Source organism: Magallana gigas, chromosome 8, assembly GCF_963853765.1.
Source record: "Magallana gigas chromosome 8, xbMagGiga1.1, whole genome shotgun sequence".
In the NCBI taxonomy this organism is placed as follows: Eukaryota; Metazoa; Mollusca; class Bivalvia; order Ostreida; family Ostreidae; genus Magallana; species Magallana gigas.
The window spans coordinates 28,376,623-28,664,980 of NC_088860.1; the positions used below are offsets into that span (position 1 = coordinate 28,376,623).

A 288,358-nucleotide genomic window follows, 5' to 3' on the forward strand; every position below is an offset into this window, starting at 1 on the left:
GCATTTTTGGGTCAGAAATATTTCTTCCGAATTATTACTATTATTTATAACAGACGGCCTCTATGTGCAATGATCTGATAATTTTCATCGCCTTTTCAGTTTAGAGAAAAAGAGAGAGAGAGAGAGAGAGAGAGAGAAAGAGAGAGATAGAGAAACGTACTTCGAAACCTATATTCTCTGTCAGTTCAACTTGAAAACAGATTTAAAAATGTCAAACAAGAAATGTCTACGGCTTAAGGCCGACAACTCTAATTCTTGCATTAGAAATGTCCATGTCCTGTCTGTCTAATGTAAATAAAAGCTTGTGCTGCATGTTTGTGTCTTGTTTTCGTTTTAATCCACAACTGGGATAGCATCTGATGAACACACGGGCATTAAAACCCACAAATATTCATTTCCCGATTTTATACGAATTAAATTTGCATTTTCTTTTCTGTCTATCCTTTTTCCTCAAATTTCTCTGAAAATCTGCGTATGCATATTTACATGTATCAGCAACCTGTTCAAGATCCACGAAGGATAACTCTTCCTTCCCAGACCCCGATTTCTTTTGACTTTAGGAGAATGCGCCTCAGTTAACCCAAAGTGACATTCCAACACCTTCAAATAGCCGCTCGAGACTATAGTTTGACCTGGCCTGTTCATTTCTTTGCTTACGCTATCCGGTCACATTGTTTACAAGCGGCAATAAACTGATGAACAAATACTATCCTCTTAACCAATCGCTAGGCGCCTATCTATTCTAAATTAAGGTTTCACAACATTGGGTATCAACTTCAGATGGACGGAAGAACGCTCCATCTCTTCTTTCTATCATTTTCCAAATTGACTACACAACTCAACAAATGTTATCTTCTGTCAAGAAACGAGCGAAAGAGCGTAGTGGCAACACTCTCGCCTACGCATCTAATGGTACTCGGATCGATACCGCTTTGCGGAACCAATTTTTTTTTTAATTTACCGATTTCCTGCAAAAGATTTGAACAAAACAAGAGGGCAAATGAATGGTGTAAAAACTTTCTAATTGTTCCATAAACAATTAGTCTAATAGTTGTATCTGTTTTTATTCTTAACTTTTCTCAGCACTACTATTTCTCTCTCTCTCTCTTTCTCTCTCTCTCATATTGAAAATGCGATGAAAATAATCAGGTTGTTGCGCCTAGAATTAATAGTAATAATTCGGAAAAACAAATTCTGACCCAAAAATGCAACTTGATTCGAATTTTAGTCTCGCCCAAACGTTTCACAAACGTTTCACATTGTTTGATTATATGCAAATTTTCAAAACAATACTGGCACTGTACCAGTTATCGGCTAAAATTTAACGTTTTCTTTTCGTAATTCCTTATTTCTTGATAATTTTGGATAAAACTTGACATACTTTAAAAAGTGAACTCCTTATTTATCAACCTGTTAGTTTATATCATTATTTAGAACCCAACACATTTTTTTTTTGTGCTTTTTAGCGCGCTTCGAATTTGCCGAGTTTTTACGATTGACTGTACCAGTTATCGGCTCCGTGGTAATAACATTGTAAAATCCGTGTTCATGTCGATTTTATACTCTGCTAAATGTAGTTTGAATTATGCCCTTTGTGGGGTCAGACTAAAGAAATTGGGGTCATGATACATTATAAACAAAACTCATAAAATTATTCGTTTATTATCAGACGGTAATACACCAAATCGTAGACTATTCAAAGCATAATTATGCAATCAGGCGTTCAATTGCGCTACGAATCTGTCGGAAATTTGTGAATTCCTTTTGTTTATACACATTAAATGTATTGATTTTATATGTGAAATCAAAGAAGGGATATAATAACGTATCACAAAGAGGTGATATTCTATTTTTAACTTATTACGTCACTCCCCCCACTGCTGAAAGTGCAAAGATGTAAACTCCGCGGTAAACAATGATCGTTTAAGCTCATGTATAAAACATATTCAAGAAAGTTTTCAAGCAAACTTACTTTTCTTTATTCGAAAAAGACGACAGAATTAAAAAATCTTGGATTGTTGCGTGCTTTAAACCCGAACTCTCAGTTTAGCCGATAACTGGTCTTAGCCGATAACTGGTACAGTACCAGTATAAACACAACATGTTGACAATTATAAGTAGGAATAATTTTCAGTCCTGATGAAGATGATTACACCTTGCTGATCGTTTATCATCACCGGTACGATCAGATCTGATTGAAGGCAATACCAAACACTGCGAGTGTTCTTCAGTTCAGTGATACTGATTACTACAATACACACACCTAAAACACATTTTAATACATTTAAAGATGATAAAAATGTGTTAATTTGTACATTGTAAAAATCAAACGCAAAAATAATCAAAGGAGAATTCGATAGAGAAAAAAAAGAATGCGTACTATATTGGTAAACAGTATTGCTCAAAACCATTTCATCGATAAAGATGTATTGGAAATTCACATAATGAAACAATACAATTACAAAATTACAGGAACAAAATTTAGGAGCAACACAAACAGATACAGAGATAAGGGATAAAAGAGGATGAGAGACAGAGATGTCTCTGTATTTGGTTGTGTTGCTCTTAATTTTATTTTTACAAACTTTTTATCATCTTTAAATGTATTAATTTGTGTTTTCAGTTTGTTAATTGTCTGATGTAGTATTCAATATCATTGAATTGAATAATGTTTGCAGTGTTTGGTAATGCCAAACATCAGATTTGACCGTACCGTTCATGATTTACGATCAGCAACAGGTAAACATCTTCATAATGAATGAAAAGTTTTCCCACTTATAATCGTCAACGTGTTGTGTACATATCGTTTTGAAAATTTGCATATTATCAAACAATGTGAAACGTTTGTGAAACGTTGGGGCGAGACTAATATGCGAATCGAGTTGCATTTTTGGGTCAGAAATATTTCTTCCGAATTATTACTATTATTTATAACAGACGGCCTCTATGGGCAATGATCTGATAATTTTCATCGCCTTTTCAGTTTAGAGAAAAAGAGAGAGAGAGAGAGAGAGAGAGAGAGAGAGAGAAAGAGAGAGATAGAGAAACGTACTTCGAAACCTAAATTCTCTGTCAGTTCAACTTGAAAACAGATTTAAAAATGTCAAACAAGAAATGTCTACGGCTTAAGGCCGACAACTCTAATTCTTGCATTAGAAATGTCCATGTCCTGTCTGTCTAATGTAAATAAAAGCTTGTGCTGCATGTTTGTGTCTTGTTTTCGTTTTAATCCACAACTGGGATAGCATCTGATGAACACACGGGCATTAAAACCCACAAATATTCATTTCCCGATTTTATACGAATTAAATTTGCATTTTCTTTTCTGTCTATCCTTTTTCCTCAAATTTCTCTGAAAATCTGCGTATGCATATTTACATGTATCAGCAACCTGTTCAAGATCCACGAAGGATACCTCTTCCTTCCCAGACCCCGATTTCTTTTGACTTTAGGAGAATGCGCCTCAGTTAACCCAAAGTGACATTCCAACACCTTCAAATAGCCGCTCGAGACTATAGTTTGACCTGGCCTGTTCATTTCTTTGCTTACGCTATCCGGTCACATTGTTTACAAGCGGCACTGATTTTTATTGATAAACTGATGAACAAATACTATCCTCTTAACCAATCGCTAGGCGCCTATCTATTCTAAATTAAGGTTTCACAACATTGGGTATCAACTTCAGATGGACGGAAAAACGCTCCATCTCTTCTTTCTATCCTTTTCCAAATTGACTACACAACTCAACAAATGTTATCTTCTGTCAAGAAACAAGCGAAATAGCGTAGTGGCAACACTCTCCCCTACGCATCTAATAGTTCTCGGATCGATACCGCTTTGCGGAACCAATTTTTTTTTTATTTACCGATTTCCTGCAAAAGATTTGAACAAAACAAGAGGGCAAATGAATGGTGTAAAAACTTTCTAATTGTTCCATAAGCAATTAGTCTAATAGTTGTATCTGTTTTTATTCTTGAACTTTTCTTAGCACTACTATTTCTCTCTCTCTCTCTCTCTCTCTCTCTCATATTGAAAATGCGATGAAAATAATCAGGTTGTTGCGCCTAGAATTAATAGTAATAATTCGGGAAAACAAATTCTGACCCAAAAATGCAACTTGATTCGAATTTTAGTCTCGCCCAAACGTTTCACAAACGTTTCACATTGTTTGATTATATGCAAATTTTCAAAACAATATAAACACAACATGTTGACAATTATAAGTAGGAATAATTTTCAGTCCTGATGAAGATGATTACACCTTGCTGATCGTTTATCATCACCGGTACGATCAGATCTGATTGAAGGCAATACCAAACACTGCGAGTGTTCTTCAGTTCAGTGATACTGATTACTACAATACACACACCTAAAACACATTTTAATACATTTAAAGATGATAAAAATGTGTTAATTTGTACATTGTAAAAATCAAACGCAAAAATAATCAAAGGAGAATTCGATAGAGAAAAAAAAGAATGCGTACTATATTGGTAAACAGTATTGCTCAAAACCATTTCATCGATAAAGATGTATTGGAAATTCACATAATGAAACAATACAATTACAAAATTACAGGAACAAAATTTAGGAGCAACACAAACAGATACAGAGATAAGGGAAAAAAGAGGATGAGAGACAGAGATGTCTCTGTATTTGGTTGTGTTGCTCTTAATTTTATTTTTACAAACTTTTTATCATCTTTAAATGTATTAATTTGTGTTTTCAGTTTGTTAATTGTCTGATGTAGTATTCAATATCATTGAATTGAATAATGTTTGAAGTGTTTGGTAATGCCAAACATCAGATTTGACCGTACCGTTCATGATTTACGATCAGCAACAGGTAAACATCTTCATAATGAATGAAAAGTTTTCCCACTTATAATCGTCAACGTGTTGTGTACATATCGTTTTGAAAATTTGCATATTATCAAACAATGTGAAACGTTTGTGAAACGTTGGGGCGAGACTAATATGCGAATCGAGTTGCATTTTTGGGTCAGAAATATTTCTTCCGAATTATTACTATTATTTATAACAGACGGCCTCTATGTGCAATGATCTGATAATTTTCATCGCCTTTTCAGTTTAGAGAAAAAGAGAGAGAGAGAGAGAGAGAGAGAGAAAGAGAGAGATAGAGAAACGTACTTCGAAACCTATATTCTCTGTCAGTTCAACTTGAAAACAGATTTAAAAATGTCAAACAAGAAATGTCTACGGCTTAAGGCCGACAACTCTAATTCTTGCATTAGAAATGTCCATGTCCTGTCTGTCTAATGTAAATAAAAGCTTGTGCTGCATGTTTGTGTCTTGTTTTCGTTTTAATCCACAACTGGGATAGCATCTGATGAACACACGGGCATTAAAACCCACAAATATTCATTTCCCGATTTTATACGAATTAAATTTGCATTTTCTTTTCTGTCTATCCTTTTTCCTCAAATTTCTCTGAAAATCTGCGTATGCATATTTACATGTATCAGCAACCTGTTCAAGATCCACGAAGGATAACTCTTCCTTCCCAGACCCCGATTTCTTTTGACTTTAGGAGAATGCGCCTCAGTTAACCCAAAGTGACATTCCAACACCTTCAAATAGCCGCTCGAGACTATAGTTTGACCTGGCCTGTTCATTTCTTTGCTTACGCTATCCGGTCACATTGTTTACAAGCGGCAATAAACTGATGAACAAATACTATCCTCTTAACCAATCGCTAGGCGCCTATCTATTCTAAATTAAGGTTTCACAACATTGGGTATCAACTTCAGATGGACGGAAGAACGCTCCATCTCTTCTTTCTATCATTTTCCAAATTGACTACACAACTCAACAAATGTTATCTTCTGTCAAGAAACGAGCGAAAGAGCGTAGTGGCAACACTCTCGCCTACGCATCTAATGGTACTCGGATCGATACCGCTTTGCGGAACCAATTTTTTTTTTAATTTACCGATTTCCTGCAAAAGATTTGAACAAAACAAGAGGGCAAATGAATGGTGTAAAAACTTTCTAATTGTTCCATAAACAATTAGTCTAATAGTTGTATCTGTTTTTATTCTTAACTTTTCTCAGCACTACTATTTCTCTCTCTCTCTCTTTCTCTCTCTCTCATATTGAAAATGCGATGAAAATAATCAGGTTGTTGCGCCTAGAATTAATAGTAATAATTCGGAAAAACAAATTCTGACCCAAAAATGCAACTTGATTCGAATTTTAGTCTCGCCCAAACGTTTCACAAACGTTTCACATTGTTTGATTATATGCAAATTTTCAAAACAATACTGGCACTGTACCAGTTATCGGCTAAAATTTAACGTTTTCTTTTCGTAATTCCTTATTTCTTGATAATTTTGGATAAAACTTGACATACTTTAAAAAGTGAACTCCTTATTTATCAACCTGTTAGTTTATATCATTATTTAGAACCCAACACATTTTTTTTTTGTGCTTTTTAGCGCGCTTCGAATTTGCCGAGTTTTTACGATTGACTGTACCAGTTATCGGCTCCGTGGTAATAACATTGTAAAATCCGTGTTCATGTCGATTTTATACTCTGCTAAATGTAGTTTGAATTATGCCCTTTGTGGGGTCAGACTAAAGAAATTGGGGTCATGATACATTATAAACAAAACTCATAAAATTATTCGTTTATTATCAGACGGTAATACACCAAATCGTAGACTATTCAAAGCATAATTATGCAATCAGGCGTTCAATTGCGCTACGAATCTGTCGGAAATTTGTGAATTCCTTTTGTTTATACACATTAAATGTATTGATTTTATATGTGAAATCAAAGAAGGGATATAATAACGTATCACAAAGAGGTGATATTCTATTTTTAACTTATTACGTCACTCCCCCCACTGCTGAAAGTGCAAAGATGTAAACTCCGCGGTAAACAATGATCGTTTAAGCTCATGTATAAAACATATTCAAGAAAGTTTTCAAGCAAACTTACTTTTCTTTATTCGAAAAAGACGACAGAATTAAAAAATCTTGGATTGTTGCGTGCTTTAAACCCGAACTCTCAGTTTAGCCGATAACTGGTCTTAGCCGATAACTGGTACAGTACCAGTATAAACACAACATGTTGACAATTATAAGTAGGAATAATTTTCAGTCCTGATGAAGATGATTACACCTTGCTGATCGTTTATCATCACCGGTACGATCAGATCTGATTGAAGGCAATACCAAACACTGCGAGTGTTCTTCAGTTCAGTGATACTGATTACTACAATACACACACCTAAAACACATTTTAATACATTTAAAGATGATAAAAATGTGTTAATTTGTACATTGTAAAAATCAAACGCAAAAATAATCAAAGGAGAATTCGATAGAGAAAAAAAAGAATGCGTACTATATTGGTAAACAGTATTGCTCAAAACCATTTCATCGATAAAGATGTATTGGAAATTCACATAATGAAACAATACAATTACAAAATTACAGGAACAAAATTTAGGAGCAACACAAACAGATACAGAGATAAGGGATAAAAGAGGATGAGAGACAGAGATGTCTCTGTATTTGGTTGTGTTGCTCTTAATTTTATTTTTACAAACTTTTTATCATCTTTAAATGTATTAATTTGTGTTTTCAGTTTGTTAATTGTCTGATGTAGTATTCAATATCATTGAATTGAATAATGTTTGCAGTGTTTGGTAATGCCAAACATCAGATTTGACCGTACCGTTCATGATTTACGATCAGCAACAGGTAAACATCTTCATAATGAATGAAAAGTTTTCCCACTTATAATCGTCAACGTGTTGTGTACATATCGTTTTGAAAATTTGCATATTATCAAACAATGTGAAACGTTTGTGAAACGTTGGGGCGAGACTAATATGCGAATCGAGTTGCATTTTTGGGTCAGAAATATTTCTTCCGAATTATTACTATTATTTATAACAGACGGCCTCTATGGGCAATGATCTGATAATTTTCATCGCCTTTTCAGTTTAGAGAAAAAGAGAGAGAGAGAGAGAGAGAGAGAGAGAGAGAGAAAGAGAGAGATAGAGAAACGTACTTCGAAACCTAAATTCTCTGTCAGTTCAACTTGAAAACAGATTTAAAAATGTCAAACAAGAAATGTCTACGGCTTAAGGCCGACAACTCTAATTCTTGCATTAGAAATGTCCATGTCCTGTCTGTCTAATGTAAATAAAAGCTTGTGCTGCATGTTTGTGTCTTGTTTTCGTTTTAATCCACAACTGGGATAGCATCTGATGAACACACGGGCATTAAAACCCACAAATATTCATTTCCCGATTTTATACGAATTAAATTTGCATTTTCTTTTCTGTCTATCCTTTTTCCTCAAATTTCTCTGAAAATCTGCGTATGCATATTTACATGTATCAGCAACCTGTTCAAGATCCACGAAGGATACCTCTTCCTTCCCAGACCCCGATTTCTTTTGACTTTAGGAGAATGCGCCTCAGTTAACCCAAAGTGACATTCCAACACCTTCAAATAGCCGCTCGAGACTATAGTTTGACCTGGCCTGTTCATTTCTTTGCTTACGCTATCCGGTCACATTGTTTACAAGCGGCACTGATTTTTATTGATAAACTGATGAACAAATACTATCCTCTTAACCAATCGCTAGGCGCCTATCTATTCTAAATTAAGGTTTCACAACATTGGGTATCAACTTCAGATGGACGGAAAAACGCTCCATCTCTTCTTTCTATCCTTTTCCAAATTGACTACACAACTCAACAAATGTTATCTTCTGTCAAGAAACAAGCGAAATAGCGTAGTGGCAACACTCTCCCCTACGCATCTAATAGTTCTCGGATCGATACCGCTTTGCGGAACCAATTTTTTTTTTATTTACCGATTTCCTGCAAAAGATTTGAACAAAACAAGAGGGCAAATGAATGGTGTAAAAACTTTCTAATTGTTCCATAAGCAATTAGTCTAATAGTTGTATCTGTTTTTATTCTTGAACTTTTCTTAGCACTACTATTTCTCTCTCTCTCTCTCTCTCTCTCTCTCATATTGAAAATGCGATGAAAATAATCAGGTTGTTGCGCCTAGAATTAATAGTAATAATTCGGGAAAACAAATTCTGACCCAAAAATGCAACTTGATTCGAATTTTAGTCTCGCCCAAACGTTTCACAAACGTTTCACATTGTTTGATTATATGCAAATTTTCAAAACAATATAAACACAACATGTTGACAATTATAAGTAGGAATAATTTTCAGTCCTGATGAAGATGATTACACCTTGCTGATCGTTTATCATCACCGGTACGATCAGATCTGATTGAAGGCAATACCAAACACTGCGAGTGTTCTTCAGTTCAGTGATACTGATTACTACAATACACACACCTAAAACACATTTTAATACATTTAAAGATGATAAAAATGTGTTAATTTGTACATTGTAAAAATCAAACGCAAAAATAATCAAAGGAGAATTCGATAGAGAAAAAAAAGAATGCGTACTATATTGGTAAACAGTATTGCTCAAAACCATTTCATCGATAAAGATGTATTGGAAATTCACATAATGAAACAATACAATTACAAAATTACAGGAACAAAATTTAGGAGCAACACAAACAGATACAGAGATAAGGGATAAAAGAGGATGAGAGACAGAGATGTCTCTGTATTTGGTTGTGTTGCTCTTAATTTTATTTTTACAAACTTTTTATCATCTTTAAATGTATTAATTTGTGTTTTCAGTTTGTTAATTGTCTGATGTAGTATTCAATATCATTGAATTGAATAATGTTTGCAGTGTTTGGTAATGCCAAACATCAGATTTGACCGTACCGTTCATGATTTACGATCAGCAACAGGTAAACATCTTCATAATGAATGAAAAGTTTTCCCACTTATAATCGTCAACGTGTTGTGTACATATCGTTTTGAAAATTTGCATATTATCAAACAATGTGAAACGTTTGTGAAACGTTGGGGCGAGACTAATATGCGAATCGAGTTGCATTTTTGGGTCAGAAATATTTCTTCCGAATTATTACTATTATTTATAACAGACGGCCTCTATGGGCAATGATCTGATAATTTTCATCGCCTTTTCAATTTAGAGAAAAAGAGAGAGAGAGAGAGAGAGAGAGAGAAAGAGAGAGAGAGAGAAACGTACTTCGAAACCTATATTCTCTGTCAGTTCAACTTGAAAACAGATTTAAAAATGTCAAACAAGAAATGTCTACGGCTTAAGGCCGACAACTCTAATTCTTGCATTAGAAATGTCCATGTCCTGTCTGTCTAATGTAAATAAAAGCTTGTGCTGCATGTTTGTGTCTTGTTTTCGTTTTAATCCACAACTGGGATAGCATCTGATGAACACACGGGCATTAAAACCCACAAATATTCATTTCCCGATTTTATACGAATTAAATTTGCATTTTCTTTTCTGTCTATCCTTTTTCCTCAAATTTCTCTGAAAATCTGCGTATGCATATTTACATGTATCAGCAACCTGTTCAAGATCCACGAAGGATAACTCTTCCTTCCCAGACCCCGATTTCTTTTGACTTTAGGAGAATGCGCCTCAGTTAACCCAAAGTGACATTCCAACACCTTCAAATAGCCGCTCGAGACTATAGTTTGACCTGGCCTGTTCATTTCTTTGCTTACGCTATCCGGTCACATTGTTTACAAGCGGCAATAAACTGATGAACAAATACTATCCTCTTAACCAATCGCTAGGCGCCTATCTATTCTAAATTAAGGTTTCACAACATTGGGTATCAACTTCAGATGGACGGAAGAACGCTCCATCTCTTCTTTCTATCATTTTCCAAATTGACTACACAACTCAACAAATGTTATCTTCTGTCAAGAAACGAGCGAAAGAGCGTAGTGGCAACACTCTCGCCTACGCATCTAATGGTACTCGGATCGATACCGCTTTGCGGAACCAATTTTTTTTTTAATTTACCGATTTCCTGCAAAAGATTTGAACAAAACAAGAGGGCAAATGAATGGTGTAAAAACTTTCTAATTGTTCCATAAACAATTAGTCTAATAGTTGTATCTGTTTTTATTCTTAACTTTTCTCAGCACTACTATTTCTCTCTCTCTCTTTCTCTCTCTCTCATATTGAAAATGCGATGAAAATAATCAGGTTGTTGCGCCTAGAATTAATAGTAATAATTCGGAAAAACAAATTCTGACCCAAAAATGCAACTTGATTCGAATTTTAGTCTCGCCCAAACGTTTCACAAACGTTTCACATTGTTTGATTATATGCAAATTTTCAAAACAATATAAACACAACATTTTAGAAAAAAATATCTAAAATTAAATACTGTTTCAACACTTTTTCATCATCATTAATTTTCATTCTAAAATAACAAAATAAATTCCTCAATTAAATTTAAACTATACGAGTCTTTCTCTTCTAAATCAAATGGTCTTGCTCTAGTGGTCAGTATAAAGTAATTGCAGTAGCAGGTCGAACAATATTCATTGTTCTCTAATTTGCTATCATTGCATGTATCTTTAAGACCACAATATATACACCATATAAATATAAATTGTGACAGCAGATATGCATTATTTAAAAAAATATAGGCTACATATATTTTGACATTTTAAACTGAATTCTACTTATTTATTTAAAATAAGATTATCCATCATTCAAAATTCACCCCTACCCGTGCTGCAAGTTCAGATCTGCAGATTCTTTGTTTTGTTATTGATGTTTCGCGGAATTTTACTATGTATCATTACTGAACATATAGAGAGTCCCGAGAGTTTTCGGATGGCGAAAGTACAGAGTTATCTTTTCTTGGGCGAAGAGATTAGGTTTCTGCAGCAGACAGCGGTTTTAATGGGATAAAAACGCTTTTTACCGAGTTTATTAGGAATATTTGAGTGTGAACGTGTTTTTTGACAACATTTGCAACATTGTGTGGGAGGATTTGCGTAACTTTTGTCAAGTAAGTTGTTTTTTGACATTGTTTACAAATCGTGTCCTACTTTCGATTCTTCCCTTGTGTATTATTTATATATATGTCATAGAGTGAAGAGCGGATACGATGCCCCTGTGTTTGATTTGACATATAAAATCATTACATTTAACATGTATAAACAAAAGGAATTCCCGAATTTCCGAGAGATTCGTAGCGCAATTGAACGCCTGATTGCACAATTATGTATTGAATTTGGTGTATTACCGTATGATAATAAACGAATTATTTTATGAGTTTTGTTTATAATGTATCATGACCCCGAATACTTTAGTCTGACCTCACAAGGGGCATAATTCAAATTACATTTAGCAGAGTATAAAATCAACATGAACACGGATTTTTACTATGTTATTATCACGAAGCCGATAACTGGTACAGTAAATCGTAAAAACTCGGCAAATTCGGGGCGTGCTTAATAGCACAAAACAAGATATTTTGGGTTCTAAATAATGATATAAACTAACAGATTGATAAATAAGGAGTTCACTTTTTAAAGTATGTCAAGTTTTATCCAAAAATATCAAGAAATAAGGAATTACGAAAAGTAAACGTTAAATTTTAGCCGATAACTGGTACAGTGCCAGTATATGTTTTTAATTTTGAGAAAATATATTACGTCAGTTGCCTGTGTTTCTAATTTACAGGTAAATAATAGAATTGAAAACTCAAAATAATAGAAATAAATTGCATTTTTAAGAAGAACCATGACTGTATATGCAGAAAATTGGATGGTGTTTCAATAAAGTTAATCAGACAAGTTGATGAAAAATTATCTTTAAGTCGTAAAAAATTAAAAACATGTGTAAATATGTATATGCTGTATTTATACGTATAAAAAAACAGTATATATGAAAAAGGATAAAAATATGACAACCAATCATTTATTATTTTGTCAGTGAAATATTCCGACTTCTTCAAATTCAGCATATGTATCTGACATTATATCCTTTGTCTTGATATAAATATATATACCCTTTACCCAATAAAGCAGTATAAAGGTTATATTTTCAATTATTAAAAAAAATATACAACGTCAGGTGCCTGTCGAATAGAGCTCTGTTGAACTGCCTTAAAAGTGACGATAACGGGCAATATGTTTGTTAGATATATTTATCAGAGATTGTGACAAGTTTAAACTTTAAATTCTGTCACATGAGGGAATAAAAACCATGTCATATATGTCAAAAAGTATTCTAGCCCTACTCGCCTGCTCCATTCCGAAACAAACGGTCATCTTCTTAGCTTTTATACATAGTATTGTAATAATAAATAGATATCATATTTTCAATCTAAAAACTAAATGATTAATTGGACATATCAGCCTAAAAGAAATTAGCCACGTCCGCATATGTATCGGACAGTATGTACATTTTAAAACTGAAACTTTCAAATATGTGCATTATTGTACATTTAAACCGTGTAGAGTAAGTTCCAGTTCAGATCAAAACTCTGAGGTTTGGGTCAATTCTCAACAGGATCAATTTTCAACGGGTCGAGGTCATCAGAGTTTAGAAAAATCTTTCTCATACCGTTGAAAAATGATCCCGGGTATAAATTTCACGATTTTGGTCTCAATTTTCCACGTTGAAAAATGACCCCCCGGGTCAATATTCAACGTTGAAAAATGACCCCCGGGTCATGTTTCAACCCGGCTCAATATTCTTCGTTACACCTGCACACATAAGTTTTACTTCCACTTTCTAAATGTGATCTCCCTTTGACAGCATACTGTATCATCATCTTTTAATATTTAAATAAACTTATCATTGTTACCTATCCTATCGCATTTGTAAAGTTTCTGTCATTTTAATTGCAAAAGCTATTTTTTTATTTGTCAGACTTACACTATTTAGTTGATCCCATATTGACCCTGTATAAACAATTTCGTATTATAAAATTTGTGTATTACATGTAAGTAAGTGTAGACACTTATCATTTTTATATGAGTTATAATAGGAAGGAAGGAGTATTTCTTTCTTAATGTATTATAATGCATCAAATACAATGTAGGTCATGCCCTTATGGGACTGTTGTGACCCCACGAAACGGGAAAATATGGTGTAAAGTACATCATTAGTGACCCCCAGGTGTTGTCTTTAACCCCCACCCCCTTATGAAATAGAAAATGTTTATACACTGTATATTTTGTTAACTTCTGAGATCCTTATCCCTAAACCATATAATTTATTCTTGCTCTTTGTGTCATTGCGCGTCAAATTGTATATAGGTTATGCCCCCTTGGAGGCACTTTGACATTCTAGAACTAGAAATAATAAAGTATTTTATCTTATTCATATGTAGTGTTTGATCCATGTAAGTAATTCCTAGCCTAATGATGACACATGTACTGCTTTGTTTCGGAGACTTTACAATTACAATACACATGAATATAACATTTTGTTGATAAATCTTAAAAATTGAATAAAGCAATTTCCAAAATGTTAATGTGCATCAGGAGAGAAAAAGCAATCAACAAATGATTTAAAATTTGCTACGATACACATGTGAGAATGTATTAAGAAGACTGAATCTTTAGAACCAGGTTAGATGGGGGGGGGGGGGGGGGGAGAGATGTGGAGTATAAACATAAATTTATAATTTGAATCATTTATTGTTATTAATTTTAACTTGTCAATGAATATTAGTTATTGATCCCACGGTAGAAATATGACCTCTGATCATATCTCAATAGATCATTTGTCAAGTATGCAAGGTGTAATGTAATTTTTGTTAAGAATAACATTTTTTACCAGTTTATAAAAGTTTTTAGACACCCAAATTATATTTTGATTTTAATAGATCATTCGACAATTAAGGGGGGGGGGGGCATTTTATATTTGAGTTTGTTTTGGATGGGTTTCAAGTCATATATTTGACAATTTTTAAATGTTATTTAAAATAAAACTAAGCCATACTACAGTCATGAATATGAATAGTATAGAACAAAACACAAAAACATAGATGATTGATCTATATCTAAGTTCTTAAATTGAATCATATATCATGTACATATTATATTATTGTTTCTTTGTGCAAGGCATTTCAGATGGTATGTAGGTCATGATCCCAAGTGCCCTTCCTGAAATTATATAATATCATAAAAACAATTGAGATTCCCACCTTAATCCAAAGATATTATTCCTCCTTAGGTCTTGGCGCATCAGATCATTATGGCATGCAAGTCATGACCCTAAGGGGTCAGGATTATCCTGACCCTCTTAGAATCAGAAATTGTCAATTATTTTTAGATATATTGATAGATAGATAGATTGATGTTTGATCATCCTATCTCTATTTAATCTTTATTATTAAGTCTCCCAAATGAAATTTGGATACTTATCGTTTTTGTACGTTTCTTAATACATGTATTATTTTTCTTCGTCTTCTTCTTTCCCGCTCTGAACTTGTTTCTCAGAGATGGCTGAACAGAATTGTACAAAACTCTAGAATATGATAGGACTGCATATCTAGTTGTGCATCCTGGTTTGATTTTTCTCATTTTGGGTTAGACAACCACTTTTTTTTGGGGGGGGGGGGTTAAAACGGTGTGGGGACTAACATTGAACCTTGTAGGAAGAATAGTAGACTCTATTGCAAATGGTAACTTGAAAACGGACAAAGATGATAATATACGGTTTTCATAATCATATATTGACTGTTACTGGCAATATAAAGGGTTTATTTGATCTGACCCATAGGGTCATCCTCATCCCCCAGGAATTTACCATATATCTCAGAAACTGTTATAATCATGACCCCTAAATCATATATATTCATGGTTCTGATGTCAAGGAGCATCAAATGTTATGTAGGCCATGGGCCCTGTGGGTGGTCCTGACCCCCTCGAACAGCAAGTCCCTTAATATCTTCAAAACAGTTGAGATCCCCACCCTTAAACCATAAATACTCTTGTTCCTTGTGACAAGGGGCATCAAACAGTATGTAGGTAATGGGCCCCAGAGGTGGTCGTGACCCCCCTCGAACAGGAAGTGCACGAATATCTCGAAAACCTCTTAACCATATATATTCTTGATCCTTAATTAAAGGGCATCAAAAGGTATGAAGGTAATGGGCCTCAGGGTTAAATTCAATTTTTCAAAACCGTAATGCACATCTGTATAACAGTTCCTATCATATCCCAAGATATGATGTGTCTATCCATTAAATCATAAGAGGAGTTCTAGGATCTATGTGTTTTTTTAGTGATAAAGTCAATTTTCTGCTACTATTTGACTCCCTGGATGAAATTTAAATTTTTAAAACCTTATTGCACATCTATAGGACAGTCTCAATTATATCCCAAGAGATGACGGAGCTACTCCAAAAGTTGTAAAAGGAGTTCTGGAAACCATACTTTTTTTGCAAAAACCGTCATTTTTTGTTGCCCACTGATCCCCTTAATAAAAAAAAATTCTGGAACCTGATCACACTTTAATATGACACCCCAAATCATATTCTAGAAGATCATTTGGCTACTGTTAAAAAAAATGACGTTTTTGAAGCCAGTTTTTTTAAAGAAAAAAACCCGTCATTTTTCAGCCATTTAATGACCCCCAGGACAAAATTAAAAATTCCGAAACCTTATTGCGCATCTATAGGATACCCTAAAACATATTCCAAGAGATGATTTGTCTACTGTTGAAAATGTAGGAGGAGTTCGAGGAAGAAGGTTTTTTTGTGAGAAAACGTCATTTTTTACCAATTATTTGACCCCCAGGACTAACAAACATTTTTTGAAACCTTTTTACAACACAACATGATACTCCAAATCAAACTCCAAGAGTTCAGTTGGTGTTGGTGCTGGTGTATAAGATGTATAAGAGATAAAGTAAAACGTGACAGACGGACGGACGGACGGACGGACGAAACAGGGTACATGTAACAACAATATACCCGAACTTCCTTTAGAAAGTGCAGGTATAATCACAATCTTATCATTTAAAAACAGATTTTATAAATAACATAATTATATACTGTAGCTTAATAAGGGAAAACAGAATTTTTTTTCCAAATAAAAAGCTGGTGGAGTTTTATTTATTAATACGTGTTCAAATTTGATTGTCAGTTACATCATTAGTATTGAAATTATGATATTCAAACATTTCCCCATTTAAGAGGCCTTTAGTAGTCTATATAGAGATTAATGAAATTTTGCTACTAGTATACACCAATTTGAATTGCCATTTTGACAAAATTAGCGTCATGTTCATAAAGACCAACACATTTCATCAAACTTGGCACAACCTAATTATGATAAATATGTTTGCTAGACCAATTTGTGATATTGTATTGTAATTGTTTTTCCATTAAAGAGACTGTGAGACGAACAATGATGAAATCTGGCTGTCCACCATTTTTTAACTTTTTATCGCGATTAACATATTTTGTTGGACTCAGCACACCTTAGTTAATAAATAAAATAATAAAATGCTATGCTGAACCAATTCATAATCGTTCGTTACCTCAATTTTTAAGACTTAAGGATTACGTTTACTCAGGGTTTGAGATTTAAAATTTTTTTTTTTACAAAGTTCAATATCTGAAGTCCAAAGTTGTTTAAAAAACCCAAAATAAAAACGTTATTAACAAATATCGATATTGATATCCATGATTTGTTTATTTAAGGAAGATATGCTCCGACAAAGATAGATTAAAATTGAAACAGAGGAAATTCGAACTATTTTTTTCATTTTCTTTTAAAAACTTTCTGTTGCAGTGTAGTTGCAAAAGTTAAGTTTTTATGTGTTTTTTTCATATCATTTTACATATTTTATGGTTGTATTTACTCGTCTATAAATTTCTATCACTGGCTGGCACGCGATTAGAAAAATCTTTAAAATACATCAAATCGATTCAAGATAAAATATCTCGAAATTTTGATCATTGACATTATATAATGTAAATGACAGCATAATACAAACAATAAAACTGTTTTAGGCAATCAATGGTTAGGAGCTCCTATGAGTCAGTTTTTTGTAAAACTCTATCAAAAATGGGTACAATTTTGGAAATTTATAGAGGAAATTCGGACTAATTTAAACTTAAAATATGAGCTTAAAACGGTTCATTCAAATATAAAATTAGTAAAGCTATTCGTATTTTATCATTTCCCAACCTACAAATTGTTTTATTATTTTTAATAATTAAAAAATAAAGAAAACCTAGAAAATAGTGGATAATTTTGACAGAGTTTGACAATCTTTTCAGAAAACATTTAGAGGTCACTAGCAGAAAAAGTAGGTCATTGACCTAGTTATTTGAAAGTGAAAAATAGCACCACAATAGTGGGGCTACAATGAACAATAAGTAGTTTTTCGTTCCTATTAGTGGATTTTTTTTTCGCCCTTGAGTAAATGTAATCCTTAAGAGAATTATAGAATTTGCCTGTCGACCATTTTGACCGCCATTTTGACCTAATTACAGCCATTTTTGTCATAGCAAGTATATTAATTTTTTAGACTAAGCACGCCTTAATTAATATGCAAAAATAACTTTGCTGGGCTGAATTATTATTGTTTTTAAGCGTTTTCCATAGTTTAAATTTTTTTGGACAAAATTATAAAATCTGGGTATCTGCCATTTTGAATCGCCAAATTGACCTAATTAACTCTGGCCTTCCCCTTTTTGGGAATGTACATTATTTGAGGGATCTTGCGTAGTATGTGACAAATTGTACAATTGACAAAACTACAATTGTAGTTCTCGAGAGGATTTTTAATTATTTTCCATAAATACTTCTACGTTAAACATTGAACCCGTCTTGGTTCTCCAGTATTATTCCAGGGGTCACTATTTTAAAAATATTGAATCCACAATTTTTTCAATCTGGAATCTTCACTACATTTGGCTGTGCTTTCTATTTAAAGCTATTGGGGGAATGCAGCCTCCGCTAAATCAAGTACATCACTAATTTAGTAAATGCCATGCATATATGTATAAAAATAGTCACATTCAGGAATAAGCTACTTCAAATCCACGCCAACTTGTTCAAAAACTTATTTCCGCCAAATATCGTACACACCAAATATAAAAGTTTACAGTATACAAGCTTTAATGCAAATATTGGTATTTGTGGTGCAGTGGTACCGGTCCTTAAGAAAAAGATTTTAAAAGACACTTACCCTTTACTCACTGTTTCGCGCATATCTCCCTGTTTAAAAGGGTTAAGCCCTTCATTTTAAGAATTTAGAATCCTCCTTCTCATGCTGATGCTTTGTAGCAAATTTGGCTCAGTAGTTTTAGAGAAGATGTCAAAAATGTAAAACGTTTACAGACGGACAAACTGACAGACGGACGGACAACAGGTGATCAGAAAAGGTAAAGTAAACTCACATGTAAACAATAACTGCATATAATTATTAATCATTAATCTGATTCGTTTTGTATTTTTAGAAAATGTCATTAATGAAAATAATTTGTATTTATTAAAGGTTTGGCGTCACATGGTCAACAGCAAAGCTGGACATCAGGGATGCTTGTACCCTCTTGCATGGGGCAAAGCTGCTGGAGACTCGTGTAACCACCGAAAACCTCTTCAGGGATGTCAGACATTAATCATCTGCTACTCAGAAGAAATTGAGTAGAGAAGAGGCTTGGGAGCAGTATGATGCTAGTTTGGCAGATGTCAACATTTCCTATGTCTTTACGGGACCATGCATGCTCAATGCAAATGACATCGATAGTGCAAAGTGTTTTGCCATGCGAATGACACTGATAGTGTACATAGTGTTTATAACCTCACTGTGAACTGTAGACTATGTGCTTTTTTCATGGAATACATGTTATGATGTGTTGTTTCAACTCAATCAATAAACAATTACTAGCAATGACTAGTGCTGCCTTTTTAAGGTCAGACGACACGTTCCCCGAGAATCGTTTTTGTATCTCCTCGTAATAAAGAGTTCCAATAAAAAATATTACTTCTATAATTATTTTAAAAATGATTAAAATTTAATTGGATGTGGTTATGTGTCTAGATGGCCGAGTGGTTAGAACCGTGGCCGCTCACTGCCAGAAGCGTATATGTTCTAGAGGTCTTGAGTTCAAAGACCCGCCCCGGCCGAGATAGAGTTCCATTATAGTGAATTTTGCTGTGCTGTATATGTAGTTATTTTTATATCAGCAATTCAAATGTATTTTCAAGAAGATTGTATAGGAAATTGCATACTCTAGTATTTTGCAGATATGCCTGGTAAGGTACCCTAATTTTTTTTTAAAGAAAGCTTGTCAAAATAGTAGTAAACCATCAACAAATTCCTGGAAAAAGTTATATAAAATTGAGGAACGTGTCGTCTGACCTTAATATGTGTTATTGTATGCTGACGTGCTTTCTCTTAATTTTTTATGATTTATTTCATGTTGTGAAATAAAAAATTTATATAACAATAAAGCTATAAAAGTTTTTTTTTTTTTTGTTTGTTTGTTTGTTTTTTTTATCTTTTATTAAAATCATTGTCATATTTTCACACATCGATATGAAGTATCAACACGATAACTATTCACAAACCTTACAAATAATCACAAATATCATAATAAATAATATTTCTTATATAATCAATCTTTCTTAAAACAGTGTTTTGAACATTCAATTTACCTTTTAATACATAAAGAATTTTTTCTTTGACATTGTTTCATCATCAAATCTACATTTCATCTTATATTTGTATATTGTATAAGCAACAAAAGCTATTGAAATGTTTAAAACCAACGTTGTTTTGTTGACTTCATTTTAAAATCCAAGTACAATAATTTTCCAAGTAACAGTGAACTTAAGAAAGGAACCAATTTTTCCCCAAATAGGTTTGACAATTTCACAATCATATAACAAATGTTTTATGTCTTCTTCAATGTTACAAAAGGTGCAAAATGGTGATACATCTTTATTCCATTTACTCACATATACATTATTATTTAATATATTATTTAACAGTTTGTAGTTAAATTCTGCTATTCTTTTCTCATACATATTCTTTATTTTGGACACATATATACATTTTTCCATATATACCCTTCCTTAAGGTAGCTCCATACTCGTAAAATTCTCTGAGGAAAGTTGAAAAACCGAACTGATTTCGACTTAATAGACTTAAATGTCATCAATTGTTAGAAAAAATATACATGTCATCACACTTTTTGAGATGCCAGATAAACATAAACTAAAGCATATTTAGCATTAGAAAAATGTATTTTTTTTCTGTTAGAAGTAAAATCTTGTAGGCAGAAATTTGTTTTTCTTGTTTAATTTTAATGTCAACTTTATCAGAAAACTAGAATTACAAAAATATTTTAAAATTAATCGTTGGAATAGGAAAAACTATAGCATTTAGACATACAACTGAGAGAAAAGTCAGAAAAAGAGTTATTTCCCCTTTGCATAGATAAAATATATAAAAATTTGGAAATTTAGTATAAAATTAAGTGCGTAAATATCTTTAACCTACCAATAATTCTAATTACATCCATGTGATTATATTCACATAAAATAAATAAAACTATCTTGCACAATTTTTAAAGAATTCAAAGTTTTACAAAAAAGGGTGACGTCACAGAACACTGGATCTACTTTAATGTTGAATATTCGCTTTCATTTATTTTCTTGGACCGATTTTTGAAATTTATTATCAATGAATATTGAGTAGTAAAAATTGCTTTTTGTAGATCTTATAGATTTTGTAACATGACTTGTAAAAAGAACATGTACATCATTTTTTATATTTACGTACTTTGCATATGAACAATCAAATTTTTGTCAAAAATGTTTGACAGCTCTTTTTAACATACATGTAACATATTCACAAATTATATTGTTCTTTTTAACTAATTTGTTTGAAAATTATGTTATATACATTTCCCCAGTTTCATCAAAAATATCTTTAACATATAATATGCCACCCTTAAGCCAGTTATAAAAACATAGTGGTTTTGAATCGTATTGAACAAGTTTGTTATTCCATAAAAATTGGCTTAAAAACTCATCTCTTGTTACACTACCAATCGATTTTTGTATTTTACAACTATTAAAGGCATTGAATACATTTTGATAAAACTGCGGTAGCTTTATCATTTCGAACATATCGGAATTGTTTGGATGACACTCATTGGTTTTAATAATATCAAAGACTGTAATATTGTGTTGTTGCAAAATCTCACTTAGTGTTCTATCTGTAATACTTTCTGGATTTACTATCCTACTAGTATCTAACCATGATGCTTTAGCAGCGTAAAATTTACTCTCTACATCGATTATCTCGACACCACCTTGTTCAATTTTTCCAAATAACGTGTTTCTTTTTATTCTGTCTCGTTTTTTCCACAAAAAATTATATATTAATTTTGAAACATTTTTAAAAAATTCAATATCTGGGTTTTGTAAAATATTAGCATTGTATAATATCTTAGAGATAGCTAAGGTATTTATAATTGTACATTTTTCAAATATTGTAAGATCTCGGGGTTTTTTTCAAACACTAAAAATTCTTTCAAGTTTTTCTAGTTTACTTGTCTAGTTTTTCTCATAACATTCGCTTTTATCATGTCCAATTTAAATGCCTAGAGATTTAATGCACGAAGTTGCAATTCTTACACCTCTTATATAGGTTTCTTCCTCGTATTTATTTACAAGTGAGCCAGTTAATAGGCATTCTGTTTTTTCTATATTAAGTTTTGGTCCGGCAACTTTAGAGAATTCTGAAATTGTTTTTAATACTTTTGCCAATGATTTAATATCTTTTACCATACTTGTGCAATCATCTGCATGTTGAATCATTTTTATGCTATCGTCTGTCACGTAATTGTTTTGAAATGATAGCCCTTTGATTTCATTATCGCTCTTTATCTGAACAGCTAATATTTCTAGAACAAGTATAAATAATAACGTAGAGACCGGACAGCCTTGACGTATTCCTCGTTGCATTATGCATGGTTTTGACATCCATCCATTGTTTTTTAATTTAAATGTGGGCTTATTGTAAAGTGTTTTTATCATTCCGATAAATTTAGAACCAAAGTTAAACTTTTCTAAAGTTTTAAACATAAAATGTATTCTATGGAATCGAACGCTTTTTCGAAATCTAGGGATAGTAATATTCCGACCAAATCATTATGGTCGTAATATTCAAAGACATCTAAAATCAATCGCGCGTATGTATCGTCCTTTAATATAAGCACTTTGTTCACGATTTATAATTTTACCAGCTACATTTTGTAATCGTAAAGCTAAGACATGTGCAAATATTTTGTAGTCAACATTAGTTAAGCTTAAAGGTCTATAGTTTTTTAAATTGTCATTTTCTCCTTTTTTAAAAAACTAGAGAAAAAACGGCATTTCGCTGAGAGAATGGTAAAATTCCTATTTCAATGCTTTTAAGAAGAGATGCGTAATATATGTCTTTTAAATCATTCCAAAACATTTTATAAAATTCTGCCGTAAGTCCACCTGTCCCGGAGATTTATTATTTTTCATACATTTAATCGCTGTTTCACATTCGCGCATGGTAGGCGGTTCGTCATATTCTCTTTTATCATTTTCTGTGGTTTTTTCGCATTTTATATTTTTAAGATATGTTTCAATGGCGTCATCACTTATACTTTTGCTCTTATATAGTGTTTCATAGAAGTTTATAAGGCAGTCCATAATTCCTTTATTGTCCGAGTGTTCTATTTAATTGTTATCTTTTATTGTTTGTTGCTTTCTTTGAAGATTTAAAAAATAGGATGAAGATTTTTCTCCTTTTTCTATCCATATAGATCTAGATCTGGATCGTACAAATGCGCCACTTCATTTCTCGGCGTAAAAATCATTAATTTCTTTTTCTAGCAGTCGTTTATAGGTCATATTTATTTCTGAAAAATCTTTTGATTCAAAAAGCTTTATTTGTTCTTCAATAAATTTGATTCGATTTTTCTTATATTTACCTAGTTGTTTTGAATAATTTATACATTAGTTTTTGATATTTATTTTGTAATATTCCCATCTACATATTGGGTCTTCCTTTTCAAGTTTTTGCTTTTCCTCGCGTAAAAAAGCTTTTAATTTTGTACAAAAAGTTATCTTTTCTAAAAGTGAGTTGTTTAGCTTCCAATATCCAGTCCTTCGGGGATTTTCACAAGTATAGAGTTCAAGAAATATATCCAAGTAATCTGTAAACCTGTTATTGTCTATGTTTGGCGCCTTTCTTAGAAAAATATTATTCATTGGAAATGATAACTGTTCTGAAGTAAATTATATCAATAATCGATCCTATATACTTTGAGGGACATTATCCCCATTACACCATGTTAGGCCTTGTTCGTAAGTTTTCCCACTTGATAACCAGCAATCTTTAAAACAAAATGTTTTCAAAATTTTCTTTTGTACACTAACGCTTTTATCTTTATTATTTGTATCTATTTGACAGTTAAAGTCTCCACAAAGTATCACACTATCTAAATTTATCGCATTTTGATTAATCCATGTAATTGCTCTTTTGAAAAAATAAATTCTATATTTCTCATCATTAGGCGCATAAACATTTACTAGAGTCAATCTTTATATTAATTAATAGTCGTCTGCCGTCTACAGATTTACAATAAACAAACTGATACACCCCTACCATGTACATATTCTGAAAAACAATGCACTATTTCTCCAAACCACCATGATTTAAAAAAATATTCTTGCTGTTTTACAAAATGAGTTTCTTGCAGAATAATAATATCATATTTAACATCTTTTAACCAATCAAAAAGTGTTGTTCTCTTTTTTTGTAAGTATTTAAACCTCTAACATTTAGAAAGTAAAGTTTTATAGAGGAATTTTCCATGTGTTGGTAAGAGTTGGTGGGCGTTTTACTTACTTACGGGCACTGCCCTTGTTGTTTTTCTTGCCTTTCTTGTCATTCCGCACATCTTTTAGCAGTTCCTCAATGTTGGGCTGTCTCTCATTTGTCGCTCCCTTCGTACGCGGGACGGAAGCACTGCGGAGTTTTCTGCCGAATTTATGAGCAATCTTTTGATAGATTTTCCCTAGTTTGTTTTCACCGGGCCACTTTTTAGGATTGGTATGTAAGGTGGCATCGACGTCAAGTCCTGTACCCCACTCCATGTCAAACGTACCTTCAGCATAGATTGTGTCGTTGTTAAACGTTTCCAATTTGGTCTTGATCTCGGGGATTTGGTCAACCTTGGCGTCGACTATTTCTTCCATCACTGCCTCTTTTTCAGTGTGCCAGTCCTGCGGGTCCCTGATGGTATGTCCAATCCTTTTGGCGTCCAAAGCCTTTTTCCGCTTCTCTCACCTTTTTTGCTGCATCTAGGTCGCATGCGCGAATTGCTTTAGTCAGCTGATAAGCATGTTCTGCGGAGTTGTACTTCTCACCAAACACATTGATAGAACAGGGATAAAAGTTGGATATTGGATTGGACATGCCCTGAAACACTACCACTTCCCCGGTTGTCGGAGGATCCACATAATGCTTACATTCGGGTGACCCAGGGGCGTATCCCGGTTTTCTACAGACCCTGCAGACCCTTTCATTTTTACACTGCTGTTTCCAATGTCCAGTTTCCCTAAAGTTGAAGCATTGACTCTTTGATCCGGAATCATTTACCTGGTTTTGATGGTAGATTCGGCATTTTTATTTAGCGCACACTGCGTTATGTGAAAGGGATTTTCCGCTGAGGAGTGGGACAATATATAGGAATCTGTTGCCATTTAGGACATTGGTCATTCGGTGTGTGATGGGGTGGCGTATGTTCTCATATTTTATTGCACTTTTTATGTTTTCTATGTTTATATCAAATTTGCATAGCATTTCAAGCACCGCACTATCATCTACAGACAGTGGTAACCCACATATGGTTATCTTCATCACTTTGTCATCTGGACCGCTAGCTCCTGTCGAGTATGGGTTCGAATAATATACTTGCACCGATATGTTTCTGAGTTAGAATCCTTCCACAACAAGCAGTGATCTTGCTTCCTTGGTTATTAAGTAAACCCTCCATAAATCACGCTCAAGTTGAATTCAGTGTATATCGTCTCCAACCTTTAGATGCAAAGATTCATACATCTCAAAATCACTGATTCTGTTTGATCTGTCTTGCTGGATTTCCGAATTTTTGATATACACCGGTTTTATCAAAGCGTTATGTACAACACTGCCATTCACATAAGCCATTTTCATTGTTACCCGATAGTACCGTTAGTACCGCTACGAGAATGCAGCACAGGGAAGTGCAAATGATGAACATATAACATTCTACTGACTTGTTCAGAACATGATGCATATCTTACATATTGAAACAAATGCAAATGACAATATTGTACCATCTACCAACAGCGTACCAATACCACAGGGCATCTATATACCGATGAGTAGTCATAGTACGAATCTCAACATGGTCCAAGGTGCATATACCAACAGTATTCCTATACCACTCGGCGGTTACTTACCGATTAGTGGTCAGGGTACAAACGTCAATAATGTACCACCTACAAACAATGCATCCATACCACAGGGTGGTTACGTACCAATTAGTGGTCAATATACACATGTCAACATTGTACCACTTATCAACCTTGCACCTGTACCACATGGCGGTGTCATACCATTCAGTGGTCAAGGTACAAACTCAAACCTGGTAACAGCCACTGCACCACAAGCGGGTTACATTCCATGTACTGGTCATGGTGTTGATCTCAAGGTTATGTCACAAACATTATACCCACCAGTTCAATCAACACAGAACTCAAATACTTCCAACCAGTATCTGCCATGTACATCAAATCATGCTATGCAATACAGCACTAAAAAACAGGCACTGACACACCATCATATTCAACCACCACCAGGTTTCCAACAACTGCAGCCACAACAAGGTTCACAAACACCCAGCCAGTTTCTTCAATGCACACAACAACAGACTGTACAATACAATCAACAGGCTAACATTGAAAACACAATTTCAACCTACACAGCAGGTTAACTCTCAACAAATAACAACACAAGATCAGCTCACACAACAGGTACATGCTCCGACATTGCCATCGCAAAATCAGTCACAACAGGTTTATACTCAGGCATTGCCAACACCAATCAGCATTCAGCAGCAACAACAACACAACTTACAGACACTACTCAATCAGAAGACCACTCCAACACAGCAGTACACCATTCAACAATTGCAAAATGCAACTCATCTTGGTCAAGTACATCAACAAACTCAAATGCGAGATGTACCATGTCAAATACTGCAAAATCTACCATGCCAAAATACATGTATGGCACCAGCTCTGATGCAGCATCTGACCCGAGGCCTAACGGATCAAGTCAGTCCGACTCTGTTAAATGGCAGTGAAATACCTCCCCCTGGAGCAGGTTTGACAGTTACGGGTAGCATTCAGTACCAAGTCAATCCGGCAAAGTTGCAAGGTGGTTATGAACCACTAATGGCTTTAGCCAGTACTGAATCTATTCCTGGAAATGTGGAGAAGAGTTCCAAGATGCAGATGTTTTGCTACAATTCTGAGTCGGTCCAGACAGTGGGCGCTTTAAAACCGCTAACTGTTGAGGTATCTGACCAGGGTTCTTCTTCATTGTCTGGCAATATCCTTGAAACAGCCAAAGCAAGCATTTGTTCTGACCATGCACGGATCACACAGCCCTATGGATCTAAGCAAACACTCATGTTATTGCAGCAGTGACAACAACCACATTTGCAAAGTGTGCATGCACCACTTCTTGCGCTTCAATTGCCTTCTCAACAAAATGTGGAACAACAACCTCACCAGCAAATCATGTCACTATCACCACAACAACAGTTTGCAGTTGGCTCAAAAGAGCAGCATCCTCATATGGTGTCACTGAATACTATGGAGAAACAACATGCATCAGTGTTATCTTCACAACATTTGTCAACCCAGCAGTTAGCATTAGGTAACACTGACACAAGAAGTAGCGTAAGACAAGAAGTTTGTGGTGAGGATGATAGGCAAGGTGTTTGCAATGAACATGAAATGTCAGATCTTGCTGAGGCACTGACTGATGGAAGAGAACAGCCAGAGGTGTTTGATACACCTGAAGAAGACGCTTTGCTGCGGACAGTCAAGACATGTTGAGGTCTATCAACGGCTGTCCACCCTGAAGAATCATGTCGACTCTTTGGTTACAGACATGCAGACCATCACAAAGGGAATGGAAGCAATTGATCTTGAGCAGAATCATCTGAAATATGACTGCTAGTGAGAAATAACTGTAAATTTGTTAATAACTTATCATGAATCATTAAGCAGAATGTTACATGTATCAAGACATTTGCAGCTGCTGATAAATTTATGTTATTGACAAACCAGCATGAACAACGATTTCAGTTGTAAAAGTAACTCAAATACTGTCTGACTATCATTGATTTAGTAAACATTGTTTCCAAGCCAGTTTTCCCATTAAAAAACTTGTAATAATTAGTTATGTAGTATTTGCTAGTAGTTTTCGTAGGTTAGTATAAACAAAAAACTGTACAGATACAATATGCATTTGTTTCAATATGTAAGATATGCATCATGTTCTGAACAAGTCAGTAGAATGTTATATGCTCATCATTTGCACTACTGAAGTTCAATATACTTAAATTATCATATTATTGGTATGTTATTCATGTACCTTTTATTTCATTTGATGAAGAAGTGGAGTTCCAAGATCAGGGTCATGTCACATTTATAGTTTATCATTAACAGTATACGTTGTCATGCAGCATTTTATAGTTAACATTCCCCATCTGTGTTTTCATATTTTTGGTACTTCGTATTTTGATACAGTGTGTAGTTGAAAGAAGCATTCCTTTTCATGTAAATCTAGTTTGTTTTGTTATTTACTATACAAGAAATAATTGGTTAGTCAAGAAAGGGCGATTGTCACAATTTGATTTAATCCATTTTGTGCTTTCAATTGAACAATTGGTATTGGATAGCTCTCCGTTACTCAGCAAGTTAGTTAATCTATTGGTATATATAGGAAACATCAGCTACTGCTTCAACATCCTCAAAGGCTTGTATAGACATACATACAATTCTGGATTCTGAAATAATGCAACAGAAGACCATTTCCAATTTACAGAGTGGTCAGCTAGATCAACAGGACTTTTCCGAAGCTCATGACGGAGCAGAATATGTTCTACGGATCATGAGACGGCGGAATAAGAATGTTCATCTCAAACTGTAAATTTTACCATATGGATCAGAGCCTTTTTCCACTTAGGCCTATGTTAGTTCTTGTTTATCTTGGTATTAACCTACCTTCACCAGAATAAAGCTGCATTTGGACAACAGTTTGGTAGTATATAATAATTATTGTACATACTTTACAAGTGTTTGTTAGTGGACTCTGATCACTCCATTATACATAGAGGCTTTACCTTGCTGAGCATGGTCTGTTACCCTAACTGTGAAAGGAGGGGAGGATAACGTTCAGCACCAGCACATCCTCAAGCTATTTAGGGATATACATCTAATTTCCTTTATTGGCGAGACTGCATGTGATGTGCCAACTCCAGTACTCAAAATGTATATCTTTGATAATAGGTGCCTTAGGACGCTGATGTCCACAGTGCCATCACATTGTAATGTTCCTGCTAAATTTAGGGCTAGATATTGTTCCGTCCAATTCAAGTGGGATTTGTACTTAATCTTGTTGTATTTGGTAGTTTTCTTAAATAATTCCTCCAAAACTCGTTTAGAGAAATTTTAGCATATTTTTCAGTATCTTGTATTGTCAACCTTTTTAAAAAAGAGATTGCCTACTGTGCGTGGTATATATACATTCATCTTTTTATTATAAAACGGGGAGGAGTGTGGTGTAAACACATTGTATTATTGTATGTGTATTGTTATGCATGACCTCTGACCCTGGTCCACCCCAACCTTACCTAGTCCAACCGAATCTGCTGTATACCACACTACACCTGTTTACCCTGTTTTCCTTGTATATTGTGATTATTGTCTGTTGTCTGCCACATATTGTCAGGTAAGACACCAGATATTTGTACTATATGTTTTGTAGTTTCTCGGCTACACAACAGAACTCTGAAAAGCGCAACATATACTTGATGTTATAATGATCATTTGAAATGTATGTACTAATGTATCTATGGTGATTGTTCAAAACTCCTGAAGATTATAATGAAACCGGTAGAGTTTTGAATCGGCTTTCTGTTATTTTTTATTATATATATGGGAAATACACTACATTGGAGCTAATGTATATCGACCAAATACTTTTTTGGCGATGAGAAAGCCCCCCCCCCTCCCGACAATTGACAATTTGAAAGCATAATGACTTGATTGAACCTGTTTTATCGGATTAAAGTGGAATAACACACCTGGAAAAAGTCACTCAAATTAACTGTAAATTATTTGATTATGAATAAATAAACTATACATATGTCAAATTAGCAAAAAACTTGCTAATTTGGGATAAAAAATTAATATTTAAATAGATAAGTAAGAAACAACAAAAGCCCCTGCGGAATTCGAACTGGGTATGAACGGATCACAAGCCCGACAGTTTATCTACTCGGCCATGAGGTAAGTTATATGTTGCTGTCGATAAAATCCTTTTTAAAAGAAAACAAAATGTCATTTCGATCAGAGGTCAGCCATTTTATGACGATGTGTTACTCAACCTTAAGAGAAAACATACGTAATCACAGATTACAAAGCTTATCAAGACGAGGCATCACCTTTAAGAAGCATCACCTTTATCATATTATATGAAAATCATAGTTAATGAGATCTTGGATATACATGGATACTGCTTTGACACAATATCATATCACTATATCATATGTTAAAAAAATGAATCATAATCATATGTTCATTTCATACGGTATTATAAGAAACAATCTTTATCAATAAAATAATATAAAATACGATATTGCATCCTATGATACTTACAATATATATCATATCATATAATAAAATACTGTAATAAATGATGATGCAATATGAAATTTTAACATATGATACGACATTCTATCATGTTATACATTATTTTATTTGATCACATAATACAATTTCATAGTTTTAGATGAAACAATATCATATCACATAATACATCACAATTTTGTAACACATGATATAATATTGTATGATATATCATGATATTGTATTGTATGATATTGAATCATATTTGATACTTAATATGATATTGTATCATATGATACAATATAATTTGATACAACATTGTATTATATCATATGATATAATATCACTTGATATAGTTATGTATTACACAAAACAATATCAAATTATACAATATAGTATCATATGATACAATATTGTATATAACAATATCGTATAATACGATATTATATATCATACAATATCGTATTATTTGATACAATATTATATATTGCAATTTCATATGAACCAATAGCATGTAATAAAAAAGTATATAATATAATCATATCATATTATACAATATTGAATCATAATAAACAATACTATACATAACAATATTATGATACAATTTAATCTTATGATATAATGTTGTATCATATAAAACAGTAGTGTATAAAATCATACAATACTATATCATAGGAATCATGATATATCATTTATATCATTTAACAAAAAACACATCTATCAAGCAGTTTTGAGTGAAGCAGGAGATTTTTTTAGCATCCTTGATAAAGGAGACTAGGCTCTGCTCTAAAGCTACCTCTGCGATTCATTTATATTAAAGTTGAATTGACTATGCAAGTTTTTATCTATAAAAAAATGTGACCTGTTCCAAAAATTAAACTTCATCCAAAATCTGAAACTTATAGCTCAGATTCAGTATTCAAGCCGGCCAGGTGCATCAGTTTCATAAGATGCATCCTCCATGCAAGTTTTATGAAGTAAGGACCAGTAATAACTAAGATATAATCATCAGAGGGCACCTGCTCCATAAACTTTAACCAGTTCTAAAAACCTTAACCTCATCCAGCATCCGAAACCTATAGTTCAGATTCTGCATTCAAGCCTGTCAGTTATATACGTAAACTAGAAAACTGACCAGTCAGGAAGGGCCCCGCTATGACAATTAATATAGAGAAGTGAAAAAAAATTTGAATTCCATCCTCTTTATATTAATAATGATGAAAAATAAATGGGGTAAAAATATAAGGGTGCAGCTCATGGAATGAGAGTTTAATTTTATTATATATAAAAAATATATATATATGAACATTAAAAGTAACAACTGTATTTTTAAAATTTCAAGAAAATTCCTGAATGTCCAAAAACTCTAAATAGTAACAGGGATAACCTCATGTCTTATAAAAAAAACTAAATTAAAAACTAAATTAAATGTGTATTTAAAAAAGATTTAAACAGGTGTTTTATAAAATGCAAGCCTTCAGTGAATGCAAATACATTGTATCACCCAGGGTTGACCTCAACTTCAAAACAAACATCAGTTGCAGACAAAGGTATTCATTAATCTTCATATGACAGATAGAGATAAGCCTCTAAATTTTCTGCAGCAGGCAAGATAATTAATCCCAGGGGATGAATTGTTCTGTTCTCTCATCCTTTTCTTCTAAATTTACAATAAGATTTTTTTTTTCAGAAATGACAGAATTGGGTTATTATCTGATTACCTGTTAAAATTAACAGCAATAAGGCAGAAAAAAATAAAATAAATAATTAAAAAATAAAATAGTGAAAAAGGATATCTTAATATATATCTTGATTTTAGAATCCAATAAAATTATCATAAATCATTGTGTACGGTATTTTAAGCAAAATAAAGTATGAATATTATATTTTAAATCCATATTTCAAAGAATGTACACAATACTACACATCATTCAAAATTGACCTTAACTTCAAAACAAAGTTCATTTGCAGACACAGGCAGTGCAGTAATTAATCTCAATGTGACAGATAAAGATTGGGATTTTCTTCCTGTGGAAGGTTAATTAATCCCAAAGGACAAATATTGCACAGCCTTCCAAGTATACAATGGTAACATTCTCAGCAGTTATATCTCTTTGCCCATTCATTCTTATGCATAGTTAAGAAATCTACCCCACCACCCCAGCTCCAAACCAGAAGACATAGAGAACCAAACTTAGCATCAAAATATGTATTGCTGCCTACTGAACTACCATACCAAATTTGAACTTGATTGGGGAACCATAAAAAAATTATTAGAAAAAAACAGAAAATTTGTGGACGGAAGAGTGACAGACGGACGGACAGAGTGATTACTATAGGGCACCCGCAAATCCTTGCGGGGCCCTAATTAGGGGCTGGGGTATTTTTTCAAATATGCTGAACACCGTCTTTAGGACGATGGAGAAAAAAATCCTCAAAATAGACTCTTTGCACAGTTTCACAAGGACTATCCAGAGTCTATGTCAAAACTTATTTTTCAAGAGCTTTAATACTAGTCTTAACCCTAAACTTCGTAGTGTTTGCAACAGTTGCTCTAGAAATGGGTGTAAATTCACCATTATTTACAGCAGACTCTTATCAATGGAAAAGTACCTCCAATAAATCGGACGGGTTGGGCGACTTGGACAATAGCTTCAGCTGTTATGTATTTCAATCAAAGTGACATTGCAAAAAAAAAAACCAGGAAAGGTATTACTGATGAAATAAGAGATTACTGCACACATCAAGGCTGTTTAAGACTTCTGCTTGCAAATCACTTTGGGTTTTTAAAGTCCTGTACATCCAGGAGAGAAAATAAGTCACTTTTGTATACAGAGAAATATTTGCCCCGTTTTATTTTCGCCCCTTTTGCCCTCGTTGTTAGCGGGCGAATTTAAGACTGGGCGAATTCAAATGTTTTCAGTTCTCTCTTAAGTAAACAAGTGTGTCTGGGCAAATTCAACATGGGGCGAAACCGTTTGCAGGCGAAATAACCCTGTAAACAATATTCAAATTGTAATACTTTTCCTGAATAGATTTGAAAACTTCATACTGGCATAATAAAAAATGTTATTGACAAATTTCATATTTATTGAGTTTTTCCTTCTATTCATCAAAAATTATTTCAGATAATTTGCAAAACAAAGTGATGCATGATAAATATAAATAATCAAACATTGGCCTACAGCTGTTGGTTTTCTGCTGTCCATCGAAAACTTCCTTCAATAATGCTGTATAAATCATTTGTAAAACAAAAGTGGTAAAAATAATTCACATGGCATGAATAATGGTAATATTTATGTATAGCAAATATGTAAAGTTGATGCATGGATTTTTCAACAAATGTTATGCTTCAATATTGATGAAATGAGAAAAAGCACAATTACCCAAATAATGAAAAAAACATAAATCATACAAAGTGGGATTCATCATCACTTGCTTCAGATTAAGAGACAAATATCCTTTTTTTGCTTTAAAAATAGGAATACTTAAACACAAGTTAGAAGAAAAAAAACCCTTAAAAATCATTGACCAGATACATCAAACTTGTTTAATGTTTACATTTGACATTGGCCAGTTTTTTCTAGCTGGTATACTACAATATTTTTGAAACGAGAGAAGAAAATCCAGCAATTACTATAGTTAAGTTATAAATTAAATAATAATTTTGAGGTAGATTCATCGTTACTGGCAGATGAATAGATAACTATTCCTCTTTCCACTTTTTTTTCATTACCACATCCTTAAAAATAAATTACAATGTACTGGTATGTCCATAATAAAAGAAGAAACTTTCATTTTCTGAAAGATCTCATTCCTTTGTTCTCTCCCAAATCTTTAAATGAAAAGAGTATGGTTCCTTGAGAATGCGGCTTACATCATCCTGAAATGAACGCTACTTGTGATGTGCCTTTTTATCAAGAATATTGCACATGTATGACTGGTGCTGCCGTTGTAATGGCAATTATTAGTGGAACCTTGTCCATGTACTTTAATTTCTGTGTAGTCCTTCAACACCAACACCTCATATTCTCTTCCTGTAGTTCTGCTGCTCTGCGCCCACTCAGAAAAAGAACCATACCAGACTAGCAAAGCCCTCTTTTAAGAGAGCATGACTTCAGTTTTCATGATATAATCAATGCAGCCCTCTAGGTACATGTATCTAATACCTGAACACATAACAGTGTTTGTACTGATTTTTGCAGTTTTGGCTACATCTGGAAATCTAAATTTTCTTTGTTACATTAAAATAATAAGATTTTTCCAATAATAGAATGTAAAATTGTGTAAAAATTAATTGATATGTAAATGTTCTGGCTCCTATTTAACCACATACAGTAAAACTCGGTCATAGCAAAGTCCAAAAGACCGATGGAATTACTTCGTTATATCCGTAATTCGTTATATCCGTATAACGAATTCGTAATAATATCTATAGCGAATTCACTATATACAAGTTTTCTTTCACAAGACTATAATTTTGCTTATTGAGGCTTAAAATAAAAATACATTACTTTGATACCTTTTAAAATCAGGCTGTGAAATTAAAAAAAGTGTATGAAAATAAATTTATTCCAACTAATTTGTTAAATGGCAGTGCAAACTTTTTAAACTGTAAAGAAATTCGCTATAAAGGTTTTTAATTGCGTTATTATTCACCTCCACGGGACTCAAAATCAGTTTGCTATATCCGTAAATTCATTATATCCGAATTCGTTATAACCGTAAAATTTTGCAATGTTTTGTTAAGAATTTTACCGGGAACTCAAAAAAACTTTGCTATATCCGAGAATTCGCTATAACCATGTTCGTACTAAATGAGTTTTACTGTCGTCCAAAATATCTTGTAAATCTATAAAATGCTGTAAAACATGATTCCAAAGTAAATAAAAATCTGCTTAATATCATTCGTAAAAAAGGAAATGGTCCCTCTTGATATTTGACCAAAGAAATATGAGATCAATGTATTGCAGGATTTCTAATCAAATAAGACAAACTAAAAAAGTCTAAAACTGCCAGAATACTCAATGTAAACTAAATTAGAAGGAATAAAAAATACCTGGCAATAATGCAAAACTCTAACACACAAATTCAAAGCGTTTCATTAACAAAATCTGACTAAAACTGGGAACCAACAGGTCTGCATTAACAATAATACCTTATATCCTGAACCGAATGTTTCACCTTGAGCTAGACATTACACATATATACATTAGAAAAATATGTTCAGTTTCTATGGGGAATTTTTTGTACAATAAGTAAGGTTTTTGTGTCTTAATTGTAAAAATCTATTGATAAAGTGCCAGCCTTGAAGTTTACATGCAATAGAAGTTCAGAGAATTGATATAATTCTACTGCTCTCCAACCCGCATTAAGCACTCCTGTCTCATTTTTTCAATGCGGGTGGTAGGAAAGGATCCCAACTTCTTGAAACAGTGCTGAAATTTTTTTTGACATTTATCATTTTGATATCAATTATTCTATAAAAAAAGAAATACGATTAAAATTAAAATAATAAAAAATCCATTTATCATCTCTTAGCTTACCTTCATTAACTTGTGACAGTTGAGACTTTTTGGATTTTTGATGACTTCCTGTATTTCAGCTACCATTTCTTGAAAATTGTTGCATGCCATCAACCTCTCTTTGTTCTGAAGAATTAATAAGGTAGACACTCGTAACAGGACCTTGTTACCTTCAAAAAACAGACAGTCCCAAATTCTCAGAACAGTCTGAAACAGAAGAGATTTCAACATGTAGGTAATTAGAGATTACAGAGCTCAATGAGATGAGGCAGTATCTATATATGATCTAGTTATGAGTAACGAGTAAGCTTTCCATCCAATTTTTTTCAGGGTTGTCTCTAAAAATTGAAGTAGAAGGAAGAAATAAAAAAGGAGAAGGGGGTCTGGGGGTCTAGCTTATAGCTAGATTGCGTTTGAAATACAATAATAGATGGGTAAGTAAGGCATTATAGGCAGAGGAATTCCCTGCCCTCCGGATCTTAGAGAAAACCCTGTTTTTAAACGATATGATGATATATCGATCCCAACTTTCAGATAGAATATAGGATCACCTATATCTTTTACAATGCTAAACAAAGTGTTTTTCACTTTTTACATATGGCACATTTAAGATCAAAGATTTAAGTCCCCTAAATATTTCTAATTACGCTATAAATCAGTGTATTAATGAGTTTTTCAAATAGCTATCGTTTCAATCAACAACTTTTCTTTTATAATGCATTTAAAATCTTGATCATTTTGAAGTTATTTATAATAGAGTACGAGTCTCTTGGCAAATAATTAAAGAGGCCAGCCCCTTTTTCTTGATATCATACGACAGTTCTTATGAATACAAACATTTCTTGTTCTTACAAATTTTACAAAATGAGTGATAAATTATATTGATACTGGAAGTGATGTCAAAACAAACAAGAGGCCCATGGGGCTACATGGCTCACCTGAGCAACAATTACTTTATATGGGCATTCAAAGGATATTATGCCATATGGCCCCTCAGTGGAATAACAAAAAATAAATACAGTAAAGTATTTGAATTTTACACTTTTTTTTGCATACACTTAATCTTTGACATTGTACCTTTATAGAATACCATTTTAACCGAAAGTAATAAAATTCTATGCAAGACATAAAACTAAACTTTTGGTACAATACACTGTTTACTTCCCATTCCCTACATTTCCGTCCCCCCCCCCCCCCCCCCCCCCCCGAGTCCCAACACTTTGTAAAGCGATCAAAATATATGAGAGCATATAGGTACATTTTCTTACTCTACAACTCACTAGTTATCGTATTTAAAAAAAAAGATATTTTATTATAAAATTTCTATGGATGTGAAGAAGAAAATTGTACCTCAATGTGCTCAATTCCTCAAATTAAAAACATTCAAAAATTAATTGGTCTTCCCATTATAAACGACTGTTATATAACTTATTCACTTGATTGATGAATAAAATGAATGAAAACTTGAATGAAAAACGTTGTCACATGATATGTTTAAGAGCTATTATAATCAATGTATAGACAGGCTTATCACTCTATTTTACAAAGGCCCACTTTTCATTTTTATTCAAAAACAACAAATGGCTACAATCTAGGATGATTTTCCACTGTAATATTTTCTTAGGAATAGTGATAATGCCTTAATCCCAGTGTCAGAAAAGTGTCCGAACTATGGAAACCGTTTAAACGGTGCTTTTTTTTTTTTTATTAAATCGTGTCTGAAAAACTATCAAAATTAGATGTAGATTTCATTAAAATTCATCATATAACAAGGGGGCCCAGAAAGTTGTTAGAGCATATCATCCTTTAAATTTTTTTGTACAAGTATTTAACGTTTAGTGAGACATTTCTAATGATACACCAAAATTTCAACTTAATCGTAGAATTATAAGCAAGATATAGAGCTCACAATTCTGCTAGGTTTGAGTTATATTCAAACAAGAGCATTAAACGAAATGGCCACACAGAACCCCACTATGCACCCAAGTAAGACATCTAACATATTGCCAAAGCCATCAGGAGCATTATTGTTAATGATGTTCAAACTCTCAGAACTCCTTTAAAACATAGGTAATCACAGATTACAAAGCTCACCGAGATGAGACATCACCCTTATGAGACTTCACCTTCATGAGACCACCTTTATCATATTAAATGAAAATCATACTTTATGATCTTGGATATTCAAGGATTCTGTTTTGACACAATATTGTATATAATCTGTTAAACAATTGTATGATAATCATATGTTCATATGTTAATCAATACAATAATATAAAATTAAATATTGCATCCTATCATATTTACAACATATATCATATGATACAATAAAATAACATGATAAACAATGATCAGATATGATATTGTAACGTATGATATGACATTGTATTGTGTTATACGTTATTGTATTTGATCAAATAATACAATATCATAATATATAAAACAATATAGTATTATATTACAATACATATTACATGATACATCATAACATTGAAACATATGATATTATATTGTATAATATAGTATGAGATATTGTATGATACTGTATCATTTTTGAGACATAATATGGAATTGTATATGATACAATATTATTTGATACAACATTGTATCATATCAAATGATACAATATTATGTGATAAAGTAAAATATTATATAATACAATATTATATTATACATATTGTATCATATGATACAATAATATATTTTACAATATCATACAATACAATTTCATGTGATGTGACAATATATCATATTATAAACCAATATCATATTATACATTATCATATGATACGATATTATATAATATAACAATATCATATTATACAATTTCATGTGATATAATTCTATATAACAGAAACTAATATCATAATATACAAAATGGTATGATACAATATTATAGAATATACAATATAGTATCATAGGATACAATATTATATTTTGCAATATCTTTTGTAATAGTATCATGCGATTAAACAATAAATTAATAATTACAATAATGACAATATTGTATCATAATATACAATACTATACATATTGATATCATGATACAATATCATAACATAAAAAATAAAAAAAATTTATACAATATCATATCGCATCATATAACTATTTATAATATAACATATGATATTATATTGTATCATATTAAACAATATTGTTTCATACCATACAATACTATATCATAGGAATCATGTTATATCATTTATCAACAAACACATCTATCTATCGAGCAGGTTTGAGTGAGGTAGGAGATTTCTTTAGCATCCTTGATAATGGAGATCAGGCTCTGCATCTGAAGCAACCTCTGCATTTCATTTATGATATAGTTAAATCAACTATGCAAGCTATCATCTATAAAACATGTGACCTGTTCCAAAAAAACTAAACCTCATCCAGCATCCGAAACCTATGGCTCAGATTCAGCATTCAAGCCTGTCAGGTGCATCAGTATACATAAGACGCATCTCCATGCAAGTTTGGTGAAGTTCAGACCAGTAATAACTAAGATATCATTATCAGAGGGCACTAGCAATTAAAACCTTAACCTCCTCCAGCATCCGCAACCTATGGCTCAGATTCAACATCCATGCCTGTCAGGTGCATCTTTATCATAAGACATACCATCCATTCAAGTTTGGTGAAGTTAGGACCTGTAATAACTAAGATATATGTTTTAGCATCCTTGATAATGGAGATCAAGCTCTGCATCTAAAGCTTCCTCTGTGATTCATTCATACTACAGTTTAATCAACTATGCAAGTTTGAAAAAGTACTATTATCTATTAAACATGTGACCTGTTCCAAAAAACTTAACCATATCCAGCATCTGAAACCTATGGCTCAGACTCAGCATTCAAACCTGTCAGGTGCATCAGTATCATATGACGCACCATCCATGGAAGTCTGGTGAAGTTAGGACAATTAATAACTAAGATATAATCATCAGAGGGCACCTGTTTCAAAAACTTTAACCAGCTCTAAAAACCTTAACCTCCTTCAGCATCCGAAACCTATGGCTCAGATTCAACATTCAAGCCTGTCTGGTGCATCAGTATCATAAGACGCACCATCCATGGAAGTCTGGTTAAGTTAGGACAAGTAGTAACTAAGATATAATCATCAGAGGGCACCTGCAACAAAAACTTTAACCAGCTCCAACAACCTTAACCTCCTCCAGCATCTGAAATTTAGGACTCAGATTCAGCATCCAAGTCTTTCAAGTCCATAAGTAGGTCCAGATGCATCATCCATGCAAGTTTGGTGAAGAAAGGACAAGTAATAGCTTAGATACAGGACCTGCAACAAAAACTTGAACCAGGTCCGGACGCCGACGCCGAGGGTATAGCATAAGCTCCCCCTGACTTCATCTCGGTGAGCTAAAAACCAAGGACAAGCCAATACAGGATCACTAATTATGGACTACAATACCCGCAACATTATTTTTTTTACAAGATAAACGATAGAATAGGATTCACGCACGACAGGATAGCATTAACGCACAATAGAACAGTATACACGCACGATAGGATAGAATTAACGCACGATAGAACAGTATACACGCACTATAGGATAGGATTGATACACGATAGGAAAGGATAAACGATGTTCATGATAAACGTATAATCGCTTAAAACGATCTTCCAGAATAGTCTGATAATGACAGAATTTGAGAAAGAACACGTACAAATTAAGATTTACGTGGAATTTCTAATTAGTAACAATTGCCGAGTTGTTAAACATCACTGCATTATTCATAGAATGTATATAAAAATGACCAGTTAATTCTTTTCACTAATATTATGAGCTTAAATAATCAATAAATTTTCTGAATTGTTAACATTGGTTTTCAATACCTAACACACCCTAGCCAATCGCTGCGAATATTTTAGCCCGAGATCAAATTAAACGGAAAGTAGCGGGTTCAATTATAAAAATCAAACTCTTGTTTAATCTGCAGCAATTGAATTCTGAATTGCGAAACATGTGATATTTTCCTACGCCAAAAATATAGTCCTTTTTAGATTCTAAACATTGATTACTTTTTCTATGCCAAGTTGTATGATAATAAAAAAGTAAGAATCAAAGGCTGGAACGGCCACAAAGGCGTCGAACTGACATTTTCTTTTATATAGAATGATATCAATAATTTGAATTTCTCCAGTTCTCTACTAATAGTCGTATATCAAATAATACTAAAACAAAAAAGTAAATGAATTATGTTTTGTGCTGCTTTAAAAACAAAAATCATTATATTTCCTTATAAAAAAGGTAGTGATGCGTTTATAATACAATAATATAACTCATCATGGTTACAAAAATCGAAGAAATTTCAAAGTTAAAAAAAATATATTTTCTTTCTGCTTTAAACAGTCTTTGAACAATTTTCACAGGTTTATAATTTGAATACACTAACAGTGTGTCCCTAATTATAATAATAAAACATATGTGTATTTATATCAATTCCCATTTGAAACAAGATTACCTATGGAACAAATCCACAACACATGCTATCCAAAATTCTCGACCAAACCAACTGCATTATTGTATTTTCCTATTACAACAAAATCACTAGATACGTTTATCGCTTAGTTATACATTTATTTTAGAGACCGTGCCCGATAAAAAATAAATTTACATATCAAATTTTATTTCTATCGGGCATGGTCTTCAATTAAAATGTAAGCGATAAACTCAATTAATATTTAGTAAATGTTTACAATACACCTTATTGTATTCATCTGCCATTTCTTGATTAAGCAAATTTATACTTATGCAATGAACTGTCAATAACCAGGGAGGCAGAGTTGGGTTTTTTGTACACAATTTAGTTGAATAAATGGAATAAAAATCTTGTAATACGTTTATTAATTAAAGGAACTTATTTCTTATGTGCATTTAAAAGGCGGTGCAGAGCATGAATTTTTGGACGATTGCCAATCCAGACGATCGCTAGAAGGCTGCCGAGCATTAGCTCGACGCCTTAAAAATATACTATTTTAAATTCCTTTCATCTTGATTTAATGAACAATTAATCAAATTTACGTTTGACAAGTCGAAAACCAGAAAAGACCCCTTCTGTAACACTCCTTGAAAAAAGGCGTGGTCCTTAATTTTCACAACTTTAAATCCCTTTTGCCTAAGAGTGCTTTGTGCCAAGTTTGGTTGAAATTGGTCCAGTAGTTCTTGAGAAGATGTCAAAAATGTTTACGGACAGACAGACAGACAAAATGTGATCAGAAAAGCTCACTTGAGCTTTCAGCTCAGGTAAGCTAAAAAGTATTTAATAAACAAGAACCATGTAAACATGCACATACCTCTGTTGGCAGCACATCAGCAAATAAGCACATGAACCACTTTGTTCCCACCAAGCACCACTGAACCCCCACCTCCTGTATGTGGTCATGCAACTCCCGGTCCTTCCATCTAGAAATGAAAAGACACACTTTTCTGGAGATAGTCATTGCGCACTTTTCTTACATTAGTAACATGGTTGATTCAATCTTGAATAGCGAGCTGACTGACCTAATAATTTCACCCAACAGCTCTTGTTCTGCTCTGACTGCCTCCATTCCAGGAGAATAAAAATCTAATAAAAGAAAAAAAACCCGCTCTCATACATTTGATAAGTTTAAAGCTGAACACCGCTCGTAAATAGGCACCGTCACACAGATACCTGCTATATAAACCCTTCGATTCCGATACACCCGATTGCACACCTGAAACTAGTGGTCGACGTGTAGTATTCCTTTCGTGGTCTTTCGATTTTATGCATTTATTTCTTATTCTATGTGCATACTCTGTTTGTAAATAATGCATTGACCAAATTATTTGATGTTAGTATTCTCCTGGCTTTAAAAAAGTGCGTAAAATTTGATAATTTCATCGCGACCGAATAACACAGCGAGGCGAGATGTACGTCCACACAGGTGAGACCTCTACAGCAAAGTACTTTGAACTGTTTAGAGGTCTGTGCCTTATATAGGGGTCGTAGGGACAGCAGTGATGAAAGAGAAATATGGCGGAGAGTGCCTATTTACGAGCGGTGTTCAGCTTTAAGGTCCTCAAACTGTACAGGAGTATCAAAATACTGGAGTGTCCACTGTCCAACATAAAATGGTACAAAGAACAGTACAAAATATCGCCTAAATGTTTTAGATAAGGTACATTATTTTGAAACAAACAAAGGACTATGTGCAGTATGGTCAAATATCTGCCCCCGATTTCAACCAATTTTTAAATAGTATCGTATAAAAATAAAATATTCACAAATCATTCTATGGAGGATGCCTATAACTTTAATCTTGATTTTAGTCATCATTGCTCATTCATTATTTATCTATGACGTCACCTAAATGACCTATTTCCCTTAATTTGCAAAAAAATGAAAATATTCTCATTTTTGCTCTTTATTTTGCATTCGGAAGTATAGAGCGCAGGTCTGCTCAAGTGCGATTTTAATATTTTTTTTTCTTCCGATGGTTATACACATTATACTAAAAAATGGTACATGAGCAAGCCTGCGCTCGATGTTTCCCAGTCGAAAAACCATCGAAAAACACCCATATTTTGCTACAAAACATCAATTTATCAAAATAATGCAATATTCATGACGTCATTTCTACATTATGACGTCACTGTGGTGATAACCTTTTAAACCTTTATTTCCAATATGATTTTAACTATCTTTCACCTTATATTTAAAGCTCTTTTTAAAACTTAAATTGATTTTGGGGGCAAAAAATGCATAAAACCGCACATAGTCCTTTATATTGTTGCAAATGTCAACACATTCTTTTCATACAGCTTTCGGCATATCAAAGTATCAATAGCATAATTCTTGACTAATTATACTCGGGCTCGCTCTTCAAAGAATTCAAACCATGTGACGTGAGTAGTATATATAGCACCGCCATGTATCTATCACTCATATTTTTCTTGGCACATGAAGTGTGGGCTCAGCTCAATTTACGATTTGGTATCATATTAAAACTGAGACATTGTCTTTGTTAACACGTGGTTCATGTGTTTGTTTGCTTTCTATGACTTAACTGCTTGAAATTTACTCTGGTGTATATTTCTTATACACATGTGGTTCACGTGTGAATTTCGTTGTTGACAAATTTACATGTTATGTCATCACAGGTTCAGAGTGTGAGCAAAGACTTAAACAATAATGATTATGACCAGAGTGAATGTGCATCCGCGAGGCTGGTAGCAAGTTCTAAAGGTACAAAACGAAAGAAAGCAGATGGCAATAAAAATAAGACAAAGAAAACGAAGAAAGATGATAAGTTATCTGGTAAATATATTACCAATGCCCTAGTAAACATGGGTCAAGATGAGATTGATAAGTTTAAGGACCTCATGGGCATAAATGATTTAATTGGTTGTATTTACAATTTACAACAAGATAGTGCAAGTACAAATCAGTCGATAGAACACCAGAGCATTTCTAGTGAGAATGAAAATCAAAATGAGTTTGATTTCTTTGCTGATAATGAAACAGAGAGAGAGACATGGAATTAAGTGATTGGGCAATAACCAGATTGGTTGAGTTCAGATAAGAAAGGGAAATTTAAGATATATCTAAACTGGCAGACAAAAATTGACAAATATACTTTTTGTATTAAAGAAGGTGAAAAATAAAAAAATGATTGATTCAGAAGATAATCCAAGGCCAGCTAATTGCACTAATTTAGTAGCACCTCGGGTTAATACAGACATATGGAACATTTCACCAAAATTTACCCCGAGTCGTGATTCTGGTTTTCAAGCAGTGCAAAAAACCATTGTTGCGGGTTACACCTATACTCAGAATTGCTGAAATGATGAAGACAAATACATCTCAGTCATGTAAGAACTATTGTTTGGGGCCGATATTCAGAAAAAGATCAAAGAATTGTCAGACTTTGATAAATACAAAATGGACAGGCCAAGGAACAACTCTTTTTATACTAACACAAGAGGAAGAAAGAATTTCCCTTACAATTATAATTATGGTAGAGGTAGAGGATCAAGCAGACCTTTTTTAGGGGAAAGAAATGCAAATGGCAGAGAGATGAGAAATGTGGACAGAAAAGGAAAGAACAGATTTTAGAGAAAGATGTGATTAAGTTAAGGTAGACTAAAAAAATTTCATTCATGAATGGAAGAAAATAACCAATGATCAATGGGTGTTGAAGGTTATAAAATTTCCTTTAATGAATTACCATAACAGAACAATAAATCTTCTCAAATAGCTTTTGATACATACGAAACATCTCTTGTTGATGAAGAAGTGACTGAATTGTAGAAAAGGGGGCAATTAGAGAAATTGACCTTTGTGATAGTAATTTTTTATCTAATATATTTGTGGTTCCAAAGAAAAATGGAAAGCTTAGACCTAGCTGTTATCAATTTATGATCTTTAAATGAATTTGTTGCATATGAGAAGTTTAAACAGGAAAATTTGGGTCAAATTTTAAATCTCATTCAGTACGGAGATCATTTTTGTAGTGTGGATTTGAAAGATGCATATCTAAGTGTACCTATTGCAGATCAATTTCAATGGAAGGAAAGATTCTATTGTTTTGTCGTACTTCTTTTTGGATTGTCTTCATTTTTACAAACTTAAGATATTAAAGCCAGCCTATGCTTATTTTAGATCCATGGGTATCAGATGTACATATTATCTAGATGATTTATTAATAATGAACAAAAATATAGATGATTGTAGAAAGAATACTCAGTTTATTATGAACACATTGAATTCTTTGGGATTTCAAGTGAATCTTGATAAATCTGTGTCAGAACCCACTCAAATTATTAAATTTTTTGGGTTGATTATAGACCCTAGTTTTACCAAAGAAAAAAATTGAGAGATTATTAGAAGTAGCAAAAAAAATAATGGAAGAAAGGTATATTAAAACTAGATATGATCTCATTACGAGTAACGAGTAGGTCTTCCATTCAATTTTTAAACGATACGATTAAAATATCAATGAAATTTCGGCCCCTTTTTCTTGAGTTCATTCAAAAGGTCCCACAAATACTAACAATTTTTGTTCTTACACGTATCTAAAATTATTGATCATTTTTAGATACAGATGATTGAATATTTTAGGGGCCAGCCCTCGCCCAGGCGAACTCCAAGAAATGGCACCAAACAACTACATTCTGCACACCTTCAAACTATGGTCTACCTATCCTGAAAATTTCATATTCATATCTCTAATAGTCTCTGAGTTTATTTCTGCACAAAATTGGTCGTAAAAACTTACAAAATCGGCCGTAAATCGGAACCGGAAGTGACGATTTCAAAATTTAAAAAACCTGTAGAACTATGACCACTGGTAATCATCTGTGAAAAAATGGTTGAAATTGGCCAAATAGTTTTAGAGATATCGCGTGCACAAAATTCGTGGAAAAAAAAAAATAACTAGATACAATCTTGTTACGAGTAACGAGTAGGTCTTCTGTTCAATTTTTAAACGATACGGTTAAGATATCAATGAAATTTCAGAATTCCCCCCTCAACCACTCCCTTTCAGATAATGCATATGATTGTCAATATCCATCGAAATGTTTAACAAAGAGTTTTGCTTTTTCACATACAGCACATTAAAGATTTAAGATTTTAGTCCCCTAAAATCCCTAACGACGTCATACATTACAAAATCTTTATCTTTTTAAGGTATGTGTAATAGACTCTACGAGTGTCTTGGCCCCTAATTTAAGGGGCCAGCCCCTTTTTCTTGAGTTCATTCGAAAGATCTCACGGGTACTAACATTTTTTGTTCTTATACTTATCTAGAATTGTTGTTCATTTTTTAGATACAAATGATTTAATATTTTAGGGGCCAGCCCTCTAGATCCTTAATGGGGACAGACATTGGTGCTGTGATTAATGGAATCGATTAGAATCATAAATGCAAACATTTTATCTTCTACAATGCTTAACAAAATATGTTTCCTTTTCTAGATATATTGCGTCAAATTTTAAGTACTTTGGCCCCTTAAAATCCCTTATTACGTAATAAATGGGCGTGGCAATGATTTTACCTCATATATATTATTACGATCAACAACTTTGCTTCTATAATGCATTACAAAATCTTTATCTTTTTAAGGTATGTGTAATAGACTTTACGAGTGTCTTGGCCCCTAATTTAAGGGGCCAGCCCCTTTTTCTTGAGTTCATCCGCAAGGTCTCATGAATACTTACATTTTTTGTTCTTACACTTATCTAGAATTGTTGTTCATTTTTTAGATACAAATGTTTGAATAGTTTAGGAGCCAGCCCTCTAGATCCTTAATGGGGACAGACTTTGGTGCTTTGATAAATGGAATCGATTAGAATCATAAATGCAAACATTTTATCTTCTACAATGCTTAACAAAATATGTCTCTTTTTCTAGATATATTGCGTCAAAGTTTAAGTACTTTGGCCCCTTAAAATCCCTAATTACGTAATAAATGGGCGTGGCAATGATTTTTTCTGATAGATATTGTTACGATCAACAACTTTGCTTCTATAATGCATTACAACATTTTTATCCAGTTATTTGTAATAGAGTTTACAAGTGTCTTGGCCCCTAACAGAATGAGCCAGCCCCTTTTTCTTGATTTTGTTGGAAAGAACTCTTGATTATCTACTACTTTTGTTATATATGTCTTAGCAAAAAATCAACTTATAAAAAGATACAGACCAAAACGTATGAAAATTTTGAATAAAAATTCGTACCCAATTTTCATGCCCAGCCGAGCTCCATGAAATGGCACCACTGGCGTAAAACAACATAATAGTGCACAACTTCAAACTATATACTACCTATCCTGAAAATTTCATAGTCATATCTCTGATAGTTTCTGAGATCAGCTCTGCACAATATAGGTCGTAAAAATGTACAAAATGGCTGATAAATCGGTACCGGAAATGACAACAGGCAAAATCTCAAAAATGTATTAAGTTTACATCAACTCCCATCTTCTGTAAAAAAAATAGTCGAAATCGGTTGAACAGTTTTCGAGAAATCTCGCGCACAAAATTTGGGGAAAAAAAAATAAGAAACAGTACGAAAACTAAAAGGTCTTCCGTTGGAAACGGAAGACCTTAATAATAGATTAAGCTACTCTCATTGGTTTAATTATTCATGCATGTAATGCCATCTCCCCAGGTCAGCTTTATTATAGATCTTTAGAAAGGGATAAAATTAAGGCATTAAATGAAAATTACAAAGATTACAAAGGTCAGGTGACTTTTTCTATTTTAAGTAGACTTGATCTAACCTGATGGATAGAAAATATTGAGGTAAAGAATGGTAAACTTTAATATTAGACTATCTCATTGGTTTGAACATAATATAAGGGTTAAAGGGACTTGGACACGATTTGACTTAAAATTTTCAAATTTTATTTTCCCATTTTCAATGTTTATACTGATAAATATAGAGGTTTACAATGCTATGTCAAAATTTGAAAATCAAATATCAAGTTGTAAGCAAGATACAGAGTTTATAATTCTTTGCTTTGTAAACAAAGCTCGAAAATGTCAATTTTTACAAATGTGTTGTACATGTTTTGGTGTAAGTTTCAATTAAATGTATCTTTCTTTTGTTGAAAATAGTATTTATGAAAATATTGAATTAGGTTAAATTGTTTTTTGCATGTAATTTTGTCTACGAAATGGTAATTCTCTGCATTACATTTTTGTAAACAACTATAAGACTCGAGCTTTGTTTACATAACAACCAATTCTTACCTCTGTATCTCGCTTAAAACTTGACTTTAACATTCAATATATTGGTCAATCATTTAAAATGCATCAGTTTACCATTTTATACATAAAAAATAAAAATAAAATTTTTGATCTCAAATCGTGTCCAAGTCCCTTTAACACAAGTTCTTGCAACTTACTAGGTTCTCACCCAATCTCATGTAGATTACTGGATAGAGACAGATGCCTCTCTTAAAGGCATGGGGACTGTATTGGGAGATAAGAATTTTAGCAAAAGTTGGTCATCAGTGGAGGAGAAATTTCACACTAATTACCTTGAATTATTAGCAATATATGTAGCTTTGAAATTCTTCTTTAAAGAGAAACATAATGTTCATATTGGAGTGAAATTTGACAATACAACAGCCATTGCTTATGTCAATAATATGCCATTGGGTGGATTGATTTCACATGATATGGATTATTTAGCAAGAAATATTTGGGAATGATGTTTTAAAGGGGCATGGTCACGATTTTGGTCAAATTTTATTTTTCCGTTTTTATTATTTACAATGCTTTAGGAATGCATTTCTAATGATCAAATGAAATTTGGGTGCCAGTCGATGAGTTTTAAGCAAGATACAGGGCTCACAATTCTTCGTCATGTAAACAAGGCTCATGCCCTGTTTTTGTTTACATAGGTTCAATATACAAGTAAAAAATCTTTTTCAAGCTGATTTGTCTATCTTTTTATTCATTTTAGGCATAAATTAACAGTTACTAACAATTAATACATTCGAGGTCCTAAAACTGGAATTTTCACTTTAACATTCAAAATGTAAACAAAAGCTTTGTTTACATAGCGATGAATTGTAAGCTCTGTAACTCGCTTATAACTCAACAAATGACATTCAAATTTTGGTTGCATATTAAAAATGCCTTACTGAAGCATTGTAAACATTAAAATCTAAAAAAATAAGTTTTAACCAAAATCATGACCATGCCCCTTTAAAAGAAATATTTGGGTGACGTGTTAAAACTTGCCTGGTAAATCAAATGAATTAGCAGATTATTTTTCAAGAGAAACATCTAGTTCAGCAGAATAGTCATTGAAACCAGAAATATATAAAAGAATTTTGAAACAATATTTTTCTCCAGATGTTGATCTTTTTGCATCATTTACCAATCATAAAATTGAAAGTTTGTTACATGGAAATATTGTCCACAAGCATGAAAAATGAATGCTTTTTCCTATACATGGAAGAATCTAAATCCATATATATTTTCACCTTTTCATCTACTGGGGAAAATTTTGAATAAAATAATTGAGGATAAGGTCGATAAAACTATAGTAGTGTTTCCAGTTTGGAAATCTCAATCTTGGTTTTCTTTACTTCTCTCAATGCTCATTTCTGTTCAAGTTAGGTTGCCAAGGCACAGAGATTAACTGACGGATGGAGAGCGGAAACATTCCCTCAACAAAACAATCTTACTAGCCGCAGCACTTATATCTGGAAAACATTGGAGAATCGAGGATTTCCAAAAGACATTAGACTCATCCTGCAGAAAATCAACAAGGAAGCAGTATGACCTTGCCTGGAAAAATTTCATCTTTCGGTGTGATAAACGGAATAGATCTGCAAATGAAATTACTGAGAAAGAACTAATGTCATGTTTGTTTAGTGTCTTCAAAAATGGAAAATCATATTTCACGATTAATACTCATAAAGTGGCAGTGACTCAAACTTTAGCTCTGAACGATGATAAATGGAGTAAGAATACTATATATATCTTTAACCAAGTTTATGAAAGGATTGTTCAACCTGAGACCATCTTTACTGAAATACAAGTTGACATGAGATGTGTCTAAAGTATTAACCTTTTTGAAAAGTTTGTTTCCTTTGTATTCTTTGGACATTAAATTTCTTACATTGAAACTATGTGCCTTGTTAGCATTGACTACGGCGGCAAGAGCTCAGACATTAATAGTGTACATGTGTATGAATATTACGAATATGTGTTTAAATTCAGATAGTGTTGTGTTTTATTTTACTTCATTGTTGAAAACATCCAGACCAGGAAGGTCCTATTCTATTTCATTGCAAAAATATAGTGTTAAAGAATTATGTGTTGTGTCAACACTTCATGGATATCTGAAAAGAACCAAGAAAAGGAGAAAATGTGATCAACTTTTAGTGTCATATAAGACTTTCAATAAAGTATCAACTAGTACAGTGGCAAGATGGATCAAAGACGTTATGGGAAGTGCAGGAATAGATATCACTTATTTCAAAGCACACTCTATTCATTCAGCTGCATCTTCTTCAGCATTAAGGAGTGGTGCCTCATTGACGGATATCCTTAAAACTGGTGACTGGTCTTCTTCCAAGAATTTAAAAAAATTCTATTGTAGAGATACATGTAATGTTACAGCAAATAATAACAACACAAAAACATTTATGAATGCAGTTTTACAAATTTAGTTGTTGTTGACACTGACTTAAAAATGGTTGATCTAATTTATTGTCAATTCTTTGAACATGCTGTTGATACTCCGATATGCCGAAGGGTGTATGGAAAGAATGGGCCCCTCAACCAAGCATACCCTGATGATGTGATGGATGAGGGACATTCTTGGAGTACAGCAGGAGGCTGAGGAGTATCAACTTTCCCAACCCATGTGAAACATTCATGATATTTATGCCCCCCACTACAGGGTTTGACATTAAGTTTTTTAACTACTAGACCTTAGTTGGGCTACCTCAGCAATGTTTCACTAGCCCTGACTCTTTTACCACTAGCCCCGACCAATTTTGACAAATATAGACTACCGGGCATGTAAAAGTAATGCCAAACATAAAATATTTCATAAATGTTTCTGTTTAATTGTATTGGTTTATCTTTACCAATAATGAATCATTGAAACACTATATATGATTCATTAATTTATTCAAACTGTTCTATAAATGATACAAATATTCAACCATGACGAACAAAACTTTATATAGGGAGACTACACTTCTCCTTAACAGAGAAATATGAACTAGAGCAGAGCTCATGGCAAAGCCACAAGTAGGTCTTCCGTTCACTGGATGAAATATCTGGTTTCAGCGCTGCGGAAACCCTTTGGAAACTCTGCGGAAACTTAAGGTTACTTTAAGTTTCCGACAGGTTTCAGCACGGAAACTTCAAGTTTCATTAAGTTTCCGCAGTGCTGAAACTTAGGCTGTCCATGAATCCAAATGGTTTCCGCAACGGAAACTTACTGAAACTTGAAGTTTCTGCATAGTTTCAATCTCCATATACGTTTGGGATACATATTGTTTACAAATGGTTTCCGCCACGGAAACTTACTGAAACTTGAAGTTTCTGCATAGTTTCAACCTCCATATACAATTGGGAAACATATTGTTTACAAAGGGTCTCCGCAACTGAAACTTACTGAAACTTTTTATATTTTTGCTCTCACAAAAGCTGAGCAAGGTTTCTACTTTATGTAAAAACAAAACAATTTCAAACAGTTCCAAATTTATTTTGTTCAAAAATCTGAAATTGTTTCCAATAATAAATAAAATACAGCCAAGATACAATAATGGAGAAACATCCATATGGCAATTCCCTTATTAGGGACTTTTATTTAAAAATGATAAAATTGCACAAGAAAAAGAAATCTTTACATTTGTATTTTTTTTTTATCTCGATTAAATGCCTATCAAATCTACCTTTAAAAATGCAACAAAGATCTTACTTTTTTAAAAATATGAATGCAATTTACAAAATAACTGCACGTACATGAATAAACAAAGAAACCTTCACTGTTACATGAACATGATACACTTGTCTCAATTTGTTTTGAACTACAATGAATATGTACACCATAAAATATTTTTGAAAAGTCTAAAGTATCCATCTTTAAAAAAAAAAAATACACTACAAAATAGTAGTTGACTATAGAGGTATGACCCAGATTTGATTTGAATATGTCAATAAATTCCAAAATGAGGTCATAGTGACCCACTTACAAGTTGGGATATACCTTTTCTTTGTTAGTAATATAATCTAATGTTTTACAATAGAACAGGATTTGATATCATTTTTTTGATAATCCATTAAGTCCAAAGTGAGCTTTTCATTTCCACCCATGATGTACCAACTGATCAGATTTTAATATCATAAGCCTGTCAGTATTTAATAGATGACCCAGAGGGAGATATGAAAAGCTTGTTGGCCAATAAAAAGCTAACAATGGAGCAGTCTGTCAAATTATGTGCAAAAATATGATGTACACATTTAATTAATTATGCTGATTGCAACACACTTCATTCCTGATGAATATTCTTCTTTACACACGGTTTACCTTCCTACATTTCACTACTTTACCTACATTAATATTTTTAAATCCAAGACATGAAGTAAAATATACATTGTTTATATATGTCAAGTATTACTACATGTACATGTACTTGCTTTTTGTAGCATGAATGTATAAAATACAAAGTATCACACAGATCATTCACCTTACAATTCTCATCAATACCAGCATTTTACTTATGATATAAAAGCTAATTCCAATTATATATTAGTAACATAACACAGATTAAAATAAAACCCACATGGAAACAACTTTCCATCCAAGTAATTTTGTTATATAAAAATTGTAATACATGGGGTATATGTTGTCTTTATATATTTTCATATACGACATAATTGAATATTGTTTGGTGTATTTTATCATTTCTATGACCCATGCATTCATCTCCTAATGCAGTGTTTTTACATTTAAGATTGGTTTCTTAATTTTTCATATATTGCTGCAAATAAAAACTAAGTTATCAATAAATGTTTAAACAAAGAAAATGGGAAAAAAAGTAGTTAACACTTATCAATTTGAAGGTGTGAGGATATATGTTACATGGAGTCTAATATTTTATGCAATTTTTGCAAATATAACAAATTATTTAAGAAAATGAAAGTTAATATCTGCAAGGTCTAAACAATCATTTAATAAGTCAAAACCATGTGATTTTCTAAGATTCTAGCTTACAGACAGACATTGTAATATACTGGTATTTGATCATATAAAAAAAGTACTTTTATAGTTAATAGGTTTTTTGAAATGAGAATACTTTACAGTTAAAAAGTCTTGTTCTGCAGAGGTTTAGTCGGGTCGTAGATATGTGTCCATTCGAATCAATAAGGAGTGTCCTTGGCTGTTGTTGATGTAACCCGAGTCGTAGTTTATGGAAATAGGCCTTTTTGGGGGACTTTCGAGCATTGTCCAGACCGGTAAAGCACTCATATGATCACATCATGGCTACAGCAGACTTAGTAGTTCTGGACAGTGGTAGCATTAAAATTCTTTTTCTTGCGCTGAACTTGTTCCTTTCACTGGGCTGTACTTTATGTCTGTTCTATTTATCTTAAACATGAATAATAAAGTTTCATTTTGATTTTTAAACAATAAGCATAAGTCATTCAGCCTAACATGTAATAAAAGCATTCTGAATACAGAAGCTACTATGCAGTTGCCAGTTGCTGTTTAAACTATGTCATATAATGACTACAGTAGTATCTGGTCTAAAATGTTTCATTTTATGTTTGAAGCTATGTTATTTTCATTTTGATTCAATAATTGTTTGTTGAACAATGGAAAAACTTATCAACAATAAGTGTGTTTCATCCCCCCCCCCCATCAACCTCCTTTTCAAGAACTTAGACCTGGATTTCCCAAACATTACTACAGTAAATTATAAACATCCAACACATATATAAGTTAATGGTGAAAATAATCAATTTCAAAGCAATACCTTGCGTTCACATCGTCCAGCTGGTCAAAACATTCACCCGTATCACCGAACAGAGGATGCAACTAATCACCGGAAACATTGCCTTTGTATGCTGTCAATGCTGAAAAAGAAAAACGTGAAAGATTTTATTTTCCGGATTTAATTAATAAATTTTTTTCGTTACATTTAGAGTTTGTAAATTGTTTAATGTGCGAAAGATTCATTGTTCGTCTTGTTTACCAACCAAGCATTCATATATTAAGGACGTTTATATAATTATATATGTGTATACCCTGGATATTCTTGATTATCATGCATATAAAGTTGGTTAATGGTTAACTTGGTCAAAACGTATATTAAAAAGAGATACGGTAATAAAAATTAAAACGCCGAACCAAGTTTGAAAAAATGACGCCATCTTGATTTGATGGCGCGAGATCTCGTTTACAAATGAGAGATAAATTAGAGCCTTGAAAATGTTATTGGGAGTATCTATATTGTGAATTAAATTACCTTGACATGAGTTCTTCGTTCCTGCATTATCTCCTTGTTGTAGAGGCTATTAATGCTTCTCAATTCTCCATTTTACAAGAGCACCGTCTTGTCCATTTTAACCTTCGCTCGGAATCATAAAGTGCGCCAAAACTGACCAATCAGAACCCGCTAAATCTTGGAAAAGTGCATCTTGGGATAGTTTAAAATGAATAATGTTTAATCAAAATTATCATTTTTTACCGACTAGTATACTTTTTACATGTATATTTATTTTAAATAAGAACTGTCGGAGTCAGTATTTCCTGGTTAAATACGACAAAGTATTGGCGTGTGTTTGTTACAATTGTATTTGTAACACGTGATTAACCAAAAAAAAAATGGCCGACCGTTTGTTTACAAATGTCTAATGAAATTAAACAAGTTTTAATGAGACATATGTATCAGATTTTGTCTTTAACTATATTTTATTTACATGTACTGATGATTTTGCCAAACTAAATATGATAGAGCCATATATAGTTTACTGACAAGTTAGTCTTGACTTGTCCAATTTTCACCCCTATTCTAAGCACGGTCATATTCTTATTCAAAATATAAAGGTGTGAAAATATTATGTTCATCACAGAGCAGGTTCTGCATGAACACACAGAAATCACAAATATAATTAGATGCCGATCAATTAACGGGGTCCGGTTAACAGCGTTCACCCGTACGGTGAATTTACAACTACGATGAATTGATGGCAATTATTTTACAGTTACACATGTGCTCTGATTGGTCACGCGATGAATAGTACGTTAAGAATACTTATGAAATTAAAATACAAACGCGTTGAACAAGCCGGGAAGTAAGACGTACACGTCGGACTGATATATAAACAAAATATTATTTTAATCATTTGGTATACTTTCTACATCAAATGTATACGAATGTATAATCAAATTTTAAAAATGGGATTAAAATCACATGCACCACATGGCTAGTGCTGGATTTTAAACTGATTTTGTAATATATAACGTATAACTTCAGTAAAATTATAAATAATGCTTATTATATCTTATAACATAAACATGTGCATGTTTCATAAACATGTATCAATATCTGTGTTTACAGTACAGAAAGTAATACAAAGTATAGAAATGCACGAATCACATAGGCGTCGAACCGGGGGGGGGGGCTTAGTGCAAAGTTAGACTTAACCAATAGGCATATAGTCCCCCCCCCCCCTCCACTTTTTCTCGCCGGATATGTAATTGTTCCTAAATTTACCTTGAAAGATTGAGAAGTTGGAGTAATCGGCATACTAGCCCCCCCCCGACACGGATAAGGAATTTCATGATTTGGGGGAAAAAATTTGGGTAGGGAAATTTATTTTCGGAAGTATATAGTATAGGTATTACCCCCCCCCCCCCCCCCCCCCCCCCACGGATTAGGATTTTCATGATTTTGGGAATTAGGGTTTTTCCTCAATATTTCTGAGGATTAGTCTAGCCCCCCCCCCCCCCCACTTTCAATTTGCTTCCGACGCCAGTGAATCATGATACAGTCATACATGCAGTAAAGTCTGAAATGCATGTGAATAATTAAACAATTATTATATTAGACTCAAACTCCAAGTGGGTTTTACTTGTTATTATCAACTGTAGAATTTAAAAAAAAAATTCCTGTGTACATGTGTTGGCGTGGTATTAAAAAAGAAATGAATTAGCTCTAAACTTCAGGTTGTACGAATATTTGGTACGATTTGTAAAAATTTACAACGACTTTACCTTAATTTGTTTGCTTAATTAGTTACTGTACCTCAAGGTTCATTCAAATGATAACTAAATGATTTAAGAAGGAGTCTTACAAAATAGGTATATTAATCTATTTTACTAAATAATTATATAAAAAAAATTCCCGCCGGGCTCCAGTTATAAACTCACGCTTCGTACTGTGTATATGTTATGTAACAGTCTTTTGTTCACACCTGACAGAAAAAACCCTGCAATCCACACAGAATATACAGGAAAATCACAGAGGAGGTCACCTGGACAAAGAATGTATACACATGTATACACGTGCCCGAGTGCCTAAGATTAATGATTTCATCATATGCATTACACAAGATCAGACATCAGTTTTTCTTTTCAAATTCAATTAATTACTTAGTAAGGTTCTTAATCGCCTTATTTGCCACATTTGAAGATAGTTACATGTATACATATAGTTTCAGTCACGCTGAAACCTTACTATACATTTTAGTATGTACGGATTCATTATCATTAGGCTAGAATTAAACTTAAACCTGTTTAAAATAAATGATATAACTATTAAACTCAAATCAATTTTAGTAATAGTTTCAGCAATGCGTAAACAATTTGGAATCTTATCTTAAAGTTTCAGCATACTGAAACCTAGCGGAAATGTTCTGAAACTGATTGATATTTCCATAATAATTTACACAACTTTTCACATGATTCAAATTTAGTTTCCGCATTGCGGAAACCATTAGGAATCTTAACTTAAAGTTTCAGCATACTGAAACCTAGCGGAAATGTTCTGAAACTGATTGATATTTCCATAATTATTTACACAACTATTCACACGATTCAAATTTAGTTTCTGCATTGCGGAAACCATCAGGAATCTTAGACTAAAGTTTCTGCTGACTGAAACCTAACGGATACTTGCTGAATCGATATAATGGTTTCCGCATTGCAGAAACTATACATGAAACTTCAACTTCAAGTTTCAGCAAGGTTTCCATATAGTTTCAGTTTTGCTGAAACTTGATTTTTCATCCAGTGGTTGTTGCTGCGAGTTGAAAATATATGCGATTTGGTGTCAAACGATTTTATTTATAGTCCAAATATTTTTTGCTTGTAAAGTGTGTTGAAAGCTATGGTAGTTACAACACTGTAATGCACACAGGGTACTCAAAGGTTAAAATGGCAAGTTTTATCATGACGTCACAAACGTTGAACGCTGTTAACTGCAACGTCACAAGCGAAAATCAAAGTTCATGCTTGCGGCTGTTACTGTGGCTCTTCCATCAATATTAACTTACCCTTAGGATAAGATAGGAATTTTAAGGTATAAATCACATTTGCGGACAAGCATGAAGTTAAACTAATGTAAATATAAGCATTAAATCATGATTTTTAAAAGAATACAGTCTCATAACTGCAGCGATGTTTGCATAAAAATTTTCATAATGCGCTAACGCGATTTACTCAATTTGTATGCACACACCGCTGCAATTATAAGACTGTATACTTAAAAAAAATCATGACTCAATTAATGCTATAGTAATGACTAAACTTTCAGTTCTGCTTTTTGTTATAAGAACGTGTTGTGATTGAAAGCCTGACTATATAAAACTTGTTTTGAAAAAGAAAGGAAGAAACTGTTTTAGGAAAACTATTTGTCGAACACAGTTTATGTAATCGTTTCAAACATTCTTTAAAAAATGAGATGTTTAATGGCGAGTTAAATTTTCAAAGGGTAGCAAGCATTGTTATAAACAGTATGTACTCATGATTCATGTCAGGAATTGTATTTTTTTTTAAACCGAACCCGCCTACTAAACACGTAACCTTTTCTCTAAGATAACTTCTATATTTAAATCTTTCTAAATTTTTTAAGACTGCATGTATGTGCAAGTTTAGAACTGTTGCGTGCTGACAAAATTTACAGACCCTGAAACCTCACTGCTACACCAAAAAGTTGCGAATTACTTGCGAGAAACATTTTGAGTAAACCGTTTAGCCTAGTGTGAATCGTGAAGCATTTCGTGTAAACCGTTTAGCGTTTCGGGCAAAGCGTGCAGAGTTTCGGGCAAAGCGTGCAGAGTTTCGGGCAAAGCGTGTAAATTGTTTCGAGCAAAGCGTGCAAGAACCGTGTGAAACGTTCATCAGATTTCATTCGGAACTCTCTGACAATTTAAATTGTTTCAAAATGGTGCCCGTGTTTAACATTACTTTAAACTGTTTGTGATTGGCAAAACTCTTTTGTAGGTATTTTCATGAAAAAAATCTAGAAGAAATGATATACTTATCTTTTTACAACATTGAATTAATTTTTAACAAACAAAAGATATGTACATGTATGAAAATGCGACTAGTTACAGACTACATGTATATATAACGTTTTTATACGATGTTTGTACTGGTACAATATTAAAATTAGCTATACATGAAAAATATTAAATACAGTTAGCAAAACATGATTTCTATTGGAACAAACCTATATCAACTTTAACTTACACGATCATGTTTTGATAAGCATGTATTTTTTAAAAATTTAAGTCTTACTGAGACCATTTGGCTGTGTACAAGCAGCACAAATAACCTCTGACATCGGGTGAGACCTGCACCTGGTTGAACCTGTCAATCAAACTCTGTGTATTTGTTTTCATTGGATGGTCAAGCGTCTCTTTTTTGTCAATAGCCAATGGAAAATTAATGACTTCAAGGTAATCGGAATCAGTATTTGATAAAGCACACAATTTAAACGATAGAAAATTAATTAATTATTTGAACAAAATTAAATGTAAACATAGAAAGAAAATATACCGTTTATTTCTATGAATTGCAGTAAGTAAGTTCTTTGGAATCCCGATTATAGCTATTTTTACAAGTAATTATTTTAATTATTTAAACCACTGTTAACGGAAAACAAGAAGTCTTGGAAGAAATTAACACACAGGGATTTGCCTACAATATACACAGTCGTGCAATTACATACAGAGCGCTGGTAATATACCCGTATACGAATATTGAGTCAAAAATTTAAATCATTTTTATTTCTTATTCTTTTCAATACAATATTAAATTAGTTTAAAAAAAAAAAGATCAGAAATAGTAATTACAAATTTCTTGGGGCTACATGTATATATGTTCTGAGCTGTGTGCGCTGAAGCGACACAAGATTCTCGGTCGCACGTGGCAATTGAATTAACACAGACTGACCGAATAAACAAACAGGTGGGAAATTGAAACAAAATGTTACAAAATGATTTTCGACAGATCTGGATATCTTTTCGCCAATTAAAAAAAATCCAGCGCGAGCAACTGTCAGCGGGGCAGAGGGGGGGGGGGGGGGGGGGGGCAACAACGAGTTCGCTTCCACAATGAAACGGACGACCATGTAGAAAAACTACAGAAGTGATCAATATGTGACCGATAGAATCTAATCTAAGGTTGTTTAAAACTCATGTGAATATTCTTAATCATCGAATGCCTCAATTCAGGACATTCTTTTATCTTGCTAGCACCTACCGCAAACATGCAACATGGAACTTTGATTATAATTTGATTTGATTTTTAAACTACCTTGAACGCTATCGTATAAATCAAAATTGTTGTAGATTTCAAACATTAATTGTACAGTTTTTAAAATATTTTAGATAAACAAACCAACCATTAATTTATGTCAGACGATATTTCCGATTTGGAGAAATATCGTTCATAAATATTCATTTACACTCAAATGTTTAATGAAATAAATACAAGATGGACAAACTTTTATAACAAAAAATTAAAACAGTTCTTGTATTTACGGCTATAGAAACCCAAACACCTTCATATGCATGTAAGTGTGCGTTGCAGTATACGAATCTTGTGTATTAGATAGTAACCGCTTACCGCTAGGTAGTGCAGCCGTGGCTGATCTCCTCGGCAGTGGGTGAAGGATAGATTACGTAAAGGTACAAGGTACAAGGCACAGACACGCACAGCTCAGAACGCAGGAAGATTTGAAAAGTTTGCAGTATAATGACCTTACTCTATGAAATTGAAATTCTTTATTTCAAACTTAAAACCAACAATTGATCTGTCTGCTATTGCTTTAGATTGAGAATGACACTGCTTTTATTGATTAACTGAACGATTTCTTAATTGACACCCGATCGTTTAATCCAAAACTTTTTTGTGTAATCAAAACTGAAACAAGAGATGTTTATGAAACACTTATGCCCCCCTCCCTTGGAAAAATCCACAAATAAAATGAACGTAAACTGCAAATAACTAGAACTTTTCTACGTCCAAGGGCCATAACTCTGTCGAAAATTGCTCGATCGTACCCAATATCGAACTTGACCTAGATATTATCATGATAAACCTGTATACCAAATTTCATTTCAATATGTTCATCCTCTGCGAAGAAAATGAGCGGAAATGCAAAAAACTAGAATTTTTCTACGTCCAAGGGCCATAACTCAGTCGAAAATTGCTCGATCGTACCCAATATTGAACTTGTCCTAGATATTATCATGATAAACCTGTATACCAAATTTCATTTCAATATGTTCATCCTCTGCGAAGAAAATGAACGGAAACTGCAAAAGACTAGAATTTTTCTACGTCCAAGGGCCATAACTCTGTCGAAAATTGCTCGATCGTACCCAATATCGAACTTGACCTAGATATTATCATGATAAACCTGTATACCAAATTTCATTTCAATATGTTCATCCTCTGCGAAGAAAATGAACGGAAACTGCAAAAGACTAGAATTTTTCTACGTCCAAGGGCCATAACTCTGTCGAAAATTGCTCGATCGTACCCAATATCAAACTTGACCTAGATATTATCATGATAAACCTGTATACCAAATTTCATTTCAATATGTTCATCCTCTGCCAAGAAAATGAACGGAAACTGTTGGTGGACCGACCGACAGACAGACAGCAGCAAAGCAATATGCCCTCCCTTCTTCGAAGGGGGGCATAACAATTCTTGAGTTAGCGGCTAAATAAACTCATATATGAGAGATGCAACTCTCGTGTATTAGATAACCGCTGACCATTAGGTAGTCCAGCCGCGACCATGGTGACCCATTTTCTCGGCCCCCGGCGAGGGAGAGCTTACGTAATGGTACACGCACACACACACAGCTCTGATTCAAGGTAGATTTAAAATGCATGGTGTTTATAACTAAAATGTAATGCATGGATTTTTTTAAATTCCATATTTTGTGTTTAACTAGTAAGAATAGAAAAAAAGTTTTTTTTTCCAATTCCTGTTTTTAAGGATTGTGCAATATAAGAACTTAACAACAATGACTTTAACTCCTAAAAAAAAAGGATGTATTAAAAAAAAATTTCTTATGAATTAATGCCTCCTGTATAAACCAGGATACTTTCTGTGGTAACTTTATGCCAGTTTTACGCACAAAGACTTTCGTTAATTTGTCAGATGAAAACAGGTACATGTTAACATGTTAAGTTTTTTAAACTCATACAACACAAATCACTTACAAAATAACATTGTAACGACCTTTATGAGATCCAAACAATCAACTTTTCCAGCGACAGCCATATCAAAATCCTAACCGTTTTTGAGTTATTAAGCAAAAACTTTTAGGGGCTATTGGCCCGTAATTTAGGGGGCAAGCCCTTTTTTATTGGTGTCAAATGAAAGCCCTTGATATTCTGCACAACTTTTATTCTACATGTCTTAACTAAATATTTTTCGTTTAAAACATATAAAGGAAAATATGTCTAAATTTTCGCACTTTTTTTAAATCCTGTTTTTTGACCCCCTACCTTTTCCTAAATAAAAAAAACATAATCTAAAAACAACAAGAGGCCCATGGGCCACATTACTCACCTGAGCAACAATAGACATTATAAAATCAGCTTTACGGAGTAAAATACAAAAAAAAAATATGGACAATGTAGATACTGTATATCAAAAATTCAATTTTTCCTCAGGCTATTCTGTTTATCATTGATCCCCTTTTGTCACAGTATAGGCATTTCACATATTGAGCATTACAGTTCTCAAGAAGATCAAAATCAACTGGGATATAAACCTACATCAAACTTGTGTCAGCCCAAGAATTGTCCAGAGGCCAAAGTCTAAACAATTTCAAAGAATCAAAAATATGTCAAAATGCTTGCATATAAGTTAAACCATGATATATTATAACATTTGAACTTTGGTGAATTTAAACTGTTTTCTTTTGTAAAATTGAACCCTCCACCCCATGTGGCTCCATCCTACTCCTGAAAAATATGATTTTGAAAAATTTGAATCTGCACTATCTAAGGTTGCTTTCGCTAATGTTGCACCTTTTCTAAGAAAAAATTTTTTTTTTAAGAAAAAGATTTTTCTCAATATATTCCTTTGTAAAGATTTAACCAGTCCCAATTGTGCCCCTACCCTACCCCCGGGGATCATAATATGACCAAACTTGAATCTATCCTACCTGATGATACTTCACACAAGTTACAGCTTTTCTGGCCCGTCGTGTTCTGAGTAGAAGGTTTAAAAATAAAATTTCTCTTTATTTTGCTATGTAAAAATTTGACACCCCCCCCCATTGTGGCCCCACCTTACCCCAAGGGACCATGATTTGAACAAACTTAAATCTACACCCTCTGAGGATGATTTCACACAAGTAGCTGCTTTTTTGGCCTTATGGTTTTTGAGAAAAGATTTTTAAAGATTAACTCTATATATACTCCTATGTAAAAATTCGACCCCCCATTGAGGCCCCACCTTACCCCCGAGGACCATGATTTGAACAAACTTGAATCTACACTATCTGAGGATGCTTCCACACAAGTTTCAGCTTTTCTAGTCAAATGGTTTTTGAGAATAAGATTTTTAAAGATTAACTCTATATACTCCTATGTAAAAATTCGACTACCCATTGAGGCCCCACCTTACCCCCAGGGACCATGATTTGAACAAACTTGAACCTACACTATCTGAGGATGCTTCCACACAAATATCAGCTGTTTTGGCCATGTGGTTTTTGAGATATATATTTTGAAAGTTAAACTCTATATACTCCTAAGTAAAACTTCGACCCCCCATTTATGGCCCCACCTTACCCCGGGGACCATGATTTGAACAAACTTGAATCTACACTCTCTGAGGATGCTTCCACACAAGTATCAGCTTTTCTGGCCAAATGGTTTTTGAGAAGAAGATTTTTTTTAAAATATCACCAAATTTTCAATAAATCTTAATTATTTCCCTTTACAATAAGGCATGGCCCTTTATTTTAAAAAACTTGAATCCTATTTACCCAATGATGCTTTGTGCCAAGTTTGGTTGAAATTGGCTAAGTAGTTCAGGAGAGGAAGTCGAAAATGTAAAAAGTTTACAGACAGACGGACAGACAGATGGACGGACGGACGGACAGACGGACGCGGACAAAAAGTGATCAGAAAAGCTCACTTGAGCTTTCAGCTCAGGTGAGCTAAAAACCGATGTGCACAACTACAATGTCTCTGTTATTCAAATTCGTTGGATTCCCATTCCCTGCTATCATAGTCTCGGAGCCTTTGTCTGGAAACCAAAGGCCCTAAAAAGTTTTAAAAGGGAAATAACTCCTTAACGGAAAGGGAATTCTAAATTTTATGAATTGCTTAAGATAGTGTTTTGTAAAGTCGATTAACCTGAAAATTGGAGGAAAAACCGTTCAGAAATGAGCACGATATGAAGCCTCAAAGTTCGCGTCTAGGAAGGAAAAAAGAAAAAGAACTAGATGCTGTCATTAGACAGATATACCCGCACCAAGTGTTTGCCCCTTAAAATAACACTGTTTTGTACCAGTTTAATTAAAAATGAAGGCCACATGCAAGCTCCAGTAATACATTTAAAAATTATAATTTTCATAACTGAAGGACGAAATCCCTTCCCATATGATAATACACATGAGCAGCACTTTATGTGCAATTTGGGGTTGAATTGTTTGCAGTGAATTTTCAGCTAATCAATAATCTTAACATTTCATGTCATAGAAAGTATAACGGTCGATATAATTATTACAAACAAAATTAAATTATCCCCCCTCCCCGTGGCGGTTGCCAGTTTTAGAATTGCTTCTGTGTGCCTACATGTACACCATCGTGTGCACAGAGAGAAGGGGGTGGGAGTGAGGAGTCCAGACCCCCCCCCCCCATGAAAATTTATTTATATCAATTGTAAGATTACCAAAAATACACCTTGGACCCCAATGCTCTTACAGACATGTAAACACTCTAACCCATTGCGCTTCAATGTTAGGTAACATTATTTGGGGGGTAAATATTTAATTAATATTTAATATACTTTATTGTTTATCTCAATAGGAAGTATACATCACAATATGCAGGTGTCCTGCACCACCTTAAAGCTGTTATTTACCTAATAAAATAGTGCAAGTGGATTTGAAGAAAAGGTCATAAAAATACATGCATGTTACAATTAAATAACTGATCTTTGTCTTAAGTTACGTACACAACACAGGTCTGCAGGTCTCATTAGTGGGTACTATTTTTAACCAGCTCTTCTATTAGATGGGTTCACGTGTAAGCATACATGTCTGCGTTTTCCATATGCAGAAAAGGATTAGTTAAGATCAGCTAAAGGAATTCATTATTGTGTTTTAATTGGATTATCATTATGATGTTGACCAATATAGGTAAGCATAATACATGTAGTAGCAGTAGCACAATATAATGAGATGCCAGCATACATATTAAAAGGGCATGGTCACGATTTTGGTCAAATTTTTATTTTTCTGTTTTTATTATTTGCAATGCTTTAGGAATGCATTTCTAATGATCAAATGAAGTTTTGGTGCCAGTCGTTGAGTTTTAAGCAATATACAGAGCTCACAATTCTTCGTCATGTAAACAAGGCTCGTGCCCTGTTTTTGTTTTCATATGCCAAATATACCGGTAAAAATCTTTTTCAAGCTGGTTTGTCTATCTTATCATTCATTTTAAGCATAAATAAACAGTTCCTAATGATTAATACATTCATTTTAGGTCTAAAACTTGAATTTTCACTTCAACATTCAAAATGTAAACAAATGCTTTGTTTACATAGGGAAGAATTGCAAAAATTAAAAATGACTTACTGAAGCATTGTAAACATTAAAATCGAAAAAATAATTTTTGACCAAAATCGTGACCATGTCCCTTTAAAGTTCTTCTTTCACTTTCTAAATGTGATCTCCCATATCATCATCTTTTAATATTTAAATAAGCTTATCATCGTTACCTATCCTATCGCATTTGTAAAGTTTCTGTCATTTTAGTTGCAAAATTTTTCATTTGTCAGACTTGCACTATTGAGTTGACCCCATATTGACCCTGTATAAACAATTTCTTATTAAATTTGTGTATTACATATAAGTAAGTGTACTAGACACTTATCCCTGAGTACCCAAACTCCGTCACCATAAGCAGAAAACTTCCCGCGTTTCTCTGTAAATTATTTTTTGTGGTTTTTATCATTTGCAATCACTAAATATACTCTGAAACAATATAATTTATAAAATTATTAACAAAAATATTTTTATTTTTAATCAAATAAGCCCTCTGAATACGACGTTTATCACGCGTGTCCATGATATCTTATGAACCTAACTCCGTCACCCACATGCTCTATGATATGGCAGGGAATGAAGACACATTAACAATTTAGTTAAAACTCCATTTGTATCTAGTCCAAGTTATGGGTAAGTAAAAATGATGCATACAATTTAATTGTATTTAATTTCATCGAAATTAAATGATCGCCAGAATAAAATATGGGTCCATGTAACAACAATCACAATGGCCTTTTCAGAATGTGCCGTTTGATTTATGTCCTTACTTATTTCAAATATTTTATATCATTAATTAATATATTACTTATTATATTATTTATTTATTACATTTTTAGAAATGTTTCATATTCTAAATAGCGATATACCGGATATATCTATACCCTGTATAAGGCAAAAGTTACGGCATGAGCGATTCGACGTTATCATCAAGAATAATGCATAAAGGCTATTGCCGATTGAAAAAAATGTGTTAATTACCTTAATCAAAAATGTATTACATGTGATATGTTTCATCTTGACATCTCTGACCACCGTAAATGATCGAATGGGCCTGCATGTCAGAAATATCGATATTTTAGTGCACCCGTGAAAAAGTTTTAGCTGATTTCACACAATTAATGGTGCATAAAATGAACAAGGTTTAATTCTGTTATTTTTTGACACATTCTTAAATTTAACAGTTTCAAATTGTTGACATTTGATTAAAGATTTTTGACATGTAAAAATTGACGTCATAATCGTACTTGATTTCAAACGGCAAGGAGTTTCCCGAAAGTGACGGAGTTAGGGGGCTATGCGATATCATTTTTATATGAGTTATAATAGGAAGGAAGGAGTATTTCTTTCTTAATGTATTATAATGAATACATGACCTTATGGGACTGTTCTGGTCATGAAGCGATCAGGAAAATACAAAATATCTTCTAATGTCATTATGATGCATAATCATATATTGACTGTTACTGGCAATATATAGGGTTTTGAAATTACTATATATCTCAGAAACTGTTATAATCATGACCCCTAAACCATATATATTCATGTTTCTGATGTCCAGGGGCATCAAATGATACAGTGGTAACAACGTTATTGTTGACAAGCCAATCGTGTTAAATAGTTCGTGTAACGTGGGTGATCGTTCGTGTAACGTGCGGGATCGTGCGTGTATCAGGAAAAATAGTTTGCGTTTTTTATCGTGCGTGTTCGTGCGTGATCGTGCGGTTTTTTCGTTTTGTAACTTTTTTTACGGAACGTCGGGATTCATTCTTAAAACAACGACAAGTAGTTTTTGTAAAACAGTGTGAATTTTAAACTTTTTTCCATAGAAGAACATAAACAGTTGTTAACATGCATTCTCTCTTTCATGGTTAAATACATTTATCAAGTATTTTCACAGCTCATTCAATCCTTCGTTCGGTCGAGTTAGTTTTGCATAATGTTATAGTCAGCCTCTATCAAGCATCCACTGTGTCTTGACACATAATATTAATCATATTAGCAATAGCAGCACGTTGAATGAAAGCAGTCAAGCTTACCCACTCCCCGTTTTAAACTAAACGATTATCCCCAACGTTTTTCTTTCAAATGAAAATACGATACGCATTCCTATCTGAATATTTGTTTGAAATAATTTTTTTTATAGATGCTTTAAAATTTAGAAAAAAATATGTACTGTGAATAATGAAAATATTCAATGTGGTAAATCGAAATTCTATGGAACAAGGTGACAAATTTACCTCTATCCCGCATAATCAAATCGTACGTAAGGGAACTGGATTACATAAACAGTCAACCCGTATGTAAATAATTTCGTATAGTTAATGCATTATCTTCATTTCATTTACACTTAAGTTATTATTCGTTATGGAGACAAAAAAAATTAATTTGTGTTTGAATCATATATTTTTTTTTGTATGGATGTTTAAATTGTTTACTCGTAAGATATAAAACAGTGCATTGCTACTGTACATGCCGCTTTTTAATAAAACACAAACATAAAGCAATACAAATTAAAGCAATACGTTTTCTTAATTCTAATCTTAAAAAATAATTTTGATTTTGCGTGTTTAATGGTGTAGAATCGTTCAGTTGCGTGCTTTATCGTTTTTGTTCGTGTATCGTGAAAATTCAGTAAGTTAATGATCGTCCGTGTATCGTGCGTGATCGTTCGTGTATCGTGCGTGATCGTTCGTGTATCAGAAACGTGCGTGTCGTTTGTCAACAATAACGTTGCTTCCACTGTATGTAGGTCATGGGCCCTGTGGGTGGTCCTGACCCCCTCAAACAGCAAGTCCCTTAATATCTTCAAAACAGTTGAGATCCCCACCCTTAAACCATATATTTTCTTGTTCCTTGTGTCAAGGGGCATCAAACGGTCTGTAGGTCATGGGCCCCGGGGGTGATCATGACCCCCCTCGAACAGGAAGTGCACGAATATCTCGAAAAATGGTTGAGATCCCCACCCCTTAACCATATATATTCTTGATCCTTAATGGGCATAAAAAGGTATGTAGGTAATGGGCCTCAGGGTTAAATTTAATTTTTCAAAACCGTAATGCACATCTAATGGACAGTTCCTATTATATACCAAGATATAATGTGTCTATCCATTAAATCATAAAAGGAGTTCTAGGATCTATGTTTTTTTTAAGTGATAAACGTCAATTTTCTGCTACTTTTTGACTCCTTGGTTGAAATTTAAATTTTGAAAACCTTACTGCACATCTCTAGAACGTCCCTATCATATCCCAAGATATGATGTGTCTATCCATTAAATCATAAGAGGAGCTCTTGGATCTCTGTTTTTTTTTTCAGTGATAAAGTCAATTTTCTGCTACTATTTGACTCCCTTGATGAAATTTAAATTTTTAAAACCTTATTGCACATCTATAGGACAGCCCCAATTATATCCCAAGAGATGACTTAGCTACTCCAAAAGTTGTAAGAGGAGTTCTGGGAACCATACTTTTTTTGCACAAAAACGGCATTTTTTGTTGCCCACTGATCCCCTTAATAAAATAACTAATTCTGGAACCTGATCACACCTCAATATGACACCCCCAATCATATTCTAGAAGATCATTTGGCTACTGCCCAAAAAAAAATGATGTTTTTGAAACCAGTTTTTTTGTTAAAAAAAAACGTCATTTTTCAGCCATTAAATGACCCCCAGGACAAAATTGAAAATTTCAAAACCTTATTGCGCATCCATAGGATACCCTAAAACATATTCCAAAAGATGATTTGTCTACTGTTGAAAATGTAGGAGGAGTTCGAGGATAAAGGTTTTATGTAAAAAAACGTCATTTTTTACCAATTATTTGACCCCTAGGACTAACAGAGAATTCCTGAAACCTTTTTACAAAACAACATGATACCCCAAATCAAACTCCAAGAGTTCAGTTTGCTGGTTTATAAGATGTAAGAGCAGTTTGAGAAAGTTAAATGTGACAGACGGACGGACGGACAGACGGACGGACGAAACAGGGTAACAACAATATACCCGAACTTTCTTTAGAAAGTGCGGGTATAAAAATAAGAATACTTAGTAATCTTAATCAGCACAATAATAGAAAGGTCTTCCGTTGAAATTATTTGATGTATTAATACATTTTATAGACGAAATGTTTTGTAATTGTGTTAACTAAAATGACAAATAAAATCAGTCTCTGTTTTGTATATAGTGTATTTTGGTGGCATTAGTCCAACTCAACCATGATGTTGAGGATTTCGATTTTTTTAAAAAGATATTATAACTGTAAACAAAGGGTTGTATGATTGTTTTAGCATAAATTTGGCAGTGTTATTTGCTAATTACAAGTTACCATCAAATTCACTGTTATAGACATCGTTTTGTACAGCATGTTGTTGCATCACCCGTATTTATAACCCCTAAAGACAAGAGGCATAAACTGAGTTTGTGAAGACGTCTTTAGAATTAAATCATTATCATTTTATTGCCGACGATTAAGAACTCCGTATACAGGGTGAATTGAACTTTTTGTTCAGAGAAAATTCTGGCGAAGTTACCGATCAAAAAGTGTTTCCCCCACTTCATCCTTTAGGTTAGTCCTTAGGTTGTACTTAAATTACTGTTTGTAGAAATTATGCCTGTTATGAAAAAGACATGCTTTTATTTCTTTTTTATCTTAATTACAGAAAATTTTTGAGAACATTTATTTTTTTTTCACATGACCAGTCGGGCTAGTACACAGACATTTTAACCAGACAAAGTTGGTCGGACGTGCCTTAGTGTCAAAACCTGCACTAGTTTCTAAGGCGAATTTTTTTTTTAAATTGGATTACGCATTTTTTAGTTAAAAAATTGGGTGGTAGGTCGAAAAAAAAAAAAGAAAAAAAACCCCTGGCAAACTTCAAAAAAATAAAATAAGTCTTATGTTTTGTTTGATTTTTTTTTTTACTATTCCATGTACACATGCGTAAGTGTGTCTTTGGGCCACTTTCAGGGCATTCTGAACCGCAGGTCTCACACCTTTATTGACACACGATTTACTTTGATTTACTTTGAAAACTTTGAAACATAATATGTGGGTTCTTTCACTTTCAAGAACTTCTGACACCGCTTGCCCCACAGTATGTGTCGGACAACACTGATTCAAGGTCTTAAACGACAGTTTAATGTCATTTTTTGCAAATGACAGGTAGTATGCCATTTAAATGATAGAACACAAACCATCGTTAGACAACATGGCACCTGTGTGATAGAGAACTCCGTATTCCAAACCCGATCAATTTTAAAACTGAAAGTGTAAAAGTTTAGGTATTTTTTTCGTGAATGAAACCAATTTATGTGGTTTTTATTGATATTTTTCACCAGTCATTTTATTTTTTGTATTTCTTTTAATTTATGTCGGTCAGTAAAAATAAAATTGGAAAAAGTGCATTTTATTTTTTTTCTAAAAGTAAAATAAATTCGGTCGGCGGATCCGTAATCCCACTAATAAAAAAAACGTTCGCCTAATTGACAATAAATTTTTATAATATACACATAGTTAATAATATTGTAACAAAACATTTTGGATTGTTTTCAAGAAATTCTGTGGTATCAAAAGCTCCATTGTTTTAAGGAAAAGACCTGTGTTGATGACAAACTGTACTTGTCGTTTTGACTGACCTGGTAATATATTGTTCATCAAGCTGTCCATCAACCAAAACACATTCTCTTCATCCTTAACAATTAACAGAAGCAACCCAGCGATGAAGTTAAGTCCCTGAAAAATGAATTTAATTGATAAATTGTACGGTAATCAGAAGAGCAATTAATCTTACAAAGTTCAGTTTAAGCTTTGTAACCTATTGTGACTAACAATTGAATTGACCTATAGGGCTGGTATTGGTTTCTGTCTTTACAAAAAACATATCGATTTACGTACCACTTCTTGAATTTAGGCCATACACAGTAAACTCTTCAGTTCTAGCTCTCAAAATGTATAGTGATTAAAAAAAAAGTTTCACAGTCATTTTTTTTCAGTTATTGTTTTTATTAAATTTTATATTTTCCGTTTACTTTCTATAATAAGGAACATATTCTTTTTATGTGTTTATTTGCAGTCAGGGACATATTAGAAACTATCGAAAGTCTTGCATGACGTGATTTCATAGGACGCAAACCCTGCAACTCTTTGCTACAAATAATGCACTTCGCCTTAGTTTTTCAATAGAAATAACAGGAAGAATGGTGTTTTTTGATGTAGAAGGATTTTTACCAGGCATTTGAACACTATCATCATTTAGTGTACATTCAACTGAACTCTTCTCCGTATTAACAGATGCATCCTTCGAATAAAGGGGCTTACCTAATGCCGGGATGACAAGGGGATGGATTTCTTGAGAAGATGTTGAAAATGTGAAAAGTTTACGAACAGACGGACGGACAGACGGAGAGACGGACGACAGACAAAATGTGATCAGAATAGCTCACTTGAGCTTTCAGCTCAGGTGAGCTAAAAAGAAAAAGTAATGCCCAAAGATGGAATCCAACCAGGGCACAAAAAACATCACGTTACATAGCTACCGGTTTAACCTACTGAGCCATCCAGAACTTAATTACACTCCTCAGAGTAAATAAAGACCACTATCATGATAGAAATCACTTTTTCCGAAACTTTTGTTGGTTTTTTGCAAAATTTGGCCCCAGGGCCAGGGTGCCCCTAAAAAAATTCAATTTTAATTTATTCCTTTGAACAAAACCTATCATAATATCTTATTCGGGGCAGGCCAGTCCTGAATACCGAGATAATAATGAAATTGCAAGAGCAATATGATAGATTCAAAATTCAAATTTGAAAAATTTATAAATATGTAAGATAGAAAATAACGAAAAAAAATTTTTGTAATGATTTTACTTCCGAATTGAAATGTATCAGGTGTTTAACCAATCAGATGCCTCTATTTTTTACCAATCAATGATAATCAGTATACCCAATAGAAATGATACATGATTAGACCAATTAGTGAGAACTTGCTGGGTATGTATACAGCCATATCATTCTTAGTCAGTCTTCTGTAAGTGAAGGACTAACGAGTCTTCTGGTGAAACTCTTCGGTAAGAGTTCTACAGAATATGCAAGGATTTGAGGTGTATCGGAAAGCAACAGAATTGTTAGTTAGACCACTCAGTTCTAACTCTGCTTCTTCGTAACTTGTGTCTTGGTGACTTGATAGTGTCTTTGTGTCTAAGTGACTTTCGGCTGACCATGTATTGGTGAATTGATAGTGGTTGTGTAGCACAGTGGTAGCAAACAGAATTGTTTGCTGAAACCCACAGTCTATGGATAGGTAATTATAGGTTGATTTTGTATTTTCATTCTTTGTTAGTTGTTCTACAATCAAATAACCAAGCCCTAGGAAAATCTTCTGACAACTGCATGTTATATTCGCAGTTGAAGGCCAGCTTTGTTGCATTTGTTGATTATTACTTTATTCTTAAGAAGGAAACCTAAGCAAATTAACTCACAAATTACTAGGTGATTATTTTATTCGTAACTTGAAAAACCGATACACTTTGGTTTTCAGAAGTAATTTTTCCCGGTAAATCTATCACCTCTATAGGTCAATTCAATTGTTATAGAGATCGCAATCGCAATAGATCCTTTTAAGTTTGACCGAAATCTGTAGCTATGCATTTGAAAAATATTGAATAGATTCACAACTGTTACAACTCATTTCCTAATTAATATTTGGTTGTTTTACTGTCTTTATATATACATTCAATAACTAACTTTACTGATCTTGAATTACTTTAGAACTTTACTAAGTCACCAAGGATTGTACAATTAATAAAAAAACACATAATTTCATATTTTGATAAACTACCGGTACTCCAAAATAGCAAAATCCTATGGAAAAAATAGTACCATGATAATCTTCAGGTAATTTACTACTGATATTGTTTTTTACTTGCCTCAGTCCAAACACGCTCCCAAACAAACTAGCAAACAACAAACTAACAAACAATCATATAATTATACAGTACTGGATGATATCCCGCGCAGGAATATACACATTCACATTAATATGATGCTTGATTTTTTTGTTCGTTCTTGTATCTACTGTGTCCAACCATTTTCCTACAGGCCTCTCAATCCTCTATAATTGGAGCTGATATTAGGCCCCATTCCCAATTTGAAAAAGGCATCTTTTTTCCCAAAATTTGAGATTGCCTAATATTAATAAGACGAGAGAAATTTAATTTTTAGTTTTACGGATCCGCCGACCCTACAAAGATTTTGTAAAAAAAAAAAAATGTAAAAACATTCGTATCTTCCAAAAATTTTCCAGAATTTTCAAGTTTGACCGATCATGGTTTTAAAATTACTTTATTTTATTTCAAATCTGCAAAACGTTTGACAAAGGGAGATTTTAAAATCAAGTGTAAGCGCGTCTCTATAACATGGAGTATTTAAGATGGAGGTCAGCCATGCATGGTTTGGCTTAAAAGTTTTTATGAAAAGCAAAGAAAATGTTATCCTGAACAAGTTTAGTAAGGTCAATACCAATGATCTTGAAACAAACACAAAGTACACAGTGGATAGTGGACAAATTAAACTTAATATTATAAGTTCAAGCAAATAATATGTAATTTTGATTAATAAAAGTTTGCCCACTGTTTGCTTGTTTGTTTTTTTTTCCCCTCCTCCGACCCAAATTTTTTACAACAAAATCCATAAAACTAAAAATTAAATTTCTCTCGCCTAATGTAACTTAAAAGAAAACCATATAATACTTGAGTAAATCAAAGCAATATGACAAAACGAATTTTAGGAGGCTTCAAAATAAGCACATTTTGGCATATTGAGCTACAAAGGCAGCAACTCCTGCAAAATTGCAATGAGGGAAACATTAAACTATCAAAGGGTCACCATTCAAACATTTTAGAATCTACCTTATCTGAGGATGGTGGCATACTAATATCCCAAATTGTAGTTCTCTGGAAGAAGATTTTTCAAACATGTTTCCCCAAACATTTCTATGTTGAACTTAAAACCTTTCTGGGGTCTTTGATTTGGATGAAACAAACAATCAACACTATCTGATGATGCTTGTATAGTAAAATCAAAAACTGGTTTTTCAGAGAAAGACTGTTAAAAATTTCATCCATTTGTTTCTTTTGTTAAACTTTGAACCCCTCCAGGGGCCCTTGCAGTGGCCGGGGATCACAGTTTGAACAATATAGAACCTAGCTATCCTATCTGATGATGCTTGCTTAGTTAAATATCACAGATTGTAGCATTGTTACACTAGTTCTTAAGAAGATTTTAAGCATGCTTCCCTGCATATTTCTATGTTGAACTTTGAACCCCTCCTGTGGCCACAATATTTATGTCAGATGTCACAGTTTAAACAATTTAGATTATTCACTATATGTAGAGTAGAAGATTTTGATGTAAATATTGGCATTTCTGAAAGTTGTTGAAGAGGGTTTAGCGTTGTGAATCCCCTTCTCATAAGAATGTTTTATACCAAGTTTGATTAAATTTGGTCCAGTGGTTCTAAAGATGTTAAAATTTTACACACTGATGAATGAGCTAACTAAAAAACAGACAAATGGTTGAAGGACAAATTGTGATTAGAAAAGTTCAATTGAACATTTGGGTCAGGTGAGCTAATAAAACAAATTTTTCATTCAAATTCCAATTCAGTTATTTGTGCCACTTAGCATCAAGTTCCCATACTCATTAGGTAAAATAAGTACACTACAGCCCATGATCTACATGTATATTATCATCTCTTTCATGAGAGCATGCTTAAATTACCTGACTATAACCTTTGTCAGGATTGTAAAGGGATGCAGCAACCAGTACATTTCTCAATGGCCTCTGTAAACCATCCTCTGAAGAGAAGAAAATGTTCTCTGGGAATGTCCTGTGCAGGTCTAAAATAGAATTAAACTAATCTAAATCATATTCATACATGTAAACTTTTGGAAATATTCAAAGGAAATTTTTTATGCTACAAAGAAGGTGTAGCAGTTTGTTATGTAGCTATTTTCCCTAAAACTGTTCCAGATAAGATGAAAAATATTAAGTAATAGAATGTGATGTAAACATTTTTTAACAAGCAATGGTATATATGAAGCAATTTAGAATTATTATACCTGCACTTTCTAAAGAAAGTTTGAGTATATTGTTGTTACCCTGTTCTGTCCATCTGTCTGTCATGTTTTACTTTCTCAAACTGCACATCTTATAAATCAGCAAACTAAACTCTTGATTTGGGGTGTCAAGTTGTTTTGTAAAAAAGTTTCATAAATTCTCTGGTAGTCCTGGGGGTCAAATAATTGGTATTGGTAAAAAATGTCCCCCTCATCCAAGCATTCCCCAGGATGTGATGGATGAGGGGCATTCTTGGAAGACAGCCTGAGGCTGAGGAGTATCAAGTAGCATTATTTTCTGGCTATTCATGATGCTCGGGATCGCCCTTCAAAAACATAGGTAATCATAGATTACTAAGCTCACCGAGACGGAGCATCACCATTATGAGACATCACCTTCATAAGACCACCTTTATCATTTTATATGAAAATCATACTTTATGATCTTGGATATTCATGGATTCTGTTTGGACAAAATATCGTATATCATCTGATAAATTTTTTTTATGATAATCATATGTTCATATGTTAATCAATACAATGATATAAAATTAAATATTGTATCATGTCATATTTATAATATATATCATATAAAACAATAAAATACCGTAATAAACAATAATGAGATATGATATTGTAATGTATGATATGATATTGTATTGTGTTATACCTTATTGTATTTGATCACATAATACAATATCATAAAATATAATACAATATAGTATTATATTACAATATCATATTACATAATACATCATAACATTGAAACATATTATATTGTATAATATAGTATGATATTGTATTGAATGACACTGAAACATATTTGATACATTATATGATATTATATCATATAATACAATATAATTTGATTCCAACATTGTATCTTATCAAATGATACAATATTATGTGATAAAGCAAAATATTATAAAATACATTATTATATTATACATATTGTATCATATGACACAATAATATATATTACAATATCATATAATACAATTTCATGTGATAAGATAATATATCATATAAACCAATATCATATCATACAATATCGTATGATACAATATTATATAATATTACAATATCATATAATACAATTTCATGTGATATAATTCTATATTACTGAAACCAATATCATATTATACAATATTGTATGATACAATATTATAGAATATACAATATTGTATCATAGGATACAATATAATATTTTGCAATATCTTATGTAATTGTATCATGTGATAAAATAATAAATTAAAAACACAATATAATATTATACAATATTGTATCATAATATACAATACTATACATAACAGTATCATGATACAATATCATATCATAAAATATCCAAAAAATTGATACAATATCATATCGTATGGTATAACTTTTTATAATATAACATATGATATCATATTGTATCATATCAAACAATATTGTTTCATATCATACAATTCTATATCATAGGAATCATGTTATATCATTTATCAACAAACACATCTATCTATCGAGCTGGTTTGAGTGAGGTGGAGATTTCTTTAGCATCCTTGATAATGGAGATCAGGCTCTGCATATAAAGCAACCTCTGCATTTAATTTATAATAAAGTTAAATCAACTATGCAAGCTATCATCTATAAAACATGTGACCTGTTCCAAAAAACTAAACCTCATCCAGCATCCGAAACCTATGGCTCAGATTCAGCATTCAAGCCCATCAGGTGCATTGGTATCATAACACGCATCATCCATGCAAGTTTGGTGAAGCTTGGACCAGTAATAACTAAGATATCATCATCAGAGGGCACTAGCAATTAAAACCTTAACTTCCTCCAGCATCCGCAACCTATGGCTCAGATTCAGCATCCATGCCTGTCAGGTGCATCTGTATCATAAGACACACCATCCATTCAAGTTTGGTGAAGTTAGGACCTGTAATAACTAAGATTTATTTTTTAAGCATCCTTGATAATGGAGATCAAGCTCTGCATCTGAAGCTACCTCTGCGATTCATTCATATTACAGTTAAATCAACTATGCAAGTTTGATATAGTACTATCATCTATTAAACATGTGACATGTTCCTAAAAACTTAACTTTATCCAGCATCCGAAACCAGACTCAGCATTCAAGCCTGTCAGGTGCATCAGTATCATAAGACACACCATCCATGGAAGTCTGGTGAAGTAAGGACAAGTAATAACTAAGATATCATCATCAGAGGGCACCTGTTTCAAAAACTTTATTTAACCAGCTCTTAAAACCTTAACCTCCTCCAGCATCCGAAACCTATTGCTCAGATTCAGCATTCAAGCTTGTCAGGTGCATCAGTATCATAAGACGCACCATCCATACAAGTTTGGTGAAGTAAGGACCAGTAGTAACTAAGATATAATCATCAGAGGGCACCTGCAACAAAAACTTTAACCAGCTCTAAAAACCTTAACCTCTTCCAGCATCCGAAACCTATTGCTCAGATTCAGCATTCAAGCTTGTCAGGTGCATCAGTATCATAAGATGCATCATCCATACAAGTTTGGTGAAGTTAGGACCAGTAGTAACTTAGATATTGCTATCAATGGGCACCCACAACAAAAACTTTAACCTGCTCCAAAAACCTTAACCTCCTCCAGCATCCGAAACCTATAGCTCAGATTCAGCACTCAAGCCTGTCTGGTGCATCAGTATCATAAGGCACACCATCCATGCAAGTTTGGTGATGTACGGACCAGCAGTAACTAAGATATTGCTATAAAAGGGCACCTGCAACAAAAACTTTAACCTGGTCCAACAACCTTAACCTCCTCCAGCATCTGAAATTTAGGACCCAGATTCAGCATCCAAGTCTTTCAAGTCCATAAGTAGGTCCAGATGCATCACCCATGCAAGTTTGGTGAAGATAGGACAAGTAATAGCTTAGATACAGGACCTGCAACAAAAACTTTAACCAGGTCCGGACGCCGACGCCGACGCCGACGCCGAGGGTATAGCATAAGCTCTCCTTGACTTCGTCTCGGTGAGCTAAAAAGCTAAAAACCTACCTGGAAGTGACGTCACATACCGTATAAATAGTGCGTCCATTGTGATAAACACTCATAATTTTAAAGCAGATTTATTGTCAAATATGTATTTTTATTTGAGGTGGGATAAACAATTCTCAAAACCCATACAAGGAGGGAACCTTGATACTCCTCAGCCTCAGACTATCTTCCAAGAAATTTGCCCCTCATCCATCACATCCGGGGGAATGCTTGGATGAGGGGGACATTCTTTTCATCCAGCCTTCGGCATATCGAAGTATCAAGTAGCATCTTCAAAGTATTTGACAATAAAATAAAAATCCTTCCAAATAGAGAAGATTTTCAATCAATGATTTAAATAAATTAACATAGACCATTTTAATAAATCAACTTTGGTTTCATCATGTGGAAACACAAAATTGCTCGATCATCTTAGCCACAAAACACATCAAATGTACCCATTATTTTCCCCACCAATTTCTATAAATATTGTCCATATTGTGGTTGCATGATTAATGTTTTCTCAGAAAATAATGTTTTAAAACCATTCTGCCTCATTTCTCTGTGATATAAATAAAATACATTGTTTGTAAAATCCAAAACTATATCTAATTTTCTGTCTGTAAGATGTTAATAGAAAGAAGAATGAATTGCATTCATTGAAATGTCAGATTTTACTGTCTGATATATAGGATACATATACACATATAATACAGCTATAATGTAATTAAATGTATGATATTCTAGCTTCCAATGTAATGTAGAAAACAAATGTTTTCTTCCTTGAATATAAAGTATCATATTCATGTATGATTAAGTTTTGCAACATAACTAAGGTACAATGACCCTCTGGTCAGAAAAATATTTACTCTTCATGAATTACCTATATGTCAATCATTCTTTTATAAACTAAAATCATATTTATATATACATGCATGTCCTATTTTGTCTAGCTCATATAGCTTTATATTAAGATAAGTTAAGTTTTCTTTGAAACTTAGATATTATCAGTAAAAGAAATAGTATTCACTTGTGTACAGAAGGATGTCAGGTATAATTTGTCTGATGTCTTTGAACATCAACATTCCTTCCTTTGAAAATTCTTAAATCAATATCTATGACTTTCCTGGTATGTGGTATTTATACATGCAAAAATCAAAATGCTAATCCTTCATAACACGTCCATTTTGATATATTAATACACTGTATTACCAAACTCTGCATGAATTAATTAGTTTTAAGTAAACTAATTTAAAAACTTGCAATCTTTTCTAAATTTGATAATTATATCTTCAATATGAAATAAGTTAATATAAATGACCTATGTAAAGATTTTAACCTCTAGCTAGGTACTGTCTCTTAAAGAATATGGAATTCATATCCCTTACAGAATTGCAGCAGATACTGCTAAGGCAGTATATGCTGCAACAGCGCTGCATGTAATTATACTTAATATCTACCTATATCTTTCCTATTTTTATTATTTACAATGCTTTATGAATTTATTTCTAATGATAAAGTGAAATTTGGGTGGCCGTCGATGAGTTTTAAGCGAGATACAGGGCTCACAATTCTTTGTCATGTAAACAAGGATCGTGCCTTGTTTTTGTTTACATAGGTTCAATATACCAGTAAAAATTCCTTTTCAAGATGATTTGTAAAAATTCTTATTAATTTTAAGCATAAATAAACAGTTCTTACCGATTAACAGATTCATTTTAGGTCTAAAACTGGAATTTTCACTTCAACATTCAAAATGTAAACAAAAGCTTTGTTTACAATATAGCGAGGATTTGTAAGATCTGTAACTCGCTTATAACTCAACAAATGTCATTCAAATTTTGATTGCCTATTAAAAACACCTTACTAAACATTATAAACATTAAAATCGAAAAAAATAATTTTTGAACAAAATCGTGACCATGCCCCTTTAAAACATGAGGGGGTTAAAATCATACGGACACGACTTGTGTAAGCTGCGTACTAAACAACTTGTACGTTCCTTTAATTCTTGTGGCTAGATTCTGAATATTTATCAATGACATCGTTAGTACCTTAAATTCAGTCTAATTAAAAAGAACTAATTCATTATAATCAATTAATGTTTTGTATGTTTTATAAAAGTTCATATCAAACCAAATCGAAAAGTCCCAATTTATCAGAATATTTTGTCACTGTGTTGTTTGATTCTATAACGTCATTTCCGCCTAATGACTACGCACTTTTAAATGAAGCAGACGGATCTTCAACACGTGTTATGGAACATTAAAAAATCACAATGTTGCGGCAGTTGTAGCAAATTCTCTGTCATTTTTTGGCACAAAGTCCATTAAAGACACATAAATCAATAAATTAAAATCTCCTAAGTTATGTACTGCAGGACTAAATCCATCAAAAGTTTACCGCTTTAAAGCCTTTATTTTAAACTATGGAAAACTCTAGAAACCTTCCGAAAACACCAATTGACCAATCATATTTCATTTCTAACAATAGCCATCGTGTTTTTGTTCAAAGCGAGGCTTGGGAAAACCTTACTTAACTCGCTCTCGGAAAAACGACAATAGTCGCGCGTAGCAGTGGCGGACCTGAAATTTTAGCGCGACAATTGTCGCGTGTAGCAGCCTAAGGGTTAAAACAAATATATATTCATATAATTGGAATATTTACTGTAGAAGCTACATACAAGTAATTTGCCTAAGTGTGGTGTGACCCGATTTTCGATCAATTGGGCGATTTCATTCATCTTGAAAAGGGTTTCCCTCGCATGTCATACTAAATATACTGTATTTTTCGGGGCATATGTCGATGTTGGGCATAGGCCGAATTGCTAATTTTTAGACAAAATTCAAGAAAAATCCTTAGAATAGCCGAATTGGGGGATAAGCCGATTTTCAATCGATGATTACTATAGTGAATGTATATATGACCGCTGATTAAGGAAGTCATCATATTAAGTAACTATATACTTTCAGAATATCGATGTAGAAAGTCAAAAGAATAATTAAAGTTATTAAATTTGCTTAACATATATATTTTAAGCAATTTCTAAAAATTAATCTGTATTTTGTGGCTGTTTGGTCTCTTCCGTATTTGTCGGTGTATCGTTATGTATTGTAATTTTACATAGTGTAAATCTAATTGCAACACCAACCTCCGTGGTTCGGTCTGGTAGAACTAAGTATAATATTTTACCAAACCTTTTATATTTTATTAATACCTTATTGCTAAATTTCATTTAATTAAGTTATACTTTGAAAGCTACTTGTAAATACGGGGTATGGCGTCCATTAGCTCAACACGTGGTTTCATATTCAACAAGAGTTATCCCCCGTAATCGCTATAAATGAGAAAACGAAATACCAAACATAAAATATGTAATTTGTGTTCTTTCCATTAATTAATTAAATAGTGACTTGCCGTTAAGCAGAGAAGTTGTAATGTTAAAAACACATTTAATGCAATGAAGTGTAACGGTGTACACTACGTGCCCCCAGGCTGTGTTTTAGTCACGGGTTTCACACCTTTGTATATACACACAACACCAGAATACCGTTATTTCATCCAACAGAAAATTAATTGTAAAAACACAAAGCATTTGATTTATTCTACACCCAAGACCAGTAATTCCCACGAACGCAGACATGAAGAATTCACAAAAATTCCGTCATATTACATTCTACATTCAGTTTCGTTTTCTTTTTTACAACACAATAATAGTTTCCAGGGTTCATACACGAACGTGGGAAAAAATTCTTTTGATTGGGGTTGTTAAGAAATACCTCGTACAGTACTGCACATTTTATTACTCACGATGTCATTACAAAAATTATCAACAGGACAACTATCGAACAATAGTTCAAATGGATGAAAAGACCCAACCCTCAAAGTAAACTGCTACCTTTGAACAGTACAATGGATAAAAACAGTGGATTTTATATTTTACTGTTTAATTTTTTCAACTTTGAGTCTACGATTAGCAGATCCCGGGGGATAGGTCGGGGCTCCCTCATCAGAGAAAAAAAATACTGGCCTATATGCCCCGAAAAAAACGGTACATTAAACAATTGCTGGTCAATTAAGTGTGTAGTGTGTATGTTAATATGATAGATTTCTTCTAAAACATTCAATCCAAAGTATATATAATATATGTAGTTCTTAGTTGACATCCTCCCTATGGATCTATGCCGATGGATTTATCTCTGAGATCTCAGCCCTTGCGTAAATGGTAAAGAAGAACTTGGCGCCATAATATGTCTCATTCATAATTTTTGCTCGCCGATTAGTGGGCGAGTCCAAGTTGGACCAGAGCACATGGTGTGTAGGCCTGGTCTTACCCACTTTTTTTCACAGCAGACGTTTTCTTCACTGTTCGTATGAAAATTAGAGATATCATGGATCTTCCACTTTTGACAGAGCATGTGATAAATGAAACCCAAAAATAAGTAATTCTAATTGAATTAAATTGAAGCTAAAATTAAATTCCCCCTCCCCTCCATGGATAAGGATTTTCAGAATTCCCCATTTTTTAAAGTGCTTGTCAAGATTGTTTGGATGAAGCTGCCCACCTAACCCCCCTCCCACACACACTTTCAAAAACGATGCTACATGTACATGATTGAATATCCTTTCCTATATAATTGGAACAAAATAACAAAATGCCTTTGATTTTGCATCTAATATAACAAATACAATATTTAATTTTGCTGTTTGAGATTATTTGATACATATACATTCCTAAAATAATTTAAAATAATGAAATGATTTAATTTCCAGTGATATACATGTACACGCACTCGATCGAAGAAAAAGATTGAAATTGCTACTAAAATCTGCACATTCAGTTTAATAATTTATGATCTGCAGCGAAAATTAAAATTCATTTCTTATAAGATAGCCCAATTGATACATGCATGCTTCCATTGAATACATTTGGGTGGTCAGGCAAGCTTTTTGGAAAGCTATTACTTGTATAATATTAAGGTCAGGACGCAACCTACATGTACTCCATTTTTTTCCTATCTCCACAATGTGACAATTTCAACTTCGTTATTTCATAATTATATCTTTATGTTATATGATTCTTTTTTTTGCTTGGATATAAAGTGTTCAAATGAAAATATATATTAAATTATGACTTTACTTATAAGCATTCAAATGCATTTTGCATGCTTAAGGAAAATTCTAAATATTCTAGCTCCGAAACGAGCCTGGTAATGCACTTTGAATATATGGGAATTAACAGGTTTAAATGTTAATAAATAAGGAATGAAATATCAAGGAAAATTATATAAAATTGAGGAACGTCTCGTCTGTCCTTAATGAAAACAATATAAATAGACATCATATATCCCATATCAAACAACATATTTGAATCTGCGAATCTTTTTAATGAATTTATGAACAGCGGCAAATTCTAAGGTAATGTTAGCTGCAAGTCTGTATAGCCCTTGTATGAAAAATTTCGGATGGTAGTCAATTTTTCTAGACTGAGAGCTACATATATGCAGCTAAGGTAACTAATAGTGCTTCCGATGAAATACTTTGTTTAGTAATGCAAGCTTTTAAAGCCCCAATACTTCATCTTACATTCGCTATTTGTAGAACAAGCAGAACCAGTATTTAGTCCGACCCTCACTGTATACATTGTTCGAGTTTAATAGCCCTAGCATTTCGTTGCTTTGCTTGTACACAATATCTTTTAAAAATTCAACACATAAAGTGTTTATCTATATGGCTATTAATCGGTATGTACACATTGCGTACACACGTGATTCAAAATACCCCAAATGGAAAACGGTAAAGAATTCAGTCATTTTAAAATCTACATTTTATAGAATTTGTAAAAAATACATTGCGGGTCTGAATGTTTGTTAATGTGTCAATCTATCAATATACAGTTTGTTAATCATTTTCGATTGCTAAGGCTACAGCGTATTTGATGAACATTAAACAACATTTTTTCCATGCAATTTTTCCACAGAAGATAGCGGTTACAATTATAAAGCACAATTAATTTAATTATGTCTTTAAAATTGTGTATGTAATAAATAATTTACAAATTGCTGCTGTAGGTTGTTTGATATTTTCGTTGTAGATGTTTTGCAAATAAAAAATGCGAAATGCGGGGCAAGTCATAATTAGTATCCCTAATAACTGTAACTTCCATAAAATAAGCGGCTTTGGATTCAAATATTATCGTATACGAATATTAAGTTCACATTTTTAAATCATCTCCACGATGATAATATTATCTTCATCGTATATCAGTATTTTGTTTTGCTTTAAAAGAAATGTTCTATCAGAAGCAATCCTGTGTTCTTTTAAATTGCCATCGTACATTTGCCATGGCAGTAATACACATTATGCTTTATATGACGGCCGTGTATTGTAGAAAAGTGGAGTTAAGTAATTACCATGCATTGGAACCATTTTATTAACACATCTCCCAGTACTGAAACAATTCAAGATGTCTTAATTTGTTACAGTAAAACAGTGGGGCGTTAAACATGTGTACGTCCAGCTCTACAAACACAAGCACTGTCGTCTGGGCGACTGCCTGAATACAGCTAGCGACTTTGCTATCGATCGGTTGCCTATAAGTGAGTCTCGTAATGCATCTAAATATAGAGAGGAACACAGTTTTGAATCAAATATCAAAAATAAGGTCATAGAGCTTCATCTTTATGAAATGAAAATGTATATATGAATAAAAACATTTGGGAATTCTATGTGGAATCATCTTTACGCACTGCATGTATCAGTTAGTGCATTACAAGAAGCCCTTTCATAACTTCCTAAACGTGCACCCCCACAAAAAGGGACCGAACTGACAAAAATTGTGTCTGCAAATACTGACTATAAATTACGAAACCATCACATTGAATACTACGGAAGGATTCGGAATTAATTTCTTTACAACTTTGCTTCAATAATGCATTAGAAATTTTTATTTCTTTACAGGTTATTGACAAAAAACTTCTGACGCCTCTAACTCCCTTATTATAGGGGCCAGCCCCTTTTTCTGTATACTAAATGAAAGGTCTTGGTTAGAACAAAAACTTTTAAGATACATCTTATAACAAATTATATTAGGTAGAAAACTTTAACGAAAAATACGTGAAATTTTTTCTAACCTTTGTTTCAACACCTATACAACTCCTTTTATTTGCATTTAAACAACAAATGAAATATGTCTTGCACCTATTCAAACCAGCCAATCTTTGAGACTCTGCCAGTCATCGTTAAAGCTAAACCCACCGGACAAAAGAAGTCGTTAAATTTTACTAAAAGGGGAATAATTCACAACCAGATGGGGATTTTCATCAGGTAAATTATGAAACGACAACATCGCACGGCATGTTATCAGACCTAAAAATTTCAAATCAATCGGTGAACAAATGAGCGAGATATTAGGAATCAAAGTTGGCATCTAGAAGAAAAAATAAAATAATAAGAAATCTGAATTTTTTTTTTAGAATAATAGTAAGCTCTTCCTCTCAGAAGTGGAAGACCTTAACTAAAGCATGACCTCAGCTTTTGTTCAAACATACAGTAGCACTGGGCGCTTTTAAGCTCTGTATCTTGCTTATAACTCGAAGCTTGACTCTCAGGTTTGATAGAAATTTGTAAACAATTAAAACAATAGAAAGATGCACTAAAACAAAGAAAAAACACAATTTATTTTTCATTATATACCGTATAACGGGTAATTTTTACTACTGTGATTTTTTACGAATTCTACTTAAAATAGGGCGATTTGAATTTATACGCATTATTTTTTTAACGAATTGGACATGTCCGTAAAATTTAAAATCATTTGGGTAAAAAAAGGGGGGGGGGGGGGGGGGGAGGGGGGATTTTACCGTGACTTTGTTACAGTTAACACACATACAAATCAGAAAATCGTTTTTCTGTTAGCTTCGTATCCCCGTCATAGTTATTGACTGAGTGATTGAAATCTAGCTAATAATATGGCATTATACGTAGTTTTAAAAAATACTCAAGACTAAATAGAAAGATCTGAACTGTTATCACCACGTGACCAAAAACGCTCAAATATACCTACATGTACAGCCGTCAGGGACTGAGCTGAAGGTAATGAACATTACTCTCATACATACGATGTAGAAAATTTACGTGCGGTGTTTTTTTTTTTACTTCTGTGAAAATTTACGCGTTTAATTTTTACGGATTTATAAAACTAGTAAAAATTAGTAAAAATTAGCAGCACGTAAAAAATACCCGTTATACGGTATATACTTATATTTCTAGCAGCGAGAATAATCTCAGTTTAGACTGAAATTGCTGAGCATCTTAATAAAACATGTTGCATTTATCAACCATTACGTAGAGATCGTACCAAATTACATGTACCAACATAATGAATAGTATTCTAATATATATGTTGTTGGTGCATCAGATTTTGCGCACGTACATGTAAGCAATCAGCTGTCTGATTTACCGGTCTACACGTAAAAATCTTAAATTCCGAAAATAAAAATGACGGTTCCTCTCAAGTTAAAATAAAACTAAAAAAGAAACTTATAAACATGCTATTAAACGAAAATCAGAACAAGCTAAAACCACCATCACAAATGAAAATGTCAATGCAATGAAATATTTAACCTCAATTTACCTCACATAAACGGCACAAATATATTTTGGATGTTTTAAATATTCCCTTCGCACGTAAACTGTTGCACAACAACCAAATTCATCTCCGTTCAATTTAAAGATGGCTGCTTCTAACAAAGACTGGTCCTCTGAATTAGGTCACATACCACTAGTTTAACCCCGTGCTCATTGACCGCGCAAGTAGTTCCATTCTAAAAATTTATGTAATATTCCCAGGGGTACTAAATGGTCAAATTTGCCAGGTTCCTTTCATGGCATGGATGGAAAAAAGAAGGTTTGAAAAAAAATTCAGGAAGGAAAAAATGTAGAAAAAATATCTTTATACGCTCAATCGAAAGGATGTAAAGAGGCCAAAGTTTACACAAATTCCAAAGTTAAAGTGAATTTTTCATGGTAGGGGTTAATTTAGGGACCATATCTCAGTCCCCTCTTGATTGATTTTCCAGTAGTTTGGATATGTTGTTGGACTAGTGTCATTCTATAGGTATGCTGTATTTGAACTCATTTGAGCCGGTGAAATTTTTTATATGATTTAATTGTTGTATAAAGGAATAAGAGATGAAAATAATTGTGGTCTGTGTCCTATTTGAACTGGTTTTCGATATATGAAATATCAAGCCCGAAGTTAAACTGATTGATCCCATTCTATCTGTCTTATTATTTTTTTCATAAATTACTCAGATTTGAAACAGAATTAGCCCTTAATTTTTGCAATTTATATTTTCCTTCCCATAAGGTTGATTTATGCTAAATAATATTGAATTTGACTCAGTAGTTCTTGAGAAGAAGATTTTTTAAAATGCACCCCCCTTTTTCTACAGTTTCGAGGTTTTCTCCATTTTGAATAAAGATCGGTCTTTCATTTCTGCAATTAATATTTGTGTCGTAGTTGTCATATACTGTATTTTTCGGGGCATATGTCGATGTGGGGCATAGGCCGAATTGCTAATTTTTTGACAAAAATTCAAGAAAATTCTTAGAATAGCCGAATTGGGGGATAAGCCGATTTTCAATCGATGATTACTATAGTGAAAGTATGACCACTGATTAAGGAAGTCATCGTATTAAGTATATACTTTCAGAATATCGATGTAGAAAGTCAAAAGAATAATTAAAGTTATTAAATTTGCTTAACATATATATTTTAAGCAATTTCTAAAAATTAATCTGTATTTTGTGGCTGTTTGGTCTCTTCCGTATTCGTCGGTGTATCGTTATGTATCGTAATTTTACAAAGTGTAAATTTAACATTGCAACACCAACCTCTGGATTCTGTCTGGTAGAACAAAGTATTATATTTTACCAAACCTTTTATATTTTATTGAATACCTTATTGCTAAATCTCACTTAATCAAGTTATACTTTGAAAGCTACTTGTAAATACGGGGTATGGCGTCCATTAGCTCAACACGTGGTTTCATATTCAACAAGAGTTATCCCCCGTAATCGCTATAAATGAGAAAACGAAATACCAAACATAAAATATGTAATTTGTGTTCTTTCCATTAATTAATTAAATAGTGACTTGCCGTTATGCTGAGAAGTTGTAATGTTAAAAACACAGTTAATGCAATGAAGTGTAACGGTGTTTAGTCACTACATTCCCCCAGGCTAAGTTTTAGTCACGGGTTTCACACCTTTGTATATATACACGACACCAGAATACCGTTATTTCATCCAACAGAAAATTAATTGTAAAAACACAAATCATTTGATTTAATCTACACCCAAGACCAGTGATTCCCACAAATGCAGACATGAAGAATTCACAAAAATTCCGTCATATTACATTCTATCCGGTTTCGTTTTCTTTTTTACTACGCAATAATAGTTTCCAGGGTTCATACACAAACGTGGGAAAAAAATTCTTTTGAATGGGATTGTAAAGAAATACCTCGTACAGTACTGTACATTTTATTACTAACGATGTCATTACAAAATTTATCAACGGGACAACTATCGAACAATAGTTCAAACGAATGGAAAAAAACCAAACCCTCATAAAAAAACTGCTACAACAGTACAACGGATAAAAACAGTGGATTTTATATTTTACTGTTAAATTTTTTCAACTTTTAGTCTAAGATTAGCCGATCCAGGGGAATAGGCCGGGGCTCGCTCATCGGAGAAAAAAATACCGGCCTATGCCCCGAAAAATACAGTAAAAGTTTTATATTTTGCGTATCTATATTTGGCGCGCATTGACAATGGAGCATGTATGAGAGATGAATGAGTGAACTTATGAATGAGTTTTCGATAGTCACATGAGGATTTTGTTAACAGGTGTATGTTGACCACTTGTTTATTCTTTACTACTACTATTACAGCTGACCAATAGAAATTTACGACTGAATCCATTAATATGCATGACTTTAATTACTCACTATAAATAGCAAAAATCCCGCCAATTCCCCAACCCCACGACTTTTACCTTCATGGTAGACACAGTGAAGTGTATCTTTACCTTACCTGTACAAGATATTTTATATATTTTGTTAACTCATAGTTCTGGATACCTGGTAAGCTTCCGTTTACCTTGTAATTGAAATAAATTAATTGTAAATTACTTTTAATTCATTTTATTCAAATATTCTAAATTACCGTGCGATGTTGCGTATGAATTGTGTAACTGATTGTGAGTGTGAGTTTGTTTGTACTTATAGGTTTTATTTGATAATATACAATCCTCGAAATAAAGAACCAGTGAATTAATACAGCTGAAATCAGTAATGGTTGAAATTGGCCATTTACGGCAAGCGGTTTTAGAGAAGAAGTTCAAAATGTAAAAAGTTTACGGACGGACAGACGGACAAAATGTGATCAGAATAGCATACTTGAGCTTTCAGCTCAGGCGAGCTAAAAACAATGCTTCTTAATTCATTACATGGAATTTATCGATTATTCTCGAGTACAGTACATGTATGTTTTGTCAGCGATGATGATTTGTGCTGAGGTCCAAACACTGTTCCACTTCTGGTTTGCCAGGATAAGTGCATAAGGGAGTTGATTAAAATCAACAAAATACTGTTTTACTTCCGGTTTGACAGAGTAATTGCATAAGGGAGTTGATTATAAAATCAACTCCCAAAAAATGGCACAGTAAGATCCAATTACATGCTTCAGATATTTTGACCATAGGTTTTGAGTGTTTCTAAATTCTGTTTTGAAAAGTGACCATCATCCAATTGGCAAAGTGATAGACTATATTTAAAGAATTGAATTTTAACAGAGAGGATCACACCATGTTTATATGGTTGTTTTGATTGAAAAAACCCAAAAATATCAAGAAAAAGCGATTTTGGATTTTGTAGATCAGTACTTGAAATGTGAAAAGAATGAAGATGAAGACTTGACAGAATTACACATGCATAAACATTCTCAAACATGCAAGAAGGGAGGAAATGATGTAGCATAATCCAGTGAAAATAATATGCAGTAATGTACAATACGCACCCCCCCCCCCCCCCCCCCACACACACTTTGGGCCTGGGCTCAGTTTCATCGCGGAAATACACTACCGGAAATAAGAAAAAAAATTTGTTTTTTTGATACAGATTTATTGTAACTAATACATCGCGGTAAAATCTTTATTTCATCATCAATGTTTTAAATAGATCTAGTATTAAATTAATTACCGTAAATTAAATCAACTACTTTAACATACGTATATAATTGTTTAGTCATTACAACCCATGTGTAGTGAAAAGCGGACGATGTATAGCTATGGAGATGATGGACCTATTTAAATTCTAAAATGATGCCAATTAAAGTGATCAATTAGAGGTCTGGAACATATGAAAATATGTGCACAAATAGTCGTGTTGTAAATAGTACACATAACGTTAGCCTAAGGGGAGTGTCCGAGATACCCAAGGTGTCAAGCGTTAGCAGTGGGGGAGCACAACAATGGCTTCAATTAACGGAATAGGTTATAGAATTATTCATATTCATAATTATTAGCAATAAATCAATTATCATTGCATGAAAATGGTCAAAAATGAGCCACATGATGTGTAACCTGTTTTCAAAGTTACAAATAGCAAGTGGCCATCCAAGCCAACGGTTGTAATGGCGGCGTACGAGATAAAGAATAGGAAGTTCAAATTATATTTTTAAAGGCCATTTTGAAACAGTTTATTGATTAACAGACTTTAAGTATACATTTTCTTTAATAACATGCTATAACAATGATTTCCTAAGGGTTAAATATCAATATATATGTGATAATGAAGTAATGTTACAATGTATAGCGGGGTATCTGTTCTGTCTGTGGTCAGCATAGATAATACGTCAGTATGATACCCCGTGCTTTATCTAGGGGTAAAATATGTCAAAATCCTATTGGGATGTATAATATGCACCCCTTTTTTATGGTAAAAAATGCTGGGAAAAAAGTGCGTATTATATTCACCGGATTATGGTATGCAGATATGGCTTTCCACTACCTCTGTTTGAAATGTCTATGGTTCTAGAACCTTAATTAAGATGCTGATGTTGACAAGTACAGGAAAATGTATGATAAAATTCAGAAAAAGTTAAATGATATGACGAAAAATGGCCGTGATTTATCATACAGGAACTCCTACATTCGGTCTTAGAAATATCTGAGGAAGATTACATCAAATGCATTAGAAGTTCATTGAGAGGTCCAAAGGTTTTTCTAAAAAGAAAGCTATGTGATATATGAGAGTAAATTCTTACAACAGTGTTCTAAATGCTTGAAAAGCAAACATTGACATGCAATTCATCTTAGATCCATATGCCTGTGCATTGTATATTGATCCATATACAAGAAAATCTCTATGAGGAATAAATGATTTACTGAACAGAGCTGCAAAGGAAGCTAGAGAAAGAAATCTTTACATAAAAAGACAAGTGCGTCATATTGGAAACCATTTCCTCAACGGCGTGGAAGTCGGAGCACAGGAAGCTGCATATTTAGTGTTGCAAATGCCAGGCCCTAACAAAAGCATCGGGTTCAGAAATGTTGTATCTATCAACACATGTCTCTCTGATGATAAAGTAATTCTCATCAAAACAGATGCTGAATTGGAAATGTTGATACCAAATTCTACTTATGTTAAATGCAGTAATATGATTAAAAGGTACGTGATACGACCTAAACAACTTCAAAACTGGGGTTTAGCTGATTATGTATCCCAATTTGATGTAGTGTTTCCAAAAGAAAGTGAAAGCACATTCCAGGAAACAGAGATAAATGATGGATGATGAGTCACATTTGACTTTAATAAGAGTGATAAACTCTAAAGAATGGCATTATCATCAAACGTCGCAAAGTACCAAGAGTGATTAGATGTGTCCAGTTCAGTCTAAAAACAGACCCCAAAAATTACTACAATTATGGAAAAGTTAATGTTGTTTTTGCCATGGAGAGAGATGAATCAGTTGATCTGTTGTCTGGAACTGACACTTTTGAAAATTCATTTAGTCTTAGAAAGTCTTTTTTGGCTCATAAAATCAAGAAATATGAGTTTAATGCTGAACTGCTAGATGTAGCATTACAGATAGCAAATGATGATTCAAAAGATGCTTTTGATGAATTAGCACCTAATACTCAGCAAACAGAAGCAAGAGATGAAGCTAAAGGATCTTTTTAATCAGAAAACTTTGTTTAGTTTTATTAATCTTAAAAGACCAGTTAAACAAAGAATATATGATATTGGAGCAGATGTTGGCATCCCATCACAGGGGCATCATATCCACTCTAAACTCTATGACATATAAATAATACACAAGGGAAGAATCTAAAGTAGGACACGATTTGTTAACAATGTTAAAAAACAACTTACTTGACAAAAGTTCCACAAATGCTCCCACACAAAGTTGCAAATGTTGTCAAAAAACATGTTCACATTGAAATATTCCTCATAAATTTGGTAAAAAGCATTTTTATCCCATTAAAACCGCTGTCTGCTGCAGACACACAATCTTCACCCAAGAAAAATAACTCTGTACTTTCGCCATCCGAAAACTCTCGTGACTCTCTTTATATATACAGTAATGATACATTGTAAAATTCCGAAAAAACATCAATAAAAAAACAAAGAAATAAATTTTATACATCTGCAGGTCTGAACTTGTGGCTGGGGTACGGGTGCATTTTGAATGATGGGCAAGCTTCTTTTAAAATAAATAAGTAGAATTCAGTTTAAAATGTCAAAATATAATAAAATATGTATATTATTTTTTAATGCAGATCTGCTGTCACAATGTATATTTATGGTGTATATATTTGTGGTCTTAAGATCATGATAGGAAATTTGAGAACAATGAATTGTTCGACCTGCTACTGCAATTACTTTATACTGACCACTAGAGCAAGACAATTTGAGTTTGAAGAAAAAGACTTGTAATGTTAAAATTTAATTAAGGAATATATTTAGTTATTTTAGAATGAACAATTAATAATGATGAAAAAGTGTTGAAACAGTATTTGATTTTAAATATTATTTTTCGTCTCTAAAATGTTACTGAAAAACTAAAAAAAAGTAACCTTGGTGTTGACATATTTTTTTTTTTATTGTTTTTTTTATTCAATGATTTAAGTACTCATAATTCATTGTCTTTGCAACCCATTCCTTAAAAATAAATTGTTGTTGCCTATGAATTTCAGCATTGTTTTAATTGTCAATATCAAATTACTAGTATTTACATTTCTACAAATTTTTAAAGATTAAATGATAGGAATTATATTTGTTTGTAAACAATTGCATATTAAATTACGCTAATTAAAGTACATGCCAAATATATTGGAAAGAATGTTATTATGTATGCTTACATCAAGATGAAAATTTCCCCAGTCATTATACTGTTTACCGCCGAAATTTCTTCTATCATTACTGAACATGTAGAGAGTCCCAAGAAAAGTACAAAGTTATATTTTCTTCGGCGAAGAGATTGTATATCTGCAGCAGACAGCGGTTTTAATGAGATAAAAACGCTTTTTACCAAGTTTATTAGGAATATTTCAATGTGAACGTGTTTTTTGACAACATTTGCAACATTGTGTGGGAGCATTTGCGGAACTTTTGTCAAGTAAGTTGTTTTTTGACATTGTTTACAAATCGTGTCCTACTTTCGATTCTTCCCTTGTGTATTATTTATATGTCATAGAGTGTAGAAGGGATACGATGCCCCTGTGATCCCATCAAGACAAATTACAGAAGAAAGTTCTGTGAGACTGTCTGAGAATTACGATGGCCGATATGGGCCGGACAAAAAGTAACCATGAGATGTGTTTGATTTGCCAGCAAATCCTGAAATGCCGGCAAAAAGTAACCATGAGTTGTGTTTGATTTGCCAGGAAATTCTTAGATGCCGGCAAATCTTAAATGTGGGCAAATCTTATATTTAATGTTTAATTAAAATACCAGAAGATTGAGGTCACAAAAGTCAAGTTATCTTAGTTGGTCGAAAGGGTTGAAAAGAAGCAAAGTATGAGGAGAAGTAAGGGGGGGAATTGCGCGCCGACAATGTTGAGGACCTTTCGAAACTTATTTATCACGGCAAATATAGAGATGACGGTTTTATTCTATTTAATGGAAGCCCGGATGAATTTAAAGAATTTTTTGACATAGGGAACTCTTGTCATAAATATCTGAGATTTACTTATGAATTATCTCACACCAGTCAATTTCTTAGACACGACCAAATACAAGAAAACAAGATTCTCAGATAGCCAGCGATTAGACATTCGCTCATATATCAAACCTACTAACAGCTTCCAATACCTGCACAGACAAAGTGCTCATAGCTCATCAGTTTTCAAGGGCCTAATTAAAGGTGAATGTACCACACATCTGAGAAGTACTAGTGATCAAGCTGTATTACAAAGTATTTTTAAAGACTTTAAAACTCATCTAAAAAAAGAGATTTAAAAAAATCAGAAATTGAACCTATTATGCAAGAAACTATTTCAGCAAATAAAATTAATCTTCTAAAAAAATAAAAGAATTAAGGAAACGACTTATGAAATACTGGGATAACATACTACATGACGACGTATGCAACAATTATTCACAACACCTTCTATGGTTGCATACAGTAAACACAAAAATATAGGTGATCTTATCATTAGATCCAAAATAAAACCATTAATAAATGAAGTTCAAAGAGATTTATTAATTTCTGTATAAGGTGAGCTCCTGACGAGGTGGGCCTTATTGCAAATTTGAAATGTCACATGTGCTATTAATACCGCCGAAACGCTCTTAATTAGTTATGATATATAAGCAATTGACCAAATGCTTCATTAAGAGTGTCGGGTTCCAATGAGTTTAAGACATGTCTGGATGTTATGATGCCGTCTTTTTTTAAAATTTGCTCTTGTGTTCTGTTTGATGTCATTAATAATGCACGTTTCAAGTAAAACTGCCATGTTTTTTGTCAAACCCTTTTGTCAATTAAGATAACGAGACTTTTTGACCTCTATATCCTCTGGTATTTTAATTAAACAATAAGTAAGATTTGCCCACGTTTGAGATTTGCCAGCATCTAAGAATTGCCGGCAAATCAAATATAACTCGTGGTTACTTTTTGCCGGCATTTCAAGAATTGCCGGCAAATCAAACACAACTCGTGGTTACTTTTTGTCCGGCCCATATCGGCCATCGTAGAGAATGAATATTTAAAATTGGTGGAAAGATTGAATGTGAAGCAAAGGGAATATTTTAATCATGTCTTGCAATGGGTCAAATCTGAAAAAGAGCCTAGTATTTATTCTTTTTTTATCTGAAGGTGCTGGTGTTGGCAAATCTGTTTTGATAAGAGCACTTTATCAAGCTTTGCACCAATATCTATGTGTTAAAATTCCACTGAAGGTGAAAACCCAGATGATGTTAGAATACTTCTTTGTGCATACACATGAAAAGCAGCTTATAACATTAAAGGATGAACCATAGCATCTCCTATTCATTAAAAATTATAATCAAAGCCAACAAAGCTTGCATTGCGATAAATTGAACACTTTTTCGTACCAAGTACAGAAACCTGAAATTAATCATAATTGATGAAATATCAATGGAAGGCAATAGGTCATTGGGTCTAATGGACAGTCATTTGCAACTGTCATGGGCATGGCTTCAGCTCTGTGTGCAAACAGAGAATTGTGGGCAAAGCTCTGTATCTTGCTTATAATTCGAAGCTTGACACTCAAATATGGTAAGTGAATAGAAAATTGTAAACAATTTAAACAGAAGAAACATGCACTAAAACAAAGAAAGAGCACAATTTATTTTTCATCATAAAAATACCATATTTTTCAGAAATTAGGTCGATACTTTTTGTTTCCTGACACGTGGACCTCAGCCTATTCATAGCTTCGCCCTAATTATATATTTTTTGATTGTTTTTTTGAAAATTTGATATGAAATTTTGCAAAAATTTATGCAAATCTCCAATAAAATTATGAGTGTTTACTCTAATACTGCTTAATTTTCTGTGTAAAAATAGTATGGATTTTAATCAATATACTGTAGTAGATAATCATTTAAACAAATTAAATGTGAATAAATTTATTTCTTCTTACATTTCTTACTTCGATCGCTGACTGAATCATCTTTCGATCATTATTACATGCTGTCATTCATTTTGATGTGTGCTTACGATAAAGAGGAAATCGATTTGTCCTGGTGAAATTATAATAGAATACATGTACAAGTTTTTTTCTGTATATTCAAAATAAAACTTTCGATGAAATTTATAAGCCAGGTGTCTGTGAAATCAGTCTGGGTAGCGCCTACTTTGTTTATACACAGTTGAACTCTCAACACGAGCTACTCTGATTACCACACAGTAAAAAGTCACACAGAGACACGGAAGGTTGCATGTACTACCGTAGTCATGCCTCCAGGCTAGGTTACTATCCCCCAGTTGACACCAGTTTGTACACATGTATGCAGGGAAGTAATAAAAAAAACTTTTTTTGTAAGGGCTTTTCTACATTCCCTTTTCTTTTTTTAATTTAAAATGTCAGGAAAAATCCTATCTAATTTTTGTTTCCAAATTCTTAATCGCATTAGTAACGATTTCCTCAATAAGAACTTATGAGTAGTGCAATATCAAAAGAAAGATAACTATAGAACTGTATAAGATACTATGAGTTTCGTTAAAAATTATTTCAAATAATTCTATTAAAGTTATCATTAATTTCTCGGACCCAAGACTTGGCAGGCTAAGAGTATTGCTCTATGTACGTTCTTTAAGCAAAGCAGGATAACTCTTATTAAATAAATTTTCTAATTTTAAAAAGGTTGTGATTTTTTAGCCCTTAAAACCCCTATAAGGAGTCCAAAAGTGGCCTCTCGGACCATATTTTTTAAGTTCTACTCTCTACTCAAAACTAAAAACCGAAAAGATTTCAAAAATCGGATGAAAAATAAACAAGAGGCCAATTGGCCTTAACGGTCACCTGAGTAGCATATATCCCATACACAAACTTGTCATGGAGTCTCAAATATGCATCAAATTAATTAGGTTTCATACTGGAGTAGAGAAATTATAAATTTGTAATGACAACCACATTTCAAAAAGAACTGTGAAACCTATAATTTTGGTGAAAAACTAAAAGATCTGGTCTACAAAATCATGAATTCAGTTTTCCTTTCAGGTGTGTGGGAGTAAAGAAGATAATTTTTTAACGTTATATGCATTAACATCTATACATCCATTTTGGCCCTGCCCTAGAGTCAAAACCCATCCTTGAGGGGACATGAAAATTAAAATTTCAGTAGAGGACTTCCTGGTAAACATAATTATTAGTATGTTTTTTATACAGATTTGAGAGAATGGAGAAGAAAATTTTTAAACATTATATGCATTAACACTATATTGCCCCCCCCCTCCTTCATGTCCTGAACCCCTGACCCAGGGGCCATGAATTTCACAATTTAGGTAAAGGAGATTGTGGATATCATTACCATGTATTCAGTTTTTTGCCCACATGTGTGGGAGTAGAGAAGAAGATTTTTAAAGATTTAATACATTTTTACTTTATGGCCATATTGGCCCCACCCTAGAGCCTGTGCACCTAACAAAGGGGTCATGAATTTCACAATTTTGTTAGAGGGCCTCATGGACATCATAACCATGCATTAAGTTTTTAACAAATATATATGGGAGTAGAGAAGAAGATTTTCTAAGATTTAATATATTTTTACTATTTGGCCATATTGGCCCCACCCTAGAGCCTGAACCACTGATCCAGGGGTCATGAATTTCACAATTTTGATAGAGGGCCTCATGGACATCATAATCATGCATTTAGTTTTTAATAAATATATATGGGAGTAGAGAAGAAGATTTTCTAAGATTTAATACATTTTTACTATATGGCCATATTGGCCCCACCCTAGAGCCTGAACCCCTGACCAAGGGGTCATGAATTACACAATTTAGGTTGAGGGCTTCATGGACATCATTATCATGTATTTAGTTTTTAACAAATATATATGATAGTAGAGAAGAAGATTCTCTAAGATTTAATACATTTTTACTATTTGGCCATATTGGCCCCACCCTAGAGCCAGAACCCCTGACCCAGGGGCCATAACTTTCACAATTTTGGTAGAGGGCTTCATGGACATCATAACCATGCAACCAGTTTTTTCCTCACATGCGTGGGAGTAGAGGAGAAGATTTTTGAAAATTTGGCTTTTTTTGCTTATTTGGCCCCGCCCGTGGCACCCCAGGGGTGGTAGAGCCATGAATTTCACAATTTAGATTCTTCTTACCATAGAGATGCTTCACACCAAAAATGGTAACGATTGGCCTGGTAGTTTTCAAGAAGAAGTTAAAAATGTAAAATTGTTAACGCACGACGACGGACGAAGACCAATTGCAATAAGTCACCTGAGTGACTCGATCAGGTGACCTAAAAAGTTACCGGCAAAGGGCTGTTTTGTATGTTGGCCCCTGCAGACCCCTTATTTTTTTTTAATTGTCTACCCAAAACCTTTCCCGGTCTGCGGATTGTGTGCATCATTATACAGATGAAATCTTGTAACATTAACTTGAAAACCTTTTGAGATAACGAATGATGCATGATTTTAGTTTAACATTGAAACTCCCATAGACGATTTTCATTGACCTATTTAACCGGAAGTAGTCAATATATTTTAATGAAAATCGGAATGTATGTTTGTTACTTCTATCCTAATAATGTTTAGGTGTCTTATAAATTTTTAAAGGTCATTTTAATTTTTTTGTTTTTTCATCCCCCCTTTTTTAAAGTTTTGGGCTTAATATCTCAAAAACAGTAAGTTATAGAAAGTTGTCTATGCTTACAATATTGTACAAATAGTTATGATAAATGTAATTCTTAAATTTGACTGTCCTACATTAAAATATAAACAAAGTATTGAGTTTCAATCAATTTTAGCGATTTTCCTTGTAAAAAACGGAAGAACCGGAACCAGAAATCGAATACCTTACATTTCATAGATTGATATATTTGCTGTAAGAGCAATGTCATATTTGTATCAATATTCCTTCCAGTTTTCAAAAAATCTTTTACAGAAATCAGTCGAGAAAAATAATACTAATAATATAAATTTTAAAAAAAGATGAAAACAATAGGTCTTTTCGACCGACAGTCGGAAAGCCCTCAAAAGACAATAACAATAGGTCTTTTTCACAGAAAGTCGAAAAGCCCTAATAAAAAAAGTAAAAAAACAATAGGTCTTTTCTACCGAAAGTCGAAAAGCCCTAATTAATCCAGTCGTACTGAATAAATTGGTTTGAAAATTTTGATACTATTTCAGACATTTTCTTATGATGTTTATAAGAAATGCATTTTATTTCCCTTTTGTTTAAAACTGTGAAATAAGAAAGGCTACTATATGATAATGTTATTGGTTTAAACCAATTATTCATTCAAACTAGTGGTAATTTTTCGAAGTCGACCTACTTATATTTTTTTATATTTTTTTGATAAAAAGGGGCTCCTTTGCCCAATAAACAGAATCAACTTATTTTTTGAAAATATGGTACTTACATATTTCTAGCAGCAAAAAAAATCTCCATTTAGACTGAAAATGCTGACCATCTTAACAAAACATGTTGCATTAATCGAACCAAATTACCAATAAAATGTACCAGTAGTATTTTATAAATTTATAACATGTTGTTAGTGTATCAGATTTTGCTTATTTTGCGCTTGTAAACAATCAGCTGTCTAATTTACCAAAGTCTATATTTGATTCAATACATAAAAAATTCCAAAATACAGGCGATAGTTCTCCTCAAGTTAAAAAGTGTAATTAACGAAAATGAAACGAGAATCAAAACAAGCTAAAACCACCGTCAAGTTAAAATGTCAACGCATTGAAATATGAAATCTCAATTTACTTCACAAAATTAGCACAAATATAATTTGCATGTTTCAAATATTCCCTTCGCACTTAAAGTGTTGCACAACAAGCAAATTCTTCTTTGCCAGTTTAACTCATTTGTCATGCGTCCAACATGGCTGCTTCAAACAAAGAACATTGTTTTCGAGATATGGAATACCAACCCCGAAGTTATACACTGATTGACCTCTATTATCTTTTTATTATTAGTTACATAAATTACTCAAATTTGAAACGGAATTAGCCCATAATTTTTGCAAATTATGTTTTCCTTTCCATAAGGATTATTTTTGCTAAATTCCACTGAATTTGACTCAGTAGTTCTTAAGAAAAAAATTTTAAAAATGCACCCCCTCCCTTTTTCTATGGTTTCAAGGTTTTCTCTCTTTCGAATAAAGATTGGTCTTTCATTTCTGCAATTTATAATCACCTTTCCATAAGAATGCTTTGTGCCAAATTTGGTTGAAATTAGCCAAGTGGTTTTAGAGTAGAAGTTTTAATTGTGAAAAGTTTACAGACGAACAGACAGACGATGGACAAACTGTGATCAGAAAAGCTCACTTGAGCTTTCAGTTCAGGTGAGCTAAAAATGAACATGCATAAATAAGCATAATAATGCAAAGTAATGCCATGTAATTCTGGCATTACACATTACTAGCTTTACTTTGAAAACATGCAATGCATTGCCATTACAATTAGCATAACCCCAAGCCTGCTCCATACCATTTGACCAAAGGCATCATGAGAGTGATGTATGAGCACGATTGGAGAAAAGGAAGAAAAGATATGCTCCAAACAAGAATTTTTCAAATAATTCTGCTATGACCTTATCATTTGACCTTGAAAATTGGTTCAAGGGCACTACACACCTTTTATTCATGAGCTCTGTTTATGTGAAGTATGAGCCAAATAAGGCTTAGTGGAAAACATATACAATAAAAGATTTTTGCATGGTAAAATATGACCTTGAACCTTGACCTACAAACTTCATTCAAGGTCACTGTACACCCTTTGACCATACACACTCTGTGAGTGAAGTATGAACTACACTGTACCAAGGAGAGAGAAGAAATGCCCCAGACAAGGATTTTATTCATAATTTTGCTAGTACCTTAACCTTCAACCTAAAAACATGGTTTAAGGTGACTGCACATCCTTTACCCAATGGCTCTCTGTGGGTGAAGTATGAGCCAGATTGGGCCAAGGGGAGAGAAGATATGCTCCGGACAAGCATTCTTGGACGGACAGACGGATGGAAGGAAGGAAAGACGGACAGACATACAGACTGATCACTAAAGGGCACCTGCAGGGCGGGGCTCTAATAAGGGTTGTTCTTATGTATAACATGCACCCCCACTTTTGATCCATTTTTGGCGGAAAAAATAGTGTGTCATACTCAAGACATTACATTAGTAAAATTAGACATACCTAATGCTATTGTCTCTACTACTCTCTCATCTTTTTGGCTATCAAGGAGTAACCTGTATGTTCTGGGGTTTGCTTTCCTCTTTTCCTCGGCACCGCTTAACAGCATCCACATCTTAAATGTTACAAAATGTCAATTATTCTACAGTTGAACTTGAGTAAATTCAACAATTCAGTAATTCTATAAGTATCTAGATGTGTGATACCACCACACCTTACATATACTATGGCATGTATACAAAAATTCTTTAAAAAAAATTGTTATCTTTTTTTGTCAGTGAAAAAACAATCTGCCTGACTGCCCAAGACGAATAACTTTTGGCGCGATGAACAAAGAAAGTGAGCGCACAAGATGGTAAGTTTGCAGGAATCCTCGACACGAATCAATTGGGATTTAAATGTCTATAACCTCAAAAGGCTATGTACAGTATTCAACAAAAATATATTATGTTGAGAGTCGAAGTACATGGCTATTCCGGTTATTAAAAAACTCACAAAGCTTTCAAAAAATGGCAATGAGAGGTAAACCGATAACTAGTTGGAAATGTTAATGCAAACATATTTTAATGAAGTTATATTGTGTATATCCTAAAAAACTAGTAATAAGAAAAGATTTTTTTTATAGTGTTCATACAGCAGATCTAGAAATCAATAATAACAAATTAAAATATACCGGTATATTATAATTCAACATCATGTTATAATAACAAACATTTAAAACAAAAAAGTTTAAGGAAAAAAAAAAAGACAACCAGTTGGATTTGAACCCAAAACACTGAAAGTATGTATTCACTAATCCAGGACGAAACCACTGAGCCATGCGAGACTTGTCAATATATGCTCTATAAAGTACTGTTTGAAACAACACTGTCATATCAATGGACTTTGTTTTTTATCCCTCAAAAAATAATTTGAAAAAGTACATAATTAGTCATCTCTGGGTCATCTCTCCATCTTTTTTTAAAAAGCGACATTTTAAATGTTGAAATATGTTATCTTTACATGTTTCAAATTTGTGGAGAGAAGACCCAGAGACAACAAAATCATTTAAAAACAGTTGTAAATAAGTAGGATTTTGCATGAATTGCACCCTGTTGCTATATTTAGACCCATATTATAATAAAACCTTTTGCATTTCAAATATTTTTCCACTCATTCCACATCCAACAGAAACCAAATAACGGTTATAATTCGAAAAATATTCAAAATTAATTGATGAAATTTTCACTCTCCTTGTGCGCCCAGATTCCTGCCGAATCTACATCTTAAGCGCCCACATTCTTTGTTTGTACAATCACCCAACTGATTGTGGTAATTTTTTTTAGCAAAGTTTATATAATATCAGGATCAGGGTTTTAACATAACACTAAATGCACCAATGCTTGGTAGGGCTCGAAAGTTGAGATATCAAGTGTTGTGAATTTTTGTGCTTTTCTTTGTTTATCTCTTTTCTGGAAAATATTTTGTTAAAACATGTAATGAAAAAAGTTAAAATATACGAGACCTTTCAGCTGATATCAAGAAAAAGGGGCTGGCCCCTCAAATTAGGGCCCTCATAAGAGGACTCTAAAGTCTTTTATCTATAGCTCTTCATCGAGCTGAAGGGATATTTTTTAATAGATTATATTGGCAAATATGTTTATCTTACAGTTATATATAATGATTTTCTCATGTGTTACGTAATTAGAGGTTTTAAGGGGTCAAAAGTCCAAAACTTTGATCACTTATATCTCAAAAAGGAAGAATATTTTGAAATGCAGTATGGAAGAAAAGATGCTCAAAATAATGAAACTAATAATATGCAACCTTCAAAATTTTGTTCAGCGGCCCCAATAAGGAGATAAGGGACTGGCCCCTAAAACAAAATTCTTTCTCAGATATCTCAAGAACGGTAACAAATTTCTAAACACTTGTTGAACAAAATGTCTTTAAAAGTAAATGACATTTCATTTTACATTAAGAAAAAGTGACTGGCCCCTCAAATAAGAGACCAAAAGGGGTATATATGTTTTCAACCAAAGCTCTTACACCTGAAACAAAATAGTATCTGGCTCTTAAAATGTAGACCCTTTTCTTCTATTTTAAATCATGTTTAGCAGCTAAATAGCAAAATCAAGGTTGTACAGTAACCACAACGTTATAATTTACAATCCTATCCTATTGTATCGTGTATCAATCCTATCGCATCGTGCATGCATATCAATTATCGTGCGTTAATCATATCCTATCGTGCGTTAATCCTATCAGGTTTATCGTTTAATTTTAACAGTTTTTCCGTATATCCTATCATCTTAATTGTTTCGTGTCTTTTCATAAGCAAGTAAATTTATTTCAAAGTTGCAGTCGTTCAGTGCGCCGTATATGAAAATTTATCAAACAAAAATTGTAAAATCCTATGAGTATCCAGCATTCTATCATGATATAATTTCTGAATGTTTTAGATCAAAATTAGCCATCATTACATGTAAATCATATCAGTAAGAATTGGAAATAAAAATTAAATCGGTTTTGATATACACTTAATACTGAAACTCAATTCTGGCGACACTTCTTTTTCAGAGAATTCAGAAACAAAAAATGGAAGAACCCCATGTTAGTAGATAATAAAGTTTGACGTATTTAATTTGTAAAAAAATAATCCTATATATTTACATTTTCAACTGTCTTTGTGATAACATTACAAATCAATCTTGAAGCCCAATAATTTCATTAAAGATGAGCAACACAAAATGGGCATGTCTTCATTATATATAGCATAACTGAACAACGTTATTGGCTGCACTGCGTAGTAATTCATAGCGTGTGCTACATGAAAAAATCAAAATGTTGCTATAAAGAGTAGAAATTAGAAATATTAATACAAATATAAGTAATAAGGAATCTCATGAAGTGATTGTTTTGGTCGGAGTGTGGTTAAAATCTATCATAAAACCTTCTGGGCTTTATTTGATTTGACCATGCCCGACTAAAATTATCACCCTATAATAGTCAACGAATGATTCCTTACTTCTTCATTAATGTAAGTTGTTTTAAATGATAATTTGCTGAGAATTACAGTAAAACTCGGTTATAGCGAAGTCCAAGGGACCAGTGCATTTACTTCGTTATATCCGTAATTCATTATATCCGTATAACAAATTTGTAATAATTACTATTATAGTGAATTCACTTTATACATGTTTTCTTTTACAAGACTATAATTTTTACTAACTGAGGCTTAAAATAAAAATACATAACTTTGATTGCTTTAACAATCTGATTGTGAATTGAAAAATTTATATAAATTAAATTCAATCAAACTATTATGTTAAATGGTAGAGCAAACTTTTTAAACTGTAAAGATATTCGTTATAAAAGTGTTAAATTTCGTTATTATTCACCTCTAGGGGAATCAAAATCAGTTTGCTATAACCATAAATTTGCTATTTCCGAATTCCTTAAAACGGTAAAATTTTGCAAAGATTTGTTAAGAATTTTACAGGGGACTCAAAAAAACTTTGCTATATCTGAGAATTCGCTATATCCATGTTCGTACTAAACAAGTTTTACTGTAAATGGTTCATGCCTTATTATAATGATTATAAAAGAATTCATCATTTAACAGTAATATTTGTCAAAATCTGAATACTTTTTTGATATAAACATTTGAAGAACTCTGGATATCTGTATCGCTTAAAATTAAAGTGAGATTTTAGTAATCTGGTGATTACATGTATATGCATGTAGCATGTTATCTGAATCATACAGATTTTTTTCTTCAAGGGGCATGGTCACGATTTTGGTCACATTCTATTTTTAGGTTTTATTATTTACAGTGCTTTAGAAATGCATTTCTAATGATCAATTAAAATTTGAGAGTCATTCGTTGAGTTATAAGCAAGATACTTGGCTCACAATTCTGTGTCATGTAAACAAGGCTTGTGCCCTGTTTTTGTTTACATAGGGAGGTACCAGTAAAAATCTTTTTTCAGCTTATTTGTCTATCTTTTTAATCATTTTAAGCATAAATAAACAGTTCCTTGACGTTTAGCACATTCATTTTAGTTTTAAACCTGAAATTTTTACTTCAACGTTCAAAATGTAAACAAACGCTTTGTTTACATAGCGAAGAATTTAAAGCTCTGTAACTCGATTATAACCCAAAAAATGACACTCAAATTTTGGTTGCCTATTAAAATGCCTTTCTGAAGCATTGTAAATAATAAAATTGGAAAAATAATTGTTGACCAAAATCGTGACCATGCCCCTTTGAATATTTTTTTTTATGTATTAAGTTTTATTCAAGTTTCTTTATACAGAAGAAAGTGAAATGAACATGTATTTCATATTCTTTTTTCTTTAATAATTATCTATTTAAGCTCAGCAATACTTAAATATTAGAAATTAATATAGAATGTTTCTGGTCTAAACTTCTGACCATTAGCACCATAAAAAGAAAGAGGTATGAAAATAGTTCTTTACACTGTACAGTTTTCATTCAGGTAAATTTTATCCCACATTTTATTAAGGTCTTCCGTTGAAAACTTATTCTGTTGATAATTCTTTTTATTCTTTTTTTTCTTCTAGACGTTTTTTAAAACTCAAATATCTTGCTTGTTTGTTGTCCTATAAAGTTCAAATTTTCAGGGCTTATTGGTAATTACTATTTCTCAATATCTAAGGAAAATCGTTGAAATCAACACTTCCGGTACTGAGTTATTCCCCTTTTTCAAGAAAATATAGGCATTCCTGTGCACGCAAAGGCTCTAAAACCGCCCATAACATGTGTTACAAAGTCACAAATCTTGAAAATAGATACTTTGAACGTTGTCCTCCGAGTTTTATTTTTACAGTTTTCCCCCTTTTAAGTTTCAAAAAATTAATTTGAATTTTGTGCTTCAAAAATGCTGATTTTTGGTTGACAATGTGTTATGTCTCGTAGCTCTTTAGTTTAAAATTTTCTCTGAACAAGTACATAACAAAATATGTGCAAAATATCGAGGGCTTTCACTTGACACCATTGTAAAATGGCTGGCCCTTTAAATTAGGGGTCTAGAACCCTTAAAAGTCATCGCTTAATAACTCAAAAATGGTTAATATTTTGTTATAGCTGTCGATAAAAAAGTTTATTATGGTGTTATCAATGTCATTACAAAATTAGTTTGTACCGGTAATGCATAATAATAAAGCTTGTATTGTTAACATGTACCTGTTTTCATTTGGCAAGTAAGTGAATAGTCTTCGTGCGTATAACGGACATAAATTAACAGCTAGAAGTGTACCAGCATATACGGGATACTTTAATTCATTAGAAAAAGTGTCTTAAAAGTATATGTGTACATGTTTTTCTTACAGCCTTTTTTTTTTGGAGTCACCTCTGTTTAGTTCTTATAGTGGACAACCGTTAAGAAAAACAAAAATGAGTAAATATAAACGTTCCTTTTCTTATCTAGTGAGATACATAAAATGAATTTAAAAAAAAAAAAATTCCATGAAATAGATTTGGGTCATTTTGCTGCAAGCATTTCAAATCGACCTCAATTCTTAGTTGTGTGCGTCATTACGTAACTCATCCCTCACCCGTGGCCGAGAAAATCGGTCGCCATGGTCGCTGCTGGACTACCTAGCGGTCAGCGGGTATCTAATACACAAGAGTCGCGTCTGTCATATGTGATTTTATTTAGCCGTAAACACAAGAATCGTTTTAATATTGACTAAACATTAAAGCTTACACTTCTTAATTTGAATTTAACGATAGAGTGTCAATTAAGAAATCGCTCTGTTAATTCATAAAAGCAATGTGATTCTCAAACTGAAGCAGTATCAGACAGATAGATCAACTGTGGGATTTAAGGGAAAAAAACTTATATTTATTAGAGTTTAGTCATCATACTGCAAACATTTTAAACCTTCCTGGGTGTTGAGCTTTCTATGTGTGTTTTACCTTTACGTAAGTTATATGATCCCTAATCCGCGGCTGAGGAGATCGGTCGCGGCTGCATTTCCTAGAGGTCAGCGGTTATCTAATAACATGATAAATTTGTTTGAGTTTATACACAAAGTCTGTTTTTTATATTTTATGTTCTAAAAATGTGTTCATCTTTAATTTATTTAATTAAACATATAGAATATAAATTTAAGAGTCGTTCTAAAAATTGATAAAAGCGATATTATTCCAAATCAGAAACATTGTCAGACGTAAAACAATGGTGAATTTTATAAGTCTAAAATGTTCTAAAAATTATACTAATAATGTTTTAGATAAACAACGAAAAACCACAAAGATTAAACCTTAAAATGATGATCACCCTTCGCACATAGCCAAGGAGATCCTGCGCTAGTTGACAAGTGATCTGCGGTAGCTTATTGTTCTTCTACATGTGCGCTATCACACGTGCATGTTTATTGATATTTGTTTATTCGAGATTTTGACCTGTACTTGTAAGATTGACTTGTATTTCAACTTAAAAAATTTTTATTTACCCACGAATATTTCCGCTAAATACTGCTGAGAGGTTTTACAGATATCGTAGAAAGTAGTTGACGTTTTCATAGGGTTGCACAAAAATGAGAGAGAGAGAGAGAGAGAGAGAGAGAGAGAGAGAGAGAGAGAGAGAGAGATCAAAATTGTAAGCAGAATTTAGAAAATAAAACACTCTCCAAGCGTTCAAGGCAGGATAAAAAATCAAATATCGAATGAACACATGCGATAGTGGCTGACACAATAAAATTATTGTCCGGATTGAGGGATTATTTTAAGAATGTTCACGTGAGTTTTTAAACAAGTTTTGTTTAGATTTTATCGGTTACATGGTCACAGTGCAAGGGCTTTATTCTTTTCAAAATGTGGCGATAATCAATTTTTGGCCACATGAGAGGAACTCAGATGTGCATACAAATCATACATTTACATGAATATTTATATGTGATATGATAGAAATAATTGAAAAATATAGGTTGTTTTTGTGTCGCACAAAACGGTCGAAAAGGATTTTTATACCCCACGAAAATTAATTGGGGGATGGGGGGGGTAAATAAAAATCACCTTGTCCATCCCTCTGTCTGTGCAAAATTCGTGTCCGGTCTATATCTTTCTGATGGAGAAACATTGGAAGTTCTTACTTCATAAAAATATTACTTATTACCTGACAAAGTGTCATGACCTTAACCCAAGGTCATTAGGACAAAGGGCAAGGTCACTGGCAGGAAAAGTGCAAATTTGTTTCCAGTCCACTTTGGAATTTTTTACTTCACACAAAGATTGCTTATGACCTGAGAGTGTATAATGATTTGTCCCTAAGTCATATAAGGAGAAACATTGGAAGTTTCTATTTCATATAAATAAAAGATTCCTTATGACCGATGATGTGTCATGAACTTGATCCAGGGTCAGTTGCGCATGTTCAAAGTCATATTAAACAAGAGGCCCATGGGCCACATCGCTCACCTGAGGAACAATAGGTATGATAAAGTCAGCTTAATGGAGTCATAATACAAACAATCTGGACAATGTACAATAATACATGTAGATCCTGTATAAATAAAATCCATTTTTCCCCCATGGAACTCGGATAGCCCTGATTGCTGCCATTATTTACAAGAGCAGACTTTAATCACCGCTCCTGCACATATATAGGGACTCAACGTTACGCAGGCAGGAATGACCGCACACCTACGCAACTCAACAGGTACCAACGTTAACGCAAGCAGGGATAATGCAAGCAGGGATGACCTCACACTTGCGCCAACAGCTCAACCTAACGCAAGCAGGGAGTACCGCACACCGCAACCACCACCAATACAAGCAGGTATGACTGCACTCTTGTATTAATGCGATACAGGGCAGGAATGACCGCGCACTCTGTATCGTAGGTTAGAAAACACGAAGATTAAATAGAGCAGGGATGTCCACACACTCAATCTATCCATACCTGTTCAAGGTTAACCCCAGACAGTCGCTCCTCGTAATGTAATAGACACTGTCCCTATATATGTGCCAGCCTAAAATAATTCATAGTATCTAAAAATTGGAAATCAAAATTAAACAAACTAATCCAGCCTAACCCAAAACTACTTATGCAGAACAACTTATATACATTGAATATTTATTATTGTATAAAAATAATCATCACAATAATTGGTTAACAGTGGATGCATTAATTAAAATAATCAAGAATCAATAAATCAAGGGCAATAACTCAATACAGTAATACAAAAAGATTCTAATGAAAAAATAGCTGCCTGCTTCAATTGTATAGTCATATCACATGTTGAGTATTGCAGTTCTCAAAAAGATCCTTTACAATTGTTTATATATATGGGATATTTAGCTACATCAAACTCTGAACCTTCTTGTGAGGCCAAAGAATTGTCCTGGAGCCAAAGTCTTAACAATTATAAAGAATCATCTTGCTGATTAGTTTCTGAGAAGAAGATTTTTAAAGATTTACTCTATATATTCCTATGTAAAACTTTAACACCCCCCCCCCCCAATGTGGCCTCACCCTACCCCCCAGGGATCATGATTTTCACAACTTTGAATCTACACTGCCTGAGGATGCTTCCACAAAAGTTTCAGTTTTCCTGGCTGATTAGTTTCTGAGAAGAAGATTTTTAAAGATTTACTCTATATATTTCTATGTAAAATTGTAACACCTCCCCCCCCCCCCAATGTGGCCTCACCCTACCCCCAGGGATCATGATTTTCACAACTTTGAATCTACACTACCTGAGGATGCTTCCACACAAGTTTCAGCTTTCCTGGCTGATTAGTTTCTGAGAAGAAGATTTTTAAAAATGTACTCTATATTTTCCTATGTAAAACTTCGACCCCCCCATTGTGGCCCCACCCTACCCCCAGGGGTCATGATTTTCACAACTTTGAATCTACACTACCTGAGGATGCTTCCACACAAGTTTCAGCTTTCCTGGCTGATTAGTTTCTGAGAAGATTTTTAAAGATTTACTCTATATTTTCCTATGTAAAACTTCGACCCCTTATTGTGGCCCCACCCTACCCCTGGGGGTCATGAATTTCACAACTTTGAATCTACACTACCTGAGGATGCTTCCACACAAGTTTCAGCTTTCCTGGCTGATTAGTTTCTGAGAAGAAGATTTTTAAAGATGTACTCTATATTTTCCTATGTAAAACTGACCCCCCATTGTGGCCCCACCCTACCCCTAGGGGTCATGAATTTCACAACTTTGAATCTACACTACCTGAGGATGCTTCCACACAAGTTTCAGCTTTCCTGGCTGATTAGTTTCTGAGAAGAAGATTTTTAAAGATGTACTCTATATTTTCTTATGTAAAACTGACCCCCCATTGTGGCCCCACCCTACCCCTAGGGGTCATGAATTTCACAACTTTGAATCTACACTACCTGAGGATGCTTCCACACAAGTTTCAGCTTTCCTGGCTTTTTGGTTCTTGAGAAGAAGATTTTTGAAAATTTCTCAAAATTTTTCGTTAATTTCTAATTATCTCCCCTTGAAAACGGGTGTGACCCTTAATTTTCACAACTGTGAATCCCCTTTGCCTAAGGATGATTTGCGCCAAGTTTGGTTGAAATTGGCCCAGTAGTTCTTGAGAAGATGTTGAAAATGTGAAAAGTTTACGGACAGATGGACGCACGGACCGACGGACGACAGACAAAATGTGATCAGAATAGCTCACTTGAGCTTTCAGCTCAGGTGAGCTAAAAATGCTTAATTCCTGTCTGTGTCATATCTTGTATTAATGGAAATGAGTAAAAGCTAAAGTTTGACATTAAAAATTGCTTGTGACCCATAAATATACCCTGTCTTGTCTGTTTCACTATAAGAAAAAGAAGCATCCATTATTCTTTAATAGTGAAATACGTGAGTTATGATTTTTTTTCTTAGCAGGGGTATCATTTGTAAACCTGCTAACAGTACCTTTTAGATGGTCCAGTGGGAGCACTGCCCCTGCCCCCTTTCTCGCAACCAAAATTTCCCTGAAGTTAGCGTTTAGAAAATTGATTTTTGGGGCACCCCCACCGCCACACACATGCTTTTGTTATAATTAAATTAATTATATACATGTACATATAATTATGATGTTCTTTTTAAAGTTATCCTAAACGTGAAGTAAATTAAACGAAGAACTTGCCTAGTATAAAAATAATACTTTGAAATTGAGTCTCATTTTCGATTTTTTGAACTTACTATTAATAAATTGATAATCAAGTCTCATTAAAACCATTTCCCTTCTCCTTACACTCGTCAGGGTCTGATAGACCTGTATCAATAACAGATTATTTCCACTTGACCTCTATATTCGCATACAATCTAAATATACTTCCATTTACCGAAGATATGCCTTTATCTGTCTAATGAGTGGTGAAACTTTTCAATACTCAGTCTAGAGGTTACATAGAAAACAAGCATGAATTAATTTGTTTGTCTCCATTTGAAGAGTTCCAATCACTTTTCTAAAGCTCTAATTGGTAAGAAAAAATGGTCGTGTAAAGATGACCTTTTATCAATACAGGGTCTGTCAGGCTCTGACAAGTGTGAGAAGGAGGTGGTTTTAATCAGACTGATGGACAATCCTTTCGCGACACGAAGTTTCGACGGAAGACCTACTCAGCTCGACTCTAGTTATGGAATCTTTTTATAATATCTCTGTAAATATATTAATTTTCAAAAATGATGGCAAGTTATTGACGTTGTGTAAAGTTCTATGGTTCAAAGTAAGGTTTCCAAGAATATAAAATATTGGAGCACACAAAGTAATATATTTACATCTACCAATTAATTTTTCCTTTGTTTGTTAAAAAGTCCAATTGTGATTCATAGGTCTGTAGAATCAAAAATCTACATGCCCCATTTATTGACTGGTTGAAACCTTAATAGATCCAAGAAAATTCACAGACTGCCTGATAAAATCATAATGATATCAGACTCAAATTCTAATCAAAGATAAAATCATAATGATATCAGACTCAAATTCTAATCAAAGGCGAATTGGCTGTTTATTATATCTAACGTATTGATGTACATTAACAATAACTAAGTAATAATTTTGATTACTTTATACGATCAATTTGTTAAAAGAAAGATGTAAATATAAATAATAAAATGTGGCCCTTGATGATTTATGCAGGTTATGGAGGAAGCGATCATTGCAGAAAAAATAACATAACCGATTTAAGAATGCAGGTTATGTACATGTATTTTTTTTTATTTGCAATGTCTCCACCTTCATGTCCCGCATGAATCACCAAAGAAAACATTAAAACGAAGCATGACCCGGGGCTGATCCCAGCGGGCATATATTAGAACAAAGCATGACCCGGGGCTGATCTCCAGCGGTCCTCGAGACAAGAACAGATTGCGCTCGGGGCTGATCCCAGCGAGCATAAAGGAATAAACCAACTGCAAGGTGTATTCAAAGCTACAATACTAACTAGACAACTAGACTACCGGTGTATTCAAAGCTAAAATACTAACTAGACAACTAGACTACATTAACCAACATATCATTATGCATAATAAACAGTATAATTATTATCTCTAAGTGCCTTAAAGACTTCGAACAAAAATTTAAAACATAGACTTGGGGCGAAATTCCCAAGGAATGAATGCCAAATGAAGGAAGTAATGAGTGAAGCCCCCAAGGATATGTTTGATAAAGGATTGGTTGAATTTGAAAATGAAAATTAATACCTATTTCCATACTATATATGACCAATAGTTTAGTTTACAAAACACACATACGGTACTCATATATGAAGTCAAAAGTTACACAGCTTTCTTTGCATGTCTTTGAGAACTTCGGGATCAGTTCTAATATATCTAACGTAACAGTCAGAAGACCATCTACCCAGATCTTTAATCATATGGTCTTCAACGCCTGCTGCGGCTGCAGCTGTGGCTGCCCCAATCCTGAAGGAGTCGCCTGCATATCTAGAATTGTTCAAGCCAATTCGCATGAGTAAGGATCTCAGATGGTGAATAAATTTATCTCTATGCATAGGTCCATGATTGAATTCATCCATAATGAACAAAGGTGAATGTGGAGAGCACGACAAAGATCTTCTGGTCTGCATATATAGACACATGTTATGTACAGGTTTGAAAACATCATTCTCAAATATTGTAATATCCACACCTTGTGAGGATGACTCGGTCTTGGACGTTCTCAACCATAGGACAAAACATTTACATCCAAAGCTAACATAAAAATTTTTTAGAAAAAGTACAGAGTTTGCTTTTTTACAAGTAATTTCACCACATCTAAGAAACCCGAAAAAGGCACAGGAAAACATACATTTCAACATCAGATCTAGAAATGGAGAAAAAGCTCCATTGTCAAGTACATGCCACAGTTGTTACTTGCAGTAAAGGGTAATCTGTTGTTAGAGATATTGTTTTGAGACTTTTTCACCCCTCGCAATACATATGGTAGCTGGTTAAAGTTATTTAGAGAATCTCTATGACCTGCTCTAATATAGTAAAACTTAATACCTGCTAAATACAATTTGATAGTGTCATACTTGAGTTTTAGAACAGATTTACAATGAGTGACAAAATACATAAGCAAAGTTTCATTTATTATTGGAAGACAGTTGGATTGAAATACAATTCCACTCATAGAAATGAAGGTCAGAAAACATTGTAATGCTGTAGGCCCTCTTAGTTCAACTGCTTAAGGATGCGTCCCATAATTGGTTTAACTGCTCCTTCAGTCATTCATTAGCTGCGAATGTTCCAGGCATGGTGTTGGCGTCAGGTCGGCTTTTGGTGCCAGGGTTCAAAACTTCTGCATCTGATAACGAGAGAGAGAGTCAGCAATAGTGTTCTTGACGCCATCAATATGAACAGCATGAATGATATAATGGTTACAGGCTGCATGAAAGGTTAAAGTTCTCATTAGTTTCATAATGCTTTTAACTTTTGAGCGTCCTTTCCTAATAATGTCAACAGTTGCTTGGTTGTCACAATGGAAAAGAATGCGTTTCCTTGGCCAAGTATCACCCCACAGAAGGCAGGCCATAACGATAGGATATAGCTCAAAAAGAGCCATCGATGTGTATTCCTTGGTAATGTTGTCGGGAAAATCTCCTTGAAACCACTTATTTTGGTAAAAACCTCTGGAGGATGTAAGGGTTAGGTCTGTAAACAACTGCATATCCGCAGCCTCTGTCAGGTTATCGTCGATGAAAAAGGACACTCCATTCCAGCTTTTTAAGAAATCTGACCACATAGCAAGGTCGTCCCAACACATACTGTCTAAGTGAACATGGAAATGAAGCGGCTCCACTGTGGTTGATAAAGCTATCAGGTGAGAAATGAAAGATCAACCTGGCAGAACGACCCTGCAGGCAAAATTGAGATGTCCCAGCAGACTGAGCAATTCCCTCATTGTACAGGATTTGCGTGTTTTGAAGGAATTTACGATAGATAAGATGCGATCAATCTTCTCTGGCGGTAAACAGGGATTCCATGTTCAAGGAGTCTAATATTATCCCAAGGTATTCCAGTTCTGTACAAGGTCCTTCAGTTTTCTTCTCTGATAGAGGAATCCCGAGGGTTCTAAATATCCCCAGGAATCCCTCCATCACTTTATGAGCATCATCAAATGGTGGAACCACAACTAGGAAGTCATCCAACAGGTGCAGCACATTTGGTATCTTGTATTTTTTCTCTGCAATCCAACACACAGTGGAAGACAGGGCGTCAAAGATCTTTGGACTTGATCTGCTTCCAAAGACAAGGCGCTTGAAGAAATAGTATTTATCGTCCCACTTAATTCCATGATATGGCCATAACTTATATAATATAGGCATGATCTTGAAGGCATCAGTAATGTTTGATTTAATTAGTGATGCTCCTTTCCCACATAATTTAATTAGTCTAATAGCATCGTCCATTGTAACATAACACAGGGAGAATTCTGACTTATCAATAAGAGTATTCATGCTAAGATTTTCTTCGTCATTGTGTGGTGCTGACATATCAACAATGAGGCACTTTTTCTTAGAGTACTTGCTTTCGGCTATCCCAATAGGGTTAATGCGATAGTGTCGGAAGGGAATTTCTGAAAATGGACCATACAAGTAACCCAGGTTTAGTTCTTTGTTTATGATCTCTGTAACGCTGTCCGAGTTTAATGAAGCTGACTTTAGATTTTTGCATTCCAGAGAATTCTTTGGAAGATCCTGAGAGCCAGTATGAAAGCAAAAACATAAACCATTCATAAGATATTCTGTAAATTGGGTGTTGGGATGAGATAAGAATGTTATTATACTTAAGATGTGAAGCGGCCATAAGACTGAATTGATGATGATATTCGTAGAACCCATTGCTTGGGTAGCGGGTAGCCATGTCAATGATGTCCCTTTCCTACAAATCTAACTCCTCTCATCTTTGGGGGTATGCTCGACACATTATGTTTTTTGTAAATTCCGAAAGCTTGAATGATTACCGATGTTTAGCGACTTCTGCAATCGTTTATCCGGCTTCTTGTTGTCATCTTTTTTGTCCAGGGGAGAGAAATATGGTATCAACAAGGATGCTAAATTGACATCTTTACCTGATGTAAATTGGAGGCGCAGATGAGGCGAGATGGTCTCTACCAGGGGGAGAGATTTCGTCCTTCCTCTTCAATTCCGGGCCCTGTGTTGGCGATCCTGCAGCTGCTGCGGAAATACGGGCAAAGGCTGTGTCTATTGTGAAAGACGACACGGGATTAATTGCGATTGTACTTGAATTCGCCGGAGTTTAGCTTCCTTGTTCATCATTATTCCTTGCAGTCGACGATGGATTTATAGCGGTTGCTTGCAACGAGTTCACTTGTGATATAAGATGTACTACATTTTGTTGCAGCGACAGCACTGTTGAAGATAATTTCAACACGAGATCGATAAGTACACTGTGGTCGCCATTGTTGTTTTGGTACAGTGCATCATGGGATTGCCGATCATTGATGTTTTGGTGTGAAGGATCATGGGAACGTGCACTATCATTTAAAGTTCTATTTATAGAACCTGGGAATTCACTCCCTTGTACATATGAACTAACGCCGATCTTCGTGCGTTAGAGGAGTATGCGATTCCTCGAGAATCCAAAGCATCTTTCAGTCTTGCTGCCGTCCAATTCACTGGCAAGTCTGGATTGTATGGAGTGGGTCGGGACGCTCGCTTAGGCCCCATTACTTCTTGTAAGCACAAGACTCAGTTCACAAAGTTTCGCAAAAGTTACGTAGTTATGTACCTCGGCAAATACACACTTACTGCAATAATCCATAATAGCACACCAGTACAAATAGTAAAGGTAGAAGTAGATTTTTGAATGAAAATAATAGCTTCTTAATAAAGCGTCTTCACAATAGCTAATCTTCTTGTAAACAATGAACATAAATACCAGACTCCCCTCTGTAGGTATCAATTTCCCTGATTACTCTTATCTAATGCATGTAATTAGTAATATGATAACATTGACCAACTTTATAAATAGAAATATTGCCCAACAACATGCTAAGCATATAATTTGATCCACGCAGCTATAATTGTTAAATCACAAGATAGAAATATAATAAGGAAATATTTCAAACAAAAACAGAATATACACAGGTACACAGATTAATTAAAAATTATTTATAAACCATAATTTAACACACTTAAATTTAATGTATGCATATCAAAGGAATTTTTATTTATGGAGGAAATATCAATTAATATGCAATTTTGGTTTATTCTATAAGTTGCTACATGTAAAGACGCAGCAGCCCTTCAAACATTTATATTTTACCCACTGAAATACGGCCTGAATAAATATATATCCCAGTGTACACTTTCGAACCTGTTGAGTTTAATGTCACCATCTTATGATATGCGTACCAAATGGTACGCATATTGGCTTAATACCAGTGATGTCATTGTCCAATTTCTTTGAATAACTGCTCTATTTATTTTAAAAACTGTTAATGCTAATACGTGTACACAAACCAATTTCTATTATTTAAATTCAATATTATTTTAACTTAACAGTTAATGCATCAAGACATTTGCATCCTTATGTTAACAAATATGACTGGAATCAAACGATAATCCACATGTCAAGCAGCCATTATTAAACATTTTGAATTTTTGGTATACCAAAGCCTTATTTATTTTCCGAAAATGTTTTCCCCACAGATTTAAAAAAAAATACATCAGGGCAGGCTATTTTCAGACTGTGGGTGGGGATGAGTATCTATTTAAGTGGCAGGCTGACACAAGCAAGGTTTGTGTCAAATTTTAGCTTCTAATTATTTCCATTTATACAAGACATGACACAGACAGAAAATAAGCATTTTTTAAACAATGACCTTGAACTTCCCCAATTGACCTTGGGTCAAGGTCATGACACACCCTCAAGTTATAAACAATCTTTGTTTGAATTAAAACTTCCACTGTTTCTTCATAAGAAAGATATGGACCGGAACCAATTCCGGTTCCGCAAATGAAGGTGTAGGACATGTCACCACTGGTCTCCGGTGAGTCGTTTTTTCTTGAAGGTTATAAATAAGTACCCCGGAAAAAAGAAACGTTTTTGTGATAACTACTCACTCAAAGAAACCCACAAAACAAAAACAAAAACTTAATTCAGTGTGCTTTTCTTGAGTTTTGACCCCCGGAAAAAAGAAACGTTTTTGTGATAACTACTCACTCAAAGAAACCCACAAAACAAAAACAAAAACTTAATTCAGTGTGCTTTTCTTGAGTTTTGACTTGAGCTCTATACCAGATATACAGGTTTATCGCCGCTATTCTTTTCACATGAACAATGGCGAGCGATAATAAGAACTTCGTGTTCAACCAACCAGTCGAAATGGAAGTTGATAACAAAATAAAACAGATAAAGAACAACCGAACAAAAAAGAGTATGATATTCATCAAGTGAAAGCAATGTTTGAAGGAAAAGACATGGCTGAATGCTTTGCGGTCATGTATATCAATCATAACAAATTGATTGAGTGCGTTCAGGAGGAAATTCTGGGTATTAAAACAAACATAGCGGAAATCGAGGCATCTCTACCAGGAGCAAATGAGGATATCTCAGATATTCTTTTATGTGAACTGTATCCATAATCCATGTCAACCCGTATCCAGTGAAATGGAGTACCCTATAATCAACATTTTGCCAAAAAATGACTAAGTTCAAAAGCTAGTATTTTTTTCATAAATACCGTAATGTCGCGTGTATAACACGCACTTTTTTTCAGCCAAAATTTGATCAAAAGTGGGGGGTGTGTGTTATACATAGGACAAAAATTGTACCCCATTTTTTCAAGCCATGATTCTTGATACCACGGGATTAGTGACTGCCGATATAGCGTGTTATGCAAATTGAATGAGTGTATACTAAATTTACTGCATCAGAAATACCTTATTCTTAATTTTTTCCCCCATGTATTGAAATATTTATCCTCTCTTAACACTATTTCTTGCATCAAACAAGTTTAAATATCGCCAGTGTATTCGCCATTACGTAAGCAGCCACCTGTTGACTCCGCGCGTGGTCAATGTTTGTTTAACAATTTCCGGTGTCAGAAGCATGCACCCCTCTCGTGTCGGGACTTAACAGGGTGTTTTCAAGTGCATGTAGATAAGCAATTATTCTGATTTTATTAAACTTACCTATAATTACTTTGTGTCCCGTTATGCAGTTAAACGTTATTGCTTTACATAGACACTGCTAAAATTAACGTTACATCGATCATTTGTACTTGTCATTGATAATGACGACATATGTACGTTTCTTCACAATGTTTATTTAAACAACAATCATAGGGTTTGACTATAATTAATCAATCAAATCATTTCTGGTTTATGTCTGCAAACATTATTACTTTTAAGCACTAAGCTCGGTTGCCTTTCTTCTCTACGTATGATGATCTTCTACTTCTCCGATGTTGTAAGAAACTCTTTACGAAGTGTCAAATGATATTTGATACCGCCCATGTAAATCATGCCGTCCTTTTTAATTAAAAGTGTAAGAACTTTAACTCTAATATCGCTTAGGCCATGTTCCGGTCACAAAATTACAGTAATTACGCTTGGGTTAAAAAATTATCATTAAACATCGATAGTTATTTGGGAAAATGGCGGCCATCGATTTTCATCGTCTGTGCTATGTTCCGATCTCAAAATTAAAGAAATTGCGCATGGATTATAAAATTAACATGAAACATCGATAGTTTGGGGGAAAATGGCAGCCGTTGATTTTTCGCCATTTTTTGGGTGCGTGTTATATAGGACCTGCTGTTTTTTCGCCATTATTTGGTCAACTTTGGGGGTGCGTATTATACACGAGACATTACGGTAATCAGAAATCAAAATTCTAGCAATATGCACACCTCTAATATAAGTACAATTGATATGCAAAAGAACATCTTCCTATCTTGAAAACTGTAGGATGAGTTATCTGTACAATGAGGGTACCCTATATGCAATATTTTGCTAAAAATGACTTATAAAGTTCAAAAGCTGGTATGTTTTCGATAAATTATCAGAAATCAAAATCCTAGCAATATGCACATCTCTGATATATGTACAATTGATCTGCAAAAGAACAACTTCCTATCTTGAACACTGTAGGAGAATTTATCCGTACAATGAGGGTAACCTTTTGGCAGCCGCCCGCCCGCCATTTTCACCATTTTAATAACTGGACTTTTCCGTTGGAAAACCCGGTTAAAAATGGATCCAGGTGTTATGCAGCATATCCAGTTTCAAGCTGCTCATCGATTACCAAATGGCAAACATGGGAAAAAGAACATCATCATCCGCATGGTTAGCTTAATTAACCGCGATGAGATCCTGGAAGCAGCTCAAAAACTTCCGCCTGGCACAGGTGTAAGCATTTTTCCTGATCTTCCACCCGAAATCAGCGATCTGCTTTCAAAATTATTAAATGAACATTTTGCTCTTTCTTAAGATGAAAGGAAAAAACTGAAGTTAATTTACACCAAAGAATTCCCATTCGTCTCACTCAAAAAGGTCAACAGAGGTTAAATAAACAAACAAGAGGCCCATGGGCCACATCGCTCATCTGAGGAACAATAGGTATGATAAAGTCAGCTTAACGGAGTCATAATACAAACAATCTGGACAATGTACAATAATACATGTAGATCCTGTATAAATAAAATCCATTTTTCCCCCTTGGAACTCGGATAGCCCTGATTGCTGCCATTATTTACAAGAGCAGACTTTAATCACTGCTCCTGCACATATATAGGGACTCAACGTTACGCAGGCAGGAATGACCACACACCTACGCAACTGAACAGGTACCAACGTTAACGCAAGCAGGGATGACAACACACTTGCGCCAAGCATGGAGTACCGCACACTTGCGCTAGAAAGGCCAGAACACCAGCAGGGATGACCATACACTAGTGCTCCGCCGCAACCAGCACCAATACAAGCAGGTATGACAGCACATTTGTATTAATGTGATACAGGGCAGGAATGACCGCACACTCTGTATCATAGGCTAGAAAACACGAAGATTAGATAGAGCAGGGATGTCCACACTCTCAATCTATCCATACCTGTTCAAGGTTACACCCAAACAGTCGCTCATCGAAATGCAATAGACATTGTCCCTATATATGTGCAGGCCTAAAATAATTCATAATATCTAAAAATTGGAAATCAAAGATAAACAAACTAATCCGGCCTTACCCAAAACTACTTATGCAGAACAACTTATATACATTGAATATTTATTATTGTATAAAAATAATCATCACAATAATTGGTTAACAGTGGATGCATTAATTAAAAATAATCAAGAATCAATAAATCAAGGGCAATAACTCAATTCAGTAATACAAAAAGATTCTAATGAAAAAATAGCTGCCTGCTTCAAATTTATAGTCATATCACATGTTGAGTATCGCAGTTCTCAAAAAGATCCTTTACAATTGTTTATATATGGGATATTTAGCTACATCTTACTCTGAATCTTCTTGTGAGGCCGAAGAATTGTCCTGGAGCCAAAGTCTTAACAATTATAAAGAATCATCTTGCTGATTAGTTTCTGAGAAGAAGATTTTTAAAGTTTTACTCTATATATTCCTATGTAAAACTTTCACACCCCCCCCCCCCCAATGTGGCCTCACCCTACCCCCAGGGATCATGATTTTCACAACTTTGAATCTACACTACCTGAGGATGCTTCCACACAAGTGTCAGCTTTCCTGGCTGATTAGTTTCTGAGAAGAAGATTTTTAAAGATTTACTCTATATATTCCTATGTAAAACTTCGACCCCCAATTGTGGCCCCACCCTACCCCCGGGGGTCATGATTTTCACAACTTTGAATCTACACTACCTGAGGATGCTTCCACACAAGTGTCAGCATTCCTGGCTGTTAAGTTTCTGAGAAGAAGATTTTTAAAGATTTACTCTATATATTCCTATGTAAAACTTCGACCCCCGATTGTGCCCTACCCTGCCCCCAGGGATCATGATTTTCACCACTTTGAATCTTCACTGCCTGAGGATGCTTCCACAAAAGTTTCAGTTTTCCTGGCTGATTAGTTTCTGAGAAGAAGATTTTTAAAGATTTACTCTATATATTCCTATGTTAAACTTTGACCCCCCATTGTGGCCCCATCCTACCCCTGGGGGTCATGAATTTCACAACTTTGAATCTACACTACCTGAGGATGCTTCCACACAAGTTTCAGCTTTCCTGGCTGTTTAGTTTCTGAGAAGAAGATTTTTAAAGATTTACTCTATATATTCCTATGTAAAACTTCGACCCCCCATTGTGGCCCCACCCTACCCCTAGGGGTCATGAATTTCACAACTTTGAATCTACACTACCTGAGGATGCTTCCACACAAGTTTCAGCTTTCCTGGCTTTCTGCTTCTTGAGAAGAAGATTTTTGAAAATTTCTCGAAATTTTTCATTAATTTCTAATTATCTCCCCTTGAAAACAGGTGTGGCCCTTAATTTTCACAACTTTGAATCCCCTTTGCCTAAGGATGATTTGTGCCAAGTTTGGTTGAAATTGGCCCTGTAGTTCTTGAGAAGATGTTGAAAATGTGAAAAGTTTACGGAGGGACAAGACGGACAGACGGACGACAGACAAAATGTGATCAGAATAGCTCACTTGAGCTTTCAGCTCAGGTGAGCTAAAAAACCAAAAACAAGAGGCCCAGGGGCCACATCGCTCACCTGAGCAGCAATTGCCTTAATTCTGATCAAATTAGCATTACAGTATCAAAATATCTTGACAACTAAGTACAGTAGATCTTGCTAAAAAAAAAATTAAAATCTGCCAATTTTTATCCACCTCTTTTTTTGGTAAAATACCAAGCCCCTTTTGTTGTTGTACCTGTAAGAAGATTTTTCTCTATTCCTATGTACCCCTCCCATTTCATGGCCCCACTTTTCTCTAGGGAATCATGGTTTCATCAAACTAAAATCTGCATAACCTGTGCTTGCATAACCTGTGCTTTCACACTAAGTACTGAGTTTTGGACCGAAAACTTTCCCAGAATATTTTTAAAGATTTTTTCTATAAATTCCTATGTAAAAATTCAAACCGCCATCACGGTCCCACCCTACCACTAGGGACTGAGATTTTGCAAACTTGAATTTACACTACCCGAGGATGCCTCTACACAAGTTTAAGCTTTTCTGGGCAACAGTCTTTAAAAGGAAGATTTTTAAAGATTTTCTCTATACATCTATGTAAAAATTCATCCCCCATTATGGCCTCACCCGTGGACTATTATTTAAATAAACTTGAATCTATACGATCTGGGGATGCTTCCAACCAAATTTGGGCTTTCCTGACCTAATAGTTTTGTGAAGAAGATTTTTAAAGATTTTCTCTGTATAAAAATTTTTATCCCCCATTGTGGCCCCGTCCTACCTCCAGGGACCATGATTTGAACAAACTTGAATCTACATTATCTGAGGATGCTTACATACTAATTTGAGCCTTCTTGGCCTAATAGTTTTTGAGAAGAAGATTTTTAAAGATTTTCTCTATATATTCCTATGTAAAACTTGATCTCCCTATTGTGGCCCCACCCTACTCCCAGGGACCATGATTTGAACAAACTTGAATCTATGATATCTGAGGATGCTTCCACTCAAATTTGAGCTTCCCTAGCCTAATATTTTTTTAAGAAGAAGATCTTTAAAGATTTTCTCTATATATTCCTATGTAAAACTTGATCCCCCATTGTGGCCCCACCCTACCACCAGGGACCATGATTTGAACAAACTTGAATGTACACTACCTGAGGATGCTTCCACTCTTATTTGAGCTTTCCTGGCCTAATAGTTTTTTAGAAGAAGATTTTTAAAGATTTTCTCAATATATTCCTATGTAAAACTTGATCCCCCAATTGTTGCCCCACCCTACCCAAGGGACCATGATTTGAACAAACTTGAATCTATAATATCTGAGGATACTTCCACTCAAATTTGAGCTTTCCTAGCCTAATATTCTTTTAGAAGAAGATTTTCAAAGATTTTCTCTAAATTTTCCTATGTAAAACTTGATCCCCCTATTGTGGCCCGCCCCTTCTCCCGGGGACCATGATTTGAACAAACTTGAATCTACACTACCTGAGGATGCTTCCATTTTAATTTGAGCATTTCTGGTATTTTCTGATATTTTTTGATAAGAATATATATTTTTAAAGATTTTCTCAATATATTCCTACATGTGTATGTAAAACTTGATCCCCCTATTGTGGCCCCACCCTACCCCCGGGGACCATGATTTGGACAAACTTAAATCTACACTACCTGAGGATCCCTCTATTTTAATTTGAGCTTTTCTGGCCAAATTGTTTTTTGAGAGGAAGATTTTTAAAGATTTTCTCTATATATTCCTATGAAGAAAAAAACAATCCCCAATTATGGCCCCACCATACCACCAGGGACTATGATTTGAACAAATTTGAATCTACACTACCTGAGGATGCGTCCACTCTAATTTCAGCTTTTCTGGCCTAATAGTTTTTGAGAAGAAGATTTAAAAAGATTCTCTCTATATATTCCTATGTAAAACTTGATCCCCCAATTGTGGCCCCACCCTACCCCCGGGGACCAAGATTTGAACAAACTTGAATCTACACTATCTGTGGATGCTCCCATTTTAATTTGAGCTTTTCTGGCCTGATAGGTTTTGAAAAGAAGATTTTTAAAGATTTTCTCTATATATTACTATGTAAAACTTGATCTCCCTCTTGTTGGCCCCTCCCTACCCACGGGGACCATGATTTGAACAAACTTGAATCTACACTACCTGATGATGCCTCCACACAAGTTTAAGCTTTCCAGGCCGAATAGTTTTTGAGAAGAAGATTTTTGAAAAATACCAACAAATTTTCAATAATTCTCAATTATCTCCCCTATTAAGAGGGCGTGGCCCTTCATTTGAACAAACTTGAATCCCCTTCACCTAGTGGTGCTTTGTGCCAAATTTAGTTGAAATCTGCACAGCGGTTCTTGAGAAGAAGATGAAAATGTGAAAAGTTTACAACAACGACGCCGACGACGACAACGACAGACAACGGACAAATTGTGATCAGAAAAGCTCACTTGAGCCTTTGGCTCAGGTGAGCTAAAAAGTGTTTACAAATACTATCGTGATTATTCAAGCGTACATTTTGCTAATGACTGTCGAGTCCATTCACTGGTGCTAATGCTCGTCACATTTGAGTAAGCACAATTATTTGTTTGGGTTATAGTATGTGTTCTTTATACTTTATTTCTATGAAATACTTTAACATGCCCATTGATGTATACATTTACATGCAGATATGTATTGTAAGATGGGGTGACTTCATCCTCTTAAAACACCAGTGATTGGGGGTTGATGGTAAGTGTGATTTTTGTATGGTACAGGAATCGGTAATAATGGGGAGGAAAATTTTGTTCTATAAAGAAAAGCATCAATCTATGCATGACTGCATGTACAACTTATTTTTACACTCTAATACGATGATCTGCCGGTCTCTTGCATGTCTTTTTATTTTATACTGTAAACATGAGTACTATTAAGATTGGTTGTCTGAATCGGGGTTTGGCGTCGGATCATATAAAACGTATAAAAATATTTTGGAAAAATGTCGAAAAAAATGATATTGATTTTCTTGTTGATACTCATAGTTCATCAGAAGTCGAACAATTTTGGGCCAATCAGTGGAGCTATAAAGCATTTTTGGGAGTTGATTTTAATCAACTCTCCTATGCAGTCACTCTGGCAAACCGAAAGTGAAACAGTGTTTGGACCTAAGCACAAATCATCACCGCTGACAAGTCTTAGTTCTTTAATATAATAGAAAAATTCGACGTTATTTTTACTGAAGCATTGTTTTTCAAGGAAACTTATCTATAAACACTTTGAAAATAGTAAGATGTTATATAATACGAACAATTTAGATATTTATGTAGTCTCGTGTATTCCTACGCCAGAGTTTAATATAGTCTCGTTCAACCAGACGCTCGGCTGTCTCCGTAAATCTCCGACAAAGAGAGAGGCTCTCTTGCTTGTCGGAGTTTAACGGAGACAGCCGAGCGTCTGGTTGAACGAGACTGGAGTTCAATATCAATAGTGCTTGGATCCATACAATTTTTAGAATTGTTTTGATTACTAATACAAAGTTTGAAATCTTCTTTGAATATTACACAACATGATTCATATGGGGTTTCTCTAAATTCTTGTCTGAAAAGTCTAATTAAAATTCATAATATAAAAAAGTGCGTAATTTAAATACAGACTAGAAACTAATTGCCACGCAAGATAAGTTGATTTTAAAATATATGATAATCGATAAAATCAACTCCCGTCAGTACTTCAGTACTTTGATTTAACACCTACTCGAGCAGTAGCAGGGGTGTTGCAGTATTATGTTAAAAAATTCTTTTCAATTTGGGGTTCTAGATGTTTTGAAAGATGAATAGGCTAATTTTTTAATTCTTAATATAAAATATTTTAATACAATGTATCAAGCACTTATTTGTTGTGCTATATGGTCCAAATGAAGACACACCTGAATTTTTTGAGATTATCTCCAAACACATTGAAACGCTCGGGAATGAATCTGCTGTTGTTGGGGGAGATTTCAATGTTCCGCTTGACTACTCCCATGATACAAAACTATATAGGAGAAAGAACAATCAAAATGCAAGAGAGATGATTCTACAGATGATTTCTGAGCACAACCTTGTAGATATGTGCAGAGAGTGTAATCCTTCCATTTCATGCTTCCCCTGGCATGGGTCTCAGAGTAAACAGGCCCGACTTGATTACTTTCTTGTCTCCTCTTCCCTTCAGCTTATTACTGTACAGTTAATGCTGATACATATATTGGGTATGCATACCGATCTGATCACTGCCCGGTAGAAGTTTTCTTTTAAATATGTAAATGAACCACACGGAAAAGGTAGTTGGAAATTTAACAGCAGTTTATAGTATGATAAAGAGTATGTGCAACTTATAAAGCAATGTATTAATGACACTCTATCTATGAAACTTTCTCAGACAGTGAAACGATACAATACTCTGTTAACGACCAACTACTCTGGGAAACATTAAAACTGGCTATAAGGGTTCAAACTATAGGTATCACACCTGTAATTGGCCAATCAAAATGAACTTAGTCAATTGTAGTTCCATATATACTTCAAAATTATTTTTTTCCTTGACTGCATTTTTACATTTTCCTTTACTCAGTTTTAAAACTTTTTGTACCACTGAGTAGGATATTTCATGTATTTTGTTAGGTGATGATCTTTTTTCACAGGGACTACTTCTTTCACGGCACATGCAGCAGTTTCCTGGGGAGTGTGCAGTCTGTTTACATACAATGGAAAACACATGGTTTTGAGGGTAGACCTGTTTGGTGCTAGATATTTTGAGAAAATGCAGTATCGCTTGCCCTTTTTATGGTGTTAGCTGATGAGATAGGTAACAAATAACATTTCCTTCGAATATTTTGTCATGAGGAATACAAACTGATTTTTTAGAATTTTTTCCCCTCTATAGTGCTATATAGTGAAAACAATTACCGGTGTGATACCTTATATATCGTATGCATCCTATCAGAAAAGAGAAAGTGAAAACAGGAAAAGATTTGGAAACTCAATTAATTACATTGTATAGGGATGAAAGCGCAGGGATGGTAAATAAAGAAAACAAAGACAACGTTGAAAGTGAACTGAAAAATATACGAAATAAAAAATACAGGGGATGATTATAAGGGCCAAAGTCAGGTGGAATGTGGAAGGGGAGCGATCAACAAATTTCTTCTTGAATTTAAAAAAAAGAAAGAAATTTTATAGAGAAAATGATCACTAAATTAATAGATCATGGTCCAGAATTCACGAACATAGAAAACATAATGAATATCCAAAAATCGTTTTAACGAAAATCTCTACACAGCACGAGACTGCGACATTCGCGAACAACACATGCACAATTTTTTCGACAAACAAAATCTGTATATAAATACACTACAACAGACGAGGCTGAGTCTCTCGAGGGAATAATCATGAAAGATGAATAATTATCAGCACTTCGAAATCTCAAAAACGAAAAATCGCCAGGACTTGATGGATATACCCCCAAGTTTTATAAAAGAAAATTGGTCAGACTTGCACCCGTTTTTACTTGTCTCTAAATTTTGCGCGTCGATCTTGATCTTTCTCAATTACCCAGAGACAAGGTGTAATAACATGCTTACCGAAAGAGGGAAAACACGCGTCCGATTTCACTTTTAAATGTCAATTATAAAATTGCATCTGCGTGTTTAGCAAATAAAATTAAACACTTTCTAGATAAACTTATAAGCGAAACACAAACCGGTTTTTTACAAGGCTATTCCATAGGAGAATTAACACCAGATTTATTTATGATTTAATTGAACGAGCAAACGCCGATAATATACCAGAATACCTAATTCTCTTGGACTTTGAGAAAGCGTTCAATTCTTTAGAGTGGAATTTCATTGTAAAAACAATAGAATTGTTTGGATTTGGTCCATCATTTATTCATTGGTTCACTACATAATATACACAGATATATCATCCGCAGTCTTAAATAATGGCTTTTTTACTGATTTTTTTAAGATTAGCAGAGGAGTTCGCCAAGGGGACCCTCTTTCACCCTACATTTTTATTTTAACGGTGGAACTCTTCAGCGCCTAACAACCCTAACATAAAAGGGATAAATAAAAATAACACCGAATATTTAATTAGCCAATACGCAGATGACGTCAGCATTAACGTTGGCTGATGATCCTGATAGTTTAAAAGCCGCTCTTGACTATATAGATTCTTTTGCGCACTGTTCTAGTCTCAGAGCAAACTTTAATAAAACACAAGCATTATGGAATGGGGTAAAAAGGGGCTGTGGTGAGGAATACCAAACCAACCAACAGCTATACTGGAACCACGAAGGAAAGTTCAAGCTGCTAGGTATCATAATTATATGATTTACAAAAAGTTGATTTTACTGAAGATATTCTTACAAAAAAAATTAGCTCTATGAAAAACTGCTGCATGACTGGGTTTTTAGAAATCTTAGAAATTTTTGGTAAGATATATGTTGTCAAACACTTGCATTACCAATATTAGTACAGTGTATATCTGACCTACCGGACCCAAGAACAAAACAATTTGAAACAAGATATCTGTGAGCCAATGCTCACTAGTGATACCCCCGCTCTGATGTGAATATGCAAAATAAGCAAAGTCGACATTTAACAGACAGCTGGCATCCGATTGGTACAGAAATATATCTCTGACTATATGGCATGCTTAAACAAATAGTGTGTTAAAATTTCAAGCATCTGCGAGAAATAGCTGCTGAGAAATCTTTGAGGAAACTTTCTTTGAAAATTTTAACTAAAATAAACAAAGTACTCATTTAACAGGAAGTTGACGTCCGATTGGTACAAAAATAAATCCCACGATATGGCATGCTTTAACACACACTGTGTAAAAATTTCAAGCATCTGCGATAAATAGCTATGGAGAAATCTTTTGATGAAAATTTGTTTGAAAATTTTAACTAAAATAAACAAAGTCATTATTTAACAGGAAGTTGATGTCCGAATGATACAAAAATATATCCCACAATGTGGCATGCCAAAACAAAAACTGTGTTAAAATTTCAAGCATCTGCGAGAAATAGTTGCTGAGAAATCTTTAACGGGAATTTGTTTGAAAATTTTTGCTAAAAATAAACAAAGTCGTAATTTAACAGGAAGTTGACATCCGATTAGTACAAAAATATATCCCACGATATGGCATGCCTTAACAAACACTGTGTAAAAATTTCAAGCATATGCGATAAATAGTTGCTGAGATAAATGCGACAGAAATTTTTGTTACGGACGGACGGACAGACAGACGGACGGACGGACGGACGCACAAGGGTAAAACAGTATACCCCCTCTCCTTCGGAGCGGGGGTATAAAAATAAAAAAAAAAATATTTATTTTATCTGGGATGGTAAAATTGATAAAATCCACCGAAATATTATGATTAATGACAAGCATAAGGGGGGGTTGAAAGTTCCACATATTCTTTCTTTCACAAAAAGTCTTAAACTTACGTGTGTTAAAAAAGGCTTGGATCCACAATGTAAATCCTCATGGAAAATTTTGATAGCGGATAAACTCGAAGAGAGAAGATACTCAAATATATGGCAACTTCGTAAAAAAGGCTTGTCGACTGCCATGCAAGATTTTAACAATTTAACTTACAGCAGAGCGTAATGCACGCTTGGAGCGAAATTATGCAGCATCCTACCACAGCCCCATCAAAAATTCTACGCCAGCTACTATGGCACAATAATGAAATATTAATTAATAAACAATGTGTTTTTAAATCTTTTTGGATCAAAAAGGGGATATTCTTTATCAATGATCTTATCAATGACGACAGTAGTTTTCTTTCACTTGAAAACTTTCAAGACAAATTCAATATTCATACAAATTTTTTAACCTATAATGGGTTAATATCAGCCATCCCAAAACATTGGAAAGAATTGATAAAGAATGTCCGAGAGAAGAAATATTTGTTAGCAATATTGAAAAATTAAAAAAGGTGCAAAAGGTATCAAAACTTTTTTACCCTATATTTTTATCATCTGTCGCCGAAACTCCTGTAAATGTAAAACACAAATGGGAAGAGAGAATGCCTATAGAAATTGTAGAAAACGAATGGGTTTCCAATTCCAAATTTTTCATAGAATTTTGTGCACTAGCTAACTCTCGTTTACATATATTTAAAATATTAGATACTGAAATGTGTTCCTTTTGCCATGAAACTAAGGAATCAATAAGTCATCTTTTTTATGGTTGTCTGCATGCACGAAACATTTGGATTACAATACAAGAATAACTAAAGAACTTGTGCAATATTAATGTATGTTTTAATGAACAAACAGTAAGCTTTGGATGTATCCATGCCAATCCTGTATTATATAGAGCACTAAATCTATTGATATTGTTAGCAAAAAAGATTTATTTATATTAACAGATGTCAGTATATTTTACCCTCTACACTGTTTGAATACATTAAATGTTTTAGATATGTTCCCATTCATTGAACATACGAAAAAATGAGGTCAAGGATAGTTGGCGGATCATCTCAAAAATATTAGTTACTTGAGTTTCCAATTTCATTCATCTTTTTTTGTTATGATTGCACATGCATAGTTTGGGAATAAATTATAAAAAACAAAAAAACAAAAAAAAGATATGGACAGGACACAACTTTTGCACTTTTACTGCAAGTGACCTTGTCCTTGCCCGAATGACCTTAGGTCAAGGTCATGACACACCCTTAGTTCATAAGCGATCTTTGTGTGAAGTAAGAACATCCAAGGTTTCTCTACAAGAAATATATGGACAGGACACAAATTTTGCAAAGACAGCTGGATGGACGGACAAGATGATTCCTATACAGTGGGACTTCAGATATCTGGACGCTTCAGTTTACGGATGATTTTATTTGGGAACCGATTTTTTATACGTTATTTTGTCTCATTTATCCATAATTCCACATTTGGGTTTTTTTGCGGAAAAACTACAATAGCATAACTCTTTATTTTTTAACCATATGTAATTTAAACCAACTCTAGTTTATTTGCGAAGGTTCATGAAAATCGACCGTCTTGTTCTTTTTAGGGACCATCTCAAAATAGAGGTACATTTACTATAGGAATATATAGCAAACTGTCTTTTCCGCACATCAAAGCAGTTTAAAAAAAATACTACAATAGCTTTTTTTCTCAAATTGTTATATATGATTAGTAATATCATTTCCTACCTTATATGTAAAAAACACAAAATTCTACCGTCTGGTTTTTAGTGGGGGCCATCTCAAAATATTAAAATGCACCAAATATTGCTATATATTTGGATCATCACGAATGATGATTGGTATAATGGATTCATTCCAAAAATGAGGACAATGTCCTCGAGGATAGCATCGTTCTGTATATGAAATTTCAACAGCGGACAATTTTTACTTTTTCTTTTATGTTATTTCTTATAACGTACTCCTACAAGGCTTCATTTTATCATAACGTCATAAAAGTGCAATGGCAATGCTCCCCTACCGCACAACGTAAAAATCGTGTTAAAAATAAAAATTTCCTTTTAAAATCTAAATATTTTTATCTGTATTTTGTTTATTGTGTTCAATTTTATAAATGATATCGAAAAAAATTCAGAAGAAGTATAAATCAACTGTATTATATCAGAATGCGCAAAAACATGCGCAATGCAAACTAAAGTCGGCCTCCTTAAATACAAAACATAGTTCAACTATCAATTTTGCTTCATTTAACCGGACAGTAAAATTTGACTATACCCCACTCAATGCTACAGAAAGTTAACGTCTGTCAATTGAGTTTCACACCTTTTTCAGGTGTTAGACCCTCATGAGTAGCTTGTATAAACACTCTCAAGTCCCAAATCACTTTCAAACTACTGGCAGTGCTTATAGTTAAACAGGATTAGTCATGCCTCACTGCTTGTGGCTTTTGTATCTTCACCTGCAAACCTGTCAAGTGTCATCGCTTTTTAAAACATTCCTTTATTTTAAAAGAAGTATGAGAAAATTATTTTTTAAAAACTGGAAAGTTTTACATATCTTGGTGATTAATCTATTCAAAGAAGTTATCTTAAATGAATTGTCTCATGAATGCTTTGTTGGATAAGTCAAAACAGGAAGTAGACTAGGAAAACAAAATGAAAGCATGTTAACTCATCGTAAGTGCACCAGTGGATCTTGCAATTTTCCAGCTGGTAACAAATAATGTAATTAATCAAATAAACGTTTTTGAAGAATAAAATATAAATTTAGAAAATAAATCATCAATTATTGTGGAAATTGGCGTGTTGTGAAATGTAAAGTAAAATAAATATAACGTAAATAAGCAAATAACGTCGATTATTATTAAAGTTAACGATATAAAGCGGTGTTCCTTAATTGTATTAAGGTGGCTCTATACACCCACAGTTTATTCCAATTTTCAATAGAAGACCACAGAACTTATACTTATCAAATATCAAAATGATGATAGGGATACTATAGGTATTTTTAAATGTTTTTTTCGTTTTTTTGTAAAATATTTTTTAAAAAGATAGCTATTAACAAATTGAGAGAAATGTTTTTGTCATATGATGGATAATTCCTTCAGACACATAAAAAAATATATAACTTTTCTTAACATTCAAAAATGTTATTATTGCAATTTTTTTTAGTATTTCCCCAAAACATAATTTTTCATATTTTCTTACTCTGTTGACAAATCATCTGAAAAAGTTGCTTGATGTTATAAGAAAATGTATTTTAATAAATGTGACATAAAAAATTAAATGAAAATAAACGCAAAAAATATCTTTAATTTTATTTGGTATGAAAGTTCCTCAGGTAAGGGTTATCGTTCCTAAGTCCCAAGGCCCAAACACCTTGGGGACTTTTCATTTCTGAGTTGAAGAAAATTTCCTAAATATAATGTTTGAATGATAAATACAATACGTATTTCATTATAGGCCTGTATAAGTGAATATAATCGCTTTTATGCAAAACTAAGTGAAATAAATAAAGGGGAAAATTGACTTGGCTAATAGGATTTATGACCCCAACCTGAAAGAAATTCAAAGCAACCCTCCCATCCCATTAATGTGGTCAGGAACATCTGTCGATATTAATGTGCATCAAAGTATATAATAATTGAAATACTTTCACTGCTTTAGAATTTTCTTTCACAGTATTCAACAAAAAACATGTTTTAGAAAATTTCGGAAAGATAAAAATTAATTGCTCTCAACGGAAATCGAACTCATGACCTACAGGTTTGTAGTAAACCCACTAACCCACTGCGCTATGGTGTAACATATCAATGAAGGGAAAGAAACTATTTAAAAAATTATACTTGATTTTATTGTTTATTTCGACAAATAATACCACACAACGTCAAGGTGTCACATATTACCACATTACTTGTCAGTAATAAATTTTCCAATTATCAAATTAAATCTATTCATTTAACAAATTTTTCAAAAGAGCGGTCCCCATGCAATTCGCCTCAGTTTAAATCAGCCAGGACCGGAAGTGCATGTATCCTGATTTACTTTTTTGCGTACTGCGTCATCAAAAAGTGGTGTATAGAGCCACCTTAAAAATGTGAATTTCAACAGACAACTTTAATTTGTTGCTACTTGTAGGAAAGGCAAAGAAAACAGCATTAACACTCATTATAAACAAATATTCTATCATTTGTGACATCAATAGACACTTTTCAGATATCCGGACACTTCACCTATCCGGACGATTTGACTTGGGAACGAAAGCGTCCAGATAATTGAGGCTCCACTGTATATCCCCCAAACTTAGTTTGCTGGGGGTATAACAATAGAGTATCAGATCATACAAAACTTTATCATGTTATATCATTTAACAACAAACACATCTATCAAGCAAGTTTGTGAGAGGTATTTTTTTAAAGTATCCTTTATAATGGAGATCAGGCTATGCATCTGAAGATACCTCTGCAGTTTATTAATATTATTGTTAAATCATCTATGCAAGTTTGAAATAGTAATATTACCTATTAAACATGTGACCTGTTCCAAAAAACTAAACCTCATCAATAATCCAAAACCTATGGCTCAGGACTTGCAACAAAAACTTTAACCGGGGGGGCATTTGCCAAGTGCCAGATTAGGGTTCTTGAGATTATAAGATTTAACACTTACAAAATAAAATCTCTTTCTAGCTCTGGATTCTATTTATTTTTGACAATGTGTCTTTTAAAATGCTAAAGACACAACGATATATATACTGTAAACGTATTACATTTGGCTGTGTATTCTATTTAACATTTTTGGCGGAATGTAGCTTCCGCTAAATCAAGTACATCGCTAAATGTCATGCATATATGTATACTAATAGTCACATTCAGTAATACGCATATTCAAGTCCACGCCAATTTGTTCACAATATAGTTTCCACCAAATATTGGACACGCCAAGCATAATAAGTTTACAGTACTTATTTAAGACTCTCTCCCCCTCTCTCTCTCTCTCTGCTTGACAGCTTGAAAACTTTGCATGGACAATGCCTCTGGTTGAACAAGGCTTATATTTAAAATCCTATACACGCTTTCAATAAATCGTGCCCTCTAGCGGAAGGGTTATCTACCTTACTTAGCGATGACGTCAAACGAGGATAAACGTAATTACGTACATGTATGAAAGAATATTATACACGACATAAATTTGCGTGAGTAATATGTTTTGCAACGTTTTGTTGTAAGAAAAAATATAATAATAATCGAAACTGTTAACATTTTCCTTGTAATTGACTAATGAAATCGATAATTACGCTCATTAAATCAATATTATATAATTTATAATCGATTACGAGTCTACTTTCACTTCGCTGATGTAAACAGTAGTTTTCTGCTCAATATTAATTACAGGTGTTATATTGTCATAGATTATTTTTTTAAAAAATGCTTTAATCACAAATGAACCATTAAATTAATTTAAAATTAATAGTACCGATGGTTTAGTATCTTTAAAGCAAATATTGTTAAAAGATGTCATGTTATAAACAGGTATACAAGAAAAAATCGTCGATGTCATGATGAGCGAGTCACAAGTATTGGCGAATCTTACAAGCAACACCATCTGCTCAGAATGTTCCGGATTAACTTTAGATGACATCCCTGGGTCTATTCTTTCAAAAGAACCAGAAAAGTGTAAAAAATCAGAACTAGAATGGTGGATGAAATGCCGAGGATTCTCATATAAAAAGTCGGACACAAAAGCGCAGTTGTGTAATCGGGTCAGGCACTTATCGGCGTGTACAACATTCACAGTAGCGGACCCAGATCCCGGGCATTGTCACTTACTGCAGAAACAAATAAAATGTTCTCACTGTAAAACAAACAAACAAAATGCAGAAAAAAATAAAATTCATAAGGAAGATGAAAAAACGAAAAGTTCTCTTACATGTACTAAACAAGCGCAAGCCTGGAATAGAAGTACGGTCATATTACCGGAAACTTTCTCCCATATCATGATATCTGAACATGCTAAATCATCAGGAAAAAATACACAATATGTAGAAAAACCCATTGAAAAGGGTTATAAATTTTTTTGGGATGGTTACATACATGATGTTACTTGTATGAAAGAAAACAACTCTGTACACATCAAATGTAAATTTTACCGTTCACAGAGGAAAAATGAACAGCCTCATTCTCTCTCAGTCAAACTAAATTCAAATTCTGGCTCTGTTGAGTCAGGGAAGTGCTCCTGTGTTGCTGGTATAACAGGCTTTTGCAATCACATATTTGCTTTGCTTTACACAATTGATCATGCCAAAAAAATGAAGCTGACTGAATTTCCCTTAAATAAGACATGCACCCAAAAGCCTGCAGAATGGTCTAAATGTCGGACGGGTGGAATTTTTTCTGAGCCCATAATGGAGTGCCGTGTCGTGAAACCAAAATATGGCTCTCAGTCTACAGGAATAAAACCTACACTGTATCAATCAACAAGAACAGACATAGAATATCCTAATGGTTCAGATTTAGCAACAGGTTTCAAGACTTTAGGGGGGAACTTGGCATTTTTTTCTGTTTTTAATTGCAATGACACAGATGGAGTTAAGACCAGACTAGGAACAACTGTTCCAGTTGGTAGTGTTTTAAGTTATATCAGCTGTCATTAACAGAGCCAAATTTTCATGTTGCTGAAAATATTGACTGCATTGGTATACCAGAATCTAAGGAAAAACCCCCAGAGGACCCAATACCATTCCCATGGGAAGAAACCTGTGAGCTTGAGGTTCCTATGGATGTCCAAGATGAATTTAAACTAAAATTAAACAATACAGAGGCAACTGAAATCGAGAAAAGTACAAGAACACAAAGTTTATCAGATAGCTGGTTTAACAAACGCAGGAATAGGCTGACAGCCAGTAAATTTGGGCTTGTAATGAAAAGAAAAACAAAAAATAATCAAAGTTTTATTAAAAATACAGTGATTAGCAAAAAAGATCTTTCAAATGTCCCCTCTGTAAGGTACGGAACAGAAAATGAGGAAAAAGCTAAATATAAATATAAGCAGTATATGGAAAGAGCAAGGAATCCAGTACAAATCTACAGCAGTGGTCTTTTTGTAAATCCAAAAATTTGTTGGGCAGGAGCTTCTCCAGATGGAAAGGTATTTGATGCAAAGTATGGCCTAGGCTTGTTGGAAGTCAAGTGTGCTTATAAGCATAGAGATATTTCTGCAGTTGATGCTTGCAGTGACCCAACATTCTACTGTGAACTGAATGGCCAAGGTTTACCATGTTTGAAAAGAAACCACCACTACTATAGCCAAGTGCAAGGTCAACTAGGAATATGTGGTGCTCGCTGGTGTGACTTTGTTGTGTATACTAACAAAGGATTGATTATTGAACGCATTGCTTTTGACATACATTACTGGACAAGTATGATTAACAAATTACATGAGTTTTATGTTTCACAAATTGTCCCTGTGCTCCATCAGACTCGAAGTCTACAAAGTTGTCATTCAGATTCATCCTGAATTTGACATTGAACATTGCAGGTATAATTTGAATAAAAAATAGAATATGTATTTATGTCTTTGTTTATTATTCAATAGCAGTCAGTTGAATTTTCCTGCAATATATACACCAACAAACTGAAACAAGTATCATTAATATATATTATGTACTATCGAAATGCAGCATAAACAGTCTTTCTTAACTACATTACAATGAATTTATATAACAACTTTTGTAATTTAACAAGTATACTTCAGCAGTCATTCACTTATTCCAGTCATTATTAAAAGATAGTTACACATCATTACATGTACAAATGATACTGATTACAGGATATCAAGACACAGAAATAATAGGTTCTTGAAACAAAGTAAGAAGTGCACACACTGTCCAAATTTGATTGATGGATCCCATTAAACTAAGAGGAATAACTTGATCAATCAAAGTACTGAAGTACTGAAAGCCGGACTCTTCTGGTGTGTCTTTCTGCATATTGTGTAGTAAAGACTGAAAATCTCTCTCTCTCTCTCTCTCTCTCTCTCTCTCTCTCTCTCTCTCTCTCTCTCTCTCATGCTTTTAATGTCGGCAAAGCATCAGAGAGCGACCAAATTTTGTAAGCGGCTATAAACAAAAAATAAGTCTGTCTAGTAGAAGTTAAAAAGTTCAACAGTTGCTGCCTTGAATTTTGCAACAAGCATTATATATTCAATCCCCGTTTCTTCATCGTGCAGCAAAGTAGTTCATGAAAATTCATGCGCATTGTATGTGTCCAAAATGCCTAGTAATGTTTTAAAAACACGTTATCAATAAGAAAACTAAAAAAGAGAGACAATTCATTCGAAATTTAAAAAAGAAACAAAATGCCAACACTTTTGACAAAACGTGGCTCTTTGGGTAACTATTTGGTATAGCGGAAGCTTTACCTTGACGCTGTTTGGTTTTTTGTTTATTTGTGCTATTTATAGTAACATTGGCGATTGGCCTGCCTATAGCCAGGACTCTGCTTTCAGCAGAGCCCGGCTAAAAATGTGAAATGATTTGATTTTGTTTATAGCTCTCTCAACATGAATTCGCTCTGCAGCTATGCTTTGTGTCCTTAAAACATCCCCACCTGCCATTTGATCATACATACCTAAAAAAGGTGGAATATTTAGTTTTACATGTACTTCATCTAACAAATCCTGAATGTTAAGGCCTTTGTCAGCCATTATACTATCTCCCTTTTCAAAGGGAAGTTGAAGAAAACCAAAACGTTCTGTAATTTCTGTCTGAAATACAGCCTGTAAATAACTGACTTACAAAACTAACACTCCCTGACGGTGAAATACCTATTAAACCTTTTAATGTATTTGCACTCTTATAGTTGCTGTAAGTCTGTGACTTTAAAAGTAAGGATGATGACATTTCTACCTTTTTTTCAGTACAATCAATAATTACCCTAGTTGAAGGGTATTTTTCCTTAAAAGACTGGGGCATATACTGAAAAACTTGCTTCTTGCTTGGCCAAATATTAAAAGTTCCAAGACGTTGATAACAAAAATTGGCCCAAGATATTAATACATTGCTTACAGTGCTAATTGAAACACCAAATCTGTTCGACAAATCATACTCAAATAATCCAACTTTTACTCTACAAAGAAACATTAAAAGCTGATTCTCTGGAGAAAGTTTCCTAGGTCTACCACTCTTAACATTACATTGAATCTCATCAATATTATCAATATTAGCAGTATTAAGAATCATATTTTCTCCATTTCAACCTGGATTCAAAAAATTTAAGACTTCATTAAATACTGCTCTACTAGAAAATCTAGTGTAAAAATTTACATCTTTGTCATTCAAGTTCTCTATGGCAAATTTTAACAAATTAATGTTCGATTTTAGAGTCAAATTTTCAAGCTTCAGTTTTTCAAATTCTTTCAACATTTTTTCATTTTTTTTCTTTCAGTTTTTTAATTTCATCAGAAAGGAAAAAATTGTCCAATTCATGCTCATTAGCACAAACACTAGCATCATTTAAAATGTTTTCTACTGGTACTTCCGATACACTTCCTTCATCAACAGCTTCAGGACATGTCTCACCGTTGTCATGCAATTTACTGCACTTGGTGTTTGCGACTTTGGTAACATTCTTGGCCTTTTGAAGAGCATTTAACGGTCTTGATCTTTGTTCTTTGTAAATGTGATTAAGGTGTTTCCAACAATTAAACGTAGTCGGCACACATCCGGGCAGTTTGGTTCTTCTTCCACTAAATGGATGGTACTCCAAATTTTCTTTCGTAAAATGAAGTGAACAAACAACAGTGCTGGATGTTACTTTAAATAAATCACTTTCATCTCTTTTAATATTAATTATCCATTGTTTCCTTAATGGATCACCAGCAGGAGGGAAATTGTGGTAGCTGATTTTTCCATGACCTGGAATTATAGGGTATCCATATGTGGTACAGCCAGGAACACAGCAGTTTCTATTACTCTGAAATAAAAAATATTAATTCATTTTTATACATAACTAATACATAACATTAATATATATTCATTATGTTTTAAAATACATCTTAATTACTACAATGTTGTTTTAGTAATTATTAAATTACCGTTACCAGATATGTAAATAACAACTCTGTTGTCACAGAAAATCATTGGTCTCAAACTCAACAGAAGTTCACTTCTTTTTTCACTACATATAGTTCTATCAGATACATAAATTGTCTCAGGTTTTATAAACCTTAAACATAATTTCTAACACTATACTTGCATAAATGAGAATTACAAACACGTACCTACCAAAATTAACATTTGACATGCAAAAATCATGTTTATATTGCTTCTTTCTGTCTTCGACTGAGAAAGATGTTTTGATTCGAATTTCCTCTTCATCGTCACTTGACAACATACGTTGGCATTTATATTGCATTATAATTTAAAATGAGTCGAAATATATATACACCGATAAATAAATAACTTACCAACGTAGATTCTATACTGCAACTGGGCACATTTGGTGAAACAATCGACTCTGACATTGCAATGATGCAGCGTGGCGAGTTATCAAGATTCCTCGTCTGACGTCATAGTTAGGGGAAGTAACCCAAGTGCGCGAATTTTTGAAATTGTGTATAGTAGCTTTGCAAAATCAGACAACTTCTCAAATGCTTTGATATTTATCATATAAGTGTGTACCTGACCAACTTCTGGTGGCCAGTATAAAGTACTACACACACTTAATTGTATTTCTCTTTCATCTATATATTTTTTTTTTTTTTCTATTTTTTTAATTTTGCCATTTACTGTATTTTAGTCTAGCAAGCTTATATACTTTAATAAATGATGCATAAAAGTAGTATAATAAGGACTCTGAGGAGTATTATCAGATACAGGAACATGTATATGGCTTTTTTATATGGCTATATATTCAGAAGAATGAAAAGTTAAAACTTACAGTTTTACGATGTTCATTTGGAATTCCTTTTCTGCAAAATCGTTTCACTGAAATAAAAAAAATTAAAATGAAAAACATCAATCAATTTACAAATGTTTATTCAGTTCATTTGGATATCAATTTTTTTTTTAAATTTAAAAGATTTGTCCAAGGAAATTCCATCATAAGGATTCTTTATCCCATTTTATTGAGTCAAAATTTTAAAAAATGGCAAACACTCTAAAAAAAGTTTTACTTAGTAATCATTTTTTACTTAAAATCATATTAATAAGTAATAGGTAATTACTTAACATTTACTTACAAATTTAAAACAACTAGAAAACTGACCAGTCAGGAAGGGCCCCGCTATGACAATTAATATACAGAAGTGAAAAAAACTTTGAATTCCATCCTCTTTATATCAACAATGATGAAAAATAAGTGCCCGGCATAAGATGTAAAGAACTGCAATATAAAGGATCTCATGATTTGTAGTTGGATATGATTTTCATCCAACAATTAAAGTGTTAAACTGAGGGGTAAAAATATAAGGGTGCAGCTCATGGAATGAGAGTTTAATTTGATTTAAATTTAAATTTAAATTTAATTTAATTTAAAAAATATATATAGGAAAATTATAAGTAACAACTGTATTTTTAAAATTTTAAGATAGTTCTTGAATGTCCAAAAACTCTAAATATTAGTAACCTTGTATCTGCATAAAACAGGGATAACCTCATGTCTTATAAAAAACTAAATTAAATGTGTATTTAAACAGGTGTTTTATAAAAGGCAAGCCTTCAGTGAATGAAATACATTGTATCACCCAGGGTTGACCTCAACTTCAAAACAAACATCAGTTGCAGACAAAGGTGTTCATTAATCTTCATATGACAGATAGAGATAATCCTCTAAATTTTCTGCAGCAGGCAAGATAATTAATCCCAGGGGGTTAATTGTTCAGCTCTCTCATCCTTTTCTTATAAATTTACAATAAGATTTTTTTTCAGAAATGACAGAATGGGGTTATTATCTGATTACCTGTTAAAATTAACAGCATTAAGACAGAAAAAAATAAAATAAATAATTAAAAAATAAAATAGTGAAAAAGGATATATTAATATATATCTTGATTTTAGAATTCAATAAAATTATCATAAATCATTGTGTACGGTATTTTAACCAAAATAAAGTATGAATATTATATTTTAAATCCATATTTCAAAGAATGTACACAATACAAAACATCATTCAAAATTCACCTTAACTTCAAAACAAAGTTCATTTGCAGACACAGGGAGTGCAGTAATTAATCTCAATGTGACAGATAAAGATAAAGCTTAGGATTTTCTTCCTGTGGAAGGTTAATTAATCCCAAAGGACAAATATTGCACAGCTTTCCAAGTATACAATGGTAACATTCTCAGCAGTTATCTCTCTTTGCCCATTCATTCTTATGCATAGTTAAGGAATCTACCCCACCACCCCAGCTCCAAACCAGAAGACATAGAGAACCAAACTTAGCATCAAAATATGTATTTCTGCCTACTGAACTACCATACCAAATTTGAACTTGATTGGGCAACCATAAAAAAAAGTTATTAGAAAAAAAACAGAAAATTTGTGGACGGAAGAGTGACAGACGGACAGACAGAAGGACGGACAGAGTGATTACTATAGGGCACCGCAAATCCTTGCGGGGCCCTAATTACTGAACTTCATGTCAATTACTAAATAAAAATATTTTACTTACATTTACTTAATGTGTAGAAATGTTTTACTAAGTAATTCCTTTTTACTGATTATTGTTATGAAAAAAAGGACAATCATTTACTAAACACAAAACATGATTTACTAAGTAAATTCCTTTACTGATATTTGTTATGATAAAGCAAAAAAAAGACTTACTATATAAGTATATTATGAGAGAGAGAGAGAGAGAGAGAGAGAGAGAGAGAGAGAGAGAGAGAGAGAGAGAGAGAGAGAGAGAGAGTCTGCACACAGACAGGTTGGGCAATACAATAGGAAATTTGAAAGTGACTAGCTTTTCAGAAATGGCATATATCTACTTTGCTTTCAAAAAGGTATAATTGTCCTTGTTTATCAGAATTATATACTTGTCCATGCAAGGTTGTCTTATTGTCTCTGCCTTTAAGAATCTTGATTCGCCATTACCAGCAGAGTGATCATGATCGAGAAGAACTAGATAAATATTGCATCCCACACCTCAGATCTCCAGATTTCCGCATGATTCCGCATTTTTTCCTCATTTTAAATACAGAAAAAATGCAGAGAAAATACGGAGAAAATTAAATAATACGGAAATGCAGAAAAAATCCGTAAATTATCTGGAAAATATACGGAAATAATATGGAGAATTGGACTTAGTATATTTTTCATCTGGGAAAAATATGGAGCTCAGAACTTTTTGTTTTGTTTTTGTTTTGTTTACTTCCTGAGCTTGCCAAAGCTTTACCAGAAATAAGACTTATACAATTTTATACACATTCAGCACAACTTTATAATGAATTGCTGTTATAATTTTGTATATTTGTATAGAGAAAAAATAAATCTAATTAATATTTTCAGATTTAAGTTGTTGAATTGCTGTTATAATTTTGTATATTTGTATAGAGAAAAAATAAATCTAATTAATATTTTCAGATTTAAGTTTAATTCTAAGATAGTCTCAATAAAAATTTCTATTATTACGAAAATAAGATCAACTTTAATTATATGATGTTTCATTACATAAAAGGCAAAATGACCCCCCCCTCCAGACCCCACGTATTATGTGAACACCAACCTGTCTGTTCTTTTGTTATGCTATATTCTTTTTTCCTACGTTCAAATATCAGTTAACTTATATTGGAGTGTCTAAACCGCTCGATGTTGAATCATGAAGATTGAAGAATTTTTTCGTATGCTGTTCAGTGTTTGTTTCTACTTTTACTTTTGTTTCACTATGTTAAGCTTCGCGCGCGCTGATTGGTTGATTAATAGCTAGCCGCCAATTTTCACATTCGATGCTGCCATGTTGTCTGCCATCACCGAGATGGTAAAATGAATGAAAATAAGGGAATAAAGCTGTGCACAAGGTAAAAGAATGATTGACAATGGAGTGTTTACTTTTGGAATATCCACGGCTAAACAGATCATGATTTTCACAACTTTGAATCTACACTGCCTGAGGATGCTTCCACAAAAGTTTCAGCTTTCCTGGCTGATTCGTTTCTGAGAAGAAGATTTTTAAAGATTTAGTCTATATATTTCTATGTAAAATTTTAACACCCCCCCCCCCCCAATGTGGCCTCACCCAACCCCCGGGGGTCATGAATTTCACAACTTTGAATCTACACTACCTGAGGATGCTTCCACACAAGTTTCAGCTTTCCTGGCTGTTTAGTTTCAGAGAAGAAGATTTTTTTAAAGATTTACTCTATATATTCCTATGTAAAACTTCGACCCCCCATTGTGGGTCCACCCTACCCCCGGGGGTCATGAATTTCACAACTTTAAATCTACACTACCTGAGAATGCTTTCACACAAGTTTCAGCTTTCCTGGCTTTCTGGTTCTTGAGAAGAAGATTTTTGAAAATTTCTCGGAATATTTCATTAATTTCTAATTATCTCCCCTTGAAAATGGGCGTGACCCCTAATATTCACAACTTTGAATCCCCTATAACTAAGGATGATTTGTGCCAAGTTTGGTTGAAATTGGCCTAGTAGTTCTTGAGAAAATGTTGAAAATGTGAAAAGTTTACGGACAGACGGACGGACAGACGGACGACAGACAAAATGTGATCAGAATAGCTCACTTGAGCTTTCAGCTCAGGTGAGCTTAAAAAGTGGGGGGCTAAGCCCTCCTATCCCCCCGGTTCCGACGCCTATGGTTTAACAGTTTAAGGCCGTCCCTATGACAATGCTGGGTGTCGAATCAAGCAAAATGCTCGTTATTGACATCGTTTTGATGCATGAACAAATAATTTAAATTCAAAATTTATTTAAACAAGGCCAAATTTAGTGAATTATCATTACATAGTGAATAAGTACATTTTATATGACTTACATTTTTATTACTTAAATAAAAGAATTCATGTTCTACTCACATAGTCAGAGTTAGTAGTGCAAATTTGTAGCTATATTGATTAATAGATCAGTAGATGGAGTAAGTATCCTGGGAGGTCCATGAGTCGTTACCCTAAGAATGTCTTCCACTTTAATCACTTAATGAAAATTTTGACACTAAATTATTAATAGCATATCTAAAGTTCATCTATTTCTTCATAAAACTTTACACTGTATTCATTATTTTTTATTTGATAAACAAATAAGTGAGCAGTCTAAGCACCAATGAAGCGGAAGACGGCCATTTTGAAAACTGGTCCAAGAGTCGTGACGTCAGATATAAACCAAACTAGTGGGTATTGGGTTTTTTTTACCAAAAAAACACGTCTCCCATTCTCCCCAATGATTGTAATAAGGGGCAATTTAATAAGTAAAAAAGAATGATGTCAGCTATATGTTATATATCATCCATATATGATACAAAGTCATTATTGTAAGGAATATTTTCATGATAATAGACCCCGAGATCCAAAAAGGTCAAGGTAAAAAAGTTGGGTTTGGTTCATTTTTTCGATAGATCATCAAACTATGTTTTAAGTTTAAAGTCTCTTTGTCAAAGAATTTTGAAGTTAAAATCTGAAAAAAAAATGATTTTTTTTCTTAATTTGACTTCGAGTTCGGAAAAGGGTCAAGGTAAAAAAAACAAGAGGCCCAGGGGCCACATCGCTCACCTGAGCAACAATTGCCTTAATTCTGATCAAATTAGCATTACAGTATCAAAATATCTTGACAACTGAGTACAGTAGATCTTGCTCAACTCAAAGTTGAGCTTTCCTCGCCTAATAGTTTTTGAGAAGAAGATTTTTAAAGATTTTCTCTATATATTCCTATGTAAAAATTGATCTCTCAATTGTGGCCCCACCCTACCCCCGGGGATCATGATTTGAACAAACTTGAATCTACACTACCTGAGGATGCTTCCATTTCAATTTGAGCTTTTCTGGCCAAATAGTTTTTGAGAAGATTTTTAAAGATTTTCTCTATATATTCTTATGTTAAACAAGATCCCCCTATTGTGGCCCCACCCTACCCCCAGGGACCATGATTTGAACAAACTTGAATCTACACTATCTGAGGATGCTTCCACTCAAATTTGAGCTTTCCTGGCCTAATAGTTTTTGAAAAGAAGACTTTTAAAGATTTTCTCTATATATTCCTATGTAAAACTTGATCCCCCAATTGTGGCCCCACCCTACCCTTGGGAACTATAATTTGAACAAACTTGAATCTATACTACCTGAGGATGCTTCCATTTTAATTTGAGCTGTTCTGGCCTAATAGTTTTTGAGAAGAAGATTTTTAAAGATTTTCTCTATATAATCCTTTGTAAAACATGATCCCCCTATTGTGGCCCCACCCTACCCCCGGGGACCATGATTTGATCAAACTTGAATCTACACTACCTAATGATGCCTCCACACATGTTTAAGCTTTTCAGGCTGAATAGTTTTTGAGAAGAAGACTTTTGAAAAATTCCAACGAATTTTCAATAATTCTCAATTATCTCCCCTTTAAAGAGGGCGTGGCACTTCATTTGAACAAACTTGAGTCCCTTTCACCTAGTGGTGCTTTGTGCCAAATTTGGTTGAAATTTGCTCAGTGGTTCTTGAGAAGAAGATGAAAATGTGAAAAGTTTACAACAACGACGACAACAACGACGACGACAGACAATGGACAAATTGTGATCAGAAAAGCTCACTTGAGCCTTTGGCTCAGGTGAGCTAAAAAAGGTTAAGTTTACAATACAATAAGTTGTTAAAGTTGGTTTCTGGAAGAAGAGACTTCGAAAATTTCCTTAATAAATATTGACAATTGTTTTACTTTTTTAATCTTTAGTTTTTAAGATCTGTGTACAAACATAGAATTGTGAGCAAATCTCTGTATCTTGCTAATAATTCGAAGCTAAACACTCAAATATGGTTAGTAAATAGAAATTGTAAACAATTAAAACACAAGAAACATGCACTATAACAAATAAGGAACACTCGAAATGAATCATATATATACATGTATATACCTACATATTTCCGTCAGCGATATTAAACTCTAGCTATTTAAACTGAATAATCTCGAAATCGAGCATCTCAACAAAACCTATTGCATTAATCTACCATTACGCAAAAGATACTGCCGAATTACCGATAGAATGAATTGTATTTCAGTACTTTTTTATATATCAGATTTTGCTTAATTTGCGCAGGTAAACAGTTAACTGTTTGATATACCGAAGTCTCTGTTTGATTTGATACGTAAAAATCACGAAATACAGACAATAGTTCCCAGGTTACAAAGCATAAATAATGAAAACGAAACGAAAATCAGAACAAGCTAACACCAACGTCATGTGTGAAAACTGTCAACGTATTGAAATATTTAGCCTCAATTTACTTCACAAAATCGGCACCAATATATTTTGCATGTTTCAAAAATTTCCCTTCATACGCAAACTGTTGCACAACCATCATAGTCAGATCGACCCTTTTTCGTATAATGTCATGGCTGCTTTAAACAAAGAACCTCGTTTTAGAAGTATGGAATACGAGTCTTGGTAAAATGGGTATGCAAACCCGGGCCGTGGCAAAATAAAAGCCGGGGCAGATCGACAATCGTCAATTCAAAATACGCATTATTTTGCACAATATTTACAGCGAATACAAATATACTGGTCAATCAAATATCCTGAAATTTTAATGAGATTGGCAGATTAATAACTGCCAATCTTTTGTTTTGCCCAGACCAAGTCTAGCCTACCCATTTTACCGGATGCCGAACGCGAAGCTGAAACACGCCTTTCCTTTATTATTATTTTCGTAATAACTCAGATTTGAAACAGAATTAGCACTTAATTTTTGCAATTTTTATTTTCCTTCCCATAAGGATAATTTATGCTAAACTACGTTGAATTTGCCTCGGTAGTTCTTGAGAAGAAGATTTTTTAAAATGCACCCCCCTTTTTCTACAGTTTCAAGGTTTTCTCCGCTTTGAATACTGATCGGACTTTTATTTCTGCAATTTATATTCGCCCTCCCATACGGATGCTTTGTGCCAAATTTGGTTGAAATTGGATTAGCGGTTTTAGAGAAGAAGTTCAAAATGTAAAAAGTTTACAGACGGACGGACGGACAGACGGACAGACGGACGACGGACAAAATGTGATCAGAATAGCTCACTTGAGCTTTCAGCTCAGGTGAGCTAACAAGATATCTGTGAGCCAATGCTCACTAGTGATACCCCCGCTCTGATGTGAATATGCAAAATAAGCAAAGTCGACATTTAACAGAAAGCTGGCATCCGATTGATACAGAAATATATCCCACAATATAACATGCCTAAACAAACACTGTGTAAAAATTTCAAGCATCTCCGATAAATAGCTGCTGAGAAATCTTTGACGGAAATTTGTTTGAAAATTTTGGCAAAAAATAAACAAAGTCGTCATTTAACAGGAAGTTGACGTCTGATTGGTACAAAAATATATCCCACAATATGGCATGCCTATACAAATACTGTGTAAAAATTTCAAGCATCTGCAATAAACAGTTGCTGAGAAATCTTTGACGAAAATTTGTTTGAAAATTTTGGCTAAAAAATAAGCAAAGTCGTCATTTAACAGGAAGTTGACGTCTGATTGGTACAAAAATATATCCCACGATATGGCATGCCTTAACAAACACTGTGTTAAAATTTCAAGCATCTGCGATAAATAGTTGCTGAGATAAATGCGACAGAAATTTTTGTTACGGACGGACAGACAGACGGACGGACAGACAGACACACAAGGGTAAAACAGTATACCCCCTCTCCTTCGGAGCAGGGGTATAATTAACAACAGTATGTCTCATGGTATTTTAGTTCTTTGTTTATAAGTATCTATCTGTGATACAAGTTTAAAGTCTGTATGTTTCAGGAATCTCATGTTATGATTCGTACAATATGTTTTAGAAAATGAATAAACTTGAGACACAATATTGGTCAAGGTCAAAAATTATGGTGCTGTGCACTCTTACTCAGTACCATCTATCAATGTTTTAGGTTTGAAGTCTTAATGTCAAAAGGTATCTAAGTTACGACCGATGCAAAATTTTATTTTTTTTTTTCTTAATCTGACCTTGAGAAAACAAGGTCAAGGTCAAATATTAATCAATAGTACACCTCAGTGTATTATTATTGTTCTTTGTTTAAAGTTTGAAGTCCATCTGTCAAAGTATATTTAGGAGTTGAACAATGAGGTTTTTTCTAATTTGACCTTGAAATAAATATTTTAGGTCAAGGTCAAAATTTTTGGTAAGGTTCAACTAGGTTATATACCATCTATCTATGATACAAGTTAAAAGTCTGTATGTTGAAGGAGTCTTGTGTTGTGGTCTGGACAATATTTTTTATAAAACGCTAGACCTTGAGGAACAAAAAAGGTCGAGGTCAAAAATTTTGGTCAATCTTGCATGAACAACTAACTCACTGATTTTATGATCAAATGATGCAAACAAAAAAGAGTGATAACTGAATTTGTGTAAGACTACGTAGAAAAGCATATAAACAACAGTGCTGAAGTCTGACCATTCCATTGTGGACATTTTTGTGATATTCGGCTATTTGTGTGATATTGTTAATGTGTGAAATTAAATCAGAGAGCACATACAGAAGACTGTCATAAAAAAGACATCAAGAATGCCTTAAAGATTGCCGTGAATAATTGTAATATGACCAGTGACCTTGCAGGGCTTAATTGTGAACTATATGGCTTGAACTTCGCTCATTGTGAACTTTTGTCCAAGTCCATCTGTGCATGCATGTTGTGATCAAACTGCATTCAAATTTATCAATCTGCAGCAACAAATCATCACCGATTGGTTGAGTACTATTTGTCAAATTTCATTATGGTTTGTTCATCAATTTTGTGTTTATTTCTAAAATTTATAAAATGTGCAAAATTTAAAGTTGATAATTTTAACTTGTGTCCTTTATCTCTAATTTTGCTGCAACTGTTTAAGTTAAACATCTTTGTTAATCACCAGTAGAAGTTATTTGTAAATTGATTAAAAAGCATAGTACATGTATGATCGAGTACCTCATTATTAAATGATACTAAGTGTTTATTAATTGTTTTTATGTTGTAATATCTTAAAGTTGCTATGTTTATCTGTAAGCTTGCGGCAACTGTTTGTCGCTCAGCAAACTCTCTGCAAATTTGACGTTGCATTAAAATTTTGTACAAATTAACGTCATTTTATTAATTAATGGGCCTTATTTTCTGATTTAAGTTGTTAAATATAAAATTATCTGGAATTAATTTAATATCTTCCTAGGTATATCTATTTTTTCCTTATTTTTATATGGTTACTTATATTTTCGTGCATGTTTGAATAGTTTGATTGTTTACAATGTACATATAGTTGTGAGTCATTACGTATTTTGCCATGCATATCCTGCAAAATGTTTAAAAATGCAATGTTGAGGTATGTTATACAACTAATATTTTGGTTGTTGTGAAGGAAACAAGAGAATTTCCTTTCAAGTGTATATAAAAATGTGAAATACGATTTTTCTATCCATTATTTTTTTCTCAGTAAAGCTTTAAATTGCAATTATTACCAACAGATTTTCTATATACTGTAGCTTTTTTAAAGAACTTTCTTATCTGGAAAATTAATTGCAATGCTTATGGTTGCTTGAAGTAAATACTGTTTTCTCTCAAGTGCACATTTGTTGTAAATCCAAGCTAGTCAAATTAGAAACCTTGTACACGTAACATTTTGTTAGCCAGTTTATTTATATGTGTTATGGTATTACAGATTTATTGATTTACACAGTTGTCTGGTGGGTTTTTTTCCCTAAAATTTTCTTAGTTCACAGTTATCAGTGAGTGCATGGAAACAGAATTTTAGACGTTCAATTTTTAAAAACAATGTTACATAATATTTGGAGAATAACATGTCTACAACAAGTAAAAAACAAATGGGTAAACCATATTGGTATGAAATAAGTAAGCTATTTAGATAAGATAAGTATTGCTATTACTTTATTATAGAATATTTTAAAATAAATGAATTTGATTACTTGAAATGAGAATTATTTGGAGTAAATAAATACATGTAACAAGTATTTATATACATTTTAGTAATTGCAAAAAAAAAGTAAATAGTGGGTAATAAATTTGTCTACTACAAGTAATTAAATTACCTATAACAAACCATATTAGATAAACTAATAAAAATTAATGGATGAGATTACTTGAAATGAGAATTATATTGAGTAAATAAACAAGAGGCCCATGGGCAACATCGCTCACCTGAGGAACAATAGGTATGATAAAGTCAGCTTAATGGAGTCATAATACAAACAATCTTGACAATGTACAATAATACATGTAGATCCTGTAAAAATAAAATCCATTTTTCCCCCTGGATATTCTTATGTTTATAATCATTAGTCCATTTTCTAATAGGATGTAACGTGCAAGGGGGTCACTGCCTGTGATCCCCGCAGGCCCGTACCGGAGATAGACTGGGATGGCCCTGATTGCTGCCAATATTTACAAGAGCAGACTTTAATCACCGCTCCTGCACATATATAGGGACTCAACGTTACGCAGGCAGGGATGACAGCACACCTACGCAACTCAACGTTAACGCAAGCAGGGAGTGCCGCACACTGCGCTAGAAAGGCCAGAACACCAGCAGGGATGACCACACACTAGTGCTCCGCCGCAACCACCACCATTACAAGCAGGGATGACCGTATTAATGCGATACAGGGCAGGGATGACTGCATACTCTGTATCGTAGGTTAGAAAACACGAAATTAGATAGAGCAGGGATGTCCACACACTCAATCTATCCCAACCTGTTCAAGTTTAACCCCAAATGTAACTCAATAGACACTGTCCCTATATATGTGCCGGCCTAAAATAATTCATAGTACATGTGTATCTAAAAATTGGAAATCAAAAATTAACAAACTAATCCGTCCTAACCCAAAAATACTTATGCAGAACAACTTAAATACACTGAATATTTATTACTGTATAAAAATAATCATCACAATAAATTAGGAACCGGAGTGAGTTATCTTATCTTAGCACCACGAGGGGTCGCCACAAGATAAAGCGGTCCAACATAAACAGCTGATATGGCATGCCTACACGTTATCAGCATCATAATTATAGTAGATTTTAGACGAGGTACATGTATTAAGAAGACAAAACAAAGGCAATGGCGAAAAATTATGGATCAATGACAATCCCTCAGCTCAAATTAGAATTAGATAAGTTTGGAGCAAAGAAATCGGGACGGAAAAGAGAACTTGTTGAGAGGTAAATATTCACGTTCATACTTCGTCTTGATCTAGCGTGTTTGCATGCGTATTCTATTCATAAACACCTAGATGAGATGAGTGGTGATGTAAATACTCTTTTTAAATTAAGTGTGCTTGTATGAGCGGTCAGAAAACAAACAAGCAGCACAAAAAAACAATGTTTTAGTCTCATTCGAATTTCCTCGCCGATAAACTAGTTTTTACGTTTGCTATCTTTCATTCAAGTTATACTGAGATAATGTGGATTTTATTTAACATATTTAAGAGGTATTTTCTTTGCTGTTTAGAATTAAAATTTGTCATATCTCAAATTTGCATTTACTTAGTGTTTCAAACATTATAATTTACAGACTTGAGGCATATGCGCGTAATGCACATTGCTCTAGAGCAGAACCAGCTGGTCATGATTACACCATGGAATTGCCTGATCCTGATTCCTATCAAGACCTAAATAGCAATAAAAGTTTTCCCGGATCCCCATTGAATGAAATAACAACTTACTTGTCCCAATTCAACAAGAACATTGAATCCAAGGCGAAAAACTTGTATAATGACGAATTTATTAGATACCTCAGGACAACTGAGTACAATTCGCTCTGGTATGTTAGAGGTGCCATAAAAGCAGAAATGTCCAAATCTATTGTGTACATTATAGATATTGAAATCGCTCAAGATGGAAGTGTATCAAAATGCCAATGTGAGTGTGCAGCTGGTATGGGGCCATTTGCACATTGTAAACATGTGTCAACAGCGTTATATGCTTGTGCATGTTTTAAGCAGCACGGCAGTATAAAGACGGAACAAACGTGCACCCAAAGATTACAGACATTCCACAGAGTGAAGCCACATAAAGGTTCTCCGATGAAAGTCGTGAATTTAGATATGCCAGGATGTGATGAAGTCTGTAATTTACCAGAGGGGTTCGATCCAAGGCCAGAGGAATTCCGAAACCATCCAGGATACAAGTCTTGGTTTCAAAATGTATGCTTGTCATTTAAGGGCATAAGTAAAACCCCAATTTATCAAACATTTCCTCCAGCCAATATGACAGGATTTGATATTGACCATGATTTTTTGCAGTATCAAGGAAGTTTTGAATGTCTCCAACAATTGAATGTTACAAAGATTTCGGAAGAAGAAGCCAGGATTCTGAACATGAAAACAGCCGATCAAGCGTTCAGTAATTTGTGGCATGAGGAAAGGTGCAAGCGCATCCATTCATCAGTCTTTGGTAGAATATGCAAGATGACAGAACGAACGAACCCAGAAAAGTTGGGCGAAAGTCTAGTCACTAAGGCTTCGTACATCACCAATCCTGCATGGACAGAAATTTGAAAAAGTGGCAGTAAAAAAATTTGAAGAGATTACTGGACTAACAGTACATCCCACCGGTATATGTGTGAGCCTAGCACACCCTTACTTGGCGTCATCTCCTGATGGGATCATAGACGAGGACACCGTTGTTGAAGTTAAGTGTCCGTATGTTGCTAGAAATAGCATGATTACAAGACAGACAGTTCCATACATCCGTCAAAATGGTACGTTTTCACTGGACACCAATCATGATTACTATTACCAAATTCAAGAACAGTTATTCTGCGCAGAAAAAACAAAAATGTGTGTTCATTGTGTATACTTTTCTTGATATTTTGTTTTTCACAGTTGACAGAAATGACAAATTCATATCAGAGATGTTAAAGAAACTGAATTCCTTTTATGAGAAATGTTTTAAACCTGCACTTTTGGAGAAACGTTATTTCAAGTCATATCAGGAGTACCATCAACTATAACTCTAGTATTAGGAAATTTCAATTTAAAATCTGATGGACAGAAATAATTAACAAGGGATTTGGGTAGCCATATGTCTACTTCTCTCCACTGCTTTGACATAAAAAGAATCCACGTATAGAATACATTTGACACCGTTTTTTCTGAGACATTAAATAATCTGGACAAGTCAAAATTAGTTCTATGTCTACGCAGTTTGATAAGAACGCTCATGATATTTGTAACCTTGTGATAGATGTAGTTCAAACAATATGCGGCTGGACCTAAGGTTCATAATAGACAGTCAGTCAAGGCATTAGTAAACAACGGACGCGACGGTTTGCTATCATAGCGGATATAAGGATTTGCGAATTACTGTGAAATGAAATCGGGTAGAACGTGTGTATGTTAATTCTTACGGTCGGCGGAATATCACCAGTGACCGTTAGATGATGAGGATATTTTGAAAATGGAGGTTTTTAAAGGTAAAACCCCTGTTTACGAGATATCTATACTTACCTGCATCAACTTTTTGCATTTTCCTCGAGCTGCCTACGATCATGCCTGAACTTTTGAGACCACCCCTGTGGTATCATCTAGTGTTTACCCATAATGCACAAGCATACTTCCGTTTCAGTTTTGTGAGGGCCTACACAACTAGGACCCAATGAACAGGGGTGGGTGATGCAGGTAAGTATAGATATCTCGTAAACAGGGGTTTTACCTTTAAAAACCTCCAGTTTACATCAATGTAATAAACGTATTCCATTCTGCTCAAGACGTAAATGTGACTCTCCAATTGAAAAAGCTTGAATTTCACTTACTCTTGATGCTGTTGCCAGAGCCACAAGGAACACTGTCTTCCATGTAAGGTACTTCATATCGCATGAATTCATCGGTTCAAATGGGGAGTCCCACAACTTCCAAAGGACAGTCGGCAAATCCCAATTTGGAAGTAATGGTCGTACATTAGGTTCAGAATTGTATATTCCCTTTATTAACTTTGACAGATCAGTGTTGTTACTGACAGAACTATTACTCCAACCCTTATGCATAGATGCTATCGCCGACCTATAACCCATTAATGTATTTGGCTTACAATTGTGTTCTTCATGCAAATAGATGAAGAAGTCTGCCATATCAGCTACAGTGGCCTCAACTGAATCCTTTTGGTTCTTGGCACACCATTCCTTGTAGATTCAAATTCTAGCATCATACATTTTTCTTGTTGACTGTCTTCGGGAGTTGAAGATAAATGACTTAGCTTTCTCAGAAAATCTATTCTCTGTTCTTTGTTGTTTGAAATTTTCCAAACCGCCAGATGCAGACTTTCTGGACTTGGATGAATGAACTGCCCTCTTCTTTGAGTCAACATGTCTCTTATTATTGGAAGTTCCCTTGGAATGTCGACCAATAGATGTAGTAGGTCTGGAAACCATGACTGTCTTGGTGAAAACTGAGCGATGAGGAGAAGAACACACGACTCCTGTTCCACTTTCCTGAGTACTTTCGGAATTAAAATCTGAGGAGGAAGTGCATACGCAAACATCCCTGTCCAATCTACAGCTAGCGCATCGAACTCCCATGCCAAGGGGTCTGGAAACGGAGAACAAAACACTGTTAGTTTCCGGTTTTCCCTTGTAGCGAATAAATCTATGTTTGGAGTGGAAAAAGACTTGAAAAATCTGCTGAACTATTTCTTGGTTGAGACTCCATTCTGTCATCTTGGGAATTTGTCGCCCTCTGGACAACTGATCTGCTATAACATTCCTTTTCCCTGGAATGTGAGCTGCTTGGGGCTGTACCCCGAGAAGGTGACACCAATGCAGAATCCTCCATGTCATCACGCAAAGGGCTGCAGACTTTGTCCCCCCTTGGCGATTGATGTAAGACACTACTGTTGAATTGTCTGTCCTCAGCAAGACTTGCCTGTGTTTGACATTGTCCCTGAAGTGATGAAGTGCATTCTCCACTGCACTGAGTTCCAACAGATTTATATGTGATGACTGTTCTATCACCGTCCATTTCCCCGACACATGGCGATCCTCTAGGTGGGCTCCCCACCCGTAAGTTGATGCATCTGTCCACAAGGTTAGGTCTGCTCTGAAGCTCAGAATAGACGTCCCTGCCAGAACGTTCCCTCTCTCTATCCACCAGAGAAGATGTGGGATGAGGAAACTGTCGATTTGAATCATATGATCCAGTTCGTCCACATGTGGACGCCACTGGGACAGAAGGCAGAACTGAATGGGACGCATCTTGAGTCTGGCAAGAGGTACCAAATCTATACAGGCTGCCATTAAAGCAAGGACTCTGAAGAATGTACGTGCTGGGATAAAAGATTCCATAACCATGGTAGAAATTGCCCCACGCAGACTGAGAAAACGGTCCAAACTTGGGTAGACCATACCCTGTTGGAGGTTGAATAGTGCTCCAAGATAAGTTATCTGTTGCGTTGGCTGCAGAATTGACTTGGATTGATTTATTACCAGGCCCAAGTCCATCAGCAGAAACAAAGTTCTCCTTAGTTGATGAACTAATGTCATTCGATCTGCATTTTTGAGAAGCCAATCGTCCAGTACATATAAATGGAAATCTGTTGACTTCTTAGATGTGCACCTATTGCCCCCATTAATTTCGTAAACACTCTTGGGGCTGTTGCTAGACCAAAGGGCATTGACCTGAATTGATAATGGATATTGTCTATGCAAAACCTGAGGTATTTCCTGTCTTTTGGATAAATTGGAACATGTAGATATGCATCCTTTAGATCTATTGATGCCACCCAGTCTCCTACATTCAGGGCCTGTATTATTGACATTAGAGATTTCATCTTGAAATGTTGATTTTGGAGAAATATATTTAACGGTTTCAAATTGAGAATCGGACGGTAACCTCCGTCTCGTTTTGGAACAACAAAAAAGGTGCTGTAAAACCCCTGACCTTCCTGGGTCTTGGAAACAATCTCTATAGCATGCTTTCCTAATAAACTTTCTATTTCTTCTAAAATACATTGTCTTTGGACGACATCTTGTACATTTGTTATTCTTACTCCTGTATTTGGAGGATGTTTTATGAACACAAGTTTGAGTTCTTCCTGGACTATTTTTAAAATCCAATCGTCGGATGTAATTTTCATCCACTCCCTGTGGTACAAAATGATCTGACAGCCTACTTTGGCTGTTTTCTGCAACTCGAGTCGAGTCTCTAATTGATCCGTCAAAATTACTTTGGGGGGCGAAACCCCAAACGATCTTGTGCAGAGCCACGAGTTTGACCTCTGAAGGAACCTTTTGAATTGAAATTTCTTCCTCTTCCTATAGTAGTCCTTTCATTCTTTTCTGCAGCAAACTTTCCCTTCTTTGCAAAGGATGACTGCTGTTCCTTCTGTTCCGGGGTGCCCACTGAATCATCTCTCTTTCTTTTCCTTGCAGAACTGAGGGCTGAACCATCTCTCTGCTTTGAACCCCTCAGGTGCTGTGTTTCTTTAGCATCGCGCATACTTTCTGCACTTGCGTGAAGAATATCAAAATACTTCCCACAAAAGAGCTTAGGATTCAGAGTTGTCTGTACAAGTAGTTTGTTTTCAGTTGCTTTGTTTTTAAGAGCCAAATCCTCAATGTGAATGGCTCTGCGGGCTGCAACTGCACCCACTAATATGCGGGAAGTAACATCAGCCATTGACTTGAACACCTGCATGAGTGCTTGTGGGGCCTCTGTTGTGTCCCCATCGGATACAACGTTATCAACGTAGGACGTAATTAGAGAGGCATATGTCAACTCTCTAAGAAGAAGTCGAGATCCTTGATCTATCTTCCATAACTCATTGTTGCGTGAATGCAACATAGGGTTGCGGAAACGGTAAGAATTTTTTTTTCCTTTTTTCCCTGTTGTAGAACTGCTGTCCTCAATGTTGTCATCAAGGCGCAGCTTTGGGCAGTACTTGTCAAAGTCGGAGGAAGTGACTGTATTTTTCATCATCTGATGCTTTTTAAGTCCGAATTGCACCTTTTTGCTGGAATTCTTCATCAACATCTGTTAATGTGTTCAAAATGTACCCATCCATAGGCAAATACTGTTGTGGGGTAGATGATTTTGTCCCAATCAAACGATTTGACATGTATGATTTGAAGTCTCGGCTCTGAGTTTCAGAGGCATCAAGTGAGTTGATGTTCAGTTCTGTAGACACTTTTTTAACAAAATTTTTCCAGTCTACCATGCATGAACCATTAGAGTCTGTGTCATGTGTATGTACTGAACCCAAGACAGAGTTATCAAACTCTGAACAATTGACCTCGTGAACATCAATAACATCAAGTGAATTGCTTGAGACTTGATCAGTTTCACCTCTGTGGCTTACTAGATCATCGTCATCTGATTCTCAGCTGGAGCGTTGATCATCTGACGGTCAAAATCTATCGAACCTGTTACACGCCCTGTCTGAAGGAACGTCAGACGTAATAGCAATAGTCGGTTGTTTATTCGAATCCTGGACCAACTCTTTAATTCTAGCGTCAATCAACCTTTACATGCAATTCTCTTGATATTGCTGCCATTGGGCTTCGTAATTTCCCAACATGAAAGGCGGAAAATTACCTACTTGAGGTGGGACTGAACCCTGTGTCAAGTCGCCGCCATTTTGACTCGTTTCTGTCGGAGAAAGATTTTCTGATGCAGCTACGTTTCCCGCAGAGGAAACTTGACTATCAGAACGATTGTCACTATTCCCCACAGAGGGAACTTCTGGATTTGGCAATGTAGCAGACTTTCTCTCCGCTTCAGATTTCTTTCGCTTGATCATCTTTCTGATCAACGTCTGTTTTTCCTCTGACCACTTACTGCAAACTTCGCATGGAAACGCTTCGTTGCAAACTCTGTGTCTATAGCACTATGAGTGGTCATCCAAAACGGTCATTTCTCTATTACATTTTACGCAAATTTTAAATGAATCAGACATTTTAAGACTGCAGACTTAAGAAAATTTAATCGAAGAAAAGCATGCGGCTTTTCTTCTCGAATGCCCGAACAAAACTGAAACGGAAGTATGCTTGTGCATTATGGGTAAACACTAGATGATACCACAGGGGTGGTCTCAAAAGTTCAGGCATGATCGTAGGCAGCTCGAGGAAAATGCAAAAAGTTGATGCAGGTAGGTATAGATATTGATGTAAACTGAACTTTGCACAAAATTAAATTCGTGAATTCTTTGTTGAGCTGAGAAAATTATGTGATCTGTTTTCAATTACTTTCTTAAATTTTGGTTTGTTTCTTCATATAACAAAACAAATGTTGACTGTGTTTTCGGGCAACATTGATTATATGAGCCCCCTTTGGACGAAAATATTGCCCTCCGCTTCGCGTCCCGCAATATTTCGTCCCTCGGGGGCTAATATAATCAATGTTGCCCTCATCCCCAGTCAATATTTGTATAATATTACAGTATCATAATACACAATACTATACATAACGATATCATGATACAATATCATAACATAAAATATAAAAAAAAAAATGATACAATATCATTAATCGTATCATATAACTTTTTATAATATTAAATATGATATTATATTGTATCATATTAAACAATATTGTTTCATACCATACAATACTATATCATAGGAGTCATTATATATCATTTATCAACAAACACATCTATCTATTGAGCAGGTTTGAGTGAGGTAGGAGATTTCTTTAGCATTCTTGACAATGGAGATCAGGCTCTGCATCTGAAGCAACCTCTGCGTTTCATTTATAATATAGTTAAATGAACTATGCAAGCTATCATCTATAAAAATGTGTGACCTGTTCCAAAAAAATAAACCTCATCCAGCATCCAAAACCTATGGCTCAGATTCAGCATTCAAGCCTGTCAGGTGCATCAGTATACATAAGAAGCATCTCCATTCAAGTTTGGTGAAGTTCAGACCAGTAATAACTAAGATATCATCATCAGAGGGCACTAGCAATTAAAACTTTAACCTGCTCCAGCATCCACAACCTATGGCTCAGATTCAACATCCATGCCTGTCAGGTGCATCTGTATCATAAGACACACCATACATTCAAGTTTGGTGAAGTTAGGACCTGTAATAACTAAGATATATTTTTTAGCATCCCTGATAATGGAGATCAAGCTCTGCATCTGAAGCTTCCTCTGTGATTCATTCATATTACAGTTTAATCAACTATGCCAGTTTGAAATAGTACTATTATCTATTAAACATGTGACCTGTTCCAAAAAACTTAACCATATCCAGCATCTGAAACCTATGGCTCAGACTCAGCATTCAAGCCTGTCAGGTGCATCAGTATCATAAGACGCACCATCAATGGAAGTCTGGTGAAGTTAAGACAAGTAGTAACTAAGATATAATCATCAGAGGGCACCTGTTTCAAAAACTTTAACCAGCTCTAAAAACCTTAACCTCCTCCAGCATCCGAAACCTATGGCTCAGATTCAGCATTCAAGCCTGTCTGGTGCAGACGCACCATCCATGGAAGTCTGGTGAAGTTAGGACAAGTAGTAACTAAGATATAATCATCAGATAGCACCTGCAACAAAAACTTTAACCAGCTCTAAAAACCTTAACCTCCTTCAGCATCTGTAACCTATAGGTGGCAGGGGACAATTTTTTTGATACAATTCATTGTAGCCAAGGGATGCATGTCTTCGGAACTCTGTAGCTAGAATTTCCTCAGTTCCCATTCAGCACAAATACCTTTAATTCACTCTTTATAAGGCCAATCACCAATTTCTGAAGAAAATTACTAATCAAAACCTGTAAAATTCTCTACATACTGGTTTTTATGAGATTTTGACCCTTTCATATTTTGCTAATTTTTCATGATTTTTCAGCTTTTTAGACCTCCCCCAGCTAATTCCCTGCAGAGGGTTGACCTTCCTTACCGCGTGAATGTTGCACTATCACATGTCAGAAACTTACCGGTGTATAGTTTACAATGTCCCATCCACCTACTTTTCGTGTTCTTTTACCTCCCGTCTGTAACTTGCAATTTCACTGTGTAAAGTCAGCACAACAGTCATAGCCGCAGGTTTCGCATTTTACTTCTGATTCTCATGTACCTAACATAAGGGGCCTACATATTGCATATCAATTTCAACAACAGACATCCCTCTAACTAATGATAATCATTAAAAATCATTTCATGAATTTTAGCAACACTCATAAGCCTTCAAGTACAGCAACTCTCAATTTTACAAAAATATTGACAGGTACTTTATTCGAAACTGTCCCTTGCTACCATAGCTCAGATTCAGCACCCAAGCCTGCCTGGTGCATCAGTATCATAAGACACACCTTCAATGCAATTTTGGTGAAGTACGGACCAGCAGTAACTTAGATATTGCTATCAAAGGGCACCTGCAACAACTAGAACTGTCCTAATGGGACTAATACCCCCGCTAGGCTAATTTCAAATGGGACAAATAATTGAATTGAATAATAAAGGTTTGGAACACATACCAAAAAAAAATTCTAGAATTGTAAAAAAAAAAAAAAATTAGTTATAATAACAAAGAAAAATTAAAATCAAAATTGTCAGAATTTCACTGTAAATACATATCTATAACAGTCATACATTTACAAATGTATGTATTTGATGATATATTTTTTTAATTTAATTGATTTAAAGAAAAACCAACAAAATGACAATAACCCCTCCCTTTGCAGTGAATAGAAATACCAGTAGCCAAGCAATGCTCTTCTGCTGATAAAACTTTCAATATTTTTCCAATAAGAGTCTTGACAGATGTAATTAGTTGTTTCAAATTTTCCTCACTTTCTCCTATGGCACAGTGGAACTCCATATCAGAAAATTGATCCCATAGGACTATGATTTTCTTTGATGAACTTGTTAAATTCAATAAACTCCCAAAACATTACCATAATTACCATACTATGTAAAAATATGTAAAAAAAAAAAAGAGAAAATTTAATATTACAAACAATTTTAAAATTGCCAAAACACTACAATCACATCAGTAATTTTGAATTTCATTTAAATTAATGCCCAATAGGGTCACTTCATCAATTTACTTGACAAATAAATTTAAACAACCTCTAAAAATAGTTTAACTTCTTAAATTAATCATTATATTATTTATTTCCTTATAATGATAGACCTTTTGGTTTACATGAAACAGTTTTAAAATAGCCCCAAAACCATCACCCACTTTACAGATTATCAATTTCCCCTAAACACATGCTCCATCTGAACCATGGCTCAGATAATGGCTCCCTTGGGACAAATGAATTCAGCCACACTTGTCTTTGATGTTCTTATTAGCTCCTAAGAATTTATCATTGACAAACAAAAACTTTGCATTGTCAGTTGATAGAATACTTATAAAAAATAAAAAAAAATTTATTAATTAAGACATAAAGACAAAAAACTTCATCTGGATGTATTTATATAAATATATTTTAGAGTGTTTTCTATTAATTAATTAATAAAATCTGTAAGGATTACCTCCCTTACTTTTCAACATTAGTGTACAATATATAGAATAAGGAAAATGAAAACTGTCATAAAATCATTAAATCTTGTCTGATCTTAAAAAAAATTGCAGGTGCACATCTTCAGATGGTGTTCAACATATGTACAAATTTTCAAACTGTTCCATGGAGTAATAAAAAATTCTATAGGGGGGACAAAGTTGCGTCTACAGACAGACGGACAGACGGACAGACGGACGGACAGACAGACGGACAGGGTGAAACCAATATACCCCCCTAAACTTCGTTTGCGGGGGTATAAAAACTTTAACCTGCTCCAAAAACCTTAACCTCCTCCAGCATCCGAAACCTATAGCTCAGATTCAGCACTCAAGCCTGTCTGGTGCATCAGTATCATAAGAAACACCATCCATGCAAGTTTGGTGAAGTACAGACCTGCAGTAACTTAAGCCCCTTTCACAATTGGCGTACGAGCAGAAGCGACTGAATATTCGTGCAACTGATAAAATTAGATATGAATCGTAAACTGTTGTCGAAATAATCGCATTTCAAAAAGGGTATTCGTACGAAATTCGCACAATCTAAGCGAGCGTTGTGCGATGTAATCGCATTAAATCTTGCGATATATCTTGCGTCTTTATGCGACTGTTGTACACTGAAAGCAACAGTTGAAAGATAATGCGATAGGATCGCGCGAAAGACCAGCTGATTGGACAATTGAACGTGCGACAATGCGATTGGACGTTGGATCATGCGTTCCATGGTACGAATGCTCGTGTGAGTCAGAGGGGGTATATATACCGCCAATTTTCGACGCTCTTCAGTAGACATAGTTGAAAGGGAGACAACAAGAGGCCCAAGAAGAAACAGAGATGCAGCAGTATTTATTATTATACCTCAGTATGATTATTCTATTATATTTTTTGGTCTAGAAAGTCACGTGACAGGGCGATTTCATAGGAATGAAAAAGTCAATATGAGCACATGATGTAGACAAGTATGATTAAATCAAAAATATTTAATATTTATGATTCTCTATATATCACAAAACCAACTTCACTATCTATAATTCGAAATTATGAAAGAAAAATGAGAGTAACAGAGAAAATCAAACAATTTTTAGAAATCAACATATTTTGTATACAGTGCTGCTATCCTGAAAGTTGACAAGGATAGGATAGGATAGGATGCAGGATGCACGATACAGGATAGAAATATAAAAGTTAAGTTCTATCCTATACTATCCTATCCTATCCTGCATCCTGTAGCCAATCAGATTTGAGTATAAATTTCAGAGTTATTTTGCGAAACGAAAATTGGCTAAACAATGTATTTTCAATGTCAATTTGATACGTTTTACAAGTTAAACCATTTAAGAATAATTATTATATCAAGAACGCAGTGCATAACATTAATGCGCGCTAAAATGTTGGCGCTACATCTTTGTCAATTCGTACGCAAGTACGGAGTTACTGCGAGAATTCGTTGCAACATTTGACAACGTCAGAAATAGATTTCTGTATTTACTTCATTTAAAGTCTGCAAATCAATAAAAGCTTGAATTTATAAACGACTAATTTGGCATTTTAAAAGATAAACATGTATACAAGAAACAGACATTGCTTCACGTTTCATATAATTTCTTCGATGCCCAATAACAGGGACGCATATTTCTGTCCGATGTTAACCTGAACATATCAAATTAAAAAATATTAGCTAGCTTTAAATGCTTAAGAATTTATACTTTAAAAATAACTCCGAGTGGTTTTACTATAAACGATATAAACTTCCTAAAGGAATTATTTATTTTCAGATCGTGTTTACATTTATCGCCGAACGAATCGCTCGAATAATGAGAATTACGCTCAGTTATATGTGATAGGAAAATAATTTGATAAAAATATGTGACTAAACAGTTCCTCAATAAGTGCATCGAAGTTATTTATATGTTTTTTATGCATAAATATAATTAAATCAAAAATCTAATTTAATTTTATCGTAGCACGGGTAAGTAAGTTATCCCGCTCGATGAATATTCGGTTTTAAGATTTAATTATTCATTTTGAGTACTACATTAATTGATAAAATCATTTTATTTTTAAATTTCGTTTCATTTAACTTTCATTCCTATATTTTGAAAGTATGGGATAGGATAGGATAGGATAGGATAGAGCTTATTTGCAGGATAGGATGCGGGATACAGGATATAGGATAGGATAGGATAGTTTTGTCAACTTTCACGATAGCAGCACTGTAATCATATGTTGTTCGTTTATTGCATTAATGTTCAGGGAATATGAAGATTTATTCCCCCAGAAAAAACTAATTTCCCGCAGGCGATGCCATAGGGAAATATGATTTTTCTTGGAGAAATAAATCTTCATATTTCCCTCACCATAATGCAATAAATTTATATTGTTGAATTGTGGTCTGAAAAAGAGATGCTTATACAGGATATATATACAGGTGCCAAAGCATAGTATATTACTGATAAGTCGTGCCATGATAGTAAAACGTTGCAAGATAACACGAGACATGTTGAGCAACAGTCTCATGGTCGCACAATAGACGCATTAACAACTGCGAATCATCTTACGACCTTTAAAAATCGTGCATCACACTTGCGAGTACACAAAATGTTGTAAAACATTCGTACCATTGTTCGTGCATTGCACTGCGATGATTTGGATCGCATTCGGTCGCGTCTGAATAGTGTGCATGTCCACTATTTTTAGGAGACTTGATGCGAGCACTAAAATGCATGCAACAAATGCGAGAGCTCGTGCAACGTATGCGAGAGCTAGTGCAACGTGTGAGAGAGCTCGTGAGAATCTAAAAAAATTCCGGTCGCAAAGTGTTGTAAAGTGCTCGTGCGCCAATTGTGAAAGGGGCTTTAGATATTGCTATCAAAGGGCACCTGCAACAAAAGCTTTAACCTGGTCCAACAACCTTAACCTCCTCCAGCAACTGAAATTTAGGACTCAGATTCAGCATCCAAGTCTTTCAAGTCCATAAGTAGGTCCAGATGCATCATCCATGCAAGTTTGGTGAAGATAGGACAAGTAATAGCTTAGATACAGGACCTGCAACAAAAACTTTAACCAGGTCCGGACGCCGACGCCGACACCGACGCCGAGGGTATAGCATAAGCTCCCCCTGACTTCGTCTCGGTGAGCTAAAAATGGTACATTGTCTTTAATCAATTAAAAGTTTTACCGTTCTGTTTTTATAAATACATTATCACATGGTTCCATGTATCACTAGTGGGAAGATAACATTGCACAGTAAAATTGAAACCAAATTTGAATGGAAAAACTATTGCAGTAGGTCTGGGGGATGTTTTTTTTTTTTTATTATTTTATTAGTAAAGAGTTGTTAGTGAGAAGTATAAATAAGAAATATTTTATGGTCCTTATCAATCTTACAAGAATAGAATTCCTGGGTTCCTCGCCGGTCAAGCAGTATACTAGTATCGACCAAGGCTGATTTAGGAACTTGACAAAGGTATTAGTGATATAAACATTTGGTATTAATTTCATGTAAATCTGTCAAAATTTGTAGGCATGAGAGCACTTACAAGGTCAATTATGGGATAAAACGGAGTCATTATTGTGGTCAAAGTCCCATAACTCCAACAAAAAGTATCGACCAATGCTGATTTTCGAACTTGACCAAAGTATTGGTGGTACAAACATTTGGTATAAATTAATTGAAAATCCGTCAAAATTTGTAGGCAGAAGAGAGCTTACAAAGTCAATTTTTGGATAAAACGGAGTCATTATCGGGTCAAAGTCCCATAACTCCAACAAAAAGTATCGACCAATGCTGATTTTCAAACTTGACCAAGGTAATAGTGGTATAAACATTTGGTATAAATTTAATGAAAATCCGTCAAAATTTGTAGGCATGAGAGCGCTTACAAAAAAGTGTGACGGACGGAAACACGGACCCACGGACGGATGACCGGCATATCTATGTCCCCGCTCCGCGTTGCAGCGGGTGACAAAAATAAGTAATCTGCAATTATCAATACTACTGTCTATACAATAGGCTGGCACCGGTTGTGTAAATAATCTTGCCCTAAGGCTGAGATCTTTACGGCAATTTCACTTCCTGTGTATATACAAATGTAAAGAGTACCGTTATAAGAGTGATTACAGTTCATTGATTAATTACTGTCCAATTCATTGATTATTGTTAAAAAAAATTTTTAGGAAACGTAAGTATGTCGTATATCGTCATTTTCAAGTCGTACAAATGATTGATCTATTTCTAACAGTGTCTGTGTAAAACAATTGCGTGTAACTGCATTACTGGATACAAAGTAAAAAGGTTTCACCAAATCATAATGCTCTGTTTTGCTAAGCTTTCTGCACTTTAGACCCCCCTTTGAAGTCCGACACGAGACAGGTTCATGCCTCTGACACCGGAAATTGTTAAACAAACATTGACCACGTGCCGAGTCAACAGGTGGCTGGTTAAGTAATGGCGAATACACTGGCGATGGTCAGAGTGGATAATTATTTTAATGCATGGGAACAAAATATTTCTGACAAAGTAAGTTTATTTTTGCATAACACGTGATATCAGGAATTGTTTAAAATGCAAGTGACTTTGTAGATGTTGCTGGTATTTGAAAATATGATGCATAAGTATAAAGTGTAATTGTTTAAATGTTAATCATTAATAATTATTGGTAGCAATATCGGGGACATCAAGGCATCATACACTGATAATGTTACTGCATTTTTTTACGCCATTTTGAAGTGATAAGATCGACCTATGGTCTGAATCGACGTATTGTAGGATTTTGTTAAAATTTTGGCTAATAATGAGCAATTCGACTAGTCGTCCGCATCGACGATTCGTCGGGAAAATAAGGTGTATATATATATATATATATATATATATATATATATATATATATATATATATATTATAACTTATATAGAATTACAGATAACAATTAGCACTGTGATAAGGGGAATAACTCTTGATTGTAAACTGTGCTTGGCAAAATTATAAAATGGATGTTTTGAATCCTATACATTTAAATTATATATTACCAGTGTCATTTATGTCATTTTTATGATGGTGTGATATTGAAAAATTAGGAAATTAAACGAGACTTACCTTGGTAAAGGCGAAGTTTGATTCCAATTATTGGAGTAAATAAAAGGCACTGTAGAGATAAGGTGAAAAGCACTGCGCAGCCGCGAAATCATTACTTCAAAGTTAAAAAAAATTTTGGGTAGATACATGTACATTCCACATATAATTCTGTTCATTTTTGCTCCAACTTACATTACCTGCAGGGTGGGAGGGAGGCACCTTATCTCTACAGTGCCTTTTATTTACTCCAATAATTGGAATCAAACTTCGCCTTTACCAAGATAAGTCTCGTTTAATTTTCTTAATTATTTTTCGTAAATGTCACTTCTGAGATAATGTGAATCTTTAAAGCACAACACCAAAAAAATCTTCTATATGAAACAAACTCTTAAATCAAATTTCAAAACTGCATTTGAATACTTGTCATTATTGACAACAGTTTTAACATAAAACTTTCGGAAGGTTTCAACATTGGACCATCCTACTTTTGTCAAAATATCATCAACAGGAACAAAGTTCCCTTTTGCTTTGGACACAGAAGCAGCTCGAACACTGCGAGCCTTAAAAATAGTGGTATCAACTCCAGCTGCACACATAACAGTTCTAATCCAGCGTGCAATAGTGTCTCTTGATACCTCCTTATGAGGCTGTACATAACTAATGAACAATGAATCACATTCTTTCTTATTCTTGCAGTCCGAAATATATACTCGCATAAAACAACGTAAACACAAAGCCTCCTATCTGGAGGATAAGATTTTAAAACCATGTCAGACATGCTACTGTTAGGTCTACATGTTTTCAAAAGGTCACTAAAAGTGAAAACAAAACTGTTCTTCCTTTTTGTCATATTACTAAGTTTCATACATGAAATAGTTTGTACTCTACTTGCACAAATTAATAGGGATGGGATGATCCACCGCTGCATCACGGTATTTATTTTGACGATATTTGGATCGATACATTTACCATTAATACAATGATACCTAAGCGAACTTTTAAATATCCGAGCTTCATATCGGCTTCTTTAGTCTGCGCACCTAATATGAAAGTACAAAGATGGCGGAAAACCTCGTAAAGTTGTCAAAACTGTTAGGAAGCTAAATCTGGAGTGTGGACAACTTTTTGATTACTTGTTTATGAAAAAGTAGTGTATATGAGACTTAAGTAATTTGTAAATTGTGCAACGCTCATTTTAAATATATCAAAATAACTTTGGACATGTGGTAATACATCGACAGATTGAATTAATTTTTAACCCTTATTCATGTTTTCATTTAGTTGCAATGTATCGTGATATGTATCATATCGCATCTCATGTATCGTGATATGTACCGAATCGGCTAAGTACAGAATCGTCCCAGCCCTACAAATTAAATTTATCAACATAACTAACTTCAATGTCAAATTTTTCAAACTCAAAAATTTAACAGGTGACAATTTTGTCAGGTACTTTTAAACAATAGAGCATCCCATGTATGTACATATCTTGATTTTGATGGTCTCAGGTTAAAAACACCTTTCATAAATCTTATAACCAATGGATGACATCCAACAGAAAAACCATCAAAAATCAAACCAACAGAAGATAAAGCCCCTCGGGCTGTATTAATAGCGCTTTAACCTTAACCTTGGTGAAAAAGATATGCTAAAAATTCAACAACAGTTTCTATAGTTGTACAAAATGGATCAACCGATTTTTCACCACAGTACTGAAACCCTTATAAAACGTTTTATATTGTTTCTTGGTTCCGGACTTCCATGATGCCAATAGGATGGAGGCTGCTTGGCGAGAAATTCCTTGTTTTTGGAACTGCAACCGGACAATCGACATGCCATCAGCACTAACGAGTCCTTCAGAGGATGCTGCACATCCGTGCCCAGAAGAGTCAACAGATTGTCTGTCACTGGTAAAATTACTGCATGATCCACCAATATCTCTAGTACTCGGTTGAACCATGGCTGTGTTGGCCAAACTGGAGCCACAAGAACGCACTCTGCCTGGTCCTGACAAATCTTTCTCACCACACGTCCAATGAGACTGAAAGGAGGATTGATATAACCATACATATTTGTCCAAGAAAAACTAAATGCATTGACATAGCGAGCATCTGGGTCAGGATGCCAAGAACAATATATATCAATTTGCTTATTCAATCGTGTGGCAAATAAATCAATTTCAGGTTGTTCCCATTTTAACATAATTCTGTTGAACACAGATTTACTAAACATCCATTCTATCTGATCATCAAATTTGCGCGACAATTTGTCTGCTGTCAAGTTATCTTTACCAGGTATATGCCACGCACTTAACCACAAGTCCCTTTTCATACACCAGAACCAGATTTCTTTTGCAAGTTTGTCACATTTTATTGAGGTAATACCCCCCATGTTATTGATGTATGATATAGCTGTAGTGTTATCCATAAATAATCTAATATTCTTTTTTGTCACAGCAGAGCAAAACGATTTAAGTCCAAAAAAGCAAGCCAGCAGTTCTAAATAATTGATATGATTTCTAGCTTCCTCAATGGTCCATCTACCCCCTGATTTTAAATCATTCATTACTGCACCCCATCTTAGGTGAGAAGCATCAGAGGTAATAACGATTTCGTATGGTTCTGAATGTACAATTCGTCTTACTGCTGTAGAAATGTTAGAAATCCACCAATCTAACTTCTTTTGTTATAATCATTGAAGCATCATAGTCATACTGTGAGTGTACAAGTGCATCAATCTTTGCCCTTTCCATGTCACGATAAAACAACTGACCAAATTCTACTGCCGAGAAGCTAGCCACTAGCAATCCAATAACTTTGGCAACTTTCCTAATTTTTAGGGCTTTTCGACTTTCGGTCGAAAAGACCTATTGTTTTCGTCTTTTTTTATTAGGGCCTTCCGTCTTCAGCGGAAGACCCTTCTATTATTCTATTGTTTCTTTTTCACTTTTCTTATTAAGGTCTTCCGTTTCCAACGGAAGACCTTATTGTTATTGCTTTGTTTCTTTTTCCCTTTTATTTTTTTTTTTTTTTCTTACGCATTTTTGTACAAGCGATTTCTTGAAAACGACTTGACCGATTTCCGTGAAAATTTCAGATCTTGTAGATATTGATAAAAACCTTATATATAATTTTTTATTTTGATGACGTCATTTCCGTTCGGGAGATATTGACGTTTTAGTGATTTTTAGAGGGTCATTTTGTCTGGCTATCTCCTCCTAAACGAAAAAAGATATTGAATTAAAATTTTCAGGGATTGTACACAAAAGATTGTAGATGTGTTTAAAGGCATTTATGGTTGTCTGGCTTCAAAGGCGTCGAAGCTCGCCTGGACCCGAAAATCGAGTTTGAAAAAACGACGTAATTTTTAATGGTTTTCGTTCTTTATCTCCTTTCCTGAAAATATTTTAACATTATATATAGAGCAAATAAAATTTATATTTACAAGAGCTTTCGTTTGATAACAAGAAAAAGGGGCTGGTCCCTCAAATTAGGGGCCAAAAGGGCTCTAAAGTCTTTCTTCCATAGCACTTTACTGAGAAATATTTTGTAATATGTTTAAGAAGCAAAAATGTTCATCTTTCACTTATAAAACTATACATTATAAAAATTTTATAATGCGTTACGTAATTAGGGGTTTTAAGGGGCCAAAAGTCCAAAACTTTGATCGAATATATCTCAAAAAGGACAAATATTTTGAAAAGCAACATAGAATAAAAGATGCTTAGAATGATGTTTTAAACAATATTCAATCATAAAAATCTCGTTATCTGGCCCCAATAAGGAGATTAGGGGTCAGCCCCTAAAATGTCCTATCCCAGATAGCTCTAAAACGGCAAAGATTTTCTAAACACTTGTTGAACAAAATATGTTTAATATCAAAGGAACTTTCGTATGATGCCAAGAAAAAGGGGCTGGCCCTTCAATTTAGGGGCCAAAACGGCTCTAAAGTCTTTTTTCCATAGCACTTTACTGAGAAATATTTTGTAATATGTTTAAGAAGCAAAAATGTTCATCTTTCACTAATAAAACTAAACATTATAAAAATTTTATAATGCGTTACGTAATTAGGGGTTTTAAGGGGCCAAAAATCCAAAACTTTGATCGAATATATCTCAAAAAGGACAAATATTTTGAAAAGCAACATAGAATAAAAGATGCTTAGAATGATGTTTTAAACAATATTCAATCATAAAAATCTCGTTATCTGGCCCCAATAAGGAGATTAGGGGTCAGCCCCTAAAATGTACTATCCCAGATAGCTCTAAAACGGCAAAGATTTTCTAAACACTTGTTGAACAAAATATGTTTAATATCAAAGGAACTTTCGTATGATACCAAGAAAAAGAGGCTGGCCCTTCAATTTAGGGACCAAAAGGGCTCTAAAGTCTTTCTTCCATAGCACTTTACTGAGAAATATTTTGTAATATGTTTAAGAAGCAAAAATGTTCATCTTTCACTTATAAAACTATACATTATAAAAATTTTATTATGCGTTACGTAATTAAGGGTTTTAAGGGGCCAAAAGTCCAAAACTTTGATCGAATATATCTCAAAAAGGACAAATATTTTGAAAAGCAATATAGAATAAAAGATGCTTAGAATGATGTTTTAAACAATATTCAGTCATAAAAATCTCGTTATCTGGCCCAAATAAGGAGATTAGGGGTCGGCCCCTAAAACGTCATATCCCTGATAGCTCAAAAATGGCAAAAAATTTCTAAACACCTGTTGAACTAAATATGTTTAATATCAAAAGACCTATCTTTTTTATTTTTAGGGGCCAAAAGGGCTCTAAAGTCTTTCTTCCATAGCACTTTACTGAAAAATATTTTGTTATATGTTTAGGAAGCAATAATGTTCATCTCACATTTATTTAACAATATATTATAATTATTTTATCATGTGTTCCGTATTAAGGGGTTTTAATGGGTTTTAAAGAGCCAGAAGTACAAAACTTTGATAACATACGTCAAACAGAACAAATATTTTAAAAAGCATCATTTTGAAAATCAATACAGAATAAAATGCTGAGAATGATGACCCAAACAAAATTCAACCACCATTTTTTTTTTGTTGCCCCGATAAGGAGATAAAGGGTCAAATATCAAAGTCAAGGTCATATTACCTTCAAAAAATCGCACGGAAGACCTCCTCGTTGCTCGCAACGAGATCGTGTCTAGTTGTTATTATTATTAAGGTCTTCCGTTTCCAACGGAAGACCTTATTGTTATTGCTTTGTTTCTTTTTCCCTATTCTTCTATATTATTATTATTTTTTTTTCTTACAAATTTTGTGCACGCGAGATCTCGAAAACTACTCAATTGATTTTCATGAATTTTTGGGATCTAATAGAAGATGATATAAACCGTATTGCAAATTTTTTTTATTGATGACGTCACTTCCGGTTTTGAGATATAGTCGTTTTATCGATTTTCAGAGGGGTATTTTGTCGGCAGTACTCCTCTTAAACTATAGCAGATATAAACTTGAAATTTTCAGCGATGGTAGACGGAAGACTGAAATTGTGCATGAAGGTTTAAAATCATTTCGATCGCTAAAGGTGTCGAAGCTCGCCTGGACCCGAAAATTGGGATAAAAAAAACGTCGTAATTTTTTGTGGTTCTCTTTAATTATCTCTTTTCTGAAAAATATTTTGTTAAGACATGTAATGTAAAAATAGTTTCTATTTACAAGACCTTTCTTTTAAAATAAAGAAAAAGGGGCTGGCCCCTCAAATTAGGGGACCAAAGGGCTCTAAAGTCTTTAATCTGTAGCCCATTACTGAACGATATTTTTTAAAATGTTATAGAAGCAAATATGTTTATGTCACAGTTATGTATCCAAGGAATGTAATGATTTTTCCATGTGTTACGTAATTAAGGGTTTTTAGGGGCCAAAAGTCCAAAATTTTGATCACCCATATCTCAGAAAGGAAAAATATTTTGAAATGCAGAACAGAGGAAAAGTTGTTCAAACTGATGTTTTTAACAATATGCAACCCTCAAAATTTCGTTAAACGGCCCCTATAAGGAGATAAAGGATCGGCCCCTAAAACTTTTTTTCTTATATATCTCCAGAACGGTAACAAATTTCTAAACACTTGTTGAACAAAATGTGGTTAGAATTAAGTGACCTTTTATTTGATATCAAGAAAAAGGGGCTGGCCCCTCAAATTAGGGAACCAAAGGGCTCTAAAGTCTTTTATCTATAGCCCTTTACTGAGGGATATTTTGTAAAATGTTATAGAAGCAAATATGTTTATCTCACAGTTATGTATCCAAGCAATGTAATAATTTTATCATGTGTTACGTAATTAGGGGTTTGTGAGGGCCAAAAGTCCAAAATTTTGATCACCCATATCTCAGAAAGGAAAATATTTTGAAATGCAGTACAGAGGAAAAGTTATTCAAATTGATGTTCTTAACAATATGCAACCCTCAAAATTTCGTTAAACGGCCCCTATAAGGAGATAAGGGATCGGCCCCTTTTTTTCTTATATATCTCCAGAACGGTAACAAATTTCTAAACACTTGTTGAACAAAATGTGGTTAGAATTAAGTGACCTTTTATTTGATATCAAGAAAAAGGGGCTGGCCCCTTAAATTAGGGAACCAAAGGGCTCTAAAGTCTTTTATCTATAGCCCTTTACTGAGGGATATTTTATAAAATGTTATAGAAGCAAATATGTTTATCTCACAGTTATGTTTCTAAGCAATGTAATAATTTTATCATGTGTTATGTAATTAGGGATATTTAGGGGTCAAAAGTCCAAAAATTGATCACCCATATCTCAGAAAGGAAAAATATTTTGAAATGCAGCACAGAAGAAAAGTTGTTCAAAATGATGTTTTTAACAATATGCAACCTTCAAAATTTCGTTAAAGAGCCCCTATAAGGAGATAAGGGATCGGCCCCTAATACCTTCTTTCCCATATATCTTAAGAACGGTAACGAATTTCTAAACATTTGTTGACAAAATGTGTTCAGAATGAAATGACCTTCCATTTGATTTCAAGAACAAGGGGCTGGCTCCTTAAATAAGGGGATCAAAGGGCTCTAAATTCTTTAATCTATAGCCCTTTACTAAGAGCTATTTTGTGAAAGGTTATTTAAGCTGATTTAGGTATAATACGTTTATATATCCTAACAATATATTGATTTTCTCTTGCATTACGTATTAAGGGTTCTTTAGGAGGAGCCAGAGGTAAACAAGTTTAATCTTTTCTATCTTAATTTGAAGAAATGCAAGCATTTAAAAAAGCAATAAAAGAGAAGTTATAAAATGTGATACAATAAAGCATTTGTTCTCCACTCTTTTTTCCATATCATGTTTTTTTCTCGGAAATCAAAGTCGATGATGTAAAATTTCCTTCTAAAAATCGGACGGAAGACCTCCTCGTTGCTCGCAACGAGATCGTGTCTAGTTATTATTCTTTTTTTTTCTTACCGATTTTGTGCAGACGATTTCTCGAAGATGGCTGGGTCGATTTCGCTCAAATTTTCAATATAAACGTGTTTTTATCTAAAGCTGATACATTTTTTTTCATTTTTGAAAAAACACTTCCGGTCAGAAGTTATCGTCCGTTTACGATTTTAAAAAGTCAATTTTGTTGGTCGGGTTTCTTAAAAACGAGTAAAGATAGAGAACTGAAATTTTTAGAGATGATAGATCTACCGTTTTTCTGGTGCACCTCGGTATAGAGAATGTCCGCCGTCACTTTCGGTCGTCACCGGAAGGATATTTCAAAAATTGAATTTTTCGACTTTTTTATTTTTTAATATTTTTCTTTGAAATTTTTACACCTTATAGTGACCCTTTTACTGATTCAGAATATGTAATTAGTTTTAAAATCGATCAAGGCATTATCGAGAAATTAAGCATCAAAGTTCTGAAGCGGAGTCCGAGTAGCACACTCGTTATAGTCGTGGACTATCGAGGTTCAAGCCTCGAGTGCCGCAAAATTTTTTTCTCTTATTTTCGCTTAGATCTACGATTTTATCTTTGAATTGATAAGTTTAATCTTATCTATTCAAAAATTGGACGGAAGACCCACTCGTTGCTCGCAACGAGATCGAATCTAGTTATTATTATTTTTCTCGACAGATTTCTGTCAGCGATTTTTTGAAAACTGGAAGGAATACTAATACAAGTATACATTGGTCTTAAAGCAATTATATCAATTTATGAAATGTAAGGTTTTCGATTTCCGGTTCCGGTACTTCCGGTTTTTACAAGGAAAATTGCAAAATTTGTTTGAAACTCAATTCTTTGTTTATTTTTTAATGTAGAGCATTCAAATTTTAGAATTACCTTTATCATAAATAGTTGTACAAAATTGTAAGCGTAGACAACTTTCCATATCTTACCGTTTTTGAGATATTAAGTCCTAAACTTTAAACAAGAGGCCCATGGGCCACATCGCTCACCTGAGGAACAATAGGTATGATAAAATCAGCTTAATGGATTCATAACACAAACAATCTGGACAATGTACAATAATACATGTAGATCCTGTATAAATAAAATCCATTTTTCCCCCTGCATATTCTTATGTATATAATCATTAGTCCCTTTTCTAACAGGATGAATTTATAGTCATATCATATGTTGAGTATTGCAATTCTCAAAAAGATCCTTAACAATTGTTTATATATGGGATATAAACCTACATCAAACTCTGAACCTTCTTGTGAGGCCGAAGAATTGTCCTGAAGCCAAAGTCTTAACAATTATAAAGAATCATCTGGCTGATTAGTTTCTGAGAAGAAGATTTTTAAAGATTTACTCTATATATTCCTATGTAAAACTTCGACCCTCCATTGTGGCCCCACCCTACACCCAGGGGTCATGATTTTCACAACTTGGAATCTACACTACCTGAGGATGCTTCCACACAAGTTTCAGCTTTCCTAGCTGATCAGTTTCTGAGAAGAAGATTTCTGAAATATTCCAGGAAAACTCACTAGCCCAGGGGCTACTAGTCAGTAAAAAATTACTAGCCCAAAGCTGAAATCAGCTAGCCAAACCATTTTAAGATGCAAAATAAAAATATATGTATAACACAATTACAGCTGTTTAATTCATTTTGAAATAAATTCTTCTCAGAGATAACACATTTTATGTTTAAACTTTATTCATATCAAAATACAGTTCTGAATCCCCTGATTTGCTAGCCCGATGGACTATCAGTTGGTAAAAATGAGCATGCCCAAGTTTTAAACTGACTAGCCCCGGGCGTCGGGCTACCATATATTTCAATCCCTGGATTTACTCTATATATAAATTCCTAAGTAAAACTTTGACCCCCCCAATGTGGTCTCACCCTACCCCTGGGGGTCATGATTTTCACAACTTGGAATCTACACTACCTGAGGTTGCTTCCACACAAGTTTCAGCTTTCCTGGCTGATTAGTTTCTGAGAAGAAGATTTTTAAAGATTTACTCTATATATTCCTATGTAAAACTTTGACCCCCCATTGTGGCCCCACCCTACATCCAGGGGTCATGAATTTCACAACTTTGAATCTACACTACCTGAGGATGCTTCCACACAAGTTTCAGCTTTCCAGGCTGATTAGTTTCTGAGAAGAAGATTTTTAAAGATTTATTCTATATATTCCTATGTAAAGCTTCGACCCTCCATTGTGGCCCCACCCTACTCCCAGGGTCATGATTTTCACAACTTGGAATCTACACTACCTGAGGATGCTTCCACACAAGTTTCAGCTTTCCTGGCTAATTAGTTTCTGAGAAGAAGATTTTTAAAGATTTACTCTATATATTCCTATGTAAAACTTTGACCCCCCCATTGTGGCCCCACCCTACTCCCGGGGGTCATGATTTTCACTACCTGAGGATGCTTCCACACAAGTTTCAGCTTTCCAGGCTGAGTAGTTTCTGAGAAGAAGATTTTTAAAGATTTACTCTATATATTCCTATGTAAAACTTTGACCCCCCATTGTGGCCCCACCCTACACCCAGGGGTCATGATTTTCACACTTTGAATCTACACTACCTGAGGTTGCTTCCACACAAGTTTCAGCTTTCCTGGCTGATTAGTTTCTGAGAAGAAAATTTTTAAAGATTTACTCTATATATTCCTATGTAAAGCTTCGACCCTCCATTGTGGCCCCACCCTACTCCCGGGGGTCATGAATTTCACAACTTGGAATCTACACTACCTGAGGATGCTTCCACACAAGTTTCAGCTTTCCTGGCTGATTAGTTTCTGAGAAGAAGATTTTTAAAGATTTACTCTATATATTCCTATGTAAAACTTTGACCCCCCATTGTGGCCCCACCCTACACCCAGGGGTCATGATTTTCACAACTATGAATCTACACTACCTGAGGATGCTTCCACACAAGTTTCAGCTTTCCAGGCTGATTAGTTTCTGAGAAGAAAATTTTTAAAGATTTATTCTATATATTCCTATGTAAAGCTTCGACCCTCCATTGTGGCCCCATCCTACTCCTGGGGGTCATGATTTTCACAACTTGGAATCTACACTACCTGAGGATGCTTCCACACAAGTTTCAGCTTTCCTGGCTGATGAGTTTCTGAGAAGAAGATTTTTAAAGATTTAATCTATATATTCCTATGTAAAACTTTGACCCCCCATTGTGGCCCCACCCTACACCCAGGGGTCATGATTTTCACAACTTTGAATCTACACTACCTGAGGATGATTCCACACAAGTTTCAGCTTTCCAGGCTGATTAGTTTCTCATAAGAAGATTTTTAAAGATTTACTCTACATATTCCTATGTAAAATTTCGACCCCCCCTTGTGGCCCCACCCTACACCCAGGGGTCATGATTTTCACAACTTTGAATCTACACTACCTGAGGATGCTTCCACACAAGTTTCAGCTTTCCTGGCTGATGAGTTTCTGAGAAGAAGATTTTTAAAGATTTACTCTATATATTCCTATGTAAAACTTTGACCCCCCATTGTGGCCCCACCCTACACCCAGGGGTCATGATTTTCACAACTTGGAATCTACACTACCTGAGGATGCTTCCACACAAGTTACAGCTTTCCAGGCTGATTAGTTTCTGAGAAGAAGATTTTTAAAGACTTACTCTATATATTCCTATGTAAAACTTCGACCCTCCATTGTGGCCCCACCCTACACCCAGGGTCATGATTTTCACAACTTGGAATCTACACTACCTGAGGATGCTTCCACACAATTTTCAGCTTTCCAGGCTGATTAGTTTCTGAGAAGAAGATTTTTTAAAGATTTATTCTATATATTCCTATGTAAAGCTTCGACCCTCCATTGTGGCCCCACCCTACTCCCGTGGGTCATGATTTTCACAACTTGGAATCTACACTACCTGAGGATGCTTCCACACTTCCACTGGCTGATGAGTTTCTGAGAAGAAGATTTTTAAAGATTTACTCTATATATTCCTATGTAAAACTTTGACCCCCCATTGTGGCCCCACCCTACACCCAGGGGTCATGATTTTCACAACTTGGAATCTACACTACCTGAGGATGCTTCCACACAAGTTTCAGCTTTCCAGGCTGATTAGTTTCTGAGAAGAAGATTTTTAAAGATTTACTCTACATATTCCTATGTAAAACTTCGACCCTCCATTGTGGCCCCACCCTACACCCAGGGTCATGATTTTCACAACTTGGAATCTACACTACCTGAGGATGCTTCCACACAATTTTCAGCTTTCCAGGCTGATTAGTTTCTGAGAAGAAGATTTTTTAAAGATTTATTCTATATATTCCTATGTAAAGCTTCGACCCTCCATTGTGGCCCCACCCTACTCCCGGGGGTCATGATTTTCACAACTTGGAATCTACACTACCTGAGGATGCTTCCACACTTCCACTGGCTGATGAGTTTCTGAGAAGAAGATTTTTAAAGATTTACTCTATATATTCCTATGTAAAAGTTTGACCCCCAATTGTGGCCCCACCCTACACCCAGGGGTCATGATTTTCACAACTTGGAATCTACACTACCTGAGGATGCTTCCACACAAGTTTCAGCTTTCCAGGCTGATTAGTTTCTGAGAAGAAGATTTTTAAAGATTTACTCTACATATTCCTATGTAAAATTTCGACCCCCCCTTGTGGCCCCACCCTTACACCCAGGGGTCATGATTTTCACAACTTTGAATCTACACTACCTGAGGATGCTTCCACACAAGTTTCAGCTTTCCTGGCTGATGAGTTTCTGAGAAGAAGATTTTTAAAGATTTACTCTATATATTCCTATGTAAAACTTTGACCCCCCATTGTGGCCCCACCCTACACCCAGGGGTCATGATTTTCACAACTTGGAATCTACACTACCTGAGGATGCTTCCACACAATTTTCAGCTTTCCAGGCTGATTAGTTTCTGAGAAGAAGATTTTTTAAAGATTTACTCTATATATTCCTATGTAAAGCTTCGACCCTCCATTGTGGCCCCACCCTACTCCCGGGGGTCATGATTTTCACAACTTGGAATCTACACTACCTGAGGATGCTTCCACACAAGTTTCAGCTTTCCTGGCTGATTAGTTTCTGAGAAGAAGATTTTTAAAGATTTACTCTATATATTCCTATGTAAAGCTTCGACCCTCCATTGTGGCCCCACCCTACCCCCGGGGGTCATGAATTTCACAACTTTGAATCTACATAACCTGAGGATGCTTCCACACAAGTTTCAGCTTTCCAGGCTGATTAGTTTCTGAGAAGAAGATTTTTAAAGACTTACTCTATATATTCCCATGTAAAACTTCGACCCCCCATTGTGGCCCCACCCTACGCCCGGGGGTCATGAATTTTACAACTTTGAATCTACACTACCTGAGGATGATTCCACACAAGTTTCAGCTTTCCTGGCTTTCTGGTTCTTGAAAAGAAGATTTTTGAAAAATTCTCGAAATTTTTCATTAATTTCTAATTATCTCCCCTTGAAAACGAGTGTGACCCTTAATTTTCACAACTTTGAATCCCCTTTGCATAAGGATGATTTGTGCTAAGTTTGGTTGAAATTGGCCCAGTAGTTCTTGAGAAGATGTTGAAAATGTGAAAAGTTTACGGACGGACGGACAGACGGACGACAGACAAAATGTGATCAGAATAGCTCACTTGAGCTTTCAGCTCAGGTGAGCTAAAAAGGGGGGATGAAAAAAAGAAAAAAATTCAAATGACCTTTAAAAATTTATTTGACGCCTGGATATTATTAAGATAGAAGTAATTAACATATATTCCAAGTTTCATTGAATATTATTGAGTACTTCCGGTTTTATGAGCAAATTAGCCATAACTTTTTACTTATTTTTCTTATATGGTATTGCTGGCATATCAGCGTAACGTACGCAGTTAGTGAAAGCGTTTTATACGTGTTTTGAGTATTTTTATATTTCAAAATATGATGTACATGAATATACTTACATCAAAATTGAATTTTCGGTGTTCTAGACGATCTTTTATGATACAGACGATACAGTATCATTGAGATGGAAGAAAAAAAACCGTAGGACTGACGACATTAAAAATTAAAATACAGTAAACATTAAAATACCCGGTAATTTGTGAAACTAGTAATTTGTGAAACTAGTATTTTTAGCAATGCAATTTTGTTTACGTTTGCATTACTAAGCAGTTGTTTATTCCAACAGCTATATACATATGATCCGAATAGAGAGCTCTAGACGTTGCCTGGTTTGATTTTCCGATTATATATTTGGCCTATAGTCTGTCGATCCCAAAATATTCCTGCAGCACATTTGGACGATTTATAATCGAAAATGTTTACATCTTTTCTCCATTTGGAAGTCACTCAGAAGACCTTGCACAATTTTTCAACACTATCATCCGGGTCTGTTGAAATGCAAAACCCCGTAGACTTCTTTATTTTTAGCCGTGTATTTATACCAGCTAATAAGCTGGAGACGACGTTTTAAAGAAAGAATAATGAGAATGTTTAATGCTTCTAAAAGAGAATCGCGTGAACCCTGAGGTATATATAAATATACAGCAAAAAATGAATCGAGGATATTTTGGGACAGAATATAGTGGTCAATGCATGTACTGTTAATTTTGAGGAAATAAATATTCTTGAATAAATAATCTGATATTGCTAATCTTTCAAAACAAATTAAAAAGGTACATAAAGTATATCGTTTTAGCATGATTAACAAATATATGAGGTAAATAACATTAGATAAGATTTTCCGTTTTCCCTTCCGTTCCGCTTTCCGTTCTGTTTTCCGTTCCGCGTTTTAGCAACACCCATGTATGTATACATGTGAACCCATCTAATCGAAGAGCTGGGTAAAACTAGTACCCGCTAATGAGACATGCAGACCTGTGTTGTGTAAGTAACTTCAGACAAAGATCATTCATTTGTAACATGCATGTATTTCTATGACCTATTCTTCAAATCCACTTGCACTATTTTATTAGGTAAATAACAGCTTTAAGGTGGTGCAGAACACCTGCATATTGTGATGTACATGTATACTTTCTATTGAGATAAACAATAAAGTATATTATTTAAATATTGATTAAATATTTACCCCCCAAATAATGTTACCTAACATTGAAGCGCAATGGGTAGAGCGTTTACATGTCTGTAAGAGCATTGGGGTCCAAGGTGTATTTTGGTAATTTTACAATTGATATAAATGAATTTTCATGTGGAGGGGATGGAGGGGGGGGGAGGGGGGTCTGGACCACTCACTCCCACCCCTTCTCTAAATCTGTGCACACGTTGATGTTCATGTAGGCACACAGAAGCAAATCTAAAACCGGCAACCGCCACGGGGAGGGGGCATAATTTAATTTTTAATTTTGTTTGTAATAATTATATAGACCATTATACTTTCTATGACATAAAATGTTAAGATTATTGATTAACTGAAAATTCACTGCAAACAGTTCTACCCCAAATTGCACATAAAGTGCTGCTCGTGTCACGATGTATATTATCATATGGGAAGGGATCTCATCCTTCAGTTATGAAAATTATAAATTTTAATTGTATTACCAGAGCTTGCATATAGTCTTCATTTTTAATTAAACTGGTAAAAAACAGTGTTATTTAGGGGCAAACACATGGTGCGGGTATTACTGTCTAATGACAGCATCTAGTTTCTTTTGTTCTTTTCTTTAATTTTTTGCATGCCTCTAAAATAGACAACTTTCTTTCGTCGGTAAGAAAAACTATCATCAATTCAGAATCAATAACATTTCCTAAGAGAGTGATTTTAGTACTTGGTGCTAGAACAGATTTTTCATAATTGACTACAAAACCTAGATTTTCTACTAGGGCCAAAGTTCCAGAGACATGATCTGAACACTCTTCCACAGATCTCCCTAACAGTAACGCGTCATCGATATACCCAATAATGACATGTCCTAATCTTCTTAGTGTTGCAAACACAGGTTTCAGTAATTTTGTAACACTATAGTATGCATTACTAAAGTCAACACTAGCAAAACAACAACCTTGAGTTACTAATTCAAGAGCACTTTCAAAAGTGTCCATTTTAAAATGATGATACACAATATTTTTGTTAAACTCTTTTAAGTTTAATAATACTCTATAACTACCATTCCTTTTGGGTGGAAATGAAACCATCACTTAAGTCAGCATATTCAGACAACTCCTCAATTACATTCATTTCTAATAACAATTTAACTTCTTTGTCTATCACAAATGATTCAGCTGCACTAAAACATGTTTCAAAAGGTTTTGAAATTTGTACAGGAGCTATATTATTCTTAAACTCTAAGTGACAACCTTTCACAATATCCAAAATAGTTTTATCTGATGTTAACTGTTCCCATTCAGAAATAAAATTCTTAAGTACATGCACCTGCTCTAAACTTATTTCTAGAGGTACATACCTTCTCAACTACTTCTGGAGGCGACTCTGCAGGCCTCTTTGTTGGTAGTTTTTTGCATCAGATGAGTATGCTGACGAACTAGAGTAGGGTCCATGACCTCTTGCAGCACCTCGTACAAATCGTCCTCTTGCTCGACCTCGAGTTGAACGGCCACGAAATCCTCCTCTAAAGCCAAGTCCAATTTTGTTACTGATTTTAGAACAATCAGTAATGTCTTTGACTGTCTTTGGTACATCATCACCAAACAAATAGTCAGTGTACTTTAAATTATGACTACAAAGGTGAGTATATTCACCTTTCATGTCAGGTTTCATCAACTCCCTGCGTAACATACACAACTGTCTATTAGCATGTCCAAGTAATGCCAATGATTCCATGGCATTTCCCAGCAGATCCAAAATCTCGGGATTATCACACTTGCCGAGTAAATATGTAAGTTTCGTAAGTGCACATGCACCTTTAACTAAAGAAGTTTGAATATTCTGCATCTTCTTGTCAGAAGACTTAGTCATTGGGCTCAAAAAATCCCACACCATTTGGTTTGTCTTGACCGTAACTAACGCAGGACAGTTTTCAGGGCGATTTATCACTTTAAGTAATTCACCATACCGTTCTTCTTCGATTCCCTCGCGGAACCAATCTGTCACAAGATTAGCAAGTTCGTCATCAATAGGTTTATCACACGTTTCTTTGACTTTAAGTTTTTTGCCTGCATTGACATACCTGTTGTCAGTACATGTATCAACATCTTCAGATGTGCGCTTCTTCGAAGCTGTCTCATGTTCACCGGAAGTTCCCGGGTCGTCATTAAAATCGCCGTAATCATCATAGTCATCTTGATACTGATAGTCACAACACATGTTCTCTATTTCGGCCATTCTATCATCTTGTTTCTTTTGATTCTCTTGAAATGTTCTCAATATACTGAGTATCTCGGCATTTGGGGCACTGTCATGTCCACCGCCATTGTTGCTATGATCACTATGCACACGAGAACTCATGGATGCAGAATTCGAAGCAGAACGTGTACTGCTCATCTTCTACGCACCTTTACTTGGGACTTTCTTTTTCCCTTTCGCAGCTTTCTCATCTACGTGAGACTCTACGGCCATATTAGCGTCCGCCATGACGCACGTGGTTTCGGTACAACACCACAAGTTTTTGACCACGTCAAAATCACAATAAGCCAATTGATTTACAAAACTAAATTTCTGACCAGGTCAGAATTTGTTTATATACTATTAAAAGTATATAAATATATTGACCTTGTCAATATAAAAAACCCAATAAGTATAATAAGCAAGAAGCGATCAAGACCACGTCTTGTCACTTTGGCTGCTCGCAGTTCAATGATTTCGCGGCTGCGCAGTGCTATTCACATAATCTCGGAAGTGACATTTACGAAAAATAATTACTTATTGTGATACATGGATTGTTAATATTTCAGAGCTTATAAAGTAATAGATATGTTATTTATACCTACAATAACACCACCATTACAGTTTAATCCAGGCTGCTGAATATCATATGTTTGGAAAGATGAGGGGTGGGTAAATTTTCTCCTGTAAGTTATTAATGATATACTGGTAATTCACCTTTGATTGTCCTTTCCCCTCTCAAAGATGGTAAATTATATTCACTAGTGTTTACAAATCATCATACTATCAACTAATTTTAAAACAATAGAAAAGCTGTCAATGTGACAGAAAACTGGGTTTGTGTGAACAGTATCCATAATCCAGTTGTCAACCCTTAATTGATACTCACTGCCTATACAGAGAAATGGGGTACGCTATATGAGACCAAATAATAAATACGAAATTGATTTTTTGTTTTTATACAAAAATTAATTATATTAATTTTTGATTAACAAATATTTGTTTCGTAGTTAAAAGCTAGATGCTCCCTACCAATCTTTATTTAGTATATTTTTCTCACTACATACAAATGCCACCTGCAATACAGTGCTAGGTAATACTTACAAAGAAAATCATTTTGACATAGTACTGTACAATTCCATTTTTAAAAACAAAAAATATTACTACTTACATACCCTAATTTTTTTTAGATGTTTTTTTGTTTTTGTTTTTTTTATTCAAACTTTCATGTACAAGTTATTCACATCTTCTTATATATTTAGTTTACAATGCATACACATCACATATTCACTTCATTTGAGATTTAGAATATAAGTATAATATATAGACACAGTCATACCGAAGATAAAAAAGCACATGTACAGACAAGTGTATACACCGACAGACAGACATATATATGCACAAACAATCTCGAAAACTTGCTTTTATCACCCATGAAAGTTTGAGTATTTTTAGTTATGAGGTGGGGGGGGGGGGGTGAAAGAGGGTGGAGAAAGAGAGGGGAACACTGTCTATCAAAAACTCATACATATGCAAGAGGATGCATAAAAGTAGACTTATATTTTTTTGCCATTATTTGCTTACAATTTCCTTGCAGCTTTTATAAACACATTTTATAACAAATCGCAAATAGTTTGCCAATACTTTTCATACTCAGCAAATATACAATTCTTCAACAACAGTAGTTTCTCAATAATTATGAATTCTATCAGTGACAGTTCGTTTTAACATGAGCGTCGAGAGGTTTGGGACATTCTTATATTTACGGGCAAAAATAAATTGTTTTACTGTAAGAATTAATATGTTTTGAAGTCTATACATATTTCTGTTTTTGAATTTACCAAAAAGTATAGCTTTTTTATCAAAATTCATCAAAAAATTAAACTTGCTTCTTAACTATTCTTCAAAGTAGAGCTATATTTCTTTGACATGAAAACAGTCCACAAATAAATGTTCTATAGTTTCTATATCTTGATTACAGGCTGGCGAATCAATTATATTCAGTATATTGAGAAAAGGTACTCATTTGTTGGCAAAAATTGCAACCATTGAAATTTGGATTCTTTCGAGGTTTTAAATGGGAGTTCAAAAATATTATTCCATTCTATTTCTGTATAAGCAAATCCACTTTCTGTCCACTTCTTTACTGAACGAATTGATTCTTTTTTGTTATCGATGAGTACATAATACATATCCTTACATCCTTTGCTTTGTTTGTAAAAAATAACTGAGAGAATTTGGAATAAATGGTCCATATTCTACCTTATCATTATTTAAGGCTTTTAATCTTTCAAAAATTGCTCCATTCAAACTCCTATATTCTAGAAAATTGGTCTTAACATTTGAGTCTTCAAGAGTTTCAAGGCTTACAAAATTGCCTTCCTCTGTCATCAAATCTTTAATAAATTTATAACCACAGTTGAAATAATTCTTAATAAAAATTGATAAGTTATTATTTTTAATATTAGGATTAAACCATATATGTTCATTAAGTACTTTTATGTCATTTTGGCCATAGGACATAACAATTTTAACCCAATCTAATAAAACTTCTTACCAAAACTTGTTACTTATCTTATTGCTAATATTGGTAATAAAGTCTGAACCTTTTTCCCATAGGGTTTCTATTTTTAATCCTAATTCTGATTCAAAAAGTTTTACCCACGTTGCATTAGAGTGGATAAGTCTTCTTATCCATGTAGATTTCAATGCACAAACAAATTCCATATAGTCTATCATTTTTAATCCCCCATATATGTAATCTTGAATCATAATGTTTTTCTTTACCTTATGGACCTTGCCTCCCCATAAAAAAATGTAAATTTCTTTCTCAAACTGTTGAAGGTATTCTACACTAGGTTTTGGTATAATTAGGATTAAGTGGTTAAGTTTTGGTATTATCAGAGTTTTAATCACAATCAATCTTCCAACTTTTTTTAGATGTTACCGGAGCCACACATTTTTTTATTGGCCTGAAATATTTGGCCAAAAAACAAGTAAGTCAACAGCTGGTATTTTTTCATAAATTAACAAAAATCTAAATCTAATAAAAAAATGCACAGTATAAGTTCAACATACCAGTAAAAATCTTTTTCAAGCTGTTTGTCTATCTTATTATTCATTTTAAGCATGAATAAACAGCTCCAAACGTTTAATACATTCATTTTAGGTCTAAAACTGGAATTTTTGCTTCAACATTTAAAATGTAAACAAAAGCTTTGCTTACAAAGCAAAGAATTGTAAGCTGAGTCTGTTATTCTCTTATAACTCAACAAATGACACTCAAATTTTGGCTGCCAATAACAAATGCCTTAACAAAGCATTGTAAACATTAAAATCGGAAAAATAATTTTTGACCAAAATTGTGACTGTGCCCCTTAAACGCACTTTGAAGAAGAATAGAATTCCTGGGTCCTCCGCCGGTCAAGCAGTATACTAGTATCGACCAAGGCTGATTTAGGAACTTGACCACGGTATTAGTGATATAAACATTTGGTATAAATTTCATGTAAATCCGACAAAATTTGTAGGCATGAGAGCACTTACAAGGTCAATTATGGGATAAAACGGAGTCATTATTGTGGTCAAAGTCCCATAACTCCAACAAAAAGCATCGACCAATGCTGATTTACGAACTTGACCGAAGTATTAGTGGTACAAACATTTGGTATAAATTAATTGAAAATCCGTCAAAATTTGTAGGCATTAGAGCGCTTACAAGGTCAATTTTTGGATAAAACGGAGTCATTATTGTGGTCAAAGTCCCATAACTCCAACAAAAAGTATCGACCAAAGCTGATTTTCGAACTTGACCGAAGTATTAGTGGTATAAACATTTGGTATAAATTTAATAAAAATCCGTCAAAATTTGTAGGCATGAGAGCGCTTACAAGGTCAATTTTTGGATAAAACAAAGTCATTATTGTGGTCAAAGTCCCATAACTCCAACAAAAAGTATCGACCAATGCTGATTTTCGAACTTGACCAAGGTAATAGTGGTATAAACATTTGGTATAAATTTAATGAAAATCCGTAAAAATTTGTAGGCATGAGAGCGCTTACAAAAAAGTGTGACGGACGGACACACGGATGCACGGACACACGGACGCACGGACACACGGACGCACGGATGGACGCCCGGCATTTCTATGTCCCCGCTCCGCGTTGCGGCGGGGGACAAAAAAAAATTCAATATGGGTACGTGTGCTGTCATCATGGTCATAGAGCAAAATAGGTGTACAGTTTTCTTACATTTTCTGTTCTTGGAAATCCTTTCACCACTTGACAACAGGTTATTCCAGCGAGATGCTCGTCGTGCCAGAATGGATAAGTAGCTGGCCATAAATTTATCGATGGCTTCAGCATGTTGGTCATCGCTACGGTCAAACCCATAGCCATCTACACGGCTGAAACAAAAAAAACAAGTAGCCCATTATTACTGTTGCTTCCAAGGCATACCTAGCTAAGATCTGTGGATGCCCATTTCATAAGCTTCAAAATTCAAGATATACAGTTGATGTCGAGAATTAAATACAAAGTGGGTAAATAATACTCTTTACTTTATCTCCTATTATATCGCCAAGTCCATTAGGTATTCGCTGGTAGAAATTTGTGAAAACAATGCACTGTTATGCACAACATCATTTCTTACCATCTTCTAAACCCCAAATCAAACCAAACAGTTAAACAGCCCAACCGATAATGAACCCAATTTCAACTAGACCTGTTTTTGTCTCCAACAAAAAAGAAGGGCTTTTCGACAGCCCTTTAAATCCCTTGTTTAAATTTTAAATATTTTTTCTCAAAATCTGTATATTATAAAATGAGACTAAATATCAGGAACATATACCCAGACGTTAACATTTAAGAAATAAAATGCCCAAAGAAAGACAACTCCAGAATTTTATATCCAACTACATCGTTTGTTTCTCAAAGAAAAGTTCTAAATATTCATATGTAAGAAAGAACTCAACTATGATTCAAGACTTTTGGTAGGCCAATAGCTCTAATGCCAATCATTCATTAAGCAAAGCGAGATAACTCTTGAAATTGAAATTTTTTGAATTGTGATAAAGTTATCATTTTCAGGCCCTTAAAACCCTTATAAGGAGTCAAAAAGTGCCCCCTCGGACCATATTTTTTAAATTGAACTCTTTATTCTAAACAATAAACTGAAAAGATTTTTAAATTCGGATGAAAGGTAAAAAAGTTACAGCTAAAGGGCTGTTTTGATCGTTGGCCCTTGCAAATCCCTAATTTTTTCGAATTATCTACCCAAAACTTTTTCTGGTCTGCGGATTACGTGTGTCATTGTACAGATGAAATACTGTAACATTGACTTGAAAACTTTTTGAGAAAACGAATGACGCGTAATTTTAGTTTAACACTGAAATTCCCATAGGCAATTTTCATTGACCTATAAAACCGGAAGTAGTCAATATATTTAAATGAAACTTAGAATATATGTTAATTACATTTATTTAAATAATATATAGGCGTTAAATAATTTTTTAAAGGTCATTTGAATTTTTTTGTTTTTTCATCCCCCCTTTTTAAAAGTTTAGAGCTGTATATCTAAAAAACGGTAAGATATAGAAAGTTGCCTACACTTACAATTTTGAACAACTAGTTGTGATAAATGTAGTTCTAAAGTTTGAACGTTCTAGATTGAAAAATAATTGAAATATTGAGTTTTAATCAATTTTTGCAATTTTCCTTTTAAAAACCGGAAGTACCGGAACCGGAAATCTGAAACCTTACATTTCATAGAGTGATAAATTTGCTATAAGACCGTTGCAAAATTGTATCAATATATCTTCGAGTTTTCAAAAAATCGCTGACAGAAATCTGTCGAGAAAAATAATAATAATAACTAGACACGATCTCGTTGCGAGCAACGAGGAGGTCTTCCGTCCGATTTTTAGAAGGAAATTTGACATCATCGACTTTGATTTTCGACAAAAAAACATGATATGGAAAAAAAAGTGGAGAACTAATGCTTTATTGTATCACATTTTATAACTTTTTAAAGACTTTAAATTAAGATAGAAAAGATTAAACTTGTTTACCTCTGTCTCCGTAAGAACCCTTAATACGTAACGCAAGAGAAAATCATTATATTGTTAGGATATATAAACGTATTATACCCAATTCAGCTTAAATAACCTTTCACAAAATAGCTCTTAGTAAAGGGCTATAGATTAAAGAATTTAGAGCCATTTGATCCCCTAATTTAAGGAGCCAGCCCCTTTTTCTTGATATCAAATGAAAGGTCATTTATTTCTGAACAGATTTGTCAACAAATGTTTAGAAATTCGTTACCGTTCTTAAGATATATGGGAAAGAAGGTATTATGAGCCGATCCCTTATCTCCATATAGGGACCGTTTAACGAAATTTTGAAGGTTGCGTATTGTTAAAAACATCATTTTGAACAACTTTTCTTCTGTGCTGCATTTCAAAATATTTTTCCTTTCTGAGATATGGGTGATCAAATTTTGGACTTTTTACCCCTAAATACCCCTAATTACATAACATATGATAAAATCATTACATTGCTTAGATACATCACTGTGAGATAAACATATTTGCTTCTATAACATTTTACAAAATATCCCTCAGTAAAGGGCTATAGATAAAAGACTTTAGAGCCCTTTGGTTCCCTAATTTGAGGGGCCAGCCCCTTTTTCTTGATATCAAATGAAAGGTCACTTAATTCTAAGCATATTTTGTTCAACAAGTGTTTAGAAATTTGTTACCGTTCTGGAGATATATGAGAAAAAAGGTTTTAGGGGCCGATCCCTTATCTCCTTATAGGGGTCGTTTAACGAAATTTTGAGGGTTGCATATTGTTAAAAACATCAGTTTTGAACAACTTTTCTTCTGTACTGCATTTCAAAATATTTTTCCTTTCTGAGATATGGGTGATCAAAATTTTGGACTTTTGGCCCCTAAAAACCCTTAATTACGTAACACGTGGAAAAATCATTACATTGCTTGGATACATAACTGTAAGATAAACATATTTGCTTCTATAACATTTCAAAAAATATCGTTCAGTAAAGGGCTACAGATTAAAGACTTTAGAGCCCTTTGGTCCCCTAATTTGAGGGGCCAGCCCCTTTTTCTTGATTTTAAAAGAAAGGTCTTGTAAATGGAAACTATTTTTACCTTACATGTCTTAACAAAATATTTTTCAGAAAAGAGATAATTAAAGATAACCACAAAAAATTACGACGTTTTTTTATCCCAATTTTGGGGTCCAGGCGAGCTTCGACACTTTTTGCGATCGAAATGATTTTAAACCTTCATGCACAATTTCAGTCTTCCGTCTACCATCGCTGAAAATTTCAAGTTTATATCTGCTATAGTTTAAGAGGAGTACTGCCGACAAAATACCCCTCTGAAAATCGATAAAACGACTATATCTCAAAACCAGAAGTGACGTCATCAATAAAAAAATTTGCAATACGGTTCATATCATCTTCTATTAGATCCCAAAATTTCATGAAAATCAATTGAGTAGTTTTCGAGATCTCGCGTGCACAAAATTTGTAAGAAAAAAAAATAATAATATAGAAGAATAGGGAAAAAGAAACAAAGCAATAACAATAAGGTCTTCCGTTGGAGACGGAAGACCTTAACTAGAACTTTTTTTGTCTTCAACAAAAAGTAAGGGCTTTTCGACAGCCCCATTATCCCTTTTTAATTAAATGTTAAAAAAAGTTATTCTCTTAATTATTTCCAAGTGTTCTAAACGCCTTGGTATCCCCAGTTGCTCAGATAGGAACTTATGAGTAGTGCACTGTGAAAAGAAAGATAACTCCAGAACTTTACAGGTGGCTTATATATTTCTAATTTCCAGAGGAATATTTTCAAAAAATCATATTGAAGTAAGTATTCATTCCCCGGACACCAAATTTGGTATGCCTACAGTATCAATGCTGTTTTTTCATACAGCAAAGCTATATTTATATAAATATATATATATATATCCGTACTTGATTAAATTTGACTCTTATAATCGGATTTAATGTTCCAATAAATATAGGGTAGGAAAGAGTAGACGGGACTTTTTTGCGCATATCCTACTGTACCATTCATTCAACACAGGTATTAGCACTCATCGAGTTCGACTTTCATTTTTTTATCCACTATTAATTTATGAAAATATTTCGAATTTGACAAAATTAGTTTTAAACAACTCATTTTTCAATTCTAATCGGGTATGTCCTTTAGAAAAATCTTGAACCACACACATGTTTAGCAAATAAAACAACAATTGTTTCATTTTTTTATGGGGAGGGGGTGGTGCCGGTAAAAGACATGTATTGTTTGTGGCAGTTGGGCTATACTCTTATTTGTTATAATAGGTAATACTACATATTGATATAAAATGAAAGTTTCCAATTACACTGTACATAGCTTCTATCATGCATTTTGACCTGCGCGATAGTTTAAAACAATTTTCAAAGCATTTAATGTAATTCAACCGATCATTTTTGGAAATAATTTTTCTGGATCCCCGCACGATACGTCCGCCTCCATGTACATTAGAATTACATGTATGTTGACCATATGTAAACATTAACTTAATCGGCTATGTTATGTGACGATAACATTTTTTATCAATGTATTTGCAGAATAAGTAACAAATAACAGCCTATTTGTTGGTTTCCGCACTGGTTATTTGAGATAATATGCCGCCATCTTCTATGCATTCCCCACACCACACACAGTTTCTTTATTTGGTGTTCTGTGTGTATGGCGACAAATTGGTAAATTTGCATTTCTCGCCCCTTGTAGCTTCACCCTGATTACATTTTATCTGGCTAAGTGTAATGTAGTAGTATATTAAGAACACACATCTTTGCAGTGCTTTACATCTTTAGAGAGTTATTTACATACAAAGTAAACTTTTGTATGATTTATATGCAATTATTGTCAATTTTGATGCGTTGGGGGGGGGGGGGGTAGGAAACTACAGAGACACTCAACTTGGGTGTGATACATATGCCTGTCTATACCTTCTATTCTTTCTTGTTGATATATCAATGAATGAATTATAACAAACTACAACAATAGATTTTGAAAAATTCATGCACAATCAAATTTTTAAAATTTTACTGTTCTCTGCACAAGAAATCGGCAATGTGAACAAATTGGCATCCTATTATCCCTACCTTTAATTGTACAGAATATGTATCCTTCTATATTGAAAACAATGCCAAAAGTAAGACTCATAAGAAGTTGTTTACTCAAGAAAAGGGGGGAAAAATTGTATTAATTAATAATTCCGTATGATGTGATAATATTTCAATGATTAGTTTATAATCATAGTACTAGTGTATGCCTGTATACATAAAAAACGATAAGTAATGCTTATATTTATTGGTGAAACCTGGACTGATTATTTATATTTAGATTAAAACATATTTTAGATACTAATCTTCATGCGCGGAAGGGGTCTATAAAGGAGGGGGTCAGGGGGTCTGGACTTTCCTTGGGAAAATTGAAGCTTATTTAATTTACATAGTAAAATTATTGAAAATTGGCCTAGGTCCCCCCTACCGAAAAAAAATTGGCCCCGCTTATGAAGCTCTCTACCATAACTGCATTTTTACACAAAAAGGGTGAATAAAGCCAGGGTTTAAACTATTGGTGGTGAAATACCCCAGGGTTCAAACGCATCAGGTGGAAATGCACCAGGGCAAACAAAATCACTTAGATCTGCGTAACACACTGCATTATTACTAGTCTACTTGAATTTTACGTGTAAAAATAAATACAAACAATTATTTAGTTAGCTAGGGAGAAGTGAACATAGCATTTATTTGTATATAAGAGCATGTACTATTAATCTTTATTTAGACTAGTTTGATGTCGCTAGGATACGTGTTTTCAGATCCTTGATTTGATTGGTTATTAAATATTGAATCTCGAATTTCGAATCTTGAATCTCTTATTTCGAATCTCGTATTTTGAATCTCGTATCTCGAATGATCCTTCTCGGCTTTCGTAAGGATGAGATCCCTTCCCACATGATATTCCTACTCCTTGGGGTAGAATACCTATAAAGTTCTTAAAATATATCTTACCTACCAAAAAAAATTTCCGTAAATCTTGAAATTCCTAATCTGTGGGGGGGGGGGGGGGGGGGGGGTGAACCCTCTATGATGCTATGTGTCTTATGGTTAGGTCTAACTTTGCAAAAACAAGGTTTCGACGCCTATGCATGAGCAGCACTTAATGTGCCATTTGGGGTTGAACTGTCTGCATGTGAATAATGGTCTCTACAATTATTACAAACAAAATTAAATTATGCCCCCTCTCTGCGGCAGTTGCCAGCTTTAGATATCCTTCTGTGTGCCTACATGTACATAATCAGGGAGGGGGTGAACCCTCTATGATGCTTTGTGTCTTATGGTTAGGTCTAACTTTGCAAAAACAAAGTTTCGACGCCTATGCATGAGCAGCACTTAATGTGCCATTTGGGGTTGAACTGTCTGCATGTGAATAATGGTCTCTACAATTATTACAAACAAAATTAAATTATGCCCCCTCTCTGCGGCAGTTGCCAGCTTTCGATTTCCTTCTGTGTGCCTACATGTACATAATCATGTGCACAGATTTAGAAAAGGGGTGCGAGTGAGGGGTCCAGACTCTCTCCTCTCCCACCATGAAAATTCATTTATATCAATAGTAAAATTACCAAAAATACACCTCGGACTCCAATGCCCTTACAGACATGTAATTGCTCTAACCCATTGAGCTTCAATTTAAGGTAAAGTTATTTTGGGGGAAAATATTATGTTTATACTTTATTGTTTATTTCAATAGGAAGTATACATCACAATATGCAGGTGTCTTGCACCACCTTAAAGCTGTTATTTACCTAATAAAATAGTGCAAGGGGTTTTGAAGAATACACAACAAAAGTCTACAGGTCTCAATAGCGTGTACTAGTTTTACCCAGCTCTTCGATTTGATGGATTCATGTGGTGTATACATACATGTATGTGTTTTTCATATGCAGAAACGGATTAGTTTACATGCATAAACATTTTTTTTGTGATGATCAGCTAAAGGGATTCATATTGTGCTCTAATTGGATTATCATTATGATTTTGACCGATATAGGTAAACATAATATACTAGCGGAAAAAAGAAACTGTGCATTATAAAATATAGTATAATTTTCCTATATCTATTGTTTGTATTTATAAAATTTAAAAAATCGATAATGTGGTAATGTTTTTGACAATATCGGATGGTAACTGTCCGGGTGCACAGACTTTTTCATGGTTAGTGAGCACCTGTTGTTTATTGAAGAATTTGTATGCATGAGTTTTACGGGCCAATACTGTTAGGAATAAGAACTATAAAGGATTTGTTCAAACTTTTTTTGTTAAGGAAATCACTTTAGTTTCAACAAAATTTACCCCTATGTCATGCCACGACTCAACGAAAACCAACGTTATCGTGCTGTTGGGATGCTGCAAGCTGGAATGGCACAAAATACTGTAGCAAGACACTTTGGAGTTCATCGGAACACCATCCAGTCATTATGAAGACGTTTTCAAGTATCTGGCAACACTCTGGATCAACCGCACTCTGGGCATCCTCGTGTGATGTCACGTCAACAGGACAACCACATTAGACTTGTGCATCTGAGAAATCGTTTCCAGACAGCAAGTTTGACTGCTCGAACTGTGTGTAATCGTCTGCACGAGCAAAACATTAGACCAAGACGTCCAGTGGTGCACCCAGTACTGCTTCAACATCATTGTAACGCCAGACTAGCGTAGTGCACACAATATCTGCAATTCAGAATACAGGACTGGGCCAACATTCTGTTCACTGATGAATCCAGATTTCATTTGGATAGCAGTGACGGCCGTTCTAGGGTGTATCGTCACGTTGGGGTGCGTTACCAGGACGCTCGTGTTGTGCAACGTCGACAATTTGGTGGAGGTAGCGTTATGGTGTGGTGTGGAATATCAACACGTGGAATGAACCCTCTACAAATTGTCAATGGAAATCTCACCGGCTTATGCTATCGAGATGAAATTATTCAGCGTCATGTGTTACCCTTCATACAGAGACATCAAAATCACATCACTCTGCAGCAAGACAACGCAAGGCCACACGTTGCACGTGTAGTCAGGGACTTGTTTGTTCAACAGAATATCGATGTCTTGCCTTGGCCAGCTGTTTCCCCCGATTTGTCGCCGATCGAGCACGTCTGGGATGAAATGGAAAGACGTTTACGCCGTTTACCAAATCAGCCACATTCCTCAACCATTTCTGAACACTTTAGTGGCATCAATGAGGCGTGGCTGTCAAGCATGCGTGAACGCAAATGGTGGTCACACGCGTAATTAATTTTGTTAATTCAATTTCAAATAACAGTGACTTTCGAGTGTGCTGAAATTGACGTTATTCGACGTTGACATTAATGTGTTATGAGATGTTGTTACAAATACATGCATTAATTAACAGTATTACAAAAAATAAAATTTGTTCATTGTAATTTTTAAATGTTTTTTCGTATATTAAATAATGCACAGTTTCTTTTTACCGCTAGTATACATGTATTGTATTATAGTAGCACAAAACTATGAGATACGGTAAGTATTACTTTCACTTTCTAAATAAGTGATCTCCCTTTGCTCGCATACTGTATCATCATCTTTTAATATTTAAATAAGCTTATTATCGTTACCTATCCTATCGCATTTGTAAAGTTTCTGTCATTTTAATTGCAAAAGTTATTTTTTCATTCGTCAGACTTACACTATTGAGTTGACCCCATATTGACCCTGTAACAATTTCGTATTAAATTTGTGTATAACATGTATAAGTAAGTGTAGAGACTTTATCATCTTCATATGAGTTATAATAGGAAGGAAGGGGTCTTTCTTTCTTAATGTATTATAATGCATCAAATACAATGTAGGCCATGACCCTATGGGATTTTTTTGACCCCATGAAACAGGAAAATACAAAATATCTTCTTATGTCATTTTGATGCATCAAATGGTGTAAAGTACATGACCCCCATGTGTTGTCTTTAACCCCACCCCCCCCCCCCCCCCCTTATGAAATAGGAAATGATGATACACTGTATATTTTGATAACTTTTGAGATCCTCATTCCTAAACCATATAATTTATTCTTGCTCTTTGTGTCATTGTGCATCAAATTGTATGTATGATAGGTTATGCCCCCTTGGAGACACCCTGACATTCTAGAACTAGAAATAATTAAAGTATTTTATCTTATTCCTATGTAGTGTTTGATCCATGTCAGTAATTCCTAGCCTAATGATGACACTGCTTTGTTTAGGAGACTTTACAATTGCCCCAAATAGGTGAATACATGTACATGCAGATAACATTTTGTTAATAAATCTCAAAAATTAAATTAAGCAATTTCAAAAATGTTAATGTGCATAGGTTATGCCCCCTTGGAGACACCCTGACATTCTAGAACTAGAAATAATTAAAGTATTTTATCTTATTCCTATGTAGTGTTTGATCCATGTCGGTAATTCCTAGCCTAATGATGACACTGCTTTGTTTAGGAGACTTTACAATTGCCCCAAATAGGTGAATACATGTACATGCAGATAACATTTTGTTAATAAATCTCAAAAATTAAATTAAGCAATTTCAAAAATGTTAATGTGCATTAGGAGAAAAAAAGCACATGCATATAACATTTTGTTAATAAATCTCAAAAATTAAATTAAGCAATTTTAAAAATGTTAATGTGCATAAGGAGAGAAAAAGCAATCACGAAATGATTTAAAATTTGCTACTGTTCACATGTAAGAATGTAAGAAGACTGAATCTTTCCTAAGAACCAGGTTTGATTTTTTTTTGGGGGGGGGGGGGGGTGGATGTGGAGTATAAACATTTATAATTTGAATCATTTATTGTTATTAATTTTAACTTGTCAATGAATATATTTTACCAGTTTATATTTACATTTTCCAGTGTCTTTGACTGTGATAACACTACCTATCGATTTTGTACCATATAACCCATAATACAAATGACGCCAAATTGAGGCGCCAGCGGGGTTTGCTTATTTATATTTAAATATTTAATCGTGCGATGGCTTAAAATTATATAAATATAAGAAATAAGGAATCATTCTTTGAATATTATGAGGTGATAATTAGGTCGGGGCATGATCAAATCTATCATAAAGCCCTTCGGGCTTTATTGGATTTTATCACGCCCCGACCGAAATTATCACCTCATAATACTCAAAACATAGGTAATCACAGATTACAAAGCTCACTGAGACGAGACATCACCCTTATGAGACTTCACCTTTATGAGACCACCTTTATCATATCAAATGAAAATCATACTTTATGATCTTGGATATTCATGGATTCTGTTTTGACACAATATCGTATATCATCTGTTAAAAAATTGTATGATAATCATATGTTCATATGTTAATCAATACAATAATATAAAATTAAATATTGCATCCTATCATATTTACAACATATATCATATAATACAATAACATACCATAATAAACAATGATGAGATATGATATTGTAACGTATGATATGACAATGTATTGTGTTATATGTTGTTGTATTTGATCACATAATACAATATCATAATATATAAAACAATATAGTATTATATAACAATATCATATTACATAATACATCATAACATTGAAACATATGATATTATATTGTATAATATTATTACTTATTAGGTTAGTTACTGACTCACTACGGAAATATATTGGGTTGATCAATCTCATAGATGGCGAGGCAAAGCCGAGCCTTCTATGAGAGTGATCAACCCAATATATTTCCGTAGTGAGTCAGTGACTAACCTAATAAGTGTTTTGTTTTCTCGAGGACTATCAAAAGACATATTTATTCACAAATAGCGATGATCTACGCAAAGCCATGTACAAGATGCCTAACATCTCCAATTTAACTCATTTAAACTCTTCAAAATTATTAATCTCACCTTTCAAATACTCTTTAAAAATCTTTGCTTCACCCATGTTTACTTACAATGTTTTGTGGCTATTCAATTTTAAATGTTTTCTCCCTTTCCTCTCACAGGCACTTGTTTCTGAAAAAAAAAATTACCTTATAGTATAATAATAACATTATTATACTATAGGGTAAATTTTTTTCTCAGAAACAAGTGCCTGTGTTTCCTCTGCAGAGATTTTAGCAAATTTCGACGCTGCCACTTTGTTCTGCTCCAGACAAAACAATGTGACGTCAATGTGACGTCAAGAATTTCAAAGGGCAACTTCTCCAAATACTTTAAGAATTTACGGCATGCAGTTTATGTATAAGATACAATGAAATGTATAATGAGTAAAAATGAGTAAAAATCATAAAGTGAAGCGTCGACCAATGACGGCCATATTGCCAAATATTAGTTCTCACATAACAAATATACAATATCATACAATAAAATTTCATGTCATAATATATATATATATATATATATATATATATATATATATATATATATATATATATATATATATATATATATATATATATATATATATAATATATATCATATTATAAACAAATATCATATTATACAATATCGTATGATACGATATTATATAATATTACAGTTTCATATTATACAATTTAATGCGATATAATTCTATATTACAGAAACTAATATCATATTATACAATATTATTTTCATGCATTATAACGAATTTTATCATTGGTTCTTTCGATATCGCGTGTCGAAGTATAAAAATGCGGATTGACCTGTACTTTCTAAAAATAAGCTTTAAAAACTCGGATGGACCTGTACTTTCTAAATATAGATAAGGGAAATTTTGCTCTAATGTTAAAATGAATTTGATTGGCTGGCGTGATTCACCCAAACCAATCAAAATTCTCTCCGCATAAACAAACAACAAAGATGGAAGTTGCAGTCGTTTTGCGACAACTAAAGACGCGGAAATCAAGGTTATAATGGAAAATGTTTATGCCAGGAACACTATCACAGGGTAACTGCAACAACCGTTAAGCTTTTTCGGGAATATCTCGAGTCGAAAGGCGAGAGTGGAGACTTCGTAAATTTCGAGTGCGAAAAGCTAGCTAAATTTTACATGGAAGCTAAAACGAAGGATGGAGATATGTAAAAAAAGACTTCGAAAATAATATAACGAATGTAGCCCTTTCACTCGGTCAATCCATAGATATATCGACTTCACAGAAAAGCATATGCTTTTCTGTGAAGTCGATATATCTATGGATCGACCGAGTGAAAGGGCTATATTTGTATAATATCGTATGATACAATATTATAGAATATACAATATTGATCATTTTGCAATATCTTATGTAATAGTATCATGTGATAAAATAATAAATTAATAATACAATATAATATAATACAATATTGTATCATAATATACAATACTATACATAACGATATCATGATACAATATCATAACATAAAATATCAAAAAAATTTATACAATATCATATCGTATCATATAACTTTTTATAATATTACATATGATGTTATATTGTATCATATTAAACAATATTGTTTCATCCCATACAATACTATATCGTAGGAATCATGTTATATCATATATCAAAAAACACATCTATCTATCGAGCAAGTTTGAGTGAGGTAGGAGATTTCTTTAGCATCCTTGATAATGGCTATCAGGCTCTGCATCTGAAGCAACCTCTGCGTTTCATTTATAATATAGTTAAATCAACTATGCAAGCTATCATCTATAAAACATGTGACCTGTTCCAAAAAAACTAAACCTCATCCAGCATCCGAAACCTATGGCTCAGATTCAGCATTCAAGCCTGTCAGGTGCAACAGTATACATAAGACACATCTCCATGCAAGTTTGGTGAAGTTCAGACCAGTAATAACTAAGATATCATCATCAGAGGGCACTAGCAATCAAAACCTTAACCTGCTCCAGCATCCGCAACCTTTGGCTCAGATTCAACATCCATGCCTGTCAGGTGCATCTGTATCATAAGACGCACCATCCATGGAAGTCTGGTGAAATTAGGACAAGTAATAACTAAGATATAATCATCAGAGGGCACCTGTTTCAAAAACTTTAACCAGCTCTAAAAACCTTAACCTCCTCCAGCATCCGAAACCTATGGCTCAGATTCAGCATTCAAGCCTGTCAGGTGCATCTGTATCATAAGACGCACCATCCATGGAAATCTGGTGAAGTTAGAACAAGTAGTAATTAAGATATAATCATCAGAGGGCACCTACAACAAAAACTTTAACAAGCTCTAAAAACCTTGATCTCCAGCATCTGAAACCTATGGCTCAGAATCAGCATTCAAGCCTGTCTGGTGCATCAGTATCATAAGACACACCATCAATGCAAGTTTGGTGAAGTACGGACCTGCAGTAACTTAGATATTGCTATCAAAGGGCACCTGCAACAAAAACTTTAACCTGGTCCAACAACCTTAACCTCCTCCAGCATCTGAAATTTAGGACTCAGATTCAGCATCCAAGTCTTTCAAGTCCATAAGTAGGTCCAGATGCATCATCCATGCAAGTTTGGTGAAGATAGGACAAGTAATAGCCTAGATACAGGACCTGCAACAAAAACTTTAACCAGGTCCGGACGCCGACGCCGAGGGTATAGCATAAGCTCCCCCTGACTTCGTCTCGGTGAGCTAAAAATGATTCCTTATTCCTTATATAAAACTTTTTTAACTTCAAATTATATTTTTATCTTAATGGATCTATCGACAATGAAGAAAAGTGTAAATGTAAGGTTATTTTCATTTCATGCATAAATAAATGCAAGTTTTTTAATTTCATTTTATCTATAGTTTGAGGAGGAATACATGCTTGGATCCAGAAAATTGTCCAGGGGGAGCTTGTCCAAGAGTGTTATCAAAAACTATAAAAAATATAAAGTTCAAAATTCAGGAATGATAGACAAAAGATTGTAGAAATGTATTAAGGCATTAACAATTTTCAGGCACAATAGGCGCTAAAGCTCGGTAGGGCTCGAAAAATGAGATAAAAAAAGCGTTGTGATTTTGTCTGGTTTTGTTAGTTTATCTTTTTTCTCACAAATATTTTGTTAAGACATATAGAAGAAATTTTTTTATATTTACAAGATCTTTCGTTTGACACCTAGAAAAGGGGGCTGGCCCCTCAAATTAGGGACCTAGAGCCCTTTAAAGTTTTCTCTTTATAACTCAAAAGCGGTTAAGATTTCGATATGGCTGTCGACACAAAAGTTGTTCAATATGATTTTATTAATGTCGTTACAATAATATTTTGTTCGGGTATTGCGTAATATGAGTGTAAAAAGCCAGAATTGTTACCATGTATTTGTGTTTTATTTGGCAAATAAACGGGGTATTTGTGCGTATAACTGACATAAAGGGTACCAGTTTACATACGGAAAGTGTTTAAACATTTTAGTTATTTTCTAGTGAAACACATTATGGAAAAAGAACTGTTTCTATGCAATGCATTTGAGTGGCATTTAAAATCTAGCTGTATTCCGAGCTGTGTATGTGAACAATTACGTATCCGATCCCTTGCCCGCAGCCAAGGAAATAGGTCGCTACAAGATATGCGTCTTGCTGTAATGCACACATGTGTTTATTTATGTAGCTGCAAACACAAAACTTCCCATTTTAATGATTTTAATAGTAAATTAAAAAGAGTATACCTTTACCTACTACCACAGACAGTGTACCAGCTTGTATTCGGAAAGTGTTTAAGATCAATTCTATGTAAGAATCAATGATTTATGAAAGGGTCTGGCCATGCATAGTCACCAATTTTCCTTATATTTCATACATGGACACACCTAGGTGTAAAACGCAAAAAACCAATAACAGTTGGTTGCTGGGGGTAACCGTTGCCATGGTAATCGAGGCTAAAGACGGAAAATAGCAAAACTTACCTAATTTGAAGCCATATTAGAAGGTTTTGCCCACTAATGTAAACTATCAAAGACATAAAACAGCCTTTGTCCTATTTTCAATTATTTAGTTATATACGAAAATTAATGGAGAAACCAATACTTTTAAAATGTTACCATGGAAACCGTTACAAAATTGACATCCATTGCTATGGCAAGTAAGGCCAAAAATTGAGAAAAACTTAGAAATTGAAGATTATTTTGAAATGCTTTCATTCCTGATTTTAGAATTTATTTGCAATTGTTTTAGTTGGAACTTGTAAAAATATATCTAAATTTTCATTATGCACCACAAAAACCTTTATTATGCAACAGAGAAGTGTTGTTGCTATGGAAAATTAAGTTGGGTAAAAAATCACACAGAAATTCTTACTTTTTGAAAAGTCCAAAGCAGCGGCAGTTATTTTTAGAAAATTTCAGATTTTTTTCAAGTGTCATTAAAGTTAAGGACATACTTTTTTTTTCTCACCATTTGATTTTATATTTTTATTCATTATAAGTGAATAAAAATCCATTTAAAGATGCCTAATAATATTATAATTTTCCTTATTTTTAAGCTTGTTACCATAGCAACGGTTCTCAATTTTCATATATGAATTCCTAATTGCACAATGATAATAGTGTTTACCAAAAAATCCAAGATTTCCACTTTTTATTCATATAAGTTGAAAAAAAACAGATTTTAAAATTTATGTTTAGTAACCATGGAAATGCTCTAAAAATATGCGTTTCTCCATGAATTTTTTCTTTCTTTTGAAAAATGACAACTATTTTTAATAATATATTCTACCCTGGAAACCCCAAGTTCTGCACATTACTCACAATATGTTGTCAAATAAGCATTAAAATGTCATTTTTACATCTTTACCCTCGGTTACCATGGCAACGGGACCACATAGCAACAAACAGATGGTGTTAGGCTTTTTTACTCACCAAAGGCTATCAAATTGTGAAGTATGAAAAAAATCCGTGACTATGCGTTAGCTGGTATGTAAACAATTATACGTATCCGACCCCTTGCCCGCGGCCGAGGAAATAGGTCGCGGCTGGACTAGCGTGTGGTCTACCGTTATCCAATACACAAGATATGCGCCTTGCTGTAATGCACATGGGTTTATTTATGTAGCTGCAAACACAAAGAATTCAGATTTTAACCATATTACAGAGTAAATAAAAAAGATTATACCATTACCTACCCTACGAAGCAATGCTGTTTTGGTCTCATAATTAAAAAAAATAGATAGTATGACTGTCATTGAAAAAAGGCGTTCTTTGTGATCTAGTCTATGTCATGAAATAGTTTAATTGTGGGAAAATAAAATTCAGTTAACATTGTAAAACCGTAAAAAATTTCAAACCCACCACATTGAGCGTACATTTTCATAACATGGGCCGAGGAGATGCCGCGCCAGTGAACAGCCGATTCGCTGTATGACACATGCTTCTCGTGTTTATACGTTATCACACATTTCAATGCTCATTGATTCGTTGTTATTTTCATTTTCAATTATATTGGTTAACGATGCATCAAACCATTGATTTAAATCATAGTTCGTAAAATAAAAGAAAAACTGCCATCAATGAATATTATACGTTTTACAGTCGTATGATTTGAAATGTAAATAAATTCACTTGAGTCTATTTGTGACATTTTGCTGCTGAGAATTTAATGCATTACCCTACCAATTTCAACAAAATATAGGCAATATTCACATAAGTATCTGTAATCTATGTTAATGTGATACTTCATTTGGCTAACAAAATATTAGAATTTTTTATGAGTTATGAGAGAGAGAGAGAGAGAGAGAGTGTGTGTGTTAAGCAGGGTGTAGTTAGTAAAAGTTTAAATATATTAAATAGGTGTTCGAGATAAGGCAGCTTAAGTAGTACAATGTTAAATGCTTGCGGAAGGTGCGGGCACGATAAAACTAACCATTTTCAAACAAGTTGAAGTTTTATTTACATTCAGGCTGTAAAAGAAAAGGGTCACACTATTGGTATAACCTCTTCTCAATGGTGGTCTTATTCTTGAAAAAGCATACCCATAGCTGATTTTATTTATTTATTAATAAAATTTTATACTGTAAAACGAGAAAATATGGCGCACTACAAAATTTTAGCGCCTTTGGCGTAACTGCCTCTGAGCGCTAAAATTAATAGTGCGCCAATGATTTTCCATATGTATTAAATTTCTTCAAGTTGCAAAACAATAACGTCAGTCCATTTTAAGGCTATATAGAAGTGTTCATTTAAATATCAGATGCTGTCGGTTCTGTTTTTTCAACAATTACACAGGTAAACGGTATGGGTTATCGGGTATAAGTGCCTAAACATGGATTTATTAATTCAGTTTTAATTGCTTTTTAATATCTCTCATTAGCACCTTGAAAATTGGGCTTCTCCCCATGCCACTTCCATTTAGCGCCTCGAGGTGAAAATGTGATTAAGCGTGGCGATCGTTAACGCTAACATTATACATGATTGATCATAATTTCTTTGATCTCTGATTAGTGGATAAAAAGATAACAAGATGATACCTATTTTTTTGTGTTATTTTAATGTAAAATTACTGTTAAAAATATTCTCTCATGGTGATCGAAACACATGGTAAATGTAGCATTCGATTTCACTTTTAGTTACGGGACTCTTCTAGTGTTATCCAAGTCGACACGTTAAATTCAAAGTCCCATAACTCAAATTTGTTTACCAACAAAAATTACACATCATCGCCAATAAATGAAGTTTTCATATCTATCTACTGACGATTTACACAAAAGTAAGTGTATTGTTCTCAACGACAGTTTACCGTGCATGCAAGATAGCAATCAAAGTCGTTGTGTTCACGTGCTTGAGTGAACACAGAACTAAATTTTGGGCGTGATCGTTTATCAAACAACAACATTTTTTGTATTCTTTATTAAAGAAAAAATGCATGCGCTAAAATAAAATTGCGCTAATGTACTGGCACATGCGTTTGCACTAAAATACGTATGCGCCAAATTTTCTCGTTTTACAGTGTATATATTTTTTTTGTTGATTCTGAAAGAATATGTGAGTTTTAAAAAGTTTATGTACATGTACATTCACTGTTAAAGTTTTGATTGGATTCCGACTGTTGAAGATCGAGTAGAGAACACATGGTTAAAAATACTACTTAGTAGATTAATTGTCTAATAAAAATCGAATTGGCTTTAAAATTTGCATATTCAGCCACACTTGAGTAGTTAATACATAAAGATTATATATTTAAATGGATTAAATTAGATTAAAGGGACTTGGACACGATTTGACTTAAAATTTTCAAATTTTATTTTTCCATTTTCAATGTTAATAATGATAAATCTATAAGTTTATAATGCTATGTCAAAATTTGAAACTCAAATATCAAGTTATAAGCAAGATACAGAGTTTATAATTCTTTGTTTTGTAAACAAAGCTCGAATATTGTCATTTTTTACATATTCGTTGTATTGGTGTAAATTTCAATCAAATGTAACTTTCTTTTGTTGATAATAGTATTTAAGAAGATATTGAATAAGTTTAAATTGTTTTTTACATGTCATTTTGTCTAAGAAATGATAATTCTCTCCATTACATTTTATGTAAACAACTATAAGACTCGAGCTTTGTTTACATAACTATCAATTCTTACCTTTGTATCTCGCTTGTAACTTGACTTTAACATTTAATATTTTGGTCAATCATTTAAAATGCACCAATAAACCATTTTATACATAAAAAATAAAAATAAAATTTTTGATCTCAAATCGTGTCCAAGTCCCTTTAATTAAACGTCTGTATGCTGTATTATGTATTTGCAGCTGTCTGATTAGGACTGTTCATCCCCAAAAGAAGCGCTAGGCGATCGCGTATAGAACGTTCTGTAAAGTACAACACCTGATTAGAGTACATGCTTATAAATATATATACATGTGTGTGTGTGTGTGTGTGTGTGTGTGTGTGTGTGTGTGTATATATATATATATATATATATATATATATATATATATATATATATATATATATATCAAAATGTTTTCAGTTAACTAAGCTAAATTGTAGACGTCATGGAGTCAATAGGCAAATCAAATTTGCAAATCAGGCAATAGCAGTTATCCAATGCCTATGATTTTATTGATAATTTTACAAGTTAAATTAATACATGTAAATATGAATTTTAAAGCACTCCCTGCTCCCCTGTTAAAAGCTTCCGTTACCTGCATTCTTTTATCAACGATTGTGCACAAATGTATTCGGAAATGTGCTCAAATTTTGTATCACGGGCCCCGATAAGAAGATGAAAGGATGACCCCTAAAACTTCTTTCCCAAATATATCAAGAACGGTCTCAAATTTCAAACACTGGTTGAAAACTTATTTTGTACAAATTTTATGTGCATGAATGACAATGTTCCTGTAACTTAACAAAAGATGATACTTTTTGAAATCTAAAAGTGTCTGAATTCATCATCAAAATTGATAATGTTAGACGGCCCATGCAGTTAGTTTTTCTAGCCGAGTCTTTCGTTCAACAGTGCATCGGTTGTGAACATTTCAGCGGGGTTTACAACAAGAGGGTAAAACGACCAAGAATTTTGACAGATTTGGCTACAAAGAGTTTAAAAGAGATGGATACTATCTTGCAGGAGATAAAAAATAATTAACCTATGTTTGCCATAAATACAAATTTTTATCATCAGAATATATAAGATTTGGATCCGCCGAATATTTCCATATCCCTTCATTGTTTGGTGCCTGATTTGAAATAACATTTTGAGGTATAATAACTTAAGAAATTTCTTTAAGCTGCATGTTCCGATTTGTCGGCCTTGCTCCTTGCAAACCAAATAATGATCTTATAAAGTTATAGACGTATTTACACAGAATTGTTTTCCTTTTAACGTTAGAAATATTCAAAGTAAATAAAAATAAATTTTGGGCATACAAAAAAACCCCAAAAATACATCATTGGAATATGTTTTAAAAAGGAAACCGTTGGTTTCATCCTCCGAATGATTGGATTTATTCATCCTGCATGTTTTGCAACGATTATAAACAACGTAAACATCAAAACTATTAATGAACAGATGTACACTGCTTTATTTTTGTTTAAATAGTCATGCTGTATATTTTATATGTTATAATAGATCATATAAAAAGGACAGATGTCGAAGTCGAAATACAATCATACTAGCTTCGACGTAAGGGGCCAGTTTAAACGCGAGGCGAAATAACGCAAATCCCTTTATTGTCGATTAATATTTTGTGAATATACAGCAAAACTTGTCTAATCCTTAAAAAAAAATGACCAGATAAGGCAACATCCGGTTTAGAGGACATTGTTGCAAATTAATTTTAGTATTTAATGCAGTTGATCCTGATCGTGTATTCTTGCAAAATTTTCAATTGTTCTGAAATATATTAGATTTCATCGATCTTTTTTACGATACCAATTTTCGTTAAAAAAAATTTTTGGGAAACAATAAATCCATAACAGAATACATACCATGGAAATACTTTTCTAATAAAATCATCGTTATTGATAATTTTTTCAAACATCTGATTTACCTGAAAAGTGCATGCTTAACGGTAAATTGTTAAACAAACATTAACAAGTTAACAGGTGGCTGAAATACCTGATGGCGAGAACTGTTTTGATGCAGAGAAACAATAAATAAATATTAATATAAATGAGAATTTTATTTTTAAAAAGAGCATTTTGACAGAATGATATGCAACTCTGTATGTGAGGCAATACAACGGGGATAACAAACGATATCGGCAGTCTTTCTCTCACAGTATCCTTAATCACGGCCCGAAAAAATGGGGTGAACTATAATCTAATTTTCTAATTTTTGCAAATCATAACAAGACTTTACGGTATAAACTAAAATGAGTTGCTAGTTTGGATCTATATTTACAGTTTAAATCAATAGCAACGACAGAAAAATTGGTCGATAATTGAGCATTAATATCTTGCAGAAAGCCGATCGGTCGATTAGTCGACGGACTACGGGAGATAACTCTCACAAATTAATTGAGCATTAATTTCTCGCAGAAAGCCGATCAATCAATTAGTGGACAGACTACGGGAGACAACTCACACTAATTATAAGCAGTAGGTTTTTTCATTGCGCCGGTCTACAGAATAGACAGGATCCGAATTGCACAAAGATTTTTAAACAAACATGATAAGAAAATGTCAAGGGGCTGAATAATGTCGCCGTATTGGGCAGCATGCCGTAATATTCTGTGTCACAACATCCGGATTTCACCAGTTTCAACATGTACATAATTTTTTCATTGATATACCCGGTATTGCTTAATTGACCGGGAAAACTACTGCAACGTATATTATTGCACACAAACTTAACATAACCATCGCGTTTATTTTATTGAAAATCGGACCGAGAAGCTTTAACATTAAGATTTACATGTGTAAGACACTTTATTTGTCATGTGAATGATCTTGTGCATTAATTATTTTCATTACCTCTTTATTCTATAAAATAGTCACCAATTCCATCCACAACTGTTGTCATTCATTATCACGAGAGTTAAAGAAATTTCAGTGTCGATCTCAACTGTTTTGTTTCCAAGAAATCTACTGATTTTATCATGTGTTACGTAATAAGGTAATAATGTTGTTAGGGGTCAAACAAGATAACTTCATTCACAAATTATCATTTTCCTTCGTAAACATTCACAGGATCCAAAAAAGATTTCCTACGGAGATTTATAATAGGGAATGTTTACATCTTTTCTCAATTCGGAAGTCACTCGGAATATCTCGCACAATTTTTCAACGTTATCATCCGGGCTTTATAATGGCTGATACAATGCAAAATCCCTGTAGACATTCTTTTTTTAGCAGTGTATTGAAACTTGACAAGATAGAGGGGACATTTCAAAAGGGAAATCTTGAGATTTTTTCATACTATTGAATGAACATCGTCTGAATAAGATATATTTACAAATATTGAAAAATTTAAGATAATATGTGGCAAAAATAACTTGGGATAAACTTTAGGTATAATACGTTTATATATCCCAACAATATAATGATTTTCTCCTGCGTTACCTAACTAGGGGTTTTAGAGGCCAGAGGTAAAAAAGTTTAATCTTTTCTATTTCAATTAGAAGAAATGCAAGTATTTAAAAAGCAATATAAGAGAACTTATAAAAAGCATTACAGGAAAGCATTAGTACTTCACTCCTATTTTCATATCATGTTTTGTTGTCGAAAATTAATGTCGATGACGTCATTTCACCTTCTACAAATCGGACGGAAGACCTCCTTGTTGCTCGCAACGAGATCATGTCTGGTTATTTTTCTTTTTTTTTCTTACAAATTTTGTGCCCGCAGTTTCTCAAAAAAAGGCGCCGACGATTTTCATGAAATTTTCAGATCTAATAGATATTGATCTGAACTTAAGGACGTTGTTTACTCAGGGTTTGAGTTCTCAAATCCGAATTGTTAAAAAGTTCAATTTCATGAGTAAAATTTGTTTTAAATATAAAAAGTATTTATGAAATGAATTATTATTAATAAAACAATCGACATTTTTACTAAATTATGGAATAAGGCTCTGACAAAGTTTGACTTTTAGCAAAACAGAGGAAATTTGGACTAAATTTTTCACATTTTGTTTTCCACTGAAATATTTTTGGTAATACTATGATATCTAAGGTTAAGATTTTTTTTGTTAGTCAACATAATTTTGCATAATTTCTGTTGGTTTTATCTTGCTTTTTTGTTTAGATAATCGTATGGCACACACTAAAAAAGTATTGAAAAATGCTTAAAAATGATAAAAGACACCATATCTCAAAATTTTGATCATTGACCTCATATAAATTTTATACCAGCAGAGAAAGGTCAATATACTTAGTTTAATACTATAAATGTTTTAGCATTATCATCATTCGGTTTTTTTGTTATATTGAATCAAAAATGGGTAGTAATTTGAAAACTGATAGAGGAAATTCGGACTAGAAAATCTATAAAAATTGTGAATGAAAACCTAATGCTTTGTATCTATTTAATGTCACTACCATTCATAAACTGTATTTCATTTGTTAAAGAGTTAAGCAATTTGTATTATTTTCACAATTAAAACAATCTGAATCATAGTGTAAAATTTTTATGGATTTTTCTTGAATTTCCCAAAAATATTCAATGGTCATTAACTCAAAAAGTAGGTCATTGACCTACTTATTTGAAAGTGAAGAATAACACCACTATGTAAGGTCTATAACACACAATAGTTGGTTTTTCATTATCATCAGTGGAATTTTTTTTCATTCTGAGTAAACGTATACCTTAATATACATTTTTTTTATTTTGATGACGTCATTTCCGTTCTTAAGATAGTGATGTTTTAGCGATTTTCAGAGGGTCCGCTTGTCCAAGGACCTCCTCCTAAACGGTAAAAGATATTGAGTTCAAACTTTCAGGGACTGTAGACAATAGATTGTAGATATGCCATTGGCATTCATATTTGTCATGCTCAAAAGGCATTAAAGCTTGCCTGGTCCCGAAAATTGAGACTAAAAAAACGTCGTAATTTTTCATGGTTTTCTTTGTTAATCTCTCTTCTGAAAAATATTTTGTAAACACATGTAATGTAAAAAAAGTTTATATTACAAGATCTTTCATTTGATATCAAGAAAAAGGGGCTGGTTTTTCAAATTAGGGGACCAAAAGGCCCTAAAGTCCTTCATCTGTAGCCGTTTACTGAGGGATCTTTTGTGAAATGTTGTAGAAGGAAATATGTGTATCTTACAGTTATGTATCCAAGCAATGTAATGATTTTATCATGTGTTATATGATTAGGGGTTTTTAGTGGCCAAAAGTCCAAAATTTTGATCACCCAAATCTCAAAAAGGAAAAATATTTTGAAATGCAGTACAGAAGAAAAGTTGTTCAAAATGATGTTCTTAACAATAAGCAACCTTCAACATTTCGTTAAACGGCCCCTATAAGGGGATAAGGCATCAGCCCCTAAAACGTTCTCTCCCATATATCTCAAGAACAGTAACGAATTTCTAAATATTTGTTGACAAAATGTGTTTAGAATTAAATGTCCTTTCATTTGATATCAAGAAAAAGGGGCTGGTCCCTTAAATAAGGGAACCAAAGGGCTCTAAAGTCTTTTATCTATAGCCCTTTACAGAGAGATATTTTGTGAAATGTCATAAAAGCATATATAAGTTTATCTTATAGTATCAAAGAAATGTAATGATTTCATCATGTTTTACGTAATTAGAGGTTTTTAGGGGCCAAAAGTCCAAAATTTTGATCACCCACATCACAGAAAGGAAAAATATTTTGAAATGCAGTACAGAAGAAAAGTTGTTCAAAATGATGTTTTTAACCATGTGCAACCTTCAAAATTTCGTTAAACGGCCCTAAAAGGAGATAAGGAATCGGCCCCTAAAACCTTCTTTTTCAGATATTTCAGATATTTTCAATACGGTAACAAATTTCTAAACACTTGTTGAACAAAATGTGTTAAGGATTATATGACCTTTCATTTGATTTCAAAAAAAAGGGGCTGGCCCCTTAACGAAGCCAAGTACAGAACGAGTATGCACGCTTTCGCGCAGTGTTTCATTTGTATTGTGACGTCATCATTTTTGCTTCGTTGACGCCATGGCGTGATAGTTTCAACTGCAGATATTCTGCGAAATTTGTTGAAAATAGCTCGTTTGATGCGTAAAATTGATATTATATTGTGGAATAAACATAAATGTCTCGAAGTATAAGCTGTATTTAGGCTCGGGTTGAAAACGTGAAGAGGGTTCAGCAAGCCTAGCCCTCTGTCACGTTTTCTTAACCCGCCTAAATATCGCTTAATTCATTTATTTCAAGACATTAACCATGTATTTTATATTTAATGACCCTGAATATGTGATGTTATATATTTATTTATTACTTAAATATGTCTGAATGTTTTAATAATACAATAAAGATCACCATTTCCGTCTTTGTCGAGTAAAAAATAGTCATTATCTGACAAACTGGGAAATTGGGCATACAAAAAATAACTTTGATAAGACCCCTGGAACAAACCAGGAGGTAAAGGGTTTTTTTTATTTGAACATTTGATACCTTTTAGCAATAACTTTAATATGTAGAACAGAAAAAGAAATCCCTAGGGCAGAAGTTTAAAAAATGTGCAATATTGGTACATTTCAAGCAAAATCCCATAGGGTCCTATGTTAAAAATTAACAAACTTTGAGATGGCCCCTTAAACAAACGGAGTGGTAAATGTCTTATTTTTTTATCTTAAAATAATAATTATATCAGTAGAAATTCTTGTCAAAAATTTCATTCAAAAATCTAGGGCAGAAAAAATTAGACCTGGCATCGTTAAGTCTTTTATCTATAGCCCTGTACTGAGATCTATTTCATGAAAGGTTAATACAGCTAAATTAGGTATAATACGTTTATATATCTGAACAATATAACGATTTTCTCTTGCATTACCTGATTAGGGTTTTTAGGGACCAGAGGTAAAGAAGTTTAATCTTTTCTTTCTTAATTGGAAGAAATGCATATAAAAGGCGATACAAAAAAGCCTTAGTACTTCACTTCTTTTTCCATATCATGTTTTGTTGTCGAAAGTCAAAGTCGATATTCATATTTCCCTCTAAAAATCGGACGGAAGACCTCCTCGTTGCTCGCAACGAGATCGTAACTAGTTATTTTTTTTTCTTCCGTTTATTGTGCACCCGATTTCTTTGAAACAGATCAGTTGATCTTCATCAAATTTTCAGATATAATACATTTTGGTGTGAACTTGATAGCAAATTTTTTACATTGATGACGTCATATCCGTTGTTGAGATATAGAGATTTTTTCAAGTTTTATATACGTATTTTGTCTGCGGACGTTCTCTTAAATTATAAAAGATATTGCGCTCAAATTTCTACAGTTGGTTGAGGAAAGATTGAAGTTTTGCATGGTTGTTGTTTTATACGTCTAGCGCTAAATGTGCCAAAGCTCGGTAGGGCTCGAAAATTGAGATTTGAAATTCGTCGTTAATTTTCGTGCTTTTCTTCATTTATCTCTTTTCTGGAAAATATTTTGTTAAAACATGTAATGTAAAATTAGTTTAAATTTACAAGACCTTTCAGCTGATATCAAGCAAAAGGGGCTGGCCCCTCAAATTAGGGACCTAGAGGGCTCTAAAGTCTTTTTTCTATAGCTCTTCACCGAGGGACATTTTGTAATAGATTATAGAAGCAAATATGTTTATCTTACAGTTTTGAAGCCCAACAGTATAACAATTTTCTCATGTGTTATGTAATTAGGGATTTTTAGGGATCAAGAGTCCAAATCTTTGATCATCTCTATCTCAAAAAGGAAAAATATTTTGAAATGCAGTATAGAATAAAAGATGCTCCAAATGATGTACTTAACAAAATGCAACCTTTAAAATTTGGTTCAGCAACCCCAATAAGGAGATAAGAAGAAATAAAACGTTTTTTCTGAGATATCTCAAGAATAGTAACAAAGGACTATGTGCGGTATGGTCAAATATCTGCCCCCGATTTCAACCAATTTTTAAATTGTATCGTATAAAAATAAAATCTTCACAAATCATTGTAGAGAGGATTCCTATAACTTTGATGTTGATTTTAGTCATCATTGCTCATTCGCTGTTTATCTATGACGTCACCTAAATGACCCAATTCCCGCAAATTTGCAAATAAATGAAAATATTCTCATTTTTGCTCTATATTTTGCATTCGGAAGTATAGAGCACAGGTCTGCTCAAGTGCGATTTTAACATATGTTTTTCTTCAGATAGTTATACACATTATACTAAAAAATGGTACTTGAGCAAGCCTGCGCTCGATGTTTCCTAGTCGAAAAACCATCGGAAAACACCCATATTTTGCCACAAATCATCAATTTATCAAAATAATGCAATCTTCATGACGTCATTTCTACATTATGACGTCACTGTGGTGATAACCTTTTACACATTTATTTCAACATGATTTTAACTATCTTGTACCTTATTTTTAAAGCTCTTTCTTAAACTTTGATTTTGGGGGCAAAAAATGCATAAAACCGCACTTAGTCCTTTTAAACAATTTTTGAACAAAATGTCTTTACGATTAAAAGATCTTTCATTTGATGCCAAGAAAAAGGGGCTGGCCCCTAATATTATAGGGACCTAGACCTAGGGCTCTAAAGTCTTTTTTTCTAAAGGTCTTTACTGGGGGATATTTTGTAATAGATTATAGAAGCAAATATGTTCATTTTACAGTTATGTAGCCTAATAGTACAATGATTTTTTCATGTGTTACGTAAATAGGGGTCAAAAGTCCAAAACTTTGATCACCTTTATCTCAAAAAGGAAAAATATTTTGAAATGCAGTAAAGAAAAAAAGATGCTCAAAATGATGTACTTAACATCATGCAACCTTCAAAATTTGGTTAGCGACTCCAATAAGGACATAAGGGACCGGGCCCTTAAACATTCATTTTAAGATATCTCAAAAATGGTAAATATCTCAAAAGAATTGTTGAAAATTAGATTTAAAATTAGATGTCCTTCCATTGATACCAAGAAAAAAGGGCTGGCCCCTAAAATAAGGAAACTAGAGGGCTCTTAAGTCTTTTACCTATAGCCCTTTACCGAGGGATATTTTATAATGGATTATAGAATCAAATGAGTTTATCTTACAGTTATGTAGCTTAACTGTATAATGATTTTCTCATGTGTTACGTACAGTACCCACAACATTATTTCTTACAAGATAAACGATAGGATAGCTAGGATTCACGCACGATAGGATAGGATTAACGCACAATAGAACAGTATACACGCACTATAGGATAGTATTGACGCACGATAGAACAGTATACACGTACGATATGATAGGATTGATACACGATATGAAAGGATAAACGATCTTCATGATAGACGTATAATCGCTTTAAACGATCTTCACAAATAAACTGATAATGGCAGAATTTGAGAAAGAACACGTTCGAATAAAGATTTACGTGGAATATCTTTTTAGAAACAATTGCAGAGTTGTTAATCATCGCTGCATCATTTATAGAATGTATAAAAATGATGAATTATTTTTTAAACTACATGTAAAACTATGAGCTTAAATGATCAATAAATATTTTGTACTGTAAACATTGTTTTCATTACCGAACACCCTAGCTGATCGTCATGAATATTTCAGCCCGAGATCAAATAACACGGAAAATAGCGGGTTCAATTATTAAAATCCAACTCTTGTTCAAATCAAATAATTCACAAAAATCTATCATAATTACATTTCTTTCTTTATAAGAAAATGACGCATTAAAAACGAATTATATTACATACAAGTTAAATAAATATTTACGCAGATGCAAATTCTGCGTACGATTTGTTAACATTGTTTTCATTACCACACACTCTAGCCGATTGCCGAGAACATTTCAGCCCAAAATCAAATATCACACGGAAAATAACAGGTTCAACTAAAATACAATTCTGGTTAAATTAAATATAAATTATATCATAAATACATTTGTTTCTGTAAAACATGATGCATAAAAAACAAATTATATTGCATAAAAGTTATTGTTTACGCAGGTATACACTCCGCATACGATTTAATATATTCATATACAGGTAAATATGTTACCTTATTCCTAAGAACTTCGATAGTTTACATTAATTTTTTATTTTCAATGCTAACAGATATGATTTACATGTAATATTGGTTAGTTTTGATCTAAAAAATAAGAAATTAGTATCATATGATAGAATGCTGGATAGGATTTTTTAATTCTTGTTCGATAAATGTTCGTATACAGCGCACTGAACGACTTGCAACTTTTAATTAATCCACTTGCTTATAAAAGGCACGTAACGATTAACACGATAGGATAAAAGGAAAAAAAGTTAATATTGAAAGATAAACCTGATAGGATTAACGCACGATAGGATATGATTAACGCACGATAGAACAGTATACACGCATGAAAGGATAGGATAACGCACGATAGAAAAGTATACACTCACGATACAATAGGATTGATACACGATACGATAGGATTGGATTGTAAAAAATAACGTTGCGGGTACTGTAATAAGGTATATTTAGAGGTCAAAAGTCCAAAACTTTGATCACCTATATTTAAAAAAGGTAAAATATTTTGAAATTAAGTATAGAAGAAAAGATGCTCCAAATGATGTACTTAACGACAAGCAACCATTAAAATTTGGTTCAGCGGCCCTAATAAGGAGATAAGGGACCGGCCCCTAAAATGTTTTTTCACAGATTTCTCAAGAAAGGTGACAAATTTCTAAACACTTGTTGAACAAAGCTCTTAAACCTGAAACAAAATAGTATCTGTCCCTTAGAATGTAGACCCTTTTTTCTGTTTTAAATCATATTTAGCTGTAAAATAACAAAATCAAACATAAATCTCAAGTTTTAAAATCAGACAGAAGACCTCCTCGATGCTCGCAATGAGATCTTGTCTAGTTACATGTATTATTATTCTTCTTTTTCTTCTTTCCCGCTCTAAACTTGTTTCTCAGAGATGGCTGAGAAGAATTGTACAAAATTCTATGATACAATAGGCCTGCATATCTAGTTGTGAACCCTAGTTTGATTTTTCTCATTTGGGGTTTGACAACCACTTTTTGGGGGGGGGGGGTCAAAAGGGGGTGGAGTCTAACATTGAACATTATGGGAAGAATCGTAGACTCTATTGTAAATGGTAACTTAAAAACGGACAAAGATAATAGTATAGGTTTTCATAATCATATATCGACTTTTACTGGCAATATATAGCGTTTATTAGATTTGACCCCTGGGGTCATACCCACCCCACCCCCAGGAATTGGAAATTACCATATATCTCAGAAACTGTTATAATCATGACCCCTAAACCATATATATTCTTGTTCCTTATATCAAGGGGCATCAAATGTTATGTAGGTCATCGGCCCTGTGGGTGGTCCTGACCCTCCTCGAACAGCAAGTCCCTTAATATCTTCAAAACAGTTGAGATCCCCACCCTTAAACCATATATATTCTTGTTCCTTGTGTCAAGGGGAATCAAACGGTATGTAGGTCATGGCCCCGGGGATGGTCGTGACCCCCCCCCCCCCCCCCTTGAACAGGAAGTGCACAAATATCTCGAAAATGGTTGAGATCCCCACCCCTTAACAATATATATTCTTGATCCAAACGGTATGTTGGTAATGGGCCTCAGGGTTAAATTTAATTTTTCAAAACCGTAATGCATATCTATAGAACAGTCCCTATCATATCCCAAGATACGATGTGTCTATCCATTAAATCATAAGAGGAGTTCTAGGATCTATGTTTTTTTTGAGTGATAAACGTCAATTTTCTGCTTCTATTTGACTCCCTGGATGAAATTTAATTTTTCAAAATGGTAATGCACATCTATAGAACAGTCCGTATCATATTCCAAGATACAATGTGTCTATCCATTAAATCATAAGAGGAGTTCTGGGATCTATGGGGTTTTTTTGAGTGACAAAGGTCAATTTTCTGCTTCTTTTGACTCCCTGGATGAAATTTATATTTTTAAAACCTTATTGCACATCTATAGGACAGCCCCAATTATATCCCAAGAGATGACGTAGCTACTCCAAAAGTTGTAAGAGAAGTTCTGGGAACCATCCTTTTTTTGCAAAAAAAGTCATTTTTTGTTGCCCAATGATCCCCATAATACAAAAAAAAATCTGGAACCTGATCACACTTCAATATGACATCCCCAATCATATTCTACAAGATCATTTGGCTACTGCAAAAAAAAAAATGATGTTTTTGAAACCAGTTTTTTTTTTTTTTAAACATCATTTTTTAGCCATTAAATGACCCCCAGAACAAAATTTAAAATTCCGAAACCTTATTGCGCATCTATAGGATACCCTAAAACATATTCCAAGAGATGATTTGTCTACAGTTGAAAATGTAGGAGGAGTTTGAGGAAGAAGGTATTTTGTAAAAAAACAACATTTTTTACCAAATTATTTGACCCCCAGGACTACCAGAGAATTTTTGAAACCTTTTTACAAGACAACATGATACCCCCAATCAAACTCAAAGAGTTCAGTTTGCTAGTTTATAAGATGTAAGAGGAGTTTGAGAAAGAAAAAAGTGACAGACGGACAGACAAACAGAACAGGGTACAACAATATACCCAAACTTTCTTTAGAAAGTGCGGGTATAAAAAAAACCTGCCGATTAAATTTACAACGCAAAACTTGACACTATTTTACAGAACTTATTTGTGTGTTAGAAATGATAAAAGTAGTGATACAAGTAATGCATGATATTATTACTGATCACATACTGGCATTGTTTACTGTAAATTCCTAATTAAACGCGAGGAATTAATATCCGCGTAAAATCGCGAAAAGCCTGTCTCGCGAATTTTAAAATCTCGCTTTTAATTTTCAGACATATAAACTACATGAAACTATGACAAAATTTCGGCATTCACGATTTTATGTTCTCACAATTTGATGGAAAACCGTTGAATCGCGGAATTCAGTACTCGCGTAAAATAAGGAATCTACAGTATTCAATACACACCGAACCCGATAATGAACCTGAACATTAAAAAATATGTTAACTGGAAAACTAAAGTTGGACAGAAAGACCGACAGACAGATGGACTGACGGATGCAGAGGAAAGCTATATAAGTCCCCTCCGGTTAAACCGGTAGAGGACTAAAAATGTTTTAGTACTTCAGTACAAGTGAACATGCTAAATAAATTGCGATGAAATGTCGTGGGAATGCATATTTCCTGAAAAATACACAAAATGCTGTGAATGTTTTAAATCTTTTAGAGCGTTAGAAAAATTGATGATGTTGATTTCTTTTTTTATAAAGTATTGTATGTATAATGTAAACTGACGACACTCATAAAGTACGTGCAACTGTAAATTAGATATTACATCACTCTAATATGACGCAAGAAATACAAAGACTTGTAAAAATTTCACACACCCCCCCCCTTCCCACCCACAAATTAATCTAATAGATGAAAGTTAAAAGTTTATAAAAGTAGTTACTTTTAAAAATAGAAGGTAAACTATCTTACTGTATAATGAGTCTTTGACAAACATTATCTTTATATCTTCCACACCTAGACTTAAACCTGTTAATACATCAGTTGATGGATTAAGATCAACAAAATTCTAATTTCAAACAAAATACACAACTTTGAACCACTTTATGGGGCTAGAGGCAAGTTACTGTAAACATATTATATTTGGCGTGTATGATATTTTGCGGAAATTAGTTTTTGAACAAGTTGGCGTAGATTTGATTTAGCGTATTCTTTAATGTGACTATTCTTATACATACATGCATGGCATTTAGCGATGTTCTTGATTTAGCGGAAGTCGCATTCCGCCAAAAGCGCTAAATAGAATACACAGCCAAATGTAGTACGTTTACAGTAAGTGATATGTGTAGTAAAATGTCAAAGGATTTTTTTTTTTATCAAATATTTGTTCAGAATGATGTGTTTGAAAATATAATTAATCAGTCCAAAACTAGCGCAATTTTTTGTGTGCCATAATTGCAACTTTTTAACATGAAAGGAACTGTGGCTCCCGGCAGGCCGTTCATCCAAATTTTTTTCAGACCAAGAGCTACAGACTGCAGTTCTTAATTATAGACCTTGAGTTTATAATATTGCATTAGTAGCAGACTAGTGTGTAATTAAGGTTCTGCATGTTTTGAAGGTTTTGAACTTTAACTTAAACTATATGCTTCAAATTACTGTATTTGTTCTTTCATGGGAATATACACATGTCCTTTACACACAGTTTTTACAAAAATACTAATCTTATTTCTTAACAAAAGGCCAATTGGCCTTAACGGTCACCTTGAGTAGCATATAACCCATACACAAAGTTGTCGAGGAGTCTCATATATGCATTTAATTAGGTTTCATTCTGGAGTAGAAAAATTATAAATTTGTAATGACGACCACCTCCCTGCCTGAAATCTTTCAAAAAGAACTATGAAACCTATAATTTTGGCAACAAAACTTAAAGATCTTGTCTACAAAATCATGAATTCAGTTTTCCTTTCATGTGTGTGGGAGTAAAGATAATTTTTAAACATTATATGCATTAACACCTATACATCCATTTTGGCCCTGCCCTAGAGTCAAAACCCATACTACAGGGGACATGAAATTTAAAAATTTAGAAGAGGACTTCCTGGTAAACATAATTATGAAGTCAGTTTTTCATACAGATGTGTGAGAATAGAGAAGAAGATTTTCAAACATTATATGCATTAACACTATATTGCCATATTGCCCCCCCCCCCCCCCCCCATTGTCCTGAACCCCTGACCCAGGGGCCATGAATTTCACAATTTTGGTAGAGGGCTTCATCGACATCATAATCATGCACTTAGTGTTTTGCTAAAATGTGTGGGAGTAGAGAAGAGGATTTTCTAAGATAAAATACATTTTTATTATATGGCCATATTGGCCCCACCCTAAAGCCACCCTAAAGCCAGAACCCCTGACCCAGGGGTAATGAATTTCACAAATTTGGTAGAGGGTTTCATGGACATCATAACTATGAAACCAGTTTTTCCTTACATGTGTGGGAGTAGAGAAGAAGATTTTTGAAAATTTGGCTTTTTTTTTTTTTTGGCGTATTTGGCCCCACCTGTGGCGCCCCGAAGGTAGTAGAGCTATGAATTTCACAATTTAGATCCCTTTTACCATAGAGATGCCTAACACCAAAAATGGTAACAATTAGGCCATCATTAAAAATATATATGTTTCCCCTAACATAGATATTTTTAATGATGGCCTAATTGTTACCATTTTTGGTGTTAGGCATCTCTATGGTAAAAGGGATCTAAATTGTGAAATTGGGTAGGTAGGTACATAAATAAATTTTTTTTCTGCCAGGGCAAAATATGAAATACATTATAAATTAAAAATGAAAAAACATAAATCAATCCTTTAATAAATTACAAAACTTACTACAAACAACAGGCCCAGGGGCCACATCGCTCACCTGAGCAACAATTGCCTTAATTCTGATCAAATTAGCATTACAGTATCAAAATATCTTGACAACTAAGTACAGTAGATCTTGCTAAAAACAATTGAAAATCTGCCATTTTTATCCACCTCTTTTTTTTTGGTAAATACCAAGCCCTTTTTGTTGTTGTACCTATAAGAAGATTTATCTCTATTCCTATATACCCCCCCCCCCCCCAATTTCGTGGCCCCACTTTTCTCTAGGGAATCATGGTTTCATCAAACTTAAATCTGCATAACCTGTACTTTCACACTAAGTACTGAGTTTTGGACCGAAAACTTTCCCAGAATATTTTTAAAGATTTTCTCTATATATTCCTATGTAAAATTCAAACCGCCATCATGGCCCTACCCTACCACTAGGGACTGTGATTTTGCAAACTTGAATTTACACTACCCGAGGATGCCTCTACACAAGTTTAAGCTTTTCTGGCCAAATAGTCTTTAAAAAGAAGATTTTTTAAGATTTTCTCTATATATTCCTATGTAAAAAATTCATCCCCCATTGTGGCCTCACCCTACCCCTGGATTATTATTTAAACAAACTTGAATCTATACGATCTGGGGATGCTTCTACTCAAATTTGGGCTTTCCTGGCCTAATAGTTTTGAGAGGAAGATTTTTCAAAAATTTCTCTATATATAAAACTTTATCCCCCAATTGTGGCCCCACCCTACTCCCAGGGACCATGATTTGAACAAACTTGAATCTACATTATCTGAGGATGGTTACCCGCCAATTTGAGCTTTCTTGGCCTAATAGTTTTTAAAAGAAATTTTTTTAAAGATGTTCTCTATATATTCCTGTATAAAAATTTATCCTCCAATTGTGGCCCCACCCTACCCCCGGGGACCATGATTTGAACAAACTTGAATCTACACTATCTGGGGATGCTTCCACTCAAAGGACTATATATGGTTTGAGCCTAAAATGGCCCCCTAAAATGAACATTGTCATTTTACTGTAATTCTTTGTTTTATTTGTACAAATATACATTTGGAGTTTTTTCATAATTTTTATTTTGATTTTAAAGCCCACAATTTAAAAATATGACATTATAAAGTTTACCTTTTCCCGCCATTTTCTCATTTTTAGCATAAAACGGCTTGTTTTGAGGCAGTTTTTCTTTAAGGAAACATTGAGCGACTGCTTGAACAAACAAAATATTTTCACCAAAGATGTATCTCCCCAATAATTATAAGTGACAAAAAGTTCGTTCTTGTTCAAAGAGTCGCTCTATATTTCCCATTCGAAAAAAGATAAGAAAAATGTATATTTTTGATTGATTTTGATTGAATTATAAAAATAGCGTCACTTCTGACGTCATATACAGCCAGTGAGTGCATATAAATCAAATAAATAGGTGAAACACATATTTCATGTCATCTCTTTTATAAAATAACACAACAAATTAATGTACCTGAATCATTTTAAAAATAGCGAATTTTAGGGGCCAAATTTGACTAATATCATATATAGTTCTTTGAGCTTTTCTGGCCTAATAGTATTTGGCAAGAAGATTTTTAAAGATTTCTTTATATATTCCTTTGTAAAACTTGATCCCCCTACTGTGACCCCACCCTACATCCTTGGACCATGATTTGAACAAACTTTAATCTACACTATCTATGGATGCTTTCACTCAAATTTGAGCTTTCCTGGCCTAATAGTTTTAGAGAAGATTTTTTAAGATTTTCTTTTTATACTCCTATGTAAAACTTGATCCCCCTATTGTGGCCATACCCTACCCCCAGGGAACCAAGATTTGAACAAACTTGAATCTACACTATCTGAGGATGCTTCCATTTCAATTTGAGCTTCTCTGGCCAAATAGTTTTTGAGAAGAAGATTTTTAAAGATTTTCTCTATATATTCCTATGTTAAACTTGATCCCCCAATTGTGGCCCCACCCTACCCCCGGAGACCATGATTTGAACAAACTTGAATCTACACTACCTGAAGATGCTTCCATTTTAATTTGAGCTTTTCTGGCCTAATAGTTTTTGAGAAGAATTTTAAAGATTTTCTCTATATATTCCTATGTAAAACATGATCCCCCAATTGTGGCCCCATCCTACCCCCGGGGACCATGATTTGAACAAACTTGAATCTACACTATCTGAGGATGCTCCCATTTTAATTTGAGCTTTTCTGGCCTGATAGTTTTGAGAAGAAGAATTTTAAATATTTTCTCTATATATTCCTTTGTAAAACTTGATCCCCCTCTTGTGGCCCCTCCCTACCCCCGGGGACTATGATTTGAACAAACTTGAATCTACACTACCTGAGGATGCCTCCACACAAGTTTAAGCTTTTCAGGCCGAATAGTTTTTGAGAAGAAGATTTTTGAAAAATACCAACAAATGTTCAATAATTCTCAATTATCTCCCCTTTAAAGAGGGTGTGGCCCTTCATTTGAACAAACTTAAATCCCCTTCACCAAGTGGTGGTTTGTGCCAAATTTGGTTGAAATCTGCCCAGCGGTTCTTGAGAAGAAGATGAAAATGTGAAAACTTTACAACAACAACGACAACAACGACAGACAACAGACAAATTGTGATCAGAAAAGCTCACTTGAGCCTTTGGCTCAGGTGAGCTAAAAATATGACCAGTTGTAAAACAAATTGTTATACTTGTGCTGATGGAATGTAAAACAAATTTAATATCGAATTCACAATTTGATATTGTTCATCTTATACAAACATGTTTGATTCAATGACTAGATGTGCATAAATACATTCATTATCATTTGTGTTGATGTACATGTAAACCCATATTTATATATTTTAATGATCATAATGTACCTTCTTCAAAGTATCAATTAATTTTTCAAAATTTGGTATACAAAATGTCTAAAAGTATATCAAAACAATAATATTTGATAAACCTAAGGTAATGTAATAAATGTAAATATTTGTGAAGTCATATTTAATGATTCTACAAAAGTAAGGTTACACAAAATCACTACAATTGCAGAGAATGTCCTTCTTTGTCAAGGAAATTTTAACCCAAATTTGAAACATAATGCTAGGGAAAAAATATTTAGATACTAAAGATTTATGTTAATTTACCTACATGTAATTTCATTTTAATTATAGTCATAACCAAAACCAACTCGTTTGTTTCTGTTGATTTTAAATTTGACTTAAGGCCAAAAAAAAAAATATGTGTGTTTCCGGTTTCCCGACCGACCCTATTTTTTATGCGCTGACCCTAACACTTTTTATTCCAAATCCAGATTACCAACCGTAATTGGTTTAAACAATAGAGTCTTACAAATCAGAGTTCAAAAAACGCTTGTAACAATTCAATAGAAAACACCAGTTATCAAAGCGTTTTAAAGATTTCTAAGTGCAGATTGACAGTATATATGGATGAAAGTTATCCTTGGTTATTTTAGCTAAATTAATATCAATGCAATAAATGGTTTCATAGGGTAGTGATGTGTTAAAAATTAATATAAAGATGTACAAGAAAACAGCAGAGGCAAATTTTTTTTTTTATATTTCTGGGTGTGCATGGAGACTGCAGACATCGTAAGTCTTTGAATAGGCCCAACAATCATTCACATTATGAATATGATTTTAAAATGCTGCAGTTCAATTGCAAATGAAAGTTTTTAAATTAGTCTTAAACCATTAATTATGTATTCATTTTTGGGGGGGAATTATTGAAAAGATTTAATTCTAAGGCTCTCGTCTGATCAACCAGAATTTCCTCTGTTTCTGAATTCAACACTTACAGTTACGATATTAATGTTTACTGTTATGTCAGTTGACCAGGAAAATAGAACTAATAACCAATTTATGATATATTTGTGGTAATGAGTATTATACTCTGTTAATTTATAGTGGCTGTCATATTTATATTTTCTATTTACATGAAAATAGAATCTTCGTATACATTCCAAATAAACCTTAGATTTAAGAAAGCTTTAATTCTATAACAGTTGTCTCTATCCATGATTGCTCCACCTGTAAAACACATTTTCTTATTGTATAGAAAAATCATATGCTAGGAAAGGGGAAAACTTAATAGCTCATTTAAAAAAAAAAAAAAAAAAAAAAAAAAGCCGACCTACCTACCCTATTTTAAAATTTGATGAAATAGGAAACACACATATTTTTTTTTTGGCCTAAGAGAACTGTTTAAATTTTTCAAAACGTAAAAAGTCTTTCATTTCACATGTACCAACCTAATTTTTGAGAGATTTATTTCTCACTAACAAAAAAGTAGGAAGAAGTTTGACATCAGGGAGAATGTCAATATTTGTTACAGCATAACCTACACTAGGAATGATGATATACACAGATTCAACCTTAATTAAAATTGGATTAAAATTTAAACAAGTTTATAATAAAAAATAAAACAACTTCTAAAAGTTTTAAAAACTTATCCAATCTATTAAATTTAATTTATTTGATGTATTCATTCATTTTAGATGAAATATTTTGTAATTGTGTTAGCTAAATGACAAATAAAACCAGTCTCTGTACTTATGTGTATTTTGGAGGTATAAGTCTAACCTTCTGACTTAATTACAACCATTGTGTATGTAATAGTATGAATATTATGGATATCATATTATTTCAGTATATAGATTGTGTACCGGCATATAGATTTTAAAATAAAACCAACCAAATTTTACACACATTTTAAATACACACCACACACACTTAGATACCCCTGTACCTTTACACACCTGTATACCCCAGGGGCAGTGATTTGGTAAACATTTGTGTGCACGAGTTTTATTGGTCAGATATTTGTTAGGGTTGTTGTGGTTGGTTTGTTAATCTGACTATGATATTTTGCCGCCAAGATTTGTCAATCTTTGTTTGGTCATTCAGAGGGTAGCATGTATATGAACTAGCTGAATCAGACCTACATCATAAAGTTTGACAACAGACTATTTCTCTTTCTGGTAAGTAACATATAAACTAATATCCCATGTAATAAAATATTATGTACTTTTCTATAAATTAGCAAATAAGTAATTTCTAATGAAGCACTTTAACTAATTAGAATGAATGAATGTCATGAAAGAGTATTATAGATTTATTTAGTAAATATTGATTATGAAGTCAGTATTCGATTCTTATTCAAAGGAGTAACTGATTTTCTAATCAGTGTACAGAGTATTTTTATGATGATCAAATATTTGGTCTTAATTGTTCAAAATGAGCAATGTAAATGTATTTAATTCAATAGTATTTTTACTATTCTGTTAATTAAATTACAGATATACATAACATTATAAACTTATCATTAGATGCATAGAGGAAAGCTTATTCCTATAGAATGGTGAGATAATTTCTAATGAATGTGTCTATTATATTTTTAATTGCTACCTATTTTTATGATTATTATGAGAGAAGTGCATATTGTATATACATTTAAATTGTAAGAGTTACCTCCCTTTAATTGCTTTATGTAAATATATTATATGAATTATGATATCGCTGTAATATTATGTGATAATTCAAATCTAGATGGAAATTAAGTAAATTATCATAGCATGAGGATTATTGTTTTATATTTGCAGGGCTCTTTATCATTTCATTAATTTCAACCACCATTATTTGTCACTGTGTCCACAATAAATATGTGAACCCTCAACAGGCGTTATTTTCATACGTAAAACCTGTAACATGTAGAGGATCATTTTAATTTTTAAGATCAATAACTGTATGCAAATGGTTTTATGATTATTTTATCATTAATTTGGAAGAGTTATTAAATAATTACAAGTTACCAACTAATTTTAATATCAACACTTAAAGTAATAAACATCGGTTGTAATTTTCAATGCAGAGTAACGTTAGGCTACATGTTGCATCACTCGTATTTATACCCATAAAAGATAAAACAATCGATTAATCACAATTGTGGTGAACTGAGGCTGTGGAAAGGTCTTTTGGATTAAATGATTATCATTTAAATGTCTCTGGGGTTAATTTATATGATCGTAAACTCAAAATACATTTTCTTTCTGAGGAAATTCCGGCGATTACTGATTATAAAGCGAGTATTTCGCCCATGTTGATGATGGAGGCTTTCAAAATGATTGAAAAACGAATAAGATGTGGGTCTTCTAAAAAAACGATTTTGGGTAAAATTAGGTTTCTTAAAAAAAAATGTCTTTTCAATGTGGTGAAAAAAACAATGCAGTCAGCAGGATTTAATTGAGTCGGTTGCATTAGAGGAAACATAGATATTTTTGTTTTTGGCCTTAGCCTTGTAGTTTTTAAGAAGAAGTTAAAAATGTAAAATTGTTAATGCACGACAGACGATGCACGACGCACGAAAACAGATAGCAATAGGTTACCTGAGTTTGCTTTAAGTTTGACCAAATTACAACCGTTGTGTAGAGGATCATTTTAATTTTTCAATGCAGAGTAGGCTACATGTTGCGTCACCCATATTTACAGTAACCCATAAAAGATAAGACAATCACAAATTATTAATCACAACAGTAGTTAAATGAGACTATGGAAACATTATTTAAATTAATTGATCGTTTTATGTCTTTGGGATCAGTTTACATGATCGTGAATTCAGAATACAGGGCGACTTCAACTTCTTTTTCAGAGGAAATTCCGGCGAAGGTACCGATCATACCAAACCAACCCAACTTCAAAATTTAGGGTCGGGTTAGGGGAAACCAAGATATTTTTTATGATGGCCTAATTCACTTAGAATATCAATCAATGGCATTTTCCCCAAGTTTAGGTTGATTGAGAAAAATGGTGGTATACAGGTTCTAAAAGCTGTAGAAAAAAAATAAGCATCTTAACCCATATTATATTTTTATAGCTTTTCTAGTCCGACAGATAAAAATCTAAAATTCTAAAGAATTTTGAAAAAAATAGACAATTAACCATCAAATTACAAAAATATCATAAGATATTTCAAATTTTGTAATAATGTTTATTTCTTATTTGGTATCTATAAAAGACTTCCACTAAGGTCCACCAGTTTTTCATGTCGGCTCATTTTAGGTCTATTTGGGTATCGATACCACCCCATTTCGCGCAAAAATTAACCCAACCTTTCTTTCTCTTTAGACAAAACAAACCTCCTGAGGGTGTTGTCAGAGTTATGTATCTCATCCATTTCATCTCAAATGCAATGTTAATCACCGAGTTGATTTAAACATAGCTTATATCCTTCCGTAGTCATCCGACAGCCCATCATCTGCTAGAACAGGAAACGTAAGGTAATGCGACGCCTTTCAAAAAACGGTATCGAGTGGTTTCGCCCCGACTACATGTTCGCTCTGGGGATTCGTTGTAGTCATAACTTATGGCGTAAACAGGAATGGACAGCTAATTCTGTTGCTGAGAATATCGGTGCTGACCGTAATGTTAAATTGTACAATTTGTCATGTAAGTTTTATTAATTTCATATGAAATTAAGAAAATAGAGAGTTTTGATAGGTGGTACCAATTCTCAAATAGAAACTTACTTACCATGTTTAATGCACACTCTTTATATTTGCACTTGCCGTTTACATGTTAAAATGACATATATATATTTAGACAATCGATATATAGTTTTCATTTGATTATTTTTATTCAATAATTTGATTTACGTTTCATATATTTTTGTATAAATTGGGCAATGAATAACGCATAAAATATACATACATGCACATGTAGTACAAAGGTATATTTGTATAAGAAATGTCTAGCATTTCAAGCATTTCATCCCCCCCCCCCCCCCAACTTCCACGCAAAATATGTGTGAGCGGGATATTTTGAGATTTAAAACTCACTAAGTGAATTATTGACTTTTATATATTCCTATTTTTAAATTTCATTTTTGGTGAGTAAAAGGTGTTAGCTTAGATAGTTAAACAAAGGTAAATCACAAAAGTATTTTCAGTATTGTTAAAATGTAAATACCAAAATATGATGAAAGCCCCAACTGTCTTTTAGAGTCGTCAAAAGTCCCTAATTTTTTTAAAATATTAGATACTTTATTTATCATACAACCGATGCAAAACACTGACACCAGATTAAATATATTTTATTTTGTAGGTTACATACACCTACTCTTTATTAACTTCAAATTTATATGAAGCCTCGTTCAATATACTAAATACACATATAAGTATACTTGGGTAGTTTATGTTGAGTCCACCATACGTCCGACACATACATCTTTACCTTGGATCTGATAACTTTGGTGAAACATTTACAAATAAACGTGCATACACTTATGGTTTGTATGTACCCTTTCACTTAAATAATTCGAAAAAAAAATAACTTCGGAAACAATTTGTGTAAAAAAAAATTAGACTTGGAATTCATCAATTATTTCCTAGGTCATTTTTGACACAAATCTTAATATGAAAGTAATAAATATATTAATCCGAGCCTCTTCTCTTTTTTCGTTTTTTTTTTTTGCATGAAATATTAAAATTTCGTTATTTTTAGCATCTGTTGTATGGTTGTTCGATGCATGCTTAATATTGTGCAATCCATGGACAAAAAGCTCATTACTGCATTTCATTCGCTATATTTTCTATTTTTAAAAAAATTCACTGATTTTTTTTTCAATGATATAGCAAGAGGAAACCAGAAAATTTAGTAAAAAAATATTTATACTCGAGCCATAATTGACGCATGATCAAAAGAGAAATTCCAAGGGTGTTCAAAGCATGGTTATATCACCGTAGATATCGATAACAAAATAGTTCTGTTGAGTTAATAATTTTGGATGAACATATCCTGTATGCTTCATCAAATATATTTTTCAAATAAAACATTTCAGCAAGTTTTGCTGTGTGATTTGTCACTTAACAGGATTAATATGCCTGAATACTTTACGGTTCTCTCTTTCTCTCTCTCTCTCTCTCTCTCTCTCTCTCTCTCTCTCTCTCACACGCAAAAGCAATTGACAAGTTTATATCTTTTTATCTATCTAAAGAATATCTATCAATCTATATATTATCAAAACCGCTTTGGTTGGATTTTTCCTATAGAGTCACGATCATTTCTGTCAGCTACGTCATGCATAAATTATACACGCCGTCGTTGTGAAAACTTCATGATTGGTCAACTCCTTTTCTTAGGCGGAGTTATCAGTACACGCTCATGCAATGCCAGAGCTGAAGGATTTTCAGAACAGTTCATTTTCCCCTAATATGGAGTCATTATCGACTATCCCATATGTTTAGATTCTGTGCAAAACTCTCTCTCTCTCTCTCTCTCTCTCTCTCTCTCTCTCTCTCTCTCTCTCTCTCTCTCTCTCTCTCTGTAAACGGGCGTTAAACCATAGCCTCAAGCTACGGTCCAGAGTACGGCGTTATAAAAAATATAATATTTAAAAGTTGCATGTGCTAAGCGTTCATTTCATGTAAATACCGTAAATGTATAATGCACATGTATTACCTACTAACTTGCCAGTCGAAGTAATAGATATGAATTCCTTGATTTCTACACATTTCGATCGGCAATCGACAGTCAATAAAAGAATTGAATGATGGTGTGAAAGAACGAGACGGAAGAGGAGAGTGCACGTGTGTCTTCATTAGGCAAGTGTCCGATTCGTTTCTCTTCTGTTGCACTTTCACTTCGGTGTAAATATATATATACTAAAATATCCCCAAACAATTTACTGCAGATTTCTTTATTTTACCTGTCTCTGAACCACCGATCACTAGCTCCATACTGTTTACATACATAAAAATACAACTCTTGATCCGCTTTCCGAGTAAGGTTAAAGGTTGTTTAATAGGAGAAAGCTTGGGGCGAGTAAAGCTACAATTATTAACAGTAGTAAACTAAATGAAGAATTATTTAAATGGATTATTTGCACAAAATGTGGTATGGTATGATGTAAATCTTTTAAAAAATATCGTTATTTTTATGCTCGGTAAATTGCCGTAAAGTTTTTTGTACATGTAAGTATTGTATGCACTGTAGCTTTATATTTACTAACCCAAAATTTCTACATAGAGCTACAGCTATATATGTATGTACCGTATGTATGTTTTATCACAAGTGTACACTTTCGAAAAATAGCCCAATTTCGACAGTCACGAGTACCCATGTGAATTTTTCATTCTTTGATATGTTGTTGTTCTGTCCGTGCATAATTTAGTGTCACTGTGAGTTAACCAGCAACCAATCAGCGGTAAGCTGAATCCACCAATAAAAAAAATTGCGGTAAAGTTGCAGGTATTGTTTATGTATGACGTAGTTGATAGAATTGAACGCGACGCAGTCGGAAAAGTCCAACCAAATCGGTTTTAGTAATATATATTTATCTATCTATCTTCCTTTCTACTGTTTATTATCTGTCTGCACATGTGCATAAGCTCGTTGTCAAGGACTGAAGTCTGGCCTTAACTTAGTCTGATACTAGTGTTTATGGCCAGGCTTACGCCTTTTAGTGAAACGCAGTTTACGCCGGACTAAATTTTGGCGTACGCCCTAAGGCCTAACTTAAGTTTCGTCGTATCTTACGCCTTTTAGTGAAACGGGCCCCAGGGGCCAAACTTTAATCCGGCGTAAATTGCGTTTCACTAAGAGGCGTACGCCTGGCCGTAAATACTAGTATCGGACTAAGTTAAGGCCACACTTACATCCTTGACAACGAGCTTATGCACATGCACAGACAGATGATAAACAATAGAAAGATAGATAGATAGATAGATAGATAGATAGATAGATAGATAGATAGATAGATAGATAGATAGATAGATAGATAGATAGACAGATAGATAGATAGATAGATAGATAGATAGATAGATAGATAGATAGATAGATAGATAGATAGATAGATACTGTTTTTATAGATAGAACGATAGACACTTGTCAATTGTATTTTGTGTGAGAAAGAGAGAGAAAGAGAGATGGTGGGAGGGAGAGAGAGAGAGAGAACCGCAAAGTATTAAGTCATATTGGTTATATTTAATTCAGTACATTGTTGTTAAAAATTAATCCTGTTAGGTGACAAAATCACACAGCAAAACTTGCTGAAATGTTTTATTTGAAGGATATATTTGATGAAGCATATAGGATATGTTCAATTGAAATTATTAACTCAACAGAACTATTTTGTTATCGATATCTACGGTGATTTAACCATGCTTCAAACACCCTTGGAATTTTTCTTTTGATCATGCGTCAATTATGGCCCGAGTATAAATATTTTTTTATTAAATTTTCTGGTTTTCTCTTGCTTAGCTATTTAAAGAAAATTAGCGAACGTGTTTAAACATAGAAAATATAGCAAATTAATGTATGCAGTAATGAGCTATTTAACCATGGATCGGACAATATTAAGCAAGCATCGGACAACCATACAGTACATATTAAAAATGACGAAATTTTCATTTCATGGGGAAAAAACCCCAAGAGGTTCGGATAAATATATTTATTACTTTCATATTTAGATTTTTGTCAGTGTAAAAATAATGAATTCCAAGGCTAATTTTTTTACACATTTTTTTTTAGAAGTTAGGTTTTTTTCGATTTATTTAAGTGAAAGGGTACATTTTCACTTGGTCCTTTCAAATGTGGCTCAACCCTATCCCCGGCGACCATGAACATTTGAACAAACTTGAAACTACACTTCCTGATGATGCTTTCAATTCAATTTGAGCTTTCCTCCCCTGATACTTTTTGAGAAGAAGATTTTAAAGATTTTCTCTATATATTCCTATGTGATACTTGATCCCCCTACTGTGGCCCAACCCTACCTCCGGGGAGCATGATTTGATCAAACTAGAATATACAATACCTCAGGATGCTTCCATTTTAATTTGAACTTTCCAAGCATAATGGTTTTTGAGAAGGAAGTGTAAAGATTTTCTCTATATATTCCTATGTAAAACTTCATCCCTCTATTGTAACCCAACCAAGATTTGAACAAACTTGAAACTACATTTACTGATGATGCTTTCAATTCAATTTGAGCTTTCCTCCCCTGATACTTTTTGAGAAGAAGATTTTAAAGATTTTCTCTATATATTCCTATGTGATACTTGATCCCCCTACTGTGGCCCAACCCTACCTCCGGGGAGCATGATTTGATCAAACTAGAATATACAATACCTCAGAATGCTTCCATTTTAATTTGAACTTTCCAAGCATAATGGTTTTTGAGAAGGAAGTGTAAAGATTTTCTCTATATATTCCTATGTAAAACTTCATCCCTCTATTGTGACCCTACCCTACCCCGGGAACCAAGATTTGAACAAACTTGAAACTACACTTCCTGATGATGCTTTCAATTCAATTTGAGCGGTTCTCCCCTGATACTTTTTGAGGAGAAGATTTTAAAGATTTTCACTATATATTCCTATGTAAAACTTCATCCCTCTATTGTGACCCTACCCTACCCCCGGGAACCAAGATTTGAACAAACTTAAAACTACACCTGCTGAGGATGCTTCTATTTTAATTTGAACTTTCCTAGCATATTGGTTTTTGAGAAGAAAGTTTAAACATTTTCTCTATATATTCCTATGTAAAACTTTATCCCTCTATTGTGACTCTACCCTACCAGCGGGAACCAAGATTTGAACAAACTTGAAACTACACTTCCTGAGGATGCTTCCATTTTAATTTGAGCTTTTGTGACCTGATTTTTTTAAGAAGACAGTTTAAAGATTTTCTCTATATATTCCTATGTAAAACTTCATCCCTCTATTGTGACCCTACCCAACCCCCGGGAACCAAGATTTGAACAAACTTGAAACTACACTTCCTGGTGATGCTCTCAATTCAATTTGAGCTTTCCTCCCCTAATACTTTTTGAGAAGAAGATTTTATAGATTTTTTCTCTATAGTCCTATGTAAAACTTGATCCCCCTAATGTGGCCCTACCCTACCCCCGGGGACCATGATTTGAACAAACTAGAATCTACGCTACCTGAGGATGCTTCCATTTTAATTTGAACTTTCCTAGCATAATGGTTTTTGAGGAGAAGATTTTAAAGATTTTCTCTGTATATTCCTATGAAAAACTTCATCCCTCTATTGTGACCATTCCCTACCCCCAGGAACCAAGAATTGAACAAACTTGAAACTACAATTCCTGATGATGCATTCAATTCAATTTGAGCTTTCCTCCCCCTAATACTTTTTGAGAAGAAGATTTTAAAGATTTTCACTATATATTCCTATATAAAACTTGATCCCCCTACTGTGGCCCAACCCTACCCCTGGGGACCATGATTTGAACAAACTAGATTCTACACTACTTCAAGATGCTTCCAATTATAATTTGAACTTTCATAGCATAATGGTTTTTGAGATGAAAGTTTAAATATTTTCTCTACATATTCCTATGTAAAACTTCATCCCTCTATTGTGACCCTACCCTACCCCCGGGAACCAAGATTTGAACAAACTTGAAACTCCACTTCCTGATGATGCTTTCAATTCAATTTGAGCTTTCCTCCCTTGATACTTTTTGAGAAGAAGATTTTATAGATTTCTCAATATATTCCCATGTTAAACTTGATCCCCCTACTGTGGCCCAACCCTACCCCCGGGGACCATGATTTGAATAAACTAGAATGTAAAATGCCTGAGGATGCTTCCAGTTTAATTTCAACTTTCCTAGCATAATGTTTTTTGAGAAGAAGATTTTAAAGATTTTCTCTATATATTCCTATGTAAAACTTCATCCCTCTATTGTGACCATTCCCTACCCCCGGGAAACAAGATTTGAACAAACTTGAAACCACACTTCCTGATGATGCTTTCAATTCAATTTGAGCTTTCCTCCCCTGATACTTTTTGAGAAGAAGATTGTAAATATTTTCACTATATATTCCTATGTAAAACTTGATCCCCCTACTGTGGCCCAACCCTTCCCCCAGGGACCATGATTTGAACAAACTAGATTCTACACTACTTGAGGATGCTTCCATTATAATTTGAACTTTCATAGCATAATGGTTTTTGAGAAGAAAGTTTAAAGATTTTCTCTATATATTCCTATGTAAAACTTCATCCCTCTATTGTGACCCTACCCTACCCCCGGGAACCAAGATTTGAACAAACTTGAAACTACACTTCCTGATGATGCTTTTAATTCAATTTGAGCTTTCCTCCCCTGATACTTTTTGAGAAGAAGATTTTAAAGATTTTCACTATATCTTCCTATGTAAAACTTAATCCCCCTACTGTGGCCCAACCCTACCCCCGGGGACCATGATTTGAACAAACTAGAATATACAATACCTGAGGATGCTTCCATTTTAATTTGAACTTTCCTAGCGTAATGGTTTTCGAGAAGAAAGTTTAAATATTATCTTTATATATTCCTATGTCAAACTTCATCCCTCTATTGTGACCCTACCCTACCCCCGGGAACCAAGATTTTAACAAACTTGAAACTACACTTCCTGGTGATGCTCTCAATTCAATTTAAGCTTTCCTCCCCTGATACTTTTTGAGAAGGAGATTTTATAGATTTTTTCTATATAGTCCTATGTAAAACTTGATCCCCCTATAGGGCCCTACCCTACCCCCGGGGACCATGATTTGAACAAACTAGAATATACACTACTTGAGGATGCTTCCAATCTAATTTGAGCTTTCCTGGCGTCATTGTTTTTGAGAAAAAAGTTTAAAGATTTTCTCTATATGTTCCTACGTAAAACTTTATCCCCCTACTGTGCCCCAACCTACCCCTGGGGACCATGATTTGAACAAACTAGAATCTACGCTACCTGAGGATGCTTCCATTTTAATTTGAACTTTCCTAGCATAATGGTTTTTGAGAAGAAGATTTTAAAGATTTTCTCTATATGTTCCTATGTAAAACTTGATCCCCCTACTGTGGCCCAACCCTACCCCCGGGGACCATGATTTGAACAAACTAGAATCTACGCTACTTGAGGATGCTTCCATTTTAATTTGAACTTTCCTAGCATAATGGTTTTTGAGAAGAAGATTTTAAAGATTTTCTCTATATATTCCTATGTAAAACTTCATCCCTCTATTGTAACCCTACTTTACCCCCGGGAACCAAGATTTGAACAAACTTGAAACTACACTTCCTGATGATGCTTTCAATTCAATTTGAGCTTTCCTCCGCTGATACTTTTTGAGAAGAAGATTTTATAGATTTTCAATATATATTCCTATGTAAAACTTGATCCCCCTACTGTGGCCCAACCCTACCCCCGGGGACCATGATTTGAACAAACAAGAATATACAATACCTGAGGATGCTTCCATTTTAATTTGAACTTTCCTAGCATAATGGTTTTTGAGAAGAAAGTTTAAATATTTTCTTTATATATTCCTATGTAAAACTTCATCCCTCTATTGTGACCCTACCCTACCCCCGGGAACCAAGATTTGAACAAACTTGAAACTACACTTCCTGGTGATGCTCTCAATTCAATTTGAGCTTTCCTCCCCTGATACTTTTTGAGAAGAAGATTTTAAAGATTTTCACTTTATATTCCTATGTAAAACTTGATCCCCCTACTGTGGCCCAACCCTACCTCCGGGGACCATGATTTGAACAAACTAGAATATACAATACCTGAGGATGCTTCCATTTTAATTTGAACTTTCCTAACATAATGGTTTTTGAGAAGAAAGTTTAAAGATTTTCTCTATATATTCCTATGTAAAACTTCATCCCTCTATTGTGACCCTACCCTACCCCCGGGAACCAAGATTTGAACAAACTTGAAACTACACTTCCTGGTGATGCTCTCAATTCAATTTGAGCTTTCCTCCCCTGATACTTTTTGAGAAGAAGATTTTAAAGATTTTCACTTTATATTCCTATGTAAAACTTGATCCCCCTACTGTGGCCCAACCCTACCTCAGGGGACCATGATTTGAACAAACTAGAATATACAATACCTGAGGATGCTTCCATTTTAATTTGAACTTTCCTAACATAATGGTTTTTGAGAAGAAAGTTTAAAGATTTTCTCTATATATTCCTATGTAAAACTTCATCCCTCTATTGTGACTCTACCCTACCAGCGGGAACCAAGATTTGAACAAACTTGAAACTACACTTCCTGGTGATGCTCTCAATTCAATTTGAGCTTTCCTCCCCTGATACTTTTTGAGAAGAAGATTTTAAAGATTTTCACTATATCTTCCTATGTAAAACTTAATCCCCCTACTGTGGCCCAACCCTACCCCCGGGGACCATGATTTGAACAAACTAGAATATACAATACCTGAGGATGCTTCCATTTTAATTTGAACTTTCCTAGCGTAATGGTTTTCGAGAAGAAAGTTTAAATATTATCTTTATATATTCCTATGTCAAACTTCATCCCTCTATTGTGACCCTACCCTACCCCCGGGAACCAAGATTTGAACAAACTTGAAACTACACTTCCTGGTGATGCTCTCAATTCAATTTAAGCTTTCCTCCCCTGATACTTTTTGAGAAGGAGATTTTATAGATTTTTTCTATATAGTCCTATGTAAAACTTGATCCCCCTATAGGGCCCTACCCTACCCCCGGGGACCATGATTTGAAAAACTAGAATCTACACTACTTGAGGATGCTTCCAATCTAATTTGAGCTTTCCTGGCGTCATTGTTTTTGAGAAAAAAGTTTAAAGATTTTCTCTATATGTTCCTACGTAAAACTTTATCCCCCTACTGTGCCCCAACCTACCCCTGGGGACCATGATTTGAACAAACTAGAATCTACGCTACCTGAGGATGCTTCCATTTTAATTTGAACTTTCCTAGCATAATGGTTTTTGAGAAGAAGATTTTAAAGATTTTCTCTATATGTTCCTATGTAAAACTTGATCCCCCTACTGTGGCCCAACCCTACCCCCGGGGACCATGATTTGAACAAACTAGAATCTACGCTACTTGAGGATGCTTCCATTTTAATTTGAACTTTCCTAGCATAATGGTTTTTGAGAAGAAGATTTTAAAGATTTTCTCTATATATTCCTATGTAAAACTTCATCCCTCTATTGTAACCCTACTTTACCCCCGGGAACCAAGATTTGAACAAACTTGAAACTACACTTCCTGATGATGCTTTCAATTCAATTTGAGCTTTCCTCCGCTGATACTTTTTGAGAAGAAGATTTTATAGATTTTCAATATATATTCCTATGTAAAACTTGATCCCCCTACTGTGGCCCAACCCTACCCCCGGGGACCATGATTTGAACAAACAAGAATATACAATACCTGAGGATGCTTCCATTTTAATTTGAACTTTCCTAGCATAATGGTTTTTGAGAAGAAAGTTTAAATATTTTCTTTATATATTCCTATGTAAAACTTCATCCCTCTATTGTGACCCTACCCTACCCCCGGGAACCAAGATTTGAACAAACTTGAAACTACACTTCCTTGTGATGCTCTCAATTCAATTTGAGCTTTCCTCCCCGGATACTTTTTGAGAAGAAGATTTTATAGATTTTTTCTATATAGTCCTATGTAAAACTTGATCCCCCTAATGTGGCCCAACCCTACCTCCGGGGACCATGATTTGAACAAACTAGAATATACAATACCTGAGGATGCTTCCATTTTAATTTGAACTTTCCTAACATAATGGTTTTTGAGAAGAAGATTTTAAAGATTTTCTCTATATATTCCTATGTAAAACTTCATCCCTCTATTGTAACCCTACTTTACCCCCGGGAACCAAGATTTGAACAAACTTGAAACTACACTTCCTGATGATGCTTTTAATTCAATTTGAGCTTTCCTCCCCCGATACTTTTTGAGAAGAAGATTTTATAGATTTTCACTATATGTTCCTATGTAAAACTTGATCCCCCTACTGTGGCCCAACCCTACCCCCGGGGACCATGATTTGAACAAACTAGAATCTACGCTACTTGAGGATGCTTCCATTTTAATTTGAACTTTCCTAGCATAATGGTTTTTGAGAAGAAGATTTTAAAGATTTTCTCTATATATTCCTATGTAATACTTCATCCCTCTATTGTAACCCTACTTTACCCCCGGGAACCAAGATTTGAACAAACTTGAAACTACACTTCCTGATGATGCTTTCAATTCAATTTGAGCTTTCCTCCCCTGATACTTTTTGAGAAGAAGATTTTATAGATTTTCAATATATATTCCTATGTAAAACTTGATCCCCCTACTGTGGCCCAACCCTACCCCCGGGGACCATGATTTGAACAAACAAGAATATACAATACCTGAGGATGCTTCCATTTTAATTTGAACTTTCCTAGCATAATGGTTTTTTAGAAGAAAGTTTAAATATTTTCTTTATATATTCCTATGTAAAACTTTATCCCTCTATTGTGACCCTACCCTACCCCCGGGAACCAAGATTTGAACAAACTTGAAACTACACTTCCTTGTGATGCTCTCAATTCAATTTGAGCTTTCCTCCCCTGATACTTTTTGAGAAGAAGATTTTATAGATTTTTTCTATATAGTCCTATGTAAAACTTGATCCCCCTAATGTGGCCCTACCCTACCCCCGGGGACCATGATTTGAACAAACTAGAATCTACGTTACTTGAGGATGCTTCCAATCTAAATTGAGCTTTCCTGACGTCATAGTTTTTGAGAAAAAAGTTTAAAGATTTTCTCTATATGTTCCTACGTAAAACTAGATCCCACTTCTGTGCCCCAACCCTACCCCTGGGGACCATGATTTGAACAAACTAGAATCTACGCTACCTGAGGATGCTTCCATTTTAATCAACTTTCCTAGCGTAATGGTTTTTGAGAAGAAGATTTTAAAGATTTTCTCGATATGTTCCTATGTAAAACTTGATCCCACTACTGTGGCCCAACCCTACCCCCGGGGACCATGATTTGAACAAACTAGAATCTACGCTTTCTGAGGATGCTTCCATTTTAATTTGAACTTTCCTAGCATAATGGTTTTTGAGAAGAAGATTTTAAAGATTTTCTCTATATATTCCTATGTAAAACTTCATCCCTCTATTGTAACCCTACTTTACCCCCGGGAACCAAGATTTGAACAAACTTGAAACTACACTTCCTGATGATGCTTTTAATTCAATTTGAGCTTTCCTCCCCTGATACTTTTTGAGAAGAAGATTTTATAGATTTTCACTATATATTCCTATGTAAAACTTAATCCCCCTACTGTGGCCCAACCCTACCCCTGAGGACCATAATTTGAACAAACTAGAATATACAATACCTGAGGATGCTTCCATTTTAATTTGAACTTTCCTAGCATAATGGTTTTTGAGAAGAAAGTTTAAATATTTTCTTTATATATTCCTATGTAAAACTTCATCCCTCTATTGTGACCCTACCCTACCCCCGGGAACCAAGATTTGAACAAACTTGAAACTACACTTCCTGGTGATGCTCTCAATTCAATTTGAGCTTTCCTCCCCTGATACTTTTTGAGAAGAAGATTTTAAAGATTTTCACTTTATATTCCTGTGTAAAACTTGATCCCCCTACTGTGGCCCTACCCTACCCCCGGGGACCATGATTTGGACAAACTAGAATCTACGTTACTTGAGGATGCTTCCAATCTAAATTGAGCTTTCCTGGCGTCATAGTTTTTGAGAAAAAAGTTTAAAGATTTTCTCTATATGTTCCTACGTAAAACTAGATCCCACTTCTGTGCCCCAACCCTACCCCTGGGGACCATGATTTGAACAAACTAGAATCTACGCTACCTGAGGATGCTTCCATTTTAATCAACTTTCCTAGCGTAATGGTTTTTGAGAAGAAGATTTTAAAGATTTTCTCTATATGTTCCTATGTAAAACTTGATCCCACTACTGTGGCCCAACCCTACCCCCGGGGACCATGATTTGAACAAACTAGAATCTACGCTTTCTGAGGATGCTTCCATTTTAATTTGAACTTTCCTAGCATAATGGTTTTTGAGAAGAAGATTTTAAAGATTTTCTCTATATATTCCTATGTAAAACTTCATCCCTCTATTGTAACCCTACTTTACCCCCGGGAACCAAGATTTGAACAAACTTGAAACTACACTTCCTGATGATGCTTTTAATTCAATTTGAGCTTTCCTCCCCCGATACTTTTTGAGAAGAAGATTTTATAGATTTTCACTATATGTTCCTATGTAAAACTTGATCCCCCTACTGTGGCCCAACCCTACCCCCGGGGACCATGATTTGAACAAACTAGAATCTACGCTACTCGAGGATGCTTCCATTTTAATTTGAACTTTCCTAGCATAATGGTTTTTGAGAAGAAGATTTTAAAGATTTTCTCTATATATTCCTATGTAATACTTCATCCCTCTATTGTAACCCTACTTTACCCCCGGGAACCAAGATTTGAACAAACTTGAAACTACACTTCCTGATGATGCTTTCAATTCAATTTGAGCTTTCCTCCCCTGATACTTTTTGAGAAGAAGATTTTATAGATTTTCAATATATATTCCTATGTAAAACTTGATCCCCCTACTGTGGCCCAACCCTACCCCCGGGGACCATGATTTGAACAAACAAGAATATACAATACCTGAGGATGCTTCCATTTTAATTTGAACTTTCCTAGCATAATGGTTTTTTAGAAGAAAGTTTAAATATTTTCTTTATATATTCCTATGTAAAACTTTATCCCTCTATTGTGACCCTACCCTACCCCCGGGAACCAAGATTTGAACAAACTTGAAACTACACTTCCTTGTGATGCTCTCAATTCAATTTGAGCTTTCCTCCCCTGATACTTTTTGAGAAGAAGATTTTATAGATTTTCAATATATATTCCTATGTAAAACTTGATCCCCCTACTGTGGCCCAACCCTACCCCCGGGGACCATGATTTGAACAAACAAGAATATACAATACCTGAGGATGCTTCCATTTTAATTTGAACTTTCCTAGCATAATGGTTTTTTAGAAGAAAGTTTAAATATTTTCTTTATATATTCCTATGTAAAACTTTATCCCTCTATTGTGACCCTACCCTACCCCCGGGAACCAAGATTTGAACAAACTTGAAACTACACTTCCTTGTGATGCTCTCAATTCAATTTGAGCTTTCCTCCCCTGATACTTTTTGAGAAGAAGATTTTATAGATTTTTTCTATATAGTCCTATGTAAAACTTGATCCCCCTAATGTGGCCCTACCCTACCCCCGGGGACCATGATTTGAACAAACTAGAATCTACGTTACTTGAGGATGCTTCCAATCTAAATTGAGCTTTCCTGACGTCATAGTTTTTGAGAAAAAAGTTTAAAGATTTTCTCTATATGTTCCTACGTAAAACTAGATCCCACTTCTGTGCCCCAACCCTACCCCTGGGGACCATGATTTGAACAAACTAGAATCTACGCTACCTGAGGATGCTTCCATTTTAATCAACTTTCCTAGCGTAATGGTTTTTGAGAAGAAGATTTTAAAGATTTTCTCGATATGTTCCTATGTAAAACTTGATCCCACTACTGTGGCCCAACCCTACCCCCGGGGACCATGATTTGAACAAACTAGAATCTACGCTTTCTGAGGATGCTTCCATTTTAATTTGAACTTTCCTAGCATAATGGTTTTTGAGAAGAAGATTTTAAAGATTTTCTCTATATATTCCTATGTAAAACTTCATCCCTCTATTGTAACCCTACTTTACCCCCGGGAACCAAGATTTGAACAAACTTGAAACTACACTTCCTGATGATGCTTTTAATTCAATTTGAGCTTTCCTCCCCTGATACTTTTTGAGAAGAAGATTTTATAGATTTTCACTATATATTCCTATGTAAAACTTAATCCCCCTACTGTGGCCCAACCCTACCCCTGAGGACCATAATTTGAACAAACTAGAATATACAATACCTGAGGATGCTTCCATTTTAATTTGAACTTTCCTAGCATAATGGTTTTTGAGAAGAAAGTTTAAATATTTTCTTTATATATTCCTATGTAAAACTTCATCCCTCTATTGTGACCCTACCCTACCCCCGGGAACCAAGATTTGAACAAACTTGAAACTACACTTCCTGGTGATGCTCTCAATTCAATTTGAGCTTTCCTCCCCTGATACTTTTTGAGAAGAAGATTTTAAAGATTTTCACTTTATATTCCTATGTAAAACTTGATCCCCCTACTGTGGCCCTACCCTACCCCCGGGGACCATGATTTGGACAAACTAGAATCTACGTTACTTGAGGATGCTTCCAATCTAAATTGAGCTTTCCTGGCGTCATAGTTTTTGAGAAAAAAGTTTAAAGATTTTCTCTATATGTTCCTACGTAAAACTAGATCCCACTTCTGTGCCCCAACCCTACCCCTGGGGACCATGATTTGAACAAACTAGAATCTACGCTACCTGAGGATGCTTCCATTTTAATCAACTTTCCTAGCGTAATGGTTTTTGAGAAGAAGATTTTAAAGATTTTCTCTATATGTTCCTATGTAAAACTTGATCCCACTACTGTGGCCCAACCCTACCCCCGGGGACCATGATTTGAACAAACTAGAATCTACGCTTTCTGAGGATGCTTCCATTTTAATTTGAACTTTCCTAGCATAATGGTTTTTGAGAAGAAGATTTTAAAGATTTTCTCTATATATTCCTATGTAAAACTTCATCCCTCTATTGTAACCCTACTTTACCCCCGGGAACCAAGATTTGAACAAACTTGAAACTACACTTCCTGATGATGCTTTCAATTCAATTTGAGCTTTCCTCCCCTGATACTTTTTGAGAAGAAGATTTTATAGATTTTCAATATATATTCCTATGTAAAACTTGATCCCCCTACTGTGGCCCAACCCTACCCCCGGGGACCATGATTTGAACAAACAAGAATATACAATACCTGAGGATGCTTCCATTTTAATTTGAACTTTCCTAGCATAATGGTTTTTTAGAAGAAAGTTTAAATATTTTCTTTATATATTCCTATGTAAAACTTTATCCCTCTATTGTGACCCTACCCTACCCCCGGGAACCAAGATTTGAACAAACTTGAAACTACACTTCCTTGTGATGCTCTCAATTCAATTTGAGCTTTCCTCCCCTGATACTTTTTGAGAAGAAGATTTTATAGATTTTTTCTATATAGTCCTATGTAAAACTTGATCCCCCTAATGTGGCCCTACCCTACCCCCGGGGACCATGATTTGAACAAACTAGAATCTACGTTACTTGAGGATGCTTCCAATCTAAATTGAGCTTTCCTGACGTCATAGTTTTTGAGAAAAAAGTTTAAAGATTTTCTCTATATGTTCCTACGTAAAACTAGATCCCACTTCTGTGCCCCAACCCTACCCCTGGGGACCATGATTTGAACAAACTAGAATCTACGCTACCTGAGGATGCTTCCATTTTAATCAACTTTCCTAGCGTAATGGTTTTTGAGAAGAAGATTTTAAAGATTTTCTCGATATGTTCCTATGTAAAACTTGATCCCACTACTGTGGCCCAACCCTACCCCCGGGGACCATGATTTGAACAAACTAGAATCTACGCTTTCTGAGGATGCTTCCATTTTAATTTGAACTTTCCTAGCATAATGGTTTTTGAGAAGAAGATTTTAAAGATTTTCTCTATATATTCCTATGTAAAACTTCATCCCTCTATTGTAACCCTACTTTACCCCCGGGAACCAAGATTTGAACAAACTTGAAACTACACTTCCTGATGATGCTTTTAATTCAATTTGAGCTTTCCTCCCCTGATACTTTTTGAGAAGAAGATTTTAAAGATTTTCACTATATATTCCTATGTAAAACTTAATCCCCCTACTGTGGCCCAACCCTACCCCTGAGGACCATAATTTGAACAAACTAGAATATACAATACCTGAGGATGCTTCCATTTTAATTTGAACTTTCCTAGCATAATGGTTTTTGAGAAGAAAGTTTAAATATTTTCTTTATATATTCCTATGTAAAACTTCATCCCTCTATTGTGACCCTACCCTACCCCCGGGAACCAAGATTTGAACAAACTTGAAACTACACTTCCTGGTGATGCTCTCAATTCAATTTGAGCTTTCCTCCCCTGATACTTTTTGAGAAGAAGATTTTAAAGATTTTCACTTTATATTCCTGTGTAAAACTTGATCCCCCTACTGTGGCCCTACCCTACCCCCGGGGACCATGATTTGGACAAACTAGAATCTACGTTACTTGAGGATGCTTCCAATCTAAATTGAGCTTTCCTGGCGTCATAGTTTTTGAGAAAAAAGTTTAAAGATTTTCTCTATATGTTCCTACGTAAAACTAGATCCCACTTCTGTGCCCCAACCCTACCCCTGGGGACCATGATTTGAACAAACTAGAATCTACGCTACCTGAGGATGCTTCCATTTTAATCAACTTTCCTAGCGTAATGGTTTTTGAGAAGAAGATTTTAAAGATTTTCTCTATATGTTCCTATGTAAAACTTGATCCCACTACTGTGGCCCAACCCTACCCCCGGGGACCATGATTTGAACAAACTAGAATCTACGCTTTCTGAGGATGCTTCCATTTTAATTTGAACTTTCCTAGCATAATGGTTTTTGAGAAGAAGATTTTAAAGATTTTCTCTATATATTCCTATGTAAAACTTCATCCCTCTATTGTAACCCTACTTTACCCCCGGGAACCAAGATTTGAACAAACTTGAAACTACACTTCCTGATGATGCTTTTAATTCAATTTGAGCTTTCCTCCCCCGATACTTTTTGAGAAGAAGATTTTATAGATTTTCACTATATGTTCCTATGTAAAACTTGATCCCCCTACTGTGGCCCAACCCTACCCCCGGGGACCATGATTTGAACAAACTAGAATCTACGCTACTCGAGGATGCTTCCATTTTAATTTGAACTTTCCTAGCATAATGGTTTTTGAGAAGAAGATTTTAAAGATTTTCTCTATATATTCCTATGTAATACTTCATCCCTCTATTGTAACCCTACTTTACCCCCGGGAACCAAGATTTGAACAAACTTGAAACTACACTTCCTGATGATGCTTTCAATTCAATTTGAGCTTTCCTCCCCTGATACTTTTTGAGAAGAAGATTTTATAGATTTTCAATATATATTCCTATGTAAAACTTGATCCCCCTACTGTGGCCCAACCCTACCCCCGGGGACCATGATTTGAACAAACAAGAATATACAATACCTGAGGATGCTTCCATTTTAATTTGAACTTTCCTAGCATAATGGTTTTTTAGAAGAAAGTTTAAATATTTTCTTTATATATTCCTATGTAAAACTTTATCCCTCTATTGTGACCCTACCCTACCCCCGGGAACCAAGATTTGAACAAACTTGAAACTACACTTCCTTGTGATGCTCTCAATTCAATTTGAGCTTTCCTCCCCTGATACTTTTTGAGAAGAAGATTTTATAGATTTTCAATATATATTCCTATGTAAAACTTGATCCCCCTACTGTGGCCCAACCCTACCCCCGGGGACCATGATTTGAACAAACAAGAATATACAATACCTGAGGATGCTTCCATTTTAATTTGAACTTTCCTAGCATAATGGTTTTTTAGAAGAAAGTTTAAATATTTTCTTTATATATTCCTATGTAAAACTTTATCCCTCTATTGTGACCCTACCCTACCCCCGGGAACCAAGATTTGAACAAACTTGAAACTACACTTCCTTGTGATGCTCTCAATTCAATTTGAGCTTTCCTCCCCTGATACTTTTTGAGAAGAAGATTTTATAGATTTTTTCTATATAGTCCTATGTAAAACTTGATCCCCCTAATGTGGCCCTACCCTACCCCCGGGGACCATGATTTGAACAAACTAGAATCTACGTTACTTGAGGATGCTTCCAATCTAAATTGAGCTTTCCTGACGTCATAGTTTTTGAGAAAAAAGTTTAAAGATTTTCTCTATATGTTCCTACGTAAAACTAGATCCCACTTCTGTGCCCCAACCCTACCCCTGGGGACCATGATTTGAACAAACTAGAATCTACGCTACCTGAGGATGCTTCCATTTTAATCAACTTTCCTAGCGTAATGGTTTTTGAGAAGAAGATTTTAAAGATTTTCTCGATATGTTCCTATGTAAAACTTGATCCCACTACTGTGGCCCAACCCTACCCCCGGGGACCATGATTTGAACAAACTAGAATCTACGCTTTCTGAGGATGCTTCCATTTTAATTTGAACTTTCCTAGCATAATGGTTTTTGAGAAGAAGATTTTAAAGATTTTCTCTATATATTCCTATGTAAAACTTCATCCCTCTATTGTAACCCTACTTTACCCCCGGGAACCAAGATTTGAACAAACTTGAAACTACACTTCCTGATGATGCTTTTAATTCAATTTGAGCTTTCCTCCCCTGATACTTTTTGAGAAGAAGATTTTATAGATTTTCACTATATATTCCTATGTAAAACTTAATCCCCCTACTGTGGCCCAACCCTACCCCTGAGGACCATAATTTGAACAAACTAGAATATACAATACCTGAGGATGCTTCCATTTTAATTTGAACTTTCCTAGCATAATGGTTTTTGAGAAGAAAGTTTAAATATTTTCTTTATATATTCCTATGTAAAACTTCATCCCTCTATTGTGACCCTACCCTACCCCCGGGAACCAAGATTTGAACAAACTTGAAACTACACTTCCTGGTGATGCTCTCAATTCAATTTGAGCTTTCCTCCCCTGATACTTTTTGAGAAGAAGATTTTAAAGATTTTCACTTTATATTCCTATGTAAAACTTGATCCCCCTACTGTGGCCCTACCCTACCCCCGGGGACCATGATTTGGACAAACTAGAATCTACGTTACTTGAGGATGCTTCCAATCTAAATTGAGCTTTCCTGGCGTCATAGTTTTTGAGAAAAAAGTTTAAAGATTTTCTCTATATGTTCCTACGTAAAACTAGATCCCACTTCTGTGCCCCAACCCTACCCCTGGGGACCATGATTTGAACAAACTAGAATCTACGCTACCTGAGGATGCTTCCATTTTAATCAACTTTCCTAGCGTAATGGTTTTTGAGAAGAAGATTTTAAAGATTTTCTCTATATGTTCCTATGTAAAACTTGATCCCACTACTGTGGCCCAACCCTACCCCCGGGGACCATGATTTGAACAAACTAGAATCTACGCTTTCTGAGGATGCTTCCATTTTAATTTGAACTTTCCTAGCATAATGGTTTTTGAGAAGAAGATTTTAAAGATTTTCTCTATATATTCCTATGTAAAACTTCATCCCTCTATTGTAACCCTACTTTACCCCCGGGAACCAAGATTTGAACAAACTTGAAACTACACTTCCTGATGATGCTTTTAATTCAATTTGAGCTTTCCTCCCCCGATACTTTTTGAGAAGAAGATTTTATAGATTTTCACTATATGTTCCTATGTAAAACTTGATCCCCCTACTGTGGCCCAACCCTACCCCCGGGGACCATGATTTGAACAAACTAGAATCTACGCTACTCGAGGATGCTTCCATTTTAATTTGAACTTTCCTAGCATAATGGTTTTTGAGAAGAAGATTTTAAAGATTTTCTCTATATATTCCTATGTAATACTTCATCCCTCTATTGTAACCCTACTTTACCCCCGGGAACCAAGATTTGAACAAACTTGAAACTACACTTCCTGATGATGCTTTCAATTCAATTTGAGCTTTCCTCCCCTGATACTTTTTGAGAAGAAGATTTTATAGATTTTCAATATATATTCCTATGTAAAACTTGATCCCCCTACTGTGGCCCAACCCTACCCCCGGGGACCATGATTTGAACAAACAAGAATATACAATACCTGAGGATGCTTCCATTTTAATTTGAACTTTCCTAGCATAATGGTTTTTTAGAAGAAAGTTTAAATATTTTCTTTATATATTCCTATGTAAAACTTTATCCCTCTATTGTGACCCTACCCTACCCCCGGGAACCAAGATTTGAACAAACTTGAAACTACACTTCCTTGTGATGCTCTCAATTCAATTTGAGCTTTCCTCCCCTGATACTTTTTGAGAAGAAGATTTTATAGATTTTTTCTATATAGTCCTATGTAAAACTTGATCCCCCTAATGTGGCCCTACCCTACCCCCGGGGACCATGATTTGAACAAACTAGAATCTACGTTACTTGAGGATGCTTCCAATCTAAATTGAGCTTTCCTGACGTCATAGTTTTTGAGAAAAAAGTTTAAAGATTTTCTCTATATGTTCCTACGTAAAACTAGATCCCACTTCTGTGCCCCAACCCTACCCCTGGGGACCATGATTTGAACAAACTAGAATCTACGCTACCTGAGGATGCTTCCATTTTAATCAACTTTCCTAGCGTAATGGTTTTTGAGAAGAAGATTTTAAAGATTTTCTCGATATGTTCCTATGTAAAACTTGATCCCACTACTGTGGCCCAACCCTACCCCCGGGGACCATGATTTGAACAAACTAGAATCTACGCTTTCTGAGGATGCTTCCATTTTAATTTGAACTTTCCTAGCATAATGGTTTTTGAGAAGAAGATTTTAAAGATTTTCTCTATATATTCCTATGTAAAACTTCATCCCTCTATTGTAACCCTACTTTACCCCCGGGAACCAAGATTTGAACAAACTTGAAACTACACTTCCTGATGATGCTTTTAATTCAATTTGAGCTTTCCTCCCCTGATACTTTTTGAGAAGAAGATTTTATAGATTTTCACTATATATTCCTATGTAAAACTTAATCCCCCTACTGTGGCCCAACCCTACCCCTGGGGACCATAATTTGAACAAACTAGAATATACAATACCTGAGGATGCTTCCATTTTAATTTGAACTTTCCTAGCATAATGGTTTTTGAGAAGAAAGTTTAAATATTTTCTTTATATATTCCTATGTAAAACTTCATCCCTCTATTGTGACCCTACCCTACCCCCGGGAACCAAGATTTGAACAAACTTGAAACTACACTTCCTGGTGATGCTCTCAATTCAATTTGAGCTTTCCTCCCCTGATACTTTTTGAGAAGAAGATTTTAAAGATTTTCACTTTATATTCCTATGTAAAACTTGATCCCCCTACTGTGGCCCAACCCTACCTCCGGGGACCATGATTTGAACAAACTAGAATATACAATACCTGAGGATGCTTCCATTTTAATTTGAACTTTCCTAGCGTAATGGTTTTCGAGAAGAAAGTTTAAATATTTTCTTTATATATTCCTATGTCAAACTTCATCCCTCTATTGTGACCCTACCCTACCCCCGGGAACCAAGATTTGAACAAACTTGAAACTACACTTCCTGGTGATGCTCTCAATTCAATTTGAGCTTACCTCCCCTGATACTTTTTGAGAAGAAGATTTTATAGATTTTTTCTATATAGTCCTATGTAAAACTTGATCCCCCTAATGTGGCCCTACCCTACCCCCGGGGACCATGATTTGAACAAACTAGAATCTACGCTACTTGAGGATGCTTCCAATCTAATTTGAGCTTTCCTGGCGTCATAGTTTTTGAGAAAAAAGTTTAAAGATTTTCTCTATATGTTCCTACGTAAAACTAGATCCCACTACTGTGGCCCAACCCTACCGCTGGGGACCATGATTTGAACAAACTAGAATCTACGCTACCTGGGGATGCTTCCATTTTAATCAACTTTCCTAGCGTAATGGTTTTTGAGAAGAAGATTTTAAAGATTTTCTCTATATGTTCCTATGTAAAACTTGATCACCCTACTGTGGCCCAACCCTACCCCCGGGGACCATGATTTGAACAAACTAGAATCTACGCTCTCTGAGGATGCTTCCATTTTAATTTGAACTTTCCTAGCATAATGGTTTTTGAGAAGAAGATTTTAAAGATTTTCTCTATATATTCCTATGTAAAACTTCATCCCTCTATTGTAACCCTACTTTACCCCCGGGAACCAAGATTTGAACAAACTTGAAACTACACTTCCTGATGATGCTTTTAATTCAATTTGAGCTTTCCTCCCCTGATACTTTTTGAGAAGAAGATTTTATAGATTTTCACTATATATTCCTATGTAAAACTTCATCCCCCTAATGTGGCCCAACCCTACCCCCGGGGACCATGATTTGAACAAACTAGAATATACAATACCTGAGGATGCTTCCATTTTAATTTGAACTTTCCTAGCATAATGGTTTTTTAGAAGAAAGTTTAAATATTTTCTTTATATATTCCTATGTAAAACTTCATCCCTCTATTGTGACCCTACCCTACCCCCGGGAACCAAGATTTGAACAAACTTGAAACTACACTTCCTTGTGATGCTCTCAATTCAATTTGAGCTTTCCTCCCCGGATACTTTTTGAGAAGAAGATTTTATAGATTTTTTCTATATAGTCCTATGTAAAACTTGATCCCCCTAATGTGGCCCTACCCTACCCCCGGGGACCATGATTTTAACAAACTAGAATCTACGCTACTTGAGGATGCTTCCAATCTAATTTGAGCTTTCCTGGCGTCATAGTTTTTGAGAAAAAAGTTTAAAGATTTTCTCTATATGTTCCTACGTAAAACTAGATCCCACTACTGTGCCCCAACCCTACCCCTGGGGACCATGATTTGAACAAACTAGAATCTACGCTACCTGAGGATGCTTCCATTTTAATCAACTTTCCTAGCGTAATGGTTTTTGAGAAGAAGATTTTAAAGATTTTCTCTATATGTTCCTATGTAAAACTTGATCCCACTACTGTGGCCCAACCCTACCCCCGGGGACCATGATTTGAACAAACTAGAATCTACGCTTTCTGAGGATGCTTCCATTTTAATTTGAACTTTCCTAACATAATGGTTTTTGAGAAGAAGATTTTAAAGATTTTCTCTATATATTCCTATGTAAAACTTCATCCCTCTATTGTAACCCTACTTTACCCCCGGGAACCAAGATTTGAACAAACTTGAAACTACACTTCCTGATGATGCTTTTAATTCAATTTGAGCTTTCCTCCCCTGATACTTTTTGAGAAGAAGATTTTATAGATTTTCACTATATATTCCTATGTAAAACTTGATCCCCCTAATGTGGCCCAACCCTACCCCCGGGGACCATGATTTGAACAAACTAGAATCTACGCTTTCTGAGGATGCTTCCATTTTAATTTGAACTTTCCTTACATAATGGTTTTTGAGAAGAAGATTTTAAAGATTTTCTTTATATATTCCTATGTAAAACTTCATCCCTCTATTGTAACCCTACTTTACCCCCGGGAACCAAGATTTGAACAAACTTGAAACTACACTTCCTGATGATGCTTTCAATTCAATTTGAGCTTTCCTCCCCTGATACTTTTTGAGAAGAAGATTTTATAGATTTTCACTATATATTCCTATGTAAAACTTGATCCCCCTACTGTGGCCCAACCCTACCCCCGGGGACCATAATTTGAACAAACTAGAATATACAATACCTGAGGATGCTTCCATTTTAATTTGAACTTTCTTAGCATAATGGTTTTTTAGAAGAAAGTTTAAATATTTTGTTTATATATTCCTATGTAAAACTTCATCCCTCTATTGTGACCCTACCCTACCCCCGGAAACCAAGATTTGAACAAACTTGAAACTACACTTCCTTGTGATGCTCTCAATTCAATTTGAGCTTTCCTCCCCTGATACTTTTTGAGAAGAAGATTTTATAGATTTTTTCTATATAGTCCTATGTAAAACTTGATCCCCCTAATGTGGCCCTACCCTACCCCCGGGGACCATGATTTGAACAAACTAGAATCTACGCTACTTGAGGATGCTTCCAATCTAATTTGAGCTTTCCTGGCGTCATAGTTTTTGAGAAAAAAGTTTAAAGATTTTCTCTATATGTTCCTATGTAAAACTTGTTCTCACTACTGTGGCCATACCCTACCCCCGGGGACCATGATTTGAACAAACTAGAATCTACGCTACCTGAGGATGCTTCCATTTTATTTTGAATTTTCCTAGCATAATTGTTTTTGAGAAGAAGATTTTAAAGATTTTCTCTATGTATTCCTATGTAAAACTTCATCCCTCTGTTGTGACCATTTCCTACCCCCGGGAACCAAGATTTGAACAAACTTGAAACTACAATTCCTGATGATGCTTTCAATTCAATTTGAGCTTTCCTCCCCTGATACTTTTTGAGAAGAAGATTTTAAAGATTTTCACTATACATTCCTATATAAAACTTGATCCCCCTACTGTGGCCCAACCCTACCCCTGGGGACCATGATTTGAACAATCTAGATTCTACACTACTTCAAAATGCTTCCAATTATATTTTAAACTTTTATAGCATAATGGTTTTTGAGAAGAAAGTTTAAACATTTTCTCTACATATTCCTATGTAAAACTTCATCCCTCTATTGTAACCCTACTTTACCCCCGGGAACCAAGATTTGAACAAACTTGAAACTACACTTCCTGATGATGCTTTCAATTCAATTTGAGCTTTCCTCCCTTGATATTTTTTGAGAAGAAGATTTTATAGATTTCTCAATATATTCCTATATTAAACTTGATCCTCCTACTGTGGCCCAACCCTACCCCCGGGGACCATGATTTGAACAAACTATAATATACAATACCTGAGGATGCTTCCATTTTAATTTGAACTTTCCTAGCATAATAGTTTTTGAGAAGAAAGTTTAAATATTTTCTTTATATATTCCTATGTCAAACTTCATCCCTCTATTGTGACCCTACCCTACCCCCAGGAACCAAGATTTGAATAAACTTGAAACTACACTTCCTTGTGATAATCTCAATTCAATTTGAGCTTTCCTCCCCTGATACTTTTTGAGAAGAAGATTTTATAGATTTCTCAATATATTCCTATGTAAAACTTGATCCCCCTACTGTGGCCCAACCCTACCCCCGGGGACCATGATTTGAACAAACTAGAATCTACGCTTTCTGAGGATGCTTCCATTTTAATTTGAACTTTCCTAGCATAATGGTTTTTGAGAAGAAGATTTTAAAGATTTTCTCTATATATTCCTATGTAAAACTTCATCCCTCTATTGTAACCCTACTTTACCCCCGGGAACCAAGATTTGAACAAACTTGAAACTACACTTCCTGATGATGCTTTTAATTCAATTTGAGCTTTCCTCCCCTGATACTTTTTGAGAAGAAGATTTTATAGATTTTCACTATATATTCCTATGTAAAACTTAATCCCCCTACTGTGGCCCAACCCTACCCCCGGGGACCATAATTTGAACAAACTAGAATATACAATACCTGAGGATGCTTCCATTTTAATTTGAACTTTCCTAGCATAATGGTTTTTGAGAAGAAAGTTTAAATATTTTCTTTATATATTCCTATGTAAAACTTCATCCCTCTATTGTGACCCTACCCTACCCCCGGGAACCAAGATTTGAACAAACTTGAAACTACACTTCCTGATGATGCTTTTAATTCAATTTGAGCTTTCCTCCCCTGATACTTTTTGAGAAGAAGATTTTAAAGATTTTCACTTTATATTCCTATGTAAAACTTAATCCCCCTACTGTGGCCCAACCCTACCCCCGGGGACCATGATTTGAACAAACTAGAATATACAATACCTGAGGATGCTTCAATTTTAATTTGAACTTTCCTAGGGTGATGGTTTTCGAGAAGAAAGTTTAAATATTTTCTTTATATATTCCTATGTAAAACTTCATCCCTCTATTGTGACCCTACCCTACCCCCGGGAACCAAGATTTGAACAAACTTGAAACTACACTTCCTGGTGATGCTCTCAATTCAATTTGAGCTTTCCTCCCCTGATACTTTTTGAGAAGAAGATTTTAAAGATTTTCACTTGATATTCCTATGTAAAACTTGATCCCCCTACTGTGGCCCAACCCTACCCCCGGGGACCATGATTTGAACAAACTAGAATATACAATACCTGAGGATGCTTCCATTTTAATTTGAACTTTCCTAGCGTAATGGTTTTCGAGGAGAAAGTTTAAATATTTTCTTTATATATTCCTATGTCAAACTTCATCCCTCTATTGTGACCCTAACCTACCCCCGGGATCCAAGATTTGAACAAACTTGAAACTACACTTCCTGGTGATGCTCTCAATTCAATTTGAGCTTTCCTCCCCTGATACTTTTTGAGAAGAAGATTTTATAGATTTTTTCTATATAGTCCTATGTAAAACTTGATCCCCCTAATGTGGCCCTACCCTACCCCCGGGGACCATGATTTGAACAAACTAGAATCTACGCTACTTGAGGATGCTTCCAATCTAATTTGAGCTTTCCTGGCGTCATAGTTTTTGAGAAAAAAGTTTAAAGATTTTCTCTATATGTTCCTACGTAAAACTAGATCCCACTACTGTGGCCCAACCCTACCGCTGGGGACCATGATTTGAACAAACTAGAATCTACGCTACCTGAGGATGCTTCCATTTTAATCAACTTTCCTAGCATAATGGTTTTTGAGAAGAAAGTTTAAATATTTTCTTTATATATTCCTATGTAAAACTTCATCCCTCTATTGTGACCCTACCCTACCCCCGGGAACCAAGATTTTAACAAACTTGAAACTACACTTCCAGATGATGCTTTTAATTCAATTTGAGCTTTCCTCCCCTGATACTTTTTGAGAAGAAGATTTTAAAGATTTTCACTTTATATTCCTATGTAAAACTTAATCCCCCTACTGTGGCCCAACCCTACCCCCGGGGACCATGATTTGAACAAACTAGAATATACAATACCTGAGGATGCTTCCATTTTAATTTGAACTTTCCTAGCGTGATGGTTTTCGAGAAGAAAGTTTAAATATTTTCTTTATATATTCCTATGTAAAACTTCATCCCTCTATTGTGACCCTACCCTACCCCCGGGAACCAAGATTTGAACAAACTTGAAACTACACTTCCTGGTGATGCATTCAATTCAATTTGAGCTTTCCTCCCCTGATACTTTTTGAGAAGAAGATTTTAAAGATTTTCACTTTATATTCCTATGTAAAACTTGATCCCCCTACTGTGGCCCAACCCTACCTCCGGGGACCATGATTTGAACAAACTAGAATATACAATACCTGAGGATGCTTCCATTTTAATTTGAACTTTCCTAGCGTAATGGTTTTTGAGAAGAAGATTTTATAGATTTTTTCTATATAGTCCTATGTAAAACTTGATCCCCCTAATGTGGCCCTACCCTACCCCCGGGGACCATGATTTGAACAAACTAGAATCTACGCTACTTGAGGATGCTTCCAATCTAATTTGAGCTTTCCTGGCGTCATAGTTTTTGAGAAAAAAGTTTAAAGATTTTCTCTATATGTTCCTACGTAAAACTAGATCCCACTACTGTGCCCCAACCCTACCCCTGGGGACCATGATTTGAACAAACTAGAATCTACGCTACCTGAGGATGCTTCCATTTTAATCAACTTTCCTAGCGTAATGGTTTTTGAGAAGAAGATTTTAAAGATTTTCTCTATATGTTCCTATGTAAAACTTGATCACCCTACTGTGGCCCAACCCTACCCCCGGGGACCATGATTTGAACAAACTAGAATCTACCCTCTCTGAGGATGCTTCCATTTTAATTTGAACTTTCCTAGCATAATGGTTTTTGAGAAGAAGATTTTAAAGATTTTCTCTATATATTCCTATGTAAAACTTCATCCCTCTATTGTAACCCTACTTTACCCCCGGGAACCAAGATTTGAACAAACTTGAAACTACACTTCCTGATGATGCTTTTAATTCAATTTGAGCTTTCCTCCCCTGATACTTTTTGAGAAGAAGATTTTATAGATTTTCAATATATATTCCTATGTAAAACTTGATCCCCCTAATGTGGCCCAACCCTACCCCCGGGGACCATGATTTGAACAAACTAGAATATACAATACCTGAGGATGCTTCCATTTTAATTTGAACTTTCCCAGCATAATGGTTTTTTAGAAGAAAGTTTAAATATTTTCTTTATATATTCCTATGTAAAACTTCATCCCTCTATTGTGACCCTACCCTACCCCCGGGAACCAAGATTTGAACAGACTTGAAACTACACTTCCTTGTGATGCTCTCAATTCAATTTGAGCTTTCCTCCCCTGATACTTTTTGAGAAGAAGATTTTATAGATTTTTTCTATATAGTCCTATGTAAAACTTGATCCCCCTAATGTGGCCCTACCCTACCCCCGGGGACCATGATTTGAACAAACTAAAATCTACGCTACTTGAGGATGCTTCCAATCTAATTTGAGCTTTCCTGGCGTCATAGTTTTTGAGAAAAAAGTTTAAAGATTTTCTCTATATGTTCCTACGTAAAACTAGATCCCACTACTGTGCCCCAACCCTACCCCTGGGGACCATGATTTGAACAAACTAGAATCTACGCTACCTGAGGATGCTTCCATTTTAATCAACTTTCCTAGCATAATGGTTTTTGAGAAGAAAGTTTAAATATTTTCTTTATATATTCCTATGTAAAACTTCATCCCTCTATTGTGACCCTACCCTACCCCCGGGAACCAAGATTTGAACAAACTTGAAACTACACTTCCTGATGATGCTTTTAATTCAATTTGAGCTTTCCTCCCCTGATACTTTTTGAGAAGAAGATTTTAAAGATTTTCACTTTATATTCCTATGTAAAACTTAATCCCCCTACTGTGGCCCAACCCTACCCCCGGGGACCATGATTTGAACAAACTAGAATATACAATACCTGAGGATGCTTCCATTTTAATTTGAACTTTCCTAGCGTGATGGTTTTCGAGAAGAAAGTTTAAATATTTTCTTTATATATTCCTATGTAAAACTTCATCCCTCTATTGTGACCCTACCCTACCCCCGGGAACCAAGATTTGAACAAACTTGAAACTACACTTCCTGGTGATGCTCTCAATTCAATTTGAGCTTTCCTCCCCGGATACTTTTTGAGAAGAAGATTTTAAAGATTTTCACTTTATATTCCTATGTAAAACTTGATCCCCCTACTGTGGCCCAACCCTACCCCCGGGGACCATGATTTGAACAAACTAGAATATACAATACCTGAGGATGCTTCCATTTTAATTTGAACTTTCCTAGCGTAATGGTTTTCGAGAAGAAAGTTTAAATATTTTCTTTATATATTCCTATGTCAAACTTCATCCCTCTATTGTGACCCTACCCTACCCCCGGGAACCAAGATTTGAACAAACTTGAAACTACACTTCCTGGTGATGCTTTCAATTTAATTTGAGCTTACCTCCCCTGGTACTTTTTGAGAAGAAGATTTTATAGATTTTTTCCATATAGTCTTATGTAAAACTTGATCCCCCTAATGTGGCCCTACCCTACCCCCGGGGACCATGATTTGAACAAACTAGAATCTACGCTACTTGAGGATGCTTCCAATCTAATTTGAGCTTTCCTGGTGTCATAGTTTTTTAGAAGAAAGTTTAAAGATTTTCTCTATATGTTCCTACGTAAAACTAGATCCCACTACTGTGCCCCAACCCTACCCCTGGGGACCATGATTTGAACAAACTAGAATCTACGCTACCTGAGGATGCTTCCATTTTAATCAACTTTCCTAGCGTAATGGTTTTTGAGAAGAAGATTTTAAAGATTTTCTCTATATGTTCCTATGTAAAACTTGATCCCCCTACTGTGGCCCAACCCTACCCCCGGGGACCATGATTTGAACAAACTAGAATCTACGCTCTCTGAGGATGCTTCCATTTTAATTTGAACTTTCCTAGCATAATGGTTTTTGCGAAGAAGATTTTAAAGATTTTCTCTATATATTCCTATGTAAAACTTCATCCCTCTATTGTAACCCTACTTTACCCCCGGGAACCAAGATTTGAACAAACTTGAAACTACACCTGCTGAGGATGCTTTTAATTCAATTTGAGCTTTCCTCCCCTGATACTTTTTGAGAAGAAGATTTTATAGATTTTCAATATATATTCCTATGTAAAACTTGATCCCCCTAATGTGGCCCAACCCTACCCCCGGGGACCATGATTTGAACAAACTAGAATATACAATACCTGAGGATGCTTCCATTTTAATTTGAACTTTCCCAGCATAATGGTTTTTTAGAAGAAAGTTTAAATATTTTTTTTATATATTCCTATGTAAAACTTCATCCCTCTATTGTGACCCTACCCAACCCCCGGGAACCAAGATTTGAACAAACTTGAAACTACACTTCCTTGTGATGCTCTCAATTCAATTTGAGCTTTCCTCCCCTGATACTTTTTGAGAAGAAGATTTTATAGATTTTTTCTATATAGTCCTATGTAAAACTTGATCCCCCTAATGTGGCCCTACCCTACCCCCGGGGACCATGATTTGAACAAACTAGAATCTACGCTACTTGAGGATGCTTCCAATCTAATTTGAGCTTTCCTGGCGTCATAGTTTTTGAGAAAAAAGTTTAAAGATTTTCTCTATATGTTCCTACGTAAAACTAGATCCCACTACTGTGCCCCAACCCTACCCCTGGGGACCATGATTTGAACAAACTAGAATCTACGCTACCTGAGGATGCTTCCATTTTAATCAACTTTCCTAGCGTAATGGTTTTTGAGAAGAAGATTTTAAAGATTTTCTCTATATGTTCCTATGTAAAACTTGATCCCACTACTGTGGCCCAACCCTACCCCCGGGGACCATGATTTGAACAAACTAGAATCTACGCTTTCTGAGAATGCTTCCATTTTAATTTGAACTTTCCTAACATAATGGTTTTTGAGAAGAAGATTTTAAAGATTTTCTCTATATATTCCTATGTAAAACTTCATCCCTCTATTGTAACCCTACTTTACCCCCGGGAACCAAGATTTGAACAAACTTGAAACTACACTTCCTGATGATGCTTTTAATTCAATTTGAGCTTTCCTCCCCTGATACTTTTTGAGAAGAAGATTTTATAGATTTTCACTATATATTCCTATGTAAAACTTGATCCCCCTAATGTGGCCCTACCCTACCCCCGGGGACCATGATTTGAACAAACTAGAATCTACGCTACTTGAGGATGCTTCCAATCTAATTTGAGCTTTCCTGGCGTCATAGTTTTTGAGAAAAAAGTTTAAAGATTTTCTCTATATGTTCCTACGTAAAACTAGATCCCACTACTGTGCCCCAACCATACCCCTGGGGACCATGATTTGAACAAACTAGAATCTACGCTACCTGAGGATGCTTCCATTTTAATCAACTTTCCTAGCGTAATGGTTTTTGAGAAGAAGATTTTAAAGATTTTCTCTATATATTCCTATGTAAAACTTCATCCCTCTATTGTAACCCTACTTTACCCCCGGGAACCAAGATTTGAACAAACTTGAAACTACACTTCCTGATGATGCTTTTAATTCAATTTGAGCTTTCCTCCCCTGATACTTTTTGAGAAGAAGATTTTATAGATTTTCACTATATATTCCTATGTAAAACTTGATCCCCCTAATGTGGCCCAACCCTACCCCCGGGGACCATGATTTGAACAAACTAGAATCTACACTTTCTGAGGATGCTTCCATTTTAATTTGAACTTTCCTTACATAATGGTTTTTGAGAAGAAGATTTTAAAGATTTTCTCTATATATTCCTATGTAAAACTTCATCCCTCTATTGTAACCCTACTTTACCCCCGGGAACCAAGATTTGAACAAACTTGAAACTACACTTCCTGATGATGCTTTCAATTCAATTTGAGCTTTCCTCCCCTGATACTTTTTGAGAAGAAGATTTTATAGATTTTCACTATATATTCCTATGTAAAACTTGATCCCCCTACTGTGGCCCAACCCTACCCCCGGGGACCATAATTTGAACAAACTAGAATATACAATACCTGAGGATGCTTCCATTTTAATTTGAACTTTCTTAGCATAATGGTTTTTGAGAAGAAAGTTTAAATATTTTCTTTATTCATTCCTATGTAAAACTTCATCCCTCTATTGTGACCCTACCCTACCCCCGGGAACCAAGATTTGAACAAACTTGAAACTACACTTCCTTGTGATACTCTCAATTCAATTTGAGCTTTCCTCCCCTGATACTTTTTGAGAAGAAGATTTTATAGATTTTTTCTATATAGTCCTATGTAAAACTTGATCCCCCTAATGTGGCCCTACCCTACCCCCGGGGACCATGATTTGAACAAACTAGAATCTACGCTACTTGAGGATGCTTCCAATCTAATTTGAGCTTTCCTGGCGTCATAGTTTTTGAGAAAAAAGTTTAAAGATTTTCTCTATATGTTCCTATGTAAAACTTGTTCTCACTACTGTGGCCCTACCCTACCCCCAGGGACCATGATTTGAACAAACTAGAATATACAATACCTGAGGATGCTTCCATTTTATTTTGAATTTTCCTAGCATAATTGTTTTTGAGAAGAAGATTTTAAAGATTTTCTCTATGTATTCCTATGTAAAACTTCATCCCTCTGTTGTGACCATTTCGTACCCCCGGGAACCAAGATTTGAACAAACTTGAAACTACAATTCCTGATGATGCTTTCAATTCAATTTGAGCTTTCCTCCCCTGATACTTTTTGAGAAGAAGATTTTAAAGATTTTCACTATACATTCCTATATGAAACTTGATTCCCCTACTGTGGCCCAACCCTACCCCCGGGGACCATGATTTGAACAATCTAGATTCTACACTACTTCAAGATGCTTCCAATTATATTTTAAACTTTTATAGCATAATGGTTTTTGAGAAGAAAGTTTAAAGATTTTCTCTACATATTCCTATGTAAAACTTCATCCCTCTATTGTGACCCTACCCTACCCCCGGGAACCAAGATTTGAACAAACTTGAAACTCCACTTCCTGATGATGCTTTCAATTCAATTTGAGCTTTCCTCCCTTGATATTTTTTGAGAAGAAGATTTTATAGATTTCTCAATATATTCCTATATTTAACTTGATCCTCCTACTGTGGCCCAACCCTACCCCCGGGGACCATGATTTGAACAAACTATAATATACAATACCTGAGGATGCTTCCATTTTAATTTGAACTTTCCTAGCATAATGGTTTTTGAGAAGAAAGTTTAAATATTTTCTTTATATATTCCTATGTCAAACTTCATCCCTCTATTGTGACCCTACCCTACCCCCGGGAACCAAGATTTGAATAAACTTGAAACTACACTTCCTTGTGATGCTCTCAATTCAATTTGAGCTTTCCTCCCCTGATACTTTTTGAGAAGAAGATTTTATAGATTTCTCAATATATTCCTATGTAAAACTTGATCCCCCTACTGTGGCCCAACCCTACCCCCGGGGACCATGATTTGAACAAACTAGAATGTAAAATGCCTGAGGATGCTTCCAGTTTTATTTTAACTTTCCTAGCATAATGTTTTTTGAGAAGAAGATTTTAAAGATTTTCTCTATATATTCCTATGTAAAACTTCATCCCTCTATTGTGACCATTCCCTACCCCCGGGAAACAAGATTTGAACAAACTTGAAACCACACTTCCTGATGATGCTTGCAATTCAATTTGAGCTTTCCTCACCTGATACTTTTTGAGAAGAAGATTGTAAATATTTTCTCTATATATTCCTATGTAAAAATTGATCCCCCTACTGTGGCCCAACCCTACCCCCGGGGACCATGATTTGAACAAACTAGAATATACAATACCTGAGGATGCTTCCATTTTAATTTGAACTTTCCTAGCATAATTGTTTTTTAGAAGAAAGTTTAAATATTTTCTCTATATATTCCTATGTAAAACTTCATCCCTCTATTGTGACCCTACCCTACCCCCGGGAACCAAGATTTGAACAAACTTGAAACTACACTTCCTGGTGATGCTCTCAATTCAATTTGAGCTTTCCTCCCCTGATTATTTTTGAGAAGAAGATTTTATAGATTTTTTCTATATAGTCCTATGTAAAACTTGATCCACCTATAGGGTTTTACCCTACCCCCGGGGACCATGATTTGAACAAACTAGAATCTACACTACTTGAGGATGCTTCCAATCTAATTTGAGCTTTCCTGGCGTCATAGTTTTTGAGAAAAAAGTTTAAAGATTTTCTCTATATGTTCCTATGTAAAACTTGATCCCCCTACTGTGGCCCAACCCTACCCCCGGGGACCATGATTTGAACAAACTAGAATCTACGCTACCTGAGGATGCTTCCATTTTATTTTGAACTTTCCTAACATAATGGTTTTTGAGAAGAAGATTTTAAAAAATTTCTGTATATATTCCTATGTTAAACTTCATCCCTCTATTGTGACCATTCCCTACCCTCGGGAACAGAGATTTGAACAAACTTGAAACTACAATTCCTGATGATGCTTTCAATTCAATTTGAGCTTTCCTCCCCTGATACCTTTTGAGAAGAAGATTTTAAAGATTTTCACTATATATTCCTATATAAAAATTTATCCCCCTACTGTGGCCCAACCCTATCTCTGGGGACCATGATTTGAACAAACTAGAATCTACACTACTTGAGGATGCTTCCAATCTAATTTGAGCTTTCCTGGCGTCATAGTTTTTGAGAAAAAAGTTTAAAGATTTTCTCTATATGTTCCTATGTAAAACTTGATCCCCCTACTGTGGCCCAACCCTACCCCCGGGGACCATGATTTGAACAAACTAGAATCTACGCTTTCTGAGGATGCTTCCATTTTAATTTGAACTTTCCTTACATAATGGTTTTTGAGAAGAAGATTTTAAAGATTTTCTCTATATATTCCTATGTAAAACTTCATCCCTCTATTGTAACCCTACTTTACCCCCGGGAACCAAGATTTGAACAAACTTGAAACTACATTTCCTGATGATGCTTTCAATTCAATTTGAGCTTTCCTCCCTTGATACTTTTTGAGAAGAAGATTTTATAGATTTCTCAATATATTCCTATGTAAAACTTGATCCCCCTACTGTGTCCCAACCCTACCCCCGGGGACCATGATTTGAATAAACTAGAATCTACACTTCTTGAGGATGCCTTCATTTTAATTTGAACTTTCCTAGCATAATGATTTTTGAGAAGAAGATTTTAAAGATTTTCTCTATATATTCCTATATAAAACTTGATCCCCCTACTGTGGCCCAACCCTACCCCTGGGGACCATGATTTGAACTAACTAGATTCTACACTACTTGAACATGCTTCCAATTATAATTTGAACTTTCATAGCATAATGGTTTTTGAGAAGAAAGTTTAAAGATTTTCTATATATATATTCCTATATTAAACTTGACCCCCCTACTGTGGCCCAACCCTACCCCCGGGGACCATGATTTGAACAAACTAGAATGTAAAATACCTGAGGATGCTTCCAGTTTAATTTGAACTTTCCTAGCATAATGTTTTTTGAGAAGAAGATTGTAAATATTTTCTCTATATATTCCTATGTAAATCTTCATCCCTCTATTGTGACCATTCCCTACCCCCGGGAAACAAGATTTGAACAAACTTGAAACCACATTTCCTGATGATGCTTGCAATTCAATTTGAGCTTTCCTCACCTTATACTTTTTGAGAAGAAGATTGTAAATATTTTCTCTATATATTCCTATGTAAAACTTGATCCCCCTACTGTGGCCCAACCCTACCCCCGGGGACCATGATTTGAACAAACTAGAATATACAATACCTGAGGATGCTTCCATTTTAATTTGAACTTTCCTAGCATAATGGTTTTTGAGAAGAAAGTTTAAATATTTTCACTATATATTCTTATGTAAAACTTGATGCATCTATTAAGACCCTACCCTACCCCCGGGACCCAAGATTTGAACAAACTTGAAACTACACTTCCTGGTGATGCTTTCAATTCAATTTGAGCTTTCCTCCCCTGATACTTTTTGAGAGGAAGCTTTTATAGATTTCTCAATATATTCCTATGTTAAACTTGACCCCCCTACTGTGGCCCAATCCTACCCCCGGGGACCCTGATTTGAACAAACTAGAATATACAATACCTGAGGATGCTTCAATTTTAATTTGAACTTTCCTAGCATAATGGTTTTTGAGAAGAGGATTTTAAAGATTTCCTCTATATATTCCTATGTACAACTTCATCCCTCTATTGTGATCATTCCCTACCCCCGGGAACCAATATTTGAACAAACTTGAAACTACACTTCCTGATGATGCTTTCAATTCAATTTGAGCTTTCCTCCCCTGATACTTTTTGAGAAGAAGATTGTAAATATTTTCACTATATATTCCTATGTAAAACTTGATCCCCCTACTGTGGCCCAACCCTACCCCCGGGAACCATGATTTGAACAAACTAGAATATACAATACCTGAGGATGCTTCAATTTTAATTTGAACTTTCCTAGCATAATGGTTTTTGAGAAGAAGATTTTAAAGATTTTCTCTATATATTCTTATGTAAAACTTGATCCCTCTATTGAGACCGTACCCTACCCCCGGGACCATGATTTGAACAAACTTGAAACTACACTTCCTGATGATGCTTTCAATTCAATTTGAGCTTTCCTCCCCTGATACTGTTTGAGAAGAAGATTGTAAATATTTTCACTATATATTCCTATGTAAATTTTGATCCCCCTACTGTGGCCCAACCCTACCCCCGGGAACCATGATTTGAACAAACTAGAATATACAATACCTGAGGATGCTTCAATTTTAATTTGAACTTTCCTAGCATAATGGTTTTTGAGAAGAAGATTTTAAAGATTTTCTCTATATATTCTTATGTAAAACTTGATCCCTCTATTGAGACCGTACCCTACCCCCGGGACCATGATTTGAACAAACTTGAAACTACACTTCCTGATGATGCTTTCAATTCAATTTGAGCTTTCCTCCCCTGATACTTTTTGAGAAGAAGATTGTAAATATTTTCACTATATATTCCTATGTAAAACTTGATCCCCCTACTGTGGCCCAACTCTACCACCGGGAACCATGATTTGAACAAACTAGAATATACAATACCTGAGGATGCTTCAATTTTAATTTGAACTTTCCTAGCATAATGGTTTTTGAGAAGAAGATTTTAAAGATTTTCTCTATATATTCTTATGTAAAACTTGATCCCTGTATTGAGACCGTACCCTACCCCCGGGACCATGATTTGAACAAACTTGAAACTACACTTCCTGATGATGCTTTCAATTCAATTTGAGCTTTCCTCCCCTGATACTTTTTGAGAAGATGATTGTAAATATTTTCTCTATATATTCCTATGAAAAACTTAATCCCCCTACTGTGGCCCAACCCTACCCCCGGGAACCATGATTTGAACAAACTAGAATATACAATACCTGAGGATGCTTCAATTTTAATTTGAACTGTCCTAGCATAATGGTTTTTGAGAAGAAAATTTTAAAGATTTTCTCTATATATTCCTATGTACAACTTCATCCCTCTATTATGACCATTCCCTATCCCCGGGGACCAATATTTGAACAAACTTGAAACTACACTTCCTGATGATGCTTTCAATTCAATTTGAGCTTTCCTCCCCTGATACTTTTTGAGAAGAAGATTTTAAAGATTTTCACTATATATTCCTATGTAAAACTTGATCACCCTACTGTGGCCCAACCCTACCCCCGGGGACAAACTAGATTCTCCACTACTTGAGGATGCTTCCAATCTAATTTGAGCTTTCCTAGCATAATGGTTTTTAATAAGAAAGTTTAAAGATTTTCTCTATATATTCTTATGTAAAACTTGATCCCTCTATTGTGACCCTACCCTACCCCCGGGAATCAAGATTTGAACAAACTTGAAACTACACTTCCTGATGATGCATTCAATTCAATTTGAGCTTTCCTCCCCTGATACTTTTTGAGAAGAAGATTTTAAAGATATTCTCAATATATTTCTATGTAAAACTTGATTTCCCTACTGTGGCCCTACCTACCCCCGGGCACCATGATTTGTACAAACTAGAATCTACACTACGTGAGGGTGCTTCCAATCTAATTTGAGCTTTCCTAGCATAACGGTTTTTAATAAGAAAGTTTAAAGATTTTCTCTATATATTCTTATGTAAAACTTGATCCCTCTATTGAGACCCTACCCTACCCCCGGGACCAAGATTTGAACAAACTTGAAACTACACTTCCTGATGATGCTTTCAATTCAATTTGAGCTTTCCTCCCCTGATACTTTTTGAGAAGAAGATTTTATAGTTTTCTCAATATATTCCTATGTTAAACTTGACCCCCCTACTGTGGCCCAATCCTACCCCCGGGGACCCTGATTTGAACAAACTAGAATATACAATACCTGAGGATGCTTCAATTTTAATTTGAACTTTCCTAGCATAATGGTTTTTGAGAAGAAGATTTTAAAGATTTCCTCTATATATTCCTATGTACAACTTCATCCCTCTATTGTGACCATTCCCTACCCCCGGGAACCAATATTTGAACAAACTTGAAACTACACTTCCTGATGATGCTTTCAATTCAATTTGAGCTTTCCTCCCCTGATACTTTTTGAGAAGAGGATTGTAAATATTTTCACTATATATTCCTATGTAAAACTTGATCACCCTACTGTGGCCCAACCCTACCCCCGGGAACCATGATTTGAACAAACTAGAATATACAATACCTGAGGATGCTTCAATTTTAATTTGAACTTTCCTAGCATAATGGTTTTTGAGAAGAAGATTTTAAAGATTTTCTCTATATATTCTTATGTAAAACTTGATCCCTCTATTGAGACCGTACCCTACCCCCGGGACCATGATTTGAACAAACTTGAAACTACACTTCCTGATGATGCTTTCAATTCAATTTGAGCTTTCCTCCCCTGATACTTTTTGAGAAGATGATTGTAAATATTTTCTCTATATATTCCTATGAAAAACTTAATCCCCCTACTGTGGCCCAACCCTACCCCCGGGAACCATGATTTGAACAAACTAGAATATACAATACCTGAGGATGCTTCAATTTTAATTTGAACTGTCCTAGCATAATGGTTTTTGAGAAGAAAATTTTAAAGATTTTCTCTATATATTCCTATGTACAACTTCATCCCTCTATTATGACCATTCCCTATCCCCGGGGACCAATATTTGAACAAACTTGAAACTACACTTCCTGATGATGCTTTCAATTCAATTTGAGCTTTCCTCCCCTGATACTTTTTGAGAAGAAGATTTTAAAGATTTTCACTATATATTCCTATGTAAAACTTGATCACCCTACTGTGGCCCAACCCTACCCCCGGGGACAAACTAGATTCTCCACTACTTGAGGATGCTTCCAATCTAATTTGAGCTTTCCTAGCATAATGGTTTTTAATAAGAAAGTTTAAAGATTTTCTCTATATATTCTTATGTAAAACTTGATCCCTCTATTGTGACCCTACCCTACCCCCGGGAATCAAGATTTGAACAGACTTGAAACTACACTTCCTGATGATGCATTCAATTCAATTTGAGCTTTCCTCCCCTGATACTTTTTGAGAAGAAGATTTTAAAGATATTCTCAATATATTTCTATGTAAAACTTGATTTCCCTACTGTGGCCCTACCTACCCCCGGGCACCATGATTTGAACAAACTAGAATCTACACTACGTGAGGGTGCTTCCATTATAATTTGAATTTTCCTAGCATAATGGTTTTTGAGAAGAATTTTTAAAGATTTTCTCTACATATTCCTATGTAAAACTTCATTCCTCTATTGTGACCCTACCCTACCCCCGGGAATCAAGATTTGAACAAACTTGAAACTACACTTCCTGATGATGCTTTCAATTCAATTTGAGCTTTCCTCCCCTGATTCTTTTTGAGAAGAAGATTTTAAAGATATTCTCAATATATTTCTATGTAAAACTTGATTTCCTTACTGTGGCCCTACCTACCTCCGGGCACCATGATTTGTACAAACTAGAATCTACACTACTTGAGGGTGCTTCCAATTTAATTTGAGCTTTCCTAGCATAATGGTTTTTAAGAAGAAAGTTTAAATATTTTCTCTTTATATTCTTATGTAAAACTCGATCCCTCTATTGAGACCCTACCCTACCCCCGGGCCCAAGATTTGAACAAACTTGAAACTACACTTCCTGATGATGCTTTCAATTCAATTTGAGCTTTCCTCCCCTGATACTTTTTGAGAAGAAGATTTTATAGTTTTTTCAATATATTCGTATGTTAAACTTGATCCCCCTACTGTTGCCCTTCCCTGCCCCCGGGGACCATGATTTGAACAAACTAGAATATACAATACCTGAGGATGCTTCCATTTTAATTTGAACTTTCCTAGCATAATGGTTTTTGAGAAAAAGATTTTAAAGATTTTCTCTATATATTCTTATGTACAACTTCATCCGTCTATTAAGACCCTACCCTACCCCCGGGACCAAGATTTGAACAAACTTGAAACTACACTTCCTGATGATGCTTTCAATTCAATTTGAGCTTGCCTCCCCTGATACTTTTTGAGAAGATGATTGTAAATATTTTCTCTATATATTCCTATGTCAAACTTGATCCCCCTACTGTGGCCCAACCCTACCCCCAGGGACCATGATTTGAACAAACTAGAATATACAATACCTGAGGATGCTTCCATTTTAATTTCAACTTTCCAAGCATAATTGTTTTTGAGAAGATTTTAAAGATTTTCTCTATATATTCTTATGTACAACTTCATCCCTCTATTGAGACCCTACCCTACCCCCGGGACCAAGATTTGAACAAACTTGAAACTACACTTCCTGATGATGCTTTCAATACAATTTGAGCTTTCCTCCCCTGATGCTTTTTTAGAAGATGATTGTAAATATTTTCTCTATATATTCCTATGTCAAACTTGATCCCCCTACTGTGGCCCAACCCTGCCCCCGGGGACCATGATTTGAACAAACAAGAATATACAATACTTGAGGATGCTTCCATTTTAATTTGAACTTTCCTAGCATATTTTTTTTTGAGAAGAAAGTTAAAGATTTTCTCTATATATTCCTATTTAAAACTTCATCCTTCTATTGTGACCCTACCCTACCCCCGGGAACCAAGATTTGAACAAACTTGAAACTACACTTCCTGGTGATGCTCTCAATTCAATTTGAGCTTTCCTCCCTTGATACTTTTTGAGAAGAAGATTTTATATTATATACAATGTATTCAATACATTTCTATTTACAACTTGATCCCCCTAATGTGGCCCAACCCTACCCCTGGGGACCATGATTTGAACAAACTAGAATATACAATACCTGAGGATGCTTCCATTTTAATTTGAACTTTCCAAGCATAATGGTTTTTGAGAAGATTTTAAAGATTTTCTCTATATATTCCTATGTAAAACTTGATTTCCCTACTGTGCCCCTACCCTACCCCCGGGCACCATGATTTGTACAAACTAGAATCTACACTACTTGAGGGTGCTTCCAATCTAATTTGAGCTTTCCTAGCATAATGGTTTTTAAGAAGAAAGTTTAAATATTTTCTCTATAAATTCCTATGTAAAACTTGATCCCTCTATTGAGACCCTACCCTACCCCGGGACCAAGATTTGAACAAACTTGAAACTACACTTCCTGATGATGATTTCAATTCAATTTGAGCTTTCCTCCCCTGATACTTTTTGAGAAGAAGATTTTATAGTTTTTTCAATATATTCCTATGTTAAACTTGATCCCCCTACTGTTGCCCTTCCCTGCCCCCGGGGACCATGATTTGAACAAACTAGAATATACAATACCTGAGGATGCTTCAATTTTAATTTCAACTTTCCAAGCATAATGGTTTTTGAGAAGAAAATTTTAAAGATTTTCTCTATATATTCCTATGTACAACTTCATCCCTCTATTGTGACCTACCCTATCCCCGGGGACCAATATTTGAACAAACTTGAAACTACACTTCCTGATGATGCTTTCAATTCAATTTGAGGTTTCCTCCCCTGATACTTTTTGAGAAGAAGATTTTAAAGATTTTCACTATATATTCCGATGTAAAACTTGATCACCCTACTGTGGCCCAACCCTACCCCCGGGGACAAACTAGATTCTCCACTACTTGAGGATGCTTCCAATCTAATTTGAGCTTTCCTAGCATAATGGTTTTTAATAAGAAAGTTTAAAGATTTTCTCTATATATTCTTATGTAAAACTTGATCCCTCTATTGTGACCCTACCCTACCCCCGGGAATCAAGATTTGAACAAACTTGAAACTACACTTCCTGATGATGCATTCAATTCAATTTGAGCTTTCCTCCCCTGATACTTTTTGAGAAGAAGATTTTAAAGATATTCTCAATATATTTCTATGTAAAACTTGATTTCCCTACTGTGGCCCTACCTACCCCCGGGCACCATGATTTGTACAAACTAGAATCTACACTACTTGAGGGTGCTTCCAATCTAATTTGGGCTTTCCTAGCATAATGGTTTTTAAGAAGAAAGTTTAAATATTTTCTCTATATATTCCTATGTAAAACTTCATCCCTCTATTTTTACCCTACCCTACCCCCGGGGACCAAGATTTGAACAAACTTGAAACTACACTTCCTGATGATGCTTTCAATTCAATTCGAGCTTTCCTCCCTTGATACTTTTTGAGAAGAAGATTTTAAAGATTTTGACTATAAATTCCTATGTAAACCTTGATCCCCCTACTGTGGCCCAACCCTACCCCCGGGGACCATGATTTGAACAAACTAGATTTTACACTACTTGAGGATGCTTCCATTATAATTTGAATTTTCCTAGCATAATGGTTTTTGAGAAGAATTTTTAAAGATTTTCTCTACATATTCCTATGTAAAACTTCATTCCTCTATTGTGACCCTACCCTACCCCCGGGAATCAAGATTTGAACAAACTTGAAACTACACTTCCTGATGATGCTTTCAATTCAATTTGAGCTTTCCTCCCCTGATTCTTTTTGAGAAGAAGATTTTAAAGATATTCTCAATATATTTCTATGTAAAACTTGATTCCCCTACTGTGGCCCTACCTACCCCCGGGCACCATGATTTGTACAAACTAGAATCTACACTACTTGAGGGTGCTTCCAATCTAATTTGAGCTTTCCTAGCATAATGGTTTTTAAGAAGAAAGTTTAAATATTTTCTCTATATATTCTTATGTAAAACTTGATCCGTCTATTGAGACCCTACCCTACCCCCGGGACCAAGATTTGAACAAACTTGAAACTACACTTCCTGATGATGCTTTCAATTCAATTTGAGCTTTCCCCCCTGATACTTTTTGAGAAGAAGATTTTATAGTTTTTTCAATATATTCGTATGTTAAACTTGATCCCCCTACTGTGGCTCAACCCTGCCCCCGGGGACCATGATTTGAACAAACTAGAATATACAATACCTGAGGATGCTTCCATATTAATTTGAACTTTCCTAGCATAATGGTTTTTGAGAAAAAGATCTTAAAGATTTTCTCTATATATTCTTATGTACAACTTCATCCGTCTATTAAGACCCTACCCTACCCCCGGGACCAAGATTTGAACAAACTTGAAACTACACTTCCTGATGATGCTTTCAATTCAATTCGAGCTTTCCTCCCCTGATACTTTTTGAGAAGAAGATTTTAAAGATTTTCACTATATATTCCTATGTAAAACTTGATCCCCCTACTGTGGCCCAACCCTACCCCCGGGGACCATGATTTGAACAAACTAGATTCTACACTACTTGAGGATGCTTCCATTATAATTTGAATTTTCCTAGCATAATGGTTTTTGAGAAGAAAGTTTAAAGATTTTCTCTACATATTCCTATGTAAAACTTCATTCCTCTATTGTGACCCTACCCTACCCCCGGGAAACAAGATTTGAACAAACTTGAAACTACACTTCCTGATGATGCTTTCAATTCAATTTGAGCTTTCCTCCCCTGATACTTTTTGAGAAGAAGATTTTAAAGATATTCTCAATATATTTTTATGTAAAACTTGATTTCCCTACTGTGGCCCTACCTACCCCCGGGCTCCATGATTTGTACAAACTAGAATCTACACTACTTGAGGGTGCTTCCAATCTAATTTGAGCTTTCCTAGCATAATGGTTTTTAAGAAGAAAGTTTAAATATTTTCTCTATATATTGTTATGTAAAACTTGATCCCTCTATTGAGACCCTACCCTACCCCCGGGACCAAGATTTGAACAAACTTGAAACTACACTTCCTGATGATGCTTTCAATTCAATTTGAGCTTTCCCCCCTGATACTTTTTGAGAAGAAGATTTTATGGTTTTTTCAATATATTCGTATGTTAAACTTGATCCCCCTGCTGTGGCTCAACCCTGCCCCCAGGGACCATGATTTGAACAAACTAGAATATACAATACCTGAGGATGCTTCCATTTTAATTTGAACTTTCCTAGCATAATGGTTTTTGAGAAAAAGATTTTAAAGATTTTCTCTATATATTCTTATGTACAACTTCATCCGTCTATTAAGACCCTACCCTACCCCCGGGACCAAGATTTGAACAAACTTGAAACTACACTTCCTGATGATGCTTTCAATTCAATTCGAGCTTTCCTCCCCTGATACTTTTTGAGAAGAAAATTTTAAAGATTTTAACTATATATTCCTATGTAAAACTTGATCCCCCTACTGTGGCCCAACCCTACCCCCGGGGACCATGATTTGAACAAACTAGATTCTACACTACTTGAGGATGCTTCCATTATAATTTGAATTTTCCTAGCATAATGGTTTTTAAGAAGAAAGTTTAAAGATTTTCTCTACATATTCCTATGTAAAACTTCATTCCTCTATTGTGACCCTACCCTACCCCCGGGAAACAAGATTTGAACAAACTTGAAACTACACTTCCTGATGATGCTTTCAATTCAATTTGAGCTTTCCTCCCCTGATACTTTTTGAGAAGAAGATTTTAAAGATATTCTCAATATATTTCTATGTAAAACTTGATTTCCCTACTGTGGCCCTACCTACCCCCGGGCACCATGATTTGTACAAACTAGAATCTACACTACTTGAGGGTGCTTCCAATCTAATTTGAGCTTTCCTAGCATAATGGTTTTTAAGAAGAAAGTTTAAATATTTTCTCTATATATTCTTATGTAAAACTTGATCCCTCTATTGAGACCCTACCCTACCCCCGGGACCAAGATTTGAACAAACTTGAAACTACACTTCCTGATGATGCTTTCAATTCAATTTGAGCTTTCCCCCCTGATACTTTTTGAGAAGAAGATTTTATGGTTTTTTCAATATATTCGTATGTTAAACTTGATCCCCCTGCTGTGGCTCCACCCTGCCCCCGGGGACCATGATTTGAACAAACTAGAATATACAATACCTGAGGATGCTTCCATTTTAATTTGAACTTTCCTAGCATAATGGTTTTTGAGAAAAAGATTTTAAAGATTTTCTCTATATATTCTTATGTACAACTTCATCCGTCTATTAAGACCCTACCCTACCCCCGGGACCAAGATTTGAACAAACTTGAAACTACACTTCCTGATGATGCTTTTAATTGAATTCGAGCTTTCCTCCCCTGATACTTTTTGAGAAGAAGATTTTAAAGATTTTCACTATATATTCCTATGTAAAACTTGATCCCCCTACTGTGGCCCAACCCTACCCCCGGGGACCATGATTTGAACAAACTAGATTCTACACTACTTGAGGATGCTTCCATTATAATTTGAATTTTCCTAGCATAATGGTTTTTGAGAAGAAAGTTTAAAGATTTTCTCTACATATTCCTATGTAACACTTCATTCCTCTATTGTGACCCTACCCTACCCCCGGGAAACAAGATTTGAACAAACTTGAAACTACACTTCCTGATGATGCTTTCAATTCAATTTGAGCTGATACTTTTTCAGAAGAAGATTTTAAAGATATTCTCTATATATTTCTATGTAAAACTTGATTTCCCTACTGTGGCCCTACCTACCCCCGGGCACCATGATTTGTACAAACTAGAATCTACACTACTTGAGGGTGCTTCTAATCTAATTTGGGCTTTCCTAGCATAATGGTTTTTAAGAAGAAAGTTTAAATATTTTCTCTATATATTCCTATGTAAAATTTCATCCCTCTATTGTGACCCTACCCTACCCCCGGGGACCAAGATTTGAAAAAACTTGAATCTACACTTCCTGATGATGCTTTCAATTCAATTCGAGCTTTCCTCCCTTGATACTTTTTGAGAAGAAGATTTTAAAGATTTTCACTATAAATTCCTATGTAAACCTTGATCCCCCTACTGTGGCCCAACCCTACCCCCGGGGACCATGATTTGAACAAACTAGATTCTACACTACTTGAGGATGCTTCCATTATAATTTGAATTTTCCTAGCATAATGGTTTTTCAGAAGAAAGTTTAAAGATTTTCTCTATATATTCTTATGTAAAACTTGATCCCTCTATTGAGACCCTACCCTACCCCCGGGACCAAGATTTGAACAAACTTGAAACCACACTTCCTGATGATGCTTTCAATTCAATTTGAGCTTTCCCCCCTGATACTTTTTGAGAAGAAGATTTTATAGTTTTTTCAATATATTCGTATGTTAAACTTGATCCCCCTACTGTGGCTCAACCCTGCCCCTGGGGACCATGATTTGAACAAACTAGAATATACAATACCTGAGGATGCTTCCATTTTAATTTGAACTTTCCTAGCAGAATGGTTTTTGAGAAAAAGATTTTAAAGATTTTCTCTATATATTCTTATGTACAACTTCATCCGTCTATTAAGACCCTACCCTACCCCCGGGACCAAGATTTGAACAAACTTGAAACTACACTTCCTGATGATGCTTTCAATTCAATTTCAGCTTTCCTCCCCTGATACTTTTTGAGAAGAAGATTTTATAGTTTTTTCAATATATTCGTATGTTAAACTTGATCACCCTACTGTGGCCCAACCCTACCCACGGGGACCATGATTTGAACAAACTAGAATATACAATACCTAAGGATACTTCCATTTAATTTCAACTTTCCAAGCATAATGGTTTTTGAGAAGAAGATTTTAAAGATTTTCTCTACATATTCCTATGTAAAAATTCATCCCTCTATTGTGACCATTCCCTATCCCCGGAGACCAATATTTGAACAAACTTGAAAATACACTTCCTGATGATACTTTCAATTCAATTTGAGCTTTCCTCCCCTGATACTTTTTGAGAAGAAGATTTTAAAGATTTTCACTATATATTCCTATGTAAAACTTGATCACCCTACTGTGGCCCAACCCTACCCCCGGGAACCATGATTTGAACAAATTAGAATATACAATACCTGAGGATGCTTTAATTTTAATTTGAACTGTCCTAGCATAATGGTTGTTGAGAAGAAAATTTTAAAGATTTTCTCTATATATTCCTATGTACAACTTCATCTCTCTATTGTGACCATTCCCTATCCCCGGGGACCAATATTTGAACAAACTTTAAACTACACTTCCTGATGATGCTTTCAATTCAATTTGAGCTTTCCTCCCCTGATACTTTTTGAGAAGAAGATTTTAAAGATTTTCACTATATATTCCTATGTAAAACTTGATCACCCTACTGTGGCCCAACCCTACCCCCGGGGACAAACTAGATTCTCCACTACTTGAGGATGCTTCCAATCTAATTTGAGCTTTCCTAGCATAATGGTTTTTAATAAGAAAGTTTAAAGATTTTCTCTATATATTCTTATGTAAAACTTGATCCCTCTATTGTGACCCTACCCTACCCCCGGGAATCAAGATTTGAACAAACTTGAAACTACACTTCCTGATGATGCATTCAATTCAATTTGAGCTTTCCTCCCCTGATACTTTTTGAGAGGAAGATTTTATAGTTTTTTCAATATATTCGTATGTTAAACTTGATCCCCCTACTGTGGCCCAACCCTGCCCCCGGGGACCATGATTTGAACAAACTAGAATATACAATACCTGAGGATGCTTCCATTTTAATTTGAACTTTCCTAGCATAATGGTTTTTGAGAAAAAGATTTTAAAGATTTTCTCTATATATTCTTATTTACAACTTCATCCCTCTATTGAGACCCTACCCTATCCCCGGGACCAAGATTTGAACAAACTTGAAACTACACTTCCTGATGATGCTTTCAATTCAATTTGAGCTTTCCTCCCCTGATACTTTTTGAGAAGATGATTGTAAATATTTTCTCTATATATTCCTATGTCAAACTTGATCCCCCTACTGTGGCCCAACCCTACCCCCAGGGAATATAATTTGAACAAACTAGAATATACAATACCTGAGGATGCTTCCATTTTAATTTCAACTTTCCAAGCATAATGGTTTTTGAGAAGATTTTAAAGATTTTCTCTATATATTCTTATGTACAACTTCATCCCTCTATTGAGACCCTACCCTACCCCCGGGACCAAGATTTGAACAAACTTGAAACTACACTTCCTGATGATGCTTTCAATACAATTTGAGCTTTCCTCCCCTGATGCTTTTTTAGAAGATGATTGTAAATATTTTCTCTATATATTCCTATGTCAAACTTGATCCCCCTACTGTGGCCCAACCCTGCCCCCGGGGACCATGATTTGAACAAACAAGAATATACAATACTTGAGGATGCTTCCATTTTAATTTGAACTTTCCTAGCATATTTTTTTTTGAGAAGAAAGTTAAAGATTTTCTCTACATATTCCTATGTAAAACTTCATTCCTCTATTGTGACCCTACCCTACCCCCGGGAATCAAGATTTGAACAAACTTGAAACTACACTTCCTGATGATGCTTTCAATTCAATTTGAGCTTTCCTCCCCTGATTCTTTTTGAGAAGAAGATTTTAAAGATATTCTCAATATATTTCTATGTAAAACTTGATTTCCCTACTGTGGCCCTACCTACCCCCGGGCACCATGATTTGTACAAACTAGAATCTACACTACTTGAGGGTGCTTCCAATCTAATTTGAGCTTTCCTAGCATAATGGTTTTTAAGAAGAAAGTTTAAATATTTTCTCTATATATTCTTATGTAAAACTTGATCCCTCTATTGAGACCCTACCCTACCCCCGGGACCAAGATTTGAACAAACTTGAAACTACACTTCCTGATGATGCTTTCAATTCAATTTGAGCTTTCCCCCCTGATACTTTTTGAGAAGAAGATTTTATAGTTTTTTCAATATATTCGTATGTTAAACTTGATCCCCCTACTGTGGCTCAACCCTGCCCCCGGGGACCATGATTTGAACAAACTAGAATATACAATACCTGAGGATGCTTCCATTTTAATTTGAACTTTCCTAGCATAATGGTTTTTGAGAAAAAGATTTTAAAGATTTTCTCTATATATTCTTATGTACAACTTTATCCGTCTATTAAGACCCTACCCTACCCCCGGGACCAAGATTTGAACAAACTTGAAACTACACTTCCTGATGATGCTTTCGATTCAATTTGAGCTTTCCTCCCCTGATACTTTTTGAGAAGATGATTGTAAATATTTTCTCTATATATTCCTATGTCAAACTTGATCCCCCTACTGTGGCCCAACCCTACCCCCAGGGAATATGATTTGAACAAACTAGAATATACAATACCTGAGGATGCTTCCATTTTAATTTCAACTTTCCAAGCATAATGGTTTTTGAGAAGATTTTAAAGATTTTCTCTATATATTCTTATGTACAACTTCATCCCTCTATTGAGACCCTACCCTACCCCCGGGACCAAGATTTGAACAAACTTGAAACTACACTTCCTGATGATGCTTTCAATACAATTTGAGCTTTCCTCCCCTGATGCTTTTTTAGAAGATGATTGTAAATATTTTCTCTATATATTCCTATGTCAAACTTGATCCCCCTACTGTGGCCCAACCCTGCCCCCGGGGACCATGATTTGAACAAACAAGAATATACAATACTTGAGGATGCTTCCATTTTAATTTGAACTTTCCTAGCATATTTTTTTTTTAGAAGAAAGTTAAAGATTTTCTCTACATATTCCTATGTAAAACTTCATTCCTCTATTGTGACCCTACCCTACCCCCGGGAATCAAGATTTGAACAAACTTGAAACTACACTTCCTGATGATGCTTTCAATTCAATTTGAGCTTTCCTCCCCTGATTCTTTTTGAGAAGAAGATTTTAAAGATATTCTCAATATATTTCTATGTAAAACTTGATTTCCCTACTGTGGCCCTACCTACCCCCGGGCACCATGATTTGTACAAACTAGAATCTACACTACTTGAGGGTGCTTCCAATCTAATTTGAGCTTTCCTAGCATAATGGTTTTTAAGAAGAAAGTTTAAATATTTTCTCTATATATTCTTATGTAAAACTTGATCCCTCTATTGAGACCCTACCCTACCCCCGGGACCAAGATTTGAACAAACTTGAAACTACACTTCCTGATGATGCTTTCAATTCAATTTGAGCTTTCCCCCCTGATACTTTTTGAGAAGAAGATTTTATAGTTTTTTCAATATATTCGTATGTTAAACTTGATCCCCCTACTGTGGCTCAACCCTGCCCCCGGGGACCATGATTTGAACAAACTAGAATATACAATACCTGAGGATGCTTCCATTTTAATTTGAACTTTCCTAGCATAATGGTTTTTGAGAAAAAGATTTTAAAGATTTTCTCTATATATTCTTATGTACAACTTCATCCGTCTATTAAGACCCTACCCTACCCCCGGGACCAAGATTTGAACAAACTTGAAACTACACTTCCTGATGATGCTTTCAATTCAATTTGAGCTTTCCTCCCCTGATACTTTTTGAGAAGAAGATTTTATAGTTTTTTCAATATATTCGTATGTTAAACTTGATCCCCCTACTGTGGCCCAACCCTACCCACGGGGACCATGATTTGAACAAACAAGAATATACAATACCTAAGGATACTTCCATTTTAATTTCAACTTTCCAAGCATAATGGTTTTTGAGAAGAAGATTTTAAAGATTTTCTCTACATATTCCTATGTAAAAATTCATCCCTCTATTGTGACCATTCCCTATCCCCACAGACCAATATTTGAACAAACTTGGAAATACACTTCCTGATGATGCTTTCAATTCAATTTGAGCTTTCCTCCCCTGATACTTTTTGAGAAGAAGATTTTAAAGATTTTCACTATATATTCCTATGTAAAACTTGATCACCCTACTGTGGCCCAACCCTACCCCTGGGAACCATGATTTGAACAAACTGGAATATACAATACCTGAGGATGCTTCAATTTTAATTTGAACTGTCCTAGCATAATGGTTGTTGAGAAGAAAATTTTAAAGATTTTCTCTATATATTCCTATGTACAACTTCATCTCTCTATTGTGACCATTCCCTATCCCCGGGGACCAATATTTGAACAAACTTTAAACTACACTTCCTGATGATGCTTTCAATTCAATTTGAGCTTTCCTCCCCTGATACTTTTTGAGAAGAAGATTTTAAAGATTTTCACTATATATTCCTATGTAAAACTTGATCACCCTACTGTGGCCCAACCCTACCCCCGGGGACAAACTAGATTCTCCACTACTTGAGGATGCTTCCAATCTAATTTGAGCTTTCCTAGCATAATGGTTTTTAAGAAGAAAGTTTAAAGATTTTCTCTATATATTCTTATGTAAAACTTGATCCCTCTATTGTGACCCTACCCTACCCCCGGGAATCAAGATTTGAACAAACTTGAAACTACACTTCCTGATGATGCATTCAATTCAATTTGAGCTTTCCTCCCCTGATACTTTTTGAGAAAAAGATTTTATAGTTTTTTCAATATATTCGTATGTTAAACTTGATCCCCCTACTGTGGCCCAACCCTACCCCCAGGGAATATGATTTGAACAAACTAGAATATACAATACCTGAGGATGCTTCCATTTTAATTTCAACTTTCCAAGCATAATGGTTTTTGAGAAGATTTTAAAGATTTTCTCTATATATTCTTATGTACAACTTCATCCCTCTATTGAGACTTTACCCTACCCCCGGGACCAAGATTTGAACAAACTTGAAACTACAGTTCCTGATGATGCTTTCAATACAATTTGAGCTTTCCTCCCCTGATGCTTTTTTAGAAGATGATTGTAAATATTTTCTCTATATATTCCTATGTCAAACTTGATCCCCCTACTGTGGCCCAACCCTGCCCCCCGGGACCATGATTTGAACAAACAAGAATATACAATACTTGAGGATGCTTCCATTTTAATTTGAACTTTCCTAGCATATTTTTTTTTGAGAAGAAAGTTAATGATTTTCACTACATATTCCTATGTAAAACTTCATTCCTCTATTGTGACCCTACCCTACCCCCGGGAATCAAGATTTGAACAAACTTGAAACTACACTTCCTGATGATGCTTTCAATTCAATTTGAGCTTTCCTCCCCTGATTCTTTTTGAGAAGAAGATTTTAAAGATATTCTCAATATATTTCTATGTAAAACTTGATTTCCCTACTGTGGCCCTACCTACCCCCGGGCACCATGATTTGTACAAACTAGAATCTACACTACTTGAGGGTGCTTCCAATCTAATTTGAGCTTTCCTAGCATAATGGTTTTTAAGAAGAAAGTTTAAATATTTTCTCTATATATTCTTATGTAAAACTTGATCCCTCTATTGAGACCCTACCCTACCCCCGGGACCAAGATTTGAACAAACTTGAAACTACACTTCCTGATGATGCTTTCAATTCAATTTGAGCTTTCCCCCCTGATACTTTTTGAGAAGAAGATTTTATAGTTTTTTCAATATATTCGTATGTTAAACTTGATCCCCCTACTGTGGCTCAACCCTGCCCCCGGGGACCATGATTTGAACAAACTAGAATATACAATACCTGAGGATGCTTCCATTTTAATTTGAACTTTCCTAGCATAATGGTTTTTGAGAAAAAGATTTTAAAGATTTTCTCTATATATTCTTATGTACAACTTCATCCGTCTATTAAGACCCTACCCTACCCCCGGGACCAAGATTTGAACAAACTTGAAACTACACTTCCTGATGATGCTTTCAATTCAATTTGAGCTTTCCTCCCCTGATACTTTTTGAGAAGAAGATTTTATAGTTTTTTCAATATATTCGTATGTTAAACTTGATCCCCCTACTGTGGCCCAACCCTACCCACGGGGACCATGATTTGAACAAACAAGAATATACAATACCTAAGGATACTTCCATTTTAATTTCAACTTTCCAAGCATAATGGTTTTTGAGAAGAAGATTTTAAAGATTTTCTCTACATATTCCTATGTAAAAATTCATCCCTCTATTGTGACCATTCCCTATCCCCGGAGACCAATATTTGAACAAACTTGGAAATACACTTCCTGATGATGCTTTCAATTCAATTTGAGCTTTCCTCCCCTGATACTTTTTGAGAAGAAGATTTTAAAGATTTTCACTATATATTCCTATGTAAAACTTGATCACCCTACTGTGGCCCAACCCTACCCCCGGGGACAAACTAGATTCTCCACTACTTGAGGATGCTTCCAATCTAATTTGAGCTTTCCTAGCATAATGGTTTTTAATAAGAAAGTTTAAAGATTTTCTCTATATATTCTTATGTAAAACTTGATCCCTCTATTGTGACCCTACCCTACCCCCGGGAATCAAGATTTGAACAAACTTGAAACTACACTTCCTGATGATGCATTCAATTCAATTTAAGCTTTCCTCCCCTGATACTTTTTGAGAAAAAGGTTTTATAGTTTTTTCAATATATTCGTATGTTAAACTTGATCCCCCTACTGTGGCCCAACCCTGCCCCCGGGGACCATGATTTGAACAAACTAGAATATACAATACCTGAGGATGCTTCCATTTTAATTTGAACTTTCCTTTTTTGAGAAAAAGATTTTAAAGATTTTCTCTATATATTCTTATTTACAACTTCATCCCTCTATTGAGACCCTACCCTATCCCCGGGACCAAGATTTGAACAAACTTGAAACTACACTTCCTGATGATGCTTTCAATTCAATTTGAGCTTTCCTCCCCTGATACTTTTTGAGAAGATGATTGTAAATATTTTCTCTATATATTCCTATGTCAAACTTGATCCCCCTACTGTGGCCCAACCCTACCCCCAGGGAATATGATTTGAACAAACTAGAATATACAATACCTGAGGATGCTTCCATTTTAATTTCAACTTTCCAAGGATAATGGTTTTTGAGAAGATTTTAAAGATTTTCTCTATATATTCTTATGTACAACTTCATCCCTCTATTGAGACCCTACCCTACCCCCGGGACCAAGATTTGAACAAACTTGAAACTACACTTCCTGATGATGCTTTCAATACAATTTGAGCTTTCCTCCCCTGATGCTTTTTTAGAAGATGATTGTAAATATTTTCTCTATATATTCCTATGTCAAACTTGATCCCCCTACTGTGGCCCAACCCTGCCCCCGGGGACCATGATTTGAACAAACAAGAATATACAATACTTGAGGATGCTTCCATTTTAATTTGAACTTTCCTAGCATATTTTTTTTTAAAAAGGAAGTTAAAGATTTTCTCTACATATTCCTATGTAAAACTTCATTCCTCTATTGTGACCCTACCCTACCCCCGGGAATCAAGATTTGAACAAACTTGAAACTACACTTCCTGATGATGCTTTCAATTCAATTTGAGCTTTCCTCCCCTGATTCTTTTTGAGAAGAAGATTTTAAAGATATTCTCAATATATTTCTATGTAAAACTTGATTTCCCTACTGTGGCCCTACCTACCCCCGGGCACCATGATTTGTGCAAACTAGAATCTACACTACTTGAGGATGCTTCCAATCTAGTTTGAGCTTTCCTGGCGTCATAGTTTTTTAGAAAAAAGTTTAAAGATTTTCTCTATACGTTCCTATGTAAAACTTGATCCCCCTACTGTGGCCCAACCCTACCCCCGGGGACCATGATTTGAACAAACTAGAATATACAATACCTGAGGATGCTTCCATTTCAATTTGAGCTTTCCTAGCATAATGGTTTTTAAGAAGAAAGTTTAAATATTTTCTCTATAAATTCCTATGTAAAACTTGATCCCTCTATTGAGACCCTACCCTACCCCCGGGACCAAGATTTGAACAAACTTGAAACTACACTTCCTGATGATGATTTCAATTCAATTTGAGCTTTCCTCCCCTGATACTTTTTGAGAAGAAGATTTTATAGTTTTTTCAATATATTCCTATGTTAAACTTGATCCCCCTACTGTGGCCCTTCCCTGCCCCCGGGGACCATGATTTGAACAAACTAGAATATACAATACCTGAGGATATTTCAATTTTAATTTGAACTGTCCTAGCATAATGGTTTTTGAGAAGAAAATTTTAAAGATTTTCTCTATATATTCCTATGTACAACTTCATCCCTCTATTGTGACCATTCCCTATCCCCGGGGACCAATATTTGAACAAACTTGAAACTACACTTCCTGATGATGCTTTCAATTCAATTTGAGCTTTCCTCCCCTGATACTTTTTGAGAAGAAGATTTTAAAGATTTTCACTATATATTCCTATGTAAAACTTGATCACCCTACTGTGGCCCAACCCTACCCCCGGGGACAAACTAGATTCTCCACTACTTGAGGATGCTTCCAATCTAATTTGAGCTTTCCTAGCATAATGGTTTTTAATAAGAAAGTTTAAAGATTTTCTTTATATATTCTTATGTAAAACTTGATCCCTGTATTGTGACCCTACCCTACCCCCGGGAAACAAGATTTGAACAAACTTGAAACTACACTTCCTGATGATGCTTTCAATTCAATTTGAGCTTTCCTCCCCTGATACTTTTTCAGAAGAAGATTTTAAATATTTTCACTATATATTCCTATGTAAAACTTGATCCCCCTAATGTGGCCCTACCCTACCCCCGGGGACCATGATTTGAACAAACTAGATTCAACACTACTTGAGGATGCTTCCATTATAATTTGAATTTTCCTAGCATAATGGTTTTTGAGAAGAATGTTTAAAGATTTTCTCTACATATTCCTATGTAAAACTTTATTCCTCTATTGTGACCCTACCCTACCCCCGGGGACCAAGATTTGAACAAACTTGAAACTACACTTCCTGATGATGCTTTCAATTCAATTTGAGCTTTCCTTCCCTGATACTTTTTGAGAAGAAGATTTTATAGATTTTTTCAATATATTCTTATGTAAAACTTGATCCCCCTAATGTGGCCCTACCCTACCCCTGGGGACCATGATTTGGACAAACTAGAATCTACACTACTTGAGGATGCTTCCAAACTAATTTGAGCTTTCCTGGCGTCATAGTTTTTGAGAAGAAAGTTAAAAGATTTTCTCTATACATTCCTATGTAAAACTTGATCCCCCTACTGTGGCCCAACCCTACCCCATGGGACCATGATTTGAACAAACTAGAATTTACACTACTGGAGGATGCTTCCAATCTAATTTAAGCTTTCCTGGCGTCAATGTTTTTGAGAAGAAAGTGAAAAAGATTTACTCTATATATTCCTTTGTCAAACTTGAACCCCCTTCTGTGGCCCAACCCTACCCCCCGGTGACCATGATTTGAACAAACTAGAATATACACTACCTGAGGATGCTTCCATTTTAATTTGAACTTTCCTAGCATAATGGTTTTTGAGAAGAAGATTTTAAAGATTTTCTCTATATATTCCTATGTAAAACTTCATCCCTCTATTGTGA

At 34.4% G+C, this 288,358-nt stretch overlaps 2 protein-coding genes, 2 long non-coding RNA genes and 1 pseudogene across 17 annotated transcripts; 2 read left to right on the forward strand and 3 right to left on the reverse strand.

Annotated features, from left to right (window-relative positions):
- The first annotated feature begins 11,674 nt into the window (after positions 1-11,674).
- Positions 11,675-20,380, forward strand: LOC117690032 (uncharacterized). Its single transcript, XR_004602166.2, has 2 exons — positions 11,675-11,944; positions 19,408-20,380. It is a non-coding gene; the product is annotated as an uncharacterized lncRNA (long non-coding RNA).
- Positions 20,381-31,448: 11,068 nt separating this feature from the next.
- Positions 31,449-231,119, reverse strand: LOC105343840 (growth hormone-regulated TBC protein 1-A). Of its 14 annotated transcripts, none has more exons than XM_066069734.1 (10): positions 190,048-190,184; positions 142,590-142,706; positions 142,263-142,309; positions 102,743-102,854; positions 75,964-76,082; positions 71,823-71,919; positions 42,875-42,983; positions 42,712-42,820; positions 36,419-36,604; positions 31,452-36,310 (listed from the first exon to the last, which is right to left on the reverse strand). In XM_066069734.1, exons 4-10 carry the CDS (start codon positions 102,852-102,854, stop codon positions 36,224-36,226), a joined length of 819 nt encoding a protein of 272 aa, XP_065925806.1. In that variant the 5' UTR covers positions 142,263-142,309; positions 142,590-142,706; positions 190,048-190,184; the 3' UTR covers positions 31,452-36,223. The 14 variants fall into 14 exon arrangements, 12 of the variants coding, with proteins under 12 accessions (XP_065925803.1, XP_065925809.1, XP_065925810.1 ...); XM_066069735.1 differs by having other exon boundaries at positions 142,564-142,706; XM_066069730.1 differs by lacking the exon at positions 142,590-142,706 and adding an exon at positions 230,950-231,119 and having other exon boundaries at positions 31,459-36,310; positions 36,419-36,523; positions 190,048-190,202.
- Positions 54,215-56,424, reverse strand: LOC136270868 (uncharacterized). The gene is made up of 3 exons (XR_010708746.1): positions 55,391-56,424; positions 54,899-54,998; positions 54,215-54,510 (listed from the first exon to the last, which is right to left on the reverse strand). It is a non-coding gene; the product is annotated as an uncharacterized lncRNA (long non-coding RNA).
- LOC136270622 (uncharacterized) lies at positions 113,003-115,973 on the reverse strand (annotated as a pseudogene).
- LOC105327838 (uncharacterized) lies at positions 153,416-155,679 on the forward strand. Its single transcript, XM_011428481.4, has 2 exons — positions 153,416-153,682; positions 154,035-155,679. The coding sequence occupies exons 1-2, from the start codon at positions 153,582-153,584 to the stop codon at positions 155,017-155,019; spliced, it is 1,086 nt and encodes a 361-aa protein (XP_011426783.3). The 5' UTR covers positions 153,416-153,581; the 3' UTR covers positions 155,020-155,679.
- Positions 231,120-288,358: the final 57,239 nt, after the last annotated feature.

Bases quoted from the DNA above. Each gene is read 5' to 3' on its own strand.
- LOC105327838 (XM_011428481.4), top strand. From the start codon at position 153,582: ATGGCGAAAAATTATGGATCAATGACAATCCCTCAGCTCAAATTAGAA. The intron at 153,683-154,034 runs GTAAATATTCAC...TATAATTTACAG, and splicing joins AAAAGAGAACTTGTTGAGAG to ACTTGAGGCATATGCGCGTA.
- LOC105343840 (XM_066069726.1), bottom strand. From the start codon at position 230,987: ATGGATGAGATACATAACTCTGACAACACCCTCAGGAG. The intron at 71,920-75,963 runs GTAATTTAAGCA...TTCATTTTTCAG, and splicing joins CTGACAAAGGTTATAGTCAG to GGACTTAACTTCATCGCTGG. The intron at 42,984-71,822 runs GTCAGTCAAAAC...TTCTTTTATTAG, and splicing joins GATGAACAATATATTACCAG to ATTTTTATTCTCCTGGAATG.